Source organism: Strix uralensis, chromosome 8 (genome assembly GCF_047716275.1).
Source record: "Strix uralensis isolate ZFMK-TIS-50842 chromosome 8, bStrUra1, whole genome shotgun sequence".
Classification (NCBI taxonomy): domain Eukaryota; kingdom Metazoa; phylum Chordata; class Aves; order Strigiformes; family Strigidae; genus Strix; species Strix uralensis.
The window spans coordinates 31,221,578-31,472,882 of NC_133979.1; the positions used below are offsets into that span (position 1 = coordinate 31,221,578).

At 42.9% G+C, this 251,305-nt stretch overlaps 2 protein-coding genes across 9 annotated transcripts; one reads left to right on the forward strand and one right to left on the reverse strand.

Annotated features, from left to right (window-relative positions):
- Positions 1-34,761: 34,761 nt before the first annotated feature.
- On the reverse strand, positions 34,762-221,672 carry RASAL2 (RAS protein activator like 2). Of its 8 annotated transcripts, none has more exons than XM_074877002.1 (19): positions 221,430-221,672; positions 137,632-137,759; positions 129,409-129,535; positions 90,619-90,725; positions 77,322-77,431; positions 67,052-67,205; positions 65,326-65,424; positions 63,945-64,499; positions 61,466-61,610; positions 58,058-58,202; positions 56,944-57,180; positions 56,039-56,240; positions 53,122-53,321; positions 51,298-52,159; positions 46,824-46,958; positions 45,250-45,452; positions 44,796-44,883; positions 42,083-42,113; positions 34,762-40,021 (listed from the first exon to the last, which is right to left on the reverse strand). In XM_074877002.1, the coding sequence occupies exons 1-19, from the start codon at positions 221,590-221,592 to the stop codon at positions 39,879-39,881; spliced, it is 3,834 nt and encodes a 1,277-aa protein (XP_074733103.1). In that variant the 5' UTR covers positions 221,593-221,672; the 3' UTR covers positions 34,762-39,878. The 8 variants fall into 8 exon arrangements, with proteins under 8 accessions (XP_074733103.1, XP_074733107.1, XP_074733100.1 ...); XM_074877006.1 differs by lacking the exon at positions 221,430-221,672 and adding an exon at positions 183,113-183,258; XM_074876999.1 differs by lacking the exon at positions 221,430-221,672 and adding an exon at positions 161,691-162,384.
- An 11,968-nt stretch (positions 221,673-233,640) lies between these two features.
- Positions 233,641-240,363, forward strand: LOC141946858 (quinone oxidoreductase-like protein 2). The gene is given in 10 exon segments (XM_074877248.1): positions 233,641-233,766; positions 235,121-235,225; positions 236,994-237,059; positions 237,360-237,388; positions 237,390-237,435; positions 238,758-238,939; positions 239,386-239,573; positions 239,576-239,619; positions 240,296-240,323; positions 240,326-240,363. Coding segments are annotated over 10 exon segments (852 nt in total).
- Positions 240,364-251,305: the final 10,942 nt, after the last annotated feature.

Here is a 251,305-nt window from a genome sequence, read left to right on the forward strand (position 1 = left end):
TCCCAACCAGATAACTGCTAAAGCATATAGTTCCCTAAGGAATGAGAATATAGTAGAAAATACTTTATTTATATAACCTGTACATGCTATTTTCTATTCTTACTCTTTGACCAAGTTATTCCGTGACTCTAGCTGCACTTAATTCACACAGTACCTCAGGCTGAGAGATGCTAAAGAAATGTAAAATATTGCTAAATTTACTTGTCAATTTGTGAGAATAAAATTGTATAATTTTTTGTTGAAACTGTGTGATCCTATCTCAAGACTGCATCACAGTGCTGAAGCACAGTTGTGGTACCTGCCACCTCAATTTTGTTATTTCCTGATTTTGAAGTGCTTACCTATACAGGTCTGGCTTTATAAACACAGTGCTTTACATTGTGCAATTAATATCCGGGTTCTAGTAAGGTAAGTAGTCTGTGACATTTACACCTACATATTTCTCCTTTTTTGATCTGTGATTCTCTGTGGTGCCCTTGCCTTTGTTGTAGGTAAAATAGAAGTCAGAACCAGATAAATATAACATTGATGTAACTATCACCATCTTCCTCCTTCCTTTTGGAGGATGTCTATGCTTAATACACACATATTATCTTCTCCCTTTTAATAAGGAGGATGAGCTTCCTAATTCAATCATAACAAAATGGAATTTTCAGCTGGTTCAGTTAAACTTGAAACTAAGCTTAAAAAATATTCCAATGGATAAAAATGTCCGTACCAGAGAAATCTGGTTCAAATAGACACCAGACACCTTACATGCTTAGAATTTACGGTTGGAGGAAGAAAATGTTACCAGGAATGCTGTGCTGAAGAGTGGATGTAAGCTTCATAGCTGCTCTAATTCAGTGTGTTCAACTGATGTGCTAATATTTGCTCCTAAAGGTGTTGTGATTAATGCTGGAACACCTCCTTAGGTATACACATCTACTTGTTCCTCAGTTCCAGCAGTAGTGAAGGGATGAGTTGGAATTATAATGACATACTATCAGTCTGATCTGGTTCTGGGTTTTTTGTAATATTTTTAAGATCACAACTTTTTAAAGAGTGTGTCCAAGCAGCAGCTTCTGAATTCACCCAAATGTACATGTAAATATATATATGTATATATATAAAAATATATATCTATAAAATATCCACACTTTAAGAGGACTACCTCTTTACATCTGCAAAGCATTGTTTTCCCAAGGTCAGCAAAGGTTCTTCCACATGTCTCAGCAGCGAGGAAGCTGCACACAGATAACATGTTGTTTCCTCCCCGTCTCTCACGCAACCTACAGATTTTTCCACGGGAAGGGAATACTGTTCTTCAGTGTGTTGCCTTCCTACGCTCCAGATGTACGAAAGGCAGAAACATGCTTTATGTCAGAGCCCTAAGAGGAGCCGGTTGCGACAGGGACAATGCTGGTAGTACCAGGGAGGGAGCTAGAGGTGAAGAACAGAGTGACAGCACAGAGGCTGAACACAGATGTCCTCCTTTTTCTGCTTTCCTGGTACCCCTGTACATCACAGGAGACAGTATGTCATTAGAGACGGTACTTGTAAACTGCTTAATAGAAAGCAAACACCAAATTTATGTTGTATAAATATCTATCTACACATTTTCCATAAAAAATGGAGATGCTGGGATGCCTACATGATTTATACACAGTGTGGAAGTAGCACAAACATGATGATTTACAACAGGTTTTAATGACCATCTGAAGGGGAAAGTTCCCAAATATGGATGACAGCAACTGTTAACTAAAACTAGTAATATTTCATCTATGTAAACAAAGTAATGATCACGTCTGCCACAAGACTTTGAGAGATTTATCTTCCAGGCTCCCTAATATGGTTACAGCTGTCCCCTGCTTAAATCCTATGTTCTTGCCATCTGCTCCAACACACTTTTTTCAACCTCAAGCAGTGATTAAACAGATATTTGGAGAAGAAAAAAAGTCCTTTTCAATTTTTGAGCAAAATATTTAACAACTGGGAAAGTTAAAAAACCAGAACACACCCCCCTTGGCTCTCCATTGTTTCTGTGGTATGAAACGTTGTTAGTGAGATGCTCAACTTAAGCTTCCAGGAATCTGCACATTTGACCATACAACGGGGAACATCATTGCACCCACAGATTCAGTGTAGTTTCATTATAGGCTATAGTAAATTGGGAGCAGATTAAGTTAATACCATTCAGTTAATCAGTCAAATTGTCATTAAGAGGTAACATTATATGGGCGGATCAGGAAGTGTTCTGCTTTAAAAAGAAGGAAACTTCCTAGAATTCTTTAGTTGCACGGTGGGAAGCCTGGCCAGTTACGGTCCTTTGAGATGTGCTGTGTACTTACCTCTCCATGTCCTGACACGGAGAAGGACAGAGCCATAGCTCGCTGTCTTTCCTTTATGAGGAGAACCAAAGAAGAGCAATTTCGCAGATCCTGTGCTCCTGCCTTCTGGGCAAGACTCCATCCTGCCTGGTCCTCATGTGGGTCACGTTAATTAGGGAAGCACTTTACTCTGCATCCATCATCCACTGTAGTCAAAGAATGGTCAGTCACAATCCATCTCTTAGTGCTTAGTGGGAGCCTTGAAATCCGTGAAAGGTATTAGAGATGCACTGAGCATCTTGTTACTTGTTACAGTAGAGGTACAAAGCAATGATGTTCCTGTCAGAAACATACTAAAAAATTACCTCACCCTTCTCTAGGAGTTTCTTCAATTTTTTCTTTTTTTATACTCTTTCTTCCTCCTGTATAGAAGAAATTATGGATTTCACTTCATCATTCCCCTGAGCTTCATAGGAAGTAACTGGAGTCAGTACCTGTGCTTTCTAGTCATTGCTCTTTTGGCTTGTTTACTACATTTTGCAATTCCTTGAAGTCATAATTGCTACTGCTTGCAAAGATGGGAAAACAGAATTTTTTGCCCTGTCTCAAAAACCACTGTGCATTATTTTCAGAAATAATGCAGAACAAAGCAGATCTATGATGTCTTTTTTATCCACAGCTAATAATCCTTGTCTGAACATCTAAGAGTATAATGTCTACTGGTATAAGTAGGTGCAGCCCCATTGAAGGCCTTGCCATCCATTACTGAAGAGCTTTCCTATGAAGGATGTGGATAGTCAGATGGTTCAGCTTTAGATTTAATAAATACCATTGCTTAAATTACTAAAATAGATAAAATACATTGTTTTATGGCCAGTATTTTCAGAATCATTTATATAAATATAAATGTCTTGGGAATACTTTTGGGACAAGCAGCAAGCCATCATCTGTTGTAGTCTGTATGTCTTGCTCTGTAAGTCTTATCTGCTGGTAATCTCTTTGGTATCATGCTGCTGCACGTAAAGTGGCTCATTGGGAGCTGGAGTTAGATAGAATAAGTACTTTGAAGTTATGCTCCACATCTGTTTAAATGAAAATTAGGAAGCCAAGTTATAATATAGTTTCAGTTACTCATTTTCAAGTGAACAAAAAAGAGAATGTCTCAGGTACTCCATGTTTTCCAGGTACTGCATTTTTTCTTGTGTATCTCAAGCATTATCAGGATGAGCGAATTCAGTTACAGACAGGACATGTAGCAAATGATGAATGTTAGGACTTAGCAAACACTATTCAAGATCAAAGAAAATGAGAAAACAACATTTAGAAAAACATCTACATAAGGTTTCAATATTCTCTACTAGAACTGAGAAACCCATGTATGAAATTAATCCAGCTTTCTAGATCCAATTTCTCTCTTAAGCTGTGAAACAGTTTTCATACCAATATAAATGTTATGGGGAATGTAGAGACTTTTCAAAATTTCATTTTAAACAGAAAATCATGACATTTTCACAGCCTTATAATATCCATGCTGAAAAATCACTTTAGCTTTCATCAGAATAGTTTCTGTTAAATTAAAAAAGAAAAAAACCCCAATAAATATATTTTTAAAGTAAGTAGGAAGTCAGTCTTTATGGAGGCAAGGCCTGTTTCTTGAGAAAAATCATCTGACATGGAGCACTTGGACTGGAAGGTCTAATGTTTATAAATATGTCTCGGCTGGAGACGGCTGCTGAACTTCTGAAATTCTGAAGAGATTTTTCCTGTGTACTCTGGAAAGGCTTCAAAGTACACTCAGCAAGCAAATTCCAAAAATACAATGAATATATTTTAGCCAGTGTTCACCTAAACTTTTACTGCAGTGTAACTGATTCTGTGGCCAAAAATGACATCTATAAGCTGATTTTCATTTGCGTATCATCCTTTCCCACTGATATGCTTGGGAAGTTGTCAATTAAAGACTGAAATCTGAGTCTTACAGATTTAAACCAGGTGCGTGCTAAATATGTGAGAAGGTGAAATCTGGTTTCCAGAGTTTTCTCTGATTTTTTAAAAAAGAGGAGCCATATATGATGAGGCCAAGGAACCCAGTCCATGATACTATTTTATAAAGAGAGCTTCTGACTGTTAGGATTACGTTTGTTGTTAATACTTTTTATGAATATGTAGCGGCAAATTCTAGAGAGATAAAAACATTAGAAGTAAACATTCAATGCTGCTAAAATCTAAAAGTTTTTCACTTTGCAGTGTCCTCTCCAGCTACTGCTATATGCCACATAATATCAGAAAAAAACACATACCCAAAACTCAGAGGAGTATTACACCTTGAAAAATTACACATCCATTACAAATTATCCGTAAAGAGTCGTATGAGAAAATACTCTGTCACCAATTATTCTAACATAATGTAGAATTGGAGTATTTTATTCTATACTACAGTCTATGGCATCACTTTTGCCAACTCACTATGTGAACACTTCTCAGCACATTACGAACAACAACTACAATTGAACAGCTTTATTGTCTTGTTCTCTCCCTGGAGGAGAAGTGTCAATAAGCGACATTGTTTTGTTACACTTTGTGTTTTAGGTGTATCTACTACTTTTAGTTTTTGCTAGAGAAGAGAAGATTGAAGAGGTACCTATTGAGCTTGGGTCAGAAATTAGAGAATTGCCCAATAGTCTTTAACTCTTACAGGGATCCTTTCTAAGGTCTCACCCTGGCCGCCTCTGTCTCCTGCACAGATGAAATGTTCCTGTACAGCAGAAATCTCCTTTGTGCCTAATGAGTGTGGTACAGTTTGCTTCTAGGGCTGAGGTTCTCTTATAGAAATAATGAGTTTAGATCGCTGAGTAACCTCAGCTAAGGACTAACACTTTGAACAGGCAGAAAGGCAATGCAGAGAAAGTTTGATTTGCTTACTTGGCCCATGTCACCTCTTTGTTTTTAAATAGTTGGCATTTAAGAGCCACTATTCATTACAATGTTGCTTGTCATAGGTAACAGTCCCCATTCTCTCAGCCTGATAATTTACAAGATAAGGTTCAAATCTCGCTTTCAGGAAGAAAGCTGTCAGAATTGAACGCATGTTACACTTGGAATTCCCAAACAGTTATACACGTATGATGATTTGTGAACCCTGGATAGCATTTGGATAGCAATTTGCCAATGGGGCTAGAAATAGCCAGGTAAAGAGATGAGGTTTGGGACTGTCCGTGCAGGTCCAGGCATGATGTTGAGGACAAAAAGAGGTACCAGAAAACAGCACAGAGCCAAGACAGGGATACTGCTTTGGTGAGTGTGCTTGTATGATGATAGGGGAGTAAAGGCAAAGGAACGGGAGATGCCTTCACCTGCATGGAAACTACTACAGTTGTTCACAGCAGGACAATCATGACTTCTGCATACTATCCATGCAAACTGAATTTGGGAACCTCTGTCTAAATCAACAGCAGCTCAAGTGGGTTTTGTGGAGATAAGAGAAATGCAGAATTTGTGGCAGGAGCAGATTTTAGAAGATAGACCTAAAATCAAGCAATTTGCTCAGTTATGGGCATATTCCAATAAAAGTGGAATAGGATACTAGCACTATATAACTAAACAAAGCATGGGGAAAACAGAAAATCTGACAGTATTTTCAGCAATAGACCCTTAGTTTAAATACTCTTTTGCATTTTGGTTTTGAAAATATATAAAAAGTAAAAGAGGATTAGGAAGAAGAACCTAAAAGAACCACAAGACTGTGAAACAAGAGAAACTAAAAATAGTGTGTTTAAGTGCTTTGATCTAGAGATGAGAATTAGAGACAAATTTCTTATCTGCATTATCATCATCATCCAGTGAAACCAGTAGGCCAATGCAGTCGTAGGTACATAAATTTACAGACAGTGACAGTTTCTACTCCAAAGATGAAGAAGTGCACAATGTTTTCAGCAGCACACAACATTACAGATCTCCTGTAGCAGCACAGTGGGCTTGCCGAGGGAAGAGCGGGCCCCATTCCTGCCCAGCCTGGCACACCATCCCAGTTCCCTGGGTCAGGGCCGTGTTTCTCCCAGCTCCAGCTTTGCCCTGCTCTCTGCAGGTGAGCATGGAAGCACAGCTCCTGGCATGACCTCTGCTTCTGTGGCACCTTCCCAGCTTGACTGAGGCTGAGACCAGCAGCTGGGCGAAGACTTCTGTCCTACCTTCTTGGGAAGAGAGGGGCCAGGCAGTGCGAGTCCTAAGGAAACTTCTCTACATCTTTACATGGCAGGGAGGTTTAGCTGGAGCTGGGAAGCAAATGAAACACACCTTACACCCTGCCAAATACAATGAGAAAGAGAAAACACCCTGTCAAATGAGGAGACAACAGAAGTTTGCATTAACTCTCTTCAGATGTTTATTAATGCAATGTACTACTTTGACTCTGGAACTCTGTGCTAGAGAAGAAATAGTTCAGCAAATGAAACAAATAGCTTAGAAGATTTTTTTTAAAGGATTAGACATGTACATGTATAACAGCAATATGCTGACAGGGAGAACAACTGCAAGCCTTAGTGTCAGTGATGCTTCACAGCATAAACTGATCAGTGACTGGAAAGATTTCTCTCCTTTATCTGTTTTGCATAAAGTTCAGGTACATTATCCCTTTTGCTGTCGCATTTAATGTAGGCTACTGTTGGAGGTAGAGAAGAGCCTCAAAACTAACAGTCCTTTGTTCTATTATTTATTTTTTTTATTACCAGTTATTTATAATACATTATTAAAAAGTCAGACTGCACCAATTTTGTTTTGAGGCAGAGGGAACAAGCATGTGTTGATGTGAAATTTATGTCACTGTGTATTGGGAAAAAGAACATTAAGAAAGGATCTTAAGGAAAAGGTCTCATGTTTCTCCCTTGTATCCTTTAATCCCATTTGAGTTAAGTGTTTATGGTTTGGATTCATACAGGTAGGAAACATCTTTCAAGACTTTTCCATCTCAACTTCATCAATTTCTTCCATTGGTTTCTTTCTGTTACCTGGAAACAGGTATTTAAACCAATTGCTGCACAATGAGCCAAAAGAAAAGGCAGCAGGTTGGATGGATGCTTATAAGGCAGGAGGTTTGAAGTACACTGTGACAAGATATTACCCAGTTTACAGCTCTTATCTGTCAAAAACAGCAGAACAGAATGAGGGCAATTAGACTTACTAGCTGGTCTACTGACCTGTAAGGATAAAGGGAATAAAAATACCAGTGTGCGATAAAGCAGGCAACACTTGCAAAACAATAATAGCACATGCATAATAGCTCAAGGAACATCCTTAGGAAAAAATCCCACAACTTTATAATTCTGTTTTTATTAGGAAATATATAAAGGGAGAGAAGCGCCAGCAGCTGTGTGGAATAGAGCTAGCTTTTCAGGAAAATACACAGGGCCAGATCTTGCCTCCCACTTCACATGTTTTCTGCTCTTCAGGCCCATGGAAATACGCCAGGGAAAATTAATTGGCAGAGGACTGTATTATCTCTTCTGCATAGTTCCCATGTAGTGTCTCAGAGAAAGACCACGCAGCTAGGGAGCTGGCTGGAAAAACTGCCTGACTGGGGAAAACTGTCCTTGACTCCCACAGATCCCAGTGGACATGCCAGATTTCAGTGGGACATTGCTCTTTCTTGTTGATGTGAGATGATCTGAAGAATTCTGATGCTGAGATTTCCTTCTGTGAATGAAAAGCAGGGACTGATTTGGGTGTTGGGGTTTTTACGTACTGTGGAAGTCCTGGGCAGAAAGATGAATGCTGATGTAATGACAGCTTGCTTAAACTGAGAAGTACTGATGGGTCACTGAATGCTAGGTCATTAAGTCTGCAGCTGCCTCAGAAATATTGTAGAAAAATACTTGATCTTGGAAAAAAGGAAACAGGGACAGTATAAAGTCCTGTCTTGCTCCCACACAACCCACCCCCTCCCCTATCACTTACCCCTATCACTTACCCCTCCTCTACCTTCATTTTATGAGTTTCCAGGCTCTTGGTACCCAGGGAGGAGGAACGATGTCTTTAAAAGTAGCTGTTTCCCCCACTTTAATATATTATGAACATAAAGCTATGATCCAGTCTGCTGTTTTACAGGAGAAATATCAAACAACAACCTTCGTTTCAGTTTCCCATTAAGTAATTCACATCCTTCTTCTTCTTGTCCAGTGGAAAATCCCATGGTGTAGAAAAAAAACATTCTGGAGTTCGCATTGATAAATTACTTAAAGCGCCTCTGCAGTTGGGGTCTGCAAGGCATGTGGAAGGGTCATAGCCTTGGTGTCCTCAGGGGAATTCTGCATCACTTCCATTAAGTGTCATTGGAGTCCTCTCCCCTCTCCCATCATTTCCTGCTCCCTTTGCTGTCTCTACCATTCCTGCAGCAGGGCTCACTAAGAAACTGTTCTGCCGTTAGCTCCCTCCCATATGGTTATGCACTAATCCTCCCTCCCACACACATTCATGCAAAAAGGGGAGAAACTATAGATGTGGAAGAAATGCTCCACTGAGCAGCAGTGTCTGCTATCCAGATTATGTCTGCAATTAAAAGGTGTAAAAGACTCATGCTAAACAGTATTGCTGTTTTCCTCCCCATTCTGTGCAACATCTGCAGAGCTCCCCAGTATCCTGAATTTGCAAAGAAAGATTTCTTGGGGGGAGTCTTAGAATTGGGAGACAGCTTACAATCACCTTTCCTCTCCACTTACAAGGTCAAGCTATTTTCCACAGGATTTTTAATGATTATTTTTGCTCCCTTGTCTATTCTGTTTGATCAAAATAAAAATCAACCCTGGAACTTATTGAAGAGTGAGGGAAGTTAGGAAAAAAAATCCTTGGAATTGAATGAGATTTGGGAGACTAACTTTTTGAAAAAGCTCTGCTCCTGTCTATTTACGTTGAAGCTTTTTTTTTTTTTTTTTTTGCATCCTAAGAAAGCATGTCAAGAAACATACCATTTGTCAGGTGCTTGCAACAGTGGGCTGTCAGCTCACTGCCTAGCAACTCTCTCACGCTGCGTAGGGATATCCTGGCATTACATACACTGTCACATCTCATTGCCTAATACTTGCTTTGATGCAGTCTTGCTTGCTAACAGCGTGTTACATCAGGTTCCTCGCTTGGGAAATACCGAGCTGCCCTTCTGTGTCGTCTGGCCCAGGGAGCTCACCTAATGACACCACCAATAGGAAAAGCAATATGATGGTTTATCTCGGTAGCAGATATACTGTACTAAAAAAGCTATATTGTATTTACACAGAATTTTATGTTAAGTAGAAACTCAGCACCGGTGTAGAATGAACATCAATCTCCTTGAAACGTCAGTAGGCATTTTAAAACTTATTTCTCAAAACCAGTTAGTGATTCCCTGTGAAAGAAAGCTATAATCTTTAAACTAGGAAAAAAACCCCAAGCATATAAATAAAAACCTTATGCTTTGCCACACAACAGCAGCTTGGTAGTGTGATTTGGTGATTAAATGAGGCAAGTAACTAAATGTTACTCAGGATAACTCAGGAGCTCCTGGGTAGGAAATCTGAGGTTCCAGCCTCATCAGCGACAGCAAGTCACATAGGGGATTTGGGGCCTCAAATGACTGTCAGACGCTATTGATTGTCATCTTGCAGGTCATGGCTTCCCCCTCCCAGGGCATTCTGTTCTTCAGAACCACTGTTTTAATACAGTGGAATAGGAGGAACAAATCTGAGAACTCGAATCCTGTATTATTAAAAGCCTTTAGGAACAGGTAAGAAAACCTTGGCTTGAACTCAGTAAATAACAGCCAGATCTCAGAGGTCACAAGAATGCCAATTCTGCAGGTGAAGGTCTTTGAAAAATCCACTGTGCTGTTTTCAACACAGCTGTGTTAAGGCCTTTTATTCCCAGAATACAAGCGTCTCAGTGCGATTTGTAACTTTGACAAGCAGCAAATACTTTTTTACTTAGGTCAAGAGTTTTGAACCACAGGCTTTAATACTGAAGAAATGACTTTAGTAAAAAGTGAAGTAGTAAGTGAAATAGAAGTCTTCTCTCAACTGCCTCTTTCACCAAACATAAAAATCAATAAATATACTCTAAGCTTGTGGATTTTATGGATGTATACAACTTGGAATTGTCTCAGTGCATGTACATTTTCAACTGACTACACGTTTCTATACAATTGTATGGGAAACAGACAAAAGTACAGAACCTTTTGAAAATGCAAGTCTTAACGCAGACTGTACCTAGGGGTGGTATTGCATACAAAAAATGGAAAACAAAATCTGCGGTTAAATGAGTCTAATGGAAAAAAGCATCAAAGAGCGTTACAAATGATCAATTATTATGGAGGTAGAGTAGTCCTGACACAGGGGAGGTGAATCCATTCAGAGCCGAAGAGCCTAGCAATCCCTGAAACCTCTCTGCTGTTCACCTCAGTCACCAGCACAGTGCTTTTGTTATTACGACACAACTGCCTCCACACATATACTAGACAAAAGAGGCAAACTGATTTAGTTAATGCCCATGAAGTTCTATATAGGACCCTCAGGTGTGATCAGTGACTTTTTATCAATAAAAAAAATTAAAACTCCTCCCAAAGAACACATTAAATCATCCTCTGTGATTTTTCTGCTAGTTTGTGCATTGGGAACATAAAGTATCTCTGACCAGGAGACAAATCTTGCACATCAGAGCAGAAGACTGTCTGAAATAAGCTTCTCCATTGTAGCTAACATACTGTATACTGCAGTGGGACATGGAAAGCTAGACAATTCTTTAGGAAGCCAAAGTCTATGGAATCTTTATTAGAAGGAATCTTCCTCCCCATTAATTCTTTTGGAATTACCCAAATAGGTGCATAAATTATTTATTTTCTCAATAAGCTGTCCTTAATACAATTATTCTGATGAATGCCACGTGCACCAATAGATTTTCCATGGGAAAATTATGTTATTGATAATTATAACTTTTGTATTAATCGATACAGTAAAACAAGTTAGTCAGTGAAGGTGATGTAATCTAATCCATTTCATTTAAGTTTGTAACAAGGCAAGTGCGTCCACTTGGCTAGTTGTCATGTCTTAGCTGAGGCTATGGTAACAGTTTAAAAAAAATACTAACAGGACCCGTGTGAGTATAACTCTGGAAATCAGTACCCTAGTTCTGTTAGAAAATGTACATAAATACCTTCTGATAAAAAAATTAAAGCCAGATAGTATAAGAATTTTCATTTTAAAGAAACAAGAAACTTGCTATGATGTTATTTTTGTCAGCATGACCCTTCATTTGCCTCAGGAAGGTTTCAATAAGAACCAAAACACTCAGAGGTGCACACCTTACAGCATTTGATGTAGCAGCTCTGTAAACTCTAACTTCTGCATCACTTTCCTGAAGCCTACTTATCCCAGAGTATGCTATAAGCATTTGAAGGGATGCAGGAAATTATTATAATAAGTGTGATTCTTATGCTTAACTACATAGTAAATGTAGTAATGCATGTTTTATAGTCTTTGGAGTGTGTTGCATTTAAAACTTCAGTTACCTGTTTTTTTATTGCAGTACTAGTTCTAGACAGAAACTAACGTTAAGCATTGCATATCTCTCTCAATACGTTGTAAGTACATTGATACAGATGGCAGTTGTATGGTGTGTATTGTGGCACTTCTGGGAGACACATGTGGATGTACACATCACCATCTGCAGTTCACTCGGGAAGTCATCACCAACATGTCATTTTTTATCAGCTCTATTTTCAACTAGTCATTTGGAGGTACAAATAAGGGAGGCTGACGTATTTGAAACACTCAGATAAAGGCTGAAGAATTATGCATGAAAATGTATAACATTTGCCAGAAAATAAATGCAGACAGTACTTGGACTCCAAACAACAAAACTGCCTCACAGATCATTCATCATTGTGCTGTCCCAATTAATTTTTAATTCCATAAAAGTTGATAGTTTTTGAGCTTGTTAGTTAAAGAGGCCATCAGAGTTGGTACCTCTCAAATCTAACGTAGCAACTGCATTTCAGTGGGCAGCCCATCATGCTGTCCCTTCAGTCTCCCTCTCCTTTCCGCTCAGAGAAGCGGGCTGGGCATGGAGGAAGAATTTTCCGCCTCAGAGCCCTTTGGCATCGCAGTGCCTTGCTGCTGAGCAAAATCAGAGCACAGCAAAGTCCAGTGGCAGCTCAGCATGCTTGTCTAGACACCCCAGGCTCATCACCCAGACCCCACCATGCTGCCCAGTCTGTCCCCACAGAGAAGAGATCAGCGATTACTCAATTCCTTGTGTCCGAGACAGCAGATGGGACCCAAGGAGCAAATTAAAGTTGTTTTAGCTGCAGTGGCCCCAGGGGATCTGCAGAATGCAGCAGCGCTCCAGCCATGCCCTTTGCACTGCCTGCCCTTTCCTGCGTCTGAGGAGAAATGAGGGTAATTCCCAGCTGTCTGCACAGCTGTACCCTCTCCAAGGCTCTCCTGGCACCTGGGAAATCCTTCTGCAGCCAAACAGCTTTAGAACTGCTTGGCTTTGTCCTGTAACGCTAGAGGGTCTCGGGACAGGATTACCCCTGCTGAGCTCTGCGTCCCACATGTCATCTTAGTGTGTGGCTAAGCTGCTAGCCCAGCCGAAGTGGAAATGGGAAACATCTACACATGCTGACAAAGAATCGAGGCTGGGATGTCTGCTGGGGTCTGGACAGCAGTGTGACTCTACTTACGACTAGCAGAGGAATGACAGCCCAGGCCTGTGCTAAAATGCTGTGCTAGTGTGTAAGAGATCAGACAAAGCTTTATTCCTGAGCACAGGCTAATGTGTAAACACCAAGCTTCAGAGGCGAGTCTGGGCTTAAATGCAGGTCCAGACCTGTGCTTGGCAGAGTGTAAACCCAGCTATGTGACTTCAGCAGGGTCGGGATACGGCCATTAAGACTACAAAAAACCTCTGTAAAAATAAATACCTGGCAACCTCTGATTCTTATTTTTGTGTTACCAAAAAGAAAGAGGCAGTGCATGTCTTTGATGGCTTCTGCAGCTTTTGTTTTATGAAGCTATAAAATTTTCCAAGACTTCCACAAAATGGTATCAGGAAAGAGGAATGCAAATATTCTTAAATCATGCAACAGTAAAGACCCATAGTCCCTGTGGTTTTACCAAGTGAGTTCACAACTGAAGTCTAGTCCGATTGAAGCCTCCTCCGACTGCTAACACAGCTAACAGTTCAAATTTGGAAGGAATTTCCTACTGGTTTTATCTTCCAAACTCTGGGTCCTCATATAAGTTATGCTTCAGCTCAGGTTTCAGAGATAATTGACTCTTAAAGATTTCCCAGGATCCATTCAGTTCTTGAAGAAACCACACAATTGGGACTACACTGTGTTTAAGTTAGAGGGAAGGGTACAGAGTGGATTTTATACTATGTGGGTCACTCCTGTGAGTTTTCCAGTTTGGGTTAACCCAGATTTCAATGATTGCTTGCTTACTATAGAGAAAAGTGCAATCATGAGTAACGGTAATAAAAAGTTCCTTTATCTAATTCCTCCTGTATTTTTAAATAGAAATAAAAGCTTCACAAAGTTCAGATTCAAATAGCTGGAGTCAATAAACCCAGAAAATTGTCAAACCAACTCTAAACCTGATCCAGGAGTGGTCTTCCCTGAAGTTTTGTCCATGACTGCTTGGCTCAAAGCCATGACAGGTGGTGGATCTGATGGCTTCTGACAGTGGATAATCTCTAACTCTTTAGAAGCACGAGGATTTCTTAATTGCATGAATCTTTTTTTTAAAAAAATAAACTATAAATGTTTTAAACAAAAGTTAGATGAAACAAAGCCATGAAGAAGCAAATACAGAATCATAACACAGCCAGATTTGGCCTTCAGATGATCTTAAAGCTGTATGGTAGTACAGAGGCCTTAACCTGGCTGTATCGTATTAGTCCCTTTTTAACTCTGCTATGCAATTGTAACTACAAATAGCCTTAGAAGATGTGCTGATGCTCAAGGAACAAACTGAATTTTTGATTCACAAAAAAGGATATTTGTTTGGCTAGTTCTGTATTTGCCATGCACTCTCATCCGGACCCCTTGCTTACAGGAGATAAAAATAATTTCAGACAAAAGTTGCATAACCCAAAAAAGTCTGTGTTTGTGTAGAGGAATTATCAGTTCACTAATGTGAAGTGAAATTAACAATTTGTCTTAGTTATTTGCTGGATTTTTTACATTTTAAAACACGTGTATAGAACGTGCTTGTTTATGCAACCTGAGGTAATGCCAGCAGTCACCTCCTCGATATGAGAGGTCTAAACGGCTGGCTGCATGCCCTTCATGTGACAGAGAGAAGCCTGACACCAGAAAAATCTCACAGGAATTATGAAAGAGGAATTTGATAAGATGGGTTATCTGGAAGTAACGAGACTTTGAGATGGGTAATATGTCAGTCCAATTTGCTCATTTATAGAAGTTATTGTGCAATTTCAAAAGCATACGTTTATGTTCCTTATACATTTCTATCTTACAATTACTCACTTTTTCACCTTTCTTAATAAAAAGGGTTAATGTTGCCGGGGATGTTTAAAGTACCACGTACAATGCCACATATCCTGTTGACTCAGATCCTGCCACACACAGAGGTAAGGACAAACTTACTGGGACTGCAAGCTGGACACAGCTAAGAACAGAGGACATTTGGTGGTTGCAGCAATTCCATACAGCAGTATTTAACAAGAACTAAGAGAACTGCAGTGTTTCTGGTTAAAAACACCTACCGGTGTATGGAGGCAAAATGTACGTGTAACTAAACAGAGAGAAAAAGTTTTATTTGCAATGGAAGTAAAAAAAAAATCATAACACTTGGAAAAGGATCAGTACAAGGGGCTCAGTGTCAGGCCTGCCAAAAGCAAGCAATTTGCAGTAATGCATTGCACTCTCTGCAAATTGGAAAGGAATTTAAGAGCAAAACAAATGTCAGAAAATGCTCCATTTATGGTAGATAGCATTTTTTCTTGGGTATCCTAAAATGTTTACAAAGTAGAAGAGTTTAAAAAAATGCTTTATAACCATGTAAATAAATGAACAGAATTGAACTGAAATAAAGCTACTGTAGTGGAAGGCAGAGTAATTATATCAAGGGTATAAAAATACTACTGGGGGGCCTACTTTAAAGCAAAAGAAGCCCTAATACTCTTTCAAATGTGAGCATGTGGCAAGCCGTGCTCCTAAGAGCACATGTACCTCCACAGGATTTGTAAGAGCAGAACAAAAAGTCCCATATGTGCTGAGGTTAAAAAGCACTCCCCAGATAAAAATCATCAAATTGGTATACAAACCTGTCTACAGAAGAGGATGCAGAAGATAATCCTAAGGAATTTGATTAAGTGCTTAAGAGCCTATAACGCATTCAGGAAGTAATACACTACATTGTTACAGGTACCAGTGTATTTATTTATTATGTAAACCCTGTTGGCACTGAAAGTTAACCTAAGGAGTGAGGTTGACCAAATGCTAAAATGAGACTTTATTGAGACAATATTGATATTGACTGGATGAATTAACTGTTTGGTTCCTGTAATTAAACAGATAAAAAATGTTCATAGTTCCACTACAATAAAACCAGCCACCACTGAGTGTTCCTTCATGGGGCCAATTGAGAATACTGATATTCCTAGATAAAGAGTCATCATGGTACATCCTTCTTGACAGAGAAGATATAGAAGTTGCACTCATAACTCTTTAGAAACTTAAAAAAAAGCATCTCAGGATCATCAACTGCATACAACAGTACCGAAATAACGATATAGTTTAAAAAATAAAATCAACCCCAAGATCTCTATCAATGAAAACACACACGTGTTGGGAACCATCCAGCAGGTTTCCTGCCCACCAGCATCTGTGTAAAACTGAGGTTTCTATAACGTAGAACACTTCCTACTGTTCAGAAGAACTGAAGCTGTAAAAGCACATATCAGCTGTGAAATACAGGAGCTTCTAATGGCTATACCTCCCCACAGTAAAATCAAAACGCTGCAGGAAAAGATGTTTTTTTTAGAAATATGACTCAATACTATTATATCTTTCTGGAACACAAAGCAATATGATAAACTCAAATATGAAATATAAAATGACTCTAGCTTATCAGACCCTGGGAGAATAATTCATGATGCAGTTATGGATTGCACTGCTTTAGGTAATGGGGTAGAGGGAAAAACCCTCCATGATGTGCTCTTTTACCCCAGGAAAAACGTCCCCTCCCCTATAAGGGAAAGGTGATAGGAGTTGGCCTACCTTCTTAACTTGGTCTGTCTCCACACTCCATTTGCATTTGAGATCTCTAGTTACAGCCACTGTGCTATCCTCTTTTTATTTAAAGAATAAAAACTTACTACACTAGAACTACTCCCAACACCAGCCTTTGTTTGGCTAAATATTCACCCTGCATACATTTAAATACATACAAACTTCACATTGCTGGGATGCTTTGGAATTTAAAAAAATGTGACTTGTCAACACCTGATGTCAATCAAAACTAATCCAGCTGATCAGAAGATGAGTCTACTGTGTCCTGTAAGGTGCTCCCAACTACTTTTCCAGAGATGGACATGCTGCTCTTGTAGAGATGAATGCAGAGCGAGGAAGGCGTGCAGCTTCTGTTTTGGCAACACGTGGTTTGACGGTTTATTTTTCAGACCACAGCAGCCCCACTGGCCACAAAACTCGAAAGGAACAGTTGCAAAGGTCCTTGAGCTATCCAGGAAACAAAAAAATATTGCAGAGCTATTACTTGGCTGCTATATATATATATATATATATATACTGTACTGCTATATACTGAAAAATAATTGAGCAGTTTGATTTAAGAACATAGGTGTTTAATTTCAAAAGCAGCCTTTCCTTGGCTAGAATTGTAATAACATATCTTTACAAATAGAAGTTTTGCTTTTTAACATTATTACTGTTGAGAGATGCCAAACATACACAGCTTCTGTCACAACTCTTCAACTTGGCTTCAAATTTTAAATAGTTTTCTCAAATATAAACAATAATGATGCTCCACCGAAAGCAGTTTTAAAGACCCATGATCCACATTGTCAGCCTGAAGGGAGATGGGGGAATTAAAAACTGAAAGAGAGAAATATTCCAGTAATAAAAGCTACAGCAGAATAGACAGCACAGAGCGCAGCACTCCAACTCTTTCTAGAGCTGTATCTGTCATAGCCTATTCAATTGTGTATCAGCACAAGCTTCCTGCAGCGCTAACATACCCTTGCCTCTCAAAGTACGAGGATGCGAATATGCCTCTCATATTTTCTTTTTCTTCAATACTGAAAGCACAGAAAAATAAATCTTGAGAAATACTGTTTTAGGATGCTGGCTCTGGAAAATTACTATCAGAAACTAAACAAATCCATGCCAGAACACATCCCTGGGGAACGGCGATACCTCTCAGCCAAAAAGAGAAAATAAAGATGACCCTTCAAATCAGCGCAGGTAGACTGCCAGCATAGGTACTCACTGACCAGTTGATACTCCTGCAGGGTGTTTGTGGAAAGCATCAGTGATCTGTCAGGCCTAGAGCAATCATGTGTAATAAAGCTCATCTGTTACAGGTGCCTACTTGTGTTGCATAGCTAGGCAATTTCTTCTTGCTAAAAATACTTCCCCTCTCTGAAATGACAAAAGTATAACTTTGCCTGACCTATTTTTCATCCTTATTCATTCTGTGGAAATCTTGCAAAATTGACACCTAATTTCCAGGTGCTGTTGCTTAGCTTCCTAAATTATTAACGAGTGTAATAATTATCCCTTTTCATCATCACATGGGACAGGGAAGAGATGCAAAGATTACAATCACATCACCACCCTCATATCTGAGCATATTTACAATATCAGAAGATGCCTCTACCAGTTTGAAGCAATAAGCTGTGTTACACGTGCATTTTATGTCATGGTCTAACGATATACTATGCTGGTCTACTCTAATTATATCAGCAGCGATCCAGGGTAGAGCACAAAAAGTACAGGGGAAATAGGGACCAAAATCAGGGACGTCTGACTTGTTTACTATATTCAAGAGTGGTGCCAGGTGGAGCCAGAAGCCTTCAGTGGTTGGGGTGCACTGTGTGTGCTGATTCTGCCAGGGGTTTACAAAGAAGCAAAGAAATGAGAGGAGCAGAGGGGAGGGGAGACTGGTAGTGGGGTGTGTCAGGGAACTACTGAATAACAGGAAAACTTGAGATATCTTGAAAAAGTTCAGAATTAATTCAAAAGTGAAAACAAGGGATATTTCCATGCTACAGTATCTTCACAGCTGTACCTGTACCAGCTGAGCTGTGTCAGCAGGGCTTCCTATTAGCAACGCGGCCAACAGGAAGAGCTTTTCTGCCAGATTAGCTCTCCCATGGCCAATGACAGGCATCCTCATCTAGCCCTTCTGGCTGAGTGGACTGAAGATGTTCTGCTTCACAGTTGTCCATCAGCATCCACCAGCTGGGAGTTACCACCCCACAGCTGGGCCCACAGAAGAAATCCTGTGAGCATTCTCTCCTGCTTTGGACAAAGCGGGATGAGTTAGCACTAACCACTTTCATCAGCACTTTAAATCACTCCATGGACCTCGCCTGAAGCGAGCTAGGGCACCATCTCTTCTGCCCACACATAAAGGGGACTGCAGCCTTCAGGAGAAGAGCAGTACCAAGCCACAAGAGGAGAACAAGGTCTTCCATGGTCACAGCTGTTTGCAATGTGAATGTCTTTTCGTGGCCTGAACAACACAAATTCAGGTAACAAAAGCACATGCTGGTTAACTGTAGTACATCTACACCTATAACTTTTTCTGGCACAGCTATGTCAGCAGCCCTTCGTAGGGCTGGAGCTCGAAGCCACAGCTTGAAGCCTGCTGGAATCAGCTGCACTCGCTGAAGATGCTTTTGCTCTCAGAGCTGTGAGGCATAGACACATTCGGCCAGACTGCAAGAGACCAGGCTCTGGTCTGAGCCAGCTGTGGGAAAACAGGGCAGGCAGTTAGCAAAACACTGAGAAGAGAAATCAGAACGAGATAAGGGGAGTCTGGTTGCAGGTGGAAAACAGGGAACTAGAGCCCAACGAAGCAGGATGGGACAAAGAACAAGTAATGAGCACCAAGTGATCTGGGCAACTGCTTGCACCCTCCTGCTGCCCTGCCCATCTGCTTGGAATTTGCTTTCAAAACAAGTCCTGTTTTCCTTATGTCTGTGCTGATCCAAGCTCCCATCTTGTCCTTTATGGATCCAGTGCTGTCACTCAAAATCATTTAGAGCAGAAAAGCCGAATTGAGAAACAAAGCAAACTTATTGTTTAACATACACATTCTTCACCCTGGTGGGTTTTTTTCAGCTGTATTTTCCCTTCACTTATTCAGGTCAGAGCCTTCTGGCTCATTTATTACAGGCACTTAAAGCCAGCAGTGATTTTATATGACTGTCTGACTGCGTTACAAATTCATCACGAGTCCTGGTTGTGGCTGACATTTAGGTCCAAACAACTGCATACTGTTGGAGAACCCCCACCCCACATGAAATACATTCACTGGCCTCCTCTTCCAGAAGAATGAGGTCATCAGTATAATGAGCTCTCCAATCGATCTGTAAACAGCCTGATTCACAATTTTTTCTCTACCAAAGGGAAGTTACGAAAGGAGCGGTGTTGAACAAAAAGGGCTTCAGCTCCACCCAGTGGCAATGAGAAGATTTCCAAACCATTCCTCTGCCCATGCTCGGGATACCTCGTACCAGGCAGGTACACGCCACTATTTTTTGAAGCTAAGGCACTAGAGAACTCTGCTTGGACACTACTGTCTTACAGCTTGAGCTGTCACAGGTCTGAACAGTCTTGTTTCCTTCGTGGCCTGTGCCTTCAAAAGCTGGGGATTAATTGTTACTCTGAGATTATACGCATCAGCCCTCGCCGTCCTCTTTGGTATGTGCAAATTTTGAACATTTCACTAATCATCTTCCAAATAACCAGCTGCTGGGCATAGCACCATGACCTGTTCTCTCTCTACAGTGATTTTGGGAGTGATTAAGATGTAAAACTTCTCTTTTCTAACTCCTACACCTGCCTTTTAAACATTTTTTTTTTTTTTATTTCTCTGATGAGACACCACTTTCTGACATAATTCTTGAAACTACTTTTATGATTGGGGATGCTTTTAAGGCAGGTTTTTCTTGCCCCAGTTTTCAAGAACAAAATGGCTCTCTACATGAACTTTACAGTTTGCATGACAGGGGCCTTGAGAAATTCAAAGCCAGCTCCAGCTCTGTTGGTTGGCCAATAATTAAATAGTTCACATCTGACCTAATTAATGCTCAAATACACATCAGCAACTATCAGGCTCTAAGGCATACATTTGTGATAAGTAAGAGTCAGGCAGATGCCATCACCTCACCCATCCCAAAAAACCCCTCAGTATCCCCATTGAGTAGATGCACTGTGCTTTTTGGGTGGCACTGAGACTCCTTTGTGACTCTGGGGAGCAGGTTCTGGATCAGATGAACTCAAGTCCTGTGTATAACTATAAAATGTTAGAAACCTTTATTCTATTTCTCAACACTGTTCCTGTCCTACCTACCTGCCCCAGGTGCTCTTTCTTAACTTTTTGGAAGGCGTGTCGCATTTTTACCTCTTTATTACCCCCATGTCAGTATCATTATTGTGGTTATATTTACATTTCAAAGTGTTCTGCCTGTAGCATTTGCCCATGAGTTTGGAGATTATAATTAGATGCAGTGCCTCATTTTCAGCTAAATAGTCCAAAACATATGCAAAGTCTGAAATATATTTTAAACCAATGTGTGCTGCATGTAAGCAAAACTGTTTTTTTTTTTTTCCTGCCTGAAAAGCTTCCAAACCTATTCACTTCAAGCATTCCCCTGTGTGCTTTCTCCTTCACCTACGTACAGAGGCCCATATTTATTTTCATTTTAATAACATTTTCACCACAAAACTGGTATGATATGTTTAGCTATCAAACTATATCACATTCATCAATTAAGGTTTGAAAATTATACACGAACAACATGAAAAAAATTCAGCCAGCCTTTCTTCTCCCACGCAAAATCTAACTTGTAAAACCAGTATTTCACAACATTTTATAGCAGCTATTTAATTCTTCAGCTCATCAGTGACAAAACCAGATAAAGCTGTACCTAGAAGAGAAGGTTGTGCTGCAGTCATGTCCCCATCCCCACATTGCTTCTGCTACCAGGAATACCACAGGGAAGAGGCAGAACTGCCTCAATTTGAATTCAGCAGGCATTTTATCACCAAAATAACTCAAAATTTGACCCCTTGCTAGCACACATCTGTAATGCCAAGGGAGTACGGGAACGCTGCGCTTTGAAATAACACTCGATCGTCACAGAACTCCATTTTCTTTGCCCAAGCAGCCTGATTTCTTCAGCTCTCAGCTTGTGCTCCGAGGCCGTGCTACATGACACGGGCATTGCTAGACACGCCTCTTTCATTTCTAACAGCTACATTCACATGGGCAATGAAGCCAGGAGAGTTACCTTAGGTGTACCTTTCCTGGGCAACTCGGTACGTCTTCCTTTGAACCTCTGCCCCAGCTGAATCCAATAACCAGCTGCATGGGTGTGACGCCCAACACCTGACCAAACCGGGTAGCCGGGCAGGTGGCTGCTAGAATATTGCTTGGGGGAATTGAATGCGTGTCTTCTCACTGATCTCTCTCTTCTTCTGCATAATTTAGAGAGGCAGCATCCCTAACCCTAACCTTTCTCTGCAGATACAATCAATTGCCCATCAGTTTGGGGATAAACAAAAACCAAGGTCACTTTCTCCATGCCTTGAGCGTACCGCGAGCAAAGCCAGCGGCATCTCCGATGAAATGTAACCCCGTTCTCCCTCAATCTGTGCCCATCCCCCTGCCTTCTGAGTAGTGCTACTGGTGGTTTAGGATATTCTTGTCAATTTAGAGTGTTTTTATAATGCAGGAATTTTATTTGTATGGAAGGTTTTTTTCCCCCCACATTGCGTAGGGAAAACAAAACCTGTAAAAGATATGGCAGGCAGAGTTCTAAGAAAAGGGATTATCTTTACAGCCAGAACAGTTACTTCAGTCTTCCCTTTGCTATGCCATATAGCAAAGCCACGAGATAAACACTAGGGTTTTTTTGCCCTTCTGTCACCAGCACAAGCACCTTGTTTCTGGCCTTTGATTGAATCTTCGGTCAAACACAGCCTGATGACACAGCCCCAAATATTCCTTTAACACGTGGGAGAATTTTCAGGGAGAAACAGTCAGAGCCCCTCACCTTCCAAAGATGACCAAAACTACAGTTCATATTTCACTTAAGTTCCATCAGGTAGATTAAACCCTGCATATAAGAAGTAAGCATCAAGCTGCCAAGCAGATTACTATTAGACCACAACAAATAAACAAGGAAAAAAAATAACTCCGACTTTTACCAAAGTTGGCAGTAAAGCTGAGGGGCAGAAATGCTTTGATATTTTCATGAAACATTAACCTTCAAACATAATTACTACAGGCACTGAGACTGCACCTGAAGGCTGCACTGTTGGGGAGAATTGCTGTAAAACTGGCCTGCAGGGCAAGAACGTGGCAGGTAAACAAAAGTAATGTCTGTGCAGAGATAATGGGATACAGGTCAGCGCATAAAAAGCATAGCTTTAGGGGATGGAAGTGCTGTTACTGACAGGAGATTTTTGCCACTTTCCACATACCCAGCAAAGGTGATGGTGACTTGTTTGACATTGCACGAGCAATAATCTTTGAAAACAGGCGCTACTGAAGCATAATAAACTGGATGAGGCGGCATGAAACCAATGCTGTCCCCACTAAAATCTTGTTGTAATGTTGAAACCATTTTAATATCTGAAAAAAATAATTAAGCTGGATTTACTCTGAACAGTTAAACATCTATGTTCTACCGTGAGGTCTGAGATAAAAGAAACAGATGTCTCAGTCTTTGCAAGACTTCCAGCCCTATTTTGCAGATCCATGAGTTAAAGAAGAGACAAAGGATAAGCATCCAAAACCTTGTGTGGTTATATGGTCCCTATCTCCCTGGTATCTGTAAAACAGAGTGTGTGCTGTTTCTCCTGAGAACACAACATGGGGAGGACAAGACCGGACAATGGAAACTAAAAATCAGCTTCGGGTGCCTCTGGTTTCCGGACCACTGCATTAGTCAGTGTGATGCCCTTCACGATGCTGGTATACTTATATGTGTCTCAGGTCAATACCTAGCCCAAAGCGATTTCTCCTTCTTGAAGTGTCTCAGGTAGAGAGATCTATTTAAATTCCCTTTACTTCCCTACTCACCCTGACCTTTAAAATGACTCTATCAGCTCAAAAGTGTCCAGAAGGTGCATGCAAATATAACAGATGTAATTGTTAAAGCTCACACTTCAGAGAATGCAAATAAGAGGGAGGTGGAAGGGGGCCAGGTCTGTTTGGGGTGTGACTTGCAGAAGCAACTGAACTGGAAGATCCCAGTGTTGGCTGGCACAGGCGAAATGGTACAGAACAAGTTCTGAACTGCAGCGATTTCTGCCAGAGCTCTTCTTGGCCTTCCAAACTTTCTCTACCTCGGATAAGTTTTGCGCTGTGTGTCAGGGATTAAGGGCCCTGGTCCATACCACTTAAAAGCAGAATCTTATTTGAGAATTCAGTTCCTAAATCTTCGTAGCGAAAAATCGCAATTTATGGTGCATCATCTCTTCCCCAGCTTCTCCTATTATTTGAATCAGTTTTTAAATAAGGAAGGGAAGAAGCAGTAATTTAACCAGTGCTGATGGTGTCTAATCTGCTATAAGGGAAGACAGAGCCCTCCCTCCCAACTGGCAGCACTCCCACTATCCCATTTGGAATTTGCTGCTCTCTACATTGTCTTTACTGCCCCAAAGCAGAAACACGTGTGGAGGGCCAGGCCATAAGGTTGCTGCACACCATACAGGGCTGGGAGACATCAGAGCACCACCTCTGAAAATAAGCCCTGCCAGGCCACAGGGTCTGACACCGAGGGACTTCAGCTTGTAGCTGGCATGTCTGAGGACACGGGTGCAGCACTGGACACATGAAAGTGTCGGGAAATACCAACTCGCTGTGCAGTCTTGGGCAGGTCACGCTGCCTCCTTGACTCAGTTTCTGCCACTGTGAGACAGAAGCAACGCGGCTAGCTAGAGCTCCTTCCCAGAGTACCGGGTGAATACTGTGCTCTGGAAACAGGAAAACTATATGAACACACAGAACTGCTTTTCGTGTTTTAGAGATAACATGACAAAACCAGTTTTCTCCAATACTCTGCTGAACTAAACGTAAAGGATTTCTGCTCCTCACAGCCGGGGCTGTGTGTTGGAGGCTGCAAGGATAGTGTAGTATCACTTCAGATTTGCTTACATCATCTCAGAGATCTGCATGCTGTAATGACTATGATAAATTTGCGCTTTAAAACCACTAATGCTTCAGTCAGAGCTGAGCTCAGGGGATTTTATAGAACCATTCTTGTCTGCCTTCAACTCTGCAAAGTGGCTCTTCTGGCTCCAGAGACCTGTGCTTGACAAGAGAGGCACCAGCAGGAAGGACTGTGACTCAGGAAGGTGCATGTCCTACCTAATTTCTTACCCCCACTATTTGCAGCACACAATCATGAACAGAAGTCTTGCTTCTGGGTTGATTTTCTGTTCCTGGCAAACTGGGTGCCACAGGAGGGAGCGAATATACCAAATTCCCAAGTGGATGTCATTGTGTTGCAGCTTAGCATAAAGCAATGGCAAGCCACACCAAGCCTCTGCAGGGAACATACTATTAAAATCCTCAAATGCAGGTAAATTTCCTTCATTCAGGATTGGATTTGTCCTGCTTGCCTAGTGCACAGTTTGGACTGAGCTGCTAAGGCCAATCTTCCCAGGATCCTGCCCTCTTTGAACAACCACTGAAACGTGCAGATAACCCTCCCTGGGCAATTAGCACCCTCCAAAACGTTGCCCGAGGTGGCACAAAAGCTGAGTCTCTTTTTAGCCCTGTTTTCAGAGAGCGAATAATCCAGCCCATGTGACGACATAGTTCATTCTCCTCAGGATTTCTGTTGACTTGGAGCACATGGGAGAAATTAAAATACCTGATATGGGTAACAAATTTCCGTCCGTGCAAAGGAGATGCAAATTGCAGCATTCCCATGGCTCCAGCGTGGTTTGCATGGTTGCATGCAGAACAGCCCCGCGGTGCTGGCTGGCTGGCTGATAGGCCAGGTGGGTTCCACCGTGCATGATTCACCCAGTGAATCAGTAATTACAACATCCAGACGCAACCACACTATTCTTACTGTATGTACTTTCAATAGTTTCCTTCCTTTTCCCCTACCTGAACCCCTGCCCTTTTCATCCCAGTCCAATCAATTAATTTTGCAAGGTATTCTGGTCCTCCCATGTTTGAAGATGTTTGCACCCTAACCAGTCCTGTTAGCACATTCATGCTGTTCATCCCAAGGTCAAAATAAACACTAAATAAGATCTCAGAACTGTGGTTCATGACAATTTACTACCCTCCTTTTCAGACAGATTCCTACTCACCTTTCAGGCTGGTAGTAATCTTCCCATCTCCATCTTAAGCAACAGCTTTCCAGGTGTTATCCAATATTTGTCCAAAGCTCAGGTAGATGGATCTACTGCATAACCCTTATGGGGAAAGCCCCCAACTTCTGAACAAGAGCTATTACTGCCCCTTGTTCACAGAAACATGGGGTTTTTTACTCATAGTCTCAACGTTCAATCTTGTTTGTTGGGTTGAAAACTTGTCGTAGGAAAATAGGTTACATGGTGAAGAACCTTCAGAAATACAGTGTGTGGAGGCTATGGACACAAATATTATCACCTCTTCTACCTCTCAATTCTTGAAAATTTTTCCTGAGTTCCAGAGTGATGGCCCTACAGGCCCAGTAGATGAGGTAGGCTCTCTCAAAGCAAAAGAGGAAAAATTTGGATTTATCACTAGTCTGTTAACATGGATCCTTCACATTATTACCTCAGTTGCTGAGAACTGCAGTCTTGGTCTAGTCAGTCAAAGCGAGAGAAGCCAATGTAGGCCGAGAGTTAGTTAAAAAACCCCAAGCAAACCCCAAATGTATAGCTCAGTATTTACAAGGCATTCTAGAAATGCAATGCTACTCGTTTGCACTGAGCAGCAAACCTTAATGTTTACTACAGCTGTGTGAGGGTGGGAGGGGTGGAGAGGATCAGGCAAAGCAGTTGCCTGCGCTGCACTATGATGACATGCTCCTGTGTGGAAGGTGGCAGCAGCCACTTTACCGGACCTGTAGGATCCCAGCGGGATAGGACGGTACAACTCTGGCAGTATCAGCGAGAAAGGACTACACAAGGGGAAACTACAGCCAGGGGAGACGTGCTGCAGCCCCGGGAGGAATGCTGTTACACTCCTGGGTCAGCTCCCCAGCCCAGCGAGCATGCCTGGGAGGTGCTGCATCCTCCAGGAGACCAGTTTCCAAGCCCACTGAAAATTCCTCCCCAGTGATATGAAGCAGAGATTAAAGATTGCTTCTGCTTTCCCTGCAGCGGTACAGTGTTTTATTGCACTTGGATTCTGGACTTTGGAAGTGGGAAGATGTTCTGGCAAGCATCACTTTCCCTCATCTCCCAACAGCAGAAAATCTTTCTTCCTGATGCACCCACTCGCTGCGCAGTTTTTCTAGGAGATCTGGTGACAAGTTGGCTCTCTGCGCAGATGCACCGCTGGGAAGCTCTATTTCATTGAATCTCTTCCCCCTAAGTTTCATACAGGTCCTGTTCACGTTTTTCCATTTGTCCTCATTCCTAAGATATCTCCTCAAACATCACTAAAGAGCTGGGGAGTGGGAGTCAAGTGGGAGGAAAGGCGTGGGAAAAGGGAGGTCAGCTTGAATATGGGGTAGCTACTGACTCCTAAACAGCCCAAGTTCAGAGTGAGTGGAAACCACAGCGTTGTAGGGTCATTGTCTGACAGCCCAGGAGCAATCCTTCACCCCAGATCCTACCAGATGGACCTCCCCTTCACAAAGGCCTGCCGCTGCTATGGGCTGTTTTGCTCTCTGCAAGAGCAATGATTGAAATACCCTTTAATTTCCAGTATGGCTTGTCCAACTCATCCATACTGATAGGAGGAAAGGCTATTGTTATTGCTGTGCCTGCACTCCTCATCTTAAGCTGTTTATTAACAACATCAGTGCATTATTGCACAGCTATTAATCATTAGCTATTTTTTCCTAATAAATATCACTTCTGTAAGAAATATTTCAGACCAGTCTGTGGGTGGGAAGGAGAGATTTGTTATTTAGCTAGTCAGCATCTGCTTTGTCCTCCTTTTTATGTCCCTAGTACTTCAGTCGGACATAAATTAGAGGGCAGTGTGCGTGGGAAGTCTACGTGGACTTTGTCAGAGTGACAGATCTTGATGTGGTCTCGGAGAGGAGGGAGTGAGTTAGCAGGGATGGCCTAAGGCTTTCAGGAAAGATAAGCATTTTACTGACAGCAATTCAAAGCATATTGAATTGCAAATGTTACCCCTGAACCAGTTTGCTGATAGTGCTTGTAGCTCTCCCAGCATCTGCACAAGTATATTTGCCCAAGATACTCAACACACTTGTTTTTCATGCTGATAAGGGAGCAGTGGTTAAAGAAATGCTTGTAGCAATGAGTGTGTTCGTGTCATGCATGCATAAGATTCATTTATCAAATTCATTCCAGGCTTGCTCTAGTAGAGGCCCGCCCAATAGCTGCGGCCCTTATAAGCCAAAAAATGCAGTGGGAACCCAGAGAAATGGGGAAAAAATGGCCATACAGCCTGGCACCAGTGTGGTATGTACTCAGCCAGCCACTTACTTATTGAAGAGACTGAAACAAAATCAAAAATTTGCAAGTTACATGCAGAGTCTTGACAATGAAAACGCCAATCCTCACATGGAGGAACTACAGCGAAGTCGAAATAACAACTCCAAGACTCCCGACCCACCAAATTTTCTCCCTCCGATGGCTGGGGTGACCTTTCCCACGGGGAAGGCAGCCTGCGTGCCATCAACTGGGCTGGGGGCAGGCGTCAGTTAAGCAGATCCCACATCACTGGACTCCTCCACATCCATTATCAGCTGATGCAAGACCTTTGGGCTCTTTATGATGACGCACATCCCATCTTTGACCAAAGCCAACTGAAAATGTTGTACTGGGAGGTATAAAAACTTCAGTGTCAATATCAAATTTCCAACTATTTAATTGCACCCTGCTTTGTGTTTGTGGGGTCAGCACCTGAAGTACTGATTTGCTGATGCCCCAGAGAGTGTGGGACAATAGAAGCCTTTTTACCTTATGCCAAAGAGCATAATGAACATCTCTGGAGCAAAAGCTGCTTTTATTGCTTAGGATCAGGAAGAGGCTAGGTTAGCATTTATTTCCCCAGTCTGGAAGGGCGCATATTGTTGGGGAGCATGAGTGTGACATATATATTACAGGCCTGTCCCAGTCAGAGAGAATAAATCTGTATCAGTGTAGTCCTGCATCTGGGCAAACTGCAGAGAAAGGTGTGAACACAGGAGAGCTGCACAGAGCAAAATCACCAGGGAAACACCTGTCCAAGACTCCAGAACAGCGAGACTGAAACCAGTCAAAGACTCAGATCCTAAAGGTACTTAAATCCATCTGAAATCAGATGCCTGAGTATTTTTGAACCAAGCACTCGCCAAGCTCCTTACCAAGGGGCCAGCCTCAGTGGTCCCATGGGCACAGTCTCATCTTTTGTCTTTGAACACAAGAGCTGCTACCTGGGGCAGAAAGACACCCCCAGCGCGAGGGTCCCCAAATGATGGGCCGTACGTGCTCCTGTCAGCTCATTTCTACTCTGGGCAGCCACAAACTGCTCCTCCTATTTCACCCAGCTCCTCTACTCCTCCTCTCAGCACCTCCGCGTCTGGCTGCAGCTTCTTACCGCTCCTGTCCTGCGCTGAGCAGGCAGAGCAGCAGCTCTGCTGGCCGCTGGACCTGGGTGAGGTGGCACAGACATCCGCGTAAGACAGGCCTGGGACCGTCACCCTGCTCCTTCTGGGAGTGGCTGCGATGGGCAGGCAGGGGCCCAGTGGCGAGGGGCTAGAGATAATTTCAGTAGTTTTGAAAGGCACTTGAAAAGCCACTATCAGCACCATAACCGTAAATGGCTCTTCTTACCCAGGATTTCTGATCTCTGAGATAACTGATGTTTGCTCTTCACGTCTGGTGCCAGAGCAGCTGGGGCAGGCGTTCCAGCTCACACTCAGCAGCTGGGGCAGGCGTTCCAGCTCACACTCAGCTTCTGTCCCTAACCACAACGGGAAATGCTTTACATACAGGTGGGAGCATTAACGTTGGTGATACTATGCTAACTCTCCAGAGGACAGTCATTACGGAAAAAAAAAAACCCAGTCTAGCCCTTCAGGAAAATTTCCTAGCAGCCGTTAGACCACCAACGCATTGGCAGAAGTCTCATAAAAAGACGTCAGCTGTGATTGAACACTGTGCACGCAGTAGGGAACTGCGAGAGGGACGGAGTCTGCTGCCTCCTGGGTCTTCCCATCTTTCCTGTTTAGGCACACAGCTTATGCCCGCATCGCAGTTGTCAAGTCAGCAGTTGGGGCAGATGGACTTTCCGTTTTAAGCTCCTTATTTTGCCAAAGCCACAATCTGGAATCGGCCTGCAGGGAATGTATTTCTTTCAAGAAAAAAACCCCAACAACCCATGACAAAAAAAACATTACTGAGGGAGTAGTGATCTCTCTGCCCTTCAGCCAACCCCAGAGGAGACGCTATGTATTTTATCAGCTTTTTTGGCCTTATTGGTTGCTGTAGCAATGAATTCCTACATGGACATCAGTAGAGCACAGATCCTGGCATAGCACGGGGCTACCCTTCACAGTTTCCCTATAATGGAGAAAAATCTGAAAGGCAGTGCTCCACTTAATCCCCATTATGAGAGTCTTGATCAGGTCGAAGTGATTCAGTGATTCCTGATCCTAAAAAACATCCAACGGTATAAAATAAAATTTTGCAGTGGCTTCCCAGGGAAAGGGAAGTCAGTCCTCCTCTTTCATTGCCTTCCCACCAGGGAAGTCCTGAGCCCTGAAGAGAGTCTTTTGAACATGCTGAAGGAACTAGTGCACACAGAGATCTTGCTGGAGAGCAAAGCTTTGAACAGCACAACACAGACTATGCAACCACACCTGAGGTAAAGGGAAAAAGGGACACACATTCTGGGTATGGGCTGAAGGGCAAAGCCCTGTGCCCAAAGGGGATGTGCGTCCCAGATGTTTCAGCTAATTTGGAGGCCAAAGCAAATTCTCAGACTGTGATGAGAACTGGAATCCACCCAGCACCCTTTCAAGGCCTTTAGAAAGTAGGTTTTTACCGGACATTCCTAGTTAGTGTCCCTGGTAAGGACAACTCCTCCTTACAGCGACAATGCTGGCTCTGCAGAAAGGTTTTCTGCCCAGGAGTCAGCTGCTGAATGCGCACGGGGTGTCACAGCCAAGCTCCCTGCCAGAGCAGGGGCTCTCAGGCAGGGTTTGCCCTCCAAGGAAGAAAGCGGAAAGCAGCAGCCAGTGCATTTCTCTTCCCTCCTTCCCAAATGCCAGGTCCCAGCCCAGGAGTGGCTGACCCCAACGTCCAGCCACGCTACTTCTACAGACCTTTACATGAGACAAAACCAGCTTCTCCAGGCTTCTGCGGCCGTTGCTTCCTGGGTGGGGAACAGCTCATTGCTCTGCCCCATCTTGCCAAGGGCTCACAGAAGCGTCTTAACCTTTAAGGAGCTCTTGCCACCCTACCACAGCTTTACTGCGTTCAGCTTCCTTCCCCAACAAGTTTAGTTGCACCTATAAATGCAAAGCCAACGCTTTTGCAGAGACGGCCACCTCTGTGAGCCTTCTGGTGATCACCAAGTCACACACTGGCATCGCGCATACTCCCAGGAGGGACTGTCCTTGCAAGGTACCACATGCTGTGTGGTACTCAGCATTTGTTTATGTTCATTAGTATTCATTTTTGCTTGTAAATATACTAGGAATTCTGAAAACAGATTTTCTCTTGTGTGACTGCAGACCAGGAGAATATAAAACAATAGTTAATTTAGGGAGGCAAGATGTAGTCCCATCAGCAGAACAGCCTCTCTCTTACAGCAGTAATTCATAAATTGATAGTTTCAGGTAGGGTCCTGCATGGCACCTGCATGTTGTCTGACTTCTGTGAGCTAAGTGCAGGGAGAGAAGCAATAAAGGGGCAGGGGGGAGTAAATGAAGCCTGCAACATAGCTGTAGCTCTTCTTCCTTCACTGCATGCGGGACTTCCTCCTTGCCAAGCAAAATAGGAACAAAATAGGGTACAGCATCTGTATCCTGCTGTAAACAGAAGCCTGGATAGCAGAGAGAAGGGACTAAAAACCCTCATTCATCTCTGTGCAGACCACGTTTCATTCTGCGTTAGATTCTGTCTTCACTGTATTCTTTCACTCCTGGTGCCAACGCTGGGTATTTGTTCCTCATGATCCCCCTCTCCCCAGTAGTAACACGACGGCCCTCAGGGTTGTATCATAGTGTGAAAGCTGGAAGAACCTGGAGGGTGTGGGGAACATCTATCCTGGGTGCCCCACTCCTGGCAGCTGCCCTGCAGTCTGCAATATTGGTAATAATTTCCTCTATCGTCTCGGCCAAGGCTGCTCCGCTACCGAGCTGGGCTAAGTAGGGGTACTGAAAAGTGGGTTCAGGTCACAGAATCACAGAATCATTCAGGTTGGAAAAGACCCTTGGGATCATCAAGTCCGACCCTCAGCCCGACTCTACAAAGTTCTCCCCTACACCATATCCCCCAGCATCTCATTCAAACGACCCTTAAACACATCCAGGGATGGTGACTCCACCACCTCCCTGGGCAGCCTATTCCACTCTCTGACCACTCTTTCTGTGAAAAATTTTTTCCTAATGTCCAGTCTGAACCTCCCCTGTTGCAGTTTAAAGCCATTCCCCCTTGTTCTGTCACTAATCACCTGTGAGAAGAGACCAGCACCAACCTCTCTACAATGTCCTTTCAGGGCGCTGTAGAGAGTGATGAGGTCTCCCCTCAGCCTTCTCCTCCTCAAAGTAAACAGTCCCAGCTCCCTCAATCTCTCCTCTTAGGATTTATTCTCCAGGTCCTTCACCAGCTTCAGTGCCCTCCTCTGCCCTCGCTCCAGCACCTCGAGATCTCTCTCGTATTGAGGTGCCCAAAACTGGACACAACACTCCAGGTGTGGCCTCACCAGTGCAGAGCACAGGGGGACTATCACCTCCCTACTTCTGCTGGTCACACTATTTCTAATACAAGCCAGGATGCCGTTGGCTTTCTTGGCCACCTGGGCACACTGCTGGCTCCTGTTCAGCTGTTTGTCAATTAGAACCCCCAGATCCTTCTCTTCCGGACAGCTCCAGCCACACCTCCCCAAGGTCCATGGAACTCGTGTTTCCAGTCGCATCAGCAGGATCACACGTTCCCATGGAGCTGAGTAAGGACAAGGTATTCATACTCGCTGCGGGAAGAACCGGCAGGTAACCAGGTTTCATGCCTACAACCAAGATATTTGATCTACCTCTTACAGCAAAAAACAGGAATTGAATACATCTTCTGGAGCCGTGAGGCCATTTAATCTGTGGGACCAGGAGGAAGGTGAAGGGCAGCAACGTGAGATGGGCTCTGGTAAGAGAAAGGACTCTCTTCTCATGAGACTCATATCTCAGCGTAAGCAAATTGGTATTCCACCTGCTAATGGATTTAAGCAGCAGCTGCTGCTTACTTAAAGCAGCGGCATGCGTTTGTGCACACAGGAAATCGTGGAAGGTTTTACACTTGCATCCTTTAGGCGGGAGAACTCTTGGAAGGGAGCTTCTCCAAAGGAATTTCCCAGCTGGAGCCGGTGAACTGTGAGAGCCATGAGGCCAGGCCCCAGAGCCCCGGGCGTTCTGTCCAGAACGGTGAGAAATGGGAGAAGCGTTTGCACGTTGACACGCGGGAGTTTGGCACAGTGGAAGTGAGAAGCACGTCCAAGGTAAAGTGGAATTTAACGTCCTCAGCAGGGTCGAACGCTTGAGGATCAGCTGCTTTGGGACAGCCAGGGAAAAGCCCAGAATCCCCCCAGTTTTAACTGTATTATCCCAGTGCCATCCTGACTGGCCCTTGTGTGACACTCCCAGCTCTACCTTGCTTTCCTCCCTCTGCCTCACCCACCACCCCCTCCGGCGGCCTTCTCCCGCCCATCCCTCGCCCCTCCAGCCTCCCCCGCCTCCCCTTCCCAAAACCACCGCCCAGACGTGACACTGAGACCACTCTGCCTGCTGGCTCTGCGCCCCGTCCCGTCCCGCTCCTCACCTGCCTCTGCCCCCGCCCCGGGCACCGCCGCAGAGGAGCGGGTGGCCCCGCTGGGTGGGCGCTGAGGACAGGCAGGACCCGCGTGTGGGGATTTACAGAGACGCCGTTTGTGCTGCCCTCGTGCCCAGGAGCATCAGGCTGTTTTGGGTTCTGTGCAAACATGCAGGAAGACAACTCTTGGCATGAAAAACTTACAGCCTAAGCAAGAACAAGGCAGAACACGCAGGGGACTTGAACAAGAACAAAGCGCAGGGCCAGGGTGGAGGCACACAGTAACAACCCGAAGTTTGCTGGGTGTATTTTGCAGGCTTCAAAGCTATGGAAAAAAATAATCATGTGAAATGAAAATGAAAAGACTTTTAGCAAAACATCCCCTTGAGTACAGATTTTACACTCAGTAAGTTCAATACAAAAGGTTTTCCAACTCATCATATAGAAGATTTCATCCACAGATGAAGAATTGCTTAGAATCCAGCATTTTATGTGAACCTGTAAATAAATATTCCTCTGTATGTCCATGCCTCAACACTGCAGTTTTGGGCTGGTGCATGAGAACCTGTAAACTAGGAATTGACTGAACAAGAGAACTGGGCTGATCGCACCAGAGGAATCAACACATTAATTAATACAAGGTAGCTCTCTTTTCACCACTGAAGAGGTTGTTGTCAGGCGTGGGATTTTCTGCATAAAAGAAGCAGAGAGCAATTCTCCGTGTCTCCACCGCTCGTCGCTCTCTCCCTCCACACCACCAGATCTTTCCCAGCAAGCGGATACTCAGGAAAGTGCGAGGTCACGGGGAGGCAGAGCTGGGGGACGCAGCCCTGGGAGCTCTGCTGGGCACCCCAGCGAAGCACCCGGCCACAGAAACCTGAGAAGGGAATTCATTCTGCTGCTCTGCTCGGCCACCCACCCCCTCGGTTTCATGTCCCAAACGTTCAAGTCACACCGCCTGCGTTTCCCTCCACCCTCTGAAGTTACACAGAAGACAAGTACAACCTGAGAGCAGAAAGAGCAGAATTTTAAAGCAGCATAGGTTTAACTGAGTCCAAACTGTTTAAAGTTAAAGTTTATTTGTATTCTTTGTAGGAATATCAATAAAAGACCTCAAATGTATCTATATCTGTACATATTACAAGAACCTTCAAAAATTATTCACAGAACAAAAATAAATCTTCTTTAGAACAAACCCAGGCAATGAAATGCAGAAATGGATCTCAGAGACCAAACAGTCCAATGCTACCAGCATAAAAATACGGCTTGAAAAACAAGTTTATTACTTTTTAAGGTGTACTTTGTTGAAATAAAAAATAAATTATTTAGAGCTATCGTTGTAAAACAGTTCTGTGTAGTAACACTCTTATTAAGGCCCTTGAGACAGAAAATCTATTTTTACAGGTAGGATTCCTGGCAGGCATGATCTGTAATGACACGCTCGCCCTCGCGGGAGTCAACTTACTGTGGAGAAGGAAATACCTAAAAGCATTGGCCTAAATTTAACCCTTTTTGCTCTGTCAGACTCAGTGGGATACCTGTGGCTGACCATGCTAATCACTGATGGAAAAACATTTAATGGTTCAACCCGGACAGGAATTATTCTTCAGGAATGACACAGCCATTTTTGCAGAACACAAACAGAATTCATACATACATGGTGACCTCAGCAGATAAGTACTGCTGACACATTCCACGGGCACTGCTGTAAAATTGATGGGCTTCAATCAGTGAGTTTTCAGACGAAGTTAAAAGCTTGTGGGCTTAAGCAAGCATTAAAACATGAAATTAATACATCATGTAAAAAACCAAAAAGCTTAAGCCAACCCAAAGCAATTGCAAGAACATTATTAAACCCCATTTCTTGGATGACTTATTAGAAGGATACAGAATTTATTACTGGATACACTTCATATTCTCTAACTAGAAAATATACACATCCCTTTCCACTCTCCTCTGGATCCCCTGCCTGAGTTATGCCACTGGAGAGGAATGCTGCAAAAATGTGTAGCTGTATGAATCCGTGCTTTTGTGCATAGCTGCCCATTTTTAATTCACCAGGGAAATAACAGTTGCTAACTCCTGGACGTGAAATCTATTTCCCTTTAAAAAAAAAAAAAGGTCTGAATTCCTAGAGTTGCAAAGGATGCCACTCCAAGGCCATGCTCCCTCTCTTCTCCACGAGTGCCTCTCCCATGTCATTGTGGTCACCTCTGTGCCCCCGCCCCCAGCACTGCAGAAGGCCCCAGCGTGCCCAAAGGCCGCTCGGCTTCCCTGCCCCGCCACGCTGGCTGCCAGCTGCTTCTGGGAACTGGGAAGCCCGGGTGGCTTTGTGGTTTGGGCTGAATCGTCCCAGCATGGCACCGAGTAACGTGGCCAGCAAGGACTAAGACGCCAGGATGGGGCAACTTTTCTGTTTCAGACCTAGGAATACACAAGTACTACTCTACAGGCTATTAAATTTTTCCTGCACTACTTCAGCTGTTCCCAAATGAGAGCAGCAGTTTCTTGCAACAGCATTAGACACAGTCTGATGCATTTGCTGAAAGTATGAACCAAAACCTAACGTCTGTAGAGCTCATCTGTGCACTATTTACTGCTTCTCTCATTGCTGCAGAAACCCACTGGCTACCAGTCTTAAACCAAATGTGATCAGGCCCAGTTAAAGCTCTTCTCCAAAACAGACAGACCTTTTGGCTGCCACGTGGTTTAGTGCCACTTGAATTTTATTGGGCTGGACAAAATAGAAGCTGGCATTTTCACATATTGTCAGCTTGAGGTGCCTTAAAATTTCTCTAGAAAGCTGCTTGGTAACAAACTAGGAGAGACATCTGCCTGCAGAACTCAGGAGGATAACACATTGTTCTGCAGCTAATCAATTTTAGTCTTGCAGCATTGTCAGCCTGCAACCTTCACTCCCTTTTGGGTCAACAGGCAGCTTCTCCTCTATAGCATGAGCCAGAGGAGAACACTTTGCACTTAAGGGTAGAAACTGAAATAGAAGAGAAACAACCGGCCTAACCACAAGCTGTGAGGATGATACTGATGGGTCTGACTCTTTTAGAATAGCAACTTTTTGTTACAAGCATTCTACAAGGTTAAGAAATACATGGGAGAAGGTACATTATTAGAATGACAGTTAGTGAAGACCTCACCAAAACATATCAATCTTGGGGCAGGTGTTGTTTCCCCTCTAAAAATCAGGGCTGAAATGTTGCCCCTATTGCATTTCTCTGCAGAAACCACAGCGGATGCCTTCGAGTCTTCAGCATCAAACCACACAGCTTGGCCAGTGATCTTTGTTAGCCTCCCTGAAGGCCCCAGTGAAGCGTGTTTCCCGAATTAATGCTAGACTTAACACCACCAGAGCGACACATCTGCCTCTGCCTTGTTCTAGTCAATGTATTCATCCCTACGACCACTCGCTCGCACGCCTCAGTCACAGAACACCCATACTATTTGCACTGTGTTGTAAGCGAGCAATGCACGTGCCCAGGTGAAAAGGCTGCCTTGGGGGACAGATTTCCCATGACGCAGCCACGTAATTACAGTACATAGCAAAGGGGAGATGTAGATCACACAAAAATACTCAACAAAAAGGGGTTTGCAAAGGTTTCTTGTAAAACAGAGCTACTCACAAGACAGGTTAATACAAACTCGATAGACTGCCTACGGCTGCGATGCACGAAGGAAGAAGGAAAGAAGAAGGAACTTAAAGGCACAGTTTGAGGAAGAAAATATCAGAGGTCAGCGATGACCCACAGCTGGAAGATGGTTTGGAAAGTATCGAAATCACTACAGAGCAAACGCAGAGCACAACCCCAGGTGTGTCAGACAGTGCTGACTTCGCTACGGATACTCCAAGGACAAAAAAGGGATGATCCTTGGCCTGTTGTACCAAGTCACATCTGAGCAGCCAGAGAAGCTTTGACCTGAAAGGACCAGGCATTAAATAAAAATCACAACTCACTGCAGGCAAGTCTTTTGTAGGTGTAAATTAACCGCCAAGGCCCTGCTAGGAGAGATTCATAGATGTTTTTCTTATACATCCCACAGTGCAGGGGATGGGGTCTCTGTATTTATGCATAGTTAGTAACATACTCGTGTGATGACGTTTAACTGAAGTATGGTAACACAGTAATCGGGCAGAACAGTTAACACACTGCGCTCTGTCACAAGCAGCATTTGCCCACAGAGCTGAGATTAATTCATTTCCAAAGAACAAACAAACTTGACAACAGACACTGAATCTGGTTCCTCAGTATTGCCAGTCCTTCACGTTGAAGGCAACAGGGGTCACTTTCAGAAGGTCAAGGAATTGGCTGAGAAACTCCTACATTTTTAATGTAGTACAATTTTAGAGATTCAGAAAGCGAGGACAGAAAAGATAATCAGATCATCAGCTCTGACCTTCTCTGTATCACGGGCTGGATGATTTCAGCCACCTCACTAACTTCTTAGCTGCAGCCTGAACTGTTTGTTAAACACATCCCGCACCAAGGCACCCGGCTCAGGTTTTGTCTCGATTTGAAGTCAACTATTCCAATTTCTAATTTCCATAACACGTTTGAATGGCTAAATCACACTCACTGTTATTAGTATATTTCTGTAATTCAAAATTTGAATTGCTGTTGCAATAACTTTATTGAGAGGTTGGGGGCTAGAAGTGTACACCAAAAAGTGAAAGTGGAGATTCACACGCTATTACTTGACTCTACAATCTGGGGCTTTAAAAAAAACCTCTCGGACTAAATATTGTGGCATTTGATGAAATCATGAGAATTGACAACACGGTGTCATTTATTGTTAATCTTTTACGGTTTGTGAATGTCATGATCTTCCACGAGAAGGTCACTTTGTAACTACCTACACGTTCACATACAGCCTGGAAGTGTGCTTCTTATGAAATGCAACTGAAAGTAACTGGAGATGAAAGCTTAGTCAAAACTCCTTAAGAAAAAGCTGGTGTGTACAGAACCTCAAAAAAAAAAAATCCAACCTTTAAAGTATCCAGAGATAGGAAAATTTCAGTAGAAACGGAAGAGCTTTTCACACAAACCTGCAGAAAGCATCTTTCATTGGAACTAGACTGGCTAAGCTAGTGGCTGAAATAGTGAAACTTGAACGAGAGTTAAAATACAGAAATCCTCTAGGAAAAAGGAAAGTTTGCATACCAAAGTCTGCTTTGCTGGGCACGGGCACCCTTTGGTCAGCCCCTTCCTCAGAGCATTAACCTGACTGTTGCTGATGGAGCACGGAGAATGCACTCAGGGTGCTGCTGCAGGGTGCATCAAGTGGGGGACTGGATAGAAATTCTAAAAAAAGTATTTACAGGTCTGCAAATTCTCAAAACGGAAAATATAAAACTGCATTAGAACTGGGGTAAAAAAGAAAGAATCCTACCTTGAAAAACTGCAGATTCCCTCTCTGTCTGTTTGACGGGAAGCCTGACTGTGTGCAAATGCAAGGAAACAAGCTTGCTGCTCCGAGTTTTTACCTTGTTCAAAAAGACTGACAATGTTTTGCTGGAGTCCTACCAAAAGTAGGTATGGGGTCCAGCAAGAGTCAATTTTCTTGCTAAAACATTTGCTATCGAGTTTGCATTCAGTTAAACAACAGCTAGAGAAGAGGGGAATAAAACCAGCAGATGAGTTTTCTTATAGAATTCATTTCACTACTATTTCACTCCACTCATGTTTCAGTCAGCCTGATATATACAGCTGCTGTCTAATGTAACCCACTGCTCATCTCTCTCTCACCCACAACACACATGCACTCACACTCCCCTCTTCTTCCTCCAAGGACTGCAGTGCTTTCAACAAGAGAAAAAAATAATAATAATAAAAATAGCAATAATTAAAAAAATCTACAGTATTCACTTCCTTTTGGTATATTACATCGGCATTTTCTGTACATGACCCAAGAGCTCCCTCTATTTACACAGTGATATGGAAGGACTTGTTCTCGGGAGCCCGGTTCTCCTGGCCTTGAGTGGGGAATTAAAGCCCACCTTTCAGAGTCCTTCTTTCTCTTTTCCATTTTATTAGCAGCATTATGTAAACCTGTAAGGGAAAGGGGGGGCTATTTTGAAGGTTTCTTGAGTCTGCTCCCTCTTGCCCTTCTCCTGGGGAGATGGCCGGCAGCATCTGCCCCGTTAGCAGCTGCTGTTTTTGAATTCACCATTCTCCGTGATGGAAAGCTTGGTGGGATTGGTGGGGGAGATGCCATTGCGGACTTGCATGCTGTAGCGCTCCTTCACCTGCGTCAGGGCACTCATCAGCCGCGTGTTGGCCGAGTCCAGGGACACGATCCGCTTCTCCTGCAACAAACACCCCACAAAGTCAGAGCCCCCTTCACCAACGACATGCCTTTGCCCCACAAGCCTGCTTTATGGGGAGCTTCCAGGACGCGGGGCTGTGACAGTGTCTTCAGGTGGTTTCTAGGCAGAGGCAGCTTGGCTAACATTCTCTGGTAAGATGGGATGTCTGCCTCTTTCTGTTTTCTTGGGGTAACGTGGCCCCCGTGTGCCACGGGCGTTTCGCAGGCTGGCCTGGCCCTCCTGGCCTTTTAGTGTGATGGAAGGTGACAGTGAGTCAAAGTTACATGGGTGAACGGATCCAGTCACGGTGGCTTCATCCAGACAGCTGCCAACCGAGGCAGATGGAAATGCAGTATTTTGCCATGGGGGGGAGTGGGGAAAGGGTGTTTGTGTTAATAACAACAATAGCCAATTAATTTTTTTTTAAAAATAGGTTAGAAAAACAGAAACAGGCAGCAGAAAATAAAAGTGGTGGAGGTTTCATCTGGCAGAGAAAAGTGCAAGTGGTATCTTACAGCCACTGTCTGTGTATTTTGGATGGAGTGTGCTCAGAATAAACTCATGGTATGCTTGAAATAAATAAAAACAGAAAAGCAGATAATGGCAGCCTGCAGTCACCAGCAGGAGTGAGGGTGCAACAGCAACATAGAGAAGAAGCAGCCAAAAGCTAAAACTAAGGGGTTATTTGAGGGGAAGGGGAAGAGGGCAGTGTGGGTGGAGGGGGAGATGCCATCGACAGAACACAAAGAACAAACACTGAACACACTGCTCCTAGGCCCATTCCAGCTCAGAGGGGCTCCCGGGCTCCGCCGAATCCAGGGTTCCCACATCTCAGTTTTGATTCTTCTGGCACAGAAAGTGCCAGCCTCTACTTTTAGCAGAAAGCTAAAGGATGTGTACTGAATTTATAAAAAAATAAAACACCCATCAACAAAACCCAGCCTACTAACAGCTAGATTATCTGCAGTGGGATAAAGCACTGTAGGGTCAAGCCAAAGAGTTGGTGGCACAATTAGAAATGACAATTTTCATCTTCTCTCAAAAAGGGGAAAAAAAAAAAAAAGCGGCCACACAAAGCAGCAACAGAGACGGCAAAAGGTAAATATGCTCTCCATGCTACCAGCTGATTGGCTTTTTTTTCTTTGAGAAGGAAAAATGTCTAATTTACTTGAACGAGAAAAGCTGCATGCAGGAACTCTTCCCAGTCCAGCCCACTGAGAAACAAAGTGGAAGGAAAAATGATGCACAGGAGGCACAAACATTAAGGGATAGTTCAGACACACTGCTCAGGAGACCTAAGTGCTGCAACAGCCCCTTGAGATCCTGATCCCAGCACATCAGCTGTGTGGTACATCAGTAATCAAGTCATGTTTGCTTTTCTCAGCGGGTTTCCCCACAGGGGTAAGTGTTAGGGTGCAAAAACAAAGCAGAATTTAAGTACTGCTTGTATTACAGCCCTGAAGAGACCAAGCTCTGTATAGCAGAGCAAATGGAGGAGGAGGCACGAGGAATCAACAAAGAGCAAGGCAGGCTAAGGCCTGCCCTGGCACTTGCCCTGATCCAGTCAGTGTAAGGATGGAGAACGGACAATGGAGGAGTTAAAGGCCTTAGCCTTTCCTCCCATGCTGAAATAAATCCTGCAAAACACAACTGCCTTGGCAGAAATGTTTTCTTCAGCAAGTTAAAGCTCCTCCTCCTCGGACTAAATTTCACCCGGAATATATAATTTAAAATTCCTTTCCAAAGAATATAGCTTTCCAAAGAGTTAAAATTGAAAGGCTGGTTATTTTCTGGCACTGATGAGTGCTCACTATGCCAGTTTGCCAAACAGCTGGAAATCTACACTTGGAGGGGGGGAAAAAAAAAAAAATCAATCTTAAAAGCATGAGCTCAGAGAGTAGAGGCATCTTCTCATGTGAAGGAAAATACCATCTAACAAAGATGTCTCTAACACGCATGAATTGGGCGCAGGGAGTGGGAGGAGCTGGAATGGGTAGGAGGTCAGTGCGCTGGGCCAGGACTGGGTACTGCTCAGCTAGAGAACTGATTGGGTTTACTTGCCTGTTTGAATTATCTCATCCCCATTTATGACCTGTAATTTAACACAGCGGAGATGTCACTTGCAATAGCAACTGGGCTAGTACTCTCTGCAGCTCCGCTGCTCCGAGGAGAGAGTTCAGCCAGAGCCAGCCCCTGCTCGGCCAGGGAGGCCCGGAGCCAGCCTCGGGAAGCGCAGCACACCCGCGGTGCCCAGCACGGGTACCGAGAGCGAGGGTGTCCCTGGGCATCGGTGCTGTACTGCTACTGCACCTGCCCACCAGACAGAAGGGCAGATCTTAGAAAGCATCTTGTGCTGATGCAGCTAAGCACAAGCAGCCTGGGTTACTGCTGTCTCCTCGCAGCCATTTAACTCTTCAAACAGGTGTGATGAGCCACGTTCTGACCCCACTCCATAAATCTCGCAGAAAAAACACCTTTTCTTTTCTAGCCACTGCTATATCCCTTTGCCAAACAAATCACAGGCTAAGAAAAACCTTCTAAGTACAACTTAGAGGGATTGCTACAGAACCCAGCAAACACTCGGGCTCCTCTGGTGTGTCTGTCCTGAATCTTTCATCAGTTTCCTCTTCTGCTCAGGTACCCATGAAAGGGCAATCACAACTAAGCTTCCCCCACGAGCTGGCTGACACCAAAGCAGTTAAGCTCTGCTGATGACCTTGCCTGCACAAGTAGCTAACAGCACTTCCAAAGAAAAAAGCATCAGATTAAAAAAGGAATCATTAATGCTACTGTTTTGCTACTGTTTTTTCAACAATTTCCACGGCAGGTGATAAATGGTGCATCCTCTGATCAAGTGTGATCAAGGACCTTCCCAGCCCTGAGGTCTGAAGCTTTCCCAAGTCAGCAGCAGTGCCCTCTGCCAGCTGCTGACACTGAGGGATCGGGCTGGTCCACTCTCCACCCCGCTAGCCCATGACCTCACACCGAGGCTGAGAGCCTACTGGCATGGACAGGTAGCAAAGAGAAGGGCAAGTTTCTTGTTCAGTCAGGATCTCTCAAATCCTCCCCTCCAAAAATCACTTTTTATGAGTTTTCTCAGTGCCCCTTTCACCTTCTTGAGGCAGATAAAAAAGCATCACCTCCTTCAAAAACCAGGCTGCTGTTTGGATGAGGTGCCATCCCATCAGTGTGTAACAGCAAGATGCCCTGACTGTGTCCATCTCCAAAAAATGGCCCATGTTCAGATTCTGCTCCAGCTTCCACTTGCCATACTCCTCGATCAGACTGGAGGTTGCTCTACTGTTCCCCCACCACCAAGAAAATAAAAACCCCACAGTGACCGACTATACTCCTGTTCATTCTCCAGCACTGCACTCTCCCACTTTGGATTTTGAGTGCAAGTCCACACAGAAAGGATTTAATCTTGAGCTGTATCTAGAAAGGGTGACTACACTGGTGTCTCCATGTAAAGCATCTTGCACAATAACTAGGAACTATATATGGAACTATAATTCCAGGAGGATTTTCTTTTTATTCTGCAAGGCTAGGTAACAGAAGTGTCGTGTTATTGTATGCAAGTGCTTTATTCAGATTAGATGGCACGGATCCAAAAATCCAGCTTTCACGAATAGTCTTTCTGAAGAACTGTGGGAAAATGGGCAGAGGCAGCAGGAAAAACAGAACTTCTCCAATTATCAAAAAGAAATCTGGTATAAATATGCTCCTAGTGTTACCAGGCTTTTAAAAACACAGCTTTTTTCTACTTTATATTTTTCCCTACAGTTCCACGGGAGCTCAAACCTTTCTATTATTGCTGGCCATTCAAGAGGAAAAAAATGGCCAGGGTACACCCTTTGTGCTCCTTTTGCCTATATTCTAATACACCGGTACCATCTTTAACAATGTTCAGCTGAGGCTCCGCCCTTCCACCACTCTTTGTGTTGGGAAACAATTTTCTGAAGTAACTTGGGTGATTCCTGAAACAGGTCATCTTCTTAATATTTATCTATTAAGGAAAGTTTACAGTTGGAACTACTGAAAAGCCCAGAAGCAGGAAAGATAACCCTCCAAATGCAAAGATCACAAACATAACATGGCAGGCAGATATCAACCCAGTCTCAGGTTCTGTCGTACAAGCTTTGCTCTCTGGGATCAGCACGGACACAGGAGAAAAGCTGCGATGATCCCACACAATACACCCACATGCATTGCCCACGGGGTCCCACTTGCCACAGTAACTTGTGCTGACAGAGGCAAGCACAGCAGGTTTGTGGCAGAGTGGGCATTTCTCCAGGACTGACGTGGACAGTCAGATGGGGTGAAATGCCACATATGACATTATACAGGGCAATGCTCCGTTGCAAGCATTCTCTTTTCTTGGCTCGAACGTTCCAAGCCATGCTTTTAGCTCGCACAGCTGAGATGCATGCACACGGCAAGTAAACTATGCTGCTATGAGGCATGGCTTTTCCAGAATTCCCAGGCCCACACTTGGAACAGTGCCTACAATTCACCACTACTCCTTTACCCCCTGGGGATTTCACAAAACAGAAAAGGTTTTGGAGAAGCAATCAGTCCTGTGATTTGCTGTCAAGGCTGTACAGTCTTTATTAAACAACCCAATTCTCTCCTAGAAAGCAGTAAGTCACATGTGCAACACCATGGGCTAATACTGGCTTGGGAGCTAGGTAACAGTGCTGGGGCAGGAGGATAGGGGAGAATAATGGGTTCTACACACAGAACACTTGGTTCTTGGAGATCCTGAGCTCCTTACCTGTGCATCAATAATTTTCTGCTTTGCATCAATGACAGCTTGCATCTCTGCATGATCCTTCTTCAGCTCCTCTTCAACTGCCATGAGTCTGATGAGCAAAAAGACGTACAAATTAGGACAGTTTAATACTACTCCAGAGTGTTTCAGGTACTCTGGCCTGTTGGTTTGACTTCTCTGATTGTCCTGGCTCTGCAAGAGAAGAATTCTGCTGCACTCGGAAAAGCTTATCTATCCATCTGACACTCCCAATTGCCTACCCTTGTTATTCTCAAAATGGACATTGCCAAAAATGCAACTGCTCTGAAAAACTACTGCCTTGAGTACAGATTCCAAACAACGCAGATGGTATCAGTCCAGAGAAGTCAAGAAGCCCATGCAACTACCTCCTTTCGTGTCACACATGAGACAGGGGAGCTGCTTGTCCTACACAGTCCAAAGCTTTCCAAAGCCTCACCTGCTGATGATACTTTTCATCTGGCTGTCCTTCTCCTCCTGTTGCCTGCGCAGTCTCTCCTCACTGTCTTCCAGCCTAGACTTGTACTCCATCAGCAGCTTCTGCATTTGCTGCTCTTGCACCAGGAGCCGCCGCTCATACTCCTCCAGCCGGCGACTTGACACCTTCAGGCGCTCCTTCAGCTTCGCTATCTCTTGTTCATACTGCAGGTGGAAGGAAAGAAGGAAAGAATCAGATGCAGAGGAAAAAGGAAGAGATCAGATCATTACAATCTTCTGCTGCCATTCAGAGAGGACATTGCTTGTCACTTCCATTACTTCTATCAATTTATTTTTCATGAAAAAAACAAACAACTGTGAGCAACCACAGACAATGAGCATTAGGCTTCCACTGAGCACTGAGCTATTCCCACACTGTAGGATGTCATTCTGTAGCATAATTTAATCAGTCAAAGGGCTGTGACATGGCTTCTCAGCCCTGACCAGTAACATCCCCAGTTATCCCAGAAACAAGCAATTCCCAGACAGGAGCTGCCGATAGTGCTCAACTGTAAAACCGTCTTGAGGTGACCCAACCTACAAAACGGACCAGTGTGGGACCCAGATAACTCATTCTTCAGCACCTAATCAAGGCACAGAAACATGTGTGAAGACAGAGCAAATCATTCACTACAGAGCCTGTAAGTTTACTTGGCTGAGGTTTTGTTCTTCTCCTTACCGTCTCTGTGGACAATCACTTCTGCGATAGTGCAGTGAATCTCAACATATTCCACTTTGTTTTGGGTTCATTCAGCCTTCCTAATAATCCTGTGTTCCTGCTTCTTGTCCACCAAATGTTCTCCTCCCTGCTTCCTGCCTTCTCGAATTACCAAACATCTTACTAAACTTCATCACCATAGCAGCATAGAGATGCAACTGTATTTGGAAAAAAGGTATCTACTCCTGAAAATACACTTTAAAAAAAAGAAATGGATTTTTCTGTGTAGCCCAGAAACATTGTACTACGTAGCTGATGGGTGTTTCCTTCAGATGAAGCCCAAGACAAAATCTGAACGCAACTGCTGATGAAGACTGAATTGCATTTACAGAGCCTTGTACGGTCACTTAGCATATCCTAAGCTATACCCAGTTGGGTTAACAATTGTGATTTTTTTTTTTTTTTAAATGGAGTTTAATGATCACTAAAACGTTTTGCAAACATAGAAAAATGGCAGCATGCTGTAGCTATAGCGTTGTCATAAAAAATGACGACTTGATCAGGATCTAATACACTTAGGCAGTGTGACTCATGATGCACTGAAGTGCCAAATACAAGCCTGTAATGTGCAAACTCTCAGCTACGTCAGCTTGCACCCATTTGACATGCCACACCCTGCACGTGGGTTAATCTATAGTATGGGATATTGTACTACAGAGAGGTGCGACAGCATGTGCAGCAGGAAGTTGTGCCAATACAACCTGTGTTTGAAAGCATGACTGTCTCAGCAGGGCCCGAGAGCTGCTCTGAACTGGGCTGTGGGGTGGACGGGACCCACTGGTAGCCCTTGAGTCGGCTGCAAACAGAATAACATCTACCTTCTCAGCGTGCTTGACTTCATCCGGATTCTGCTCTGCGTCCTCCTCTACTTCTTCGTACTGTCCATTATTGAGGACCCACGCAGCTGTCCTTTCCACTGGTGACATTGTGGCAGAGTCCACAGGCGACTGAACCTGGAGCAGACATACCTGTAAGCATTTTTCAGAGAAACTACATACAAATCAGCTCTAAAATCCAGTTTATTTGGAGGAGGAAAACAACCATGAAACTGTCGGTCTCAAAGGATCCCCAAAACCTTTCCTGCAGAGACACTTCATCCTCCATTGACTTTGGACTACAGCACTTAACTCGAGTCCCTCTAAAACCAAGGTACTTGAGAAATTGTTCTTCCTTTTTAAGTGAGCTTCTCTCTGGAAAAGTTCTTGTTTCCAAATCCTGTTCACATCCACCTTTCCCCTTTGCCAGATTTTCAGTAAGGCTTTCTCAACCTGTGGTTTCCCTCACAAAGAAAACAGAGTGACAAAGCTTTGCTCGCAGCCTGTTCAGGTAAGACAGATTGGTTTCTTTGGAGTACTGAGAGCTTAACTTGGGAGCAGCGCTCTCAGCCAGGCTGTAGACAGACTTTGCAATGGAGGACTGGGCTGCATGGCTTGGACATGAAACAGCACAGCAGTACTTAAAAACTGGCAGAGAGGTGTAACATTATCAGTGTAGTGCCTATCAGGTTTAGATGGTCTCCTGTAGCATGTACACCCAAGACAAGGCTGTGAAAGGAAGTCAGGGCCAGCAGTGCTTACTAGGAGAACTGTAACATACCATCGCAGAGCCTATCCTCTCCAAGGGAATCTGAAAAGGAAGCCAAGAAAAGAAACGAGAAACTCTCCGCCCGGCTGGGGAAAATATGGCTTGCTACAAATTCCAAGCAATTTTCATGGACAAAGACAAGTTTATAAGCACAGGAATTAGCATAATTACCCCTGAAAGAGCAACACTGTCTTAACTTTTTGAGAAATGCAAAAGATCAACTTCCCTCCCTCCGCCAACTGTAGCTTCTTTTTGTGCTCAAGCTGCTCTTCAGCTCAGTGCCTCGCTTCAGTATTGTACCGAAGAGAAACGTGTTCCCTGGCAGGGGGATTTTGAAGTCTCAGTTTCAGTAAGGAGCTCTTTATGGGGAAGTAACAGCTTCTTTACACGAGTCAGGTGAGGGATCACGTCAACCTCCGTTTCCTTTTCTCTTGTTCACGAGGACAGGGCTGGTGAGTGCCGCATATGTCCTACACCAGCTCTGGCCAGAGGATTTGCCTGCAACGGCTCAGCTGTCCTGAGCAGCAGCAAAGACTCCAGCACTGGAAGAAGCCTCAGCAAGGATGGGGATAAAAGCAAAGGAAAGGAGTAGGAAATAGGCAAAAACCCCTGGATTTAGGCAGAGACCTTTTCGCTAGAAGGTCGTCTTCACAGCAGAAAGGCTAGTAGCCCCTTTCAAGTGCAGTGAGAGGCTGGCAAAGCTCCTTAGTTACACTTTTTTGATGGTGTTTGCTGTCAGGCAGCCATAGCAAGGGAGACTACGAACTGTGCGTGGCTCTGCCACCAACAGGCTCTTCTCTGAGGTAAACCCTTTGGCTCTAGGAACTGCTGGAGGAATTAGGAACAGCTATGGGTGAACAGTGTCACTGTTCATTGGAGTAATGCAGGACCAAGGTAGCAGAAGGATGACTAAATTACATCACCAGGCCTTGTAACAGACTGCTGAGCAGCAGCAAACCTTGCCAAACAACCTCGCAAGCTGTAGGACAGAATTTTCAGCCAAACTCAGAAAGCCTACAAAGACCAAGTGGATGGCAAGCACTTCACATGCTAATGGGTTATGAGTTATACTCTAATAAAGGGGAAAAAAGAAAAAGCCTGCTAGGAACATGTATTAATTCCCCTCTTTGCCTCTTCTCCAGAGGAACACACTGACATTTCTGTTCCCACCTACCTACTAAATGGAAATGGAAGGCAAAAAGTGACCTCTCCCAGCAAACAAAGGGCCTAGCTCTATATTCAGAAACAAACGGGGCTTGTAGAGAACAGAGTCTAATAATTATAACGCCCACAAAGCATGCCTAGAAAGAACATGCCCAGAAAGAACATGCTCAACTTCTCTTTTCTTTTTTTCTTTTTCAAATAAGAACAGAATTCCACAACACAATTTGCAATTAAAAGGACGCAATGGAATTTGCCTCACAAAAATTTTGGCCACTCGATTTGGCACACTTCGAGACATTTCTCAAGGGTGTGGGGAAGGAAACTGAGTTCTCTGAATAAAGTAGGAGCAAGTACTCTAATGAATCCAGTGGAAACAATTAGCACGGAAAGTAGAGTGGAAAAATAAGTAGATGCACATCGCCTGCAAGAGAAGGGAAGGAGACTGCCCTGAAGCCGGTCATAGTCGCAGGCATCTGTGAAGCTGAAGGTAAAAAGTAACTGGAGAAGAGGGAAGTCTGAGACACTCATTTTGATGCTAAAACAAGCAAAGGTAACTGATTTACTTGGGGGCAGTAATCAATTTAAGATGAGAAGAGCCAGGAGCCTGCAAACAGATAACTGAACGTTTCTTGTAAATACACAGAGGGCAGAAGCCACCCGTGTAAGGTGTTCGCACAAAGACTGGAGACACACCACCTGTACTTTCTCCTTCTCCTAGCACCTTCAAAGCAAAGCCTTCTTTGCCTATTTGTGTAGGCACTTCCTGTACCAAGCCCTGAGGAAAGGCACCAGCTCCCCGGGGATTTTGGCTAGGACACCGCACAGAACCGTCCAATAAAACTCAGAAGATCACACAATACTGGTTCACACTGGACCCTGAGAACTGCAAAAGGAGTTTATCCTTCAAATTTATCCTTATTACTAGCCTAAATATTTCCTGCACCTCCACACTAGGCTTAGTTGTAGTCAATATACTTTACTTATTAACGCCTCTATGCCCAAATGTAAGACACACGCTCCAAAGGAAGACACAAACATATGCACTTCAAACAATATGCAATTACTTTTTTTGGTATTACTAACTTGGCGTATTAAGCTTTGCTTTGTGATTCAGTGTTTCTGATCTCCTTGTACTTTAATGAACCTGAGGTATCAAAGTAGTTTTGAAGCTCTGATTGCTCCTGGGTTCCCAGGCATCATCCAGATTTTCCTCCTTTCCACTGTAACACCGAGGAGTTTGCCAAGAAAGCTACACCAACAGGGATATCAGTAAAACCTTTGGCAGAGCAGGAGCTTATGCTGGCAACTAAGTTCTCTCACCAGCTTTATCTTACAAGCCCAAAGCCTTCCCCCCCTGCATCACCATGCTCCCAACAGGGCAAGGAGGATCCTAACCCCCGGCTCCCTGCGGGTGTAGCTTCACCAGCAGCACTGTGCAGTCTCAGCCTCAGGGGCTGCAACTTTCTGGAGCGAAAGTCCTCGCTGGTGCCTGTGTGCAGAGCAGCAGGTCTAGAAGGTCTTGTGGAAAGCAGGAGCTTAAAAAATTTCCTTCTATACTAGGTAAGGTAAATCAAACATGACCGTGTTTACCTTCACAGTGACCACAGAAGAAAACAACCCCAAGGAACAGCGCAGGTGTTGCCTTCAAAGGCCTCATCCTGCCCTGCTGCTAAGTCTGTATGCACTAATATGACATTTCTCAAAACAACCACCTTCCCTCTGACCTGCAGATCAAGACACTTTTTATCTTCGCTGTAGTGCCAAGCATTTAAATACTCATTTTCTCTTTAACATTAAACTAATTTAGGAAAAGATTTTCATACACAGCAAATCACTACAGGATATTTTTTTTTTTTTTAAGGTAAAAGAATGTTGGCTTTTTGACAGGAAAATCCTGATTTACAGTTGCCTATGAACAACTGATAAAGTGCATTAGGAGTTGGTACATATAAGCACTCCTTTCCAGAAAGTGTCTGCATTATTCATAGTTTGGGATGATTAATGAAAAAGGAGTATTTATTTGGAGGCCAGCAATAGATTGTTGCATCATGGTGAAATATAGATTTCTCCACGCTTAAGACAACTGTACTTGTTTATTATTTTGGCAGCAGTTTATTCTATATTTTATCTTTGTTTATCTCTGGTTTTAGGTAGCTACGCTTTTAAATTAGCACCACAGGGCAAATGCAGTCTCACGTGGCAATCTTAACTACAATTTGGAACAAAGCTGTTTCTATTTTTTTTTATTCAGGGCCCTTTTCAAGTTTTGTTTTTTTCAGCAGGCTTGCTGCTACCTTAGTAAATGGAAAACTTTTTTTTTTTTTTTAAAATCTAGTACAAAAGCATCCAAAAATAATAGGTAAGCTAGGCTTGCCAAGCTTGTCAGGGCAACAAGCACGACTATTTCTCACACTTGCTACTACTGGCCACTTGCTTAAGTGCCAGTAGTCTTGATTCAACTCAAAGGTCAGGAAGCTTTGAAGGTCGATGCAGCAATCAGCTAAACATCAAAGCAGAAAGAGCCTGGAAAAAGGCTTTCCTTACCTGCTGCGTTTGTTGCCTCTGAATTGCCCTCACCTTTGGGACAGGGCTCTCTCTCGAGGAGGACGACTGCTGCCGGGAGCGGCTCCCATTCTGAATGGGTTCAGTCACCATGGCCCCCGACACTCCCGACATGCTGCCGGTGCTCCGCAGGGAAGCGCTGTGCGGCAAGGACTGCGGCGCCTTGGCCCTGGCGCCCAGCCCGCCTTGGTCCATTTTGCGGATCTGCGCTTGGCTGCTGCTGTTCTGGCGGGGCAGCGCGATGGGGACGTGCTTGTCTGGCACTGTGTGGCGCCGGGAGAAGTCCTCGCTCTGCGTGCTGCGCTTGGTGAAGTCCTCCATGCTGCTGTTGCTGGGTCCGCTAAGTTTGAAGTCTTCGCTGTTGCTTCGGCTCCGGGAGCTGGCGGTGCTCAGGTTCTCCAGGCTGGAGTCCACGGAGGCCTTCGGCATCGGCGGGGTTGGGTTGTTGAGATGGTAAACTGGGTTCTGGAAGGACAGAGGCTGGAGGCTGCCCTGTTGGTTCAAAGCTGGGTGCAGAGGCCTTCTCACCTGGGGAGCGCTCTGGGGCGTGCTCTGCGTTTCCCACAGCTGTTTGATGTTTGCCACCTGCGTGATGGAGAGCTGGCTGCCGGCCAGGCGCAAAGGCACGTCGTGCATAACAGAAGCATGGTCACTGTGAGCCGTGTGAGGATCTTGGAGGTCCATGAGAGAGATGCTACGTCCATTGGGCAGGATGCTTTCCCTTTCGTCCTTATCTGAGTAAGTCATGCTCTGGGTGGATGCCTGCTGAACCAACAGTAAGGTCTTGCCCCTGAAGTATCCATCTACATTTTCCTGGGTTGGAGACTTCAGCTTATGCAAGTCACTGTGGAGTGGAAAGGAATTTGGTTAAATTTTAAGTAGTCAAGACCCTGAGAGATCTGTCCCAGAGAAGTCTTTCTACCTCATTTAACCTCCCCCTCCAATTGAAAGCTTCAAGGAACCAGATTTCCTTTTATGAGCTCTCTGTGTTCAAGTCAGAACACACTCTTCCTTAATTACCACTTATCTTTGAGAATTACGTTTGATTCAAGTGCTTCATCTTTATTTTTTTCACAGGTGAAACACAAACCATTCCCACCAAATCCTCCCCGCTTAAACCCTTCTGTCTCCAGCAAGGCTTCAGAACGGTTCAGATCCCATTTAACCCTTCGCCAGCATTATGTACTGTGGGGGTCTGAGCATCCACAGCAGTTGTGTGGAGGCTCCTGTAGGTCTCGATGTAAGCTCAGAGGGCAGACACTTCCACAGGAAGAAACTGGCCCTCGTACCCGACAACACTGAAACTACTCTGAGACCACAGTATCCAAGCTCTTTGGCAGCTCTGTCGTGTCACAGCTTTTTGCTTCAGATTAACAGCTATTACAGGGTGAGAAATGCTGCACTAAACAGAGGAAGGACTATTTTTGCTATTCCACCGGTAACAAGTTCCACCTACAGCCCAGCTTTTTCATTAGCAGTAAATAAGCGGCCTGATTGCCAGAAGGAAACATTCTGGCTGACTGTGCATCCGGACGCTCACACTGGCAGTAAATTGCAAAACTGGTTTTTAGCAGCTGAAGTCACTGACTCCCAGAGATGTGTTTGAATCCTGGGTAAGTCAAAAGTTTCCCATCTCCAGTGCCACCTTGTGCACCCTCTTAACTGGGACCGTGTATTGCCCGTGACAAGCTCCCCGCTCCGACAGCCGCTCTGGGCAGCCAGTTCAGGTGACGAAGCACTCAACTCTCACCAGGCTTAACAACCCCCTTATCCCACATCTTCCCTTGAGCTCTGGCTGTTACATACCCATCAGTGGGGTCCTCAAATATCTTCTGAAGCCCTGAGGAGAGACTGCCACTGACGTTTGGACTAGAGCTGTGCTCAGTGAAACGCCTCAGCTGCTGCTGTATCGGCGTAGGGTTGGTCATTGATTTGGTGATATCAGCAAGAATACGAGGAAGGGGTCCCAGTTTTGCCACGGTCGCCTGTAGGAAGGAATTTTCACCCTAATTGGACAACAAGCACCGCGACATCCGCCAGTTTTTTGATAACGATGCACAGAGGCGGAGGGGTGGAGGTGGAAGGAAGGAGGGTGGGTGGTTGTGTGCGGGTGTGCCAGGACCGTAATGCAGTGTTACGGAGCAGCGTAACCACGGCGACGAGATGGATGGAGGAGACGAAACGGGGTGCAGCAGACATTGAGGAAAGAAAAGGAAATAGAAAAGAAATTAGGATTGACCCCCAAAAATAAAAATCATGCTCAATAAAACAAAACTATTGCCATTCCAATGCAAAACTATCATGCAAAGCAAACCAAGTTCAGGGTGGGTGAGGTCAAAGTGAAAACTACAGTATCTACTCATTAAAGGGCATTCACAGACTACAGATTCAGCTATAGTGAGGGGAACTTTCCAGGCAAAGGGTGTCACGTGGTAAAGGAAATGCATGCCAACAGACAAGGGGATGCGGCATTCAGGGGGATCATGAGAGAATCGCAAGGGTTGAGGGAGTTGGGGAAAGGGAAGGGTTTCATTTCATAAGCCTTTCGCTTTTGGCATCCTACACTGATGCCATCTTCTGTAGCACCCTGTTATCAAAAATTAAGGCATTCTTCCCTACCTAAACGTGAAAAATAACTGCACGAAAACATCAAGGATCCTCATCCCAACATTATCACATCAGCCTGGGATTAAATGTGTAGCTTCTTGTTCAACTACATGTCAGCTCAGTGTTGGCCAGGCCTAGGATAAGAGCAGCTGACCTTCCAACAAGGAAGGCTGCTTGTTCAGGCTCTTTATCTTTCCCCCCACTTCGGGTCACTTCTGGTTATACCATCTACAGGGCATCTTCAGGCTCTTGGGACTGCTGGAAGGAGGTGGAAGTGCTGGAGGTTTATAAGGAAGTAAAACTCTGCTACAAAAAGACAATGCTCTTTTCAAAGATATCCTTATTTTTCCTGTAAGCAGGTATTCAGGCAGTTTGCTCCAGAGAAAGGTCTCTTTACAGAGGCTTTCGTACAGCGCTTCTTCTGTGTCTATTAAAATCTCTGAGGTGACTTCTCTCATCACTTCCCAGTCATTACCTACAGTAAAGCAGTACTGCATGTAACTTTACCCCTTAATTCTCTTTTTAGCAAAGCACTATACCAGCTCCCAAGGGCCTGTTAGGATAGATCCATGCATCTAACCTACAGAAAGGGCAAAGCAGATCTGCTTTGACACTTTATCCAGGTCTGGCTGCTCCCTCTCCTCACCGCCCAGGACATTTACCACCATTACATTCAGAGAGCAGCTCACAGTAACTAACACCAGGTCCAGAGATCCATTTGCAGTTCTAAAGACTGGAGCTGGGTTTGTCTTGACCTGACGCCTGACCAGCTTGGAAGGACACGGCAGTGTTCCCTGCACTGGTGGGTTTACCCTGATTTATAGAAATGGAGGATTCTGTCTTTTGAGTGCTCACTTTGCCTGTGTTCCTGAGGCTGCTGAACTGTCTTTATAGCTGACTTTGCTGCCTGTGACATTTTGAATGTACACTCTGTGCACGTATGAGGGAAACGGAAAAACAAGATCATAAATTGTTATCAAACTAAGATTAACTAAGATTAATATATATTGCCTTTTTGAGTCAAGGACATTTCAATTTACTCTGATGCAACAAGCTCAGTTTTTTTGTTTTCTGTTTTAAATAATGTACTGTGAGAAAATAGATACCCAACAAATAACTATTTTGGCAGGCCTTAATGCAATAAAAATATTAAGAGTGCATTGCAATTCACCTCACCTCTACAGTTTCAAAAGAAAGAATAATATAAATGGAATATGGATAAAATAATGTACCTCTAAAAGTTGAAATATGGAACAGTTCCAAGCCCTTGCAAAAAAAGTAGTGACTCACAGCTCAGCTTTTCTGGGTCTTATCAACTACCTTTGCTATCAAGGTTTTAATGATTTTGGATCCTGCAAAGCCACATAGCTAAGGAAGAGCAAGCTTCTGCTCTTCTCCTTCTATAGCTAAATGGAAGCGATGCTTATTGTTGGTGATGTCTACTGGGATCAGCAGAACAGAACCTGGACAACACGTACAACCCCAGCACAATACACGGCAGAAAGCATCTCGCTTTTGTTACAGGATAAACCAGAGTGGATCCAGGTTTTAACGTGGCATCCTCTTGTATACTAAACACTAATCCAAAGAGCACAGAAGTGAGAACATCTCAGCAGGCTTTGGATCAGGCTTTTAATGAGAACAGTTCTGCCTGGCCAACACATTACTTTGTCAGATCTGGGCAGGGTAGGGCCTGGTGTGCAGCAAAGCTCCTCCATTAGCACCAGAAAAGGCACTGCGACATTTTCATTTTTTGTCCAAACACCCTCCCTTTTTTCCAGCTCACTTATGAGAAAGGACAGGCCGCTCAGGGAATTCCAGGTCTACTTTTAAGCGCTGCCCTCTCCACCACTGAACACCCAGCCTTACTCGAGGCTCTGCGAAGTGTTTGCGCTACTGCTGAAGCCCAACCACTTCACATGCCCTGCTTCAGGCCTTGATATGAAATCATGGAAAGAACAGTTGTGAAATACCACTATCAAACATTCCTCTCAAAAGATGTTGAATAAGTTCTTCCCAAAGCAGGCTTCAGCTGCTCCCTTGATGTTTCCTGGTGTTTACTGTTGCTACGATACAATCGCCGGATTCACCCTCCCGGGCCTCCATCCTGCTTTACCTTATCAAGTTGGGACACAACCTCCCATAAGAGGGAATGCAAAACTGAGAGCTCTCTGCCCAGGTCGATGTAGCCCTCAAATCCAGGCATGTTTGAGATGGTATCTGGGTTAGAGATCTCCAGGAGAAAACGCTTCATTCCTCCCCACTCGTGTTCCAAAAAGTCATTCATGAAGGCCATATACTCTTCCTTATTACCAAACCTGCAAGAAAGCGGGGGGGCGGGGGGGAAACCCAGTCAATAACCTCCACACAAAATACAGAGTACAAGTGCTTACAGACAATTACTTAAATGCTTAACTTTAGACCTGCCTTTCTGAAGATTTGGCCTGGGAGAAAAACAAATTGGACAATTTAAGAGATTCACTGTTTTCTTGGACTTCTTTAAATACTAGTAATTCACTGTTCATATTACGATCAAGGGCTCAACACATCTCTCCCTGCTCCCTCCCACAGACACCCTTTCTCCTCTCCCCTTCCCTGCATCTCCTCCTCTGTAAGAGACATGCCATACCCTTTGTATCATCCAGCTCGGAATTCTGGAGAAAGGAGGAAAATCATGATCCTTGGTGGGAACAGGCTTTTTTTCTTTTGAAACAGCATACACACTGACATGCTAATGCATGGCTCTTCTTGGTTTTATGCTGCGTCCCCTCTACTGCAGCCCAAATCTGCATGTGAAAAGGAGGATTTATCTAGCTCAACACTAAGGTGTCTGAAGGGGAACAGCGTTCACATATAAGTGAGAAGTTTCCTCCTTTTCTAAAGCTGCCTGCAATTTGACAGAGAATCAGAATCAGCTGCCTGCAAACATGACTACCAAGCAGGGCTGTCCTTGCTCCATAGTAACCTGCAGTGACTTGCACTCCTAGAGGCACAGATCTCAGTTTTATTGTCACCACCTACTTAGCAAAATTGGCGAGATTCTGAATGACTTTAGCAATTAGTGTGAGCGTGCGAGATGTCCGGTCGTCAGGATACTCCTGCATGAGGCTAAAGAGGCTGGGGGACATGATAGCGGGGCACAGGAAGCGGAGGAAGAGGGAGGCACTGATCAGGCGTTCACTGATGTCCTGCTTGCCCCTGCTCAGGCACTGCTGCTTCCAAGATGCAAATACCTCCTTCAGCTCACGAGGGAACACGCTGAAAAACAATAAACCAGGAAATAAAATCACATGGGCCATGAGATGCAACAAGTTGAACTGGTGACCAATCACCTGAAATAATTATCCATGAGAAAACATAATTGACTTTTTTTTTTTTTCTTTTCTCTCTCTAGGCTAGAAAATGTCATTAGGCACCTATTCTTAGGTCCCCATTTAATCTGGTGATACTTAAGTAGTCTTTAAAGCATCCCTTGTTCACATATGTTAAGCGAAGTCATTTTCAGACATGCTGATTTGTGAGCTAAGAACTACTTATCCATCACTACCCTGGAGCAAACAGGGTGTTAGAATATTAAAAACAAACTGAACCAAACTGAACTCATCTCCATAACTGGAATTCTTAGACAGCTTGTTAAACTCTCTCAATGTCTCCCATGTGCTTCATCCTGAAGCAGAAAGGCCCTTCGACTTTCACTACTACTCAGAAACAGAGATTAATAGAAATTTCTCTGCCAATTTCCTCCCTGTTCAATTCTACAGATCTAAAGGGTCTGAAAGTTTCCTATAGACATCAAAACTTTCAGCTTTTTATTCCAATTTCAAGCTAAGCTGTTATCTTCTCACTTTACTCAGCCACAGCTCCGTATGTGTTCCCTTGGCAGAGAATTTCAGCAGAAGCTCCTGACAGGTATGGTGTGTGGGAATGGAACCCCTCAATTTGGGCGCAAGCTCCACCTGCAATATGGTGTCACACATAGGAAGGTAGTGAGCAAAGGAAACGCAGGCAGTCTCAGAAGACAGATGGGTCTGTGCTACTTCCCTGTACAACTGCTGTTTTCTCATCTTCAGAGGAGGAATGGGCACCTTCTAAGCAAATGACCTAATGAGGGAGAAGGGGAGGGAAGATGCCTCACCAGTAAGAATTGATAATCTTGCAGAAGGCCAGTTCACAACACATTTTCAGGTTGCTCTGATGATCTGTTAATTCACTGGATGAACATTTGCTGGGATCCACTTCACAGTTCTCATCTGACTCATACAGAGCCTTGATAAACTCCCCTGGACAAAGGGAAGAGGATGACAAACCAGGGTAGTTACATGAAAAGTCTCCTTGACACACCTTTAAATCCTGCTCCTGTCTTTCCTTGGCAACTGCCTCTTCTGCTCCCTGTGTCTGCAATACAGCCTCCAGACACCAGATGTTGGGGACACGACTCCTCCCAGCTCTTTCAGAACAGAGCACTTGCTGTACCACATCAGCTGGCTGCTGCTCTGATGCTTCAGCCTCCCATGCCCTCGCTGCCCCCGAATACAGGTGCAATAACAGGATGGCTTTGCTTATAAACCCTGCAGACACTTCACTTACAGCCTAAAGAACAGGATTTGACTTTATATTCAAACTGCATTATCAACTATAAAATTATCCACAGTCTTAGAAATGAAGCTGTGCTATTTGTCTTCATAATTTCCCCAGGAAATGCACTTGACAATGCTATTTATTTTTATTATTTCTAAATTTACCATTTATTTTAAAAAGTGTCACCTTGCTCTTGAATAAGAGTAATACCTGCGTGCTAGCAGATAGTGCTGATTTTCTCAACCTATCAACACCTTATGACATTTTTATAGCCTGCTTATTTCAAAATCCTTTGCATTTCTGTCGTCCTTCTCTTAGGGCATCACAACAGGAACTGGACACACACAAAACCAGATAAAAGTTTCCTTTGTTTGACATACTGGAATGAACTACTTACTAGTTTTTCTCCTATATATGCTAGCACACCAAGTGATTTTTAAACTGTTGTTGTTCATTAGGAAAAACTCTTTATTCATTCATTCATTTAATGATTCAATGTCTTTTAAGTTCATCTCCTCAGATGATCTTGCTGGCTCCGAGCTAACACCACAAGGCTTGTTTGTGCAAAAGGGTTTTGGTTTTTTTGTCTTTGTTTTCATAAAACCCCTTAAACACCTCCCAACCCCCTTCCCCAAATCTCAAGTCAGCAGTGTTCTTGCAAGCAAAGCAGGCAGCACATTTTCTTAAGCTTTTTTGTTGTTGTTGTTGGGGTCCAAAAAATTTCTGCTGAGGGCATCTAGATCACTTATTTGCAAAACTCTCGGCATCACTTCTGTTGAGCCAATTCTGTTTTAACTGTTGTTTACTGGATAACATTTTTTTTTTCCCTTAAACACATCTGAAACTTACTCGTTGTGTCCACGAGACCCTGCCTTAATCATATACTAAGATGCTCTTCTAGATGTATTAAACAGCTAACACCAAGTGTAATGTTGTTAATCCTTTCAAAGAACATGGCATCTGAGCAGAGTGACATTTAGAACTTGACAAAGAATTAGATGGGTATATTGTCACAAGCAACCTTGTCCTGAGCTACAGATGGATGACCTTAGGGGGATTTCCCATCTCTCATGTCTATGATTCACAATCTTATCGCTCAGCTCTAAATGATGTATTAAAAGTCATTAATTTTAAAATATTTTTATATAATTACTGCACATTAAGGGGCTTGCAGTCAAATGTAATATACTGGTCCCACAGCTGATCGTTCAGTCTGCTGAAAAGCACAGCACAAAGTAATACACTGCTCATTTCTCCATACCAGGCGAGCGCCTAGGACTGTGACTTATGCTCAGTGGTTCCACCCATGAGAATAAGACTACCAGAAGAGGCTCATTACACTTAAAAAATGGCCAAAATGCTTATAATCACAGACCTGACTATACTGACCCTTGAAGCACTAATTTAGCCAACTATCTCCTTGATGACTTGCCAGCGTCTGGGATTGCTGAGGACAAGCGAGACTGCTGGGAAAGCAAGCTGCTTTTTTTTTTTGTTGTTTGTGAAAGGATGTGGTGTGGGACTGGGCTTTGGCCTGATCTTGTTTCTCTTGTATCAATTTCCAAAGCTTTCTTTACCCAAGAAACAACAGGGGGATGGGGTGGCTTATTGTGCAATTGTGGATAACAAAGATTGTGTGGAGTTGGTAAAAGCTAACTGCAGCGAGGCTGTGAGTGTCTTTGGATGAGAGCATGCATGTTTTTGGCCCTCTTTATTGCAATATTAGTTGTGTGGACAGTAATTCCCAAGGCAGTGGCTTATGAATAGAGCAGAACCTTTTGGTGGAGAGGGGACAGTAATACAATTAGCAGAATCCACCCTGGCACGTAACTGTGGACATTAAGACCCCATGAGGGGAATAGAGTAGGACATCACAGGTCAGCCAGGCAGTTTTAATGAGGCAGAGAATAAAGAGCACTTTGGATAAACACAGGCAGGAGGCTCCCATGGCATCTTGATCTCCTGCCCTGTGCTGCTCAGTAGCCCTGCAGCCTCACTACCTCTGGCCATGTTTGTCTACGGATTTTTGTTGGGGCGAGGTACCAGTTTAAAAGGTTAACACAAATGTTTACGAATTAATTGTTTGTGAAAAAAGTAAGGGCTGAGCAAGTCCAAGGGTTTCTCTGGAATGTGCCAGCATTACCAATATCTACAGCTGAAGCACCTGGAAAGGAATTTTCATGTACTACCTGCGCTTAACCTGAGCGCTAGGGTAGGCACCTCATGCTTAGCACTTGTTAACACCGTAGCTAACGTTTGCTGTTAGCTACAACAGTGACTGAAAGAGACTGACCCGAGACACCCCAGCAACACACACCTGTGGATGAGAACTTTGGTTGTCAACCAAATACCCAGAGAATATCTAACCCCCTAGGTGGTGGCACTTCAGCCTAAAGCAAGTGCAGAAGCTTCTTTAGCATAAAAGGAGACTAGTGAAATACATGCTTCACATTCTTAACCCTTTCTGAAACTCCACCTAATTGTATTGCATACGATACCAGATTCACTCCTGACACCACAACACAAGGTATCAGTCTCAATTTCCACTGTTAAACTCTGTCAAAATCCCTTTTTTAAGCCTGTTCGTACATCAGATGGAACAATCACTGTTGCCCACAAATCAACTGCAGTATTATAACTCTTCATCACATCTAGAGGCACAAAAGGTTACCCAGAAAAACACAATGTGGTGATACAAACTTTAAAGAGGGACTCAAGAGATATCAAATCAAGTTTGCCTTTCCTTGGGTGCTACTCCTGCAGGCACCAAAGAGCATCTTCCTCTGTGTGGATGAAGGGCATCAAGAGTAAGGCAGCAGATATTTTGCTCTCTGTATACTATGACAGCCGGGCTGAGTGCTGAGGCAGTTCCTTCCCATCCCACATTAGGTGCTTCAGTCACAGAGCAGACAGGTCAGGGTTAGCCCTCGCAATGCAAGCAGGTGACAGACAGGCACTTTCTTACCTAGTGCATCGTGAAGATACTTCTGTCCTACCAACTTCAGGTATTCCTCAATAGCTTTGGTAGCAAGTGTGTTCTCCCTGAAGATCAAGACATCATGCTCCCCACAACGATCTACCTCGGACATCACCAAATCCGTCAAGAAGTCCTGAAGAAAAAGGTCAAATGGCAAGAGGTTATTTTAACCAGACTCAGCCATGCCAAGCTAATTGCAGCAGCCAAGAAGGAAGGATAAACAGAGGAGCCAGAGGATTACTGAAATAATCGCTCAGGTTGGGACAAGGAGCGTAGATGTTACATATATTATGGGCCAAGGAAACAGCTAGGCCTCCTCTTGGGTTTATTATACTTATAAAATGATATAGATCACAAATTATAAAGGGAGAAGCAGAAGTCTCTAAAAGAAAACCTTTACAGCCAAGCTTGTATTTCAGCTTAGATCCTGAACAGACACCCTCACCAGTTTGTTTATCAGTGACTTTGTCTGCTGAAAGAAACTGTGATATTATATTTATCTTTTAATACTGAATATTGCATACAAACTTGGATTTAAAAACCCAAAATGGAAGTTAGGCACAAATTCTTACAGCTTGGTGAAATTTAAATAAGAAGAATGGCTTATATAAATTAAATTCACAAACCAAAAGTGGTTCAGGCTTTGGGAAAAAAGTTAACATACTTGCTGTGGATCTATATGGCTTAACTTGAACTGTATTCAAACGCCCAGGCAGGAACTATCAGCAAATCTTGATACAGTGAATAACCTCTTGATAGAGGGTCTAATGGTACAGTAATACTTACTTTCTGAAGTGATAACTTTATGTGAGTCAAGGACACTCAGCATTTCACAAGAAATACTTAGTATTTTGCAAGATCCAATTTCAGCCACCGCCAAGTTCTCCAGGAGAGGAAGCATATTTCTCTCTTTTTTTTTTTTCTTTAAACTGTTCCCAAAAAAAGAACCTCCAAAACCAAAACACCACCCTGAATTAGGGATGAGTGATAACTGAGACTTGCCAGTTCTGCTGCAAACAGCAGCATCCTCCAAACAGTTCAAAGAGCACTGTAGTAAAGTTTCATAACCCCATTAACTACAGGGGCCATAATGCCCTGCTAGCACGTGAGTCTAAAATACATGGAACAAATTACATATGACAAATATAGATCAAAAATACATTAGTACTCTTGGTTTTCAATCCATTATTGCTGTTCTTTTTCAGAAAAATCTGAGAGAATTATTTTCACCTGGTGCAAACTGGGAACCATCCAGCTGTATCACCACCAACATAGTGTGAACTGGCAACGTACCCTCTTTGCAGCTTTAGGTTACGGCAACCTAAGCTGCTCAATGCTTCCAGTAACTAGAGGTTCAAAGGTTCAGGCAGTAGGAAGACAAAGTTATAACACTAATTTATCTACCTGTTGCAGCTAGCACTGCAGGAATCCAGAGCCTGCTTTCCAGCAGGATTTCAACACAACCCTACAGGAGCTACCCCAGCTACCAGACAAACAACTTGGTAAGGAATGACTTCCCATCACACACTGTCACACAGCACTAGCCTTTCTGAGACATATGCCAAGGGGAGAACAGTAGAAAGCAGCATATGATTATGCAAACATAAAGGGACCTTTCTGGAACAGTTAAATTAGGCCATCCCTTGGATGTTGCTTATGGCCATCCTTCCACACCTCCAACTTGTGGTTGGCTGTGCTTAACTTGCTCTAGCTGGCGTTACTGGAAGAGGCTGACTACAGCTTGGTACTACTCGCACACCCAGCATCCAGACAAATCAATGCTTGTTAATGCTTCTCAGAATTTCCCCGAGACCTACAGGATATTTTCCCACAGTCTATTCAAAGAAACCGAGGCTCACTCCAACTACTGCCTCACAGAGAACCATCAGTGTGCACCCACAAGCCCTAATAACGTCCTTGGGGCAGGTGGGATCATCATTAACCGAGTATAGATTCTCCAAATGGCCGTTCAAACGCTGACCATATCAGTGTTAGCATCGATTAGCTGACTTAGCACTGAATCAACAATGGCACCCTGCTGTTCATTGCATCAAAGACTGATTTATAGAAGTAATTCTCCAGTTTACTAATCTCTTGCTTACTTATTTTTTATCCTGTATCATGATTTTAGAAATACAGAAAAGGTTCCTGAACACTCAAGTGCAGGCCCTAAGCTTTCAAAACAACGTGAAGTTACGTAGTCCTCCCACTTATACTTTGTACACAGCATCTTTAACCTTTGTAGCAACTCTTCATCCTTACTGGTATTGTGCCTATCTATATGCCTTCCTGGCAGATGCAATCGCCCAAGTCTTTTCAAATACCTCTGAGACCCTTTTCTCAGCGTTATCCCATCAGGCACCCTCTGCTGTTGCTTACGGTCATGGGCTTCCTAGTTTCTAGCTGAAGGGATATCACCTATCAGCAGCGAGAGGGAGTCATTTTGACAGGAGCCGCCTGTTCTTACCTTAGCTCTCCCAGTGCTCTGAAGAATGTGCACCAAAGCACAAGCCATCTCTTCCTTATTCCTTACGCTGATCACAGGTTCCAGCACAGAGCACAGCATAGTGTAGTTGCTGGTAACAAACTCTGCAAACTCTTTGTATTGCTCCATGGGCAAGATGGTGATGGTCTGATAACGGGACTTAATCCGAATGGAAGGTCCCCCTGATTTCCCTTTGTTGGGTGTAGGTGTGCTGACTGGGTACCATTTTTCCACAAACTGGCGACCGGTTACACTGGCCATGGGAATGTTGACCAGGCCTACGTAATTGTTCTTGTCCTTTTTCTTCTTCTTCTCCACATCCTTGTAGATGTGAACTGTAATGCTGTGAAGCGGTGGGAGACCGTAGAACTCAAAGTGCTCTCCCCAGAAAATGTTATCTGCTTTTGTTTTGCTGGTGGTGCGGGCAAAGAGAGTGTCATCAAGGCACAGCTCACAGAAGTATTTCTTCTTGGGGGCCAGGTCCTTTGCCTCAATGATCCAGAGACGGAGGACATTTTCAGCTCGACGGCAGTTGTCCTGTGCAGAAGAAAGAGCTCAGCTTTGATTCAAAATCCCTAAAAACAGAGTATTTTGTCTTCTAAAGCAGCAGCAAAGGGCTGCCTTTTGTGTCCAAGGTAGGGACAGAGTCAGAATTCAGAATCAGATTCTCTGATCTTCAGAGAATCAAAATCTCTAGAAAATCGGACATTTTCTAAAATAGAGGCAAAGGGCTGACTTTTGTATGTCAGAGGTGGGAGCTAGAACATTTTTCTTCTCAAAAAGCTGTATTTGAAATGCTTTAGAAAACAAACACTCTGCACAGGAGCCCCTCAAATGCTGCTAGGCTGGCATAGCACGCTGCACTGTTTACTCTTGTGAATAACTGCAAGAGCACTGTTAGGCTGTCCCTTGAAGGTGGTATGCCAGCTACGGAGGTGACTTATCAGATATTTCTAGCTGATCAATAACTTGGCCCCCCTTCTCACTCTGGCTCAAATTCCATTTTGTTTTTTTGCTGCTTCCCCCCACGCCTCCACTGTGCCCCCACAGTAAAACATGAAACCTGTGAAGCCATGTCCAATCCTTCTGACATGCGTGGTATCAGAAATCCAGTCTGAAACATCATAAGCAGGCACTGGGGCAGGGATCAGGAAGCATGCCGACATGTATTTATTCATTAAAGGTTTGACCTACTGCACTCACTAGAATAGTACACAGCAGCTTCTGATACACTGATGAGTGGGCTTCTCCCCAGACTAAATTAATTGAGGATGCATCTGTGGGAAGCCCTGGTACACTGGACTAAAACCCAATCACACCACCTCCATTCCCCTGGTAATCTTATTTCCACAGTTTCTCTTACCTTATTCGGCTGCACTGTTCTGCGTAGGTTTTCCATCCACTTGTCCCTCTCTGCTGCAGAGGAACAGCTGAAGCATTTACTGCCACTGGAGTAGGTTACCTGGAATATATAAATGACAGGCTGAGTTCGGGCAAGCTAGGAGCCATGTAAGAGGCTGCAAAAAGCAAGGAAGAAGATAAGCAATGCTTGAGCAACAAAGTAAATACGAAAAAGGCAGGAAAACAATATGGGAGCCTAGAAGGCAGAGAGCTTAAAAGGTCCACAGAATGTACAGAAAAAAAAAGTCAGTTCATATTAATATAAAACTAAAGAAACATATGAGGAGCACCAGAGGCTCCTCTTAAAGACTTTTAAACAAGGCTTTAATCAACCAGTTAATTTTTTTAAACACTTGTTAATTGATCCACAGCTATTAAATGCTTGCAGTTTTCCCTGTTAAGTCCCAGAGGCAGATGATTTGGTTACTAACAGCGTAAAGACAGACAGAACTAACACAGAATCACAGAATCATCTAGGTTGGAAAGGACCTTGAAGATCATCTAGTCCAACCATTAACCTAGCACTGACAGTTCCCAAAACAATGTATTAATATAAGGCAAAAGACTGGAAATGGTGTCTTCAGCAAATATTAAATATTTCCAAGGGTCCATATATACAGCAACAGAAAGGAGTTGAGCTCTGACCCAGTCCTGACACTCGATGCCATACACAACTCTGCTTTCACGCAGGAGGGAACCACCTTGGTTTCTTCCACTTTTACGTGGCCTGACAAGCTTCATTTACTCTTTCCATTCATTTGCGCCCACAATTAAAAAGCAGTTTGAGGCAATAGCCTCAGAGCTAAGTTGTTGCCAGTTTTTCCACTCAACAGCCCAAACCTAAGCAAGCTGGAAAGTGTTTCCAACCAGAAGAATGAGACTGAAGCAAACAGAAACAGTTCCTGGATACATCCCGAGGGAGAAGGGCCTGATGTGCTGGTTTTCTGCCAAAGCAGTTTTCCAGGTTGTAAACAGATCTTTGTTCCAGAAGTTTAGACACATCTGACTAACCGTGCTGAAGACAGACTGTCACCCACCCCTGCCACGACAGATTATGATGGCCTTAGACACATCCAAATTGCACACACGAATACGCTGCTGGTCCTGCAAGGTGAGGACTCTGCTCGCACAAACAGCCTGTTTGGGAACCAAAGCTAGAAGCCACGTGGTGCTGTGCTGCAGCCTGTGCTGAAACAGCAAGAGGATCCTGCTCTGTGGTGCCACGGACACGGCTGCAGTTACTGAAGCCTCTCCTTTAGCAACTGGAGAATGGGCTGAGCTAATGGAGGGGGGCTCTGACTGGAAATCACATTTCTCAGTTACGGTATATTTCCTAAATTTAATTTTAGGTGAATTTGAAGAGGATGAATACACAACTTACGAACAATAGTATGTTTCAACTATACATTTGCATGCAAACTTCAAATGCTGAGATATTTATCAAACTAAGGAGATTTTTCAATTAGAAGACTCAGTAATTGAAAAAGACTTCTCTCCATGGAGTGATTGATGCCATTAGCCTCAAGGACTTTAGAATCACATCTGGTTCGACAGCCCCCACCCAAACCTCAGGATAGCAGCGGCTGCTGCTCTGCTCTCCAATTACAAAGTCACAGAACAGCGTACGGCAAGGGTTCAGACCGACTGACAGCATATAATCGGCTGCGTGTTTGGAGAGCGTTCTTTACCTCAAAGCAGAAGTCTTGTCCAAGGATACTGCTGTGAAGTGGTTTGACAAAGACTTTTTCTTCTGACCCAAGATCCAGGGCCTCCACGGCGCTGCCCGGGCTCAGTAAAGACTCATGGGAACGGGACTCTTTCAGCTTTGGCAATCCACGTGACCTGTAGGAGAACAAGGGGGAAAGGAAACATTATTCTTCTCACAATTACCAAAAGAGTTGGCAAGATCCCAGAGAAGGCTGCAACTTGCTCGTGTTTATTCAGAACAACTTCTGCAATTAGTCTGTAAATCTTATGAAAATAACATTAGACCAGTAATCCTGGACTCCTAAGTAAATACCCACCTACACAAGCCCAGGAAGTCCATTCCTACCGACCTAGAAACTGTAGGTGCTGAGCCATTGGTGAAAGAACAACAGCAAAACAAAAAGTTCAGAACTTATCTGCCGAAATTTAAAGAAACCCCCATAGATAGATTTGGATATGTTACTGAAAATATTTACTACTATCTAGATTACTAGATAAATGTCGTGTATTAACAGCAAAAAGCACACCAACCTCTGAATCTCTAAACCAATGCAGAAGGAGAGCTTCTCTCATTAGAGCGGACGATCCCCCCAAAATACACTTCATTTTTCTTAATATACAAGACTTTAAACTAAATGCAAATATTTAGTTCATGCAAATTATTTCCCACTTCACAATGCTCAAATCTGTTACCTACATTTAAATTCCTCATTTTCTTCTTCAGCTGCTTCTTCCAGTTTTAACAGTTTTCAAATTTTGATACCTCTATTCTCTTTTAATTTCCGTTCACTGAGACGTACTGGCTGTTGTTTGTCTGTTTGGGTTTTTTTTAACTGATTGGCCTGTAAATCCCTGAGCTCTACCAGACCTGGCATCTCCCAAATTCATGGTACCTTTTTATCAATGCAGTCTTCTCTTCGTCCCCACCAGTTCTTGAATACTTCTCAAAGACATATCCCTCCCTCCAATATGCTGTAGCATTTTGTAACCAACAGCACTATCACAAGATGTGCTCTAACACTTTCTCTATTCTCCCAGTTTGATTTAATATGACATTTGTGCGTAGTAGGGAGTTCTGCTGTCAAACAGCACTGTAAAACGTGCTCAATTTATAGGTTAGTGGCTTCACCTGTGCTTCTTCTTGTTCCAAACTAACACCTAAGTATCATACTTTAGGCACAACTAGCATTTCTACTTCAAAAGGTAAACACTCTGTGCACATACATCTTCTTTTTCCTCTGGAACCTAGTCAAAGCCTTCACAGATGACCAACACGGAGTCCCAGCTTAGCAGAAAAGGAGCTGTAAGTTTACCTGGCAGGTCTAGATCTTGTTAAGATATCTAAGCTTGTGGTGGTCCCTGTGGCTGTTCAGTGATCCATGAAAGCGTGTCCATAAATATGGCTGCACATCCACCAAGTGTGACCGAGCACAAAGAACAGATGTGAAAGTAGAAAGGCATCAGTCGTCGATACATTATGCAAAGCAGTGCTCTGAAATGATGCTTTCTCACCTGCGTTTGTCCTCAGAGTATTTTCTCTTTTATTCACTTCCCAGTATCAAGTGGAAAGTGTTTTAAAAAATGTATTTATGAGGAGTGAAAAGCACAGCTACCTCTAACAGCTTCCTTACTTTTGAAAAGTAGTTTCGAAGTTCTTCCCTCACATATCCAAAAAAATCCTCGTATTTTGTAACCTTAGCAAAATCAAATTCCTCCTACCCTTGAGCAATTCTATGGGGAAACAGGAAAAAAAAAAACAAAACCCAAACATTTGGAAAAAGTGTCTTCAGTACTTCTAAGGCTGCTTAACAAAAACTTGGGTATCACGAAAGATACATGTAAAGCAACAAGCAGAGTTCACCTGACTGCTCTTTTGTACAAAATGAAATGCCGAAGGTATTCTAGTAGATTCCTGTACGATAACACTTATTAAACAGTAAGGGAGAACTTTGTTCCCATTTAATATATTGAATGACCTAAGTGCAGGCAGCAAAAACCTTTCATCAGAGGGATATTACAAAGACACTGATTTCAAATGCAAAACAGCAGCACTGGTACAAATGCGTTGGCTGCACTGTGCATGCTTTGTTATAACAGGTTACAGCAGCAGCTGTACCAACGCAAACCTAAAACCTCAGCCATGTATAATTGAACACTTGCTGCAGTTAAGGTAGGGCAAGTCTAAAATAAACACACCACAATACACCACTTTAATATCATCTCTGCAAAATCCTCTCTAATTTCTCCTCTCAGGAAAGCACTGCTGAGGTCACTTGGCTTCTGTCCCTATCCCAAACTCTCAGCAATTCCAGTCCTAACAAAGTACTTCGGTGCATGATGCAGGGGAGCTGGCTGAGAGCCTGCAGCCAACTCCCGCCTTAGCTCCTTGTCAGCGAAGGAAAGCATGGAGTGGTCACAAAGAAGGGGAAGAGGAGGGAAAGAAAAATAATTACCAAGTAAAGGAGAAAGAAAAAGAGCTTTTACAAATCCCAGCTAAGAGGAGCCTGCACTTGGAGTAAGACAAATCAAGCACACCTACACGAAACAATCGTACAGCCACTTAGCAGTGCATCCCCAAATCATAGCGGTGCCACATGTCACAGCCCTTCCTTTCCAACTGCGTTCTCTGGGCTACATCTCAGGCAATAAATCCTGCCAGGAGAGAAAGACAGGCACAAACATCCAGGAGCAGTTCTTCCTCAAGCCTTAGGTTACAAATTTCAGACGAGCATCATGCCAGGCAGATATGCTGGGGCAAGAAGAAAAGTCACAGCTGCACCAGGTGAAGAAATGTCTCTCGTCGTGGGCTGGGCTCCCACCCGGCCCCGCGGGTGACACCAAGAGGCTCCCGGGTGCGTGTTGCCATGGTGCGGCCTCCTGTAAGGAGATTAGGGGGGGCCGGCAGCTGGGAGAGGCAGCAGGCACAGGGAGGCCGCTCCGCAGACAAAAGTGGCAAAAGTGACCTTTCCAGAAGGAAAGATGTCCCTCCTCTTCCTTTCCTACAACGAGTTTAACGAGACCTGGACAGCTAAAGACAGCGTGAGCGAGCGAGGCATCTTCCAAGAACGCCTGCGAACAGCCTTTGGGGACAGGGCGGGAGCAAAGGCAGGGACACACAGAAACTGTACTCCATGCCTCCACATCCCCCCTTGCAAGTTAAATCTTTTAGTAACATCTATTCTGCTTCATTGCTCTTCTAACTAGTTACCTTTGAACATTTTGTTTTGGTGTGGATCAGCCGGAGCAGGGTTAGTTTTGTTGACTCAGGGTCCTGGGGCAGAGGAACGTCTATCTGTTCAAGCAATCCCCTGAAGCTACCATATTTAAAACAGCTCAATAAACTGATTAAGTGGCTTAGAATTGGCACTTTATCTTCCATAAACACCACAGCAGTGTTGTAAAGTTGTTGGTTAGATGCAACCACACGCATTTACAAACACAAGTACATGCATTTCTAAGTACCACGGTACGTATTTCATCTATTGATGGATCTGCAAAGCAAATCATTGTCTTGTGCCTAAATCAGCAGCATCCCAATCAATATAGGCAATAATTATACAGAAATAATAGTTCTCTGCTGCATTAAAGCCTCATCTGATATTCTGAAGCTGTATGTAACAATGAAGGAAAACTGCTCACCGGCTTCCCTTCTGCACAGATGCACAGTTAATAAACCGATGCTACTAACTTACTTCCCAATGTCCAGCGAAGGGGCTGGATTAACAGGGTCTTTCCTGCATCAGGTAGGAAGCTACTGGTAAAATGAGTGTTGCTGAGAGTCTCTGTTAAGAGAGAGGTAATCCCAGAGAAGCAGATTACTGTCAACAGGAAGATCACAATGCAAAAGGTGGGGGAAGGGTTGTTTGTACAAATCTGTTTCTGTTAAACAGCTCCATTAACAACCCAAATCCTGTTTTAAATTACAATTAACCTCCCATGATCAGCTTTTTTTTCTGTGCTGCTTTTTCTATCTACTTCTGCACACAACAAAAAAAAAAAAATTGCAAAGGACAACATAAGAGTTCAGAGCAAATAGCTACCAACAGCATCAAACAATTCTCACACAGATATATTCTCCATAATTTATTTCCAACGGGAAAAGCAGATGGAGGAGGAGCACGTCGGGGAACATTTTACACTTCTCACCTCTTTTCACATGTTTTGGACTACTGGTCTTCAGAGCTGCATAGTTTCCTTCCAAATCAGAGCCCGGCCAATGCCCCAAACTACTGACCTGGCAGCAGCATGTGACTGCTACTGAAAAAGATCTCTTCAACACCACCATCTTGCTGGCCCAACCCCAAGCTGACCCTCTCTCCTTGCACACCATAATTCGATAGTTTTCCACTACAGGAAGATCTCGGTTGTAAGCCGGGAACTAGAAACCTCTGGCTTTCAGTGGCCACCCATGGCACACAGCAGCCTATTAGCCGACTTCTATTATATTCTACTGTCTCTAAGGCATGTAGGATAAAGGGTTAAAATCCTAATTGCTCTGGTTATGAAGCTCTCCTGCTGATTTTGACCTATTTAAAAGCCAACCTACAAAGCACAAAAGACTTCCAATCACTGAGCTTACCAGGGAGAGCACTATATTGCTTGGAAAACAAGCCTGTGGACATCAATAATCCAAACGATAAAAAATAAATGGATAGAAATGAATTACCAAGGAATAGAATCCCACAATCTGTTTCCTTTACCAAACTGGCGTGAAGGCAAAGAATTCTAAAAAGTATTTTTTTGTTCAGCCCGAGCACCCGGCTAAAGCCATGTCTCCACTGGTCTTACACGAAACTGTACAACTTCATACTTCAAATAATTCCAGCACAATACCCGTGTGTTTAGAGACACTCCCCGAGATCAGAAAGTTGAATTCAATACTTAGCCACTCGCAAAGTCACAGGAGAGAGCTTGGACTGTAATGCAGTGAACTTTCTGCTCAGCGCTGCTATTCGAAGTCCCAGCCCTGCTGAACTGGACCCTAACGTCGGCAACATCATCTGCAGTACAGGTGTGCTCTACCAGCGCTGCAGCAGCAGATTTCCCTCTGCAAGTGTTCATTTTGTAGGCACCACACCCCGCTTCGTTTTCCAACTGCCAATTAGCAGAACATCCTATTACTTGGTCAACCATTCTACAAGTCTAACCAGTTTCATTATGAATTTTTTTTTTTTTTTTTAAATCAGAAACTTAAGGTAACTTATTTAGATGCAAGTTCTACCCAGCTGCAATTAAATGCTGGCTTTTTCTGAGCATATTGCTTTAGCCTTCCTTTGAAATTCTAGTCTTTTCTTGCAAGGCCCTACCCAAAGCCTCATTGTTTGAATCCTGGATTTGCAAAGCCCTTCCCTCCCTGCCTGCCTGCTCTCCCTACAGATCACAGCTTGTCTAACAGACACCTCGTACGGTGCAGCCCAACAGGCTCCTGAATTTCACAGTGGTAGCGTTCAACACACTGCTGTAACCGTCGTCTCTGCTATTAACATTTCAAATCTTTTGTTTTGCTGGACCAGAGATGCTTAACCGATTCAGTTTCATTTCACTGCTAAGTGATTTATAGGCGAATGCTACGTGGAGGAGCCCGGGGTTTGCAGAAAAGCATCAGCTATTAAGGAGTATGTTTTTATAAAGGGATCAAGGGAGCTTGCAGGTGTGACAGAGCAGTCTAGCATCAGGGTGAAGGTTTGCAAGAATAGGCTTAACATTGAGATCTTGTTCAATTTTCACCAAAACCCAAACAATTGCATAAGGATTGAAAAAACTTGCTGAAAGAAATACATTCACCAAACCAGGAGTGAGATGTCTCTCTGGAAACAAACCACTCCTCCCCTTTCCCCATACTCCAGTATGCAGATAGGAACAGATACGCTGAATGAATACAGGCTCTGAGTGAGTCAAGCCTCAATAACACATTGTGTAAGACAGATTTTTATCCTTACGTCTAAATCAGGATAAAAATCATCCTGGCATTAAATTAGAATGAACGAATACGAAAAACATGGCAAGATTTGCTCCTATTACTTCTATGATCTGTGCTATTTCATACTGCAAAGAAACCAGGAGGGAGGAGCAAGAACTCACCGAAAGTAGGAAAAGCTGTCGTTTGAGCAGCGATACCGTTTCACCATGAACCCCAGAGCCATGGCTACCCGCTTCCCCGCAACCTGCCGGAGCCCATTCTGAGCAAGCACACAACGGATCCTGCGCTCGTCTACGACTATCTGATAATGCCATAAAATGACTTTTAGTAAAGCAGGAGGATTCCCACGTGGCAGTAAATCCCAACAGGGCAAAACCCTCCCAGCTGTCTGCAGAGCTTTATTGCAGTCGCTGAGACCATATGCAGCCAGTCTCGACCATCTTTGCTCCTTCACCATAAACAAAACTGAGGCGAGAACTGTTGGTCCACTTGGAAATACTCTCAAATTCTTGGCCACAAACTGAAAATATGTATTTGGTCTCCTTTCAAATGTAATTTTCCTTAAGTCTTTTCTCATGCTTTTTTACATGTTTTATGTATTACTGACACTGAGAAAATGTTAGAGACAAATGTGTGGGTTGAAGAGCTCAAAGAATGCAGTGGGAAACAGGCTAGAAAAGCTGTGAAAGACGATACAGTAACATGGTGCCAGATAGCCTCCTGGCGAGAGCAGTTGATAACCTGGTGAGATGCTGTACTGGCCACACGACTGAAGAGCTTCATTCACATCTGGTGTGGGTCACAACTGAGCAGAGCCTAAGTCCTCTCACATTAGTGCCTTGTAAAGATAAAACGTGAGTTTTCTAGTACAAAAGACCACCCAGCAACACCCTGAACCTGGAGTAATCAAGTGGTGTGAATTACAAACTGAGAGGTTGTGGATTTCCACAGGACACCTGCGTGCTGACCCACAGTGGGCTTGTTTCTGGAGGGGCACCACAGCTCTCTTCTCTCCCCATCCACTAACCCAGCCACACCGAAACAAAGTTAAAAGCCAGAAAAAGTAGCTTGGCCAATTGCTTTCTGCTGAAACAGAAAATCTGATTATGAAAAAATCTGCAACTTACCTCCACCACTCCTCCCTACAGCATTCCTGAATCCTTTCTATTTTAAATCAACTCTGAACAGACAGCATCCATCCTCTGTCACCATGGCACACAGTGTTACAGTATCCCAAATATTGATATGCACCAGGATAACTAATCTTCCTTACTCCAGAATTTTATAGGCATTTATGTATAAACATCTCCTGTTTCTTAACAGGCCCCAAACACCTCAAAAGCATGAGAAAGCAACATGACAGCAGCCTCTACTTCCTCCTCATCCTTGCAGGGTTTTAATTTATAAAGCTATATAATACTTACTTTGAAGGCAGGGCTCTTATATTTGTTAGAGCAGGAAAAGGTAGATGCTATCAGTCAACCTGGCCCTGAAAACCTGTATAACACCATGACATCACCTAGCATCACCTGCTTAAAATGGGAAAGGGCTGACTCACTGGGGGAGGACAGGAAAGTTTTTACTGCAACAGATCGAGACTCACACAGAAAGCAGGGAGAGCAGAAGGTGAGAGAATGGCAATTCCCTCTCATGAATTAAGAGTCAGCTGCTATGTGTTATCTTCTTTCAGGCAGAAACAGTTGTCGCTGATTTGTCCCATTGGAAAAAATCCCAAACAACAGCATAATTCTAAACACGAATCAATCTTTTTAGCCTCCTCTTTCCTCCAGCCCATCTCCTCCCAGTATACTAATCTGTTCCTCATCTTCAGTGCTTCATTCCCACATGGTTTCTGAGTTGTTTTTCCTGCTGTTCTACCCACCAACTGCATTTTTCAGGCACCCTTAGATACAGAGTGAAACATATGGGAGGGAAGGGAGAAATTATTGGCAAGTTTCACTTTACAGTGGAACTGAATTTCCTTTATGGTTTTATTTATAAAATACCATTAGAGAAGTAATAGCTCTATCCATAAACTTTCAAAGTTGGTATATTCAATTGGTGCACTGTCTGATTAGACCACAAATGCAAAGAGAACTCCATTAAACCTTCAATCTTGCCAACAAAAGGTAACTACAAGGTTGAATAGTGCTGTTACGCTTTCTTTCCAAAAAGAACTTATCAGCAATTTGTGACCCTCACCTGCAGCACAAGGCTTCAAACAGAGCTTGAGGCGAAGCTTGTGCTTTTGAACTGCAATACTCATTTGTGCAAAGATTTATTTCCAAATAAACCGAACCTCAGCTTGCTTTCCACATAGCTTGGCGACTCTCAGGTGACCTCCCTTGTCTCCAAACCGTGCACTCTGTTTACTTCAGCACATGTACCTCTGAAAGGAGGAAGATCACACAGACTGGTATCAAAAATGCTTCGTTCCATTAGTAGCAAATATCATATCATGTCACAAAAACCCCCAAACACTGTTCCATCTCCTGCGCTACAGATGCAAGACACGTTGCTATAAGGCTACTGAGAAGGCCAAAGGAGGAGGGTGACTGGATGGAAGGTAAAGAGCAACCACCTGCTTGTCCCTGTCCAACATCCTGCACATCACTGGCTTTCCAGGGCTCTGTCCCCCAAACCTCTGCATGGACTCTGCCACTGAAACTTCTCAGTTCATTTGTTCCTGGATCCTCCTTTTTAAATCCACGCCAAAGAGACTTAAGAGGACTGACAGAACAGACCAGCTATTCCTAATGCCATCGCCGCATGCAATGGATTTTATGCTTTGCAAACCATCAGTGAAAATCCACATTTCATTCAAGTCTAGTTGACAATTCATGCCCACACTGGCAGGGAGTAGAGGAGGATCTGGTTTTAAAGAGAAGGTGGTTTTGCTGTGTATAATATCATGTCTTAAACCAAAGTTGTAGGGATTAATTATAGCTGAATTTATTGGCTTTCCCAGAACGATAGCATTTCCCTTACACTGCAAAAGGAAGTATCATCAGTCCACATTCAGCATGAGTACCAAGTTAGGGAAAGGCAAATATATTATTTATGGCAAAAAGACTTTTGCATTAAAAATCTTCAAGCAAAGCTGGTTACAAACAACAGTAAATGTAACAGGTACTTTATCACACGGTGGCATTATTTAACATGCTTATGCTCACTGAGTTGCTTTTTATAGTCATGTTGCAACTCCCTGAAAATAGGGATTTGTAGCAGAATTTGACTCAAAACAGACTGGGTGAACATTACTATGACTATAGGAGCAACCCCATCCACATCATTAGTCACGTTTGGTAAGCAGCAGTCTTTTCTGTAACTTTTGAAGTTAACAAGACCTCTAACATCTGAAGCCTTGCCATCTCCATGATTTTATGGTGCTGCCTTTCAGATGGAGAAGACAGCACCATTGATTGAAGCAGCACAGCATGACAGACACAACTAATGAATTCAACTCAGCGAAAGGAGAAGGGAAAATGCATTAAACAATGTAAAATCACAGAAGCCTGCCGTGGCCTTAAGTACAGGGCAACCTATTTTTCACTCAATCTAGTTCTCCTGCTGGGCTACTGTGGAACGTAACACAGAGTAAAGTTTAATAAAAACAATCAAGAGACTTTACAAATAGTTAGGAAAAACTGCGTGAGAGCTTTTGCTTGCCTCATACACAATCTATTCCCAGTCTGAATTGCCAGCCAAAAACTAAACAAGCGTGTATATAACAAATTGAGCACTAAAATGGCCAGAAGTTACTGAGTTTTCCAGTTTTCTGAAGAACAGACCGTCTGTTCATTGTAGCAACACTGCGGTAACTATAACAACTGACTGACATTAGCAAGGATTCTTAATGTGCCTGAACTGCACCGCACATCTCTGGGCTTTGCTAGTGCTAGCTCAACTGATCCGCTCGCACCAACACAAATCCTCATATCGGCCACTGCACTGATCTGCAGATAAGTATTGCATGCATCAAGGCAAGTTTCCCTAAAGCTGATTGATCCAATGGTTTTGTATTATGAAATTTAAAGTCTGAAGCTTATTTGAAACAGATGCAGAGAAAGGTATTTGAGTCACATTCTTAACCTGAACTTTTCGTCAGCTGTTAAGAGTAGTAAAAATTTTCAGTCCTGTGTCAGCAGTACACTGTATAAAACTAACTTCTAACATACTGAAGTCAGCCCAAAAAAACACCCATCTGCCAGTTTAACAACAAATCCCCTGCCTTGCTCTCATTCTGTGAGTGCATCCGCATGCTGCGTGTAGATTTTGTGAAGTGCCTCTGGATGAGGAGAGATTGTTTTGGGAAATGCACTGAAGCTTACCTGTCATCAGCGTTGCGGAGAGATGGGAGACGAAAACTAGTGTTCCTGTCCAGCTTTGACTGACTCTTTGTCCTCTTGATGGACCCTTTCAGACGTTTACTGAAGAAGCCCTAAAATGAGAAGTTGCAGAAGTGAAACAGGGAAATTGATGCCAGTAATAAATCAATCAATGCGCTGTCACTGAGTCCAAACTCAGCAGTGATTCCTGCTGGTAATGATTACAGAACGTGCTGTATTGGGATTCCTCTGAGTAGGAAGAAAGGCTGGGCTAGATTGTCAATGAGAGTTCCAGTATGTGATAGCTTCAGATTGCAATAATTAGCACTACTCACATTACAGGTGCACTTCAATGAATTCCAGCCATTATACAAGAGACCCCAAATCCCACAATTATCATTTAATGAGTAGTCTTAGATATCAGTATTTGTTCTTACCTCCCCTTTACATGTCATGATTCTTGATCAGAGTACAAATTGTCTTTTATTATGAACTTCTGCTGCACCCACAGTTTCACCCAGGTTTTTCTTTTTAATTTAGATGTAGCAGGTAAGTCTTACAATAATTCGTAATTTCAGTAGTCTCACTAGCCAGAATTGAAAATTTCAAAAGATTTCACATATAAGTGACTTCAGATACCAGTTCTGGTATTGCTCTGAAGCAAAGCTCAACGCAAACAATCTACCTGTGATCTAAAAATATTAAATCCTCAAGTAACCTGTCTTCTAAACTGCAGTTGTTCACCAATCACAGACCAAAGCCACGTTAGCTGGAGGGAGGCTCTGTGGACTGTCTAGTCAGCCTCCTACTCAGTGTGGGTGTACTGCCACACTAGGTGAGCCTAACTCTGACTCTGTCTAGTGTGGAGGTTTTACCACCTCTCTGGTCAACTCAGTTCAGTGCTGCATTACCCTTCCAGTGAGAAAAATTTTCCTTGTGTTCAACAAAAACCTCCCAAGCAGAAACCTGCAGCTGCTGCCTCATTACAGCATCTGTCACTGCTGGGAAAAGTTTGTCTCCATCACCTTTGTAATTCTCCTCTCCATTGCAGTAGGCTGCCTTGGATCACCCCTTAGCCTTTTCTTCTCCAGATAAACAAGTCGTCAACCTCTCCTCACAGTTCTCTCCTTGCTGATATCATCGAGAGCCACCGCTGTGTTACCAGGACTGAAACACGAGTACATCTGACCACTGACATACAAAGGGGTCTGCACATCTGTATGTGTGGGGAAATCACGGAAATATTTCAACACCTGCACCTTTGGTTTTCTCCTATAGCACTCTGAATTACTTTGAGCATGATGTGCATTTTAAACAAACCACAGCGTCAAATTATTTCCAGGGCTTGCAGACATACATGCGCATACATTCTTTGGCATGATCAAAGCAAATACAGAGGTTCTTAATTCAATGGGCTTAAGCAACATTTTACTGGCTGAATTTGGTTTGCTCCTTCACAGAACAGCTGCACAGAGCCACCGTACCCTGTGCACTGCTGTCGGGAGATTTACCAAACACACGTGAGTGAAACCACATTTGTTAAAAATATTATAGACTGGTTATAGGTTGGTAGAATTTGCTCAGAGAATGTTCTTTTGGTACGGATCGAGCCAGCAGATCTACAGCTTTACTTTAGTAAAGGTCTAGTGACAGTGACAGCCAGCTAGGGCCAGCCCTCTCTCCCATCATCTGTGTTTTGCTAGGATAGAAGTCGAGTACAGCTAATTTTGAACACATTCGCAAGGCAAGCCTCCACAAGCTGCGCTTGGGACAGGTGACAGATGCTGCCCACAGCTGCCTCCTGTGATACAGAAATCAGCAAATTGAAGACAAACAAGGTCTTCTGTTCTTTCCTATGCAGAACACTGACAAAGCAAGAGTGTTTTATTGGCTCCAGGTGACTCAGCCAGGCTGAAGTATGTGACTTGTTCATCTCAGACTCGTAAGAATTAGGCCATCGCAACCAAAGATGACTTTATCTGTGATCTTTTAGTCTGAAAAATCCCACATCGCTTTCACCTCTTCAGGAAGAAATTGAGGTTTATCTACGATTGGACAAGGTGCTACATAATTTCATCTAGGCTCCCTTTCCCACAAAAGGTTGGACCAGATGATCCTTTGAGGTCCCTTCCAACCTGGGCTGCTCTGTCATTCTACAGTATTCAAAGCAAAGGGCTATCCCCCTCTTCTCATCAGTGGATGCCAATTTAATTGTTGGAAAAGAAGCTGCTTCCAAAGAGCAAAGTCTGCATTTGGTCAGGTTCAAGGCATACACTAAGCAAGCATCTCTAAACCAATTTTCTAGTCTCATATTTGCCTTACTTTCCATACTTCAGTGCTCCTTTTGAAACAAAATGTATTCTCTTCCCTTTAAACAAGTACATCCTTCAATCCTGCTCTACCTTTCCTCATTCTGTTATTCTTGGTCCCTTTACATTCAGTTTGTCCCTCTTCCACACAATTTGCTCCTCCTTGAAACTGCACAATTCCCCTCTCCGTACACACTGGTAGGTGGGTTCTCTCTCTCCTGGCACTCGTTCCCATTCTGCTTCTTCTGATGCACAACCAAGTGAGTCCTGCTCAGTTGTCATGTGTAAAATAAAACGCACCAAACCCACAGTTCCTCAAGCCCACTCCCGTGACACCTTCAGCAAATACAGCAAGTTGGCCTGTCTCCTCTCTTCCGCTGAGATTGGGATGGTGATACGTTACTGAAAGCCTATCCATACCTAATGCTGGCTGTAGGATCCTTCCAGCACATGCAGATCATCCTCTTCCAAATACTTGTGTAGGAAACAACCTGCTCACACACACCAGAGCCTGACATGCACCTCTTCATGTGCAGCACAGAGAAACTGGGATGCCCTGTGGGATAGTGCTGTAGGGGACGGAGGAAGAAGGAATCTGTTTTCTGCATCTGAAGGTAGTGCTACATTTAAGGCTGCCCTTCAATCTCTGAGGCTTGCCAGCCAGCAGGCTCCTCAGGGGTGAGAGCTGCTATAGTCTCCTGCAATAGGAAATAAAATGGAAAAGGCCTGATACCTAGTTACTGCAAAAACTCCCCACAAATCTACATAGTGTGCTGGGGAAAAGGTACTGTCAAAAGAGAAGTGTTTTCAGCTGTGTGTGCCACTCAAACTCTACCCATGTTCCTGCACTTTTCTTGGTCCTGGTATTGAAAAAGTGCCTTTGAAAAAACTCTGTAATCAATAGATGCTCTTGGGCTTCTCTTGGGGCCATTGCTGGAATTCAAGCAGAGGATGTATAGCACTTTCAAAGGCACTTTCATATATTCTGACCTCTCAGCATAAAAGGTAACAAATCCAACTACAGGGATTCAGATCTGGTGGACCCTGGCTTCATTCCAGTACCTCTCAGGCTACTCAAATTGCAAACATGAAATAACATGTTTTTCTCTCCTTAAGGGCAAATAAGACAAAGCTGACCCAATTCAGTGGGTCCAAAAGTATTTATATTGAATCACTCCAAATCCCACTCAGCAAGGGACTATGAATATTAATTTTTGTGTGCATGCACAATTTTAAATTGGCACTGCTTTAACACTAGTGAACATGTTCTTGGTTTAATTGAACATAATCTGTTCCCTAATGAAATAAATATGTTATCTGGGGTTGAATAAGGCTATCCACAGTTGACTATACAAAAAAAAAAATAAAATATTAAGGTAAGAACGTACTTAAGGATAAAAATTATTCAAAAAAACAGTGTACTTATTGGTCATCCTCAAAAGACTTGAAAACATTTCCAATATTTGCTTTCTGCACCTTGCTGGCAGTTCATGCAGGGCCAGTGCTTACAGATGGACAACCTGGGAGCAGCATGAAAAATTCACATGTGCCAGAACTGAGCAGAGTTTTTCGACTTCCATTTGCCAAAGGAAATGTTTTTAAATACTGAATGCAGATAGAAAAAAGGTGTAGTGACGAAAAATAAACTTCTATCTGCCACAGTGCCATCTAACTGAAAGTTTTATTCCCTTTTCTTTCTATAGAGAAGAAATCCCTGTCAACGCTAACAACTGTAGCTTGTTCCATTAAAAAGACAAAACCATCCTTACTATTTTTCTTATTGTCTAGGTATTTCTCTTAAATACTTACTTCCACTCAAAATACGCTGCTGTTTGGTTCTTATACCTAAATGTAATGAAGTGTCTGAGCTTTAAGAATCATCATGGAACATTTCTAATAATAGTGAGAATTTTACTGCTTAAACAAACACCCTCAGACAAAAAGATGTAAATTTATTACCCAAACTGCCAGAAATTATAAGACTACGTTTTTAATAAAAAAAGTACAAAATATTTGGCAGGATAAATTAGCCAGGATGCAATCTGAAAAGACCAGTACTGTGTAGAGACAGTATTTTAAGAGGAGTCCAGTGAGAGAATAACTGTAGAATTGTGCCTTAATCCCTCAAGAGACAGATTTGATGGTCCACACCTAATGAGACAAAGCTCAGTACAAATTCCTCTCAGAACCACAGGTTTAGGGGAACTGGGATGGAAAAGAGACACAGCGGGTGGAGAGACCAAACGGGCACACGCACACACTCAATCAGGCATGTGGAGTTCAGAGCAGGTTCATCATCTCAGCCAAAAGCATCAAACACTGGGGTAAGAAATCCCAATGATACAACATCTAAAAATAATTCAATCCCACTGAGAATTCTATTCATCTCATTTGGAAGTTAAGCAACTCCTCTCTCTCACTCTGCCAAGAAGAAATCGCCACAGGAGAAGTGACAAATTCAGCAGGCTTTTGTATCTTCCCTCCACAGCTGCACCAGGAAGGTATAGAAACCCTGACCCCCAAGTATTTTAAACTCAGCGATGGTTGTTGTTCAGGGCAGCTTTGGCTTCAGAAAATGCTCACCCTGTGCCAAAGATGACAATTGTCTATCTGTCCTTAATATCAGTTGAGCAGCACGTGAACTGCCCAACAAATTCAAAGACAGCCCAAGTATGAACTACTCAACTCTTTGACTATTGCTCCCTATAGGCGCACTGATTCTTCCCTTTGGAGAGAACAGCCCATGCATAATAAATAATGATTGTCTTCGTTGTTTTGAAAGTGAAAGGTTAATTCAGCCATATAACACGAATTATCCATCAGTAAAATGCAACAGCATCAGTGGAAGTTTCAAAGCACAAACCCCATGTAAAACCAGGGTAAAATGGGCGACAATAAAGGTTCATATAGTGCTGTGGTTTGCAGGACCATTACCTACATTAGGTATTTCTGGGGACAAACACATTGCCTTTTGGAGGCTTGCAACGCATCTTGAACATTTATAATTCTTGATGAGGAGCACTAATGCATTATTAATAACAGCAGGTGGTTAACTTCACAGAGCAATGAGACTTGTTCTCTCTGAGGGGAAGGACCGGATGGGTACAGAGATAACACTCAAGTGACTATGGACAACAGCAGAACTGCCTCCCAACTACCGTGCGTTGTTAGTACACAAAGCATTTTCCTTAAGTTGCTCACAAGCAGCTACCAAGAAAAAAAAAAGAGTATCGTAGCCAAGTGAAAATGCTCTCCTGTGCCAGTACCACTGTAAAGCTATGGGAAGCAAAGAAGGAGGGGAAGATAGCCAGGTCATAAAATGGAAAGATACAACTAGCAGGATATTCCAGGGATTAGGAGCTAACATGGTGAAATTTATTATCCCCTGTAGAACAACAAAACAGCAATATAACTAGCAAGGAGGTGGAGAAGTTTGCTGATGAGCCTAGTAACACTCAGTATTAAAATATTAGTAGCGACTACCTTTGAAGAGGCTCTCAGGCACTCACACAGTAGAAAGGCAGATGAAAACAACTATACATACAGCTTGGTGGTAATATAAAGAACAAGACAAATAAAGAACAGTCAAATTCCACCATCAACTCATCCAAAAAGCCTGGCACTATGTCACTGAAGAGGTTGTTTGTGCACAGGCAGAGAACAATAAAAACCACGTTTGAATGTATAAACGAAGGATAAAGCACAATAAAAGTAAAGTGGTATTATGTAAATCTGCCATAGCTTTCGCACTAATACAGCACTCTCTTCTGATCTTCTCATCTTAGAAAGAAAACTAGAACATAACTAAACTCCAGAAGTATAAACTGATTAAAGGCAGACAAGAGGGGGATTTACAAATGATATGTTTTAAAGACCAACTATTTATTATAGAAACAAAAGCAAGAAGGGATTATAGATGTATAAAACAAATAGAATGGAAATTACCTAAGCTCCTCATGCACCCTGTTATATAAGAAAACCAAGGGGCAATTTCACATGAGAGGCAGCACATTTAACTGATTGTCAGGAGACTTTTTCTAACGTTATCTATAAATCAGCCCATAGAATTCTCTACCACAAGATATTATACAGACAATTTTTTTCAGCAAGATTAAAAAAGGATTATGTGTTTATATAAGGAAGAATAACATATGTAGCTGCATTAGTCAGGTTTAAAAATAACAAGAGTGAGCAATTATCATGCTTCAGGACACAAGCTGATCAACAGCAAGGATCAGGAAGATATTTTTCCCCTGATGGGACAGCACTGCAGATTTGGCCAGATAACAATTTCAACTTTCCAATGAAAAATTGTCTACAGCCACAGGAGGCATACAGAATAGGATGAACAAGTTTAAGAACAGTAGCAAGAAAACCAAGGAAATGGAGAGGATACCACAACAGGGCTACATTGATAATACATCTATTAATGAAATGTATCATAAAATTGCGTGTACTCTGCATGATATGCAGTCAAAAGTACTAAAGGAATCAAATTTCCAAGTCACTGGGAATCATACTAAAAAATTCATGAAGAAACAAGAGCTACTTGATAGCTGGGGAGAGCTACCTCAGCTTTCAGATCCCAGTTCAGCAAGGTGTTTAGCCTGGAGACAAGCGGGAGCAGAGCCCTGGCTGCCTTCATGGGAGCTGTCCATGGCAGGCACTAGTGTAAGAAAAGCCCCTATCCAGGAATTAAGGAACAAAGATCAGAAGTCTGTCTAGAGAACAACAAAACAACGGTGATAAACAATAAATATCATAAGAAACAGGTCACATGAGTCTATCAGGGTGTTTAATCAAACAACAGTTATCAGTTGCAGCTGGTGAAGTACGTGGAGAAGCGATGGCCTCCAGCCTACCTCCCCATGATTCAAGTGGCTGCATTTTTGTCTTTCCCTCATGTCAGGAAAAGAGGCAATAATCTTCACAACCCTGGCTCTTTAGTCCCCTGGCACACAGCCAGTAAGCAGCCCAACACTTCAGAATACCTTTTGATAATAGAACATACATACTAATTAGAAAAACTAGTGGAAATGAGCTTTGTCAAAGCTAGTGTAACACAAATCTGAGAACTGGCTGCAGGAATATCTAAAAAGAGCAATTACAACAAGTGATAAGGTACCAAGATAGAAGAAAGTCTCCAATGGGATGTGGTGGGGATAGTGGCATGACTACCTCTGTTTAACATCTTTGCTAATGATCTGGAAGAAAAGTTAAACAGCACATTAATTACACTGAGCTATATTAAATTAGGAGGTGAAGTGAGGGCCAGGTAGGACAGAGAAATAACACAAAGGGTTGTGAGCAATTAGAAACTGGTAACACACATTCCTGTGAACTTTAGTAGCAGAACTTGGAGAACCAATTGAAAGGAATTAAAAACAGAAGAGCAAGAAAAGTGATAAAAGGGCCAGAAGGACTGATTTGCAGAGGATGCATTAATTAAACTCTGCGTAACGTGACAAAGCCATGTTTTGGAGGAGAAGAATAGAACGAGTTGGTACACATTTAAATACTATTAAACCAAGGACAACTGGAATGTGACCAGCGTTTAAAGCTATACACATTCATAGCTCCCCTACATTAACTGCAGGGTAATTAGATGAAGTCAAGTTTACACCAAACATGAGATAAAGGTTCCTGATGTTGAGGTCCACTAGTCGGTGTCACAGACTAGATATACCCATCATCTGACTCAATGCTAAAGTTTAATGTAACAAACAAATCTGCTTTGGCAGAAAGATATCGTGAAGGTTATAGAGCCTATGAACAGTATTATCCCAGAATAAAGAGATGGATGAGAACTTGGTGAGCGTCCTGGAGTTAGCCAATCACCCATTTCTGCCTTTCGACACAAAATCTGTGGAATAATCGCCAGCATGCCTAAGCCATCACATCACAGACAAATGATAAAAAATTAAAGCAGATTCAAACAAACATGTTATGGGCAGAAAAGAGTGGAAAGTGGAAGGAAAAACGTTAATCTTACAACAGGGATTACAGATTTGAGCACAACCAGTTTTTCATGAAGGATGTCGCGATGCCTCACACTAACATAAATCAACAATTCCATCTCTGCATTGGCGCTGACGCAGAATTAATAATATATACTTGTATGCCATCAGGTCACATGGCCAGAAAAGATCAGACTTGTCCTAACCTGGCAGCATGACGGTAGCGGAGCAGTGCTCTGGAGAAGCAACAATCTTGCTGACTGCATAAAAGATGAGGCTGGGCAGCCGCGAGATCTCATCAAGCTTTGACCTTCACTTAGAGGCTGGCTGCATTGTCTTCTGTTCCATTTAGCAGTACTCTTAAAGAGCAAAGAGGCAGACAGTATTTCTATAGATCCAGTTATACTCTTGACTAGAAACAAACCAAGGAAGGCAATCTGTAAGTATCAGTCTTTCCATCATATACACACATATTCCTATAAAAATCATTTTATTACTTCAAAGATTGTGCTCAGGCTTTCCTAGCTCATTTGCACTTGTCTTTGCCTCTTTCTTGTCTTTTTTTTTTTCCTAATAGCCAGCAGACATGGATGAATCGTATATTATTTGTAATAACAACTAACAACCCTACCCTAGAAATGCAAAAATTGGAGAGCACGAGTCTGAAGAGTGGTTCAGCAATTCCCCTCTATCCTGCCACTGAAGGAGGTTTGAAGATTTTGATAATCTCCTATTTACCCTGGTCACTCAATTCCAATGGCAGAGCATGAGACAATACGGTAGGTTGCTGCAGTGCTCAACCGGGGCTCAACAGTGCAACAGTAGGGAACGGGATGCACTGAGACAGACACTCTGCCAGGACATAGTGTGTGTGGGAAGGGAAAAAGCTGGTTTCTCGCCCACCTATGCGTCACGATGCCTACTTCTAGCCAGTTTCGTCTGCCTTCCTATTTGTTCAGTCAAATAATATTCATTATTAAAAAATATGACTCTTCCTATATATGCATATCTATGAACAGCACACATCTGTCTGTATGTGCGAAGACACACTTACACACTTCCTCATCTCAGTCTTCCTACCTTTGTGCCCTTCTGTTCTCTCTCAATATTCCTCCCAGGTACGCTTGGAAATTGTCAAACAGCAATTAGAACACCACTGAACCTAGATGGAGACTAATGTTTTAACTGTAGACAAGAATGTTTGAGGAAATGGGGAAGAAAAAGAAAGGACAAGCACCAAGGGCTCTTATCTCTGTACGCATGCCTTGTGCTGTGCAATGTCAGCATTAGCAGAATCCACTTTATTCCCCTTGGTGGGAGATAACCAGAACAAACGCACTGCACATGCTGGTCCATGTAGTGGTTAGTCCTGAGGAAGAGTATGTTTATAACTACTGAGATTCTACTTTTCACGCAATAGTAAGTTTAAACATATGTCTTTTCCTCCAGTGCACATACAGGAGGTAGGAAGGCAAATTTCCTAAACTCTACACATCAGCCCCTTAAAATAAATCCTTCACTGACCACTGCCACTGAAGTGGCTACTCAAAAAATGTCTCGTCAAGGAAATGTTCGCTTAAAGGCCATTATGCTGTTATGAATCAAAATTCCAGATGCTAAACAAATGCCAATTAGCAGTATTAAAAAAACAGATGCCTTGTTCTGAGTGAGTACCACTGCCTGGCGTTTGAAAGGAAAAAAAACTGCACAGAACATGCTGGAAGCCACTGTCCTATTGAGAAGACAGCTTTTAAATAGCTTTTCTGAGAGGCAAACTTAAAAAGCTGTAAAAGCAACTTATTATGAAAGTCTCAGCATAATTTTCCATCAGTATGGAAGAAGGTTAAGCTGTCCCCTGCCTTAAGCTGCTTTCTGTTAGAAATCCAAGCAGTGAATAGAAGAGGTATGGCACAGAGTCAGGTCCGCGGAAAGAATAACTGAGACAGCACTACACTGCAGCTGCCTATAGCCCTCCGACCTATACTGTAGGTGTCAATGTTTGGAAGAACAAAAATGCAAGTTCTTTTATTATGAATCTGCCTTATATATACAATAAATCCTCGCCAAATAACGATGACCTCACACACACACACAAATTTAAAGCCATTATAGGCATCCCTTCTATCCTTCACTTGAAGCTCTTCTCAGACCACTGATCTGAGACTTCCACGAGGCGCCCAAGTCATCTTACCTACTTTTGAGAGCTGGGAAATTCTTAATATAAATCAAAGGAAGAAACGTGATTCCTCCCCATCTTCCACCTAGTAGGTGTGTGCCAATCCACAAAGTTAACAGAGTATTCTATTTCAGTAGTTTTGGCTTGAGCTCGTCTGTATTCTTAAGCAATCTGACTTCTAATTGCAGCTTGCTCTTTTAAACAGATCAGAAGTTGGCATGTTTTAAAACAGGGTGATCTCAGCCCCCACCTGCACTGCAACCTGCTAAGGAGTAACAGCCTATAAATGGGCTATTCAGAGCAAATCCTACAAAGCCAGAAGCCTTGTCCCTATGAGAAAGACAGGAGGGTGCATTATGCTCCTGGGTATACAGGTGGCCAGCCAGACAAAGCAGCATAATACCAGCTACACGTGGCACAAATAGCTTCTAGTTTTTTTGCTGGTTTATGCCCAAGAAAGGCAGACATGTACTGCTTCCTGAGCCTATTTGCCAGAGTCCTAAAAGCCCAATACACTGCCAGGGGAAATGAGAAACATTCTGCAAGGTTCTTGTTTTGAAAGGGAGCATGAGCTAAGTAGTATTAGAGAACTATTAGAGAAGAATTAGAGAAACATTAAAACATTACTTAAAAGATAGCATCAATATTTTTAAAAATTGTACAAAAATGAGGAACAAAGAAAAAAGGAGGCATATAAAATAAACAATACAGATAGTAATCAAACACTGATATGTAGCTTGCAGTTGTTAGACAAAGACTATGACAACACATGTATACATCTAAAGGCTAGGACAATTACTTTTAAACGAAGACAAATAAGACAGAGAATTTCTTATAAATGAAGACAAGAATAGCTAGGACTTTTGAAGGCTCTTGGAGTTCAGAAATCCTCCTGGAACTGTGCAGATCACGGGCTCAGCCTAAAAATCTCAGAACTTGACATAACAGAATATTCTTGTGACAGCTTCACATGCAACTAGAGCAAGACCCCTTTCCCCAAGTGCCACCCAGAAAACAGGTCACTGAAGTGACAGAGGACAGTTCAGAGATTCGCAGAATAGCTCAGGTGAGCAGGCACCTCTGGAGATTGTCTAGTCCAACCTCCTGGCTCAAAGCAGGGTAAACTAGAGCAAGATGTTTAGGACTGTGTGTCCAGTTTGCTTCTGAATGTATCTCCAAGGATGGAGACTCCACAATCTCTCCAGGCAAGCCTGTTCCAGTGTTTGATCACCCTCACAGTGAAAAAAGCTTTTTCTTATGTTTAAATGGAATTTCTTACATTTCAATTTGTGCTCACTGCCTCTTGCCCAAAGAGCCTGGCTCCGTCGTCTTTATTCCCTTCCATTAGGTATTTATATACATTGCTAAGATTTCCCTCTGAGCTTTCTCTCCTCAAGGCTAAGCAATATATTCTGCTTTAACTGCTACTTCAGATGTTTTTTGAACTAGAGGAAAATGTGATTCATGGTCTTTCAATAGACATTAGAAGTTCAAGTTTCGTTCTGACAAGAAAGTCTTTACAAAAGAAATATTCTTCACAATGAGGATAGTCAAATATCAGAACAGATTGTGCAGCAAGGCTGCACAATCTGCATCCTTGGAGGTTTTCAACACCTGACTGGAGAATGCCCTGAGCAATCTGATATAAGTTGGTTCAGCTTTGAAGAGGGGCATAGATCAGAGGCTTCCGGAGGTCCCTTCCAACCTATATTATTCTATGACCCTGAAAAGGGACCAAGTATGGATACCCAGTATATTCACTGCTTCCTTGGTCCCTTTTTCAATTTCAATAAACCACGAGTTTACAGGTTGTTTCATACTTCATATATTCTATACACTCTGACCAACCTTAATCCTTTTATAATTTAAATAGCTCTCATTAAATCCCTGGCTGGTTTTTTATTCTATTTTTAAAATGACACAATGTAGGATTTAATCAAAAACCAAGTTTCACACACATTAGGACCTAAAGTGAGCTAGGAAGTGTGCTTAAAAGGGATGAGTGCTATCTAAAGCAAAGCAAGAACATATACACTAAGGTACCAAAGCAGTGCTCATGTCCGTAGAGAATATACAAAAAAATCCCATGTTCACTAGATAATAGTTCTCTTGTTTTCCCTCAGGTTTTAAAGTAGGCAGACTACTTGCCAAAAATAAAGAGGGGTAAGAAAAAAAATATTTGCAACATTCAAGTTAGATATTTTAAAACAGGAACAAATATTGTTAAAAAATTACTGAGCACCTCATTTTAACTTGAAGCCTTTGCCCTCAGTCTAATAATAGTTTTTGTGCTCTTGGATACACTGACCAAAGACTAACACAAGCAAGAAAATCCACACTCTAGCTGAAAAAGTCTCATGAAGACTCACAGCCAAGCAAACTCACAACAAAAACTGAAAAGCTGAAGAGCAATTAACACACCTACAGAAATTTCATCAGTTTCTGAACTATAAAGCCATTTCAATTTTTTATGTATTTCATTGGCACGAGGGAAAAGTAACATGCTATCACCAACCTAAAGGAACCTTTTTCCTAGTCAAAATTAAATATGTAATATAATCCCTGGAGGCGACTTCAAAAGTATTTATATAGGTCGCTGCCCACATTAACACTGATGTTTCACTATTTGCAACTTTAGATCAAGGCAATGAAAATAAGCAAGTTACAGATCTACCAGGCATCTCATAGATAATACATGACAGTTGATAGCAATACCTCTTGGTCAACTGGAAATATTAGCTAAATACTCCTTTTTTTTTTTTTTCCCCTCCCAGAGCTTAGTTGTACACTGTGATATTTTAATCTCCTCCTCCTATTCAATGAGAAAAATTCCTCCTTTGCAGGAAAGGCACACTTACTGGCACTTTGAAAGGAGAAGTATTCGAAGCATCCATGGAGTTGGTTTTCTCAGAGGTGCTGGTCCCGGAGATGCTCCGTCTGCGAGGAGATCTCTCTGCTGGGACCTCTAAGGAAGAGAAGAAAAAGAAGGTGAATGGGTGCTGGGGGGTGGGGAATAGTCAGGTTTTATGCTCTATAGGACAGATGCCTCAGCAAAGTTTCAACTGCATTACTAAACTGCTGAATTACACTCACCTATTTTTCAATATCTTATTTACTCACTAAATGACAATGGCATTTCCACTGACAGATTCAAGGTTGTGAATTTGACTTGACTGTAGGAAACAGGCAATTAAAATAAAAAATGATGGTAAAGTTCAGTACCCAAACATATTTAGTATTCTATCACTGTTTGTGAGATATTATTCAGAGAGCTTTTTTTTTTTTTTATGTAAGCAATGCAGTAATTAACAGATAACTAAAATGAAGACACAGGGAAGCTCAATTTTAGTCACAGCTGAACACAATTTGACAAAGGTCAAAGTTCGGTCTTATACGATCACACTACTTGCTCAAACCGTGCAACCAGCAGAAGACTCATAACTGCCTGGGTAATATGACATATATATCTCTGCAGATAAAAAAAATAGGTCAACTTCTCCTCATTCTGGCAATATGACCTTACTAAGATACGACTTTGGCATCTTAAATCCATGCAGGTTGATCTGATGAGTACAAATATTCATAAAAGACGCACTTATATCTTTTTCTAGTATAAAGACTAGAATAGCAGCATAAGAAAGTATACACACCATTAAAAATCTCTACACAAGCACACATATACTGTACATAAATGCATTTTTATATATAGCCAGATACACATACATACACAAACAGATACCTTTATCACAACTGCTGCCCATCTCCAGCTCAATTGCCAGACTTAAAGGAATCCAGCTTCACAAAACATCCCCCAACACAGGGAGGGAAAAAATCACTTCCTAGCAGAAAGTCCATTGTTATCTTCCGAATCCTAAAGAAAAGGAGTAAGCCGTGACTCCAGACAGTGACATTTTGACTCCTGCCGTTTTCCTTTCAAGAGACAGATGCAGCTTAAACTTCCATTTCTGGCCGCCTGGCCCTGGGGATCCGTGCTACTTCCACTTAAGAGAAAGCTGGGTCTCTCCTTTCCCCCTCCCTTCCCACAGCTTGCAGAGAGCAAGCGAGCGAGTGAGCGAAAAAGAAACACACAGGACTGCAGCTATTCAATCAATCGCTCCGACTGCACATCCTCATTAGTTACTTTCAGGCTATTAACAGACGCCCAACTGCCGGCTTCCCTCCGCTACAGAAAATTTCACTGTATATCCTGATTCACAGCAGCAAAAAAGGTTTACAGAGATAGATTGCCAGCTGGTGCCACGAGAGCAGTGTTTTCCTCAAAATAACCGAGGAAAAAATGAGAAAAGCCTTCTTCGGGGATAACATTACTTGTGATGTCTTTGCATACTGGATTTTGATTTCACCAGAGTTATAACATGTATCTCCCATGGATGCTTGAAGAACGACAAAATGGAGCATACTGAACGAGAGGCTAAGAAATCTGGACCCTGCAGTATTAGTGTCTCACACTGTAGATATTTATCTTTTAAAAAACCAGACCGCTAACATTTAGCCTCTCAATCTGCTTGTGACCACCAACGGGTAAAGAACTGCCAAGAGGGAGAACAGCCTCCTAAACTGGGCAAACAAAGTCTAACACACAATGTAGCTACCACTGGAAAATGGGCAGGGCACAGCCGCTGGCTGCCGACCATCAGGACGATGCACAAGCCCCGCTCACACCACCCAAGTAAATCATGGTGTGTCAAAGCTCGCAATAACCGCGATAGAGCAATACCACTTTCGGGGAGATTTCTCCTTCAGCTGATGAGCGGCATCGGGCACTTTCTCTTACAGCTACGGAGGCATCATCGCCTGTTCCAGTGCTGGAGGGTAAGTCCCTGTCAGGGCACCTTTAGAGAACAAAGCGCTTGGAGCAGGGCCAGTGCTAGACCAAGGTTTTTTGAGTAACAGTCAGTCCCACCAGCTTTTGCAGAGGTTGCTAGTTTTATCTGAAGACGTGCTCTTTTATACCGCCAGCCTCCTCCCCCTGCCTCTACAAAGGGAAACTTATTTTCTGCAGCACCTGTAAGTACTGCTCTCCCAAAGACAGCTGTACTTTGTAGGACTTAAATGATTGCTTCTGCTGTTCTCACTGTAAATGTAATGAAAGCAAATGGGAGTGCTAGATTCACTTGGAACTGGGGACTAAAGCGAGCACCTTTTATTTTACATCGAATAGTAATGCGTAACGTAATAGGTTTGGCTTTCTCTACTTCTCACACACAGGAAATCACATCAAAGCTGCTTCAGTAATTTAACACAGTCTGTTAACTTTGCTGAGTCATAAATGAAAACAGGAGCCTGAATTCCCCCACTATTTTCAACAATAGGTTCTGCAGGAGAGGCAGTTTAGGAAAAAGTTTAAGTTGAAACCAAATGGAGTTGAAAAGCTACAACACAAGGAACATGCCTGGCTCGCCTTGCCTTTCCTCCTCCCCCCACATCCACCCAGCAGCGATTCGACTTCTCTGCAAACAAAACACTGAGATTCCATTGGTAAAATGAGTTTCTTCTGTTCTCAGACCATTGCAGAAGTGTACCAAATGGGGATGGGAAAAAGAAATATTCACAAGGTGCCTGCAATGAACTAAAAATAAAATTACCTTTCCCTCTCCTCTCCTTCCAAAGAGCAAATAAACAACGTGCTCAGTCCCCAGGAAAAATAAGACCTAGTTATAGCAAAATTGTTGAGATATGTTAACTGGAAATCAAAAGCTAAAGCAACCTGCTATGATACCCATAGAACAGTATTTTTGCTGAGTTGTGTAAAAAAAAAATAATCAAATCTATACTGTCACCACCAGGCAAAAAATTAGACAGTTCCTTCCCCTGCTCCACAAGTAATGCTAGAGGCTACTCTTGCATAATCTTCACCTGCTGTAGAAATCAATGCACCTCTCATCGGCTTAGTATTAAATTACAACTGCTTTCTGCATTGCTCACTCTCAGGGACCAAGACTACAGATAAATCACATTGCTTCTACGGATAAACAATCTGAAGCCCTTTTCATCCACTCTTAGTTTCTGGGAAGAAAAGAAAGGCGGGGGGGGGGAAAGGTAAACAGATCTTCCCCTTTTCAACCTTTAAAAAAAAAAATCCATCAAACAAATGAGTTGTAAATATTCCTATGGGACACTTTATCACCTCATATATTGGTCATATGCAGTAATATTTATGTAAATAGATATTTATGCAAATAAATATTTACACACTACATAGAAATAGTCAGTTACAAATTAGCTGAGCCAATTACTCAGCAATGGCATATGCCTCTGAAAAGGGAACTGCCCAAGGATACAATCAAGGTAGGTCTCTTCACATCACACTGCGCCACACTCTACCCTCTGCAACACCAAAGCTTGGTTTGTTGGCCAGAAGGCAGGTTTGTGTAAGTCAGGTGCCACTTACTACTATGAGTAGTGGTGATGATTGACTTCCTCTGAAGGCAACTGTCTTGGCCACAGAGGCATAGCCTCAGTGACCTCTGGTCAGGATGTGGCTCTCGGACTTGACCTGAATTCCCTGTTGCTGGGTGCTCTGGCCACTTGAAATCCAAAACCTTGCTGTTGTGGGAATTTGTATTCTACTGTGAAGAGCTATTTCTCAGGATGGGAGAAGTAGAGATGAAACAACCCTCCCAGCTTTGCAGGACAGTGCTTGCTACTCTATCTCCATTTTTCTGAATTAGAAATGGCTTGGTGAAGGGCAGGAAAAACAATCAGGAACAAAGAAATATCCTCAGGGGTTAAACGAATTAAGTTACTGAACTTGCAAATAAGGTCACAGAAACAAAGATTACAGGGGTGTCCATGATCTTGCAAAGGGCAATGCAATGAAATTACTGCATGGTCTCAGTGGAACTTGCATCAAGTCTGTAGCACCTTCCAGGCTGGGTTTGTGTCCTCCCAGGACTGGCAAGAACATCTCCAGATCTGAGTTCCTGCTTATGAAGTCCAGGAGTTGACTCTAAAGCAGTCCCAAAGACCTACCTGGAGTTGCAAAAAAGGCGTAAGCGTGCTGGCAAGCATAATTCTTGTCTGACACTACTCATACAGGGCTGGTACCGGTATCTGTCACAGCAAACAACAGATCAGACCATCTACTCCAGGCTGGCAGGTCCTACATTTCTATAATAAAGTTCTTAGCCTGGTCATGTTCTGCACACCAGCCTTTTATCAACTGTGACTTTTAGCAGTTTGTAGTAATCAATGAAAAGTCATAATCAATAATCAAAGTCACAATTTCATCAGTTGTGACTTTTAGCAGTTTGTAATAACACAGGGCTTAGCACTGACCAATTATCTCCTACAACATCCTTCGCTCTGATTGGCAAGGAAGATTTGCATTTGGGAAAAGCTACATTTACCATCGACTGCTGGTGTATATTATCTACTGGTTAAGAAAATAAAAGAAAGATATAGTAAGATTTCAGGGATTGGGACTTTCTTTTGTTTGTCTGCGTACACCCTGATATGATGGTACCTTGGTCTGCGACTAAAGGAGTTAGAAAATATGATTAATAAAAATAACCAATTCATTCTGCCCCTCAAGTCTAGCTTAATTACAGGCATTTGAAAAACACAAAACCAGTTCAATACGACCAATTACCTGTCCAGAACCAAGCATTTCCAAAGACTGCCTCTCAGGTGCACTTGTATTAAAATGTTCCCAGCTGAAACAAAACAAAACCCCACCCAAATATTTTCACCCCCTTTATATAGTTACCTTGGCACTCCCCATGAGAAAATGGTAATTGCTGCTGGTCAGAGCATCAGCTGAGCAATCACACAATCCTGCAATTAGCCTCTTGTCTGAAGGATCAATAAGCTACACATACTATACCCCCTTTTTTAAGCAAAATTTGTTGTTGTTTTAAATGTGGTAGCACTCATGCAGCAACAGTGGTACACAGTGGACAAGCAAGCTAAATATTTACCTTTTAGCCATGCCATTTTAGAAATTCATCTGCCCGGACAGGTTATTATACATTTCAAATATGGTAACGCCTAGAGGCCTCTTACCAGGGTGCAGCATGGCCAGACCAGGTACTGAACAGGCACCATTTCTGCCCCAAAGAGTTTACAGTCTTAACTTGAAACAAGGCGCTATTAGAGTGTGACAAACCCTACATAGGAGGCAGGAGGGAAGAAGTATGTTAAGAAAATAAGACATGCAAATTAAGTAGGTTATCCTTTATGGGCCTCTGGGTAATTATTTATTTTTAAAATAAACTTATACTAAAGTAATTATCCTCAGATAAATAACTAAATCTTAGGGGGTGTAAATAAAAGAGTATCTTGAGGAAAGATTTTGGGGGGGAATCTTAGTTATTGAAGATTTGTAAGGACGGGAAAGATAAGTGTTTCTCTCAGAGGACAGACAGAAGAGACCCTACTGGGGATGTGGTAATGGACTAGAAAGAACTAAAGGATTTCAAGGCCTCCTTCAGCAGTATTTTCTACTCCGTCAAAAGGCCAATTAGCCTTACGGATTAGCTACAAAAGAAATACAGAATAAAAACCCGCAGCACTTGACTTTTTGTGACAGTATTTCTTTTACAAACACACTTTAAAAAAATAATAGGCTCAAATCTAAGCTTGGAAGAGTTGGAGCACTTATGGGTTTGCTGCTGGCAGCTAGTTTTTGAAGATGTTATTCATAGATGTAACCACCAGTTGAGGGGTTTACTACAGAGACAAACAGAGATTCAGTATTTGTTTCACGGACAACAGGAACTACAGAGCTTGTTTCTTACTTTACAAAGACAGTACACTAAAACTTTTAGCTTGTAGGACAGGAAAATAAACCATAACAGAGATACTGCCTCTCTCCTCTGCTACAGTTTTCTTAACTATTTTCACTGCAAGTTGCTGATCGCCTACCACAGAGCATAAATAATGAAGGTGCTTGTTTGGACCCTGATGGTTTGGTTTTCTCCTATATGCATGTATTTTTTTAAAAAAATTAAAAACCAACATACATATATATGTCATTTTTAAAAAAAAGTTTTATATGAATGAGTGAATGTTCATCAAGTTTAATATTCAGGTGGGCTGCTAATTCAGTACATTCAATCCAAATAAACTACTGTGTTGAACCTATTAAAAAGGGAGTATCTAATTCACTTTTAGAGCCTTTTAAAAGTAAGTAAACATTTCAACAAGTACAAGAATTCAACATGCTCCAAGGCAGTTTATGATATATCATTACAGCATATACATTCAGTAACGTTATGGCATTCACAACTTTGTTAAGACAGAAGCGACTACTATTTTTGTGTCATTGTCTCTTTAGGGTTGTTTCAGAGTGCTCATGTGACAGCACTAATGAGAAAGAGATCTTGTTGGGTGCAGTCAGTATTTACTTATGGTTTCTTTTGCCCTGGTGAAAATACATACCAGCTGAAAAATTAGACAGTAGTAAAAAGCAGCAAGATACAAAGCATTAGGAGATACATAAGAAGGAACAAGAAGAAGAAATGTCTGAACAGCATCTTTCAGATGAGTATTACCTAATGAAATAGGAAGCCTCATACAAAAATAAATAAAAATGTTAATGTTTTATCTTGGAGTAAGCATTCTGTCTCACCTGGGGAGAATTCAGACTTGGGCCCAGTTCATAGACTGTCATAAACATTTAACTAAATGCCTCTGTAAGAAGCTTAGGGTAAAAGCAAACTCAAAAACTCTGATCTGTTTTAAGTCCAGGTTTGTGTTCTGGTTAAAATACATCATGCGAATTCTACAAGGTATAACTTAAAAGAGAAAACTGAAACTTGCAGTGATAGCTTTTCCACATTTATCAAGACAACTAGACGGGGGAAAAAAAAAGTCACAAGAAGATACATCAGAGAGAATGCAACCAAGTCACAGTATACTAAATTGCACAAAAACTATGAAGCCTGGAAAGGGAAATACAAAGGCAGCTCTGCAAAGCTCTCTTGCTATAGAACTCCATCATCAAACAACCGCTACATACCAATTATGATCAAAAACTCTCCCAGTCCATTAGCAGGGATTTTAAAAGAAGATACTGTGCTTTACTAGGGATTGAATCGATTAGACAAGTCTTGCAAGATGATCCAGGTAAATATCAAAGATTTTTAATTTACAGACAGGTATTTCTGTTGGTGTTAAGACACTTAGATTGTGCTGGCATATAAAAAAAAGTGTAATTGAATTAGTGCCCAGTTCAGGAGGTGCACAGCAAGCAACCTAAATGACACTTTAAGTCACTTAAAAGACATTTAAGTCATTGATTCCTAAAGGACTTTACAGTCTGAAAGACAAGACCTAACACGCAAAGCAGATGAATACACAGAGGATGCTGGAAGAAAGAGCAAGAATATCATCGGAGATAATAGTTTTGGGCTCCCAAGTACTAACTCTCACAATTGCTTTTTTCAGAATGTTCTGAGGAAACTGTACATGGCATTTAGTGAGTACAGTATCAGCTGTTATTAGACTGATGCATTCGCTTTGAGGCAGAGGAAAGAATCCTCCAGCTCTGCAAACATGAGTCAGAAATGAAACAGATGCACATCCCTAAACTGATCAACATATCCTCTGCATGATGTGAGTGGCCATACAAAATTTGGAATAGTTGCCCCTTTTTAACCTCATGCATCAGCCTCTAATGCCTCCTTTAACGGCTGACTCTACGCACCGCAATACAAATTGCCTGGACAACTGTGCCAACACAAAAGCAGACACAAGGAGCTACTGCACATGATCTGGAGATACTGATGTCCTCGTTAGTTCCTAATGATCTTGGACTGCCCCTGCTAATTCAAATTACCTTGTGTTTGCTACAGAGATTGCACACAGACAATTAACGCAGATCAGCTGATGCGTGGTAACTTGTTCCCGCAATGTAATTTGTTTAGAGGTTTATGACTTAGACACACATTAGTATGATATCAATATTTATTATCCTCATTATTAAACAACAGCCTTGAGCCATGGCTTTCAAAACTGATCTTTTTACTCTCTGTGAAAGGGCTGTGAATCAAGGCATTCTCTAAAAAGCGATCCTTTGCTCTGGTTATTGGGATATTCTCACAAGTGACTGGCTCTTGGACGCATTAAAGCTCAACAGCTCTTCCCTGTTCCTCTCAATGGGCCAGAAGGCCACTCTAAGCTTCAGTACCTCTTGCTCACTATGGCAGGGTTTTGCCCCCGAGCAATAATAATTATTATGGACACACAAAACGTCCCAGTGTACCGCAGACATCTGAGGGATGTCACTGAACCTTAAATATGGCCCCAGAGTTAAGAAACCATTTGGGTATTGCTACCTCTTTAAGATAAAAAAGATAATTTAAGTAAGTACTTGGAGGTAAAAAATGCTAACTTAAATAGCTCAGCTCTGTGACACCCTTCAGACCTCAGGCTGAATAAATACTTCCTGGTGGCTGAATAAATACTTCCTGGTGTTTCTGGGCTGAAATTTAGGAGACATCTTGAGGATCTCTTGGTTTGGAACAAAATGTGAATGCAGCATATGTCTAAGGTGGGAAAAATGGTAGTCTCTTGAAAAGCTGCACTGGTGCCCAGCTCATACCTACTCTTGTCCCTGTTCACATCTGGTGTGATATTTCCGAAGGTGGCCACAGCACATAGTGATGAAGTGTTAGCAAATCAAAATAGACTCTGTGGGAGTCCTTTATTTTCCTCCCACATTCTGTACTGTTCTGGACCTGCTAAGTAAGAGAACTGCTTACCATAGAGAGACTAGTATAAATTCTTATCTGGATGGAGGACAACAAAACTGGGGGAAAAATAGCATCTGGGTTAGCTGTCACCTACTTAACTGATAGACAAAGATCTGTAACGATGACTACTGTATCTTGGAAAAAAAAAAAAGATATTATAGCAGATATTGTAACAAACATTGTTTTAAATAGCCCATGGAAAGGAAAAGGGGCACAAATATCAAGCAGCCCGTCTGAGCAACTCAGTACCTAGAAATTATCAAAATAGAAAGAAAACAGACTGCATCCTGAGAACAACAGAAACCATTAAGGAGAGAGATGGAATGATTTGTGGAGATGGGATTAAAAGAAACAAATAACAACAGTTTGAGATAGCAACAGCTTAAAGGGAAAGATGAAACAATAGTCAGCTTCTATGTGTGAATTCCGTTTAAAACATTTTCAACCTCTTACTGGTATTTACACTGGACTATAAAGAAAAGTTTCAATTTTCTACCTGAATGCAGTTAAACTAATGTGTTAAGTATCCAGAAACAGAGCACAGGATTGTTTCATTGTGCTTTCTAGATTTAATTGCTAGGCTAGAGAAGTGTCTGATCCCATGGCTGAAATTTTTATTCTAAATGCATCTAAACATTTCTCTTAAGAAGAAAAACTTTCATCAGTCTCCTCTGATTTATCTTACTACCATCACACAGTTGAGAAGTTAAGTTGTAGGCAAGCTGACAGAAATGAGTGGAAGTAGACTGAACACAGTGATCAGCTGGTCAAATGGCACAGAGAAGAAAAACAGACCAGTAAGTAACATTGTTTAGCCCAGAAACCATTTTCTGCAGGGCACATGCCCATTTATAACTTGACCTTTGCCCGATGTGTTTGCAACTATTTCAAACAGATTGCAACCAAGTTTAATTAACAATTGCATACCACTTAAAAGCTTTTAAAAAGAAATAACATCAGGTAACTGAAGGACTGAAGAAATTAAGCGCCACTGAAAGTATTAAAGGCTTCCCAGTAAAGTGTTAGAAAAAAAAATAAAATACAGTTAGTACCCTACCGTACCAAGAAACGAGAGAAGGCTTTTCTCATCTTCTGTGCTGCTATCCAGCCATTCGGCCACATCACCAGGAGAAAGAAGACTCATTCTCCAGCCAGAAAACTTTTCCATACAGAAAACAATAAGTGAACGAAGCAGGGTAGGAAGGGTGGGGAGGAGCTGATGGTCTTGGGATTCCAGTACTCCAGTTATTGTCTACACTGACAACATGAGAGCGTGATCCTGCCCTGTTCTCTCAACCCTACATCTGACAGCCCGTACTGACAAAGCAGGCATGGGTGGGAGCAGTAAGTGGGATCTGTACTACTTGTCCCTTTGTGTCAGGTTTCAGTCCAAGCAGAACAGAAAGAAGGCAAAAAAGGGCAGCAGGGGAAACTGAGGCTTTAAAATCCAAAAGAAGTAGCAGGTTATGATAGAATCAGTTTAAGTAAAAAGAAGAAATAGGTCTCAGTGCTGAAGAAGCTCAAATAAGTCAGCACAATAGGTCATCAGCCAAGTGTAATATATCCCTATCATTCCTTATAGTGTTGGCTTTGTTTGAAGGCTCAGGTATTATGTTTTACGCTACGAGAAAAAACAGCAAGCTTAGAGGCAATTTAAATACCCTCCCCATTACTGAAGAGCCTGCATTCCCCTGTTTACAAGCCCCTTCCTGCTCCAGCTATTATAACAGCATCCCAGCCTTTCTTACAATGAATTTGTTCATGCAATGGCAGGTTGATCAATCTGTGAATAGGAAGCTCCCACCCCTCCCTCTCCCCTCCTCCTGCATGGCGGCGGCATTGATCGGCAATAATGGAATCTGCTTCTGACTGCCAACAGCAGCATTACAGAGGGGGGAACTGCTCCTCTTCATCAGCGCGAAGCAGCAGGCACAGCCTCGCTGGGCTTCAGCCTCCACTGCAACAGGGCAAATGAGGAAGAGGTAAGGAGAGAGCAGCATTCTTGGGGGTTCAAAGAAGTCATCAATGCTAACGGTCGGTTATTTATTTAACAACAACAACAAAAAAAGATAGATAAATGAGAAATAATTGTGCTCTGTCTAGACAGTGAGCTTGCTCTGTACAGCTTTGCAATGAAGACTTGTCATTGTAACTTTATGAAGGGTCACATTTAATTGTACAGGATTTATAGCATATGATTTATCCTACACAAAAGAGCATTTTACAGGTTTACACATGCACGAGCAGAGACGAATCCCGGTAAGTGAGGGACTCCTGGGCCCCACAAATCAAAATTGCCTTTGTCCTCAGGGGATGGAGCTGATGCTCTGATCAAACTGCACTCTTTAAAGAGACAGCTGCCTTTTGTTCACCATTTTCTGAACCTGTCTTTATTTTAAATAATTTATACAGTTGCCAATCCCTATTACAAGCTAGGACACTTGCTGACCACTGACTAAAACCCAAGCCAAAACAGCAACAACAGAAAGCCATTAGATCAGCAAAGCAAAGAATTAGATACCAACCAACAAATGAAGAAGAAAAGAGCTATCAAGTCCCAGCAGGGGAGAAAATTCCAATTACTAAGACAAACTGTAGCAAGTATTGTTTGTGCAGGACAGATATTTTCATAAAACACCTGCCAAGCAGGGCAGATGCTATACAGAATTCACAATTAATGAGGGAACACGGGACAGACAGTTCAGCAGTGAGGTACCACAGCAGCATGGGAGACTTAGCTGAGCAGTCCTCACGTTCACACTGAAAAAGTACATGCCTCCACCCCCAATACAAACAGAGGGATAAAAAAACCAGAAACATTTCCCACATAATATAAAACAAATGATAGAAAGACATCAGATACACTTCCTATCCATGCAAAAAAATAGGGTTTTTTTGACAAAATGAGCTTTTCCAGCAAATTTTACTGCCTGTGTGGGAGGATCAGATTTTGTACAACTTCTACAAGTAGAATCTTCTCTGAGTTAAGACTGTGCAAACTGATGACATAAATCTACTTGCAATAAGAATGAAATTTTTAAAAAACAGAGAAAAGATTAAACAGCTATTTTCTTCTACCTGGTTAGTCAATATGAAGCAGAAACTTCACCTCCTTCCTTTTAGTTTTCTGTGAAACAAAATGCTGTGCCCACAACCACCTGACTGTCTGGTTTAATTTGCAATATTAACTATCAACTCCATAAATAATAGGTTCTAGAGAAAACAAAGTTAAGAGTATTGATTTCCCATGAATGCTTACCAATTTTGCATCCTTTCTAGGAGCACAGATTGTGTACAGATCCTGTTTTCCTCCCTAGCTGCCTCATCTTGTACCATAATTTAGCTTTATTCATCCCTTTCAATGTTTTATAATGTTCATGATAACAGGGGAAGTATATTAAATAGCAAATATGAAACTGGCTTATTGGAGTATTATAAAATATGGGAACATTAATAACTTTGTAGAAAAGGGAGGGAGAACTGGCAAAGACTTCAGTCAGGAGGATGTAACTGGGAACTGAAAAGGCATTAAAGTTTTTCATATGCAGACCTCTCCTGTGCATTAACATTCCTGGGGGAAACACACAAAGGGGAAAAAACCTGCACAAATACTTCCCTACTATTTATCTCATTTTTGTGTGGTTTAACAAGTCACAATATCATGCAGGAAGCCTGTCTGCAATGGACTGTCAGAAGGTGGAAGTACGCCTCAGAACAAAAGCATTAATTGAGAAGTCCTCGTAAGAAAGTAAGCCATGAATACATACCCATCAGAAATCCAGGAAGAAGAACCACTGGCATTGAGAAAAAACAAATCCATCAAATTTAAAAGTAGAAATAATGATTACAATCATCTAACCTGACTTGAAACATCTTTAGAACATCACCCAGTGACTGTCATCCATTCATTGCACTATTTCTAGTTGAACAAAGACACATCTTCCAGAAAAAAGAACATCTAATTGTAAACAGACACTGCAAAGACATAAAAAGCCAGTCTGTTCCCTTGGTAAGCTGTTCCAATGGTTAACTCCACTTGTGCTTAGCAATTTGCTCCTTAGTTCCAAGAATGAATTTATCCAGCCTCATCTCCCAACCACTGGGCACTGGCTGATATTTGTATGCTTTGATACTCTCCACTATAAAACTCCGGTATCAGAAATGTCCTTCCTGTTTACATCCTTTGAATAGCTAGTTTCAAACTCCTCTCTAGCACTGATTTTAATTTTTAAACCTTTTGCTGTGCAAGAACACCTGAGACTAAACTTGCTCCACAACTGCAGGAGGGATGTAGTGCAGGTCTCCCACTAAAGCTTGCCACAGGCAGAAAAAGCACTGTGAATAGCTTCTTAAATTTGTCTTTCTCCATCTTAAAGCAGGTCTTGTGCTCTGGAGCTTACCAAAAGCTTTCAAAAGTCTTGTCCAAATTTTCCAGGACAGCCAGTTTTTGAGATAAGCTGCAAATAAGCGCGAGAGGAATATTCAAAACATGACTAACTTATTTTCATGCTGTGAGACCTACCTACACTAGAAAAAAGTTTGTTGAACCAATGCAAATACAGATACAAATTGCTCTATTGAGCAGAGTGGAAGTGTGCAAAATGTGAAAACATCCTGTACTGGAAAGATTTAGGAAGAGAGATCAGTAAAGTAGTAATAAAAACCCCAAAAACCAGGAGTAAGAAGCAGCTAATCTCTGCCTTGAGACACTGCTGTTTTCCAAAATCAGCACTGGTAGTCATACAGAATAGCAGGTGAAAACATGAGAACACTCCTTCAAAGTGTTGGGATTCATCTCCCTCACCCCTGAGTTCCAAAAGCAGATTAGTTCAAAAGGCTGAAAATTAAACCAAGCCCTCATGTTTTAGAACCTCTTATATAAACGAATCATTTAAAACTTGTATACATCCCCAACTGGTAATTCTTTGCATTACCATCAGTGAATGAGCTTCTGCTCCTTTCTGCAGTTGTCAGAAATGTCACCCTCCTACAGTTATGGTTTTGAAACCTATGAAGCTAAGCAGCTTTGCCATCCCTTGGATTTAAAAATTAGCATTCTTGATAAGTGAAACTACACAGAAGCATGAGTGTTCAGAATTTCCTACAGGAATTTTAGTAAATGATAATTCATAATATATGCAAATAATAGAGCACAGATGCCTTCTGATGCAGATGCTTTGTAAGCACAAAGTCGTGGTAGTATTATAAATCATAATGTATTAATGTTCTCTGCATGAGGCACTTACAAGAAGAGGAAAAATGGATCTCACTTGCACTCGGGACAGACTGACGGACTGATTGATGGATATTGCTATAGTCAGTAGATGATGTCTTCACAGCAATATACATTAGACATTGTACACCCAAGCCATTCTTATTAAAATGCTTTACAGTTAATTGAGGAGTGAATAAAGACAGGATACTTGCACACTTGAAAAATGAAATGCTTCCTTCAGAACAGGGGCACAGTGAGTAGGGACAGTGCAAATTTTTTCACAAAAAAGCAGGCAGGCAGAGACATAAAATAGCTTGCCGATGTTGCAGCACTAGTTAATTCACAACAAACGATAAGCATCCACTTCTCCAACTCCTGGACAATGTCATATGTACCAGACAGAACTACTCACCTCTGCACCTGTCCATTAGGAAATAAGAAAAGTTATCCAAGTCATTTTGCCCCAGAAAAAATGCAAAGCAGTAACAACTTTTCAATCTTGTTCTATGCCACAGCATGGAACAAGCAAGCTAGCTTGAAAATGTTTCCCAGACATCTAAAAACGACAATTCTATATGCAAAAGGTTCCGTTTCCTGCATTAAATAACTTTAAATGCCCATCTATAATGAAAGTCAGTTTGCTCTGAGAAGTGGTATTACAATACAACAGCCTTCTAACCATGCTATAATCTAGTTCAAGAGCATCCAGATGGACAAGGCCAAGTCACTCATTGTGTATTATGGAATCATGGCAGAACGATTCAGTTATTTTGTGACATGGATAATTTTTTGGCTTAAGCTACATAAGCAAAACCAGTGTGTAATACCATGACACAAAGCTACAAACAAGCTATGAGCAGCAGAACAGAATTGTTCTGTTGCAATATAAATCAACAGCAGTTTTATATCAGACATGAGAAGGCATGGATAGCCCTGCTGGAGCATAGCAAAGTACACAGAAAGCCCTTTTTATCAGGAAAAAAAAAAAAATTGATGGACGCTCAGGTCTCTCTTTAAGCCAGTCCATTCCGTTGTGGAAAGTGAAACCAGGCTGATGAAGTACCAGCCCACACATACACATTATCGCCTAGTATTTTATCCTTTCAGATTGCTTAATGAAGTGATTTTAGCACAGTCAGTGATCTTTAGCACTCACTCTCAACAGCTCTCATCCAGCTGAAGATGACAGCCTCTACACGCCACAGCACTGATGCAATATTATCTTTTACCAAGGTAGTAGCTCCCCTCACTTTCCAGAGTGAACACCACTAGCTTTCCAGACCCAGGTGAGATCAGAAACATTAACCTAGTGGTGACTCAGGAGGGAGGCAGAGCAAAGAATTTCCTAAATAACAATTGCTAGAGCAGTAGAAGAATCCAGGGGCAGCAAAAGCTGCACCTGCTGACAGCCTGTAAAGATAAATAGGGACAGAAAGGCTCAAAATGAAGGTGAGAAAAACAACAAACCTTGAAGTTCTCTAGTATATAATGATGCAGGCAAGAGCTCCCTTGTACAAGTGACATTTTAAATAATGTCAGGAAGTTATTTCCACACTTAGTTTTGACAGGGCATTGGAGACAAATAGGTCAGCAACTGGAATGAAAATTTAAACTTAACCCAAAGGGGCGAGCCTTTATAAAGCTCTTCCCTAGCAAAATCACCTGGTTTCTTGCTGGCTTATTCATACTTCACCTTTACGAAAATTGAGCAGCAAGTCTCTACCACAAACACTTCAAAAATGGCTAAATACGCAAGTCTAGTCATGGGCCTCTCAGACAAAGTTCACTTAAGTCAGTTTACTTGGACACAAAGAACCACACTTCCCAGCACAGAAGTTGGCTTACACTTCCCTTGAAATATAAAGATACATCTAACTGCCTTATGTGAAGCTAACCAATGCTTCAAAATCTTTTCCATAATAGCAAGGTATATGTGGAGACCTCCCGTTACACTGTGTCTCCTTGATGCATATGAACTATTTTGAGTATACATAATATCTTAGAATTACAGACACGCTTTTCGGGTTAAAAAAGCTGCCAGAAGCCTATGAAGCCACTTGCTAAGAAACTGAATTTTAAACTACTGTTAAGACATGTCTTCAATTTTTCCGTATTTCCCTCCTGAACACTCTAACACAACATAAACAAGGTGGCTCTTTTTCAGAAGGATGTCTGCCCCAGTTCTCTCTCTAGATCCCAGTATTGTGTTTTCCTGGCAAAACTGATGCAAGACTGTAACGCTGTAGGGGCTGGAGATGAATCCTTCATGCTGCTGACTGCACCTGCCCACAAAATTAAGTTTTGCTGAGTCTAAGACTATACACCTCTACACTTTTTTTCCTCCAGGATGTATTAATAAAGAGATGCTTGAGGAGAGCAGGAAGACTGAGACTCAAACCATCAGTTGAAGATCAACAAAGTGAGCGAGACATGCACCTGCACCCACACCATAGAGAATGTCCAGCATTATGTAAGGAGAGAAACTTGGCTCTATCTAGAGACAGAGAAGGTAAGCACAGAAGGAACCACCATGCTGCTCATGTACAGCAAGAAAGACGCAGTCTTAAAACATTTTCAAAAAATTACTGTGATTTTGGTTCTTGGGCATGTTACCCCTAAGTCAGTCAGTTTCAAAAATCAGAAGGACTAGCAGTGGGAAGGTTTTACTACTAGAGGTCAAACCATCCTGTTATTGTTGTCCACTTTCCCATGGAAAAAAGACTTCACCAACATTACAAAACAGTGACCTAACCAGAAGCACTAAGAGTTCTGACACAAATATTTCTGCCGGGGAGAACTGCTGGATTTTCAGAACTTCACTGAGGAAGAAACCATGGGGTTTTTTTCCCCATTTCCACACCAATTTAATTACATTTGTGCACTCAAACCAACTTCAGGTATCCTCAGCACAGCCAAGGGATTCAGCAGAGTTATGCTGCTAGCAGTATGGTAGTTTTTAAGTATCTATTAATGACTACTCTAAAAACATTAAGCTAATTTAATTCCAAATTAGGGCCAAGACATTATTTACAGAGTCATACACTCTGGTGTGCCTTTCCAAACTGTGAGCCATATGCCTCATGTAAACAGTCATCTTGTATTGAAGTATGAATACATCCAACTATATATTTAACAAGCAGTGTGTAAAGACTACTTAATTTCTGATGCTGGTATTCACATGATGACTTTTTTCCCAATAATGTGTTCATGAAGAATACCTTCTATATTCTTTCCCTCTGACCAAAAACATTGGGTGTTCAAAACAAAGAGCAGACTGAAAATGTCCTGAAAACATGGAGCTGTAAAAACAAAACAAACCCACACTTTACCAGATGTACCAAGCATAAAGACTGATATGGAAGCCCTTGCTCAGTAACACTGTAAAAGTGACAGCTTGGCATGAATCGAGTCTCAAGCACTTCAATTTAACCAAGGATTTCTGAGCTAGCATCTTTGCTAGAAATGTTGTGTTAGTTCTATAGTTATTTAGCATTAGAAATGTTACTTTAATGCTAAAACTGAAAGAAAAGTTAAGAAGCCCCAAAAGGTGCCAAACCTTCAAGAATGCACAAACAACATGAAAAAAGAAAATAAAAAAAATAAAGAAAAATCAGTGTTCAGGGTCTGATCCCCCGCCCACTAAGCCCAGTTGTATGACCTGCTTCACACGTCTGAAGATCCAGCCCAGAAATCCAAGAGCTCTTCCATCTTTTAAAGTAGTATGAAAGAAGAATAGGGAGTGATTTTTTGAACCTAGATACTGTGAGGACTGAAATCACCGGTGTGCCAAGTGATACCAGCATCACACTGTTTTTCTGAACAAGAATTTCCAAGAAATGTAAACTTCAAACGTACGTACAGCTTAAACGTGACTAAGACAAAAGTTAACAAGAATGAACACTGTTTTTGTAGAGCTACTGGAAGGAAAATAGTGCAGAGCTATGGGAAGGAAAATAGCAAAAACCAAACACAAATATTTGCTGACCAGAAAAGGAGCACAGCTTCCTTCCTTCTATCCCCCAGGCCTGCATTACCTAGTAGTCGTACTAGAAAAATCAACCTTTCCAAGCATACTTCCAGTTCTCCCAGGTATTAAGAAGAAAAAAGTAACTGCCCAGAAATCACACTGCAGGCAGGCAGTAAGCTGAAGCACCGGCTCCTCCCTGCCCTGTCTCTAAAGGTACAAGTCTTGCTCCAGCAGTTTAGGTACAGCACTACTGCTATTTTACAGACAATCTTAAAGGCCCTTCAGATTTTATCTGTTCTAAATCATTATAAAGTAGCTTTATTAGAAAGACAGAGAAGGAGAGGCACTTACTTAACATATGATGGATTTATCAGAAATGATATTGGAACACCATGGAAAAAGTATCTTTTAAATAATTATTCTCCGTGCTTGTAGCGTAACTGATAGGGACAGGTACAGTACAGAGGGTCGGCAATCCGACGGGCTCGACTGTCCTCGAGGACTCAACTGCTCGATCCTTTGCACTTCAAGATGCTGACATGCTATGAATTGTCAGAAAGAGAAACCAAGCAGGCAGGTTTTTGGGAAAAGGGGACACCTGGCACTGAGCTGTCCTCCAAATTGCTACTGGAAAGAGCAAAGCACTTCCCTATGAATGCTGCAGTCAGGCATGGAAAACAGTTTTTCTTGCTCACCCTGCAGGCCACATAGTCTGCACAACTCATGTCTTCACAAGTGCTGAATTTTGCCCAAATTCAGAAAAAAATGCAAGTGAAAATAATTGATTAAGGCAGTTTTGTTGGAATAGTACCATCATTCATGTTGGTCTCTACTATTATGTTCCAACCTACTATTTTTCCTTGGGCATATACTCTCAGCCGGAGCAGGGAAACAGCCAGGAACGACTTTTCTTATTTAGACTAAGCTATCGGGATGACATCTCCAACAAGCAAACAAACCAAAGAACAACTTAGTGAGGGCTGGGGTTTGGGCGGTGGTTAGTTCAGGATTTTTTTTTGCCTTCTGTGACTAGACATGATCACATAGATAGTAGAGAACTACAATTTTGAGAAAAACAGTTTCAGATGAGAGAGAACTAAACGTCTTATCATCCTGTCTGCAACGTTCTGGTGCCATCGGAACGCGTAAAACCCACACAGACGCCTTCAGAGTATTTTGGGAAGCGGTTCAACATGATCAGTATATGATACTCTACTGACCATGCAACGAGATAAGCTTCTGGTCAGATCATGTAGGGATTGCCACACCATCCCATCAACTTAAGCATTATTTACCCTCTTCCTACAAGGTTTAGTACAAGGTAACAACTATATGTAGCACTCCCACAACGAGTTCAACTTGCTTGTTTCCAGCACAAACTAAATACCAGCGATTCTTGCAGAGCAGGGTTGAGAGTGCTGTGCCAATAGTGAGCTTTACTCCACCCTGAGGTCACTGCTTGCTCCCTTTATATGTCAAGAAACCGCAGCCTTGCCAACATCATCAGGTGGGAGTTGAACTCTCCTTGATTGGCACAAACCAAAAAAAAAAAAAAAAAAGAGACTAATTTACCATAACCTGCACTTCTAACACCAGATAACAGGACAGAAAACCACTAACAAAAAACTCTTAGTGCCTAATAGCCCGAAAGCATGCAGTTTGCACTTACCAGGTATGCAGCAGAAAACCAGGAACATTCTGGAGAACGAGTGTTTATGACCAGCAATATGATTTCCTACCCCTGCCTATGAATCATGTGGTCTCCCTCCCTCTTACTACTCAGTTCCACCTGTGTTTATAGGAATACTATGTTAATCTCTATGTAAGTATCAAAATAAGGCAACTGCCAAAGCCCAAGGCCTTTCCAAACACTAGAGATCAGTACAAGAAAGGCAGTACATGGAGGGGTTTTTAATCTGTTTCCAAATTAGGGACCAAATTTAAGTGGTGAAGCAAGTAAACACAGCAAGGTAAGAGACTGTATAGTTTAGGGAATTTTTACAAGGACATACCAAGTCCTCCATCTTGTGGACATGGGTTTAATTTCTGACTGACACAGTATCTTAGATTCTTCTCAGACACTCTGGCAAGAGTCCCCTTGGAGAATATAACTGACATTTTCGAGTGACGTATCAGGACAGGGCTTTAAGAGCATGAATGCCATGAGAGCTGGCATTAGAATCACGCCGTATTTTGTATATTTGTCACTTTTTCTGTAGCCATTACCCCTGGAATCAAACAAACATGGAGACAATTACAGCCTTTCTTCTAGAAAAAGGACCTGGTCTTCACGGTTTGTGTGACTGAGCTTGAAAATCTGTCTGAAGCCTACTCAGGATCAAAACAAGCAGGAAAATGAATGCAAAAAAAAATTAATATATTTTCAATCTCCTCTTTTCTAAGCCAGACTTGCATTTTTGAATGCTTGTGGTTGGCGCCACTTTTGAAGGTTGCCCAGAGGCCTACTTTAAGCAAACGCGTCAGCGGAGCTGTTTCACTTCTCTGGCAGGCATCCACGTCACAACATTGCCCTCCTAAAGACCCTGCCGAGCACGCTGCAGGTGCACGAGAAGAAAAAAATGCAACATTGTGTGTCATCACAGCAGATCCACTGCCTGACTAAGGAGCAGCACTGTTCTCAGAAACTCTATACAGACTCACCATAGCTATTCGTGGCTGCCATCATCTGCTCAGATAACCAGCTATTACACAACTCTGCGAGCCAATTTTTGCAGTTATGTTTACCACGACAATTTTGGCAGTTTCCCCATTAAATCCATAACATATATAGGCGAAGTCTGTTAACCATTTAACATGCAGAGATGATACTGTTGAAACTGTAAGTACTGACTGTAGTTGCATCATTTGCTTGCTGACTTCTTGTGCAGATTTCCCTCTCCCTTACTAGAAGCAGTCACCCATACAGGTAGAAAATTAAATGGAAGGGGATCATTAGGTCTCCCTTCTGCCATTGGCCCAGTTTCAAATCCCACCATTATTAGCTCTCCTAAAAAACATTTGCGCTGTCTGATGCCAATTAGCCAAGAAATCTAGATAAAAGGAAGTATTCCCTTTGTGGAGAATTAAAGCTTTGAAAAGGTACGTACCTCTACAGGCTGGAAAATGAATCCGTCTCTTGATGCCAACGAGCCATTTACAAATGCCATCCATAGCCTGTATTTTGCTGCATCACAGAATTCTTTGACTTCCAATATTACATAGCTGGTGCAATACTTACTCCCAGATACCAGAAAATGGCAAGGAGCAGGTCAAGCCTCAGAATACCAGAATGCCCCTTTCTCCTGCTTATATACAACTGAAGCTGATCTGTTCCCATGAGCTTTAAAGAGCCATGACAGATCTTTCTGACAGAAGTCACCTCAAGTATTCGTTACAATTACACCGTTTTCCCCTCCCCACAGGCTATAGAGGGAGAAAGAGCGAGAGCACCCACAGAGTATCAGATAAAGCTAGGCACAACATGAAGAATTTGCAGGAATGTAAGTTGCTGCTCACGTTTGCCTTCCAGAACTCCCCAGTATTGTATTTTTAATTCACTACCCTATTAACATGTTAATCGTATGAAAGAGCCCCAGAAAGAGAGAGGAAATTCTAAAGGGTACCTCCTGGTAACCACCCCAAAATCACCTAAATGAAACTTGGAAGGGACCAGGATTGTGTTGCCTTGAGCTTTTCTGCTTAATTTGCCAAAAGTTTGCTTGTTTTTGAAAGAAACATGTTTGTCCAAAAAAAAAAAAAAATCTAAGGCAGAAGGTTTTCATTTTCTGATCATGTAATTCAAAACCAGCTGCAGAACAACCTCATTGGTTCAGGCTGACAAAAACAGTCTCTCCAAGTTAGCAAATTAGTATTCTCCCTGGTCTACAGATGAGGAGGAAAATGACTAAGACGACTTCATAATCAGTACTTATTAAAGGATGTTTCCAAGGTAGAAAAATTTAACTCAGGAGATTCCATTCCTGGTTTCCTTAGACAGTATTCATTGCTTTTGTAGCTACTGAAAAATGTTTAACTGTATCAAAAGGCATGAAATTTAAATGCTTTCCAGCTTGCTGTCACTTAACAATACATTTTAAGACAAAAGCTGCTGGAAAAGCAAGCAGCATTATTAAGGCAGTGCCTTTATATTGAAAAGAAAACAAATCCTCTTGTTTTTATGAGCAACCTGTAGGATTCCCTGAACTGCTTTGATTTATCATCACTTGCTGGAGGACAGGAAGCAAGGTTGGCAATATCATATGCTGAAAACATCACACAATGCCAGCCACAAGTAAACACTGAAAAATATTCCCACACTGTGTCCTTGAAGAATGATGTCTGGCCTTATTCAGAAATCAAATTTTTATATGAAAAATGTACTGACTTATGTTAGGTAAGTAAAGGCTGTCAGGGAGGAGAAAAGTAAACCTAATGATTTAACAGCAATAAACTAGATTTTTAACTTTGAAAGCCACTACAAAAACATGTTTCTCATCTTCACATCTATATGGTATTTGAATACTAACATGTAATTTCTGTAGTAGTGAGCAGAAAAGTACCAATAATCTATTTTTCCATTCATCATATTAAATCCATGTAAATATCTCTTTAAAAATCTGTGTATGAAACTGAAATAATGAAGAAAAGAGTTGATATATGCATGCAACATGGAAAAAAAAAAAACCAACCCTGAAAGCTTCTAGTTGCTTTAAGTCTAGTCACTTTAAATTTCCAGCAGAATACCTGTATGCCTCCTACCCAATCCCATCTCACTGGAAATACTGCAGCAATACAGTCCCCTGCTTGCACGGACCGTGTCAGGAGGGATCTCACCTGTGAACTGCATTCTGTGGTAATCCTAATAACTCTACCATGATCCTGCCACCATGCCAACCAGAAAGTCAGCGTAGCCTCTGCACGCTCCTCTCCCGCGCGCTGTTTTCTCTGCCTCAGAGGGTTTGGAATGCAGAAAAGCCAGAGCCAAAGCCCGTCAAGCGCAAGCCTCTCTATTCAGCTCCTTGGCTCGAGTTGAACAATAACCGCCCTTTGGTCGCTCGCCTTCCCTCTCAGCGTATGGGATGCACGCTGTCCTCCCCGCAAACAGCGACATAATCTACTCGGGATGGGTAGACACTTCATTTTTCCTGTCCTAAGGGAGGGTGGGGGAGCTGAGAGACAGCCCAAGCACTCAGGGTGGGGTGGGAGGGGGTGTGGGCAGGAGGAGACTCCTCTTCAGCAAAAACACATCCAATGCTGAGAAAATTTGGGCATTTCAAGCAGCTCAAGTCTAAAATCAGCTACAGGAAAACTTTTAAGAGACTGATATCACTACATACACTGTTCAGACTACAAGAAGCCAGCCAAGATGACAACATAGTTTTGTCAGTTGAACAAGGAAAAATGTCTGAATGTGTCTGACAAAACTGCACTTTATCTGAAGATGTTACCCCACTTCAGATGTTTCTACAGCCTTGGAAATACACAGTACCAAAAAAGCCCTGGGGAGTCACTTACACAAGGAACTTCCCCCCCCCGCCCTCTTATTTTCCTGCACTGCCTCCCCCCCCCCCCCCCCCCCCAAATTCAATCTAAGATCTATGGCTTTGAAAGTGAAATGCTGATGGCTGATACCACAGGCCTTTCCCTGAGCTCTGTTCTTTTTTATTTTACAAGTGCTGAGAACTGAACTTTCACATACAGCATTCCTCTAAAATATAAAAAAGCTGCTCTTCAAGGCATAGAAGCAAAAACCTACACAGTTTAGTCACTGCTGCCATCATAATGTCCCTTACACATTATAATGCCCCTGCTGAGAATAGCATGTCAAGTTGAATCAGTTTAAAAGTCCACGGTTTGATTCCCAGCAGATCCCACCTGCCAGTCAGGGACCAGAGCAGACAAGCACACATACAGGAGGAATGCAAAGTTGTTCAGCCTGTTGCTAAACAGGCTAAAATTGCTCACGAAGGGCGAAGAGGCTGCACGCTTGCTCCTACTATTTTGCAGTTCTTGGGGGTGGGGGGGTGGGGGGGTGGGTGAGATTTGAACATATCTATTTTACAAACAAGTGGCAAAACTAGAGTAGCACAATATTTTCCTCTGATTCAGCCCTTTTTTCCACTAGTGCTATCCATCTCCTTTTTTCTTGCTGGATTACTTAAGATGAGCTTCTGCACGCTCTCTTAGGCAACAACATCCCACACCCTCACAGGGTTTCCCCTGGATGAAACAGTAGCTTTGGTCACCCTACCCCCTGCCAAGGCTCACGTGAGAAATCTGTGTGAAAAGCACAGCGTAGCCCTTGGGAAAGAAACTTGTTGAATGTGTGCTTAAACAATACCGACTGCAAAATAAATAATAGAAAATTATAATTGCTCCCTTGCCCTCTAAAGCCAATCACTAAACTACACCCAGGGATCTCGCCCCAAGATCAGCGCTGGAACAGAACAACAGCTCAAAAAACAGACACCCCCCAAAAAACCTGTCACTAATAGCAGTATTACAAAACAAACAGTCCCTCTAAAAGACAAATTGGTTTGACCTGCTACTTAGAAATGCCTAATTACCGGAAACGGTAGGGCAAAACGGTCTCATGATCTCAGTTGAGCCAGACTCTGCAAAAAGGCAGTAACAGCTTATAAGCAATTGCAATCTCCTCTCTCTCACCACCCTTGCTCCACAAAAACAACAAATACTATGGTAATTATATAGAACACTTCATTCCAGAGCACTGTACCAACTACATTTACAGCGCCACAGAAAAGCATCTCTCTGGAGGGTGGAGCAACATCAGACAATTCACGTACACCACAGGGCATGATAGAAAAGATGGAAAAAGTATGGACCGGGACATTAAAGTTAGTCTGTGCATCTCTTCAAAGAGTTCTAATGCTTTTATGGGGAAATCCAGGCTTTTTTCCTTGTGTTGCCCCCCCCCCCCCTTTTTTTTTTAAAGTTTGTCTGATTACATTTCTGATTTTTGTTTCCATGTTTTGCTTTTTCATTCCAGGTCATTTAGGAATCCTCTGTTTTTAAAGCAGGTTCAAACAGAAGTGTTAAAACTTTGGCTATGAAGTGTTAAAATCCAGCTCTGAAATAAGGCCATAATCTGCCTGTTTCTTCCAAAGAAGCCATTTTTAGTGACTTGGGAAGGTTCAGTCCTGATACCTACTTCTGTCAACCCTAAAACTTGCTGTACCGACATCAAAATAAGATTTCTGAAATGCTGAAGGAGTTGTCCAACTCAAGCAAATACACCTACTGATGACTTAGGAAGAGACAGTGAATTAGGAAAATATTAAAAAAAAAAAAAGAATCAGGGGGGAAAAAAAGGCAAATCATACTAGTACTCTGAAGTATTCTAGAAATCTACCCAGTTTCAGGAATTTGAAATGCAATTTGTGCAGTCTAGAAATCAAAGTTGTTTGCAAAAGACTGTGACACTGAATAAAGATTATAAAAAAAAAAAACCACCTGATAATATTACCATGTGACTTTTGTTCAAATAACCAATCCTCTGACAAATGTAAGGTTCTACTTCTCATTAAAAAAGGCCCGTTGAATTGGAAGAACAGGAGGTTGCCTCCCAGTATCTCAAAACAAAATGTCAGTGCAGTGAATTAACTAATTCCTGGCCAGCTCCACTGCCTCTGCTCAGACCAGGCACATTTACAGCTTCTGACTCTGGAGGTGGCTGCTGAAGAAACCTATTAGCAGAGCAGAAGCACTGGAGCAGAATAGATAAAAAGAAAATAACTGAGTTGGACCTTTTTTTTTTTTTTTCTTAAAAAAAAAATCTAAATTTTAAATCTAAATCCATTTCTTTTAGTATAAAGCATTTACAATTAAAGGCAAGATGTCAACTTCATGTCTATCTTCCTGTGATCTATCTGAACCACTTAAAATTAGAAATATGTACGGGAACACTCAGCTAGCAGAAGATTTTTAAAATGGCAAATTATGCAGGGAGAGAAGCTACTAGAAAAATGTTTTAATAAATATTCTCTTCATATATCCAGCATATTCCAGATTAATTTATCTAGAAAACCAGTTGACTGTGTTCAGCAACGTTTCCATACTTAAGTCTGATGCAAAGGACTCTGAAATCAATTTAAAAACTAAGAAACATCATTAGGTTTTCTAACATCTTAGAGCACTGATAATCTGAATACATTTATATTATTGTAATATGCCTCCAAGGTACCCATGCAGGGGGCTTCCAGAAGCTTTCTGTGAGCAGAGGTTGTGGCTCCCCACGCTGGTTCTAGCTGGTGCAAACAGACCCTGGCACGGGGCGGTCAAGGGGTCGGGAATGAAGGCATGAAGTTGGAAAAAGGAGTGGAGGAAGGTGGTGTTTTAAGTTTTGCTCCTCCACACTTATTTGAATTGGCAATAAATTAAATTAGTTTTCCCCAAGTCAAGCCTTGTTTGTGTGCGATGGTGATTGGTAAGTGGTTTCCCTGTTGTCCTCTCGACTCACAAGCTTATTCATTTTATTTTCTGCCCCCGTCCTGTTGAGGAGGGGGGTGAGGGCAGCTGGGTGGGCAGCCAGCAGCTGGCCACAGTCAACCCACCACCACATGCTTTACCAGGAGCAGGAACAAAACATCTCTTCCAAAATTCTGAGTCTCTGAAACCAAACAAAAACCATTCCTTAAATCCTTCCTGTTTGCTCCGGAGTGGAATGGTTAACACCTTACCCTCCCTGTCAAGGCAAGACCAGAGCACTAATCCAACAACGATCAAACGTGACCGGTCTCTGGAGGCTCCATTAGGGTTTCCCAGCCTTTAGCCCAGCAATCCCCAACACCCCCTGCAGCCAAAGGGCAACGAAGATGACTGCAAAAGCAAAGCACTCGTTATTTGTACAACACTGGTATCTTTGGGTTGGTTGACCACTGCTCTAGGCTTTTCTGCTACCGTTTTAGCCCATACATGCCACGTAACAGCGGGAAAAGACCATCTGTGAGGAACAACTCAGATGACCAGAGTTTTCGATGGTCAGATTCTCACCTAAACTACATCCAACTCGCTGAAGAAAAGGTTGCTAGTCAAGGAAATATTTGCAGTTCCATCTGAGATGAAAAAAAAATGAAAAAGCAGAGAAACCCTTCATTTTTTCACTGGATAATGCACAAGATAGAGCAGTCTCAAATATGCATCAAGAATTATTAGCTTGTAGCCAAAAGCACTTTACTGGACACTGAGTTGAATCTTAATGGACACTAATCACTGCTAGAACCTATAGTACTCTCCATCTCCAAGGCTCCCTTTGGGAATCGGGGATTTGCTTGCGACACAGAGGTGCCTGTTAGAAGAGTTTCTGATGAACTCCAGCGGAGTTCAACAGCCTGCTTTTCCTCTGTGGCTTTATTATTTTTCTTTTAAGTAAATTATCTCTCTGCTGTGCTGCTGAAACATTTTTGTCTGTTTTGCAGATAAAAATCACAGTTATAATTCTTTCCTCCCCTTGTGCTATGAAAGAGTGATCACTTACAAAAGGGGTAGCAGGTTAGCAAAATATTCAGTATGTGCTTGAATAAGTCTAATTTAATACCTAAGCCACCTCATATATTATGAACCTTTCTATTTATGCCTCGATAAAAAGCAGCTCACCCACAGGAGGTGTGTCACTGCCCCAGTGAAGCGTAAATATCACAAGGTGGCACAGGAAATACTGAAAACTTCGCTTCTTTTATTTTTAAAAAATTCAACTTGTCTACTTCCCAGAGGTATTCTGGAGATTAATTAGCTCACGTTCATAAACTATTTTGAAGATGTAAGAATATTACTGCCTGATGAAAAACAAATCTCCTGAGGTCTTGCATGAAAAAACCTGATATGTAACTGACAATGTATTTCTCGCCCCATTATAGCTTTCTTAGCAAGTTCTGCCATCCTCAACCAGAACTGACTAAAAGGAAGAAAATCCCCCACAACTTTGGATTCTAGGGCAGCAATGACAAAAAGTTCTTCAGCACTTTATATGTAGACATCCAAGAGCCTTTCACTGAGTATCTTCAGAGACATTTCAGCATGGGCAGCTCAGACACACAGATGGAAACCTGCCAAAGGCCACAACAATCCATAATGCCAAAACAAAAATACAAGGATTCACAGGTTTTCAGCACTCTAGAGATAAGATACAGGGCAGCTCACCGATTATTATAGTACAATACCAGCCAACCCTGCTTGTCCATATTTGCTTATTATGAGAACATTCAACAAACCATGACATGGAGAAAGCACGCTGAGGAAGGGAGAGGTATGACAGAAGACTGGCTCAAACCTCCTAGAAACAACACAAAACCAAGGGGGAAAAAAAAAAAAAAAGCAGAAGTGACAGTCCCAAGCTTCATTAAAATAAAAAAGTGATGGTTTTACTACTTAGCATGGTACACCTATTTAAAATAAATCTATTTCTTTAAAGTTCCTGGAAGCATGATTTGAATGGTCCTCCAGAAGGACTCCATGTTTTTCTCACTCTCTGTACAGGCTCGTCCATCAAATATTGTGTTTGTATTTTTCTGGTTTTGAAGTCTGGACTATAAAAAAAATTACAGAAACACATGAATGCTACAGAAGTGGATGAACTTGCAACACAATGTATGCATAGCTAGCATGAGATAAAGAACTTGAGGCGGTGCCTGGGACAGAAAAATGTGCAACCCTAATGAAATAGTTTTCAAAAGCAAGGCATGGCTATGCTGCAACTGTGAGCCCTAACTGCAATGCACGAAGACGTACCAGAAGTAGTTCAAGTAACAGTAGCTTTAAGAATGTGAGAGCACAGACTTCAGCAGTGACAGAAGTTACACAAGCTCTTCTGAAAATCTTGCACAGCCCTTGTCCAAATCTCTGCTGCCTTGGCTCCGCTGTTAGTGTAAGTGCACTGGCTAGATCAAAGCTAACAGCAGCTTCATATTACACCCAAGCCACTATAACTCCAGGCTGCTACTAGGGGTGAGCACAGAAGTGGAAACAATTTGGCTCTCCTACTGTCCTTAAGCAACAGGCTCCCACCACCTTCTTTGTGTTGGAGCCACCACATGGCTGCAGGGTTATTTGGAACATGTACCAGATCATATTCAAAGATAACCCATCAACACAACACTTAGGTGAACACGATTTCACTGCGTGAAGTCAAATCGATTCACCTGGCAGGCATGTGATAGAACCTGCACCAAAGAGGGTGGTGAAGCAGGAAGGTGGGAGTGTGCACACCCCTGTACAGTGGAGAGAACTTTGTATATTTAATTTCATACAAACTTTCAAACTAGATGTACTTAATCCAATTCGATAAGTATTTGCATTGTCGAGTATCAATTTATGTTAAAGCAATAAACTGATCAGCAACCAATTCTGTAACTAATACCAAAGTCTGAACCAGATTTAATAACATTGACCTATTTAAATTTAATTCAGCGGTTCAAATTAACTCTAGACAAGACTTAAGGAAATTCAGGCTGTAGGAAAGAAGGTTAATTTTCCATTAAGTGTTAAGCTGGTTGTTACTGAAGGAAAAAAGGCAAGTAAGTATACATGGTTGGGTGAAGTGTAATTACTTTTTGCCACAAGATCAAACAACTGTAAAAGAGCACTTACAAAATTTAGCAATCCACAGCAAGTTCATGCATGATTTAAGGTAGATTTTGCTAAAGAATTTCATAAATAACTTTCTATTGTTGTTGTTGAGAAAACTAAGGAAAATGATAGCTTCCTTCATAACAAACTGAGGTTTGGTTAGAACTCAAGTCAACAAATCTGCCCCAGATGGTCTGAGAGCTACCAGTTCTTAGCAGTTACCACGTTGCACAACATGCTCTACTTATAAAGTGCTCTTTATGCTCTCATAACAAAATTTTAAAATCTCTAAAGCGATTTTTTTGTGTGTGCTGGAAGTAGTGGGCAGGGATGTAATAATACATTTCCAAGGGGGAAAAAAAAAAAAAACCCTAATGGATTACGTGTCAATACTAGAAAGTTAAGATTATGTGTTCATACCCCTGTTAATCTCTGCTCTAAAAAGAGGTTTTAAGATCTAAATGGATAAAATTTGCTTCATGACGAAACTTGGCTTTCAGCGCAGATGATCTGTGTCCAAGGGAATAAAGTTTCAGCAGCATTCAGAACAAAACAAAATCCTTTGGCTTCTCTCGCGTTATAGAAGAAGAAAGAGATAGCAGCTTGGCAATTTTCTGTATACAAATAACTCCAATTGCCCAGGGGGAATGTCACTGAGATCCAGCCGTCCTGTTTGTTACATCTAGCCTCCCTGGAGTAGTTTTAATTTCAAGCAGAGTTGTCTGAATTCTTCATCCTTCCAAGGCAAGCAAATTGCACTGTACATAGTCCAAATTTCAGATTACTGCAGGGCTTTTCTCAAAGTTTCCTAACCTCTTTTGTGGATGCAGAAGATAGCAGGACACTTTTCACACAGTAGGTGTTTCCCTGTGTAGCCCGCTGGTTCTTTAACGGTGCCCAAACCCAGCTGTATTTCACAGGAGATTTTTAAAAATGCAACTCACAGTTTGCATGTATTTGCGTTTTGGAATAGAACATGATGGGTAAACAATGACATCTAAAGACAGTTAAAGTTTTAGAATTTCAATTGACCTCAGCATAGCTACAATGCCTACTAATCATACCCAACAGTCACTGCACCAGGAGATCATGACCCAATGCACTAGACAGTGAAGCATGCAAAGCATAAAGCCTTTAGCAAACCCTTGTTTGTGCTACTAGGTGAGCCAAAGGCTTCAGATCTCAGCCCAGGAAAGGCTCCCATGCACGGGCTCCAGCAGCACCATCAGGTCAGGCCTGAAGCGCGGTGTAGAAGAGCGCAGCACGCACCTCCAGCCTACGGAAACATGGCCACGTCTTTGGCCACCGCCGAGCAGCGTCAAACCACACAAGCGCAGGACGGTGCTTTCTGCACTGATCTCATTGGAGTATCACCTTTCAGCTGTTGGGGGCCTTTCAATTTAGATTTTTGGTACAAAGCACTTAGAGGTCAAAAAGAAAAAAAAAAAAAAATTCTCAAACCACTCACGGAGGGTTGCTAACAAATGAAAAAGGCAACGGACAGTAATGCATCTGATCCTTCAGACTCTTGAGTCTGCATAAAGGATGTGAATCTCTCACATGTATCTTTGTGCATGTATATACAAACACGCTCGTGCAAGCCCAAATCGGGCAAACCCAAAAAGCTGCAAACAAGTAAAGTCAGCACATCTGAATCCATCTTCCTGCCAGAGATACTGCTATATAACACACCCCTCAATTTGAGGGCTAAACCCAAAGCCCTATTTTGCATCACTGCCATGCATAATAGTTGACAGCAGATGGATATTTTGCAGATAGCAACACGGTGAAAAAGCAGACAGTGCTATGGGGAAAATTATTTCATCAAGACACATCATAAATCCCTACAGCTGAGATACAGGGAGTTGTAAACTGCATTTTTTCATCCTCACTTTCTAACAGATATTCTTTGTAAGCAAAGTCAGGTGGCGGAAAGTGAAGGGACAACCCTCTTTTCAGCACACAGTTTTGTTAAAAGTTACAGGAAGTCCATTATTTCAAATTCCTGCATCTTTCCTAAATAAATCTGTACTGAATATGTAAAGATTGGTGCACTGCAGATTTTTTCATTGACCAGGTCACAATCAATCTCTCTTCCAAAACAGACTGCCTCCCTCTCCCTGCCTTCCTCTTAAAGTAGTAACCCTTTTCAGGTATTCATCCTAAACCTTAGCACACAAGGATCGTAACTATGTGGTGAGCACAGAGTAAATCTATTTATTCTTTCATCACCAAGTACTCATTCCAACTGGAATACACAGAAAGCAAGGCTCAGCTTTGACTGTTTTAGTTGCAGACAACCTTGTATTAGAAACAGCAGTTATTGAAATAACCCTAGATATCTTTTCAGCTAATGCCTGTTCTTTCCTGCCAAGTTTCTACCTGAAGGAAGAGCACGGGCTGTGTATTTTCTTGGTGCAATCATCCCCACGTAGGAGGGCTCGGCAGCAGCTTGCAGGAACTGTTTTAAGAGGTACATATCAGGCAGCAATGAAACCAGACGTCACTTCACTAATCTTCTGTTGCTCACTCCATTTCTAAGCCTCTGGACATAACCTTTTAAAACAGTACGGAGGCAGGATTTCTGCACAGCTAACTGGTCACCTGATAGCAATGCAGTACAGGTCTGGCACCAAAACAGATTGGTGCTTCATTTTTATCACTTCTACCCTCGTTTGTGTGATCAGAGAATTTTCTGACTTCAGTGGGATTTTTACTGAAAAAATGAGCTTGAGGGAACACAAATGGGCTGATCACTAAAATGAAAATCTGTCAACAGTGCAACTAAGCCAGAGGATTAGGAAGTTAAAGTAACGTCTGAAGCTCGAAATTCCATCTTCGCCAAATTTCAAAATTGTACATGTAGTTCACCACAGTACAGAAGATATATTTTATTTATTAGCTCTAAAGTACACTCCTGAAGTTAAGCGATCTAAAACCAATTTTAGCAGCCTCAGTCTTTCTGAAAAAGGTAGCGATAGCTGCAGTTGCTTTGAAACCCAGGCCTCTCACTTACGTGCTTAACTTGAGGAAAGTCAGATTTGAAAAAATCCAACTTGGGTGATTTTCCACTGAGGTAGAATTCCAGATTAGGTGCCCACTATACAACAGCTGTGTGATCAGGAAAGTAAGGGTGCCTAACTTCCTGTCTGTTTGCATTGTAGTGCTTATCACACACAGCACACACTGCAATACTGTTTTCATCAGATGTTGTCCAGTCTCCTTCCCGTATGAACACTATGCTTTTTTGTGAAAGTTGTAGGAACTTAGTACCTCTGAGACCTTTCTCTCTCAAATTCAGTATTTGTTGGCCAGGAGACACAAATTATTGGAGATAGGGGGGGACTTCATTCAAGTAACAGGCTGAAAACAATCAGAGATGTCTCTGCATGAGACAAGTTACAGTTGCTTTATGAGAGCAGGCAGATGCACACGTGCTAGGAGAAGCAAGCCAAAAAGGGATAGAAAGTAAAAGAGAGAACCAGTGAAACACTGGTTCTAAGAAACTCCTGGAGGTTATCTAGTCCTACTTTTCACCCAGAGTAGGGCCTTGCCAACACCCGGTAAGGTCAGTTGTGGCTTTGTCCTGCTGAGCCATGAAAGCCTTGAAGGATGGAGTTTGTACAATCTTGCTGCGCAACCTGGTTCAGTGCTGCACTACCCTCCTGGTGCCAAACTTCCTCTTAATCTCTCAATCTGAATCTCCTAAAGTGCAATTTGTGGCCATTCCCCCTTGTTTTATCATCTCCCACCACTGAGAAGGGTTTGGCTTCACTACCGCTAGCTCTCAAGTAGCCACAGGCTATCAGATCAATCCCTTAGCCTCTTTGTTTTCCAGCCTAGACAAGCCCAGTTCTCTCAGCCTCTTTTCATGGGTCACATACTTCTGAACAAAATGACCTTGGCAGATCTCTGCTGGACTGTCTCCAGATTCTTAACATCCTTCTTCAAGTGGTGGGACATCACTGGACCCAGTATTCCCAGTGTGTCAGCAGCGCTGAGCACAGGACGGCAGCATGACTGCTCTTCCATTGCCATGTTAGTGGTCACAAAGGCAATCTTTATAGAGACAGTCAGAGAACAGCAGCTCATCAGGGCATGGGAGATTCCTCCTGAGGAGGAAGAACGGATGGTAACAGTAGGTTGCGTGGATGCAACTGTGCCAAAGTATGGAGAGAAGAGCTGCAGAGCCGAGATGGGAGTCAGCAGCTGAGTAACTGCTATTAATGCTCTACAAAGAGGGCTGAGGCGCTAAAGGCCAAGTGGTTCTCTGATGAAGTGAAGATGACTCCAGCACAACAGCCTGGAAGATAAGCTAGAGAGCTATGTAAGGGTGAACAGACATTGACATGCAGAGAGCTGACTGGGTAGAAGCTCCTAAAACGTGTAAAGGTGTAAGGCTTGCTTACCCAGATTGTCCTCAGTCGTGGTGGCTATTCTCTCTCCATCCAAGAAACTGGAGTATATTGGGGGCGTGGGTGGGGTGTGTGGGTGCGTGGAGAAAAAAGAAAAAAAAAAAGGAAATGAAAAAAAAAAGCTGCTTTAATTGTGTGGTTCCAGATACTTTTATCTGCAGCAAAGGTACTTTAAGGAGTCCCTGCCTCCTCTCACCTTTGGCTGCTTGTTTGCATTGCACAGCTATTCTTCCAGAGCTCCTCATCTACATGCCATGTTAATACTGTTTAGAACAATTAGATCAGTGAAGGCAACAACCAGCAAGCATGCTAGCATTTAGTGTGGGTAGAGGCCACAAACTATGTTTTCCCATTGATTAACCAAGTGATCTGATACAAAACAAGGTTTCTCAATGCAAGTGACTCAAGGTGGGGACAAAACAAAAATTTGCAAAGACCTCTGACGTGCTTTCAGCAATCTTCTCTCAAGAGCCTTCATATTCAGCAGTAGTCATAGATGCAAGTGAGAAAAAACAGGGTTAACCTGTTTCAATAAGTGAAACAGTCGTCCTCTTCTCAGATGACTTCATCTCCAAATATAAAAAGAAAATCCATTTGCATCAACACAAGCCTTTCTAAGCATCAGAGAATCTCAAAAACTCTCTTCCTGATGATGCTCTTCCCTAATAATTTAAAAATAAATTAAAAAAAACCCCAAACCAAAACCCAAACCATTTCCTTACTTTCAAACCCTCCTGATATTTTCACATATGCAGGCAAAAAAATCTCTTATTAATGCCACAGAGATGCACCCAGATGCCAGAATCAAAACTTTCGCTACGTATTCTCCTTAACAACTCTCATTTAGTGTGAGCAGGTGGTGAGAAGGAAGCAGAGTAAGAGAGAAGAGGATTATTTTGGGAAAGGAAGCAATAACTGTTACTAGCCTGTCAAACAGTATGAATGGTGGAAATCTGAATCATGCTTTTACTGTATGAATGGCTAATTCCAATATGCCATTATAAACAATGATCCTTTACAAAGGATTTAATCTCCCTAAGAGGAAAATATACACCTGTTAGAAAAAGAGCAGGATCTGAAGCAGAAATGGAGGCAAGTACAAGAGATGGACCAGCCTGAGTTTTCTTCACCTTATCTCTTTCTAGAATATTTAGGTGCTGGTCTCCAGGGCCTGGATCACACTTAATACCAGAATTAGTCCATTGAAATAAACACTTGAAAGAAGAAGGAAAGAGGCTGTCAAGCTGGAGTTAGGGAGAAATTACAGCTACATTTTTAGCTTCCCTGGATGGAAGCACCTCTGAAAAAGTGCTGCCAGGATGAAATCCTAGCAAGTAAATAACATATTCAGAGTGTGTCTATTCACTCACAGAGGGGTACTACTACAATGATACAGATTACATACCAAGGCAGTTTCCTGGCATATATTTAACGGATGGCTTGCTGACACAACTCTCTGTACAGTGTACCTTCCAGGTCAGAATTAAGAATTTCAACATTAGAAACAACCTCTCCACTGTCTGCAAGCAGAGGGCAAGCTCCTGAGCTAGCAGTAGATGGTGAGCGTCCTCTGCAGGTACAGTTTTTAAATGATGTTATTAGTTTTCACTGTTTAAACAAGTCACTTTCCATCTTGTATTGTATCTTTGTGTCCGCCCCTCCAGCTCTTATTTGAGGGTGACCACAATGGCTTCTGCCTGCACAGAAGGGATGGCTCAGCTGCTCTTCTAGCAGCTGCTGAACCATCACAAATTACAGCTTACTGTACTGAAGTATGTGGAAATTGGTGTCTATCTTAGTACATGGGACTGTAAACCACGGTGGTTCAGCAGCTGCCTCACGAACAGCTGAGCCAACCCTGCAGCAAGGGTAAAAATGAGAAAGATGGCAAGAATGACTACAACAGTCCTTGCGTAAAGCACACTTGGCTTAATGTTGACCCTTGGTGAGTTATACATCTCTTGCTTCAACTTCTCAGCTGTAACGTGGGTAGTTTCTCCCACACACACTTCCTAGGAGTGGAGCTACAAGGATGCGTGCACAATGCTGTAAAGAATGCCACAAATGTGTGCAGAATGGGCACTACTGCTGATTATGCAGAGTCCCTCAAGAACACACACCATTCCAGTTGCTCCATTAACAAGAAGATTGACCTCATACGATACTCTTGACATTTCATACAAAGTATAACTGTAGTGCTACAGGTGAAAAAGAGTTCCATCACCTGAATTTTCCCCCCCCCCTTTTTTTTTTGTTAAATAAATAAGTCAGTTCCAAGAGAGGTATGGCAACCTTACTTAGAGAAAAAAGCAAATGCCATTGCTATGCCTTAACCTCTGCACTAGAGCCAGCCCTAAGGAGTTCTTCTGCAAGTAGCAATTTCAGATATCATCATAAGATGCAACGCCTGCTGTTGCCATGTTACACACACGCTTCCCTAGGACAAGCTAGATATTCTTATCGCCTCTGCATAGCAATTCCTCTACCAGATATTTTAGCTGCCTCTGCTGCGCTTTTCAGCTTTTGGTGTCCCTTCCAAAGCTATTTTAGTCCAGTTGTTATCTGTATTGCTGGTGATACGCTCTGGCTGCTACCATCCATTTCCTTCTCTTTATAAAGACGTTCAATGGTTTCCTTCACTGGTTTGTCTTCTGGCTCAATATCTCGACAAAAGCTATTCCCACTCTTGCTATCAACTCACTTTTTTCCATTGGCAGGAATTCTGTAATCACGATAAGAGTCATTTCTAACCAGAATGTGAAAACAAGGGAACTACCTAGGGCGCTGCAATTACAGATGATACATAGCCTGCCCTCCCACTTACCCTCATCCTTGCTCACAGTATGGGCATTGCTCAATTTTTCCCCAGCTCATGTCTTTCTTCTTCCCCTCCCACTGCATGCCCGCTTCCTTTAGCTACACACTTTGTGACATCTATATTCACTACAGTTGCAGCTCTCATATGGAGAAGACCATGTGGATATGGGTTTCTCCTGTACTTTTAATATATTCTTGTCAGGCTTACATCAAGTAGCACGCTACAAGATGTCACATGCATCTAAAGTTGTAGCAAAATACATAGTAAGGTGTATACCCAAACAGCAGCCATCCATTCTGTATGGCAATTCAAGAAAAATGAAGAAGGTTACAAGGTTACATTTAAAAACATAACACCAGGATTTCCAGCTATTCAGATGCTCAGTGAAGTCTAGAAATTCTTCAACACATTTTTTGCACATAGTATAGAAAAACAAGGCATTTAAATCCTAGATTTTAAAGGTCTTTCTAGCTTGCAAAGCTGCAAATAATATGCATTGCCTAGCACAGACTGGTTGCAATATGATTCTTCATTCATCTTGCTAGCCACACACCTACAGTACTTCGCCTATAACACTGTGTAAACATGTTTAATACTGGTTTTAGTTCCTAACAAGAATATTTGTTCACATGGCAAAATGAGATAATCATTTAGAGCTGCCTTTGAAATGGCACAATCAAATCCAACAGGGGTTCTGTTTATGTCACTCATCCCCAAGTATTTTGCAGTTTTCCCTCCTAAATCCTCAACCTGCCCTGTTTCTTTTCAGTCTTCTAATCCAGAAACCAAACAAATCCAAAAAAAGAACCCTATCTGCCTTCTGCAAATAGGGAAAGATTAAATAGTGGTATGGGCAAGTAAAATTAAGTAAGTACTACAGTTACAATGTGTTAAATAACTAGAAGACTCGGATTTTAATTATTTGTGTGCAACATAGTAACAGAATAAAATTCTTTGGCATACAAAACCAGCTGAGCCTCAAACAAAAAACACCTTACCCGCTCTTCCCCTTTGATAACAATGTTATCAAGGCTGCTTTACTGTTTATAGATGCATGTTACTTTTTTCCTCATAGCTCACACTCTCCCAGGATTGATATTTTTTACAGCTGAACTGAGGAAGAATTGCTCTTAGATCCTACCAGCCTATGCCAAGGAAAGCTTCTTTAATTGGTTGGGAATAGAAAGAAGAGTTCACTTGTGTGTGGTTGCTGCCTCCCTTCACTTTTCCTTTCTTCTGGAAAGAGTTGGAATGATGCTCTTTATGCAACCACAGGTGGGGTGGAATAAAGAGGGGGAACTGGGCCAAATCTGGACTTGGGAAACTACTGCAACAAAGCTTTTGTCTGTCATTTTTAATACCTGCCATTTCTTTTGCTTTCCCTAGATTTCAACATGTATAATTATAGCCAACAGCAGCAGGCAGTTGGTTATTTCTTTTAGGAACTGCACCCTGAACAGGCATGAGGTAAGTTATAGAAAAACCTGTTATCCAGTACTTGTTATGAAAATATGAAGCAAAGGAAATTTCAGAGTGACTCAAAGTGAAGTAAAACATAACCACCTAACAGTTCTAAAAACCAGCGGGAACCACTTACAGCCATCTGCAAAAGCTGCATTCCTACAGACGTGCGTTCAGTGGCAAATCCCAGGGCTGTCTAGTAATCTTACAAGCACATCTACAAGCCCTCCTGTGTGCAGCAACAGCCCAGCTTCTCTGGTACCTCCTAACAACTTCACTGACGTTTGGATAAATCCTGGTGTTTGGAAGTCATTTTGCTGGAGGCATTTACCAACAAGGCCACGGTCGCACGATCTCCACCACCACCTCAGCAGGCTCCTTTGCAAGGATACTGCCTGAGAAGCAGTGCCCTCTGATACAGCTTGCAGCTACAAATTAAAATGACTTTCTTGAGGCCAAGGTTTCCACTTACCTAGTTTGGCGGCCCCCTCTGGCGGGTATTCGGGGAATTGGCCCTCGGAGGGGACGCTCACCGTCCGGCGCAGGCAGCGTCCTTTGGTAGCATCCACCTGCGGCTCCTGGACCCCATCGACAGGCACCTGCAGAAAAAGGATGCCGACAGCTGTTAATTTGCCACTGGGCCATGCTGTTAATATGCCATCTTCAGAAGAACTTCATTTTCTACTCAGCTGGTAATAACTTTCAGATGCAGTTCGGCACGCCTGGCCTTACCACGAAATTCCTGCGGCTGCCGGGGAAAGCACTGCAGCAGTGAGGAGCATCGGGGCACACGCAGCCTGGACAGAGCTGTATGCAGGTGTGCAGCAAAATCTGCACTCCTGAGGTATCAAGTCACAACACAGCCGACCCATCTGACTAACAAGGCAGTCCTGCTTTTGGAAACCGGTTCTCCGGTGCCGGACCCATCGCTACCCAGCCTTGCCTGCTTCCACGCTGGGAAAGTCAGGCAGAGGCTGCTGGTCAGATGGCTACATGCGAAACTTGGAGATTACAAAAGCATTTTTTGCAGTCTCAGCACATATTCAGGGATCAGCTACAGCATGTGAGAGAAAAATGGATGTTCTGCTGATCATATTGTGCACATGGAGTAAGAGGTTATCTTCTATGATTAAGTCAAACTCATCCTAAAAGTGGGTCCTCAGAAGGCCCTAAGAAAGGTTTGTGGTCCTCACTATTTCACAGTAATAAAATTCTGTACGTTAATTCTCTTTAAAAGTACTGAATGTATAAAGATCTTGTTTCTCTTTCCTGAAATTTTGGCAGAACTTGACACCTCAGGGTTTGCTCCCCCCTAACCTTGCCTTTAAACACCTGCCTGGATGACTACATTTTGCTAGAGAGGTGCTTATGCTGGAAAAAAAGTGGTAAATTACATCACCTACTACAGTCGCAGGGTGTTTAGACAACAGCCAGGAGCTCTATAAGAGCCTAAGCAATACAGTCTCTTTGTCCAACAGCATGTATGCCTGGAAACAAGAAATGAGACTGAGGTACTCCTAATCCGATCCCAGAAAACGTACAAAGGGATTTGGAGGATAAGGAAGGGAACCCAGCTACTTTCTGGATTTATACAGACACCTTTGGGCATCCTGATTTTGTTTATGTGATCAGCACGGGTCAATTCAAGCATCAGTTACTTTGCATATAGAAAGGCAGACAAAAACTTCAGACAGCTACCTGCTCGCCAGAGATGCAATCCAGATTGCCCAGCACACACAAAATACCCTTCCAGCTGGAGGAAGACATCCTTCACTCTACCCTCCTGAAGAACATACAAATTGTTCCAAAGAGGTTCAAAAGACAGCAAAGATCCTTCAAGCTGCTGAAAGGCTGGTCACCAAAGCTGGAGACTGCACAGAGAAACATCTCGAAAACCAAGCTAAACAGAATCTTGCTGCACTACAATGGCTCTCACAAACTAGTTCTGGCATTTCCTGACTTTTAAGCACTTAGCATTCTCTTAAAGTAATTTCTTAATGTTATTTATTACTACACTAGTCTATTTGTTTCCTTCAAACAGTGCTCATTTCTCAAAGCAAGTTCCCAAATCCCTAGCGGTTATTCTGTTAAGGCTACTTTCTGTGCTGGTAGATTTTTACAGCAGCTCCTTTGACGAACGATCTCCGTGCGGGAGCGCATTAGGAAGTTAAGCAGAGACTAATTTTGTTAGCTTATGCCACATTCATTCAATCAAGATCACAGATTAGATTTTCAGGTTTCATCTGGAGGCTCCATTTAGCCTTACTCCCTTCTAAGCACTTTTCTGCTCCACCACCTCTCCTGATTTCCTTCAGAGCACTTTTTTGGTGGGATGCTGCAAGCCCTATTTCCAGAACAGCTATTACCGGTCATACCACACACCTGCTGCAGCACACCTTAAAAGCATCAAGCTACCAGCCAGTGATCCTCCTTTCTCAGTGAACCTGTTGCACCTGCACCTAACTGCTAGCTCTATACCAACGCAGCTCTCGTGGGGGAGATTTCTCCACTATTCGATTTTTTAACTGAGAAATTAATATAGTCCCTTTTCTTTCAAGTATACCTCTTCAGTATCCGTGTGTGCTTTTGGACACGGGATGACAGAAATGTTCTTTTAATCCACTGACATGAAAAAAAGCACTACTACCACCCTGATAACAGCGTATATATGAACAATGACGATAGCCAAGAGGACGCTATGGCTGTACTGACTTGCTGCTGAGGGTGAGGAGCAGAATGGCAATTGAGGCCACGCTGTCCTTTGTGTCCTTGGGAAAAGCAAACAGGCTGCAGCACACCGGAGTCGGTGTCAAAAACAAATCTACTTCTGCATACCAGAGATAGGATTTATCTTCAAAGAGGAACTGAGCCATTAACAGGAAGACAGTCTGAGAGCTTAGGTCCTAATTCTGGGTCACTTAGCCTTTCGTACTTAGCATTTGCCCAGACTAGGAAAACATGGTTAGTCTGCACACTAAAAAAGGTTCATTGGTGAAGCTACGTTCATCTAGTGAAGTACAGTCCACACCAGCAAAAAACCTCCTTTTGTTAGTGTATTTATAGTGGCTTGAGAAAAAACTGATACTGTTTATTTCACTCAATAATTCTATAAACTGTATAAGGAACAACATTTTAATGTTACATAGCTTGATCTACACCAGAAAATATACAAACATCCCACAATTTCACTGGCAAGATTAAAGTAACAAAGTAGCGAAAAAAAGATTTCCCCCCCCCCCCCCCCCCCCCCCTTAGGTCTGACTTAAAAAGTGCTGTGTTACTTTAAGTAACACTTCTCCAAAAACATCCTTTCACTCTATATTGACAAAAAAGAACTAACTCCAAGACTCCAGGACCCATATTTATTGCTTAGCATAAGATCGGACTCCTTTTAAAAATACAGCTTCGTGAATGTGCAAAATGAGCTTGGTCAGCAGCTCTGAATCTCGTGGGGCTGGACATGTTTTTAAACAGGTATAAAAACCGTTCTGTGGTAGGTCAAACGGATTCACAGATCGGGTGGCACCGAAACACAAGCAAGTGCACAACTAAATACCACGTAAACACCAAGCCAGACATCTGCAACCTTTGTGACCCTCCTCGAGCCCCTGCCATTGCAGCAAGCAGCTCAGCAAAGGATCGAGGAGAATGACAAGGTCTTGCAGAGTCAGGGCTCTTAACAGCAATTTAGGCTTTCAGTTCTTTTTTTTCCACCCGGTTTAGTTATCCTGTTCTTTGCCCTGCTGAGACTTCACCATCCTGGGAATCGTCTGACCCTGAGCCAACAGGCTGAAGCTGCTGGAGCAGGGCTAGGCTCTGAGCAGTGTAACTCAGGGACAAGAAGGTACATAGGGACAGTTCAAATACTGATAATCTTGGCAACCTTGACAATTTTGATCACAGACCACGTTTCACTGTCAAATTTCACAATTTAACAAGGATGGGTTCTGAGCTCGGACTCTAAACTCTTGAACAGCATCATAGCTCACCTGTCACTGAACGTGCTTTTTAAGCATATAAAACCTGTATTTGGGATTTCCAGTAGGTTGATGATGAAGAGATTTCAGAATAAATAGGAGTAAGAGTTTGACAAGCATTTAATGCCTCTTAAAGGCAAACTGAGCTATGCTCTTTAAAAAAAAAAAAGTAGGAAAAAAGTTTCTTCAGTGCAGATAGATTTTTTTCAAGATTGAAAAGACTGATTCAAGACAAAAAATTGAGAACTTGAAGCTTCTTCTGAACTAATAGTCAGGAATTTTGGAAACATGACAACAAAACAGTTAATTTACATTTTTACCTTCCTCCAGAAGGATATAAGCTGGCTAAAATTTTGACATAGAAATCCACTCTAAAAATGTTGACATTTCTTTAAATAATTAAATTCATTTGGGAATTGAAGCAAATTCTTTTCTTATGACTGCATTCAGCTTTGACAAACTCCCACTTACAGGTAAAACATGTTTGCTGTAAGATACCAATGTGACAAGTCTTTTGAGAATGGCAGCAGGCATTTCTGAAGAACCTCCCCTGGGGCCCCACGCATCAGTGTTTGCTCTTGCTATTTTCTCTTGGGATCACCGCTGTCGCTCCACTACTGGTGTCAGTCACAGGAGATGGAAGAGTAGGAAAATACATCAGAGATGTCCTGCTGCTGGCCTCTGTCACCAGCACCAATAAGGAGTAGATCTTGTCACAGTGAATGAAGGTCTTTCCTATCCTTCGCCCTTGATTAAAAACACCTCTAAATCCAAGAAGAAAGATGAGGTTTTGGGTGCAGGGAGGGAAAAGTAAGATTCAAACAGAGTGAAAAGTGTTGTTCATCTTCATTTCCAACTGAACACAAAAATAAAAGATCCTGCAGGACAGCGGCCAAGTTTCAGACAAAGACCAACTAAAAAGCAGCCCAAAACCAGATGCAGCCATTTGTCACATCCCTCATGAAAGTGCCGTGCAATGGATTATCTATCTGAAACTGCTCTTCATACACACTAACTCATTCCCTTTCCCTGTTTAAATGGCACACTGATTTTGCAGACACTTTTACTGTGCTCTCACAGCTTTTACTCTATGGAACAGGTTTCGCAAAGGATGAAAGTATCTACACCTTCCTGACAGCGGGAAGCTGTCTTTCTCATAGAAAAAATACCTGATTTGTAAGTGAATCAATCTAGATCCGTTCCCCTAGTCTTGGAAGATGTTGCCACATATTACCACACCACGATATGTTGTAGTAATTGAACATCTCCTGTCACTCATGACTCCTTATTTGCTAAGTCGTCTCTCATGTCCCTACAGGGATTCATTTCCTTTCTCCTTACTTTTTGGGCATCAATCTCTTCCCTTCATTAATAATCTTCATTCTTCAGTCTTACCTATTTTCATTTTATAAAACTGACAAGGTGTCAAGTAATTAATATTTTTCTACACTGCACAAGGTGATACTGTCAGACTATTTTTGTCTAAGTAATTACAGATATTTTTGGATCAAGTTGTACCTTGAAATTTCTCTGATTTCCAACCTATTGTTGTGCTTGCACAGCACAAAATCTCTCTTGCACATACTCTATTCCAAACTGCCTTGACAATAAATACATAGTGCTGGGATGTTGTAAGAAAAGAGTTTTCTTACTCCTCTGTTTATTCCTGTACTGTTCCCTCACTCTTAATCTGTACAATTCATAATGCTGTTAAAATACAGCATTAACTGAAAGAAACCAAACTTAGCACTATACCTGAAAGAATTAAGACATCTTTCATTTACCCATTTACATTTTGTATGTTTTCCTACTTTTTGGCTTTGACTTACAAACTTGCGTAAAGATTTTACAAAGTATTATAAACATCAAACATTTCTGTTCCCTTTCAATTTCACACAGGCTAAGCTTCTTGGCTTTTTATTCCATGAAGTAACAAACAGATGCACGAGAATAAAATGAGATGCTTCAGACTCACAGTTTTCAAATTACACCAGCCTTGTGATGATGCAAGTGTTCCCTTTGGGTTGCAAGGGCACTCTGCTGTTAACATCTCTTCCTTCTTCCCCCACACCCACCCCCTTACTGATGGGTATCATTCTGTCCCTCACATTGTTTCTAAGATCCTCTCCAACAGTCCAAAGAAATTCTGACGTACCCACTCTATCAGCAGTTTCCATGTTCAGAGCAGGATCTCTTCATCTTCAACTCCTGTTGCCTACCATCTTGTTTCAGGTTAACAAAAAACCTCCTCCAGCATCACCTTTCCAAGAATTTTACTCTAAACATAACCTTCAATTTTCTTAAGTAACCTCCCTCTTCCTCATTCACCTGGTCTTTTGCTTAGGCTCCCTGTACCTGCAGTCCCACCCATGGGCTTTTTTTGATTTCCCTCCTACATACTTTTCAATCATTATGCTCTTCCCAAGCATCTCCCCCATTGCTGCCTTAGGCCTCTGTTCTCTCTTACTTCTAGATCACATTTCATAGAGCCTCTTTCAACTCTGAATGACTTGCCAAGGAAAATGTAACCGAGCTGTCTCCCCTTCCCTTTCTCATGAAAGCTACAAGGGATACTTCTATTTCAGAAAAATTAGAAGGTGCAAATCCAGAGTATCAGCTCCGTGTCCCTCTCTTAACTAGCAGTTCTACTCCTGTACGTTGTGTGTTTCTATAAGGGATCGTATGTACACTGCCATGTGTACAGACTTGGAAGCCAGATAAAAACCACCTTTTATTTTCCTACAGAGTACTTACGACTCTGCAAGGAGTTCCCTTTATCCTTTCACTTAACAGCAGTCCCAAATTACCTGAAAATCAGAATGGCAAATCTGACTCCAGCTACTAGTTTCTGAAACAAATCACATTATCAGCATGTGGAGTCACACCTGCACCAAAGGCACGTCTGCTTGGCCCATCTGCACGCAGCATTTCACAAAACAACTTATTTCTCATTGTGCTAGTGCAGGCAGGCTCCTTCGAGAGCACGCTGCAAAGATTGATTGTACTGCTTGATTTTTTGGGGTAACTGTTATACTTAAGACGCAGGCTCTGTATAGTCTGATATTGAATTTCTCCAGCTTCTGACAAAAAACAGAGTGTATTTAAACATAGTATATAATGACTTAATACATTAACCTTTTTACTTAATCACTTAACACCAGTGATGGTCAGACTTCCCGTATTTACTCCTTAGGATCTAAGCAAAAGACCCATCTTACTCCCAGCAAAATGCTTTCAACTGTATGTGGTAGGAGAAATTAAGAACCCAAGTGCATGATTCCACCTTCAGATAATTTTTTGTGATATGAGACAGTGTTGTTTTCAATTACATTTCTTTAATGAGATGCATCCTTTCAGCCCAGCTGTGCTAGTACAGTACAGTTTTAGGAATAATTTTCACATGTCCTTAAGTTTCTTCAGTATATACTTTAATTCCTTAGGTGACAGTCCTGTCAGACTAGAAAAAAAATTACATAGTAAACAAACATCATGATATGGGCCTTCCATTTTCCCTGCGTTTGATCACCTCTCCTACGCATTAGCATTGATGTTGTTCCCTTCTAATAACTCAAGTCCTTCTCTAAACCATTTCCTCCCACTCTCCCTATGTAAAGAAATATTTCAGCCCTTGTAAATAAATCTGATCACAGCTGAAGATAAATAACATTTAGTGCTACAGCAGACGAGCCTGTAGACAGCTACACACAGAAGCTTCAACAGAATCAAGAAAAAACACAAAAATTCAGGCCATCTCCAAATGTAAGAAACCATGGTAATTAGACTCAAACTCATGGGCATTTATAAGTAATAAAATCTATTTCAGTAATTTGAAAACATTCCTATTTTATAGTTCCTCCTGAAATATTTATTTTTTAAACAGGGTAAATCTATAGCAGAGTAATTAAACAAACCCAGGAGCATTATCAAAGTATTAGTGACAGTGTGTAGACATCAAAAATCACAAGAAAAAAAAAACATCATGGCATAGTCTAGGAGGGAATTATCAGCATTTGTTTGTTCAGTGTTTCAATTAACTAAAACATGCTTATTCTTTAACCATATTGTCATTACCTCCATGGCAAGGCACAATGCCAAGTACTACACGATATATATACACACCCCCCCCCACACACAGTAATTTTATAATTAAAGCAAAGATGGTTGCAATAGCTTTGAGCATCCATGCCAAGGGGCACCCAATTTTCCTTGCTGCATTTAGCAAGACAGAGGGCAAATCTCTGTCTCCAACAATTTACTCTGTGACTACAGCAGGGATGGTCGTACAGTGTGAAGGTTGCACACACCTTCCCTGCCCAGCACTCCAATATAGACACAAACCAAGCCCTTTTTCCCTACCTTTATGTCTGCAGTGACATGAGGAGGTAGGTTTATATAGCTGCGGTGGTTTTAAATACCATTAAAAGCAGCAATAACACAGGAAGACGTAGTGGCAGACTTAAATGCAGCTGTAAAACTCCAGGAGGGAGTTCTGGGTGCAGACAGTTTGCTGTCACCTCTGCCATGCAACTGGCATCTGGGCCAGCTGGGTTATAACTGTGCGTGCCACGCAGAATAGGTTAGTTCCCTTTTTTCCCCCTTTCACACATTTCACTAGACTCATGAACAAAATAAAAGGTGAGATGAAAAAAGCTGCCTTCTCATTTTACCAGTAAAGGCCAAAAAGTAAATCCTGAGCGGCCAACGTGAGCTTCTCTCACCTCTTTCTCCCTGTTGAGCAGCACCAGCTGGCTGTCGGTCAGGATGCAGTACTTCCTCTCCCATGTTGTCGTTTCAGTGTAGGGGGACTGGCCGCAGGACAGTCTGTGTGTAGGTGGTCCTTTCACATCTGTGAACAGAAAACAGTGAATCATTAGCATGTGTCATGAACCACCTTCTTTGCTTTTGCTGTTCTGCAGCTAGATGCGAACCAAAACTGCAATTCGTACTTAGCAGTGCCTGTTTCAGCATATTAAAAGACAAAATGCTAATCCTGGGAGGCACCCATGTGGAACACTACCTGAAGTACACTATGAATACTTATTTATCTATAGCATGACTTACAAAAATGGCAATACCTGAGATGAATATAAATGTCTTTGTCAAAGACTGAAATATAATTAAAAAAAAACACCCAAGAGCTCTCACAGAATCACAGAATTGTCTAGGTTGGAAAAGACCTTGAAGATCATCCAGTCCAACCATTAAGACAACAATTCTCTCATGAGAACCTAATCTTCCCTCCCCTCCCTTCTCAAAACTGATATTAAATGGGGTAGGGCCCTGAATGTACTCTAAATCTTAATAAATTAGATTTTTTTTGAACTAAGGATAGAGAGACGAAGGGAGGGAGGGAGAAGCCCTTTAATTGAGAAGGGCTTACTAGCATCTTTTGGTAGGGAAGCTATCTGATTAAATTGTGTCAGATAGGAGTCTACCAGAATTTTTCATTTAGCCACAGCCACTATAGTGACAAAAACTCAAAACAAAAAAACCAAACCTCCACCCCCCCAACCAATCAAAACAAAATCCAACTTGTTTGGCTCCCAGTGCTGATCTTTTAAAATTTATTTTAAAAATCAATTCCCTTAAGTCTCTCAGGCTTGCGCTACATATCACATTGTGCCTCTCACTACTAGGAAGTTTTCCCCAAGACTGGGAAAGGAAATCACACGAACAAGTGCAGCAGACAGACTTCACTGCCAAGCAGCCAAGCTCAAACGCAGAGAAAGCTGTGGAGTAGCAAGGTACGCTGTCAGTGCTACGAGAAGAGTGGGTGCAAAGAAGGCTCCCCTAGGAATACAAGTGTGCAGGCAACTTATAAAAATCTCTTTACAGGAGACAGAAATCCTGTACGAGTAATAGAAAACAGGACGTATACAACAGAGGCACAGGTAGCACCATTTATATACATTTAGAAAACAGTTTCAAGTCATCTCATTCTAAAGCTTTGAGATTAACTTGTGGTTGCTTTGTAACATTAAGTTTCATTTTTATCTTGCACTCTAGTTCTGTACAACTTTACTTGCATTGATCTAAAAATCAGCCACTCTCAATGTATATGCTGGAGATTCCTGAAGTGCCTGGACCACCTCTAAGGGGTCTAAATCAGACACTGCAAAAATCAAGGGGCTTGCTGCATAGGAGTCCAGGACCTCCTTCAACTATTTCAGGAGCCCATTAGGCAAAAATGAGTGTTCAAAACCAAAGTGTTTTGTAACATTAGCTTTCTTTTAGTACACGTGCTACTAACCCAGTGCTTGCACAGAGGTAGAAATGCTTCTTGTAGCTTCTACCCAGCTTCACCACTAGAGGCCAGCGAATCCTCAAACACCCAGCACCTTCCCAGCTGCAAGGAAGAGCGCAAGTCCAAACACAAGCATGAAACGTTGAGTAATGAACCCCTCCGACTGACTTCACTCCTTGCAGACCCTCTGTATGCCAAATCCCACCCAGTTATTAAAAAAGCTGGAACATCTTCGCGCTCTTTTCCTGTATATACTAGCAACTTTGCCTCCACATTGAAGAGAATGTGGTAACTTCAAAAGCCAGGGAGCATTAACCTGAAAGATGGTTTTCAGGACCTAGTTCAAGCTCATGTTGCATTAGGATTTTTGTGATCATTCAGAATAATGCTTGAAACAGGCAATCTGATACCTTAAGACAAAGAAAAGGACTGCATGGCTCCTACTGCTCTGAATAATAAAGAAATGCACCTTTGCTCCTTTAATTACAGGTAAAATAACTCAGGAAAGCTCAGACCCAGAATCAGGCTCCACACTGTTACCTCTCCTAACAAAGCTCCGTTCCCAATAGTGACAAGCAACGCTGTGTGGCTCAAAATTGTCCAAAACTCTACTTGGGCCTAAGCATAATTAAGGGAAACCACCACAACCTCTGTGATGCAAAAGTGCATTTGTGCAAACTCCTGGAGCACAACAGGCTCTCTCACAAGTTTTGTATCTGTCCATCTTATAGACATTAACCCTCCAGGTAGATTTCTGGCACAACTTCAACTCACATTTATCATGGCATCCAACCAAAAACCTAACCAGATGCAAAATAAAACCACTATTGCTCCTGCTTAGACCTTGGTTTCCCAAACAGCAGCACATGAACCCTACCTGCACCTAAGTATGACAAACCTATGAGCAACGGGCTGACAGAGGGAAGATGAGCAAGAAGGATGAAGCCATGGGCTCCTGGCACGGGTGTGCAACAGAAACGTGAAGACCAGAACTCTGGGGATCTAGTCTCTTGGGTAATGAAAACACATGATGAATCATCAAGGGGAAAAAAGGATGAAGGCTTCACCCATCCTGCTCATGTGGGTGGGCTAGCAGCGGGAGAGTGCCTCCAGCTGCTACACTGAGTGATAACCAAGTAAACTATATTTTGAACTGCCGGTGGACTTTCTCATGGCAAAAGAATACCCTTCTGGACCATTAGGTCCAATGCAGAATCTACACTCACGACTCGCCCAGACCCAAAAGACTCACATTATTGTTTCTACGAACTACAGGCCTTGGCAGGATACCATCCACTGATCTATGGGCTGCACAAAGGAATTAAGAGAACAGAACGACTTCTTCCACTGCAATAACAACTCCAGGACTTAACTGAGTCATCAGGCGCTGCGGGCCAGCCACGGTTCTGCTGCCAAGTGGGTTGGCTATGTCAGAACAGCTTTCCACAGGCTGCTGGCAGAGTAACATGCCATCTTGGTGTCTGGAGCTGTCAATCACCACTAGAAAACACCACAGCATTACTATTTGTGTTTGTATTGGTATCCTTTTGAACACATGTCGGGACACAGCCCCACCACCCCTGCAGGCTGACCAAGTGCTCTCTTCAACAAAGAGGAGCAGTTGCAAGCTGGTTTTCTGATGTATCAGATCCTGTAACTTCAGTCCTTGCCCGAGGCTGATGCTACAAGCCCATCTCACAAACTAGACAGATGCTGAATACACGTTACAAGAAAACTCGCTGCAACAAAAATCGCAGCGTAGCTTTGGCACATTTGTCCTACCTATTTAAATTATTTCTCAGCTAGCCTTTCTGCATGGTTGACCTCTTCAGAGCCTCTCGCAACAGCTGTAACTTCAAAACTTACTCTGAAATATGTTACCAGTTTAGACTGAAGGCTCTTTGGGACTTTACACAGTATCACATACACATTTGGTTGCTTCACAAACCCTGTTCTGCTTTCCGGTACTCTTCATCTTCAGTTTTCATTTTACATTCTTGGCTCCAAATTTTCACATGAATGTAATAAAACCCACCGACCTCTTCCACTAATGCCCCATAAAACTAATTTACCACCACTGTTTGAATTGCTATGGAAGTGAACAGCAGAAAGTCCATGTGTAACTAGGACCACTTACACTTTTGGAACAGACCAAAAGTCAGGGCTGTCCTTTCTCACGTTGGGGCTACTATCTATCAGCTCACACAGGAAAGATTGTGCTTTGGAGGGTAACCCACTGATGAACACAGTTTCAGACAGGAGATGGAGAAAAGAGATCAGGGCCATGCATCTGAAAGCTCTGAGTTTGCAGATGTTACGTGTGGGATGGGCTCATGCAGCCACACACCTAAATATGAAAGTTCTGGTGACAGAAGATTTCTTTCTCTGGTCTGATGCAATCCTTTCCATTCTGCATCATTACAATGAGGCATTCAAGCAAGCAGATCAGTTAGTCTACACACAGGATTAAAGGTCATGCCTTATGTGCCTTCAAATGCTAATATCAGTTAAGTAACAGCTTGGAAAAAATCCCCTTCTCGGTACATCCTCCCCTGCTGAACTGAGCAGAGCATCACTGCCCGCCTGCCACATCTGACATAGCTGAAGATTGGAAACTGTGTTGTTTTTCCTCAGGGCTCTGAAATGCCATTAGGCATGTTATAAATATCCACAAAGCTCCCTTTCTCTCAGCCAACTGACAACTTGTACCTTATTATTCTTTAAGTACAGAGCTTATTTTAAAAAAAGGGGGGAAAAAATGGAACGGTTATGCCATAATCACATTACAACAAAAAAAAGTGTTGACTGGTGCAGGGTGAGGGAACAAGGAAAGAAGCAGCCAGTGCCAAGTTGATCCCCACAGAAAGGGTAAGACATTTTATGAAAACTGACGGCAGCTTAGTAGTATTTGGGGAGTAGTACTAGTGCTATCAGATGGGAACATTTCTGAATATTCTATTGCAAGTATGCAAGAATTTTTTTTTTTAAATACCAAATGCATTTGCAAGTGGAGAATACCTTCCAAAAAGCAGGCAATGGGCAGAATCAGAAAATTATTTCCAAGAGATGATGGGCATTCCAGTGCCATTTAGTCCCCAACAGCTCTTCTAGAACCAGAAGAGCAGCATCTTCTCTCCTCTCCAGAGCTAGTGAAAAGCACAGAATTAGCAGAAATCAGGCCAAGAAAACTACATTAAAGGTAAATTGATGCCTTCAGCCTCTTTGCCAAAAAGCGCTCCCTACCTACCATCAGTAAAAGCACAGAAATAAACCTCCATCCCAGTGATGACAAGAGCACCCCTGGCATGTGTCAAAGCTCCTTTTTTGAACCACACTCTTCCTATGGTGAAATCAAAGGCTTACTGAAGTACTTGCCAGATTTTCATCAACTTTATTAGGGTCCGTATTCCGTTCCTAGTATTTCCAATAAGGAGCTGCCAAGCAGCTGAGTAACTAATGTAGTGGCCAAGTTTGTATGCAGGGAGGATTTTTTTTTTTCCCTTGAAGAGAGATTAGTAGGAGCCCTAACACCTTTTGACAACACGTCTACTTGTCCAATGTCAGTGTTTCCATGGTGTTTGATGTACTTACCATAGAGACAGAACTCAGAGAACTTTAGGTAAGTGCTGTCATCTGAGAGCTTGTCGATACCCCGACCTACCCAGCTGCGCATGAGCCCGCGGTCCAGTTCGAATAATCATCAGTTTGAACCTTCATCAACCAGTTGAACAGAAGCTGTAACAAGCCTTACTATTGACATGAAGCTTCAAAGACAAATAGCAATTAAAAGCCCTTCGCTAAACTTACACCCTCTCGAAAAGCTGATGAAGCTCATGATTCAAGGGAAAGATATGGCAGAAAGAGAAATATACCACGTCTCAACACGTTTCCTTCCCTTAAACCCGCATCTGGTAATAAAGCATGATTTCCACAAAAGAAGTCACTCATGTGAGCGAAAATAAACAGCAACAGCACAGTTATGCGACATACAGCTGTGTGTGTATATGCAACTATTTCGGACAGCTGTGTGATGCTCAGATGAAGATCTGCAGGATCTGGATTTAAAACAGAAGAGAATTCAAGCACCGCTGCCCTGAGAACAGACACAGGCATCGGAGCAACCCTGGCTGGGCTAAAAGAGGGACAATCTCTCAACATTTACACAGAGCAGATGACGACAGAGGTCAGTTGCTGAGGGTCTGCTAGGAAAAGCACAATCAAGACAACTTCCACTTTCTCTCATGCTGATATATATAGCTTTTGTTTACATTTCTTATTTCTCAAACCAGCTCCCAGCCATACCCAATGGTTTTGATCTAAGCAGGACTGCAGACAGACACTGTCAGAAACAACTATTCAGAGAAAACCTATCATGATGCACAAACTCACTTGGGAGAAGGGGACACTCATCCTTCAAGCTTGTACGGACAACCACCACAATGTCCCAAGACAGAACACACAATGCTGATGACTAATTGTATAATATGATAAGAAAAATTCAGCACGTACTGTGTGTGGTAATGCAGGGACTCGCATGCTACAGAGAAAACATGACACTCTTAGGGTTGATTAATTCTTCTTTGAATCACAACACACTTAGAGATATGACCAGTACATATTACAGAAATAATACCATTAATCCTGCCATTTTATTGCAAATCATAATATGGGCAATGACTGAAGTTTTCTAGGAAGCTTCTTGTGGCTACTGTGAGATATGGCATTGCTCACTTGCCCCTCTAAATCACCATGTGGCATGGCTCCAGTTAAGAGGTACCTACATTTTCGTGGTCAGCAACAGATCTCTCTGGTGAAGTAGGTGTTATTTTAAGTGTAGAAAGCGTGAGCAGATCCTTTGGGATGGGAGGCACGCTATTTATGTATGATGTTATTACAGAGGTAAGTATCTAGTGTGAATTCTTTCTGTTATATTTAATAGCCACGCTCAACAAACTACACATGCACCGCCTAGCCCTCAATTCAGCTGAATCCAGTTGCTCTCCTCCAGCAGCTGCATGCAGCGATAACCAAGTTCTTGCACGGAAACCTAATATCGCGGGTAGGAGGTAAAGAAAGCTTAGTCCAACAATCAGATTTCAAAGGTCTCGAAAGCTCTTACGCCAGCTGGTTACAGCCAAAAGGCTACCTGGAAAACCCATTCTGCACAGAATAAAGCCATAAAAGGTTTAAGTAGGTGAAAATGGTGTTTTAGAAGCTGGCAGAAGCCATCACCAGCGCCATGACTTTCTCGGATTCCAACATATTTGGCACTGAAACACAAATTCTTCACAAGATCTTTAATTTTTCTAGTAGAGGCCAATCTTGCCAATCTAACCTATTAACTTTCCACTATTCTTTTATTGAGTGGCAGTGATCAGGCACAGTCTGGTTTTCCATTATCCCAATGGAGAGCCTCATAAGCCACAGATTGACATAAAAACTGTTCAGTCAGGTGCAGTCTTCATTCCCTGTACCCTCATAGAAATGTCACCATGGCAATTTTTTTGCTTATTGTGTGTGCTTCCATTTCCCTACCATCAGTATGTCAACTCTGGGTGAAGGAATCTCTATAAATTTAGAGATGAGAAGTCTGAAGGTATCTGCTGCTCACTGCTTATGGGTAAGGTTTTGAGGATTTTTCCCTCCTCTGAATGAGGACTGAGTCTCTTCTGCAAACAGATAAGGGCTCAGCTTTTTTCCACCAGCTGCTGTAAAGCTTTAATGAGATCTGTGATGGGGTGGGAGAAGGGTTGCCTCTCTGCTTGGAATTTCTCGCACGCAGCAATCTCACCTCAACACAGAGAAAGCAAGATTAACCTTTCAAGCTCAAAGAGTGAGCATCAACATTTTGTTCACTACCAGAGCTACCAGCCAGATTCTTAAATTTCTTGCAGAAGTTCTGCATTAAAAAAAAAATAAAAAAAAATAAAAATCTAACGAGCAATTTTTATGTGGGAAGGTCTAAGCCATCAGATGAACGAATACCTAATAGCCAGCCAAGGGCTGTCTCCTTTGCAACCAGCAGGAGACAAAATACAGAATGCTACTGTTCAATGAGCCTGGCATCTCCCAGAAGGATGAGCTCTTGCTGCCTCTCCTCTCTGTTACTGACATCATTCCCACCTCTTCATTCCTTCCCTAGGAGAGATTTAGACTTGTTTGTACAAGAGACGGCGGGCAGCGAGCAAGGTACAGCAGGCTCACTCCCCCAGCTGAGCTCTCAGACGGCTCTGCCAATTTAACTTGGTCCCGAGTCAGTACATCTGCCCTATACTTGCAACGTCGCCACTTTGCCTATCAAAAGCTCAGTAGTTTTCACACCAAGGCTGAGACTTCAGTAGAGATCAGCCAAGATTTCCCCTCTCATTTCCCCGTAACACATGCAATTCAAAAACCAAACCTTTCCCAAGACCTGTGCTAACATGTTTACCACCCTCAGCCCCTAATATTTGCTAAAAGGGTTCAGTGTTCCCCAGTACCCAAGCACCCTGTGGAAGCTCGAGTGCACAATTTCAGTTAGGCCACAACCATGCAAGCAGTTTCACCGAGATTTTCTTTTCAAAAGGGAAAATTATGGAGTCGTTCCAAAGAAGAAACCGCAAGTCTTAAAATCTTACGAGTAGTTTAGCGAGCAGATGCTGAGTGTGCCAACAGTCTCGAGCTTTCTCGCAAAGTCCTAAAAAACGAGAGCTAAGGAGCTAGCAGCAGAAGCAGAAATTAAGCATAAAGCTAAAATTGGCCTGGCAGGGTAATTCTGATTAGAAAGCAGAAAGTTGCACCAGAGCTCACTGTCACTGTGCAGCTTCTTTGAGCAAAAGGTGTGGGAGCTCTTAATAGCAGTTTAAAGCTGCCAATTAGCTTGAACACTGCTGAGCTCTTCTAAGCTTCTTACATGCCGCACAGCCGATTGCTAAACTTACAAAGGGTAACTGATCCCCGCTTCCCTCGGCTGTGCCTCCCTCTCCGTCCCTGTTCTCATGGTCTGTACCCAGCCAGGTTCGTGACAGACAGCGTGAAAGATGTGTCTATCGGGAGACATCAGCACCTTCTTGAATGGATCGGTGCCAGCAACCTCAGATCATGCAATCATCCGCACACTTCGTAGCTCAACAAGTGGAACCAGAAAACACAACCCCAGCAAGGTGGGGACCTTACAAAACACGCAGGTGCGCTTCATGCTCAGCCCAGCCTCCCATGCGCGCCCGCAAACAAGCAGCTCATTGTGCAGCCTTGTAAGTCTCATGACATCACCACAGCAGAAGCTGCTATCTGTGTAAAAAAACAATTTGGTTCCCAGGATACCTAAGATTTCAAATAACCCGCAGTTGCTCAAAGCCATCGCTGTGACCCTTCCTACAATACTAAGCAGGTTTTCCTTCCTTCTTATTCAGTTCTCGTTCCCTGCCCAGGACCACTCATCTTTGCTCCTGAATATTAAATACATTTTTCTCTCACAGTAAATTCCCACTTGGCCTACAAAATGCTTTGGAATCTCAAAACAGAAATGGTTATTACAAACCTGTAGAGAGGATTATAAAAGATTACATGCCCCTATTACATAGCTGCCAAGTTCTGAGAAGATTCTCAAGTGACACTTCTCCCCAAAGCAAGGAGAGGCTTTCGTGAGAGGTTTAGGAAGTGGAAAATGGAGAATAGCAGAAAAGTTAATTATTCGTGGGAGAAAAAAAATCTGCCATTTTTCCTCGTAATTTATGCATGGTTCTTTTCTTACCCAGCTCCATACCCTTCCCTCTGTTCTTTTCTCTGTACTGCTTGCTCTCACCAACCCCTAATCTCCATTTTACAGCCTCTTCAGCACTGAGCATCCAGACTGGGCTGTTCTTTCTTGATTCTTTATTCTTTGCAGCAGTGCAGGAAGAAGACGAGAGGAAAAGCATCCTGAACTTAAAAAGGACCTCGGCCCAAGGCAGCTGTGAAAAAAACCAAACCAACCAACAATTTAAAAGTAATCTCTGCTCAGTTCCTGCACAGTTTTTGTGTGTACATGAGCACAAAAAAAAAGTACGAATGCAGCTGCGGAAAAAACCAAACCAACCAAAAATTTAAAAGCAAACTCTGCTCAGTTCCTGCACATTTTTTGTGTGCACACTAGTACAAAAAAAGTACTAATGTACTTGTGGTCAAAGCCAAACATGTGTACTGCAAGCAGTGCATGGAGCTTGGCCAAAGCACCATTACCAAAGGTTCACAGACAGCTTTACCCCCCCACCCTTGCCAACGAGGCATCAACCAGCTGATGTTTATCTGTCACAGATCGGCTTCAAGAGAGCAAGACCCTTTTGCTTTCTTCTGCCAAGGAGGGAGTTATGGGAAGAGCAAAATGTAGAGCATTTCTGCGGAGACAAGAACGAGCCACAGGAACAGGCAAGGTGATGAGATAGTGACCACAAGTTCAAATTGAGCAACTGAAAAACAAACACACCATCTTCCAGGCTTTCACATGCAGGCTGAATTACACCATGCAGGCTATTTCTTTTAGAAGCTTTCATCTTTGGCTTTCCTTCAAGAAAACAGATCTATTCATTGTCACTGATCTGAACAATCTCAGCCCATAAACTTCATTTCTCAAAACAATGGCAGGATTGCTGAATTAAACCTTAAACCTACCTCTAGAGAAACACAGCCTCTGTAGTCTCAAAAACCAACCCTCCCCGTGTCTGCTGGGTTTCATGGTGAGAGAGAAGAAAATAGGAAAAATAAAGAATTTTTAAAAAATAAATAAATCACAAAGCTCTCACATGATGCTCTCCCATACCTGGGAGTTTTAAATGCTCAGTCACCCTGCCATCACTGCACAGCCTGTTGCTGCTGTACTCTTTTAGTTATTTTCAACGTGAATGTTTCTTGAAGCTTGAGTATACATCAGTGACTAGGGGCTTCTTTTGGGTTGTTTTTTGCCTCAACAGACTTTTGGGAAAACAAAATATAGGAGTTCCAACCACCACTGATGTCTCAGACAGACAAGTTTATTTCCCTTGTTGAAGGGAGAGTTCACAGGACACTAAAATCTACTACAACGATGTGCATTTTTTTTGCATATTATCCAGGTCATTCAAGCATATGGGCTAAACTTAGCTTTCGTATTTTAACCACTTAAAACAAATGACTTCGTAAGGGACCACCTCAAGGGATTCAAATATAATGTAAAAGAAGCCCTGCAGTACACCCGGTGCTATTTAAAAAGATCCACTCTGCTTCCTTCTGGCATCTTCAAAATGTTTTCAGAAGAACCTGGAACCAGCTATTATACATCAATTCGTTGATTTGACCTACTTAAAAACAAAACCCCATACAAAAGCACCAGAACACTCCTCATCCTATTTTTCTCCCCAACATCTGACAAGTCGTCATAAATCTCAGTAATGCCATGCTAATATACCGAGGATTGGACTTTTTTCATCCTTTAAAGATGGTTCAGACACAAAACTTTAGAGGAAGGAGACCAGATCTTACATAAATGCAATGGGGATTCCAAGCCATATTTACATTTATGCAAAGAGATGTCTTATTGCAAATAACCTGAATCCCACATTTAATCCAGTATAGCAAGGTAACGACCTGTAATACCTCTTTTATCAGCTCTAACCTCTAGTTAAAGGTTATATGAGGTTAGTTTCCCTTTGTAATTTGACCCAGCTATTGTACCTGTTTTGAGGGAGGGAAAGCTGGCTTCGGGAGAAAAATCCACTTTGGTTAAGCATAAGGAGGTCACCACCAATTTGGCCAAGGCAGGACACTGAGTTGCTGGCTCAGATCAAGGCTCTGGAGCCTCCTGACTCAGAGCGCTTTGATCTCCTTATTGCCACATGATGTCAATATTTGTAAATTAAAGCTCAAGTTTGTTCCGAACTTTCAGAATATAGTGGGTGGTACTTTCTTCTTGCCTACTCTATACGATGTTGAGGGAAACTAACTGTGAAAGAAAGAGGCAACGTGGGAAGAAATAACAGTGCCAGGGCGGAGAAATTGCAAGTGCTGAGCTAACACTGTGTCAGGAGAAATACATTCTTGTAGACCAGCTCGGTGTGGACATCTCAGCCCTGCTGAGATCAAGGCTCCGGAGATACCACCAAAACAGGCGGAGCAGGTTTACTATGCTTTTGGCAGACCCAAATAAGTATGATTAATGTATCCTTTGATGATGGGCTAGCTAATTAAAAGGATCTGTAGCTAGGGCACAGTATTTCTGGTATTCTTTAGCTGGGTTTTCCCTCTACTTAATATCTTTCCTCCTCTCTCCAGTAGGCTAGGCTATGAAGAATAAAGGCAACCCCACATCCTCACCCCAAACACCCTCCACCCTAGAACCCATGCCTACTTATTTTTCTTCCTTAATCCTGCTACATTGCCCAAAACCTGCAAAATATAAAGCTTATGAGGACTAAACCTTTCATTATTCACGGCGCTGTTTTTTTATCTGATGTTTAGTGGTAATGCCACAAATCCCCTGAGCGCAAACATGCACTTGCTCCCAAATGTTTTCCCTGCCATATATTTTGCGAACTGGCATCATGAAGCCCCCCCAGCAAATCCAACCCCCCTTCTATCAGAAGGGTAAAGCCACAGGTGCTCATCTCCAAAATCCTAGAAGGAGAATGAACCCAGTAAGGATAAGTAACCAGCAGAGAGAAAACATCTTTCCTATAGCAACACTAAGCAGAAATTTATAGGTCACAACCCTGCAGAAACAGGCCTGATAACATCTAATTAGCAGAGCCACTGCACAACTGCATTTTGTAATAGTAAATCCAACCAGATCAGGAGGAAAGGGAGAGGAGAATCTTTATATAAATATTATATTTTCATCCAGTTTGAAGAGATTTGCTTTATGTTACTGTTTTGTGGGATTCCCTCCCTGCAGGAATAATCAACCCACACAAGTGATTTTATGAGTTATTACTGAAATTCATTTCGTTCCTATTGGGAAACAATTTAAAAGGGCAGCAGAGATTTTTATTAATTAATTTATTTTTAAATTGAAATGCTAAGAATTCTGTTTGCTGCCAGAAGATGGGTGGAGAAGGTAAGGAAAGTTCATGTACCCAAGAGACTATTAACTAGAACCAACTTGGACAATACATTTGAGAAGCATTTCCTTCCAGCTACTGTAGATAGCTGTCCTTAGCATGCCTTTACTTAAGCAGCCAATTTTCCACCACTGAGTACAATGAGATTTCAAAACACACACGAAATCAGAGTATAAACAGACACAAACATCCACTTAGTGATATAACAAAAGAAAATACGGGGCAAAAAATTTAAGCTTCTCTATTTTCTGCCTGTTATAAAATATCTTGGCATTTTAAACATCCTCCGCTCCACACACCCCCCTTTTAAGTGACAGCATTATCACAAAATACCCTGCTTAGCTGTCTTTGTAATGGTGTTCTTGAACAAAGATTATTTCTGGGGGTTGAGGAATAAATTCCACCTAATATTATCACACAGGGAATCGAGTTTCAGATGAAACAAGCAGCAGCCGATAAAGCATGAATGAGGCAGCAGAGACAGCAGGAGGGAGTGGTGAATCAGGCAGAGCTAGTCCATGCTAGCAGTACAAAGCACGAACATTTTAAATACATATGATGATCTTGTCACAGACAGCAGCAATGACAAACAGATGAGAGGCAGCACCAAAGAGCGAAAGACTAAGTAACAACTCCCTTTCTTCAAGAGTTTTAGTTTGTTAAAGATCGTGCTGCTTCCACATCATTAGAGCAGGATGGTACCCTACTCCCCAACCCTTGACGGATGTCAAACTTATTTTTGTAAATCTCTGGCGATAAAAACCATGCATGGCATCTTGTTCATTTCCTCCTTATTACTTAGTTTGCCAAAAACTTTAAGCTCTGCTTTCCCTGCAGACCGGTACTATTTGTTCTGTTCTCAGTGACTAATGATGATGATCATGCACATCGCTTGTCTTTCTGAAAGCCTCTTTTAACAACAGTACAAGAACTTAAAATCATATTGGTACCTGCAACCAGTTTTGCTAGCCCTGAAGCAACCAGACACGATGACAAGAAGAAAAAAAAAAAAAAATCTATTTTTTCTTTCCCAAACTCTCATGTGATTAAAATCCATTAAAATGCAAACAGGCTTGAATTTTATTTTATCCATCAGTGACCACACTTCACCATCCTTGGGCTATGACTGTCTCTTTGTGAATTCTCTGCACATAAGAGGAGTCAAGCTCTAGGTTTAGGAGCAATCAATCTAGTAAACCTTGCTAAATATAAATGTGTGTATATATTTTATAATGAACTCCATTTTTCACATTGATTTACACTGATCATTGTAAAGTACATTCAGCTTCATGTTTGCTCACCTCTGAATAAACAAAGCGAAGGCTGTTGGGTATCCAGAGACAAATGAGACATTACAGATGTAGACAAAACCTATCATCGCCCTGAAAGCATTTCTCTTTGAAATTATATAGCCATGCAGAAGTTATTCAGAGCTGAGATTACTATATGTGTTTTCAATTCAGCCTTGGCCTGTTGGGGGCAGGGAGGGAGTCTGATGAAACACAGAAACATACAGGATTTCAGTTGGAAGGGACCTACAATGATCATCTAGTACAACTGAGGAGGCTCTATGCTGTCACTTTTTTCCCCTCCACATACTTGATGATTCAGAAACATATGACTCGGTAAGGATGGTTTTCTTCCCCTTGCATTCTATAGTTTCCATTTCTCAGCATAGGTCTCCTTAGGCTTATGTATATAAATTCATATATAGCATGACTACCTGGAGGTTTCACCATTAAAATAAATGTAGCTACATCCATTTGAACACGCGATTCCCCATCAAGCACAACCACGTAAATCAAATACAGTCAGTGCACCAGCTGGGTTCATACTGGACAGGAGTGTTTCCTTCTCATCTGCAAACTTTGTCCCCTTTTGCCTCAGCAGAAAAAAACCCCAAAACTGTTTCAGGGACATAGAAGTCTGGAGTTAGAAATCATAGTTTCCACAGTAACAGTAGGAAGGTGTCAGAAGTCTGGGCACATATGCTGCACAGCACAGCTAGGCTGTTGTAGAGCTAGCATCCACCAAATTCAAGATGCTACATATGCACACAATAAATTGTTTTGGTTGTTGCACAAACACAAATTTCTCAATTAGTACATTTGAGCCATTCACGTCTTTTGTTAAAGTAACTCAAAACTCCTGCTCTACACATATAATTCCCTCCAGACAAACCCAATGGAATTTTACAATTATATTTAAGGGCCTTCACTTGTGTTTGTAGACATGCAACACTCACAGAAAGCTCAGAAGAAACTCCACAATGAAGAAGGAAAAACGCGTTTCCTGGAAAGAAGTTTTCTCCTTTTGCAGCTATTAGAGTATATCTAAGCAGGAGGTAACGATCTGTCATTATAACGAGCTCCTCAGGCAGGTTTTGTGGCAACCTGCATACAGCTCCCTGCTGCTGCGGATAAGCCAGCGAAGAACCACCTTGTTAGCACAGCTGAAATAGTTGCTGCAGCAGTCACGTATCTGTTTGAGGAGGGTTAAAAAAGTCATTAGTGGTGCTGTATCGGATATGGGTAGCCGTAACAGCTAGCCCAGCCTGGACGCAGCATGGGGCAGTGCCCTGGCAGAGGTGCCTGGGTATGGGCAGTGCAAAGCTCAGCTCCCCCCTGGCTGCCCCACCCTCACTGTGCTCACCCACACCCAACAAGCATGTAGGAGGGCACCAGCTTCATTTTGGATTTGTCTCTGCAGGACCAAGATCAAGAAAATTTTGCATCATCTTTTACAGATGTATGTTAGTTTGCTCTTTCCTTATTATTAATTATGTACACTGCTATCTCAGTGACTTTTCTGAAGTACCAGGGCGACTAGCTCAGCCATTTCCTTGAGATTATGTATTAACAATAAAAGACATATAAACCTCTTAATGCCTAACCCCACAAAGTCACAAGGGCCTCACCTCCCACCCTGACAGCGTAATCAACACCTTCCTAGGTTGCCCCATGCTTTCTACAAGTCTTCTGGATTGAAGGCTTTTCCTGACACAGGTCATCTCTAACATTGAGACATCGTAAAATAAAGAGTCAAATCTTCACATGACAGTTACACGTGCAGGTGGGGGTGGAAGTCACCGTCAGAAATCATGAAAACCAACGTCAAGACAAATGATTCAGCTCCGTCGCAGCAGACTCTGAACGATTATCCCTTCCTCTTCCATTCCTTTTCAAAACTTCATCCTATTTTCAGCAAGAATAAGTCTCGGTATCATTTAGTACTGCCTCAATAAATGAAATGGCTATCATTTCAAGACATCAGTGGATTGAACCATACTTGTTTTATCAAGCTACGGAGGGGCTGACAGGAAACCTACCGCCAACCACGCTGCAGCCAGCAGCCTGCCCTTGCTAAGTAAGCACCACGCACTCAGCAACCCCAGCCTGAAAACCCTCGCGTCTCAGTATAGTAAACATGCAAGTCTTCATTGCTTAATAAAGCTTGCAGGGGAACTGGTTACTAAGGCTATTTATACAGGACACAGACAGTATACTTGATCAGTAATGAAAAAAAAAAAGCATTGCTTGATGGAGATGACTGTAGGCAACTGGGAGCTATTCAGATCTGTGTCTTCACCTTCCTCCCCTCACACGCAGGTCACTCAGTGGCACTACCTGGAGCGGTGTCGCTGACAAAGCCTCTTCTTGTACAAGTGCAGCCAGAGCATATAAAAGTGAGAAGGTAGATGGAGACACACTGCAAGAATTTAAAGTTTGGCAGATTTTCTGGGAGTCATTTATCAAAACCGCTTGCCAAAGCATCTGTGTCACTAAATGACTGATAGAGGAAAATTGCTCTTAAGAGTGACTACATTAAAAGGGCTTTTATTTTTTCTATGAAAATGCACTGTAAACTCATAGATTTAAGTAGAAGAAAATCTATAGCAACTCAGCTTAGGATGAGTGAGATGTAGCTAGAAGTCTGACCATACCACCATCACAGAAGTATGCAATAATCTCAGAAGATTGTAAGGTTTTACTTGGGAGTAGTCAAGAGTATGGGATGCAGGAAAGTGCTTCAGTTCCTATAAAACATGCAAAAGCAGCTCAAGTCAGACATAAAATGAATAAGCAGGTCTGCTTACAACTTGCGATTGGACTTGGCAGTGTACTTTCTTGTATTTCACTTTTTAGAATGAGGGATTTGTCTGTGACGAGGGGAGAGGTAGGATGAAGAGAATCAGAGAGCTTTGCAAAATAAACAAATCTCAAGAACTAGAATTCAAACCTCATACAAAGGCAAGAAACTATTAAACCGATACTACCTCCAATCCCCTAGGTCTCAAACCTTTAGAGAGCATCAATAGCAATGTGTGGTGACAGCTGACAGAAATACATGCATGTGAGCTGGAAAAGTGTGTTTGCTCACTACCTGTTCTCACACGTCACTGTCAATAACGTGGCTCCTTTCCACATCAGTTGTCAGACAAGTGGTTTTTGAGAAGGATGCTCCTATATCAAATGCACACATTAAAATGACCAGCATATTCCCCATAAGGAATAAAAAGACTGCCTGCTCTCTAAAACATAAGCTTCTTTGAGAACTAGCTATTTCAGTAATTTTTTTTTTCACCTTTTCTGTACAAAATATTTTTTAACTTCACTTGAACAAGCGGTTCTGTAACTTGTAAAGAGCTCTCTCACCCACAGAAGACCAGATGTCTAGCTTCAGCTTTCCTCATAGTAAGAACAAAACCACGCAGAGGACAGTTGGTTTCAATGCTAACATGTCAAGAGTTTCATGCATTAGCCTGTTGTTTACATAAACAGCTTCCTTTAAACAAGTGATGTTTTACAGGATTATGAAGTATTTATTTCAGAAGAGTCTAAAGAGTCTCTTGAGTAACTACCAGAGAAAGTACCACCACAGAAAACATTAGGCTAAACAATAATACAAGTTAATCAGTTAAAGCAAGCGATCGAGTAACCCTATAGCAGAGCAATGGTATAAATAAGGACACTGAGATAATCTTGTACATGTTTGCTTACTTCTAAAATGCCATTGCTTTGAATCCTAAATCACATATTGTTAGCATTACAAATCTACGCCATTCATTATTTGGAAAGAAAACAAAGACCTAAAACCGAAATACTTTCCTTTGGGTTTGTTATTTTAAGGAAAAAAGGGTCAACGTGCCTAGGAAGCGCTCGTTGTGTAAGCATGCAGGCAATTTTCATCTTGCGCCAAGTTCCATTACGGGTAGCATTTGTGGAAAGGCAAGCCAGGGAGCTTTGCCTGAAGAAAATTTTACCATGGCAGAACTTACCCTCTCACTACAGGCCCTAAATATGTGCATCTACAAGAATTAAGGTTCTGAGGACTGAGTTTTCCAGGAGAGTTGAACCACTGGGTATAGTTCCTCTTTCTGCATGCTCTGACAGCTGTGTTTTAGGCCTACCTTTAGGCCTAAAAACAGAATTTTGAGAAAAGTCTAACACAGTTTCTTTCTTACTTCCCAAGCCTGGGCTTGCTTACCCCTGAAGGGAAATAGCAAAGACCAGCTGCCCTCCTGGGCTGTGGGGTAAGTGCTGACATGCCGCAGACAGCCCCTACACCATAAGCATCTCCCGCTGCCCTCCCGGGGATCCTGCCCTGTCGGGCCTCGCAGCTGAAGTTTCTGTTTCCAGAGACCCAACAGTCAAAATGTGAAGCTTTGCCAAAGACTTCAAATCCAACTGCTCCAGACACGGCTCCTCCTCTGGAAAGCAAAGACTGTTTTTCCTCCTCCAGCCACTTCCTTTTGACCCCGTCTGGCCTGTTATCAAAGGAAAAGCATCTCCGACCAAACCCCCAAATCTTTACTTCACCGGGAGCCCTTTCTTCTAATCTCCACACTTTCACTCTTTGGCTGCCTCTAAGAAAGCTGCATCTCTTCAAACCCCTATCTCCCTGCAAAGAAAATACAGGACACAAGACATCCCTAGGACGCAATTATCCTCTCCTCAGATAGTTCCCACGCAATAATTTCTCATGATCAAGGTAATCACAGATAATATTCTTGCATGCACCAGCTGTCAGCCTCCTCTGCACAAGCAGCATAAGGTACAACATCCCAACAGTCCCACGGATACCGACCACAAAAACAACCAAATGCAAGCCGGAATGCAAGACTCTGCCATTCACTTGCTGTGATTTCATGAGTCAGAATATAGCTCTTACAAATATAAATGTCCTCATTCATCCCACTGAATGTTAATTTTTGGATTCAGACAAAATGGTCTGGGGATTAAAGAAATGAAAATCAACAGTCAAGGCTGAAATGAGCACAACTACCTCTTTAGAGACACCGTTCATTAAGTGTAATTAAAACTAGATAAGCGTGATTTTATTAGCTTCAGACATTATGGCTAGGTATTTTTTGTTGTGTTCATAAATATTCAACTGAATAATATTAGCCTATTGCCCACCAAAATATTACAATGCTTGGGATGAACTGGTCATGGCCACCAGCAAAAGGAAATACTTCAGGGTACAGAGGGTTGGTGGGGTGTTTTTAAGTGATACTCAAAGCTGTCAAATGCCAGAAATGCTCCCCTGTGTGCCACCATCCCCCTGTAATTTTCAATATACCATGTAACACAATATTTACTACCGCAAAGCGACGCTACAGTTTAAAAACAACAGACCGATACCGGACTGCAACGTGTTATCATTGTAGTTATAACTACAAAAAAATACAGTCATTTTAATGCAACGTAGGCATTAGGTATAAGCAGCTACCTTGATTCTGTTCTGACAATTAAAGGTGAATGAGTTTTAACCTTAAGACTACACCTTGCAACAAAACATAGGGGATTGTAGCATAAGGCATATAAACTGACATTTGCAAAGCACTTCAACAAACATATGAATTACAGAATAAGCTCAATTATGTAAAAGTTCCCTAATAAAAACCCCACCAAAAATAAACTACTTAAGAGCAAAAGAGATTTGGGGGCGGAGGAACATGAGTCAGTAGAAGGACTTCTAAAATGAGAAAGTGGATTTAAAAATATGAAAATAGAAAAGCTGCTCCAATGAGTAATAAATACTGAATTCCCATCTCAGGGAAAAAAAGCCTTGTATTCTGGGAATCACTGAAAAACTGAACGTGGAACTGCCTCGGCTTTAATTTGAGTTAGAAATGTGAAAATACAAATCTCTAAATAAGTTTACATGGAAAGATATAAGAAATACAATTTAATGAATCTAGATTGTAAAGATATAAAAAAGAGCATAGAGTTTGAATAATTTTAGTGAATTATAAAAAAAACCCACAAAATCAATTCCAGAAAAACAAGGATATAAAACAATCTCTCTTGCTCCAGGCACAAAAAACTCTGTAAAATGAATTAAACCATGAATTCAAAATTAAAGGACTGAAGAAACATATCTTTACCCAGGTGAAGAAAGAGAAGGAAATAATTCTGAAGAAGTCTCTTTATAAAAGTTGCAACAAGAGAGCAACTGTAAAAGCTAAATGCGCACTAAATAAAAGAAATGTGTGTTTACTCTCTTCCCCCCACCCCAACCAAAACAGAGATACCCAGGGAAGATATATGTAATTGATTCTACTGAAGAATTATTTTGTCATCAATCTACAATTAAACTCGCACTGCCCTGTGATCCAGATAAGAAGGAACAGTGAAATAAATGTTATGTGAGAACTCTCTCACAAACTCATTCTCACAGTTTTAAAGGGTCACTGGTAATACTCAGAAATAATAGAAAAAGGTGCAGCAGCTCACCTACAACCCTTGGATCCAAGACTTTGCCTGCATAGCTCCTTCCTTATCTTGTTTCTGCTGAAATCATGGTATGTTCACAATCAACAAGTTTATCAGAATGGTACTTCTCCTTCCTCAAGCTGACATGTTTACTAGAAATTAAAATGTTCTTGGATTTCTTTATAACTTAGGAACAACTTAATAGCGAGTATAAATCCTTTTACCTTCAGGCTTTGCATATGTTAATGTCAATACTAGCTCAAAATGCCTGGCTCTAGAAGTGGTTAGAAGTCTGCACACAGGCACCAAAAACGCTTCCTTCACACCCAAACCCAGCCCAGGCTTCTCCTGTGAAGACCCACGCAGCACAGCGGGAAGGAGCTCTGCTCTTCCCACCGACTGTCCTCTCCGTCCATTCTCTTCCTCCTAAAACCCGTGCTGCAGCGTGTTGCAGAACACATGCCACACGTGTCAGGGAGCCTCTGCATCTTGGAGGCAGCTCTCCCTAGGTTCAGTGTCCTTTCATCACCGAAGAGGATGAGTGAGTCCATCCAGTAGGGATTTCTACAGCCAAGAACTGATGAAGCAGTGTCTGAACATGCTTCCTAGACTGTGAGACCAACTGGAAAATATTTATCCAGGGTTTTTTTTTCCCCCATTTCTTTTTAAATCCCACTTCCCTCTTCAAGTTGCCAAAACAACAACCGATCCTCTTTTGGGAGGTAACCATTTCTTGAAGAAGGAAACTGCTCTTCTCTAGGCTTACCAAGATCAGCAGCAAACTCCACCAATCGCTACACAAACCCACAGACAGCACAGCCTCTGCAATTCTGGTGCAGAGATGAAGCAAAACACAAGAGGCCAGACACGCATTGGAAGGAAGACAACCTTTTAAAAAGTTGATAACCTGCAAGTATTTCAGAGGAAGGTGGAAATACTTTTAATGAAGTGAGCTTGTGGCAGTAAAGGGCTTGGCTCCTTGGACAGAAGAGAGACAGAAAGCATGTCTCCGGGTTCTCTTGGTTGAACTCTCCCACTGTGTATTTAACACCACAGAAAAGGTCCTCTTGGGTTTGGCTCATAATGACGAGAATTTTTGTGCAAACAGATGTTTCCTGGGAGACTTTTGACGAAGCTTTTCCAAGTTACACTGTTCGCATACTTTGGAGAAACCCCATGTCTCACACCATCTCTTTGCTAGTGAAGTGCCTGAGAACTTTTACCACAAACTTCAGTTGCCTGAGGATTCCCAAATTCCGCCTCTCTTGGAGAGGAAAACATAATCAATTTTCTTGAATTTTTCCTTGAACAGTAGACAGAACTGTAGGCATGAGAAGATACCTTCTGCCTACCCAAACAGCAAACTGATAGTGGACAATTCAGTGACACCCCCCCCGGAACTAAAGTAGTGTGGTATTTGGAAGGAGAACATACGATTTGACCACTTCTGAGCATCTAGACTGCTACTGAAGAACACAACAGACTAGGCATATTTTTCTCACCCCTTTTGTCTACAAGTTACCTTCCTCAGACCTGAGACCCAAACCCCAGGAGCTCACAAGTTTTGCCACTGTTGTATCAGGTCTCAGCCTACAGTACTGCGTGGGGCAGGAGACTGCCCAGCAGCTCCAGCTAACTCTGGCAAGAGCAGCTGTTCTTTAAGGCAAAGTAAAACCACTGGTAAGCAATTAGTTGCCCTATAGCTATAAATCCCACATAGCAGCATGTCTTACACGGTGGATTAGTTCTCTTAAACTTAAGAGTCTACTTGAAGATCAGAGGCTGAACCTTTGAGAAGGCAAAGGCTGAAAAGAAACTCTACGGAGGTGTCCATCCCACCAAAAGCTCTATGGTCCCATGACAGTGGCTGTTTCAAGCAATTTTGTGGGTGACTGCATCCACCTTGTTTCCCTGAACACATTCCTGGCTACAACTTTCTCCCTCGAGAGAGTTTTAACTTTTAATCTGGAGTCCCTTTCTTTTTTTTCTTCTCTCAGTTCCTGAACTGTGACTCACTTTGCAAAAGCAGTTTTGGCAGGCTCAGACAGAGGTTTACCCAAACCCAAAGAGCCAAAAGGCTCTGTCCTTGTCCCATAACTGACATGAAGTATTCACCAAGTGGTGACTTCTCGCAAATAATCCCTTTCCTGTTTACCCTTCACACTACTAAAAGCAAAGCATCCCAATAACCCAGTCAACTGGCGATACTTACGAACTATGAGAGAACCGTTCGGTATCAAAGGGCACCAGAACAGAGAAAAAAAGGAACTACAGCATGCTCTGGCCCTCATATACTGCAAAATTTTGATCCAAAACACTTACATCACATAGAATACCTTCCCAATATAGTTTGCTGACGCATATTGGTAGGCAGAAAAGACCAAACAGAAAACCTGTCCCAAGCAGTCAGCAACAGTAATTCATTCTCCCAGGAGGTCTCAACAACAGTGGGAGCTTGCAGTAGAAATCTTTGTTTCTGATGTGAATGCCTAGAGAGGAGAGCAAAAACGAAACCAACCAACCCCTTAACAAAAAGTTTTCAACAGGAAAAAAAAAAAAAATTGTTCTATTACTACCTTTTTTTCCCCCATGTATTCCACACAATTTAATAAGCATCATCAAGCCAAATTCCAACTGAGAAAGGTCTTAGGGAAACACAAATCAGTGACTGTATGTAACTAGGTTTGAACAGATACAGTCCTTCTTAGTTATTTCTTTCTGGCCATTTGTTTTTGTTTTAAAGCCATGTGACTGCTTCCAGTAGCAAACATAAGCCTCTCAGGGACACTCCCCTGTGACTGAAAGACCGAATACCCCTGCAGACATAGTATATTCTTCTTTCACGACTACTACTAAGCTGAATTTTTTTGAATACTGATGACTTGTCCAACAGTCTCAACTGGATCCAGATGTTATCAGGCTTTTAATACGATAATCTGGAGGGCTGATGGAGTGCTGAGGTTTTGGGGAAAAAGAAGGTTTATTTTTGTTTTTATTACAAATTTAACCTTTGCGGTTTTTTTCACAGCATCATCAGTTACCTGGTTCAGGCTGGGTAGCCCACTAGAAAGTTACAGGAAAGGCCAAGAGAACAGAAGGCAAATTTCTTCCCTTCCCCCCTCCCTGCTTTTTTTTTTCTGCTTTATGAGTGTTGTTATCAGCAGGGTAGATTTAAACAAAATCTCAGACTGGCATCTTGCTGACCTCAATCCCAGCTGGCTAAACCCTGGCAACACTGCTGTCCTTGGCATCTACCAGAGAGCAGACATCAGTTTAGTTGGTTGATTGCAAAACAGTGAATCTGGTATGAGGAACTAGATCCGTTCCACTGTCTTGAACACTGTTTAAAAGACAGCTTAATTTCTCTCTCTCCCTAGTACTTCATTTACAGTAGCAGGCTTGATATCTCAATCAGGGCACTACAACGCCGCAGAGGCTACCGTGCTTGCAGGACTGCATACACCACACACACAGGGTGCATTTCAGAGAGAAATGCTGCTGCTTCCACCAGATGATGCTCATTTTAAAGGGACCTCCAAGTTTTTAAGCACACACCAAAACATCTGGCACCACTTCCTTATCAGCAAAGGCCCTTGTTCAGTTGCTTCTTTTAAATTAAGATAGAATATCAGAGAGTGGCCACGGTTGTGTTAACAAAACTAAGTTAAAAAACAATTTAAACAACTGTTGTATGTCTCAAAGAATGTCTCACTGTACTCACCTGCTACACAAAGAGAAGCAAAACAAACCAAAATTGAGTTCATTACCTGTACTCAAATCAATTTGATTATCGTCTGTCTTCCCTTCATTTACTGACTCACTGCCAGGCTCTTCTTTTCGACTCATTATCTTTGAAAAGCCACTGGAGAGAGAGGAGAAAATGCCACGGATGAAATAGCCCTGCTGTTCAGAGTCCACTGAATGCACGGCTTGCAGAAATGGCTTTGCATTCCTGTTTCCAACGTGTGGCACGGGCTCAGACAGAGAGCGGTTGAAGGGAACCCGAAATGGTCTAGTCCTTGCCTGGAAAAGCGTCTCTGTTGGGTCTTCATGGAGACCATCAGCACTGGTAGCATCCACGCTTGCACAACTTTTGACAAGACTTGGATCATTGCATTCCCCTTTCAGGCTGCACGAGCCCTCTCTTTTGCTTATCCTCCAGGGAAGCCGAGGATGTGTCTGCCACCTGTACGCTCCGGGAGGTTTCTCTGGGTCAGAACTCATTTGTTTATTCATCTTCTTGCTTTTCATTTGGTGGTACCAACGATAGTCCTTCAAGGCAGCAGTGCCAGCATCTTGTTCCGACAACGATCTTCTGAAGCTCCTGGGAGAGAGACTGTAGTGCTTTTTGAAAGCACTCATTTTCCACTCCTTGAATTTCAGCTCTTAACTTACATTCCTTGTTGCTTAATAGTCATTTAGCTGTAGTTCCTCACTCACCATTTTCAAGCCCCAGTCACTTTGTTCAGCGCTGTGAACTGCGAGACAGCAGAGGTTCTTCCTGAAGATCCCGAGCATCAATTCCAGAACCAGGTATTTCTACATCTCAGCAAGAAGGACGTGCCCTCACCTACAGCAAGCCAACTTCTAACGGCACATGAAGCCTTGCTAAGCTTGCTGCCGCTTCCTGCGCTGTCACATTTCTGCACCAAAGCTTTCAGGAAATGACTAAAAGAGCCCAGCCATGAAAACCCACAGTGGTGTTCTGCGCCAATCACACTTCACTTTTTTCAGTCTACATTAAAGATTTGGTTAAAAAAAAAAAAAAGAATGCTACAGTACTTCACTCAAGTCCCAGCAAAGTCTCAGAAAAGCATTAAAAAATTGCAATACTCAACTGAGTCATGCACGTTATGTTCTTCAGTTAAGTATATAACTATACACATAGTTAAGTATAAAGTAATATACAACATAAAGACGATTCCTAGAGTTTATATTTACCACAGGTACGTCGTTATCACTTAAGAATACCTCAAAGTTGCCTTTTAGAGAGCGCTAAAATCAGCAGATTCATCAGAATTGAGCACTGGAAGCCCCAGAGAGGAAGGAAAAGGGGACAAGTGGAGTAAGGAGAAGAAATGCTGCAACTTAATGTAGTGAGAGTGTAAATAAACTGAAGAGAAATAAGTAAAGGGGAGGAGAAAAGGGACAGAGAGGGTGGGTGGGACTTCACCAAACATAGACCAAAGCAAAGGGAAGGTTTTGAGGCATGATCCTCTGGCAAACAGAACAGGACAGAAGGCAGATTTTCCTACCCTCCCCCCCCCAGCTTTTTTTTTTTTTTTTTTTTTTTTTAAAACAACAGAATAGGGTTTTATTTTTATAAATCTAGTTGGAATAAATGAGATGGAAAAAATAGTCCTATCTGTTTAACCAAAAGGAAAAAAAACCCTTGCCTTCTCTACAATTTAAGAAACAGCTGACTATTTTAAAATCTCATAAAGAAAATATCCGCTGGTGAACTCAGACCATGCTTGCCAAGTTTTAGACCAGAACACTTAAATCTCAAGTCTACTCAAATCCCTGAAAATAGGGGGTTTATAATGGAAATGCTGACAGACCCTTGGCAATCAAGTGACAATGAAAACTCCTTCTCTGGTTAAATAAAATGATAATCTGGTCTGGCAGACCAATAAAGCTTAACTGACCCACTACAGGATCTCGCCTTTAAGCTGGGCTGCATTCATCAGCCAAAGTACATTCCTAACAGTTGCAGATGCAAAAACTTCCTTACTTATGTTTTATATGGAAAAGGGTATCACTGCTTCCTAGAATAGGGATGGAGTTACCCAAAGATCCCCATCATACAGAGAAATAATTTCCTTATTCAGTAGCAAGTTATGTTCTTCAATTAGAAGCAACAGAAGCAACTATCTAAAGTTGCCACGTCCAAGTAGTTAGAACAAATAGCCTCAGATGCAAGAACAGCTCTGACATTGCAGTGCAAATTCTGCATCAAAAATAATGATGCTGACTCTCGTGCTTTCTAGGAAGTCATGCTGCTCAGAGCACAAGCCTAAACAAGAACTCTGCTACAATTTCTATCCAGAGCAATGATCTCCTCGAGGAGGCATGGGGAGCAGTGAGTACGTGCTTTCATTGTGAAAATGAGACAGAATTCACCAGGGAAAAATTAGCTGGCTCTTGTCTTCTGTTTCTTGATCGCAGGGGTTGCTGATCATCCTTTCATGCAGCCCATCTGGTCCCATGGGCTTGCATGGGTAGAGTTCTTACGAGTAATTCCTGACTTGACCCCCATCCACTGCTGGTGGTTTTTCTCCTTCTTGATCCCTTTCACCAAGCACAGTGGCCTGGGAGTCCTTGTTTGTGAAGACTGAGGCAAATACAGCATTTGTTTGCCTCCTACCCTGAGGCAAAGGACCCCAACTTTAACTGGGTCTTCTGTTACTGGGTCACCCACCCCCTTCAGCAATAGGTCCTCATTTTCCTTGTTGAGCCTTTTCCTACTAATGTGGCAGTAACGCTTTGAACAAATGCTTTGAATTAGCCAGTCTGGTAAAGCAGGCTTTAGGGAACTTCAGAAATAAGTATGAGTGAATACGACATATGACGATGTGGTTCACTCTAATGGCACAAGCCATAATCAGCAGAGAAAACTGAGAATGTGAAGTAGGCTTCTAGTCAGCTCTGTAAGCCTTGCTTGTACAAGTGTCTGCCAGCACATCTACATCTACGTTTGGTTTGGGAGCACAGAAGGGCAGGAGAGGACAGAAAACAAAGACAGGCAGTGTGGTCCTCCTGGGATTTGCTTGCCATAGATTTCTAGAACGCTTTCTAACTCCTGTTGAAATGTAACGACCAAGCTGAGCACCCATACAAACCACGTTTTGAAACAGCATTTTGAAAGCACTTATCTGCCCTATCAGAGGACTCAGTATGACCAACAGGAATGACTCAACTCAGATAATATGACACCAGCTGCGTCAACGTTATTCTGAAGCACGGATTTAGCACAACAGCACTTTGGGCAGAATGAAACTCCAGATGAGACATTGGTCTTTGCAGGAGGACAGAGATGATCACCAGGACTGCTCTCATCCTAGTTCTCTTTTTCACCACCATCCTGTGGACTCCCAACTGCATGGAAAGATCATTTCATCTCCTTCCCAATACAGCTTGCGTTACATCAATCACCGACTTCCACAGACCACCCGTTTCAGCAAGGGAACACACAGAAAGATTAACTGTGTATCAAGTTACAGCATGAAGCAACCTGCAAAACCAGTTATGGGTTAACTTCTATTTAAAAATATTTTTATTGGTGTGGCCAGGGGTCGGACCACAGTTCTTTACAGAGCTAACAATACAGAAAAAGACAGGCTCCAATAGGCACTCAGCATGAAGCCCAGGAACGGCAAACTCGCAGTTTAGTTTAGGTTTGAATAACATTAAGAAGGGTCTTTACTTTTGACTTCTGATTTCACTTTTGATTTCATGTTACCCCTGCTCAGACGAATGCATTTCGTGATCAAAGAAAACAGTTATCCGGCTGCCTTCACTTAGCTGAGATTTCACAGTGTACTCTACAGAGGGTAAAATGGTCTTTCCCAAAGTGCTTCTAAAAAGGCATACAAGGCTTACATGTTTATTGACATAAAATCACTGATACACAAGTTTGCTTAGTCTACAAATAACACAATTCTTTTAAATTGCTAGCTCAAAAATGTTAGCATGGGCTTTGAGTCAAACTGGACTCTCTCCTCCTTATACACATCATTAGTAGGCGAAGACAATGCCCAAACAAACCCTTCGTCTATACTAATCCAATGCCACCGAGTTAAAATTGCTCTCACTTGGCTCCAGCATTTCTTGTGTACATATAACATGCAAAGAAAGTAATTCACATAGCAGAACTTTCTCCTTGATCTGCAGCCCTCATGCGAAAATTCCAAGCCCTTTCAGAGCAGCAGTTTATCTTGGGAAGCATTTACACAGTCTCACTATCACAAAGAAATCAGCTTACAGCAGTGACTGCTAACATATTGGTTATGTGCGATCCCTAACCGTACAGAGCCACCCACTCAGCTGTCAGCAGGTAAAGTAATTTTAGTGGAAGAAAGGAGCTTGTCAATTAACTTGAGAAAATCTGGAATATTTTCACTTATACCTCCTGTTTTTAATACCTACTGCATAAAAACGTGATCCTCAGCTAGCAAATTTTCCTCAGAAGAAGTTTTTTTGGTAATGTTTGCAGTTCATTGTACCAAATCATTCATTTAGCTTTTTCAGAAAATTGCTATTTTCTTCCTAACAATCCAGTCATGTAATCATCCGATTTGACATGTTTAACAGCATATATTTCACTACTGCTAGATATTTAAGTAATTTATGCATAAAATGCAGATTTGCTATGTTGGAATACAACTGTATTTCAGTTTTAGGATTATATTGGGAAAACAATCTTTCTGAACTTTATAACAACATTTCACAGAAAATGTACAGAAGCAGCATTACATTTTCACCGAGCATATGAAGATAATTCTTTGGCAATGGCCTCCTGCGTGGGCTGTCCGCTCTCCACCATTCAGCTTTCCAAAAAAACTACCCAGCTCGGCTGCATGAAGCTGTAGAAATTCCTCAGAGTATCTGTTGTTTAATAAGTACTACCAGCCAATTAAAAAAAAAAAAAAAAAGGCAATGCCACAAAAAAAAAAAAAGCATCATTGCCAAGCAGCTGGAGGGAGAACCTGTCTCTGATAATAAAAATTAATGTTTAATGGTCACTCGTTCTCTGAAAGCTGCCTAGTGCTTGAGTAAAGCACTACAACATGTAAAATTTTAGTTTGTCTTTAGCACAGCTTATATTGAGAAAAAGATGAATTGAAACCCTCCCATAACTGAACTACTACATTTTAAATTAGTTTTGGACCAAGCAAAACTTACCAGCTTCTTGTTTTTTAAAACATTTGTCAAGACATGCAGGGGGAGGGGGGAAAGCAACAAGAGTTTAAAAGAAAAAAACCAAAACAAAACAACAAAACCAAACAACCAAAAAGCCACCAAACTCCACACAACCACCAAAACCCATGAGAAACCCTGAACATCTATTCACCACACCCGGGTTTTCAACCAAGTCCTCTCTTCTAAATCATAAAGACAGCAGGTTAAGAAAGCACCATTTCTGAGAAGGTCCCAGATTAAGTCCCCAACTACCAGCCATCAAATGAGTTCTTTAACATGTTGAAAAATAAAACAAATTGCACCCTGCATCTTCCCCAGACAAACCAGAAGGGATGCAGTCAGGCAGGGATCCTTGATTTTGTAGTCTAGCTCCCCTTAGCTCTTTTCCCCTTCGAAACTAGTCCAATGCTCACTGCACTGTAACAGTTCATGGAGGACTAATCAATATATAAAGCAGAAACCATCACAAAAGTCTTCCAATTGACCCAACTTGACATGTAGCTAAATAGCACAGAGGATGAAAGATTTTTCCTTCCCTTTAGAGACTTTTCAAAATATTAAGTTTTGTTTATGCAAGGCGAAGTAATTAATGACCTAACATCCCCTTCCCATCTCCTATCACTGAGACGCATCTGTTTCCCCCTGAAACATTTCCTGCAGGTGGATATCACTTCTCAGCTCAGCGCAGACCAATGCACCTGACTTACATGAGCGCTTAATATTTAGTGCGTAGAGTTACGCAGAGGACAAATGAAATAGCACCTTCAAAACTGTTGCATTTGGGATTAGAGTGGCTGGAAGAACAAGGCTTGCTGGAGTTTGGAATCGGCATGGCTGGAGCACAGACGACTTACTGAGCCCAAATCCTGTTCCTGAGAACAAAGCTGCCAGGCGTTTATCTGCCAAGCCTTGAGCTGGCAATGCGTATCAGTGACTGCACAGAAAGCTCACCTGTCCTAGATAAATCAACAAGGTATGCTGTTTTCACTATCACTACGTTGGGAATGAAATGCATTGACGAACAAGCTAAATGGTGATACCAGCATGTTTAAATGCCAGAGCGCGCCTCATTTTCCTTATCTGAAAATTCAGTGCCAAGGCATGCTGTCACTGTTGTACCGTCACTGCCCGGCGTTTCCAAGCCCTTTGCCTTTCGCTGTAGCCCGTGATGCAGACTGACTCAGCTCTGCATTTGCAGTCCTCTGGTTTCTGAAGGCAGGTAATGAAAAACCCTTCAAGATTTCTGCCCTCTAATTCCATGGCAAAACTTCTACAATTTCTCTGCTGATATAAACTCCCCACTTGAAAGTCTCCCGGCTTCATTTACCCATGCTGTTCCCCTGGTCCGCATGAGAAGCTGCTACATCTCTGTCAACTTAGAGGGGCAGAGAGAGATAATATAAATTTATGAGATGCTGGGTTTTGGATGGATGCCAGGAAAATTTAGCAAGAAAATCCCATTTCAATACATCGCGAATAAACCTGTAGAACAGCAATGCCAGATTTTAATTTCACTAGCAATCTTTTGTTGTTGTTGTTGACGACAAAACACAGCTCATGCCAAGTTTCAAGGGCCATAAAAATGTACATTTAGAAGCTAGCCAAGCGCGCGCAGCAGCTCGGCGAGCCCACACACAGCTGCGAGCAACGCCACCCCGAGCCAGCCAAGTATTTTAGCAACATGCACTGGTGCAAATAAATAAATGTATAACCTGAAGGTAAATGCTCTGGCAACTACTGTGTAGCACAGAAAGTCGTAACAGTAAAAAGACCCGTTTGTAGCGAGTGGCCGCACTTGCCTCAGAAATTTGTAGAGATTTACAGGTTTCCGTAAGGCAGGCGAGCCCTCGGCCCTGACCTGTGACACAGCTGCTCCGGCACGCCTGGCTCCTCCGGGGGCTTACCACCACGCCGAGCTGGGAAGACAGCCGCACATGCAAGGGGCTCAAGCTGAGAGGAAACCCTCTGGAGCCACACATCACCAGCTTCAGCCCCTGAAGACAGACAAGTGGAGTGCCCTACCTCACTGACAACTTTTGCAAGACCATCCTTCAACTATATAAATAAAAAAGTGCTTATCCCCGCTCTGACATCCATTTCACAATTACAGGTTGGGCTTGGGACCATCTGAAATATCACACGCAAGCTACTGATTTTGGTTTTTAATGACATAGTTTTTCAGCAAGCAAAATTACCTTTCCATCACACTACTCCTTTTCCAGTTGAAGTGTTCTGGATTTTTGTGGAGAGGGGGAAAGAAAAAAAAAAAAAAAAAAAGTATTATTCCTGCAGTCTTAAAGCAGGGGTTTACCAGCAGAACAGTTTTATTGCTAGATGTGATGCCTGCAACTGCAGCTTAAACATTATTAAGAGAGGAAAAATAGTCATCATATGTAGGTATGTTAATGGATAAATACCTCAAAAATGGTCTTGGTAACTATGCCCAAATAGCAGGTGCACACATTCAAACTTTCCAGCCTTTATTTTTACGTAACTGTAAAGGAGCACATCCCCAGTGCAGACTGTTGCAAAAATAAGACCTACCAACTCTAGTCTCCACCAAGGATATTTGGAATTGAGTTTATAATTTTGTTCTGTACATTTATTTTTTTTTAATTAATTGCTCTACCTCTGCTGGCCTTATTTTCTCCTGCTTTTCCCTATGACAGTGAATAAACTATCTTTATTTCAGCAACTCCTTCACACAGTACTCATTTTATAAATACATTTTAAAATGTAGCTTCTCAACACTGGAAATCCCACTGTAAAGCCAAACAGCAGCAAAAGATAACCACCAACTAATTGACAATACTCTCCAAAATCATTGTGTATCTCTGTACTCTTACAGTATAAATAAGGAACAAACATTGGCAACATCCATAACTATAATTCTTGCATTTACCATATAAACACCACAAGTAATAGAAGTATCCTGTCTGCTGTCCTGACTTTTACCCTGCATTGGTGTTAAGCAGTAAGACTTTGTGGTAGCTCGAGTAGCAAGATGGGTAGCAACAGGACATCACCCAGAGGTTTTTCCAATGCCCCGTGCCAAACACTTACCCATTCTGGAGTCTGGTTTATTGCTAGAAAATGCCAACAGGCAGACTTGGGGCTGTCCAGGGCCAAAGTAGCAAGAGTTTTAAAAAGTCCAGTCAGTAACAAGAAAGTGAACAATTAGCTCACACAAACCAAAACATACCTCTGCAGTATTTAACACCCAGGATGTTTGAGACATATGGTATCTGTGCGTGAACTGAAGGAACATGACCAAACTTAGTTCTTGAAATCACCAAAAGATACACTTGAGATTCTGGTTAGTTTTATATCCAGTCTGCACAGGGGTTCATGACAGCTTTGATATCCAGTGGTGTTTCTGCCTGCCAGATTGGACTACAAACAGCAATGGTTTGAAAACCTGCCTATGTGAGACCATTAAAGTGTTAGCCATGGAGATGGGCACTGGGAACTGGGCGTACAACCAACCAGGAGGAAGAATTTACAAATCCAGGATTATTTTAGGCTCTGACTTTAGGCAGGGAAATTCCTTGAGCTGTATGAGAACTAGCCTAACACCCATCTCATACCCCCCCAGAATGTTGTATTAATATTAGCAAATTAAAGTGCAACAACTGACAATAAATCAGTGGTGTGTAGGAGTTTAATATTAAACCTTCATCTAAAGAGAGAAATGGATCACAGGGAGGAAAGGTAAAAACATGCCAGTATCTCAAAAAGCCAAAAGTTTGGAAGTAAAAGATTTAATACCAGCTTGGGAAGAGTATCTGTGTAAAATTCCACTTGCTGTAGCACTACTACACACCACATGGAGAAGGTAGTAAAAGAAACAACCGAAAGAGCAGGAAAATGAAATGAGGGGGAGGAAAAAAAGAGCAGTTATTAAATTTCAATGACCTTCTAACCAGAAGAGTTCTTTCTCCACAGGTTTTCTGTCAGGAACAGTCTTGAATCAGTGCAAAAGCCAGAAGTCAGGGACAGTGATGAAGCGCTGAAATGAAGACGTACCTTCTGCCAGCCAGAGCCAGCTGCGAGCCCGGCGCCAGGGCTGGAGAATTTCACAACTGGCAACAGCATGCAGAGCCAAGAGATGAAGCAAGGTGACCTGCGGGCACCGAAACAGCACAAGACTGGGGGAAAGAAAGCAGCACACCCTCTGTGACTAAATCTATCTCTGTGCTTGTAATTTAAAGAATGATTAAAGATGTACAGTACAGGACACTGCTTGAGATAACACCGTATCACCTCTGAGAGATGAACCCGTACATCCTAACACCAAGCCTGAACTGAGAAATTAAATGAAACCCCTTAAAAGTTAATATTAAACTATGTCTGATGATAACATGTACAAAAGAGGCTTTCCCAAAGAGAGAAGGATATAGAATAATTTCAACCTTTGGAGAGATAGGAAGGAGGGAGGAAGGGAAGGAACAGAATTTCTCTTTCAGAGACTATTTAGGGAACAAATTTGTGACATGTGCCCACACCTCACTACAGAACAAAAAAAAAAGAACTGGACATGAAAAAGGATTTGTACAAAGCACGAGTCATTACATTCCACACAGAGTCCCCAGCCATTGAAACTGTCCTTCTGAGGACTGCTGTCCGTGTGTCAGCTGGGCAGGGAGGCCAAAGCCCAGTCCTCAAACAACTGCACTCAACAGCAAGCCATGCCCAGGACACAAGCACTTCATTTCTTTTGTGTCTTTTCATTCATTATTACTGTACCAGAGACTACTTCTCTTTCAAGTTCCAAAATGACTGATTTTGTTTCATTAGGTGTGAGCACTGGATTTCCAGATGACAAAACTTCTGAGGTCAGTCCTTCCCAAATTGAGCGTGCAAAGTCCCGTTGGTAAGCAAGCAGCACTTCCAGCAGAGAGCCACTGTTCACCGAGCTCTTTAAAAGAATATTCTCAATTACTTCCATTGCAAAAATGGAAATTTTAACCAAAAGGTTAAAAGGTTTTTTTCCCCTACAGGTCTAGGGGAAAAAAAAAAAAACTAACAAAAAACCCAGCCTGCACTGCATGTTCTTGCTTAGAGGAATACCCACTCCAGTACATATTTCTTAAATGCTTTTTATTTAAACCCTTGGATAGTTTTGTACAACTCTCTTTAGGCTGCTACTATCACAGAAATCCCACCAACAAAGAAACTAGCTTTCAGAAAGAAGCCACTAATTGTCCACAAAACAAATGACCTGACAATACCCAGCTGCCACCAAGGTCATGGGAGGTAGCAGTTTCCGTAAAAATACTTTTGTCCTACCCTACCCTACCCTCTCTTGATGTGCAACTATTGTAAAAAAAGTTACTCGATTAAAACATTCCTCCTCAAGGCCTTCATGTTTACTCACTTCATCAGTAAAAGGGAAAATGAGGTGTTATTTGCTATTTTTACCTTGACCACCCTAGCAATGTTAGTAAACTGTGCTCCATCCTCATCGAGCATTGCAGAACTGCTGTGAACAATAAAGTTTGACTTTGAAATTGTATCCTGAAGTTTCAAACCAACCTGCCAACGAGCCAGAAGTATTTGCTCCGAATATAAAACACAAAGCCACGTTGGGTTTTATAAATACACAAGCAAGCACCGAAGCTAGACTAAATTAATGAACATGTGTATTCCAATAGATGGGATGGCACTCGTATGGCTTCGCTTAGTAACTTATTATAATCTATGCCTTATAAAAGGGTTTTTACACATATGAAACACTCATATAGCAGCAAGACATAAAATGAGGATGTAATCAAATCTCCACTGTTTTATGTACAAATCCCTCCGGACTTCAAGCTGCAAAACCGAACGTGAATAATTGCATCTATTTTCTAATAAAGACCATGTGCCTCAGGAGTGGAGTACGCAAGTTTTCAAGAGGTCTGCATAATAATTTCGGAGGTATTTCTACTTCAAATAAGCAATCCAGTTAAGCAGAGATAAACACGCACACACATCAGTGACCTTGTTTAAACAATACACCAATTATTGTGATAAATCCGGCTGCCAAATCTAAATATAGACTTTTAGGAAAAAACAATGGAGTTTGAGGAGGAGACAGACTTCTCATATTTACTGTTTACCCAATTATCCAAATGAATGTGCAATTTGGCCTCTCTCCCCTTTTCAGGCTGCATGACCACTTTCCCACTCGGAGCCAAGAGAGCTCTGGCTGTTACTGGAAACGCAGCGTGATCCGGCACATTTGATGCTACGAGTGCACTTGGTGCAATTTCAAAGCTTGCATCACACTTTGGGTATGCGCGTACTCTGCTTCCCCCAGACAGCCCCATGCCTGACACAAGGCAGATAGGCACCGCAGCACTGAGTCACAGCTACAGAAACAGGGATTTATTTATTTATTAAAAAAAAAAAAAAAAAAAGGCACAGAGAGAAAAAAGAAAAATATCATTCAAAACCAACTCTAAGTTTCCAACTTTGGGTGTCCAAGCAGGAAATGAGGGGAGGAGGGGAAACAAGTTAAAAAGGCGGAGGAGAAAGTTCTTTTATTCAAGGTTATATTTTTAGACCATTACGAGTTTTGTTTTGTCATTGTGCTACAGAAACTAGACCTGTGTGAATTAATGCAGCATTATCCTTTCTAATTTTTGCTAAGTCCATGCTGCAGTATTAACCTAATCTTCTTACACGGGACATGGCAGGGCATTTGCTCCCCCTGCCCTGCTGTGGCTGATGTTTTTCCACCACAGATATTCCTGACTGCAGCATGCATCCAGTCATGCATTCCCTCTTTCCCCAAACCACATAGGAACGAGTAGAATTCACCTCTTTTGTGTAGGGAAACAAAATCTACAGACTGAGAACACTGAACCTGAAATCTTGATTTGTTTTGAAGCATACCAAGGTAATGTGATTTATAACCGTAACGTGTGCGAAGGAACACTGCTGAAATGCTTTTCCTTCTTGCTAAAAATACTCACGACTTAAAGTGCCTTTGCCCTTCTTGATCTATTGGTATTTATAAAAGTAAAGCTCAATTTTGCTGCGCTGGCTGAGGCTAGAGGAGAGAAATCTGTGCCTGCTATTGCCTGCTCTATTTTAGTTCGTAACAGTTATGTAGCACATTTATTCTTATTGTTTCAAAACAAGTTAAAACTAACTTTTTTTTTTTTTTTTTTTTTAACAAGTTTCTCTCCCTAGCTGTCATTGCTAGGGTTATTGTCAAACTATTTTTTTATTTCCTTTCTCCATGCTTGCACAGCACAGGCCAAACCCATTTGTGACTTCCCTCCCTAGATGCAAGTTGCCATGCATAGATCAATTATACAGAAATACAATGACTTACAATAAAGAAATCATTTGGGAAAAAACAAACATATGGAGCTCAACTTATTTATAAATATCTTCAAAAAGGAGCCTGGAAACATTCCACCCTGGGCTGGCGATGCACGAGGCAGAAGTGGTGGGGAGTGGCAAGGGAAGAGGCAGTCAGAACAGGGATATTTTTTTTTTTTTTGTCTTTAAGTTTTGTTTTCTTCTTTCCAAAAAAACAAGAAAGGCCAGGAAATCCTCCCAATTCGGCATTCCCAACACCACCACGTTAGATGAATACAAGGCCTTTGCTTCCTGTTCCCTCCTCACTTCACAGCAAGTGAGGATGGAGCAGGACAATGCCAACATCAGGTCTCAGAGGAATGATACAGACAGAGAAAAAGCCCTGTAGGTCAACTCTGCACAAGCTTGGGGTTGTATTATTTGTTTGGGTAAGGTGCAACTTCTTATCCTGTACTAATTCGTCCAGTTTTGTAACTAGGAAAACTCTGATCAGGTCTTAGGGTCAGTAAAACTCCTACACTTCTCATCTCTAAAACAAAGATTAACTGGCTAGACCTCCTGCAAAAGCCAACGAGGCTCTCCTCTTACCATCACCAGCCAGAATTTTGGGGTAGAGATAGTTAAAAGGGAAGGAATGACAGAAGGAAAAGACCCCAAAGTTCAGAACAACCTTCTCACCACTTGCAACCCCGCTGTACATGGGGTGACAGGGACAGTGACCCCCAGTTAGCTCTGCTCCAGCTCACACCAGACGTGAAAAAGTAGGAAAGGTGGCAGAGCACACTTAAAAGTCTCCTTTCCAACCCATACCTTGGGCTCCTGCTTTGGAGAGGCTGTGCCCTGCTGTATCCCAATGGCAGAGTGAGGCACAAATACCTTCGTGCTAAAAGGTGCGGGCGGCACAGGATTAACACACAACTTTGAGGCTCGGGGGGAAGTCGCATGGTTTTGATTTCCAGCAACAGAGGCCAAAAATCACCTCCCTGTATAAATATACATGTAGGGACACGAGGACAACTGAAACCAAAACAAAAATCAAGTTTTTCCTCTCTGAAAAGCTGTCAAGTGTATCAGGTCCTTCTTTTATCTTGCTGACTGTCTAAAAAACTGACAGAAGAAAATCAAGTATTACTCTGGAATAAACTGGAACAGAAGAGAAAAAAAAACAGGGATAAATCAGAGCTTATCTTCTTAAAATATAAACCCCTCAAGGAATATAATTTGCTGCAATTAAACATAAAAAGACAATCCTCAAAATAATCCTTAACAAATCATCTTAAGAGTTTAATAAGTTGTAGTTTGGTTTGGGGGATTTTTTTAACGCATGTATTAGTACTTTAAATTGACCTGTCAAACCTACTTCTGAACTTCTCACAACTGATGAACACGGGAGCCAGAACAGAAAGTGTGCAAGACAGGTTAGTTTCTAGGACCACTGAGATAACTTTTTCAATAATGAGGTTTAGAACATTTAATTCTTAAACCAGTAAGAAGTCTCAGGTCTCACCTTGCATCGCTCACGACTTCACTGAACTTCTGAAGAGCATGATATATTCATCCACCAGACATGGTGACATTGCCAAGGGAAGTTGAGTGTCCTGCCATCCAACCTTGCAACTCAGGCTCTCACTGATCAACAAGGAATTTGTGATACCGAAGTGCTTGAAAAGAGCTGATAATGCTATAGATATTTACTGTCCGACAGTAAATGCACCATCGCTTTTACACTTAAGACAGGTTTAATTGTTGATATTTAAAATAACCCTCATACACTCTTTAGATATAAAAAGTTACTTTTAACAAGCTCTCTTCTGAGTTTCCTTGTCTTTCCTTTCTAGGTCACTAAAGCTTAGATATGGGCTCTATTTCCTGTGCACAGAAGGCATGAGCTCTTTTTTCTTTATTTTCTTACTTGCCTTGTTCCATACAAAGAAAGATGTCCCCTAACCAGCTGAGAAGTGGAATGCTCTGTTCCCAGATCAGATACCATGATTCACTGTCTACTCACAAGACAAGGTATAAGATCTCCTACACCTTCCCCCCATATTCCAACCATTTGGCAAGCTTCCAGTGAGCCTAAATTAAGTGGGGCTTTTTGTCAAGTGAACAAAAATTCACTTTTCCTGCCAAACCACTAAACCACGTTCAAATCTTAGAACATACACCCAATCTAGCATGTCTTAGCGGTTTGGGTGGAAATTCAGGTACGCAGAGACCGAGTCTATAAAGCTGCAATGGTCAGATTGACAGAAGGAGGATTGTCAAGACCATCAAGTCCAGAGAGAACCAAGTTGATATTTACTTGTGCATCCTGGATCGCAGAAGGACAAGCAAATACAAGCAAATCCAAAACTCACTGCTCTCACCAGGCTGCTGTTATACCCTGCAGAAGCTCTGGCTATGAGGTGGTTTTGTGGGAGCTGTTGTTCTGAGCTCTTTAACACCTTTCACTTCGGTGATTGTGGGTTTACAACTCCACAGTTTAAGGGGGCACATCCGAGGAACCTGTAGCAAAGGTGGGAGAACACAGACAATTACCTCTTAAACTGACTTTGTTACTGAAATCAGTCTACAGTGGAGTTTCAAGTCTACAAAAAGTTTTCCAGAAATAGTGCAAGATTTATGCAGAGATGATTGCACATCAGTTCCTTATTCAGAATCTTTTGCCACATTCACTGGAAAAAAAATTGGTTTTATTCCTGTCCTTCATTTTTCCACCCTACTAGGTTTTTTCGGTTACTTTTTCCACTCACTCTCCTCTCTGCTCTTCCCATGTAACAACTATCGAACACAACCAACAGATGGATTAAATCACACAAGCTTTCGTCTTGTATTCACTGTATTTTTCACAGCTGAATAGTTCATATCCAACCCATTCCAGTCTGTAGCGATTTTAAGAGATTGCAAATCACTGAAGTTAACAGGAGAGTTCACCCACCTGCACCTCCGCTTTCCATCCAGTTTTGAAAGTCCTTCTTATAATCACAACTCTAGACTATCAAATGAATTGCAGTTCAATAGATTTAACAATGCAAAAGAAAAAAACCCTCTTCCAACACGAATTTAAATTTTCTCTTTTTAACACTTTTTAAAGTTAGCAATGAGAGGAATAATAAAATGCTTCGGCTCCTTCACCATTAAGATCTCTAAATTTTACACTAGATAGTTAAAGGAATTTCTGAATGAACCAGGTGGCAGCAATTTCTGGGTAATCCCACCAAAACTGGGGGTGGTGGTGGTGGAAACACTGCTCTCACATTCTTTTTCTATTATTAAATGCAATATAATTAAACGCAAGTATTCCTAGTAAAATAACTGAAGCCAATTGCCACAAACTACACTACTGGGAAAATTAAGCAGAATGAAAAACCAGTGCAGTAATACAAAAGAGATTAGTGACACACAACACAAATTCTCACTAAAGAAAAAGGAGGAATAAATGTATATTTAAAGCTCAGAAGTTTGAGCCAGGAATACGAGGGGAAACATGACATAGAGAGGAAGGGGAAGGGAAGAGAAGGAAGAAACATGTATTTATTATCTCAAGATCTTAACTCCAGGGATTCCAGAAGGAGTAAAGAAGCAGCAAAGAAATTCCACTGCAGCTTCTTCTGACATAGATACGTCCAATGCTGCCATTACCTGGCCATATGAATTTGATGATGTAGAGCTCTTGAAATCCAATAGCTAGAAAGCTGTAATTTAGCAAGCGTAGTTATTTTTGAACACTTACTCAGGAAAAAGCTGAATTTAGCTCAGAGAAGAACTGGCCGCTGCCTGTGATTGTCCCAGAAAGTAACTGACGACGTCAAAAAATTCATACAGGGACTTTTAAAGCTTTAAAATCTACAGACATAAGCAGGAAATTAACGTTTGTACTTTTTCTGACTAGCTTAACTACAACTTTCAGCCCCAATGCAACTTTCAGTATTAACTGAATTCAAAGTTTAAATTCACTCTTCCTTCTACCTAAAGTATCACCTAATTTCTTATCTCCTCTCAGGCCCTACTAAGAATGGAAATCTCATTTTCAAAACTAATTCTCTCTCTTACTGTTATCTGATAACAACCCTCAGCATTGCAAATTTAAACATGATAATAGCAGAATATACTGACAAGTGAACCCAAATGCTTTGAATGTTTACACCATCAGCAGTAATTGGTGTTTATTTATACAGTGGTAGTAGTGGAGAGCTGGTTAGTGGAAGGCAAAAGAGCTTCATGTCACAGCTGATATCACAACCACCCGCTGCAAACTTCAGGTGGATAAATACAGGGATATTAAAAAACTGATTATGTTCAGCAATTAAGATAATTTAACATGGATAACAAAACATTTTAAAAACCTTCCCCATTCAGAATCACAGTGCCTTTCCTCTGGTATGGCTTAATTCAGTTTGGAATTAAATCTTTAGAAAAATTATACTGATCACTAAAAAAGCCTGTCCCAAAACAGTCAAGATATCTACAGCGTGTGATGGAGGCAATGCACAGATCTCCAAAACTAGAAATACCCTTGACAGAGTGCTGTCTATTGAACTCTCAAAGCAAAAACACAGCACACTGAAGAGTAATTTTACTCCAGTTTTTGAAGCTGGAAAGACTATGACGTGGAACTCTCAATTATCTTGTGGAGAATCTAAGCCCGAATCTATTGCAGAGCTAGAAAGGAAGAAAGTCTGGTCTGCAGAATGGTCAGAGAGTACAACTTGGACTCTGGGAATAAAGAAATACCCTATTTTGTCATGTCAGAAAGGGACTGCAAATTTACTTCCACAAAGAAAAGCGACTACAGAACAATACAAGTAGCCTTGTTATTTGTAGTGAAGAGGAGATACAGAGATATTAAGAACAGAAAAAAGTTTACTTTTAAATATAAGGTATCTTCAGAGACAATATTAAGTGATTTATTAATGACAACTTTGGTCTTTAGAGGCTAAAATGTTTTCATTCTTTTAACAAACTAAAGATGTATGAAGTTCCCAGTAAACAGAAATAGGAACCTATAGACACTATTTGAGATTTTGTACTTTACACTGCTTAACTTCCTCTCCCTACTGCAATTATCTGTCTGCAGAGGAAATAACACACAGCACTGTGTGCTTAGCTAGAAGGTTTGTAAGAACAATGAATATACAAGGTAATGCCACATTATTTCTACACAGATTTTTTTCTTTTTTTTTTTTTAAGAACATTAAAAGACTTTCTGAAGACAGGATTCTGACGGCTCCATAACATAAGAACTAACTCCAAACCAGACTTAGAATATTTCTGACACCTGTACTGCAAGATTTTCATTAACCAAGATGCTTTTACTAGTAAATATGTTCTACAGCACACTCACTTGAAGTGACATGATAAATGTCACTGCACGCAAGTGATTAAATTAATACTGAACCTCACTTAGCCATGGTGTTCTCATACAACAGCTTAGTGGCTACTACCTTTAAAATCTACACTATTTTATGTATGGGCATTTACTGTAAAGGTCCCCAATGTATCATCCTCAGCAGTATCAGATAAAAGATACTCCTCATGCTTTAAAAAAAAAAAAAAAATCCTCCGAGGTATGCGAGATTTCTGTTAAGACTACCATTATTTACCTGCCAAAAGAAAGCAATGTCAAGAGGGTACAACCATCAAGGCTGTTACTTTTCTGCTATTTAAGAGCTTTGATGTGACAACTTCCAACTTTCATTAACATTAACTTCTTGAATCCAGCATCATCTTGCACAATGTTCAGATGATAAGGCAGCATCATTTGTGGCGATGCAGCTGAAATAATGGGTGTCGTTTCAAACATTAACTAAAAGGAAGTGAAGCATATAGTTAAAAACCAAAGGATATTGGTTAGCTAAGTCCTTCTTTGTAAGTTTTTGCTAATTTGCTGTTCCTTAATGTGTTCAGTTTTCCATACGGTTTGTATTTTTGTATTTTATAAGGCAAACAATGATGTTAAAGAACAGCCAATTTCAGTTGACTTAAATGTCTCTTCAGTTAGGCTCAAGCTAATTTCAATCTATCTCAAGTCCAAAACACAATTTGCATTTTCTCCTGCAATTGTAGACCAGCAGACAGGCAAATTAAACAGTATTTAAAAAGTAACAGGGATCTTGGGAGAGGAGAAATAAATACAATAGCATTTGTAAGCTGGCAAAATGCCGTTTGTCTACTCTGACCTTGCCTTTTTATAACCTTTTTGTTTTAAATAAAGATCAAAACCTTAGGATGTTCAGTTTCACCATCACTTAATGAAGCATTCACCAGTTCTCTACCATAACCAACCTTAAACATATTTATACAGAGGGGTCATTAAGAAAACAGCCATCTCAAAGTAAGTGGAATATAACTCCTGCTGAAATAGCCTCTGATCATGTCTACTCTTATACAGAAGTCACCACTTACAAGTCCCTTCTAAAGACTGATGTTCTTTCATTTAGTTCATTAATCCCAAAATCTCTGAAAGCTGCTGCGAGTTGTTGGCAGCTAAGCAAATGCATAAATTTGGAACACAGAAACCCAAGATCAATTTCAGATAGATAACCTCTAAGCAAATCTTTCACTACAACTAAGATTCTTTTTTTTTTTGATGGCATCAGAAGAGTGGTAATCAGACACAGACCATACAGAGTAAAGACAAAATGCTCATCAGCCTATTTTGCTGCAGACTTTTCTTCAGCCAGAATTACACGTGATAACCCAGAATAAGGTGTAGATCTATATTCTTGCTGCTCCCCATAGTTTAAACACCGGAAAAAAAAATACTTTAAGTGTCCTTTATGCTTCTTTACAGTGTTTCCTTCCTGTGCCATTTCATTTTCCATCGACCACCCACCGCAGCGTTCCTTTTATCCACACACCAGTATGAAGATCTGGGCAGTAGGCTGGGATTATAGAACTGAGGTCTCAGCACTCAACCTCCTCAAATGAAGAAACCAAACTGACTTCAAGCACACACTTTCTGTGGCACAGAATGAGTGCTTATTTTTATACATCCTACCCAAGAAGTTCTTCAATGGGTATGCCTCCTTTGGGGTCACCCTCCCACCAGCTGTATTTCATACCATTCTCCTAGCATCCTGAACCTTCTAACATCCTGCAGGTATATTTTAAAAAAACGCATTTAACACACATCCCCACAGTGTAAATAATGAGATTTAAGTCTAGAAAAACCTCTCCAGAGATTCTGAAATCATGCCGAAAGTTATCAAGCCAATGCTTATTACACATTTCCCTATTGGCTCTATTTCCCTCATCAAAGAATTGTGCTTTCAAACACTGATGGGCTAAAAGTTCTCTGAAGAAATCTCTGCAAGGTAAGTGTATGCTCCGGTCATTTAATATCTGCTAGACTTCTTTGCAAAAAGCCCCTCTATGTTAATTCTCAGACTGCCTTTTTTTCAAGTGAAATTTCAACTAGAATCATTCCAATCTCCTTATCTCTGAAGCAAGGAAATAAATATATTTATTTTTACTCCATTTCTTTTTAGGTATATTAACCAGTCTTTACAATGCCTCAAGTTATTTACAGAGCAATCAGGGAGTTCTCCTCTTCAGTTTCCTATGTTTGTCACGCCACGTCCATCACAGCATAATCAAGGAGATGATTACTCCATTTCATGTGATATCTCCGTTCTTCCTAGAGGCAGAAATTCATGGTTTCTGAGAAGTCTTGAGTGAGTGAAGAGAGACTAGTATGTTTGGGCTAGAAGGGCATAGCCAACAAGATCTCTTTCCCAGCAAAGGCCAAAGCAATACTTTGCACATCCAGATGTAAGCAAGAGACACTGCCTACATCTGCATCCGAACTGTCCCCTCCACAACTACAGGCTCAGTTGCAGCCTTGGGAGAGATTAGCAGCAGCCAGTAACTCACACAAAAATCCTATTTTCCGAGAACAACTTTTCATTTAAGTTTATACATTGATAGAATTGGCACTTGCACAAACCTTACCACACATGGCTCAAATTGTGCTCTCCTGTCCTTAACCAACCCTGGAGCAGAAAGAATTTGCTCCGCTTAGGGAGGGTTGTTTCAGTTTCCGATAACTCACCAAATCAGTCCTAATTAGCGCAGGTTATTGAAGAGCCTTCTGCCCTATTAAAGATTGATTCACTCAGATATGCTGCTGCAAAAATTGTTTCCTGCTGTGGCAGTTTATGATGTTTGCTTTGCAGAACAGCAGCATGAAGAAAGGACGCTTGCACCAGAAAGACACAAGGCTAATAAAATAAATTCCTGAAATTTGAGCTGGCCTCTCAAAAACACTCACCAGGTACATATATAATCACACTCCATAATTATTCTAATTTGCACAATTAAGAGCTGAATAAACACCATAAATTTAAATTTAAAACCCCAGGCACAGGCTGGTGCTGCTACTGAAGTATTTTAAAATCCAAAATATACAACACTGCTGCTGATGATTTCTGCAGCCACTGCAACACAAGAGCACCTTACTGAAATCCAGTTAGGTACTTACCACGAATAAAAATAAAGCAATAAAGTTGTTTCTCCTACAGCTTATGAGCATTTTTCTCTTCACAATCCCATCTTTTGGTACTGTCACAACTGGCACAACAGTTTATATGCTCCTGAGATGCCTGTCTTCTGCAAGCTCTCCACTCCCCCCAAAACCTCCCAAATTAGAAGCCATCCTTCTTATACAGACCACTGCTGTTATTTAGCCAAGCTAAGGCAGAAACCCCCAGGCAGGCTAAGGAACGGACTTTAAAAGTGACCATGCCCCATAACTAGTGCATTCTTCTGGATAACCATCTTCCCCATGGACAAAGGTTCTGGCATTTCCATCTCACACTGGAAATGGAAGATGAAAACAACAACAATACCCAACAGCTCTCTGCCTGCTACCGCATTTCTCCTCCTAGGCACCTAAACCAACACTTTCTGATCGGTTATCTTTCCCATCAGGCAAGACGTTTCTCATACTCACCACTCAACGGCTTTGTCTGCACTAGCACCTTCCTCACCAGGCTTGCCATACTGGAATTTTTACCCACGTTGTCTAAACCTGCTCAGGACCAAACCAGGTGGAAGAGTTCAAAAAAAACCAACGCCTGCATCTAGTCCCTGCGTCTCCGCCGGCCCCTTGGCTTTTTCTACTGAGGCTGCACAGCATCTGGATGAACAAGGCTGAAAACACACACACACACACACACACGTGTGCACGCACACGCACAGGAAGCTTGGAACCAAATCAGTATTAAACGCACCGACTTCCTTCTTCATGCTCCAGTATCTCTGCTGTAAACAAGCACTGCATATTAGCTAAGTGAAGCCGAAAAGTCCAGCAGAGAAGGACAAAAGAAGGGAGTGGCTCCAGCAAGGAATAACTATTTTAAATACACAAACATCTTCCCATCAGATTAAAACTAGCTTTTAAATTAGGCAAATTCTGAAGCCATTGTTGTGACAGAATAACTCAAGACAAACAGGAGACGCTGCTTCCTCCTCTGGAGAGGTCTCCTGGATTTCCAGAACGAAGCGTCCCGTAAGCTTTCCAAGTGCCTGGACAAACGACTTTAGAAGTGTTCGTGTCGATCCAGGGACAGAAGGCAAAGAAGGGGGAGGCAGATGCAGAAACAAGCCCCAGAAGAGGCACCACCAGCTACAACTTCTGCACCTGCAGGGTAGGTGCCATGAACAAGCAGGGGAGGGATGCTGAGCTTGTGCCTGGGTCAGACCACGTGCCCAGGGCTACCAGCCCTGCCCCACAAGCCAGCCACCAGCACTCAGGGGAGCAAGGTCAGCCTGGCAGGAGTGTGTGTGTGTGTGCAGGGATTAGGCAGGAGTCAACCGCATCCTCTCCGACAGCGTTTCATAAACAGCCTGCTTGTGTTTTGAGAGACCTCTGCCTCACCCCACACAGCTTCAGGCTCCTCTAGTCTTCAGTTGGTGTTCTCCACCATTTTGAGGCATTTAACCCACAGAAGCTCCACCTCTGAGCAAACTGGAGAACACACCACCAGTGTGCATCAGACCCTTTTGCACAGACTCAGAGGGGTCTAACGTTTGCCCCATTGCTGGCAACAAATGCTCTCTTGATGGATAAGAGAGCAGGCAAGTCAAGCTCTCCCAACCCAAAACGCTCCAAAGGAAGATGACAATGGCTTTGACCACTCCACCAGCTCTCCAGCAGGCCCATTTGCTTGGCAGGCAGGAGGAGCAAGGGCAAGCAGAACCCAAGACAGAGATGACAGCAGCTGCCTCTGCTTACTCCTGCCCTCACAGAGGGGCAGACTATGACAAGCTGGGTGGCTTTGGAGAGCGTCCTCCCTGGTCTGTGGAGGGAGCAAGCCAGACACAACCACTGCCCATCCCCTCCTGTTGCATCCAAGCAGCCTTGGAAGAAGAGAAAATGGAGGATGGACAGGGTAGCTTTGGTCCATCACCAAGGATCAGCCTAACAGTGATCATCCTCACCCTTGGCTGGGACACAGCCCTACCAGCCTTTCCGCTCGCAGCAGCCCAGCTGCAGAGAAATGCAAGTCTGGTGGACTTTCCTCAACCACCTACAGCAGGAAAGGCTGAGATGCATGTGGCTTTGCAGTACTAGAAACCTTTCCTTGTCTTTGAAAGTATACCAAAGTTATAGTAGTTCTTGGTCTGGGATCTTCAGCAGCCAGTGTCTTTACTGATAACACTAACGAAATAGTGCCTGACCACCGTGCGGTTTTTCAAACTAAAGTCACACAGTGACCAGCACAACAGGCCAAGTGAAGAGAAAGCTGGCAGCTTGGCGATACTTAGCTCCAAGATGATAAGAAGTGCCATCTTATGCCTTTTCAGACAGATGCATGTTATTTACCTTTCTATCAAACACCACTTATCTCATGAAAGAGCTTTATTACATCTAAGCTGAAACACTGAAAGATCTGCGACTACTCAACAAATGTCCTTTTTATTACCACCTTGCAAAGTTGGCTACTAAAAGATCTCCCATTTTTTTCTTACTCTCTTAATACAGCAACAGATTCCTCAGTCCACCTCTTCCCCTCCTCTTTCCACCCTGTCTTTCAAGACAAACCAAATTCTCATAAAAGTAAAGTAAAGTAAAATTAAATTGCTGCTATCCCTTAAGGCATGTAACTGAGAGATCAAGAGGTTGGGGTCAAAAAAGAGATAGAGCTGCTCTTAAAGATCAGAGACTTCACATGAATCTTCCCAGGGTACATGGGACAAGTTTCACAACAACCCTTTACATAAGAGAGAGAAGCAGGGGAGCCCAGGGCAAGCAGTGTGCAAGCCCATCAGTCTTCTGCCAAAGGGCTGCTTCTCCTTGTTCCACTTGCCAAGATTAAAAAGCAACACTTCATTAGGGAAGAACTGGACAGAGTTTCAAACCTTCACTTCCTTTTAACCAGAAACAACACGCTAGCACACAAGAGTATGACTGAGAAAGCATTGCTCCAGGCTTGCTGCCCTTCGCTTGACCAGCGGCAGCCATCCCGTGTGCCACAGCCAGGCCGTGCCCTGACAGCTTCTGAGATACAGGCAGGGAACTGGTCATGCACGTTGTTATTCTGGCAAACTCTTCCCAACTAATCTTTCAAGTGGGCCCTGTCATCAACTTCTATCTATAACAGATGATTCCAAAAAAACCCCAAAAAGTAAAAAAAAAAAAAACAAACCAAACCAAACAAACCAAAACCCCCCAAACATTACCTGTCTCCAACAACAAAACGTGAGTCCACATCAATTGGACTTAAGGCTGCTCAGCCACGTAGACATATACCACAGCCCAGGACTGTGCGTGGCTACACATGGCCATATACATGAGCACATCCAGGGACAGTGCAATACCATGCAAATCCCTTTTGGGAAACTCATCTGTGCAGAAGATAACACAAAGTTCATGTAGTCCAATATGACAGCTAACTGCCTTAATACAAGTGTTTATGTGCACATCTACTGAAAGACATCCAGAATTTCATTGTTCAAGTGTAATGAAATCACTGCTACAGTACAAAACACAAATCATTTCTTTAATACGTGTCAGCTGAAGAAGCCTTCACATTAACGCCCTCGTCCCTGCCAAGTACCGAAACAATTACCGCATGAATATTAACAGGGGTTCCTCGGCAGGATGATATGATTATCATGGGGAATCTCAGGAGATGCTGCAAGGCTCTACACAATGCCTCAAATTTGTATCAATTTAAAGAGCAATCACTTCAGGCAGCAGAGGCTCCTCAGCCTGGTTATGGAGGGGGTTCCATGCAATAAAAATAACAAGCCCCAGGATGAGACTGTTTGGGAGAGAGGGAAAGAAAACACCGCTGCTTCCACCAACTGCACTCTGAGGAGTGACAGCCCTTCATGTTTTCAGAAAGGGAAAAATATGATAGCAGCTCTGCTGCTTCTCACACCCCATAAGGAGAAGAAAAATGGTCTTGAACGTGGTATCTATTTAAGGTCACATAAAAATAAGAGTCTGGTCAGTTAATCCCTTGAAGAGGTTTTCTGGGATAAACCAACGTTGTAACATATAGAGATGGGAATGGGGAGAATGAAGAGCAGCAGGCAGGCTTCAGACCAGCAAAACTGTGCTTCAACTCTTCCACTCGCTTTGACTTTCAACCCCACTTCCCCAGGATTAGGGGCTTTCACCTGTTACACACCAAACTGAATGCTATGTCTTATACTTCTATGGTGAAAGCCGATTACAGCTCCTCACCTGGCTCCAGAAATGCAAGGAGTCATGCAGTTTCCCGAGCTGAGCCTGCCCCGGTTTATGGCTCTCCTGGCAACTAGGACTTTCAAACGATCTTCACAGGTTTAATGCTTTAGTCTAAAGCTTCACAAGCAGCACCTTAAACCTGGGCATTTCCCCTTTGTTTGCTATTTGATTATGGAAAGTCATAGTAAAAGCTTGACCTTGTATTTTTGTTAGGTGAAATCATATCTTTAGTATTACATATAAAAACAGTAATTAGAATTTTTGCTTCAATTACAAGAGAAATTATCACCTTGGGTAGCTAGAATCACAGGATATGTTTTAAGCTTGGGACCTTTTATATTTATGATATGCGATTCTGGATCAAGACATAAAGAGGGTGTTGTAATTTCAGGTCACGTTTCTACTAAGAATCCACTAGCACCTCCAATTTTACAGGGTTTACCAAAAAGGAAGGACATCCTCTCCCCACCCTTGAACACCCCTCCTTCTACAGATTAAAAAAAAAAAAAAAAAAAGTTGACACCCAGCACGGTGACCTGATGTTTTCCATGCATTTGCCCTCCGATAAGCACAAAAATGCCTTCGACTGGGCGTTTTCCCTGTTAACCTTCCTGACCAAAAACATTAATGCTTGGAAGAAAACGGAACCTAATGCAGTAGGTAATGATACTAAATATAAGCAATGAGTCAAATCACTTTGTTTCTCAGGCATTCAACTTAGCAAGTTGTTTCAGAAGTTCAAAAACACAGTCCCTGTGTGGACCCTAGAACAGCTGATCATTTCTCATTTTTACTTTTTTTTGTTTTGTTTTTTTAAGCGAAATGTATTCTTAAAAACAGAATTATCTCAGAACTCTGTGAAACAGAGGCAGTTTGGGCAATTTTTTTTACAGCAGCTGTTACTATTAAAAAAACCTCATCACCAGTGACCATCTAACAAAACATTCTTACAACTAGCATAAGTAAAGAGAAAGGAGGTACAGAAAAAAACCACACAGGACAGGGAGTATCCAGGACACCACTGTGATGCCCTTCAGAGAGCTCCTGCTGTGGGTTTGGCAAGGAAACCATGGGATCATAGCACGCACTGTTCAAGCAAGACAGATTAATTTGGCTCGGATGGCCATGGCCAGGCACAAAACTGAGTGTGCCATGGGGGAGTCTGCTCCCCAACTCCACCAACTCCAGCAGAAGGACAGGAAAAGTCCGAAGTGTTCAACGGCCCTTGAAAGCGAAGTCTCAAGGCTGGCAAAGCGACAGAAAGCCAGCGGGAGATGCTTCCCGCTATGCAAAGGACAGTGGGAGGCTGCTTTGGAAACAGAAAAATACACACTTTTTAAGAAGAGATTAAATATCTAATGCACAAGTCAATGGAGGAAATCAACGATGCATTAATAGTTTTGATCATTCTCAAAGTATTTTCTGCATTGAAAGACTTTCTTTAAAAAAAAGAAAAAAGATGAAAGACCTGCTGGATTTTTTTTTTAAAAGTTCACATTCACATGCTCATTTTTTTTAAAGTTTATCTCTACAGATATTCACCAGTTCCCCACTTCCCACCTCTGCAAATTGTGTCCAATCTTTTAAAAGTAATCTAATTGAAAAACTCAACTTTTTAAACCTCTTCAGTACCACATCTCTCTGCACATTAACCAGGAATCAAGACATCCAGGGAAAAAAAGCACTGAGACTGCATGGGAGATCACTATAAATTTGTCTCCCAGAGATGGTCTTTATTTGGGAGCAGAATATATTTATTTTCTACGTCTAAATGCCAATAGCAGCTCCATGTCTCTGGTTTGCTTTAGCAAAATTTGAAACACAGGGAAATTATCAGTAACCGCAGGCATTATTAACGCTGCTGTGACCATTGTTGATACAACAATAATGCTTTACAAGACATTTATAGCAAGAGAGGGTGTGTGTGGGGAGAACCATATACACTTTCAGAAATGTGCTGATAAAATGACATATAGTCTTCTAGAATCCAAGATGTCAAAACTCTTGACAGGACAAAAAAACACTGTAAAAAAGTTGCAAACATGGAGTCACCCTTTTCTGCATGCAGCATGAATTCTGCAAAATAGAGCCCCTTATTTTATCTACATTTTACTGTCTGCAAAACCACACTTTCCAACAGCAGCTCAGCAAGTTCTCAGTATGGGGCTGAGGTTCACACTCCCCTCAACAATGAAGTTCACCATGGCTGTGGAGGTCTGAACGCACATGGTATGGTCCTCACTGAGATTTCCAAGAACTGTCTTGTCTCCATTTTTTCAAACCCCAGGGTTCTTCCCCCAAACATCTTCTCCAGCAAGCTACCTCCTTTGGAAGAAGTCCCCTTCTCCCTGCAGCTTCAGTTACCCGTGCTTGCACACTTCACACTAGAAAAGAGAGGAGGGGAGAAAAAAAAAAAAAAAAAAAGCAGCGGGCAGGAAGACAAGGCCAGCTCCTCTGATAGATGGATGTGGAGGTCAAGCACAGCAAGTCTAGAAGAGGGGATCTCATTTCTGTCCTTAGAGAAGCCGTTGTTGGGATCTGCAGGGCTATCTCTGTAGCTACAGGTAGTTACAAAATGCAGTAGGCAGTCTGCTATGGCCTGTGATTCCTGTTCTGCCTACACACAAAACCTGCAAGGATAAGGCAAAAAACTCCCCCCCCCCCCCCCCAATATAAACTACACTGTGACAAGTGTTTCTCACCTCTAGCACAACATCCTTGATGAACAAATTCGCTTTGTTGGAATTCATCCAGTATTTTAAGGTGCACTAAACAAAAAGTCTATTAAGAAGAGTGAGGTTTCAAATTCTCTCAACAAAAGGTTATGATCAGGAAGAATTTGCAGATTGTTCTCTCCTCTCCCACTGCCCACCCTCCCTCCCCCTGGAGACAATTTTCTGCATAAATGTGCAAGGAAAGACATGCTAAAGATTGCTTTTGAGCTGCAATTTGAGCCAGAAAAAAAAAAGACAAGAAGCTAAATTCAGAAGATGGGAAATCTGAAACGAAAGATGAAAAAGAACTGCACAAATTATGCCATTGCCAGTAAAGGGGGAAAGCCTTTGTGGCTGACACAGAGCCGTGTGTGCCAGCCTGGCAGACCTCAGCGGCAAGGAGTCTTCAGTGGCCCTCCATTAACTGTTGAGTGAATAACCCAGAATCCAGACAAACAGCAAATTTATTGGAAACTGAACAAGAAACAGCCAGTGATTCATTCTGCAGGTTAAGGTGCTTTTAAATGAAATGAACAATAAAGAGATTACAGCTTCCTAATCAAAGCACACATCTGAAAGATGTAAAGGAGGAAAGAAGGGAAGGGGGAAGCCAGGGAGAGTGAGGATGGGAAGCTAAAAAAATCAGGTATCTACAACAGATTAAATTGGGAGAAATCAGAAGAAATGGGCCCTTAGGTTTTGTATTTACATACTCTCCTTTGCAGCCCTCAGCCCAGTGTAAACAGATGTACATAAACTGGAAACGAACATGGCATCTCTCTAGAAAAATAATTTTGGGGTGCGTATAGGAGTCAGAAGCATATTTCTACAACCCTATGTTCAGCACAGGGATGAAATGCTGTTTGCACCTGCAGAACATCCATCTCACTTCTGATCGCTGTTACCACAGGACTGTTCCCAGTTCTTGCCACTGGCTCTGCTGGGAGGCGAGATTAACGATTTTGTTGTCAGCACAGTGCAAAGAAAAACGTGTCAGACCTCACCTTACCCTGTGCCCCTCCTTTCAGAGGGGGATCTCCAGCCAAAGGATGTTAAAAAGACAAAAGAAGTGCCTCCTCACATACTTTACTTACTGGTGCTCCATATAAAGAGTACATCATTCACTACTACGCTAATAAATTACCTGTTTTATTGTAGGATATTGCCAAGTTAAAATAACAAAACAGGGCTATTACTGTGTTAGTAAACTACCTCATCTTTATAAATATCAAAACATGCAGTTATGAAAGTAACTGACAGTAATTGGAGCTTTGTCTACTCTGCAAGGTAGAAGAGACTCTAAGGTATCCATCTCTCTCATTCTCAGTCACCCCCTGGTGATCCCAGACTTAGTCATTTGCAGCTTTATTGATAACTCTTGAAGTCTGGAATAAGTTTATTGCAGATGTCAGTATCTTGAGGAGGATGCAGATATTAATCTTCAACAAGAAGGTCAGCCAACCAAAACAACCATTTTTTAAAAACCTTTCTCAACACATGACAATTTGTCTCCCTCTCACCTGTTGAAAGCAATTGTTACGGCTCTTAAAATATTAAAATACTCCCCTAAGTCTTACAGTTAATTTCTAAAAATAGGTACAAGCCCTTTTGCCTCCCCAGCTCCCACACTTGTCACCTTTCCAGGCGACTGCATCCTTGTGACAGCTCACAGCCACCAAACAGCTTGCTTCCTCCAAAAGGAAAGAGTCCTACGCTCCGTGCACCCCACCAGCTGACTCAAGTTGCTCCTCAGTACTGGAGCATCCCTCTACCCTCCGTCCCCAAACCTTCAATGCAAGGGACTACTGAGCTCTGGAGCCAGTGTAAGAGGGGAAACAATTCTGGTGGCAGCAAGTTGTGATACTGGTTTAGGCGTATTATGAAACCGCTCTAGCACATAATAACCAGGATGTGGTCCCCAAAAGGGGCCGTGGGCTTGCGGGAGAGGATGGTGTGGAGCCACTCTCCACCTGGAGCGATCCTGCCAGCAGGAATCTGGCAGAGTGACAAGCCGGGCTGCTTGGGTCCTCCTCCAGGACAGCAGAAGAAACTGGTCGGTCCCTGCCTTTCTCCTCCTGGTATCGCTCTCTTCCCCCACCACAGACCAGACATTTTTAATTGCTGTGACTACATACAAGATCATACACTTTTACAGCTGGCAGACAGCTGCCAGAAACCCACTCTTAATCCCTAAACTTCAGCACATTCATAAGGAAAACAGAAGAGTTCAGAACCGCATGACAATCTTGTAATTTGCTCTCCAAAATAACCCTAAAAGCCCATAGCAATCCACGTGCAAAGGAATGTATTTTTCCTCACAAAACCTCAAATGAGCATTTCAGTCCCATGTCATCATGGGAATCAAAAGTGCCATTTTTGAAAAATCATAGATTTATATACATTGGCTGTGTGAACGTCCGAATACAGAGTTTAATGAAGGAATTGTTTTTCCTTTAGTGGAACAGAAATACAGTTGTTTCCAACTGTTTTGCACAACTCTCCCTCATCTGCTTTTCCAAAGAGACCTTTACATGAGCATACGCACACCTCTACTGTGGGGCAGGCACTGGTATTTTAGAGTAGGTGAGAGAAACAAAGCTACAACATACTGTAACCCAAAAAAGCAAATCATATCTTCACACCAGATTCCAGTTGTGTTACTAAATGAAAATGAGTGATTTTTCCCCTCCTATGTGCTCACAGTCCTGGGCTTTTGCTTGAACTACAATTAGTGGCTACCTAGCAAGAAAAAAACCCACCGTCTTTCCTCTCTTTCCTCCTCTTCAAAAGTTTGTCTGGAGAGGGTGAACGCATGAAGCGGGGGTAGTATTTATGAAAGAGATGCTCATTTTACTGAAGAATTGGGAATATCTTTACATGAGCAACAGTTGTCTTGTTTATTGAAGCAGAGTTGATTTGACCACTCATTGCTTTCTTGTGTAACTGTGAGTCAACAGTCGGCTGAAAAACTTCAGGGTGTAGCTGAGTGTTATGCCAAAGTTGCCCAAGCTCTTCTAAGAGGGGGTAAGTCAGATATTCGATAGGCTGTTGGACCGCAACCAGTGGAAGCAATACACAGCCAAAAAATTTACTTACCGAGAGAGAGAAGCCTTCCCCACAAGTGTAAAACAGCTCTGGGATACTGTTTTCATGAAAGGCAACAGGCACTTTGGATCCCCAAAGCATAGTTTCGAATGCTAATTCACCACTGACATGTCAATAACCAGCTAGAATAATTTGTACAAAATGGTTTTATGTAAAATGATTGTTCGAAGGGAGCAGGGCAGGGTGAGTGAAACACACAAAGCCTCTCGTGCATTTATTCCCCTGAATAAAGTACAAACTTGGAAGCTGAGTGAGGGGATGCGAGAGATTATCACCTTGGCACAGAGAGAAGAGAAGGCTTGGCCTCTTAGTGGCAGCTGCTGAAAACCTTTCTAATTCTCCCATGGACTGAAAAAGAGCACAGGTAAGAGACATCTCAAAGAACATCACTATCAAAAGATATGAATTTTAGTAGAAAATCAGCAACATGGCACACTGTTCCATGTGGGGCAGTGGTAAGGAAGGCAGGCACACAGACAAAAGAGAGAATGAAATACACCATGAACTCTAAAAGAAGGAAATCAGAAAGGAGGAAGAAGAGAAAGAATAAAGCCAGACTGGTTGTTTTGGGGGTGGGAGAAGAGGTGAAATACAAGAAGTGTAATAAGCAAAGTATATAAAACTGTTTCTTTCCTATAAAACCGTAGAGGACAAGACCATGCAGGTATTTTTCACCTCAGCTAATAAGCACATACCCTCAGGCTACTAAGTGTCAGATATATTTTTCTAAGGACTTGAGGAAATACTTGCATTAAAATTAAAAATAAAAGGGAATGCTCACTTAATCTGCTATGCAATCTGAATCCCCACTTATAAATGGCAGGGACTGGAGACAATGAGAAATTGCTAGATTGCACAGTCCTCTGCAATGCAGTTAGCAACAGCTGAGGGGTAAAGTTGGAAAAACACCAACGGGCTTAAGAATGCCAAATTAAGTTTGCTTGCACAGTTGCTGCTAATAAAAACCACAAAGCCTTTCTCTTGGTCTCCACACCGCCTCATTCATACTGCTCCGTAATGCTGAAACAGAACTGAAATCATAGAAAAAGCCTCAGAAAAAAAATCCTGTCTCTAACACCATCACTCTTCCCTGCAGTTGAGTGAATGGAGCGGCTGCAGAGCCAGGTACAGCTTCACGTATGACTCGTGACTGAGGATTTTTGGTGGAGCTCGTTCCTGACGCGGGCCGGAGTTAACTCGTTACTCCACGTGCCAAAGACAGCCACGAACGCATCCCAGCACTTTGGCTTACAGCAAAACCTGTCATTTCAAGCCAATGAAGTCATGACACAGAATCAGGCAGGAAAATATTTTCCTACTATCTCATGGATAAACGGAACTTGCTACAACTTATGAAAACGTCTGTTGGGAGCTACAAAAAGGTTTCTTCGTTTTCTAGAGCCATAAACTCCTTGCTAAGCACGAAGGGTTGTCCTGTGATTCCAAGTGAGCAAATGTAAAGTGATAATGTGCACGGAGCTACAGAAGCTACTCTGTCAGAGCTCGGTAATTACATGAATGAACTGATCTATTAACAGCGAGTCTAAATACAGCCCCCCAAGGGGCTACAACTCAGTCAAGGGTATTTTGAAAGGAAATGTTGCTATTGCAAGGGAACTGTGGTGGCAGAAGGGAAAACTAGCCATGTGGTTATCAGCAACAAGAAATTACCTACTTATAGAATAATAAATGCTGCTATTCAAGAAAAAAATATTACACTACAAAGAACTTCATTTCACACAGGCTGCATTTAGAAGTACATCAGTTAACTCTAATTTGCCTTTCTACAGCAGATTAGCGATAAAAATTCTCAGCTTGCATCTAAATTGAAGGGTTTCCTAACTGCATTAGCAAAGTAAAAATCACAGCGCTGCACTTCTTAACAGCTTTATTGTTGTGAAAATTATTCTGACTTCAGAAGGCAGCTTCTCCTGCAGTAAGGAAGATGTGTCAGTGAATTACTCAGACCAACAGACCTTTGATCATTAACCCTACCAGCCATCCTCCTCCTCGTGGGGAGAATTACTACTGGAGTGCAATGCATTTTGTTGAGTAAACTAATCCCAAAAGTCCCCTAATAAAATTCTGTTGTAGCCTAAAGAGTCACCCTTCAAAGAAACTTGTATTCCTGACTTTTCTTGTGTAAATGACACTGTAAAACAGATATTTACCTTCTCGGGTCAATCTTACCAAAATTAGTCACATAAAATATTTGCATGTTTTCTACAACTTCAGATTAATTCAATTTTATCTTAAAGGCCATAATTCTGGAGAACAGAAAATATTTGGGGAAATATGTAACTTTTCTAAAGAATATCACAATTTCTTCTTTTTATGAGTAGCCAGTATGTAGATATCATCACGGCTGTCATCTCTGTTTAAACACTCTATGGCACAACATACTGATCTTTGCAGAAAGAGCAGTCCTACTTGCATCCTGGACATGTTATGGATTGGTCTGTTTTTTTCTAGCAGTCGTTCGAAAAAAAGGAAACGCTTCTCTATTACTCACATCTCACCGTGACAATAGGGAGAGAGAAAAAAAAAATCACCTATAAGCAACTGCTGTATCTATATTACATGCAATTCAACACGCAGGAAAAGCCCTTTAAGGAGGACGAGGATTATTTGCATGTAGCAGAGCAAACGCGAGGAAGGCCGCATAGTCAGAGATGTGACTCTGCATTCCTTGGAAATACTATCACTTTATTACCCCTCTCTTCAAGTAATTAGGCAAAGCTGCAGCACTTGTGAAGATGAATGAAAGGAAAAAGGGATAAAGAAATGAAGGTGTGGCAAACAATAGTCAAAACCAAGATTACTCATGAAGAAACTCTCATAAACAATCATGCTTTGTTGCCTGCTCTTTATTTTGCATCTTTCACATACCTCTTTGCTTATATTTGTCCACATATTTCTTTTTTCTTTATTAAAAAAGAAGAAAACTGCACACAACTTGGACTGTGACTGTGGAAGTGTGATACTGTAGGAGCAGGGAACAGCCACAGGCCAACAGTCAGCAACTTTCAACACAGCTGGCATTAGGGATCCCACAGACTATGGTCCTTTTGTTACCAGAGCTGAGGAACATCAGATATTTCTCATTTGACTAGCACATGTTGCTCCAGTGCACTTACACTTTACGCAGTCTAAGCTTTCAGTCTGAAACAGGAAGTTTTTTTAATTTGTATTTTTATATTTCCAAAGGACATTGAAGGATCAAACATTAGTCCACTGTGGTAAACAACCTGAAACAATTGCTCTGACGAGATGTTAACTTTCTAAAATTTTTATCATCGGGTTTGTAGTGAAGCAGGATACTTGAAATATAAATCTTTTTACAATCAACCATTCTTATCGGATTTGCTCCAAAAGAAAACACAGAGAAGGCAGAAAAGCCACACAAGAATACATCTGAAAGATCAGATATGAAAGGAGTTACAACAGGTCTTAAAGGGAAACCTTTTCTTTTCCCACATTGCGCAATGCTGACTGTAAATAAAAACAAAAGATTAAGAAGGAAAAATTTTGCTATACTGTGTAACTTTATGCGAATTGACATCAGTAAGAGATCTGCTGAAATACCAGAATTGGGGCTGTGCTCATACACCGCCAATGCACCGTGGAAGTAGGTGCCTGCAAAGGAAGAAGCTAGCATTCCACTCCTTTGTTTGCAGGGGGAAAAACCACCCTAAAATCACTTCCTTTCAAACACTCTCAGTCTCAACTAGTGTTTTGAATAAATAAAATTATAAACACAAAGACTACTCCTTATGTTATTGAGGATGACCGACTCCACATGTAGTTACTCGGCACAAGGAAGCCACAATCATAAATTATGCTTTTATTATGCATGATTTTCCTTTTATCTTTAGTTACGCCGCACCACCATCCAGGGTTCTCTGGGAGACTCATGCTCCAAGATCCAAGGGACTATCTTACAGTCTGTAAGGCTTTTCTCCTGGATAACACAAATCCTCAAGCTTTCAGCTAGTCATCCTTGTGCCAAGTCCAGCTATTTTGTTCAGTACACAGCATCTCTCCAACATGAATGTACCTAATATGCTTATACCAGATACACTTTAGACCCTACACATGGGTAAAAGTCACAAAGCAGGATGTGGCCATGCATCAGCATCTAGTCTACAAACCTTCTGGGACTACTGCCAGTTAAGAAATGATAATAAGAACAGTTTTATTCAGGAAGGAAAATTACATCAGCTATACAGGAGGCCTTCTTGTCTTGTTTGCTATTTAGACACTAAATCTAGACTGGGTCTAACGTGTAAAACTGAATCCTGCATGGCATTGCATTCATAAAGCGTCTAAGGAAAATCCTGGCTTGAAAACTAAAAATCAAATTCAAGATAATTGTAAGCATGAGTGTAAAACAATGAAGATGAGGAAGAGAAAGGGATACGAACATTTCTCTGAGGCTAAATATCAAGGCAACTATCGAGGGAGTTTCTGCTTCAATGAAATCCCTCCTCAGTGCAGAGGAACACTTCAAAGCTAAGCTACCACTCGCTGAAATTCTTCAATTAAATTGGAGCAGATACTTCGAAACACACTTCAAATTATAGAAACTGGCCCCGCAGGCTCCTTGTAGAATTACTTTATTTAGATAATCAACAAAATAATAAGACTGGAGAAAAAGTGGCAAGGGCAGCACAAATACCCTGATATTTTTTTTTTTTAAAAAAAACAACAAACCCACACTTTAGCCTTCAGAAGTCATCTTTCTGCCTGCCCTGAAACAATAGGACTCTGTTCTCTTTGTACTCCTGACATGCTTTATTTCAGCCACCACACCCAGTTCTGGGAAGGGCACTATGATAGCCACTGATTTCTTTGCAAGGTGGTGCAAGGTGAAGTCAAAGTTAATAATCCCACATCCTGTTTAATGTTTTACTTTTTTTAATTTCACACTAGTAAACATGGAGACAAAATTCATTCAAAGGTGTGCTAAAAGGAAAAGGGAGAAAGGGGTAAAAAGTTATCCTATACTAGCCACTGATTAAAAAACAAAATAACACTGAAAAGGAGTGTAGCAGAGATCATGAACAGCAGTGAGCAGCTGTAGGCAAAAGAAATGGAGCAGTCCCTTGGGATCCATGTACTCTCCGAGTTAAGGGGGCACAGGCTATGGCAGCCCAGGGAAACACTGGAGCAGAGCTTCACGCCGCCCTCTCACCAGTGCATCTCAGCCTTAATTGGCACAAGCTTCAAAGCAAGGAAAAATTCTTTCCTCCATACATTTGAGCCCCAACCTTTGCAAAATCTACAATTGACACATAATTTTTCTTCAGCAGGGAACACGTCAAAAACCAGATTTGCTTTACATACTTCTGACAATTGTTGGGCATAATACCCTGAGCTTATTTTCAAAGATGACCTAGATACGATAGACAAATTATATTGATACAAATCCAGACTAAATCACAATAAACCAGTGTATGAATTAGGGAAGTAGGTGTGGAGTGTGTATAATTTTTTTCTTCTAAGTTGTACATCACAAGGTACCTCAGTTACATTACCTAGACTGAAGAGGACAAGCAGATACCTTTTTAAAAGTCAGTTGTGTGCTGTGATGACCAAGCTGGCCACTCAGCTAGAACAATAAAAGGATTTCAGCCAAATGAGCATTGCTTCCTCCAGACTGTCTTTTAAAAATTAAACTCTGTAAAGATAACAGTCATGCTCAGAACTAATTATAGCAGAAATGTTATAGTGGCTAAAAATGCTAAAAAGAGGTGGTGGGAAAGGAAGGAAGTTAGCTTAGAGAAAAAAAAGCAGCAAAAACCAGGGAATGGCAAACCTGTCATGTGTCTGTCACACTCAGCCTTCACACAGTGCTCACAGCAAGATGGAAGGTAGGAAGCGCCTAAGAGCTGCGGACAACAAAGTCCCAAACCCTGAGAAACAGTCCAAGACAGACTGAAGCCCCACAAATGCTGCAACATGCAAGAAACCAACAGAAGTCTGAGTAATGTGCAAATTAAGTGGAAAAATTGAGGAAAGCTTCTCACCCTGCTTTTTATCCCAGCTGAGAGCGCAAGGGGAGAACTATCCTGCTCCCACACCTGCGCCTGACTTCTCAAAGCCCAGCCTGGACAGAGGACAGGTACTAGGCCACTTTATTTTAGGCTAAAGGAGACGGCTGCCTTCAGCAGCGATTTTAGCAATAGAAGCAAGTAAATTATAAACCTGAAGAAATCCCCAAGCCAGTGAGCCCTGTGAGGAAACCATGCTGCCAGGCTCCCCAAGTTGTTGGCATGTGAAGCAGCTAAGGAAGAATCTCATTTTCATGTGTAATCTGCACTTGCATTTTCTCGTCTTATGATTTTCCTTCTAACTCTGTAATCAAATGTTTAGCTGGTACTTTGACAGTACACATACTACTTTTTCCTTCTATTCCTAAACTTTGGCTGGTAAACAGGTGATCCAACAAGGGCAGACTATTCATTTCTTTGGGAGTGGCGAAACAATGAATGGAGTAAAATTCACAACACCCTTTGCCCAGCACTAAAACCGGGGTTAGTACCTTTCCTCCCAGCATGACTGGCTGTGCCTCGGGAGGTATTTTGGGGGAACCACCTCCTCCCAGGATCAGCAAGTGACAGAAGGGATGTGAGAGCGGTCCCTGGCTCAGAAAGCACCCCTTCACGGCAGCTGCCTACAGCATGCACGTGTGTGTGTCTGTGTACAGCTCTGTCTCACTGTCCAGAGAAAAATACGAGATGCCTCTAATTAATTAAGCTTTCTAATGCAGCAGAGCATGTGCATAAACTCTGACTTACAAGGGTGGCCTACAATCTTCCCAAACCGACCAGAGGACCCGAGGCAGGCTGCGCCATTCAGGATGACAGTGTTGGCCCGTACCTGGAGGATGCAGAAGAATCCGGCAGTGTGAAATGACTGATGACTAGGAAGGGAGGGTAAGATATTTTTTCCTGCACATACAAGTGGCTGTGCATGAATAACTTCTCAAACCCCCACACACCAACAACTGTCCTTATTTAAAAGATTCCTCACAGTTGCTACAAGCCAGCAATAAAGTAGATATAAAAGTATTACAAAAATCACTGTAACAAGAAAAACTGTCAGCAGAAAAGATACTGGAAAGCTAGAGAAAAGGTTTCATGCTTATTCATGCTAGTTACACAGTAGGATGATTTTTGCCCTAATATTTGTAAAGTCAGCTTGTAAAACTGGAAAATAAAGTTTCACCATCTGTGAAATCAGCACAAATACCAAGGACTCTTTAATCTTTCCCAAGATGAAACGAAGTTCAGCTCCATGCGAGCTAGGTTAAAAAAGCAGCAGGTTTGGCTCACTGAGGATGCCTAATCAAATGGTACAGCATTCAGACAAATACGTGTCCCCAAGCTGAGTCATGTCATCATTTCTTAATCCCCACAGGGGTAAAAAAAACAATGCTCAAAGAAGTGGGGGAAAAGAGTTGGGATAAGCACAAAACTAAAACTCAGAATTCAAAGGAATACCTTGAAATAAGAAAAAAAAACATTTATAAACATGTCCTTTTGAGAGATAGAGCAGTGCTGGCTCTCCTCTGAGCCTGTAAGTCAACCTGCTCATTTGTTCCCTGCACTTTGTCTCAAACAGCAGGTGCAGCCAGGTGGACTATTGGTATGAGTCCACGATAAAATGCTGTTTATCTTTGCAAATACTAATATTCATCAATTCCTCTTGCAGATAAAACAATGAATGTTTGCTTCCACAGATGGAGAGAGCGTTATTTAAACCACGATACTATTCTAGTAAATCCGAGACAGATGGGCCAGGATTTGGGGGACAACTGAAGTTGCTGTGTTCATGATAAAGGAATTAGAGTGACAGAAAGCCTCTTGCTGGGAAACGTGGGATCTGGTAGATTTGCATTTGCTTCATAAAGAAGGCGAATACTCTACAAATACACTATTCAAGGTCAGTGAGCCAGAACCATTTGGAGGTAGTGGGTCAACCCTAAAAGAGGCCACCCAGACTTCCAGGTAATTGTTCTACAAAGCACCATCCACAGAGTCCAGCAGGTCACTGCAAGCACCTGAAATAAGTTTTTGACATACCTTGTTTATCGCTCATTGTCTAGAAACAGTGAGAGTTTGGGGAGAAGGAGGAAAGTGGGAAAGAAAATACCCCAATCTCTCAGATCACAAGCATAAGACAGAGAGAAAAAGTGTATTCAAAGTTAAATTTGAAGAATAATTTTATTTAGCATATTAATATTGATACAGAGTGTTTGTGACCCACCTATACCAAGCAGACACAGAGCAATTAAAACTTTTCCATCTCATATAATCAAAATACTGCTCAAATGAAGACAGGATTAAACCTGTTGTGTATCTGCCTCTAACTTGGCTACAGGTTACTGTAGATGACTTAAGGGATTTTTTTAGCCAGCAAAGAAATAGTCAAAGGTGTTAAAAGAAAAGTGGACCTGGTATCCTGGGACCAAGGAAGCAAAATTTATCCACTTCAGCAAATGTTGACAGAGCCATTACTCAGGCAAGGCTTCAGATAAGTCACTAGTAAAGTCTTGAACCCAACAGTGAACTGCAGGGGTCCCTGTGCTTGGTTCATCTACCACAGCGGCTAATACACTGGGGGAAAGAAGAAAAAAAAAAAAAAAAAAAAGGAGAAGGGGCAAGCTTGCATACACTGTTACTACAGAAAGTGGATGTACACAAACTATATTAAGAAGATGTTAAAATACTGCCATTTTTCTAATGAGCCTGCGTATTTTAATGACGCTATCTGAAAGAAGGATCAGATTAACTAGGCTGCGGGGCAAAAATGGAGACATGAAGAAACCAATCATATGTTTATTAACTAAGGCAGCTGCCAAATCTTACTTAAAATGTTTAACTGGACAAGTATAACTATGATAAAATTTAACCCAAGTAACCAAGTTTATTGAACAGAATCGGTACAATTTCACGCATATATGCTGTGCATCTTCTTTCTGTCACACTGTCAGTCTGCTCTCTAATTATGTATCTTCAAAACCAGACATCAGTGATTGAATACTTACTGAACTTCTAACAGGGCATTTTATTTTCCCACTTGAGAAAAAGCTTTGAGCACAATAACAAAGTAATTCCTTTACACTCTGCCTATTTCTCGCTTCTCACTTAAGCATCACCCTGTGAACTTCAGCCTGGTGATAATAATAGCATCAGCATTACTAAAGGCTTATAGCTTGCAAGAGGAAAGACAACCCTTTTTTTTTTTTTTTCTCCTGTGGATGTACTTGGAATAAACGTGGAAAAAGCTGAGATATTGCAAATTGAAACTGAGGACAGAAAAAGCATGGAATGATATGTGTGGCATAGCTTAAATAAGCAAAAAATGTTGCTTCCTGACGGTCAATTTTCAAATCTAAGCAGCTTTTGTCTTCATTGGCCACTGGTATTCCTTCACATCAAACAAAAAAAAAAAACCCACCCATGAAAAAAGACATCTCATTCTGACTGAAAATGAGGGTCAAAAACACTGAAATCAACAACTTAATATTTGAGATTGGGGAAAAAACCCATATTATTATTGGTATTCCAAAAAGCAGCTTTTTAAAGCGTGCTCCTCAACTCCACACAACAGCCACCGAGGCACACACCACCATCCGGAGGGCAACAGCTGCTTCCTACACTCATTCTTACGAAACAGGGCGTTTAAAAGGCTGTAATATTTGTACGTATTTATGCCTTCACTGATTTTATGACAAAGTTACAACTAAAATAAAATGGAAAACCAATGACAGCTCAAGTTTAGCAAAACAATCTTCTAAACCTGCTTTCGTCACATCTTCTGACTTAATGGTTGGCATGACATGCCAGAAGTAAAGGAGCTTCTTTGTGTAATTATCGTGTCTCCTACTGCTTTATCTTTGTCTTCCTCATACTTTAAAAAAAAAAAAAAATAGCGTTTCTTAAAATGTAAGTGCAAGAAGCATTTAATCTTTACAGCAAAACCTGCTTCTTCTGGTCTTATCAGTATTTTCATTAGAGGTGATTTTAGCTCTGATCTTCCATCTTTACTTCTTGTATTCACAGTGATGTTGAAACAATTTTAAAGTGTGTACCAGGTCACAGGCTTAAGGGCTGCTATTTTCTTCCTACATTTTTCAAAAGTTTCTTAGAAAGGATTTCTTCCTGCAGCAATGAGCCTGGTTCTCTTTGCATCAGAGTGGAATTCCAAAGCCTTTTTCTTCACTTCCTCATTTGCACACAATCCTCCGCCCCCCATTTTTAAAATAGTACATTTCTGGGAATATATAATTTCCTAACAAGCTGCCAGTGAAAAGCCTCAAGATAAGCAGTATTACTGCCACTTACCAGCAACCAAGTGGAAGCTTCAAAAAAAGAAAACAAACAACAATAAAATCAAAGCATATCTAGATTTTGCTGTCTATCCTCAGTACTAATGGATGTAATCACCACAAAAACATCATACCTTTTATCCATGCTTTATTTCTATTACAGACGTTTTGACAGGAGATTTTTACCATTATTAAATTATTCTTTTGCAGTTTTCTTAGGTCAGTAGATTTAGCTACTGCACTTAATGTATTGTATTTTAAAATAAGGTGTGCCCTCCCCTAAGCCCAAACAGCAGGCAACAGAAGGGCCGAACGAAGGATGGGATGCAGGGGGGAGCTGAGGGTTAGACAAATCAGTTTTACATACTAGTATTCATCATTAGGCTAATATTTTGCTGAGATATTTTGATTTCAAACGCTCATCTAGCCTTCCCATACACAGCTTTCCAGATCTCTAACCGCAATGCTGCATCTCGTCTACTTGCTGACAAGTAGCCTGGTAGAGTGCAAGACACAAAAGAGACACTTGAGGCTAGAGGACAAATATTCGAAGCTACTGATGGGAAAGAAACTCCGGAAGCAGGAGTGTTGAAAGAGATGGGGTAATCGTGGACAAGGTACTGAACATGAGATTGTTATGGAAAACTGAGCCAGTAACGAACATGAGATTGTTATGGAAAACTGAGCCAGTAACTAAGACAGGTTTTGGATGCAAATGAAAGATCCCAGTGGATGTATGTTATCACCATAACTAGATCAGCACGGTATTTTTTGGACATTTCTAGAGGGTTGCTCATGAACCGCGAGTGAGTCAAAGCAATACTGAGCTGAAAGACCAAACCTAAGTGGTGTGACAACCTGAAATTTCACCAGCTTCTAAGCAGCTGGAAGTAGCTTTAGGTTCTGCATGAATCCCTAACCCCTAGCAATTTCTGCAGTTTAACAGTGTTTTACTCTTACTTTTGAGATTCCCCCAACCTTTCAGTTGCAGCAGTCAGCTTTACTTATTATTATTATAAGCAAATAATGAACATACCAAACAAAACGCTACAGTGGAAGCCTTTTGAGGTGATGGATGACACTTATGTCTCTTAGCCCTACAGCAAGTTATTTTCCAGACACTTGAAAGAGTTAAATAGACTAAGATATGACTTCGCTGCATTTACTACCAAATAAAATTAGAAATAAAAAAAGTCTCAATATTCCCCAAGTATTTTCTGGAAACATCCCAAATGCTAGCATACATGCACTGACAGAAACTGCTGAAGCAGCATAATCTGGAACATTAAATTAAACTAGAAATACCTATAAGCATTCTTATAAACAGATCATCCATGGATGATGGGCATAAAGGCTGCTACGAAAGAAGAGATAACATACCGAAATATTGAGCTGCTGAGGATATGAGGAAAGGAAAGGATATTATTAAAATGTTTATTATGGTAATGCATAGAAATTAATTTGAAAAAATCAGCTCCCACTACACAAGCCTTATAATGAGCTTATAGCCTAAACACTGATGCTTTGTCAGATTAAGCATGCTTTGCTTCCTTTGTATTTTATGATGTGATGTCTTTTAAAGAAAAATAGCATGTAGCTACATCTTCAATATTCTATTACCAGAGAAACAGGGCTAAGAGACATAAGTGTCAGCCTTTGAAAGGCAACAGGATTTAAAAATGAACTGAGGGGGAAAAAATGTCCAATTATCTTTAAGCCTTTTTTTTTTTTTTTTAAGAAAGTTAATGTCATTTTACAGTTCAGAATTTGCTAGTGTTGGGTTACAGAGATAAAAGGATTTACATGATCATGACAATTTTTAAAATACCCCATCACTGTTACTAAATTTTACTTGTCCTGCAGACAAGTCAAAGCAATTTTCTACTTGTCAAAGATGATAAATCAGTTGTCTGGTGACACTGACAGGTGGATTTGTCAAATCCCCCTTGAAGTACTTTGGTCTCTCCTTTCAGGCTGCCTGTGAACTCCTGAGAGTGCAGTAACACCACAGAATAAGGGGGGATTAGGGAGAGTTTAGATTTTTAGGGCTGCTGCCCATTTCCCCAGATTTCTTGGTATCTTTCTTTCTGCTTTCCCATTAAAGTAGGTGTACAGCATCCAGCTGCTGGGTTTTATTCTAGCACTTCGCCCACAGAATTCCAGTTAAAACCCAAACCAATCCCCCCCCACCGCATTTGAAAATACATTATTTTCCTTAGAAATACCAACTTCTCTTTCATTCAAAACAGGGGCACACCTTAACAAAGATGAAATTAAACCCCATTTCTTCTACCCACTCTGCCACTACAAGCTACTCAAAAGAAACAACTGGCATTTGAAGTGAGGGGGAAAAAGCGACGGCAAAGATGTATGAATGAAAGCGTGTACCTTGTGCCTACCACAAAAAAGCGTGCTTACTTACAATCAAGGGGGAAATGTTCCAGTGAAATACTTTAAGTACTGATGTTAAATAAGGTTGACAAGACATCTAACACAAATTGCTCCCTTTTTTAGCCCCTCCTTCACAAAACAGAATGGTGTTAATACACTGTTTGGGCTGTACTGCTGAAATAGATGAAGTTGTGCTTAGGAGCCCATGGTAGGTGTACCACAGGCAAAGACTGATTTGAAAAAATAACTACCTATAGGTAAAATATGTAAGAAATTAGACAATGCAGAAGAATAAATGTTTTTTCCTGCTACCCTCCAAGGTAACAGCACTTGGGCACAGCGCTTCTCCAGGGTGATTCCCCAGTGCTCCACAGCAAGTTTCCAATGTTCTTGATCCAAAGACCAGACAAATGCAAACAGTGGCTCATATTTAACCACCAGATACAAAAAGATGAGAAGCCTCAAAGCGAAGCCCAGAGGCAGTGTTTCAAATTGAATCCTCCTCCCGAGCAAGCGAGCCTGTTGGCGAGGCCTCTCCGGGCACTGCTAAGCACCACCTCCTCCTCCAGACTTTTCATATAGACTTTGGAGTAACAAAGTGGATCCTGGAGTTGAGTTTGACCTCCAAGGCTTGCTCTGCTCCATCTCCAGGACACTGCAGATATGGCTTCCCTGGGACTGCACACAAAATTACTGTGTCTGGCACGTACTCTGGTTTCTATAAAACTCAAAGAATTATGAGAGGCAGCAAGAAATTGTTTTTCATCTTGCCATACAAAACATGAGCTACTTCACAACAAATAAAAGGCAATTCCCTATTCACGAGCCTGTTCTTCACTGGAAAACCTGAAAAGCATAAGGTTTTTCATTTTATTTTCTCTCGCTCAGCAAGGAAAGCTAAAGAGCTTGCAGGTTTGAGATGGAGGATTAGCATTGCTTTTTCTGTGTCCTAAGATAACATTTGTACCTTTCCTCTAAATTTCCACATTAATCCTCAAGCTAGAAATGCAGCATAGGGACATTTTTACATCATTTTGACAGAAAGGTAGTTCATCCTTATTCCTGAGCTGTTTGAAAGCATGTCCTTCCTCCTGCATATTATGCTCAACATACAAGGAGTAGGGAAAAAAGACATCTCTGGCCGCTGACAAAGCCTGAACAAATCGCCCGGCAGCGGCACACAATTCACTGTATCCCCATTTATATCCAGGGGGCTGAGTCAGAGCTGTCTTTCCCCACTGTAAGCAGGCAGGGTGGAAATGATGACAATCTGGTTTAGAGGCTACAAGATGAACTAAGACATTTGGTATTAGTGTAACACAGACACAATTCTAATTCTAATAAAGTCATTTATTGGAGCTGCTAAGTGCAGCTGTTCTTCCCCTGCCTTGCCACCCACACTGTACAGCAAGACTGAAGCCGAGGGGTGAGGCAAAGAAACCAAGTGGGAAAATGAAATAAATCATTCTGAAAACAGCTGGATGGTAAAAATGGTCAGCCCTTAGGCTGGAGAGCTACTCTAGATCCTGCTGTTTTACATTACCATTAACTTGAATCTAATTGCCATCTGGGTAAGCAAGCTACATTTTAAAAGACACATGTAAATTAATCTGCAGTTATTTCCAAAGATAAGCTGTCTCTGTCTCTTGCCAGAGAATCCAGAGCAGAGTTGCTCAAAGTCTTTAGAGGCAAAAAGTTTTTTTTCCCCTGGAAATGCTGCAATTTCTTAAGAAAACTTTATTGAGGATTTTTTCCTGGCATGAATAATTTATGTGCCTTGATACTCTCAATATTAAAGAGACACAATTATGAACAGAACAGGAGATACCTCTTCAATTTTCAAAGGTGCTTCTAATTCAGGCTGCATTTGTACTATCAAGGGGGGTGGGGAAAGAAGAATCATACTAGCCACTCTCCCCCATGGTTGTCAAAGGAAAATAGAGCAAAGCATAGAGCCAGCCAGTTATCTCTTTCAGTCCTAAACCAACAGCATTCAGATTGCAATATGGGTTTCAAGAATACAAAAGGAGAAAAAATGCAGAGAAATAATACCCACTATGGCTCATCAGAATATTAAGGAGACTGCAGATTGTCAGAGCTCTGGAATTGGATGCTGATAATTCATCAGAGCTCCTGCTCAGCTTCCAAGCAACAAAATGCATCTGCACGTGTTTGGGAACAGATTTGCATTCATTGTTTCCTATCTGCTGATAAAGGTTAAGATGATGAAAAAGTATTTAAAACTCAGTAGTCTTCCCCTGACAGGGGACAGTGTTTCACCTGCCTTAATGGATATTTCAACCAGAGAAAAAGAGCATCCTAAGAAATCCTGCAAACCACTAAAAGCTTTCACATGCCATGTCTCTGAACTAGCATGGCCTCTGTAATGAGCTTGCTTCCAACAAAAACAGCACCACCCCCCTTTCACCCAATATCCTGCTGGCAATAAGCGTGGAGAAATAGCTGGTCTATCCAGCAATCTACTGGGTGATGCAGCTTGCCACCACAGTGCAGCTGGCATTCACAACGTTTGCTGAATTCTTCATTTTCTCACCAATCACATGCAGTTCATTTGACCTCAGAGCCCTGGTAATGCTCAGCCCAAGGCCCTAGGCTTGCCTTTTGAGGCAAGTGACTTGAGTGCAGCTACTTTTAGCTCTATTTTTAGCCCCTCAGACTCTTCCAGCACTCCGTTTACAAGCATATCTCCACCTCACGTTTATACCAGCACACATGCCCATGTCCAGTTAAACATGACACGAGGCAACAAGGGAGTGAGGATTATTACTTAAAACAGCGGGCTATAAGGAAAACTTCTCAAATGCCTTGCTACCTGCACCACCCGTGAACATCTCTTGCTAGTTTAAGGTCTTCATTCATCTTCTGCTAAAGGTCTTCCTAACCTTTAGGAAGGTCAGGGTTAGGGGCACTGCACACCCCACACCAGTGGAGTGTAGACAAGTTCATTTCCAGATCCCAATGGGAGATGGATGTCACCTTTGTTGAAATTCCTGTGACATTTACACACACTCACAAAAAAACCTATTTCCCTCGTGCTTTTCTTCGCTGTTCCAAGCAAAAACTGTGCAGTTACAATTAACAGCATGCTCATTTTATAACAGAAGCACACAGACACAAAAAAAGATCTGGCTACTCTTTGCTGGAAACCAAAAAGCCATCAAGGTTCCAGGAAAAGGACTGGTGTGGATTTTTTTCTTTAGGGTAACCAGCATTTATACCAACATAACACCCGAGCGAAATGGAGCTGGGGGGAAAGCAGCAAGTCTTATGAGATGATGATTACAAATGCTAAGCTATGTCCACTTTGTGATATTACAAAGTGAATTATTTTTTTCCAATGATATGTAATACCTTGAGGTATTAATCTCTCCGTAAGACTTAGCTAAATGATATGTATCTGCAGAAAACTGCACATCTGCATCACATTAACCAGTTTTTAAGTGTCCCCACAAATAAGTAAGCACATACCTCATGCCCCAGATAAAAAGCAAAAGCACCACTAATTGAAGAGAGATACAGCTAAGCCTTGAGCTGAATCACCACCAGTGGAAATTACAGAAAAAAAACCCACAAGGAGCAATGCAAAGGAAGAATACCCCAGAATGAGTAAAAGGAGTAAGAATTGGGATGCTCCTTCCTCCAGCTGTGCAAGTGCTTAAGCAGTAAGCACATGACACACCGCTGGCCCCTTGCGAGGACAAGAAACAAGAGCCCTTAGAGTCACAGGGCTAACTGATTCAGTCATGAGTAATGAGAGCTCCAAGGAAATACTGGCATTTCCTTCCCTAATTCTCAAACACTCACAACCAGGGTCTCAAAATGCTTAGCAACAGAGCTTTGTGAGGAAAGTACCTAACAGTCAGTCATGTCACCTACCCTGGTGTAAGTGGAAGGCTACTCGGTCAGGCCCAAGTTTCCATCTACCAAAATTAAAAACTGGCTAGTGAGTTTCCAACATTTCTCATGGAAGGCACTTCCTTTTGGAAGGGAATGGAAAAAGCAACCTTAAAGCATTGAAAATAGGTCACCAAGAAGCCACATCAATAAAGCCTGGAAACAAAACAGGCAGGGATACTGTGTCAGCTATAGAATCGAGTCGTTATTATAAATGGACATCAAAAGTACAGCTAGAACATTTTGACTGGTAAGCCATTTCATGGATGAAATATAAGTACACGGCAAGTGAGACACTACAGCTTTTCCTTTGTAAGTCTCCTGCAAAGCTACTATAGTTTTAAACATAATTGCACGCTTTTCAGACTGAACTCATGATAACCCAGCTAAACTCCATCAACAACAATAGCAATCTTGACAGCAAAGATTTAAGCTATTGGATATCAACCCTCCAACAGCCCTCTCTCACCACAGTTTTAAGACTCATCCCAAAGTTATCTTCGAGCCATCTAGGTTCAGATTGATCTGTAAACAGATGTGGTGCTTATGCTCTACAACTGGACGGATATGTCAGCCAAGAGTCTCATGGCCTGGACAGCAGGCTAGCGAATACCTCAGCTAATCCTGCACAGCCAGCTACCCACGGTTGTCAGCCTGAATGCACGGAAAATGAGGGTCCATCAGTCCACCCGTACCTTTTTCCCCCAAATGTTAGTGAAATGTCAAAAATAATGTAACCCATAATCACAGCAAGCTTTTTTCCCTCAGCAAAGTAGGTCAATTTAATTCTTGGCACCTGTTTATAGGAACACCCACCTACTTATATGGGGAACTATCTTAACTCTGACTAGAGCACTGGCTGTGCCCTAGGCTGGTCTGGTTTCAAACCCATTCTGAGAACAGTCAGACCACTGCAAGGAAAACAATTACTATCTCTTGGTAATAACAGCTATTGCACTTCAGATTCTTCATACAGACAGGTTTTATAATATTTTAAAAAATTTTTAAGTCAAAATATAGGACTAAGGAGACAACCTCCTCCTAGTTGCTGTCTACTTAGATAATTCACAGTTGCTTAGTGGCTTATATATGGAAAAAACTGTGAGACTGGCCGCCTCCTCCTTTTGAGCACCAGGTTAAAGGTGCTGAGAGTGCTATTAAACTCAAATTACCTAAAACTTGAGATCAATGAAGCCAGGGTCCAGATAAGTCTGAGACGCCAGGCTTCAGGTGAATGCTGCTCTTACACTAAACATATGCTTACCATTGAGAGCCATGCTGCATTTTCAGGCAGTTTCTATTTTCACCCTTTTCTATTTTTTAACACAGAAAAAGCAATGTGTTCTGACAAAGGACGAGCAGAAAGCAAGTTCTGCCAGTATAGGGAAGATTAATGACTTTTCATACCACTTAGCCATTTAACTATTATTACTACATTCCTCTTAAATTTTTTTTTCCACCAAAGTTTCAGACATATTTTAATTTTTACAGCATGCAAACTCCCCCTTCCCAGCACTGGGCTGGAATAAAAAAATATTTGCTTCCTTCTTATCGTCCTTCCTTTCTCCTACACATTCATCATTTTGGCGAACAGAGGCTGTTTACTTCACATTCCTGACTTCCCTATTAGTTAAGTCCAATAAAAAAAAATTAAAAAAAAGAAGTTAGGCTGAAAAATGCTTCACTTCTGTCTATAAAACTTGCCTAGGCTGACAAAAAAAAAAAAGGAGGCTTTCTTCCTTAATTTAATGATTATATTGACTTAATGGTTATAAATTGAGAAATTAGCAACCACTGGAATCAAAATGAGGATAGTTGAGTTTGAAATGGCCTTGGTTCACACTGCTCACAGATCTGGACATGAACAACCACAGGGACTTCTTTAAGCAGAGGAGTCATCAGCCGAGGGCATGTGAAAGAAAACTGACATAAATATTTATGGCAAGACCATAAAACTCTTTTGCTACCTTACTATACGGTATATAAACCTCATTACCTCCAAGGAGTTTAGGCTATTTGAAAACTTCAGTGAGCAAGGCGTTAGCAAACGGAAGAAGTTAAGGAAGAACCCCATGAAATCCATTCAACGGGGTAATCAATCACCCCACACCTCACTGACATCCTACACAAGTGCTGCCAGAGAGCAAAAGAAAGCATGTAGATTTTTTAAATTATTATTTTTTTGAATACCATATCCTTTTGCCATAGCTCTCTATTTCTGTTTTGGTGATACCACTCCATTTTTCCTGCTTTCTTATTTTCCAAGATACCTACCAACTACTTACCATCCTGAACAAAAACATGAAAAATAGTTACAGAAACGTACCTCAAAATAGCAAATGCTCACTATTATTTGATGAGGAAGTCTAATGATTTCCTAGCAAGCGTGAGCACATTGTACTTCTGGTGCGTGATGTACGTGTTCCAGTATACTCAAGCAAGCTAGGAAACCCAGCAAAGGCAGCAGCTTGTCTGTACAGCCTGAGGTACAACCTCATAATGTAAATAAACATCTTTGCAGGAAGCTTTTTGTCTCCTCTTCTTTCATAGTCCCTCCATTTGCACTGTACTCCTGCACATCAAGATAAAACACCTAACTAATATGAAAAACTGCCATGGATCAGTCAACTGTTGACAAAGCCAGCAAAACATCAAAGTGTTAAGCAGTGGCACAGGGTCTCAAATGCCATGGAAAGGCTGCTAGAGCTTCAGGTGGTTTAATCATTGCTCTATGGTTTTTCAGTCTGAATCTGCAATATATTTTCCTCTCCCAGTTTACAGTGAAGAGTTACCTACTTAGAAATAATGATTTAGTCAAGTAGCTGGCCCTGTCCACAAATTAAGAGAAGTTCATCAGTGCCAGCTATCCAAACTCTTTCAGACCAGCAGTCCAGCCTGCTATCACTGCACTGAGACAATATTATTACATTTTGAAGGTCAACAAAACTTTACCTTTGTGGGTTTTTTTGGGAAAAAAAACCAACACAAAACCACAAAAAACAAGAGTAAGCAGACATAACCACCTGAATGAATGAAAGTTTCCCCTCTGAGAGCATCTTGCCCCACTGACCTACAGATGTGACAGCTAATAGGGTATTTGAGAAGATTATTAATAGTCACAAGAGGATCCAAGTAAAGTAGCAGGCTTGAAGGTATCCCAAACGCGAAGCAGTGCAACTCAAAGTATGCAAGCAAAGCACTGTAGAGGTCTCGGGAGATCTGACTTCTGTTGCCAAGTTTCTTGTATGTCCTTGGGCAAGTTATCTGACCTACTTGTGCCTCGCTTCTTCACCTTCCCAGCTCACAGCAGCACTCTCAAATAAAACCGTTAGTGCTCCGGATGCACTCAGATAGCAAGGCAATGAATGGTGCCACTAAGTGAAACTGATCCTTCCTTCTTTTACCCCAATGGGCAGCACGGGAATTGCTAATAAAGCGGTCACCATTTGCCATGACAAAATAGTACACAAAACTGAAGCAAAGTGATCATTTCATTCCTTAATGAGATTCAAGGAGTGGATTCAGCCCTCCCTGCCGCTGCTACTTTCCACGCATTTTCCTCGTACTACCCATTGTGCATCTGCACCCTATCTTGTTGAGACAGGTATCAGTGCACTAAAGTCAGCTAAATGAGGGTGTGAATTACCTCCGCTTATCTCAAGCCAATCCACTGACTCAAGTAATGAGAAACTGAAGAAAGTAAGCAGGTTTTTAACTCTATCTGCCACACAAGTATCAACCATGGAAAAGAAATCCCTCCACAAGTATCAGTCCCATCCATATTTCCTCCAAACCCTCACTGGCACAAGATGTGTTTCCTAAGAGGAAAAATGCAGTTATGCTATTATATTCCGTGTAGTCACTTTAAGTTCTTCTCTGAAGGATATCCCAAAAAATGGGTATGACATAAAATTTCTTGGCTTTCCAACTTATTCAGCCTAAACACAGACACTGATAATCTAGAGTTGGGGAACATCAGTCCTCTCACAAGAGAGCTTGAAGCTGTGAAGGGTGCAAGGTGGCTCACGGCTATCCCACCACAGCTCACAGCCCCGCAGACCCCTGACACCTACTAAGAGTATTTCCTTCCTTTCCCTCTCACTTCCACACCACTAAATACCTTGCAACTGATAGAATGACAGAGCGAGGGGTGCTGCATGCAGGCAATGCTAACCACTTCTCATCTGGCAAGATAATGCTCCCTCCAGTGCTGGCCAACCCAGAAGTGCTCTGCTGGCTACCAGGCCTATGCAAAAGCATCGCCAGCAGGACAGACAGGGCAGCGCAGCTCCAGACCCGCATTCCTGGAGCATTAAGCTTTGTCTAGAATACTGTTAAATTGTCTTTTGTTCCTTCACGCCAAAAAACCCCTAAAAACAGTCCCAGCACACTCTTCGCCCAAAGCCCTGGATCGTGGTGGTGGGCATCCAAATTTTGTCACACACGGATAAAATCTACGCAACATGTTACTTCCTAAGTAGTTTCTCTCTCCTTGTCAGAAACTTCACATCGAAATCCAAGTTCTCATGTCCTTTTTCAATATCCTGTCTCCCAGTACGTTGCTTAAATTCCCGGAGTATAGAAAGCTCTCTCAGAATTAATGCTACAGTATCTGTGGTCTACCCAAAAGAATTTTCTTTGCTTTTGTCATGCCATCCAGATTGGGAACGGGACTGAGGTGAAGAGATTTTGCTGAATCCTTTGGACTGTTAAATTAAAGCCTAACATTGGAGGGGTTAAGTCCAAGAGATGGGTGATCATTTTTAAGCCACAGGTTCCTAAACACTTCTCCTCCTCTCATCACAGTACTGATTTCCATTTCCACACCTCCTTGGAAGCAAGGACTGAATACACACAATCCCCTCCCATCTCATGATACTCTACCATGTAATCCTCCATCCACTTCCAAGCACATCTGCCATTTTTCATCTTTGCTATTTCCTTTCTTCTCCAGTCCAGGCTACAAATTCCGAAAGGCAAGCAAAGCAGCCTCTGTCTGTAAAACATCAAGTGCATCTACAGTGCAGTACTGTGTAAATAAAATGAATTATCTTAACACAGAGGAAAAAGGGTCATTTTCAATTAAACCACTAATGTCCAAGAATGCAGACACAGCACTACTGGAAGGGAAAAGGTGCCTGCAAGTTTTAATCAAGCCAGAAACTAACAGAGAAGCATACGCATTCTTATGCAAATCTACACCAGACGCATTGCACATCTGCTGAAATGGGTGTCGTTTTCCCACAGTTTGCAGAATTAATGTGTTTAACTAAGTGCCTGCCAGTGCCTGCAGTATAAGAGCTAATTTTTAATGGGGTATTCCCAGCTGTAAAAAAAAAAAACAAAAAGACCCCAAAAAAAACCCCAAACCAAAACACAACAAACCCTTTAGATAATAAGCGATCTAAATCCAGGACTTAGGTTTACATTTACTTAAGTGCAAAGACCCTCGTCACCTCCAAGAGCTCATTATTTGCACTATTCCAACTTGCTTTATAATTAAAAATAATCCCGATTCTCAGAGAAGAACCTTTCTACACTTTTGTGACCTTTTGAAACCCCATTAAAGAGAATTGACAAATGTTATTCACCCCAATCACTTTTATAAAGGCTTTCTGAGATAGGGGAGTGTCAAAACACACAAAAGACTTTGTGAGAAGTTTACAAACCAAAATGCAGTGATTTTTCTTTTCACTAGGTTACTTTCCTTGCAGATACAAATTGTATTTCCATTATTATTATGTGCCTTTACAGAGGATTTTGAAAGAATTCAGAGAGAGCTTAACTCTGTGACCTTGGGGCTAAGAAGGCATATATACCAGAAAATGCTGAAATCTCAGCTATTTTTTATAAAAAATCTATAAATATCAGTTGAAAGGAACTCATGATCTCATAATAAGTCAATGGGTCACAGTTATGCTCCTCTTATCTTCCCTTTTTTCCCTATTGTTTAAAAATAGGAAACAGCACCACATGAAAATGTTCAGCCAGATAAATCGTGTGACTGAAATACAGGAGTCAGGAAACTGGTGTTTTAAAATAATGTCATCCTCATTTTCCCCAACACACTCTAGTATTGTTGATGCCTCCAAATATTTAAGTGACTTAATAAATCAGTAACCTAGGCAACATTTGCAACAACATAGCCAGCTGAAAGAGCCCAGCTAAAACTCCTAAAGAAAAAAACCCATTTTTGTATAAATTAACGTCAGTGTTCCTTAAAAAGAGGAAGGGCAAACAGTTTTAATGTCAAAGGGCTAATTCTGCAATAAAGTTTGGGAGTAAAGCAACCAAGAAGAAAACAGGCTACATCCAGCTGTCAGCTGCACTCCAAATCACCACTGCAGATACACAAGAAAGTGAGCAGGGGTGCAATAGCTGCAGTAGCACAGAGGACCCATAATTCACCCCCTATACACTTGCAAGAATTCTCTGCAGTCAAAAAGAGCTACCAGAGGAGCTGTCACACAGCAGGTATGAGCAGACCACCTGTAAGAGCACTTCAGTCGCATCTTTTGATATTCCCCACTGCTGGCTGGCAAGGGAAAGCAGGATCTCTGCCCACAGCACACTTGCCTGTTTTTAATCTGTAGCAAATGCAGTCACTTAAAACCTTGGTTTTGATTAAACTCTACCTTTTACAATGGGGCACCAACCAGAAATCATTGCTATTTATCACCTCAACAACATGAAAAAAAAGCTTTATGCCTTCGTTATTTAACGTTTGCACCTAATATGCTGCAGCGGTACCCGAAGGCCACGCTAAGGTCAGATATCACTGTAGCAGGCATTGTCCAAATGCACAGGAAATAACATTTCCCGGCCCAACAAGGCTTATCTTCCAAGCCTCCTTTTGCACCAACTTTCTAGGTGAGTTAAAAATAAGCCTATTGATCAGAAGGGAAAGAAATGCTCACGAACACTGATCTTCTCTACTTTCCAATACAAGACTGCCTGCACAGACACGTCGTGCAGCTCTTCAGCTCCCTTTCAGCTTCCCAAGGGTCTCACCCACACCTTCAGCTTATCTCCCATTAAGCTCTTCATAACAGCAAACCAACTCCTGCACGAATTGCAGCTCCGTTCACTCATAAATGCAGCAGTAATCAAAACCTAACCCAGCTACACTATCTGCACGCACCCCAAGGAGAAGAAAACCTTCTACAGCTATAACAGCCATCTCTCAACTATCAGATTGCCTCGCCGCTTCGATTTGTTACGAGAGCTTTTTTGGGTTTTATGTTAAATACACCCTTCCTACCTACCCCCTGCCATACAGCCCCCAGATTACTTTTTAATTGACCTCCTGGAGACAAGCGATAAGGTTCAGAAGTGGAGAGGACACTATCCTCCAGCCTGTTTCGGGCAGCCTCAGCCATCCTCAGCAGCTCCTTCACCACCGCAATGAAGATGCCGCCACCTGGTGGGATCTGCACCGGCTCGGGCGGACCCTGGGGAGGGGAGACTGTCCCTCGGGGAGAGTCATGGCTCACATTCACCATCCTCCCACCGATGTCTTGGAAAAAGTTGGCCAGCAGCACGAGCAGGCCTGGAAGGAGAGGATTTGCTGACGATGACAGGGTGCTGTTCATTACCAAAGCCTCGTCCAAAGTGAGACGGTTTGGAAACGGATAATCTTTGCATTTTTAGGTACAACTGCAAGCAGTGGAGGAAGAGAAGAAGGGGGGGAAAAAAAAAAAAGGTATCAAGCTACCTACAAAGCCATGGTGAGGCAGGCTGTAAAGAACCAGAAAACCCTGAGAACAGAGTTGGAGTCATTGATAGAAGAGTTGAGCAAGGCAGATGCTGGATTGCTGGAATGGATAGCTCACAGAAATTGGGCTTTTGAACTGAATTTCACATGATCAGGAGATGCTTCTGTTCAGCGCTCGAGCCACAGCTATTTTTCAATCTCCACATGACACTACATGCATTACCATGGCTTCAGTCCTGAGCACGAGTCTAATATTTTCTGAGGGCCAATACTTAAAAGCCTGGAACTCAGGTCTGAGGCAGCCAAGAGACGTTTCTGTCTGGTTGCACGGGCTCTAGGGCTTTTTCTGGAGTCAGAGCCAGCAAAGCTCTGTCTGTAGATCAATATCCATGAAAAAGCATGGAGCCCTTCAAGCCTGTATTTGAAGAGCCTTCTCCTTCTGCCAGGAGAAGGGGTGAGGAGGCTTATTCCAGCAGTGAGGAATGTCTCCAGACTGCCTGCAGGATTAGATGACAAGGTGATGAAAATGTCCATGTCTGATCTGCACTCGAGTTTGTACAACTACTATCGTCTTTTAGCACCACTGCTAAAAGACAAAGACATTTCCTAGTCCAGATAAGGCCCCAGAGCAACGATGTCTAGTTGCAGGATGAACATTCAAGAACAGAGATTTCCCCATGCTACTTTCTACATATTTCAGCAACTTCTATGTTGAAATTTTAGTGCATGAGCATTTGCAGTGAGCTTAGAGCAGGCATATAAGAAACGAATTTGACAACTGCTGTTACAGTTTACAACCTGTTTAGACACAGGCTGTAAGTCAGGCAAAATCCGATTCTGCCCCCATCACATGCAACATTTAACACCAGTGCTGCAATGCTGGCTTTATAATTCATGGCTGCAAAATCCATGGATGTTCAGTCAGCCACACCAGGCAATATAATTGCACTGTTTTCACGGTTAGCACTGAGAATGCTGTAAATTCAGTTAATCCCCTGCCACCTCCTCCCAAAATCTATTTCAAAGACCGGAGAAAATGACCTTGAAACACTGGTGGATGCTTTCAGAAGTCAGTAGTCCCTTGTACAGAGAAACAAAAAAAAAAAATCATAGCATTAATCCAGGCAAGACATCTCTTCCCTCCTACCCATTACATACATGCCACGAGTCCGAAAGGAAGCTATCATCCAGAACACATGTTGATACATATTTTACAGAAACATTAGTGGTGTGTCAAAACTAGTTCTTGGAAACATCTTCTAACAACACTCACGTGATTTGTGTTTCACGAGCAATTAAACTTATCACTCTGACAAGCAAATTTGCTGTTCCCGTTCACTATTCAAACATCAGGTTAGAAGAAGCTGCTTATGTTACAAACGCTGTCCTTCGGTAAGGAAATTGTATTTTCATGGTTTGATAATATCCTTGCTAATTCACTTAACCAGAAGGTGCTGAACCTCCAGAACACAGAATGAAAAAGCTACACTTGAACTCCTGCAGCTAACGCAGGAAATGCAAAAATAGCCAGACTATGATTTAGATCTGGTAGTGAAGTCAGACGAGACCTCAGTGTCACACTGAAATCATATCCCAGACATTGTAAAGTCCTACTGTATTCGCATCACTGTCATACTGCTGGCAAGCCACAGAGACCAGTAATGATGGTACTTTACTACAAAATTCTTTTCTCTGTGCTTACAGACGAAGTTTTACAGGCTCTGCAACCAGACCAGCTCCCCTCACACCAGTAATTACCTCCTTGGGTAGAGACAAAGTGGATGGCACACCACTGCTGAAGAGAGATGCACAGAAATAAACAGTTGTCTTTGAGCGGCTGCTGAACTCCTTTCCTTTAAAAGAAGTGTTTCCACTACTTGAGCCACTTTTCAGTCACCTTTCATCTGGAACAACTCCCCAATGCAGTGGTCCACGTTCATAAAGACACATGGAAAGGAAATGCTATGACATCAAAAGCTGCATTTCTTGCCATGCTAGAAAATGCATCTCCACTTCTCATATACCAGATATTCCTTCCCTCCCCCAGCCATTCATGGTGAAATAATTAGTGTTAGTGTTCTCATTGTTTATCAGACAATACAGACAATAAGGCTAAGCTTTCTGCTCCTGTATTCTTTCGCTATGCTGCTGTGGTTCCTCAAACAACTGTGCAAGGCTTTACTTTTAATCCTATAAATAACACTTGTCACTCATAGGTTTGTAACCCATATTTAGTTGTGCACAAACATGGCACAGTTTCAGCTTGATTCATTGTCCGCAAACTTCTCCAGATGTGTTCATGCAAGAAGAAAAGGCTAATAAGCAGGATGAAATAAACAAATACTAGCTAATCTGATTGTAATTTCATAGGGAAGGAGAGAAGACACTACCACACCAGATTCTTTATGAAGGAGAGAGATAATGTGTTGTTTTTAAACACAGACTAGGAATAATTAGTTATTGTCCTTGGGCTATGAGATGTATTTTTACATGCTTGAAGTCTATGGTGATTTTTATAGCCTGTGAGCTAGCTGCTCTGTCACAGGGAATTTTCTTCCCATTTATCTACATGTTAGTGTCAGACTACAAACACATCACAACATATGACTTTATCAACAAGCAATGTTTTTCGCTGTGGCTAATTTTGAAACCGCATTCCTGCTTCCACTCAAACAAGATATAACCTTGGGTAACAATCAGATAGGCTGGTGCCAGACATCCTCTTCTTAAGTACATTCTCATTTTACCTTTGGAAAGTATTCTAAACAAACAAACAATTTGAAGGCAATCTGCTTTCTTCAGAGCTCCACTTGACAACAGCAGATATATTTTTTTTAGAAGGCTGCATTTTATAGTCTCAGCGTTAGGCTGAGACTAACAAAAGAAAGCCATGCAAGAAGCAGCAAGCTAGACACAGGGGAAACTACTAAAAATCCCAAACTTCTATTACAATTAATTGCACTAAGTATAACTTTGCTCATTGATGCACCAGACAGAAAGCAGACAGACAACCTTGTCCCACTGCACCAGCTTTTCAAGCTTCCAAAATAAACACAAAGGTCTTTGAACAGACTGTGCTCTCCAGAAAACCTGCAGCCTGATCTTCCTCATTTGATATGTGCAAAGGCTAATGCTGGTGGTACTCACAATAATTAACTGCCACGAGCCAAGAAATTCAGCAGAGTTCTCGTAGATAACTTATTTATGTCATCTTTGTGTTTCAGGAATAATACAACCAGTAACAGATCAATGACACGGGTAACAGAGAGCATTTGCTTCTAGTTTTACAGGCCAGGGAAAACCTGAAGAATCTCTTTGGGATTCAGGGCAGGGGAGGAAGACATCAGGGACAACCAGCAGCATGACAGAAGGTGATGTAAAAAAGTACCAATAAAATAGTGTGTTTTTTACAGGTTCTCCATAACATTAGGCAACGGTAACATAGTAACTGCACGTGCAAAGACCGCAGCTGCTGCCTTTTCAAGGATGGACCATCAAATTTGTTACAGGAGGGAAAACAAGATACTGTCTGCAGTGATCTTCACTCTGAAACATGGGAGTAATTATCGTTAGATTACCAAGACAAACAAGAGAGAAAGACAAGGAAAAGATAAAACAGAATTTCCACTATTTAGGTGCTGATGGAGAGATTAAGCTTGACTGCATTTCAGTTGGGAGCCTAAACAAACCAGGGGCCCGGTCACATAAATCAAGCTAATTTTAAAAGGTTACATACCAGGGAGAGTTTGAGAAAGAAGGGGAAACAACACCGGGTCCTGTACGCCGGCCAGACCGCTAAAGATTTTTAACATCCTTTTTATAAATAATAAAGGTGCCAGTTTAACACACACCAGCAAGTCTAGGGCGACGGGACCCACCGTATCAGCACCTCCCAGGCCTTTAGTACCTCATTAATACTAATCAGAGCCGGCGCTGGCAGGCGGCGAGAGCTCAGCCCTGCTTGTACTCGCATCCTGTACTTGACTCCCGGCGACACAAAAGGTTTAGATGCGGATCCCCGCCCGATAACACCGCGACATCCCCCCGCCGGTGCTGGCTCCGGCAGCGTTTAACGCGGGGCATCCTGCATCCCGGCTGGGGGGCACCGGCGGGGAAGGGGGTGCCAAGGGGCGGGCTGAGGCTGAACGCGGGGCTCCTGTAGCCGGGGGGGGTGGGGGGGGGTGGTAAGGAGACTCGGGGAATTGGGAGCCTCAGCAGAAGGGAAAAAAAGAAAAGGAGAAAGAAAAAGTTAGGGCCGGGAAGTTTTCCGCCGCAACCCGCTTCCAACCTGCTACCGCAGCCGGCAACGGGCCCCAGCCCGGCGCGGCCCGCCCCCCGCCGCCCTGCCCCGGCCCTGCGCGGGCCCCGGGCCCGCACCCCCCGGCACCCCCTTACCGTAGACGCGGACCCAGCCCTGCTGCTGGCAGACCGACTCCAGCAGGACGCGGTCCAGCGCGCCGCCCGCCGCCTCCAGCTCCTCCGAGCCCAGCTCCGGCTCCGCAAACGCCTCGGCCGCCCAGGCCGCCGGCTCGCCCGCCGCTGCGGGGGGCGCCTCCATGCTGGGGAGCGGGGAGGGGGGACGGACGGACGACGAGGCGCCGCCGCCGCCCGCCCTCCCGCGCTGCGCCCCGGCCGCGCCGCGCCTCGCTTCGCCTCAGTGCGCGTCGCGGCGCGGCTCCATCCCTCCCTCCCTTCCCCGCCCCCCGCGTCAGCGCGGGAGGAGGCGGCGGCCGCTGCCCGCCCGCCCCGCGGCCCGGCGGTGGCCCCGCCGCGCCCTCAGCGCCCGCCGCATCCCGGGCGAACAGGCGCAAGCAGTGGCCGGCCGAGCGCCCGCGCGGACGGGGCAGGCGGTGGACGGCGGGGCTCGGCCAGGCCAGAGTAATCGGCCGCCGAGGCAACGAGCCGGGACCCCCGCCCCGCTCCCCGCCGCTGCCCTGAGGGAGAGGGGGGCGGTGGGAGATGGCGGGCGGCGCTGGGCCGGCCGCAGCCCCTCCTCCCCGTGAGGGGCGAGGGCAGCGCTCTCCCCTCGTCCCCACGTCCTCCCTCCGCTCCCGCCTCCGCCTCAGGACGGCTTCCCCACGCGGGGCTTCTCGCCGTGACCCCCGAGGGGGTTCATCCCGCCCGCCCGAGGGGCTTCAAAATGGCCCCCGAGGGGGTTCCCCTCAGGCCCAGCCGCCCAGCCCGCGCAGACCGGCCCCACCGGTGCTGCAATAGCTGCAGGAAAGGTGGCTGGAAACAGAGTTTGTGATTTGGTAGAAGCATCGTAAAGAAGTAAAAATCAGGGGATAAGCTCGCTGGGGGTGTGCTGGGGGGTATAGCCACACGCATCTCACAGCGGCCCTTTCTCTGACCTGCTGGTAACATCGCAGGAATGTGGAGGGGGTCTTAGTCTCAAAAAGCGGTATGAGATGGGGTTTCCCAGGTTCAGACCTTTTGTCAGCATTCACATCACATTTCAGAGCATGCCTGATGGAGACTATTAAATCTTTCATGCACTTACACGGTCCGTTTCTTTCAGGTACGTGGGAAGGAGATGTGCTGGAGAGAAAGGAGGACAAGTGGCTTGATTAAGTTCATTTCATTTAGGGGATTTGCAGGTTGGTTTGTTCTGAATGCCTATTTACTGACCTCCCCGAGCACACCACGTTTTAATTTTCTATTTTGGTTTTTGGTGAAGTTCCCAGTGCTTAAGGTACATGTTCTTTAAAAATCCAGATTAAAATATCTGTGAATATAGCATGCATCCCACAGTGTCTTAAATGACGGTATTGTAACTTGAATTTTCAGGGAGGGTGGGCAAGGGGGTTCAGCTTGCTTTGGATTCCTTCCCTGTAATCTCTTGGTCTGAGTTCGCGCCTGTCTATGATCAATGTGAACTGGGTAAATTCATCCAAGCGCGCAGATTCAGTGATTATCTCCATGGTGCATAGAGGATTTAGCAAATCGGCCGTCTCCTCAACATTTCTCACTGAAATCTAAAGCTTAGCACAGGCCGTGTCTAAGGGCTCATCTCTGTCCACTGCTTCTGCGTTAGTATAAAGGGACTGACATGTTTTCCTTTATTGAAATAGCCATTGAAGTAGCGTGGACCTATAGCAGTTACACTGCCATACAGCTGCTTTAGACTACATACAGCATCTAACCGTGCGCTACGTCACCTCATTTTATTTTGCACTACAACAGAACAAGAGGGTTCACACAGCGAGTTACTGCAGCTCTGTTGAAGAGCGATAACTTCCCTCCGAAAGGGCTGTAACTCTTTAAGCTCTACAGCTTGGCAGGTTGCGATCAGCTGCCCGAACCTGCAGGTTTGTCTTGGGAGTTCCCAAAAGCTCCTCTTGGGAGCTGAGGACTTGCAAAGTGGCAGCGAACGATGCCCTCCTGATCCAACTGGATTAGAGTGCCCTCATACTTGTATAGTTGCGTCAGGATGGAAGATGCATGAACTATTTCAATGGAGGGGAAAAAAAATCCTGCCAGCCCTATGATTAATTAATGAAACCTCATTTCCTGTGGGTTTCTGTCTCATGCTTGACTGAGAGCTTGACCTGAATCTTGCCCTACAACTGGGTCATTCTCTGCCCAGTTGGGAGCCCTGTTTTCTGAAACGGGATGAGTTTGCGTTGCAGTTTTTCCATTGTATGGTGGGAAGGTGCACCCTGCTGCCATTTCCAAGCTGAGTTTGAAAACAAACCTTCAGAATGTTCAGTTGTTTCGTGGTCAGCAGCACTGGTGTAGCCCAGTTTCCCTCGGATTCATGTCTCAGCGTCGATCCCCTGGTATCTAGCAAAGGGTGGACATCCTCAGTAGAGAAGCTTGTAGGATCTCTCTGCTTTACCTTGCTGCCAGTTTTCATTATTCCTGCAGGGATTTAATTAGCTCTTTCACCTTTATCCCTCTGTTTGTTTTGTTTGAAACAGACCAGCGAGTTCAATGCTTCCTGAGATTGTAGGAGGTGAGACACAGGATCAGGAGAAAAGAGAGATCCTGTGAGTTCGATGGTGTCAGCATCAGTTCTCTAGGAAATAAGGATTTTAAAATTACCCTTATAACCAAGAAGAGTTAAACCAGGCTGAAATCTATGAAGGATTCGTCCCTCCATCACTGTGACAGGCACGGGGCGATTCTGCACAGTTCTGCACAGAAGCAGAACAGTTGGGACACTCAGTAACCTCTCCTGGCTCCTTCCCACCCCAAAACATGCTCTGCATCATGGTTTCCAAAGGACAGGGAGCTGAGGGAGTGCGGGCTACTCCTTCCAGAGCAGACATCTGCATAAATTGCCATAATAATACCATAAAGCAATAGGCAAACCAATTTTTCCCTCCTACATTCTCTCCACCCATGCTCATTCCCACCGCTGCTGATAATACAACATGCATATTCTCCAAGCTTATCATTTAGGGGCCACAATCCAATAAACTCTTCAAAGTTTTCCCCTCCTGCTCTCCTCACAGCCCGCTTCTTGCCGTCAGCCTCCCAGAGGCTTCTCTGTCCCTCACACAAGCCTGGGGTCTTTACCCGCTGCAGCTGCAGGGAGCTTGCACAAGCCGCTGCAGGGGGAGAGGGGGATGAAGCTGCTTGGAGAAAGAGAGGAGGAGCTGGCGTGTTGCGAGGGAAGGATGTGGCTGCTGAGCTGCTGCCAAAAGAGGAACAGTAGAGTTTTAAAAAGCTGCCACAGGATCCTGGGACGGCAATTCTGCAGGAGCGGCGCAAGACACCAGCGACTGGTTCCCATCAAGTGAGGACCGGTTGTATCTGCAAGTATGATCAAGCCATCTGAACAGCAAGGTCTGGAACGACTGGATAGTGAGGTTTCTGAAATTCACACAGTAGCAAGAAACAAAATCCATTCTCCAGCCTTTATTTGTGGGGTTTGGTGCAATATAAACAATAATAAAGAGCAGGGATGACTAAAATAGGAAGGCTGGTTTTTCAGGCATGACAGTAGCAAAAATAGACATATTTTATAAATAAAGATGTCCTGGAAATCAGAGACTCCGGAGTTTCATGCTCATCAGCTCAGCTGTTCTGGCTGGGGGTCTTCTCTGCCAGTAGCGTGCAGGGAATTTGTGCAGGCGTAAATGAGGAGTAATATAAGCACATGCATGAAATTCCCTTTGTGTAAAACAGCCCCATTACTTGATCTACTCGTGGCTGTCATGTTAAACCACAGGCTCTAGTTAAATTAGGGCTGGAGGTTTACTCAGAATAGGTTAAATCAAAGTGTTTGAAGAGAGCTGTGTATATATTTCCATTAAACCAAAGACTGTACGTGTTGTAGAAGAAATTGAACTACATCAGTCTGGCTTGAGAAAATAAAGGTTTTGAGCTGACCTTCTTCCAGGAGAACAAATTCGTGTCTTCAGGAGTGAGCAAGTCTCTCTTCAGTGATCTTATCTCAAAAAAAAAGGTGGTAATAAAAGGATAAGAGACATGGAGGACATGGTGAGGACAGTGGAAGCAATGGGATAGATATGATATGAGAGGAATGAGAATGAAGAGACTCCTGTTTGGAAGAACAAAACCTTGGCGCAAGTGAAGACAGAGAAATCTGAAGAGGTCAAGGAGGTCTGGTATGGACCTGGAATTATTTTTCCCTGTTCCTCACAACACGGGAGCAAAGAAGCATGGAGAGAAATGTTCAGGAGCTGGGTCTAAAGCAGACAAAAGGAAGTACTTTTTCACACAACACATAATTACATTGTGGAACTCATTGCCACAGGATGTCATGGAGGCCAAAAGTATAAATGAATTCATAAAAAAGAATTCACCAAATTCGTGCAACCTCCGGCTCAGGAAGTCTCTCAACTGCTGATTACCAGGAGCCGGGAGGCTATGCCGGAGGAAGGATCACTTTATACTCTCCCTCTTCCGATATCCCTTCCTAAGCATCTGCAGCTGGCCATGGCCAGGCGCTGGTCATTGCCCAAGGTGAACATTTATTCTGAGCCAGCCTGGCAATGCTTATATCCTCCTGGTAACTCCCTGTGGATGGAGCCTTAGGGACCAGAGGCGTCTCCTGGCCAGATACGGCGCTGACCCCTAATTTTGTTACCTCCAGCCCAACGCGGTCCCAGCAAAGTCCATCGTGGCCACTCTTTGTTGATTTAGGGTGGTGTAATTGAGGCCAGATTGAGCCCTGAAACCTTCAGAGAGACTCTTCCGCTTTCCCTGCCCCTGGGATTAAGCGCCGAAATCTCTGTGCTAAAACCCTCTTTGAATGGGGATGGCAGATAATGTGCAAACTGATTAAAAAAACCCCAGCACTGGGGAAAGTTAAATATTAAAGAGCCAAGGCCCAGTTTTAACTGCTGCTGCCGTCCCTCCTTCATCTCATGCCAACTGCCTCCAGGATACATATGCTGACACTGAATTTCTACCTCACAAAAGCGTCCGCAGCATGGGATTTAAACTTAGGCCGTTAATGCCGAGATAGGAAGCAGAAAAATAGAACAAAGGCAGCGAGAGGCTCCTCTGGCTTGCGCCCGCTCCGACTGTGCCTGATCCATCCCTGCAGCATCGCAGGATGGCTACCCCGCCACCCCCTGCCCCTGCTCCTCCAGTGTTTCCTTTGACTTCCCAACATTAATAGGTCTAAAATATTTTGCTGCCCGCTTAGCCCTGTTGTAACTAAACTATAGTTTTCACTAGCAGAGAAGAGGGATTTGGGAGAAACATCTGGTCTCATTTCATCAGGATAACAGTTCTGTCTCTATTTATACACATGCCAGAAACGTTGTAGCTCTCAGCTGTTCTTCACTCGACAACCCCTTTCAAGCTGCCCCGTGTCCCCCTCCATTGGAGCAGGCGGCGGGTTGAAGCCAGACTGCTGTGACATGAAACAGAAACCGGTCCTAAAAATGGGGACTTGTGAGAACTTGTCCTCTGAACACTTGGCACTTGCTGTCTGCTGGGCTGGTGACAATATGCCTCGATGGACAGGGTTGCCCCTGTCCTTCCATCCTGGTGGAGAGAAAATGGAAACAACCCATCCAACTGGGAGAATAATAGAAATTTGCTCAGTAATCCCAGAGATTTTGCTGGCTGGGGACCAGGCCTGCAATGAGCCAACCTCATCGGTCTGAATAAGCTGACCTCAATAGTCTGAATTTTCCGCCGAAATCCACATTGTGATTTTGGAGGAAAATTCAGACCATTGAGAAGAGACCGGCTGGCCCTGGCTTTTCTCTACAAGATGTTAACAAATAAGCTGTGACCCTGCTGAGACACGGGAGGGTCAGAGACTCTGCTTGGGAAGGCAGCATGTCCTACTTAATTCACCACAGTGGGAAAAATCCGCTCTGCTGCCTCCACTCCAGCGCTCACAAGACATCACATCTTATTCAGCATGTTTAAAAACCCCTCAAGTCAAATGGCCGAGTACCTGGAAAATTACCAGACTGCACGTTCAGCAGCGCAAGCCGCTGTATAAAATGAACGCCCATCTCTTGAATGATGATGGTGTGTAGGTCGGCATTAATCATCTCAAGAAAGTCTACCCCGCTGCCCTGCTTTTCCCTCAAATGGGCTGTTCCTCTGCTCCCATCCCGATTCACTTCTAGCCCTGCGTGCCCCCAGAACATAGCTATTTTAGCATTACTCCCTCTCCTCATTTCAGGAGATCTGGACTCTTTATTAATTATTTTCTGATACACAGCTGCGAAAGGAGGAACCACTTGAAGACACAGATTTTTGTAACCCAGATGAGACCAGTGTTTTCAGATACAACTATTGATTGTACTGAGCTTGCAAATTCCCTGGGGCAGGATTGAATTTCACCCTGCGTTTGTACCATCTGATGGCATCCTGCCCCTTCAATATACTACTTCAAAATACTATTCTCAGCAGTGACCTGAGGTTGGGTAGATCAATATTTGTTTACTCAGCTCAAGTCTAATTTTCATATGTGCTCAGTAATCCACGTCCACCTAAATGCAACAGAGAGGGCCGCTCCTGCCTCTTGCATGAGCCAGGCAGGAACATGCACCCTTCCTGAAACACCACCCTTTGGGAGCAACTCTTGAAGAGGGAAATATGACTCAGTCTTGGGAGAATATGGTCCAAATACAAACCCTGCTGATTCTGTGGACACTTTGGGGTGGACGGGTGACCATTTGAGCCCTTGTGAGCTCTTCACTTCCAGGACTCTTCCGTTTGGGAAACTATATTTTTTTTTTTCCTTGTTTAAGTCAATCCTCTTGCAGCTCGTTGAGTACCTTTACAAAATGTGTCAGAAGTGCACCAAACCGCCAGTTTCTGTATAATTGCTGAGAAACATTCTCTCACCCTGAGCAAAAATATGCAAAGGAGACTAAGGATCAGCCTGAGAAAACAGCACCTTGTCCTGCCAACGGGATGCTCTTATGGTGGAAACTGTCTTCATCCCATCCCCTCCATGAAAAGCCAATGTGAAGACATGCGCAGCACTGATCTTTTTTTTCCCTCCTGTGGGGTTTGGGGAGGAGGGGAATGAAGAAAGGCTGGTGCTGGAATACGAAGTTCTGATTTTGGATATCTTTGGGCCCTGGGGTGTGAGGATTGGACACAAAGCTCGAGGAATGGCTGGATGCGGCCTTGCTGGGGTACCTGAAGTCTGATCAAGTCTGTGCAGGACCCTTGTTAAAGAAGGTGGAGGTTCCTCTCTGTCTGCTGGAGATGCTCAAAGCCTCTGCTCTGGCAACACGTCCGCTCACCTTGCAGGTCAGGAATATCCAGACGCAAGAAATCCTTCAGCTTGTCAAAAGCAGTCAGCTGACTTTAAAGCCCAAATGACTCACTTTTTTTTTTTCCTCCCTTAATTTCTCTTTTTAATAGTGGCTGCCTGTCTGCTGCTGCCCATACTTTAAAACAAAATAACCAGCCTCCAGCAACCTTCAGAACAGATATGTAAAACTCTCCAACTGACTCTAACAAGCAAAGGCAAGACTGTGACAAACCTGCTGGCTTTCTCTTCGTGGATTGGATCATCTTCAGGGAATGCAGGACTGGCATTTAAAAATGTAGCCTTTGAACTGCTCCTTTTTTTTTTTGTGAAAAAGCTGGTCCCCGGGACATTGGAGGGGTGACGATAGCAGATGCTGTGATGAGTCAGTGCAGAGGCGGCTGTGGGATGGACGTGGGGTCAGTGAAAGGGTACAGTTGCTGGATGGTGCTCAGCCAAAAAGGTTTGGGTTTTATCTTTGGGCAAGAAATGAGGCCAGCAAGGAAGGAATGATTTATTTGTCCCTATTTTTCTTGTCAGACTCCAGGTTGGATGACTTGGCTTGAACTTTGGGAAAAGAATAATCACTAGATTTATCTACATCTCTAGGAACATGGACTTCTTTTTCTGGCCTGCCTATATTATTAATTTACCCATCTTATTGCTGCTATATTTTTGTTCTGTGTTGCCCAAACAGATGGGTTCCCTTCCTTTGCTATTGTGAGTGGAGACAGATGCAAATAAATAGGCACTTGTGCTCTGTTGTGTGGTTACCTAGAGAGGCTGTTGTCTGCAAACAAAGGCTGTACCGGGACACAAATAGCCTCCTTTGGTGTAGCCTGGAGATGCACTTCATTAAAAATACTGCCGTAGGGTTCCCCACGCTGCCTTTCAATGTTTATCATTGGAGCCGAGTGCGGCGGCAGTGGCAGCACTCACCAAAGCAGAACTGATCAAAAGTGCTGTAAGATGCTGACATTTCAGAAGAAAGGAGGAGCAAAATGTATATGCTCTCCTCCTCTCCCCTCCCAATTCTCTAAGCTATTGTTCCTTTAGATGTTTGAATAAATAAAGGAAAAGACACTGCTCTGGAGCACAAGGCAGCCGTTTCATAACAGCTCACATGCACGCAAATACAACGTCCAGCTTTCTGCCCAGTCCCATGAGCAGACCCAGACGGTTGATACACATTACCCTGCACCACAAAAAGAGTAGCTGCTCGTGGTTTTACAGGGGCTGGATGCCAGTTTGGGGAATTTCCTCACGGACCACGTGGAAGCAGTGACTGTAGCTGCCAGCTCTCAAAGCCAAGTCCAGCCCTGCCTCCCAGAGGGAGGGCACCTGCAAAGATGCTGGGATGGAGACACATCCCTGGCTGTCACCTGTGAATCTCCCAGGAGCAGAGCCTGCCTGTAGGGCTGATGGCCATGGTGGGTCCTGGTCCAGGACTAGGCATCATGGTAACATGATTAAGATACCAGCGTATCTGTTGTAGACTCAGTCCCTGCTAAAAATGTGGAGATCGTTAAAGCTGCATGCCCCTGCTTGTCCAGGTTCAGGCTGCTTTTAAAATAAAATGTAGGAATCCCAGAGCTGGGTCATACAAAATAAAACTGAGTCTGAGACCAAGAATTGCCTTGTGGTGAAAAACGGTTTTGTGATGCTGGTCTCAGCAGCCCTTCAGCCCAAAGAGTCCAACCAGAATTTAGGGTTGCAAGGAGGAGGTTCAGGACGTTGGAGTGGTACAGAGACAGGCTGAAAACCATAAAAACATCTCAGGCACTTCAGAAGAAATGCCCATAGAGAAATACCTCCACTGAACACAAGGTTATAACCACATGACAATAATAACAGCCACAACCAGAGCAGTGATGTAGCTTTGCGTTTCTGAGCAGCACTCTCTCCCATGGAGAAGGTCTAGGCTTCCTTGGATACCATCTGAGCCTCAGGTCTCAATCCCCCTGCCTTTGTTTTGTGTGCCAGAGTCTCTGCAAGGACTTTGGTGTTCTCTTCCACTGGGTGTTAGTACTTGGGTATTTATTCTAAGAGATGGGCAACAACATCCCTCCAGCAGTCATACCTGCTGCTTATGCCATGCCTGCATGGCATTTGGGGCATCAGATGTTCTACCTCAGTCAATTAAGTGTCCCAGGATAAAAATACTGCCATTTTCTTTCTGCTTTTTCAAGAATAAAGCTTACATTTGGAGTGCAGATGACAGCGGTGCCATCCGAACAGGAGGGGAGAGACTCCTGAAGGCATTGAGCAGACAGGAGCAACGCCCAGCGGCTGCAGCACAGGGAGAAGGCAAGCAGCGTGGGATCATACCATTTTTACAGTCCCTATTCTGCCTTTAATTACAAGCTTAAGTGATGGCTAATAAAGATGATCCAAAACAAATAAATTGAGCTGCTGCTCTAATTAAGCGGCTTTTGCTGCATGCAATGAGCCAGACCCATTTGTGTCATAGTTCAGCAGAAGCCAGAAGGGTTCCACGAGGGATTCATTTGAATTGCATCTGAATTGCTTCAAGGAGGAAAAGGCAGTGCTGACCATCTTGTTTCCTACACTGCTAGCCAAGAAACACCGGTCTGTTCCCCAGACAGCCACCCTGGGCTGGGGCACAGTCATTCACATACATTTCATTTGATCTGCCTTTACAGCAACTACATTAAGATGAGACCTTCCATTGCTTATGGAAGGTAAGCTTGAAACTGTTGGGAAGCAGTGAATTGTTTTTCTGGCTGGATAATAATACAAAAATAACACTTCATGGCTGTGCCCCTGGTTTTTAACCAGCCCAGTACAGCAGAGGCAAGAGGTGTTTACTACTGGATGTATGCTGATTTGATGGATGAAATGAGCTGAGAGACTCCCTGTGGCAAATTGCAGCAAAAGGCTTTTCAGGTTGTCCACTTCATCTCACAGGTAGGGTCTGATGCCTGATAAGGGCAGATGTGAAGGACACCATATACAGAGAGAGCCCAACACCATGACTGCCCTGCAGATATACAGCTTTAATTTCAGGAGCCTGAACTCCCAAACCACAGCTAATGCTCTCCAGACGTGCAATGCCCAGTCTTCTCTGCAGGTACAGTCCAGAATGTTTAGGGCTCCCTGTGCAGGAGCACAGATTTTTGCCTGAGAAATACTGAGCGTGTGGGAGATACATAGGATATTTTTCCTCCCTCCTCTGTATCTTCCACGGAAGTGTGTAGTCTTAGCACTGTATCTTCTGTGACCGCAGCTGATATATTAAAATCCACTTGTCCCGGAGAAGAGCCAGTACATGATCCTTTTGCAGGATGACATCTTGTAATAACATGCCCTGGCATATCTGAAAGTGGTACCAGTGTTCAGTTTGAGCCTGCTCCCTTCTCCTTCCTATCACCATAACGCACCAGGGCTAGTGGTCGTGACCCTGGTAAGAAAGGCATTCTCTCCTTAGGATATTAAGATACCATTATTGGAGCTAATCCTAGAGGAAAAAAGGGAATAGAAGAGAAAATCTCATGTTGATTCAGATGGCCGGCACTCTGAGGCAGCTGGACCTCCGATCAGGGCACAGCATCCTGCACAGATCCTGTCTGTCTGTCCTGTCACCAATGTTTTGGTCTTTAGAGCTCTTGCAGGATTTTGTTAGAAGAAACCACCTCTGTTCCTCATCCCGAGTGCCAAACAAATGAGTGGTCACATGCAGGCGTGTTGCTTCACTTGAAGATAAAGACAAGGACGTGCAGGTGGTGGGATCGCCGGTGCCAAGTGGGAGCTGCCTCCGGTACGATTAGCCAGCAAAATTTCCCCCATGCTGAGGGATGTGCATGGGCTGGACAGCCATGTTGTACGTGTGGCACAGCCCTGTGCCTTCGCAGGGTAACTGCTATGTGGACCTGTAACTGCTGGACGTACCGTGACCTTCTTCAGGTCACTGCAGCAACAAACAGGCACACTGATTTCTCTAAACCCAAATTTGTTGTCTCATACTCCCTCCCCCACATGCATTCCCATCCGCTTTCCAGACAGAGGGTTATTATAAGATGTTTCAGCCCAAGAAGCACATTATTTTTTCGGAAAATACTTTTCTCTGAAAATCATGCGCAAAAAACAGCGCAGCTTCGGAGCGGGCAGTCCCCTGAGGGGAAAGGATGAGCTTGTGGTTAAACCATGGGATGAAGAGTCAGCAGATCAGGGTTTCTCATCCCTTGGCTCTGTGAGCTTTGACTCACCCTGTGGCCCCTGAGTGGTTCATATGCATGTTCAGTTTCCCCATCTGGAAAACCACTGCGATGACACGCTGCGATGGCAGCACGCAGCCATTTATAGCTGCTGGGAACCACCATGTGCTCCTGCAAAGGCGCACTCTCTCACCACAAAAATCAAGCCTTCGGGATGCAAAATGCTCCTCTGCAAAATTTCCACCATTATGGTTCACCAGAGCTGCAAAGATCTACTTCGATATTTAAATATTTACTCAGGATTTAAATGTTTACCCAATGCTGAAAGTGTCAGCCCGTGCTCAATGCCCAGTCATGTGGGGATGCAGAGCCACGTGGGCAGCCGTCCCTGCCAGGGGTACAGGGACCCCGCTGCCTCACCAGCTGCCCCGAGGTGGGATGGGGTGTGGGGGGGCCTGGAAGCTCCTGAGGCACCCTTTCTTTTCCCCCATCCCCTTTCCCCTATCCATTCCTCTCTCCCCTTCAGCACCCACTGTCTCACCCAGGCCTGCCTGCAGCTCAGCCCCAGGGCAGAGCTTCCTTCGCTTCCCCCCAAACCCAGCACCGAAGATCTTTCCTCCCACACCACCTTGCCAGAGCATTCCTGAGATCCTCCTTGGCTTTATGAAATGCTGCCCTAGTGAGAGGATGGTACAGTTTTACCTCCTGCAGGCTCTTGTCTTTCAGGATGGGCATTCTGGGAGAAGCCTCCTGGAGAGGAGGTGCTCAGGGCTACCAAACCACACTGTGCACCCAGCTGGCAAAGCCCCTGGTCATGCAGGATGTCCTATCCCCTCCTCTGCAGCCCCACCAGGTACAGTGATCTCTGCAAAGGCTTGTGGCATTTGATGGATCCCCAAGAATCACCTAATGCCCCTAATCTGGGGAAGTAAATCAAGTCATGTTCCTTGGGCGAGCTTGTGCCTGCCCTGCCTGGTCTGTTCTCGTCTCTAGGATCTTTTGTTCTTCTGCTCCCCACTTTCAGCTCCAATAATCTTCTGCCTCAGCACCCTCTTCTCCTTGATTGTCTCCTGCTGTCCTTGTCCCCTCTGCAAACACAACTGCCAGTGCAGAGGCCACCAGCTTCATGTGCTGGAGAAAGCCCTGCTCTGGGAATCTGACAGTACCTCCAGCCCCCTCTCTGCTTGCTCTGGCCTGTTCATTTGCCCCAAAACTCTCCACAACACAGGGGGCTGCCTTTTTATGTAGTATTTGGGCAACACCTTACAACAGCGTAAGCCCTGCCTTCAACTCAGCCCTTAAGTGCTACATTAGCAAGAACAATAGAGTCACCTCTCCTCACCAATACATCTCCAGGCTCTTCACAGAGGAGAAGATGGTCTTTGCCTCCGTCTTACAAGTGTGGACACTGAACTTACACGAGTGACTTGACCAAGATCCCCAGGCAGAGAAGCAGCAGTGGAGCCAGAAGATCTCCAAAGTCCCATCCCAGTTGAGTTGGCTAAGAAGAGGACATGCAAACAGACAAAGGTTATGTGCAGGTTGCAAAAGGTATAGAAGACAGAAGGAAAGAGGAAGGTTCAATTCGGGATGCGAAGCAGCGTGATGTTCAGATCTCACCCTCCTTCCACATGTCACTTCCAGTATCTGTCAGCCCATCCCAACATACACCCCCATTGTGATGTTGGAGAGTTCAATACGTGTTTGCCATGTCCTTGAAAGAGAAGAGCTCTGCAAAAGTGAGTTTTTTTCCCAGTTATTTACACTGGGGAAAGGGGGTGACAAGCTCATCAACAGAGCCTCATCTACCTGCAGCAAGGAGATACAATCCACAGAAGTATCCTGTAATGATCAACATAGATTGAAAGAATAAACATCCCAAATTGAAGTGTAGCACAAAACTGTTCCAGCACAATAACTGCTCCTCAGTGCATGCTGTCCATTTTCCACCAGGCCCCATGGGACAGCATCCCAATGGAGAATCCACACAGCCATAGCAAAACCAGTTGCTGTCCCCAGTTTCATCTGCTTGAGACTGTGACCCCATGACTTAGAGAGTTTTTTGAGAGAGGGAACAGACCAGTGGTCAGTGTGGCAGCTAGAGAGATCAGGATTTGGTTTGCTGCAGACTCAGGGCAGTGTCTCTAAAACTCTTCTGCTGCTGTGAGATGGGAGGGAGTTAATGTTTGTCCCCTTCTCTCTTGCAGGTGCCAGTGGGTGTCCATTACTGTGGCTTAAATTTTGCTGGTATCTTGGCCTGGCAGGGATTGTATCAGGAAAACCATGCTCTTCCCTTCACTCCTAGTGAGAAGGTGACTGGTGTGTGCAGAAAGTGTAGAGTGACCAAAATGAACTCAAGTATTAAATTTGCATTGGGTTAAGAGCTGGGAAATGAAGGCCACTGCAGGTAAACCAGAGGCTCACTTAAGGCATCTTCTTAGAGCCGACAAAACCACCACATTTTAACATTCTCTCTGAAAATATGCAATGTAAATTATTTTGCATTTTCAAGGAAGCCTGCAAAGAGCATTCATGCTAGTCTGGGAAGAGCTACAGTAAATATTAAGCTTGCCTGAAAACTAAGAAAGCCAAAGCATAGAGAGGTTTTGGGCAGGGCTGTTTTTTTCTGCCCTAAGCCTAGAGTTCCTCAGTGCTGCAATAACTCACATAAGCACATGAGAGAGCCTAGCATCATGGGTAGGGCTGCCAGCCTGTCCCTAGGCAGACGTGCCACCCAGGCACACTTCAGCCTGGCGTGGACACAGGGACTGTTCCCCTGCTGAAGGCATATCCTCACCCCTTGCAGAAAAACCCTCTGGCCCTCTAGCCCTGCATTTTTCAATTCACGGGCGGTGCTTACGTGGTCCTTCTCGCACTAACCCCTTCAGGCCGAGCCATCTCCTTTGGCTTTCCAGTCCAGGAGCATTGTGTTTTGTGCCTCGATCACAATTCTGAAGTCCAAAGGCGTGAAAATACACAGAATCACAGAATCATTCAGGTTGGAAAAGACCCTCGGGATCATCAAGTCCAACCCTCAGCCCTACTCTACAAAGTTCTCCCCTACACCATATCCCCCAACATCTCATCTAAACGACCCTTAAACACATCCAGGGATGGTGACTCCACCACCTCCCTGGGCAGCCTATTCCACTGTCTGACCACTCTTTCTGTGAAAAATTTTTTCCTAATGTCCAGTCTAAACCTCCCCTGTTGGACTTTAAAGCCATTCCCCCTTGTTCTGTCACTAATCACCTGTGAGAAGAGACCAGCACCAACCTCTCTACAACGTCCTTTCAGGGCGCTGTAGAGAGTGATGAGGTCTCCCCTCAGCCTTCTCCTCCTCACACTAAACAGTCCCAACTCCCTCAATCTCTCCTCTTAGGATTTATTCTCCAGGTCCTTCACCAGCTTCGGTGCCCTCCTCTGCACTCGCTCCAGCACCTCGAGATCTCTCTCGTATTGAGGTGCCCAAAACTGGACACAACACTCCAGGTGTGGCCTCACCTTCCCCTTTCCCTTCACCTCCTTTCTCCTGCAAAAACATACTCGTATTCCCCATTAAAAGAAATCCCGACCTAGTGAAGCAAGTGGTTGCTTGTCTGCTGGGCTGATGCTGCCATCTTCTGCCCACCCGGTGCTTTGCTGCCGAAAACTTCCCCAGCCCTCGGCCCAGGGTCCCGCCCATGTGCAAGGTAAAGGGGATAAGGAAATTACAGGACTGTAAGAATTTAGGAACGGCCTCATAGTCCCTCACCGGTCACTGTGGGTGGAGATCCAGATGCGTGTCCTGGAGGTTGTCCTCTTCAAGCCTTTGCATCGTGGTTGCGGATGCGAGCTCAGGGTGCTGAGCTCTGCCGGATGGAGAAGGCGTAGGCACTGCGTGAGGAATCACACTCAAAAGATGAAGCAGCTAAATACATGCAGTTAATGCAATTGCTAAGTGGACTGTTATTAGACACAGCTTGAGCTGTTCACAGTTCTTCCTGAAAACGCTGGAAAATCAAATGTTTAATTCAGAGAGAACAGCAGGACTGCGTGATTTCTCTCCTGATACCCATCAAATAAGATTTTTTTTGGCAGGGATACAGAGTAATTGGTGTAACTGGCACTAAAGCTATGGCAGCAGAGTGTGTCACTGATCACAAGGTAAGGATACAGAGCATTTGCTTTCCAAAACGGCAAAAGACTTTTGTCTCTGTGTTCAGGGCTTTAGTTCTGCCAGAACCGCTGCCTCACAACCCTCCAATTACTTTTTCCCTTCCCCTGGCACCACTGGCAGAGTGGGATGCCTGGGGGAGTTTTTCCAATCAGCGGGCTGTTAAAAACTTTTGAAACAAACCTTTCCACATACCACGCCTCCACGATGCCTCGCCATGGGTTCATTTTAGCAGAGCCTCAGCCCCATCCCTCCTTGGGATGATCTGTGTTGCAGGTCTTTGTAGGCAGATGCTGTGGCCGATCCCTGAAAGCGTTGCATGAGGATGCGGTGGCATTGCCAACCACCTGTGGCACAACCTCGTTGGTTCTCGACCATAGCGCACAGCTTCAGCTGGGGTAAGTGGCAGCAGCAGCAGCCCAGAGGACAGCACATGAAGTATAACTCCAACCCCGGGCATCTCAGCCATCAGAAATATTGTGGCATCTTGTCTCTGCTGCACACACTTGTGTAAGCTGGGGCAGATTATTTGAGGTTTGGGTCTTGATTTTCCCTCCAAGTGGGGGGAAAGTGTGCAGATGCCATGGAGGTGAGGATTGCACAGCATCCAGGTGGGATGTAGCCAGCGGGAGATGTGCTCAGCAGCCCTGACCTGTTGAATTTCCACAGTATTAAATTGTCAGGGCCTGCAGGAAAGGCAACTCTTATCAACTAAACCCACACAGATACAGCACGAACTTTAAAACTGTTCAACATGAACTTTCTGCAAAGAATTTAATGTTCCTGGTGAACCTGTTCAGAGCCGACAGACTTTATAAACCACAGGCCACATGCAGCACTGAATTAATTCCCCATTCCCCTCTCTGGGAAGTGTCCCGAGCGATGTTGCAAGCTGAGCTTGCTGTCCATGTGCATCTCTTGGGCAGCAGCTCTGGTTGGGAGGAGCAGGATCGTACCGCTCCGCCGTGGCTGTAACTCCGGATGTCTATAACTCACTGGATTTTCAGTAGCAGCTGAAAAGCCGAGTTCTCTGCTCCTCTGAAATACAGAAATGTCACTAGACAAAGCCATAGAGATTAAGCAACTTCCTGATGTTCATACGGAGAGACAAGAGCAGAGGTGGGGACAGCCTGCAGAAATCACATCTACACCTTGATTTGTGCAATCCTCCTCCCCCAGCCCCTCAGCGGAGGCAATTACACGGTCTGTCTGAACGGTACATGAGTGACATTTTCTCTACAGCCTGGAGTTAATGTACTTCTGCTTGTAAAGTCAGCGGGCAAACGCAGATCCTTGCTTAGCAGATCATTTCAGTTTGCAACATCAAAGCTTTGTGCCAGGGCAGACCCAGCGCCTTGGGTTCGGCGGAAGCTGGGGAGGGGACAGACCTCCTTGCCAGAGGTACCCCTTGAACAGCTGCGGTACCCAGCACATCCCTGATGGCAGGGGGGATTCTTGTGGCCTGGAAACATATTGTCCCCTTCGGAAAACAATGACATGTTTTTCTGCTGTGCTATATACATATACACATTTTAAACATATACAGAGAAAGAGCTGCGTCACTGACTCCAACTTTCCATTTGCCATAAATAAAATAAAAAAGAAATGTACCTCCAGCCTGTGATGCTCTGTGCTTTTCTGAGCAGAGCAGCTTTCACACTGGGTGGTGGGTTTTCCTTTGGTCTCAGGTGATAGCAGCAGCTGGAAGTGACCCCAAATATGAGCTGGTTTTGAAGAGTGGCACGAGCCATGGCCTGAGCTACAGCTGGAGAAGACAGAGAGGAGGTGAAGAAGCTCACAAGCAGCAGAGGGGTCATTGTGACCATCAAGACCATCAGCAGGGACGTCCTCAAGGCAGCTCTTCAAAGATGCACTGAAGTAAAAGCTCTGCCTTGCTCTGCCTTATGACAAACCTGTGCGAGCACAGGTGATGCTGTTGACCTGTTTGAAGGCTTTGCTGCCCTTGGGGGAAGTTAAACAAACCCGTTGGGCTCTGTTGGCAGAGATGGAGGCAAGGGGAGGTGGTTTTAGGGTTCAGTTGCAGCTGACCACCTCCCTGGGGCAATGCCTGTGCCAAAGCCCCCTGTGAGCACAGAAGGGCTGTGGGTAGGACGGGACCTTGGCTTGTATTTTTCTTTGTTTTTAAGTATGTTCTCTGAAAACTGTCACTAAAGTACAACAGCCCAGCCCAGAGCTTTTCATACCTGAAAACCCAGCATCTGCTGCTCTTCAGCCCTCCTCAGTGTGCAAGTACTGCCTCAAGACAAGGTGTGAGACCTCTACTAGATCTGCTTGGTTTCCTCCCTCTCCTTGCAGGTTGGCATGGGAGGGCAGGATTGTGGGGATGGATGTGGATTTTGCCAGAGGAAAAATTCCCTCAGTTCTCACTAATCTGCTGTTTCCAAAAAAACATGTGTGCCATGGGAGCATACTGAGTCTATACCAGGAAGTTGACTTTCCCATTTTTTCCTCTACTATCTCCTCCATTCCCCAGCAATGCCAGGAAAGAAATATCAACCCCATGTTGGAACACTCTTCATACTAGAAGAGGTAAGCGTGGAACAGATTCCTCAGGATTATTTTAGCAAAGCTCTTTTTTGTAGGTAGAAACAAGTTCTTGTGTGCAGTTAGGCCTCTGGCATGGAAGCCTCCAGAGTCGTGCTTCTCTAAGAAACAAAAATATTAAATCAAGAAATCCCATTTTCCCCTCACCCTTTTTAATCTTCTTTCATTGGGTTTGAGCCAGGGAGCCGTTAACTCCTGGTTCGGTACTGCAGGGCCAGAACTACGACAATGCTCAATGGCAAAGTCACATAAAAACCCGTTCACTCCCATCCCACAGAGATTGTGTTCTTAAAGAACAGTGTGCTGGGGTAATATTCTAAAGGAGTAGATTAATGGATCCTGATGTGCCTTCATTTGCATTTCCCCCCAAGCACTGCTGAAGGTGTTCAAAACAATTTTTTTCTCATTTGATGATATTTTAATCCTTAAGTAACGGCTCAACTCCTCAGAAATATTTACATAGCCAACATCCAGCACATTTAGGGATGTAAGGCAGAGGAACACCCAGAAGCTGGTCTGATCCTGAGTTATTTCAATCCCAGCAGTGGATCCCAGGGATGGAAAGCCCAGACTCAGATGCAGACTTGCCCCGTGCATCCTTCTCTGCAAAACCCTGCCCTGATGGCCATCACTGTAGACACCCAGGGCTTTGTGTTTGCAGATAAACAAAGCCTTCAACCCTGTTCTCCAGTGGAATCCACAGGAAAGGTCATCACCTCCGTGAAGTAAATATGCTGTTTCTCCAGGACTCAGCCTCTCACTGTTTCCCTGCCCTGAAGAGGAGACTCTCCAAGCTCCCACCCCAAAAGCGGACAAGCCAAATGAGTCAGGGACACAACTCGGTTATGGCAGCTTAAGAAGTTGCTGACTGTCAGCTGGACAGGGGTAGCTGTTGATGACTGCGTGCTTTTAGCCTGTCCCCTTTCTGGGCTTAAGCACCAGCTGGGAAGGCTCCTGCCAAGGCTCAGAGCTCTACAGCCCAAGTCAGAGGGGGAAACTTTTGTAGCCACCACCAAGTTGTGTGGCCGATGCTTTGCTTCATGCCTTCACACAGCCCAGGGGACCCAGTAGTACTGTCGGGCATTTCTTTCTCTATGATAAATCAGAGGATCCGTCAGCATCAAGCATACCTCGTGAGTGTTCTGTATCACCTCAGCTACAGGAGCAGTAATTTTGACCAGGTTGCCTGCCCTCCCAAATCTTGAATAACTTTACACAGCACTCAAAATCTGACCCCACAACATTTCTCTGTGGCAGAGTGTCATGTGTATAGTCCTGGCGTAAGCTGACTTCTTGCACAGCTTGTCCAACTTCATCAGTAGGCTACTGACCACTTTTCCTTTATTGACAACAGCCTAATGCAATGTGTTGGCTGTGCTTATTGATTATAGAAGCAGAGAAAAGTAGCTCACTTTCAGCTTCTTTTTGCAGTTTGAGCTGTGCAGAGAGCAACTGAGCCTAATCAGGGTCCCAGTGATACCCATTTGGGAGCCACTGCTGTAGGACATTGGAGCAGTGCCCCCCAGGCATTCAGCTTGACAGAAAGGTCTGATCTGAAACGAGGACCAAAATGAGAAAGACATGAGTGGATAGATAAAGGTTTGCATAAGGAATGAAGTCACTGGCCCATCCTGCCTCCAGCAGTGACCAGCAAGGAAGGGAGACTGCTCTACTGCCTTCCTTCCACCTTGCTCACCCATGTCCCCAGGCATTTCTGCCTGGGGAGGAGGAGTGTGCTCTTGACCCTGCATCAGTTCAGCTTGGTCCCAGGAGGGGCAATTACAGATACTGTTACCTTCATAAGCCTCACTGCAAGCAAAGGGAATCTAAAACTCTGGTAATAAGCTGGCTGTAGTCTTTGAAGCTTAACGAGAGAGACTTGAACGACAATGAACTGCAGAGACACAATAGTCAAACCATTTCACGTGACAGTACTTAAATTTGTCTGTGCTGTGCCCTGCTGTTCCAGCATTGCTTAGACTCTGGCTACACAAGCCACTTTGGCATTGCTTCTGATTACAAAGTGCTTCCTCTGCCGCAATAGCCCTCCTGGCTTTCTTAGAATGCCTTTATTATGGCAGGAATGCCAGTCCTGCTTTGCAGTGCCTTAGACCCTGCAGGAAGTTATTTAACTCTCATCCATCCTTTAAAAGCTTTGCAAATTCATCATGTTATGCACAGCTTCTTATTGCAGAAGAAAAGAAGTAGTTCTTTAGCTTATTTCGCTGGTAATAGCCGCAAATGGCCTATTGCAGCAAAGAATTTGTCCAAATAAGCTGTGAGCCATAGCTGTCCTGTAGATAACATCCAGCTCATTTTAGCGTCTTGGAAGCACTCTACAAGCATCCACAATTGAAGAATCATTGTATTTTAGGTAAATGTGCTGCTTAAAGGTAACAGTCAGCATAGACCACTGAACAATGGTTTCATTTTATATATTCAAGCTGCCCCCTAAGTTATTGACAACACTTAAAGTTGGTAGTCTGATGGTAGTAAAGTAGGGCAATGGTGGAAGAGCAGGGCCCTTACCCTGTTGCACCCACTGAGCTTCCAGCAGTGTTTAAGGACTTTAACATGTTAAACCTAGATTACTGAATTTATTAGTCTTTGATCATCATGCTTCCATCCATTTGCTTTGTTGAAATAGCATGTTTGGTGACTTCAGGTCATGCCACAGGAGGTTCCACAATTTAGTTATATACTATGCATACAAAATGCCTAAGTAAACAGATTTTAAGTCTACCTGACATTATTTTTTTAATATATTATTACACTTACAACAAGTCCCTCACCCCTGAGTGCTGCTTCCATCTGTCACATCTTCTCTTGATCTTCCTTTGCCCAAGTAGAAGAGTCCTTAGGCCTTTAGGGACCCCCATACCTTACAGCTTTATCTCTTCAAGGACAAGGAAACCTTTCAAAGGCTTCTGTTCCTTTCTCACAAGTATTTATTTTAGATAAAATAATAAGCATCTTTATTATTGCAAAGTTCTTGATTGCTTTTCATGTTTTAGCCTCTAATTCTTGATCTGATACACAGCTTCAAAAATAATTTCATTATAGTTCCATCTTCTTCAGCAGCCAGCCCTGCAGTAGAGACCCACCTTTTCCTGTTCCACCTTTCCATAAGCTCTTGCTGGGCCTCTGAGTGCCTTAATAAGCTTCAGTGACCCTGACTGGCCTCCCCTGAGCATCCCCACCCATGGGCCTGGGGACCTATATAAACTCAGCCTGGGAGCTTTATTTTTTTCCTAAACTATGTTGTAGAAACACTAGCCTCTAACTAAGCCTAGTTAGTCTTAGAGCCTGCTGTGCTGGTCATAGCTAAGTGTGTTTGACCTGAGTACTTTCTCTGGACCTGGTTCTGACCTGTAGACTGACTTGCCAGCTGGACTTTAGACCCTCCTCATCCCTACAGAGACACCTGATGGCTTTCAACACTCTTTCCTCTAAGCCCTCCAGCTCCTAGAGGAGGTAAAATCTCCTTTGCTACTTGTTTTTATATTCTAGTCTTAGCAGTTTGTGGGAATACAACAGAAGATTGTCAAGAAGGATTGTAAACATGCTCAAGTGACTTGCAGCTGGGGTGCCAAAACCCACACATATCACACTAATTGTTGCCTAGCTCTGCGTGCTTGATGGGTAGAATGTCTGCAATTAGATAACATAGGCCTGTGAGAGACTCAGAGACACCCCACTGAACATCCTTGAAATTCCTGCCCTGCTGTGGGAAAGATCAAAGCACAGTGGAAAAGCACACCTGCAAAAATCCCTGATATACAGGTGAAAGCAGCAGATTTGAGATCTTTTTCCTTCTTTGCCTCTCTGGCTAGCAAGGACTGAGCTCTGCAGTGCCTGCGCCCCTGCTTGCATGCCTCTGTCCGGGTGTTGTTGCAGAGATCCCCTGGGTTGCGAGGTAACAAGAATAAATTTACTCTTTGCATTTCATCCATGGTTTTGTGGTTGTTCCTGTGCTGGCTCACACCCAGTTGGTTGTTTGTTGTTCTTGCTGAAGATCTTCCACCATCCAGGTGGGTCCTGCATGACAGTTTTCCTAGAGCAGTGCTATTTGGTCATCACGGTGTCTTCCCTTCGCAGCAGGAGCTGTGGTAGTGCTGGGCTTTCCCTTGCCTTGGCTCTGTGGGGTCTGCTGCCCCTCTGCACCCCCTGTCTAGGTGGTGGAAGGCACCCTTGGGACTTGTTCCCCACATAGCCTCCTGCAGCCTGGTCCTGACACCCTACACTGAAGCTCCCAGGTGCTGTCAGAAGGTTGTGCAGCCCACCCAGACTTCATTCAGCTGAGCTTATGAGTGTCAATAAGCTGGCCAGGTGGAATGGTGGGTACCTGCTACTGCTTGTTGAGTAATTTGTTACTGCCTTCTCCTGAATAGATGCTCGTCAGCCTCACGCTGGGGTAGCTGAGCAATTTGGGAAAGGAGCATGCTGTTGGCCTGGGTGTATCACATCCTGCTAGGTAAAGTGAGGGGGAGAAAATTGTGACTACCCACAGGGTGTTGCCTTTCTCAGGAACTGTGAAGGATTTCTTTAGCTCTTCAAAATGTCTAGAGTTTTAGTACTTACAATCAGCAAAAATTGGAGTAGAATATCAACGGAGCACAGCTTTCAAAAACTAATTTTCTTTTTCCTTTCAAGCTGACAATAGGATTTTAAGAAAAACTTTGAATAATGGATACACTTTTGAATAATGGATGTTTCACAGCCGAAGTCCCTTGCCTTTTCTCTCTGTGCCTGAATGAGGAGCCTTTTAATTGCACAACACGTGGAGAGGAGGTACAAAATGCTTTGTGTCTTGCGCTGCTGATTAACTGATGCATACGCTCCCATTAAACATTCAGAGACGGGTAAGTGTATCCCAGCCCGAAGCTGTATGTTATGCACGTTGGGTTTTTATCAGCTAAGAATCTGGCACAAGATGTTTTGCATTTTTTCTTGTCTTTATCATGGCTGCTTGTAGTTTTCCTCTTTTTTTGTGGATTCGGTCTTTCCTGCTTCTAGGGAGACATTCTTCCCACATGAAGAACTTGTACCTTGTGCTCTGGGCCCATGTGATGTGGTGTGAGGTCACTTTGTGAAGCAAAGAAGCATCCTGAGCTTAGACCATGGAACAAACTTGTAAATAGGATTTTCCAAAATAGCAGTGCTTATTGCAAGGGTTTTGCTGAGAGATGATCATACATGATGCAAGAGCTGTCCTGGTGTCTGTGCCAGGCTGGATGCCGTGCCATGGAGTGATGGTGAATCTGCAATGCATGGAGCAATTTGAGTCCCCTGCAAATTAGCTGTGTGGGATGCAGGGAGGGGAATTAGCAAGAACAGAAACAGTAATGGGTCTTCCCTGCTCTTATTCTAGCATGCTGCTGTCTGTCCCTGGAGCTGGCTCTTCTCCAAGTTAATTCAGCTGTCATGAAAGTTTAACTCTGCTGCAGAAGGGAGAAGATAAGTCACCATGCCCCTGAAAAATGTAAAGGGTGGGTTTGGGGTCAATGGTTTTTTTTTTTGTGCTCTTTGTCCTCAGTTTCCCCAGTTCTTGGAGCAGTGCCCAGCACTTTGAGTGAATCCAGATGGGCTCAGTTGAGCAAAACCCTGCTCTGTTAGTACTTCTCTAACTTTTGTCTGCACAAAACCCCCTTGAAGCAAGAAACTATGATCCCATCAACTCCCCAGTCTTTTTTCCAAGCACAAATCCAGCCCAGGGACTGAGCCTCAATGAACAAACACTACTGGAGCCTGGCTCTGTCCTGCTCCCAGCTCTCTGCATCCTGGCTGCAGGCTCACTTTTATAGAGAAATCCTGCAAGTTCGGAATATTCTAACTCTTGACATCAGATCACAGAAGTCCTATGGAGGCAGCTTGTTGGGGTGGCACAGGGGGTCCCCTGGGCTCCCTGATATCAGGCTTTTCTCTTTCACTTAGAGGTTTTTTGGTGATCCTTGCCCCCACACATTATAGAAGGCTTCCGGCCAGGTTTCTGGCTTTAAACAGAGCTTGTTCTCTCTCAATTTTGCAGCTTCGTGCCTTAGAGGACAACTGCAATTTAGTTTTATTTCACAAAATTTGACATGACTTGAGAGTGTGATTTACTGGCCTTAAAGGATATAGTATATGTAACTGTGGAAGGCATAAGTGGCTTTTCATGGTAGAGGAGTCATAAATTGAGATAAAAAAAATGAGGGAAACATTACTGTCCAACTTTACAAGGTAGCACTGAGAACAGGACACAGTGAAGCCATCTGTAACTGTCAATGGTCTTTATTGTCACTGATTGTGTGTAATAAAGCTTCTGATTGAGACCTGCGGTCTCAAATACGAAAGCAACCAACATTCAAGTGTCTGAAAAGACACAAGATGGCAATCTTTTCAAAAGGACACCCTGGAATATCTCAGGGCTAAAGATTTCCAAGCTATCAGCTTTCCTTGCTCCGGCACTTGCTGTGTAGACCCTGGGAAAGGGTGTGTCCAGCTTACTCCCTCTGTGGCCGCCAGTAAAGGAGCCTGGAAGTGTGTGGGGGTGAGATGGAAATCTGTCAGGGCATCAGTAGAAGCAGGGCTGGTAGTCCTGGCTGCGTGTTCCCAATCCAGACAAATTCAGCATCCGTCCCCTGCTCATTCACAGCACGTACACTGTGAGGTGCAGCAGTTGTAGCTGCTGGTGTTTCTTCTGGGGCTTGTTTTGACATCTGCATCCTCCTCTTTGCCTTCTGTCCCCTCCATATCTTCCAACAGACACAGATTCAGAGGGACATTTCATATAGCAAGGAGACTTTAGACAAGGAAGGATAACCTCCTCTTGTTTTTTTTCCTTAATGGCACAAGAATAACCTCAGAATTCATCTCACTCAAAAATTAATTTTCCCTGGTTGAGCAGGGGGTGGTGTGGGGCGGGTGGAAGAATTACCTCTGCTTGGTTTTCAGCATTTGCCTGGCAAATATTTCCAGGACTCTTGGTTTTATATGTTAATTTTCAGCTTAAAGGTTGTAATGCATTGCAATGTGGCAAGGCAACAGGAGCGGTGTGACAGTTTCCAGGCTGCTCGTGCTCGTTTTATCTGCAAATGGTTGAATTTGCAATGTGTAATGATCTCTGTAAGGCAGTTAACGGCGAGATAAACATCAATTTTATGGCTGGGAAAACATAAGGGGTGTTGCACAGAAAAAGGAAAAGACCTGAATACTGAAAGCTCTCTGACCTCCTCAATGTGGCTGGGTTTAGCTCTTCCATTTCCCGTGGCCCTCGTACATCCCAATCCTTTCCCATGGTGGGTAGAGCCAGGTGACATGCCATGGCAGGGCCTGCCACGATGGGATGCGGGAGTGGCTCAGCCTTTCCTTTAGTGGTGGGGGATACAAGTAGCAAGGACTAAGTATTCACAGCCCAGAGTTAAAAGATTTTGCTGAAGTGGGAATCAAGTAAGGCGAAGACTTCAAAGTTTTTTAGGGCTTGCTTTGTAATAGGAGCTCAAGCATAAAGCTGCAGTTACCTTTTTGTTGCAGCCAGACTGGGGACCTGTACAGCACTCTGTACAGACGTGCTTTGATTTTCACAAATACTAGCTTTTTGCAGCTCTGTTTCTTCATTGGATACAATGCAGGGTGTAAAATGCTTTTTCTTAATTTGCTGTATGCTGAATGCCTCTGGAATGCACTTAATATTCTCGCCTAAGTCTCAAAAAATTAATAGGCATGTCTGGAAGCTGCTAATTGTGACTGTATGTGTGGGGTGGCGGTGGGAGGGATGTCTCAGTCCCTTGAAGCTGGAAACAACCTAATGCGGGGAAGAAAGGTGCAAAACCTTTGGTGAAAATTTAAGCCTGCAAACTGGCTACAGTAAAATGCGAAGCGGTGCCACACTGGCTGGATCAAATCCACACGATGGTGCTAATGCGGTGGCTGCAGATGGGAGCAGATATTTCAGCTGCTTTAGGAGCCACCACCTTCCTCCCACTGGGGTGTCCCTGGCTTGGGAAGGCCCCAAATGCCACCCTCAGCTGGAGCAGGGGCTCTTACCAGTCCTTCCCTCTAAGCCTGGCAGGAATGATCAAGCTAATTAGTTAATTAGCTGCCATTGAGACTGATTGAGGATGAGGGCTCTCCCTGTGCAGGTGCCCAGCCTACCTGGGAACCTGAGCTCTCAGGGTTCCTAGGTGGTTTTAGTTTTCTTGGTCTGTGTGTGACACATAATATGCTGTCAAATGTCTCGAATGCTGACAGTGTGTTCAGGGCTCATGTTTTCGCTCTAAAGAATATTTAAGATGAGTTTTCATGTTTTATGTAGCTCATTTATTACTTGCATTTCTGCCATGCAGATGTGATGAGAGATGAGATGGTTTAAATTTTTTCTCTTGACTGGAGCGAGCCCTTTCAAACTCCCCTGTGCTGTGACATGATGCTTAAGACATCTCCACAAAAAAAGTATGTGTGTATATATCTCACATTTTTAGGGGGCTAAAGCTCAGAGATGAACAAAGCTTCCTATTGATGCCATTAAAAAAAAAATAACCTCATCTCAGAACCAATTAGAAACAACATAAATCACCTAAAACCAGCTTCAGGTACTGAAGCCACCTGGATTTCTCCTCTTAGGCTACAAAGATTTCTGATGAGGCTTGGCTAATTATTCTCACCTGTTATATTTAGTGTGGAGGGGACTGGCCTGCTATGGGAGCCCCAATGAGCTGTGCAAACACCCGGAGGGCATGAAGAAAAATGTTTTCCACCTAATCTTGTTACTGTGACAACAGCAGTGAAACCTTTTAAAGCGGAAAAATACAATTTTTTAAAGAGATATTGCTGTCCCTTCAGCTCTGTCTGACAAATGCTATCTGTAGTGTGTGCCTGCTTCGAAATAGTCCTGTAAGCTTGATGGCAGTACTGTGGCAGGGAGCTTGGATTTCCAAGAAAGCTATGAATCTTTTTAAAATAGAAATTTCTTGACTAGAAGCAATGTAGTTAAAGGGTTACCCTTTTTTTTCCCTCTCTTTCTAGCCCATCTGGTCCTTTTATCTCTGTTTTTATTTCCTTCGCTTTTCATTTCCCAGCTCCTTCCCCTAGCACTCTCTTCCAACACACTCTTCTGTCTTTTCTTTTAAATTGGTGTTCCCCAGCTGTCCATTTTAAGCTACTTTTGCTTGAAGCTTGATGTTCCTGGTAGTTTCTTGCATCTCCTTCCCTAGCATGGACCAGTACAGCATTTCCACTCATCTCAAACACAAGCATCACAAGTTGCAGCTGCTTTTATGCAAGTCAAGCTCCCAAGTCTTCCTCATGACCCAAATCCCACAGGTTTGGCTGGCATCAGAAGCCTGAGAAGCTGGGGCTGCTCTCAGCCTCTTCATGTGGTGCTGGCTGAACCCTTGCAGGTTCCCAATATAAATTTATTTGGTTGCCAGAAAACAGTTTGGAAACATCTAGCAGTCACCTCTTGGCTAGAAACCTAGAATTACTAGCCATTAGTCAAGTGGAAGGATGAGGGAAAGGCTGAGGTACTTAATGACTTCTTTGCCTCAGTCTTTAATAGTAAGATCAGTTCTCTGGGTACCCAGCCCCCCGAGCTGGAAGACAGGGATGAGAAGCAGAATGAAGCCCCCATAATCCGAAGGGAAATGGTTAGTGACCTGCTACAGCACTTAGACATGCACAAGTGTATGGGGCTGGATGGGATCCACCCAAGGGGACTGAGGGAGCCGGCAGAAGTGCTCACCAAGCCCCTCTCCATCATTTGTCAGCAGTCCTGGCTAACTGGGGAGGTCCCTGTTGACTGGAGGTTAGCAAATATGATGCCCATCTACAAGAAAGGCCAGAAGGAGGATCTGGGGAATTACAGGACTATCAGTCTGACCTCAGTGCCAGGGAAGGTTATGGAGCAGCTCATCCTGAGTGACATCACATGGCATGTACAGGACAACCAGGTGACCAGGCTCAGCCAGTGTGGGTTTGTGAAAGGCAGCTCCAGCTTGACAAACCTGATCTCTTAGGACAATGTGTCCTGTTTAGAGAATGAGATAAAGGCTGTGGATGTTGTTTACCTGGACATTAGTGAAGCCTTTGACAGTTTCCCACAGCATTCTCCTGGAGAAACTGGCTGCTTGTGGCTTGGATGGGTCTGCTCTTCGCTGGGCTGGATGGCTGGGCCCAAAGAGGGATGGTGAATGGAGTTAAATCCAGTTGGCAGCTGGTCACAAGTGGTGTCCCCCAGTGCTCAGTACTGGGACCAGTTCCATTTAATACCTTTATCAATGATCTGGGCAAGGGGATCGAGTGCACCCTCAGTAAATTCACAGAGGACACCAAGCTGGGTGGGAGTGTTGATCTGCTCGGGGGTAGGGAGGGTCTGCAGAGGGATCTGTCCAGGCTGGAGGGATGGGCCAAGGCCAACTGGATGAGGCTCAACAAGGCTCAGTGCTGGGTCCTGCACTCGGGGCACAACGACCTCCTGCAACACTGCAGGCTTGGGGAGGAGTGGCTGGAGAGCTGCCCAGCAGAAAAAGACTTGGGGCTGTTGATCAACAGCCAGCTGAACATGAGCCAGCAGTGTGCACAGGTGGGCAAGAAGGCCAATGGCATCCTGGCTTGTATCAGAAATAGTGTGGCCAGCAGGACTAGGGAAGTGATTGTGCCCCTCTTCTTGGCGGTGGTGAGGCCACACCTCAATTACTGTGTTCAGTTTTGAGACCCTCACTACAAGAAAGACACTGAGTTGCTGGAGCACGTCCAAAGAAAAGCAATGAAGCTGGTGGGGGGTCTAGAGCACAGGTCTGATGAGGAGCGGCTGAGGGAACTGGGGGGGTTTAGTCTGGAGAAGAGGAGGCTGAGGGGAGACCTCATCGCCCTCTACAGCTACCTGACAGGAGGGTGCAGAGAGGTGGGAATGAACCTCTTTAACCAAGTAACAAGCGATGGGACAACAGGAAATGGCTTCAAGTTGTGCCAGGGGAGGATTGGATATTAGGAAAACTTTCTTCACCAAAAGGGTTGTCAATCATTGGAACAGATTGCCTAGGGAAATGGTGGAGTCACCATTCCTGGAGTTATTTAAAAGATGTGTAGATGGGGCCCTTAGGGATGTGGTTTAGTGGTGGACTTGGCAGTTCTAGGTTAACGGTTGGACTTGATGATCTTAAAGGTCTTTTCCAACCTAAATGCTTCTATGACTGGCGACTTAGATGAGGCAATGCTGAGCTGGACCCCAGCTCCATCCCACCCAAATTCAGCTCCAGGCAGCAGTCAGTGGGACAGATGTTATTTGCTTGATCCATGGCTGAGTCTGGAATAAACCAACAGCTCAGCCAGCAGGTTTTATTTATTATTATTTAGGAAGTGTGAGGATGTATAAAGGAGGATACTTATGGCATTAAAAAAAAAAAACTCACCACAAGAGAAATATCTGGCTTTTTTGATCTCAGAGGGCTGCGTGCTCCATCTCTTGGGTGAGAGAAGGCACAAGAGATGGGGAAGGTGACCCTCGGGGTTGCAAAGAGCAGCACACACCCCCCCCAGAGCAGACGAGGGAGTCAGTCTGGGGCGGAGGGGGGGGGCTGCCCTTTGCCCGCTGTGGCGGCCGGCGGCCCATGTGGCAGTGGACTTTGGCAGCGGCGCCCGGGGAGCGGAAGAAGGGCCCTGGTGGCCTCCGAGCAGGTGTGTGCGGCTGCCGCGG

Bases quoted from the DNA above. Each gene is read 5' to 3' on its own strand.
- RASAL2 (XM_074876999.1), bottom strand. From the start codon at position 162,285: ATGAGTGCTTTCAAAAAGCACTACAGTCTCTCTCCCAGGAGCTTCAGA. The intron at 65,425-67,051 runs GTAAAGAACGCT...TATATATTCCAG, and splicing joins GACAAGACTTCTGCTTTGAG to GTAACCTACTCCAGTGGCAG. The intron at 58,203-61,465 runs GTAAGAAAGTGC...CCCTTTGTCCAG, and splicing joins GTATCTTCACGATGCACTAG to GGGAGTTTATCAAGGCTCTG.